Source organism: Sorex fumeus, unplaced genomic scaffold (assembly GCF_029834395.1).
Source record: "Sorex fumeus unplaced genomic scaffold, SorFum_2.1 ptg000073l, whole genome shotgun sequence".
Lineage (NCBI taxonomy): Eukaryota > Metazoa > Chordata > Mammalia > Eulipotyphla > Soricidae > Sorex > Sorex fumeus.
Genome location: NW_026606130.1, coordinates 14,267,661 through 14,556,018, shown reverse-complemented (window position 1 = coordinate 14,556,018; position 288,358 = coordinate 14,267,661). Strand labels below are relative to the sequence as shown.

Below are 288,358 nucleotides of genomic sequence, written 5' to 3'. Positions count from 1 at the left end.
CCTGAGTACCGCTGGAGCATCCTAAGCACCACAAAAATAATAAAAATAAATTAGTGATTAAAATGGTCTATATGACTAATCATCAGGGAAATGCAAATCAAAACAACAATGATTTATCTCCTCACACAAGAGAGACTGGCACTGATCAAAAAGAATAACAACACCAATGTTGGCTAGGATGTGGGGGGAAGGGATCTTTATTCACTGTTGGTGGGGCTGATCCCACCTATTTGGAAGTCAGTATTGTCATTACTGAAAAAACTAACAATTGAGGTTCCATAGTACCTAGCAACCCCACCCTTTGTTTGGATCCAAAAGCACATTGCAAAAAGGACATCTGCACTGCTTTGTGCATTGGTGTACTATTACAGTAGCCAAATCTGGAAACAATCCAAGTGTCCATGAAAAAGTGACTAGATGAAGAAACTGTGGTACATATACACAATGGAGTACATTACAGTAGTAAGAAAAGATAAACTCTTGAAATTTGCTGTTACATGAATGAATTGGAAAGTATCATGTTGAGTGAAAGTGGTCAAAAAGGAAAGGGACAGACAGAGAATGATCTCTCTCATATGTGGAATATAAACTTCTTAAGAGAAAAACAGTGTATAAAAGGCAATTGAAAAGAAGAGCAGAAGAACTTCACTAGGAAGTTTGGCAGTGGATTGGACCTGAGGGTAGTAAAAGGAACACTAGGACAACAATGTGAGCCCAAAGGGCCTATCTTATAGGCAAACTGAGGGATGAGAGGGAAACTATTGACATTAGTTGAGGGTAGTGGAAATTGGTTAAGGGATTTGTGTTGGAATACTTACTGTGTGCCTGAAACTTAGTAATGAATAACTTTGTAACTCTGTAGTTCACAGTGATTAAAATTTAAAAATACAGGGATCATACCAATAGTACAGAAGTTAGAGTGTTGGCCTTACATGTGGCCAATGCAGGTTCAATCTCCCACATCCCATATGGTCCCCCAAGTACTTCTGGAAGTAATTCCCGAGTATATATCAGTAAGTAATTCCTGAATACAGTAATTCCTGAGTACATATCAGGAAGTAAAGCCATGAATACAAATCCTGAGCATTATCTGGTGTGTTCCCCAAATGAAAATAAAATTAAGATAAAAATTACTAAAAAGCAGGAATTTCACTCCTTACAATATAACCCAGGGACCTCCAAACACAATGCAGGACATTTGCATTCCTGTGTTAATTGAAGCCTTGTTCACAGAAGTGAAAATCTGGAAACAATACAAGTGCACAAGTACATATAACTGGATAAATAAACCATGGCACATATACACAATAGAATATTACTCAGTCATAAGAAAAGATGAAATAATGTAATTTGCTGCTATGTGGATGGATCTGGACAGTATCATGCTGAGTGAATTTAGTCCCATGGAAATACAATGATACCAAATGATCTCTCTCATATATAGGATATAAAAACATAGTATGAATTAATAAATGCCCAAAGGCAATAGAAACAGAGAAAGTGAAAAACTGGTCTTCAGTAGGAAGCTTGCCACAGATATGGGAGCTAGGACATGGAAAAGGACACTATAACAATGGTGGAAGGAAATGGTTACTTGGGAGGAGAAGGTGTGAAAAGTAGTGAAATGAACTATATGAAATCCTATCAGTAGCAGTGCTATAAACCAAAAATTTATTTTCAAAATGTTTATTCTAAGCAAGCTGGTGAATGGGAATGAAATTGGAGACTTTGGATGAGGGACATAGACGCTGCTGAAGTGATTAGTGTTGTAATATATAACTGAAACCCAATCATCATTAATAGCTTTGTAATTAATGATAAATATATTATTGATTAAAATATAAAAGTGTCTGCATAGATAATACAAAGCCTTGTAGCTGACCTCAGTTCAATCCAAGAATTACATATTTCTCTCCTCCAGTGTATGGCCAGGAGTGATCTCTGAACACAAAGCCAGGAATAAGGAATAAGCACTGTTTTCTCTCACCAAATTCTCAAAAAATATTTATAAGAAGCAAACAGAAAATAAACAAATAGAATCTCATCGCTACATAATAGGAGGGATCAGAATACATGAGAAGTAAAAAAACATAGATAAGGATAAAAAGTTCACAGAGGGCCATAAACTCTATTAGAAGTTGCAAATAAATTCATTTGTTTCAATAATTTTATGAAACATCATAAACCTGATCTTTGCAATCAAAAATACAGGATCCAAATGGATCATGAAACAAATACACCTTCCTGCTACTTGCAGGAGTCACACCTGAGCTTTTGTGATAAACACAGGCTAAGGGCTGGAGCGATAGCACAGTGGGTAGGGCGTTCGCCTTACAAGCGGCCAAGATGGCCAACCCGAGTTCGATTCCTCTGCCCCTCTCGGAGAGCCCAGCAAGCTACCGAGAGTATTCGATATGCCAGACACAGTAACAACAAAGTCTCCAATGGAGACGTTACTGGGCCCGCTCAAGCAAATCGACGATCAACGGGAGGGCCTTTACCTTTTACCTTTAAGAGTAGAAGGCTGAAAAATAATTATACAGGAAAATAATGGTTTAAAATAGCCTTTATTTTATGAGACAAAATAGATCTCTCATTAAAAGAAAGGTGCAAGGAGTTAGGCAAAAACATTATGTGTATTAGATAAATAAACCAGAAAAGACATTTACTTCTGTAAATGTACCAAATGAAGGAAGTGAAATGTATAAAGGAACTATTACTAGGTCTGAATAAAGTAATCAACAGCACAACAGTATAAGAATAAGAGAAATAATACAATAGTAGGAAACTTTAACACTTCACTCTGACCAGTAGATCAATAAACCAGATCAAAGTGCAATGCAATAAGGGAATAATATACTCAGATGTTTTTGAAGGATTGAGTTTAATGGATATTTACAGGACTCTCCATTACCAAAATATACAATGCACTTCATTTTGTAACACCATAGCAATTTTCCATAGTAATCCACAACTTATGTCAGAGTAATTATGAATTAAGCCATAAATATTTAAATAACATCAAATAACTTCTTAGAGAAGTATACACTTCTTGTCTAAGTCCAAAAAACAAAAGGAACTGTTACTTCAGTAGTGCTACAATTTGACTGTACTGTACTGAAAAGCAATGTATGCTCCTCACAAAATAGAAAATCATAGGGCAATCAACCAGCAATTAGCTGGGTTCAAAAGTTGGATATTGTCTAGTAAATGAATAGATTCATCTGTTAGTACTACTGCCATCCTTGGATGATTGTTTATAGATCTTAATCAGTGTCTTCTTCAGAAACAAATATAGGCATAACGTTGGAAGTGTATGGTTAGGCTTCTCTAAAATAATGAAACCGTACATGGAACATTCTCCAAGATAGACCACATGCTGAGCCACAAAACATGCCTCCATAAAATTAAAAAGATAGAGATTGTATCAACAATCTTCTCAGAACATAATGCGCTGAAATTAGAAGTAAATCACAAAAACAGAAAACTAAATCAAACACCTGGAAATTAAACAGCGTGCTATTGAACAATGAGTGGCTTAGAAAGGAAATCAAAGAGGAAATCAAAAGATTCCTAGAAACGAATGAAAATGAAGACACGAGTTACCAAAACTTACGGGATACAGCAAAAGCTGTCTTAAGAGGAAAGTTTATAGCTGTACAAGCATTCCTCAGGAAGGAGGAGCGAGCCCACATAAATAAACTAACCTCACAGTTTAAGAGCTTGGAGAAGGAACGATAAAAGGTGCACAACCCGAACAGGAGGAAGGAAATAATAAAACTCAGAGTAGAGATTAACGAGATGGAAACCCAAAAAACAATCCGAAAGATCAATGAAACGAAGAGCTGGTTCTTCGAGAAAATTAACAAGATCGATAAGCCTCTAGCAAAACTCACAAAGAAAGGGAGAGAGAAAATCTTAATAAACCGAATCAGAAATGAAAAAGGGGTCATTACAATAGAAACTACAGAAATTCAAAGGATCCTCAGGGAGTACTTTGAGAAGCTTTATGCCACAGAACATCAAAACCTCGAGGAAATGGATAAATTCCTAGACTCCTACACACTCCCAAGGCTGAACCAAGAAGACCTGGAATACCTGAACAGACCTATCACCACCAAGGAAATTGAAATGGTAATAAAAGGTCTCCCCAAGCACAAAAGTCCAGGCCCGGACGAATTCACTAGTGAATTCTTCCAAATCTTTAAAGAGGACTTACTCCCAATACTCTTTAAGCTTTTCCATGGAATTGAAATATCAAAAACATTTCCAAACAGTTTCTACGAAGCAAATATTCCCCTTATACCAAAAGCAGACAGAGATACCACAAAGAAAGAGAAATACAAGCCGATATCCCTGATGAACACAGTTGCAAAGATCCTCAACAAACTACTAACAAATAGAATCCAACTACTCATCAAAAAGATCATACACCATGACCAAGTAGGATTCATCCCAGGGATGCAAGGATGGTTTAACGTTCGGAAATCAATCAACATAATCCATCATATCATCAAAAGAAAAGATAAAAAGCATATGATCATATAAATAGATGTAGAGAACGCATTTGACAAGATCCAGCACCCCTTTATGATGAAAACCCAAATGGGTATAGAGGGGACTTTCCTCAATAAAGTTAAAGCCATCTACCACAAGCTTACAGCAAGCATCATCCTCAATTGGGAAAAACTGAGAGCCTTACCTCTAAGATCAGGGACGAGACAAGGATGCCCATTCTCTCCACTGCTGTTCAATATAGTACTGGAAGTACTTGCAATAGCGATTAGGCAAGAAAAAGACATTTAAGGGCATTCAGGTAGGAAAGGAAGAAATCGAGCTCTCACTATTCGCAGATGATATGATTCTATACTTAGAGAACCCAATAACATCCACCAAAAAACTCTTAGAAACAATAGATTGTATAGTAAAGTTGCAGGCTATAAAATCAATACCCAAAAGTCCATGGCTTTCCTATAGCAAACAGTCAGAGAGAAGAAAGCTACATAAAAAAAATGATCCCGTTCACAATTGTTCCCCAGAAAATCAAGTACCTAGGAATCAGCTTAAGTAAGGAAGTAAAGGACCTGTACAAAGAAAACTACAAAATGCTACTTCAGGAAATAAAAGAGGATATGAGGAAATGGAAAGATATCCCCTGCTCATGGGTCGGGAGACTTAACATTGTCAAAATGGCAATACTACCGAAACATTGTATAAATTCAATGCAATCCCTATAAGGATACTCATGGCATTCTTCAAAGAAATGGAGCAAACACTCCTGAAATTTATATAGAACAATAAGCCCCCACGAATAGCTAAAGCAATTCTTGGGAAAAAGAAAATGGGAGGAATCAGCCTCCCTAACAACAAACTCTACTACAAAGCAGTAATAATTAAAACAGCAGGGTACTGGAACAAAGGCAGGATTGCAGACCAATGGAACAGGGTTGAATACACTGACATCTGCCCTCAATCATATGGTCATATAATCTTTGATAAAGGTGCAAGAAATGTGAAGTGGAGTAAGGAAAGCCTTTTTAACAAATTGTCCTGGCATCACTGGATGGCTAAATGCAAAATATGGGCTCAGAACTCTGTTTAACACCATGTACAAAAGTAAGATCAAAATGGATTAAAGACCTCAATATCAGACCAGAAACCATAAGGCACATTGAAGACAAAGTTGGCAAAACCCTCCATGACATTGAGGCTAATGTTATTTTCAAAGATGCCACGCCACTGTCCGAGCAAGTGAAAACAGAGATAGATAAATGGGATTATCTTAAACTAAGAAGCTTCTGCACCTCCAAAGAAACAGTGACCAAAATACAAAGACAGTCTACAGAATGGGAAAGGAGATTCGCCAAATACACATCTGACAAGGGGTTTATATCAAGGATATACAAAGTACTGGTTGAACTCCACAAGAAGAAAACATCCAACCCCATCAAAAATGAGGCAATGAAATGAACAGAAACTGTCTCAAAGAAGAAATCCGAATGGCAAAAAAGCACATGAGAAAATGCTCTACATCATTAATCATCAGGGAGATGCAGATCAAAACCACAATGAGATACCATCTCACACCCCAGAGACTGGTCCACATTCAAAAGCACAAAAGCAACTGATGCTGGCGTGAATATGGGGAGAAAGGGACACTCCTTCACTGTTGGTGGAAATGCCGACTGGTTCAGCCCTTTTGGAAAACAGTATGGACGATTCTCAGAAAATTAGAAATTGATCTCCCATTTGACTGAGCAATACCACTCCTGGTAATATATCCCAGAGAGGCAGAAACGTATAGTCGAAGTGACATCTGCACTTGTTTGTTCATTGCAGCACTCTTTACAGTAGCCAGAAACTGGAAGAAACCTGAGTGCCCAAGAACAGATGACTGGTTAAAGAAACTTTGGTACATCTACACAATGGAGTACTATGTAGCTCTTAGAAAAGATGAAGTCATGTAATTTACATACAAGTGGTACAATATGGAAAGTATCATGCTAAGCGAAATGAGTCAGAAAGAGTGGGATAAACATAGAAAGATTGCATTCATCTGGGGGATATAAAGTAACAAAATATGAGATTAATATCCAAGAATAGCTGAGAGCAACACCAGGAAGATTACTCCATTGCTTAGAGGCCAGCCAGGCATTCTAGGGGAAAGGGCAGTTCAGATAGATAAGGGAGCATCAAATAAAGGGTGTTTGGAGGATCCTCCCAGGAGGGGAGATGCATGTTGAAAGAAGACTATGAACTGAACATTTTTGCCACTCAATACCTCTTTTTCAGACCACAACACCCAAAAGGAGAGAGAGAGAAAAAATGGGAATGCCCTGCCACAGAGGCAGGGTGGGATGGGGGGGATGAGGGGAGAGGCATATTATCCATGGTGGTGGAAAATGGGCACTGGTGGAGGGATGGGTATTTGATCATTGTATAACCGAAACCCAAGCACAAAATTTGTAAGTCTACAGCTGTACCTCATGGTGTTTCACTAATAAAAAAAGAAAGAAATTGATCAATAAAAAAGAAATTAAGTTTTAAAAATATTACTAAAAGAATTAGGTCACATATAAAATGGGCAAATTCCCAGAAATAAACTACTAAAGATTACTAAAGAAAAAATAAAATATGTAAATAGAGCTATGAATGTGAAGATAATAGTAATCAATAATAATAAAAATGATAATAATGACAATAATAACAACAAACACAATAAATAAAATCTGTCCATGGATAGAAAATCGAGATGCAGATGGCTTCTTGGTAAAATTTTATTAACATTTCAACAAGTTTTTCAAAAATTCTTCCAAAATAATAGAAGAACAGCAACAACTTTACAACTCATTTCATTATGCCTATATTTCCTAACAAAGACATAAAAAATAAAGCTACATACAAATATTTTATGAATATAGAAAACAAAAATAATCACAGGAAAACAAATCTTCGGGTCAATTTCTTTTATGAACCAGAAAAATATCCATAATACAAGTCTGTGGAGCCAAGAATGATGGAAAGGGGAATAATGGAAAGGGGTACGTTGTGAATTGCAGTTCGTGTAAATACACCAAAACAAAATTACTAGTGTTCCCAGAAAATAAATGCATGGAAATAAGCAGAAAAATGCTCTGAAAGAGTTTTTGCATGAAGAGCAGTGAATATAGTAAGCAACAACACTGCAAGCTTGGATAATTGCCTCAGTGAATAGACAGAAAAATACTGGTGCAATTTCACACATATCCGTTTGAATTCGCACCCTTATAATGTGTGGGAAGGAAGCAGGTCAATGGCCAGGATTTCAGTAGACCAAACAAGGGGGACATGTTTGTGTGACCACGGCAGGAAAGAGACACACCAGCACTCCAGGCTGAAGTGATGGGCAAAAAGGCACAGATAGCACCAAGCAGAAACAAAGACAGCACCTCTAGCTCCAAATCCTATCTCACAACAAGCATCTACCTAATTCCAGAATGAATTGATTTAAGAATAAAGACATGAGAACTACCAAAGCTTCAGAGATAGGGTTAGGCACTGGGAACTGAAAAGACAGGGATCTATTGCTGATTTATACCACAAAATCTGCATAACACTTATATGAAACAAATATATATATTTATATTTATCGGCTCCAGATGAACATAAATCTTAAATTGTTTCTGAGATCTGCAAGAAAGAAGACCCTCATTTCTGTAAGAAATACACATTAAATGCAATGCAAAAGCAGAGGACCCCACCAGAGTTAAAGGAATTGAGTATAGTAAAAAGATAAACCACCAACAAAGAAAGAATGAGACAGTTTGAAAAACTGCAGTCAAAATTTAATGTAGAACTTGACAACTGAGCTAAAAAATCATTTGAAAATATCAGCAGGAAAAAGAAGCTGAGAAAGAATGCCTGTTGTATAAAATTCCAGAAACCAAAAATAAAGAACAGTTGAAATAATGAATGTGAAAAGGTGAAGAACATGGCAAAGAATTGTGGAATAATCTAGAAAAGAATGATATCCAAAATATGGGAGTTTCCAAGGAATATGGAAAGAATGAAACAAGTATTGGTCAAAAAAACCAAAAGAACTTCCCCAATATGAGGATTGAATCATATGACCCGGTCTTGGAAGTTCAATAGCTTCCAAATAAAATAGACTCAAATAGAAAAGCTCCAAGACAAATGGTAATTGAAATGTCAAAAGCCAATGATAAAGGTAGAATACCAAGAGTAGCAAAACCAAAGAAATGACTAACATAAATAAACCCACATAAAATTCACAGAAGATGTATCAAATGATTCTCTGTAGGCCACAGAATGATTGTATATAGAAAGCAAGTTGAAATAAATTCCAAAAACTTAAGATAAAACAACAAAATGAAAGTTATAAGGGGTAGAGGTGGACATTAATGAATAATCAAGAAATTAATACATTGAGAAGACTATATACTCATAAAATGAATGAATCAATTGTAGGACAATAAAAATTTATCACCAAATGTTAATATATCTGGTGAAGCGTATAGATAACAGCACAATAGTAGTATGAGATTTTAGCGCTCACGGGACAGGATGGATTAAATAGACAAAAGAACTTGTGTGAAAACTTAAGTCATAAAGATAGAAATAGCCCTGATAGGACTGCTAGAGCTCCCCACCCCACCCAAAAATTGGGGTTCACATTCTTCTCCAATATACATTGAACATTTTCTAAGATGAGTCCTATGCTGGAACCCAAAACAGGTCTCCATAATATTAAGAGGACAGAAATTATTATAATAACAGGAGTGTTACAACATGGTACCTTGAAAGTAAATTAATAACAAAGAGAAAACTAGGTAAATCTCAAATACAAGTAATCTAACAACTTACGAATGAACAGTGTTAAAGAGGAAATCAGAGAATAAATAACTTTTTTTGGAAACAAATGAAAGTGAAGACACTGGTTACAAAAATTATAGGATATAGAAAAAGTTGTTCATAGCAACGTAAGTGTTCACAGAAAAACAAGAAAAGGATCAAATAAATAAACTAATTATGCATTTTAAGGTACTATAGAAAGGTTAACAAGGTGAATAAAAAGTAAGCAGAAATAGTTAAATAGTAATTATGAGAGGAGAAATAAATTAAATAGATACAAAAATACAAAAGCTAAATGAATCCAAAACGTTTTTTTGAAAAAATAAGCAAGATCAACAAATATGTGGGCAGTCTCAAAAAATTATGATAAATTAAAATGATAATTTTAAAGATAGTATTTGCAACATATACCCCCAAATTCAAACTATTAAATGTAATCATTCAAATGTTATAATTTTGGAAAGTCCTAATTGGAAAATTGGAAGTCCTAGAAAATATGGGTAAATGTTTGGAATCCGATAACCTCACACAACATAGTAACAAGAAAACATAATACCTGAATATATCAATTACTTACATGGAAATTGAAATATGAATCAAAAGTTTCCTAAAAACAAAAACTCAGACTCAGATGAGTTTACTTGAAAGTTCTTACAAACGTTTTTTTTTTTTTAAATCTACTTCCTATCTTCATTATTCCAGCAAGTCCTTACAGAAAGTATACAGGAAGTCCTGACAATTACTATAAGGTAAATACTACCCTGACACAAAAAGCAAAGAAACCACAAAAACATAAAATTAAAGGCAAATTTCCTAAATTAAAATAAAAATTAAAAACTTTAAATTTTTGGGGCTGGAGCAATAGCGCAGCAGGTAGAGCGTTTGCCTTGCACACGGCGGACCCGGGTTCAATTCCTAGCATCACGCATGGCTCCCCAGCACCGCAAGGAGTGATTCCTGAGTGCAAAGGCAGGAGTAACCCCTGAGCATTGCCGGGTGTGAACCAAAATGCAAAAAAAAAAAAACCCTTTAAATTTCTTCATTTAAATTAAGTGGTTTATGAGCATAATATGAGGCCCCCATAGCCATGCCACTGATCTCCGCACCAGGCTGTTTCACTTGGGGTGCCCCAGAAGGGGGCAGGTAAGAGCCCTCAAGCGCCAAGGGACCCAGTCAAAAACCTCCACTACCCAATCGCCACCATGCTCTAAGTCACTCCCTACATGCTCAGGCCTAGAGTCACACATGACTCACGGAACCCAGGTAATGTGGAATTTTGTGACCTTGGACTTTGGGCTCGACAGAATCCATGAGTGGAGATCCTCTGCCCATTTACCCCCGTGTCCGGCGACCCAGGGGTCACACCCATAGGCTACCTCCTGCCGGTGCTAGATAATCTCATCAACCACCATCCAGATCACACAGCTACTTCTCTCAGGTAAAGGTAAAAGGTAAAGGCCCTCCCGTTGATCGTCGATTTGCTCAAGCGGGCCCAGTAACGTCTCCATTGGAGACTTTGTTGTTACTGTGTCTGGCATATCGAATACTCTCGGTAGCTTGCCGGGCTCTCTGAGAGGGGCGGAGGAATCGAACTCGAGTCAGCCATGTTGGCCGCGTGTAAGGCGAACGCCCTACCCGCTGTGCTATCGCTCCAGCCCTTCTCTCAGAAGGGAGAATAACATGAGGCCCCCATAGTCATGCCACCGAACTCTGCGCCAGACTGTTTCACTAGGGGTGCACCAGAGGGGGAAGGGTGAGAGCTGTCCCTGCCCCAAGGGACCAATCCCCAGCAGCCAAAAACCTCCACAACACAACCACCACGCTCCAGGCCACTCCTCACTTACTTGGGCCGAACCTCACATATGATTGAACATATTCCTGGACCACGAGGCTGCAAAAGCGGCCACGCAACACATCATAGTACACTCCCTACCCATTCTCCATAATTACCACACAAAATTTGATGGGGTTCAAATAGTAGGCAACAAATCATAGAAGGAAATATATATATTTGTATATGTATGTATACATATTTTCAGATATATATACTGATGCTCACATCACCCAAATTTTAACAACATGTTAGTTATATTCTATAGAATGTCTTCATTGTTTCTGCAAAAATAGAATAATCTTCAAACTGTTTCCTATATGAGTATATTTTTTGTAAGCATGTCAGCAGTTCTTCATAATAGAAAATACAAAATATATTATCTCAGTTGTGTTTTTGGACAGGGCTTGGGGCTTGGGATGGAAATATCCTGAATTTGGTGGTGGGAAGGTTTAATGGTGGTGGCATTGGTGTTTGAATATTAAATGTTATCAAATGTTGTGAACTAATTTATAAAATGAAAAAATAAAAAAGATTCAGTGTTTTACAATTCTATTAATAATGGTTTCTCATGCACATTATTCCAAGACTTTACCTGTCAACAATATACGACCACTTTTTCCCCAAGGACCTCATGGCACCTCTCTTCCAAGCCTACCAATTCAATTATACAGATCAGTTCTCCCATTTCTTTTTCCCAAGAATTGCTTTAGCTATTCGTTGGGGCTTATTGTTTCATATGAATTTCAGTTGTGTTTGCTCCATTTATTTGAAGAATTTCATGGGTATCCTTATAGGGATTGCAATTAATTTGTACAATGCTTTGGTAAGTATTGCTATTTTGACAATGTTAATTCTACCGACCCATGAGCAGGGGATATCTTTCCATTTTCTCATGTCCTCTTTTATTTCCTGAAGTAGCGTTTTGTAGGTTTTTTTTTATACGGGACCTTTACATCCTTAGTTAAACTGATTCCTAGGTACTTGATTTTCTGGGGCACAATTGTGAACGGGGTTGTTTTTTTCATGTCGCTTTCTTCTCTCTCACTGTTTGTGTATAGGAAAGCCATGGACTTCTGGGTATTGATTTTATAGCCTGCAACTTTACTATACAAGGCTATTGTTTTTGGAGTTTCCTCATAGAGGTTATAGGACTCTCTTAGTATAGTATCATATCATCTGCGAATAGTGAGAGCTTGTTTAATTCGTTTCCTACCAAAATGCCCTTGATATCTTTTTCTTGCCTAATCGCTATTGAAAGTACTTCCAGTACTATATTGAACAGCAGTGGAGAGAGTGGGCACGCTTGTCTCATCCCTGATCTTAGAGAGAAGGCTCTCAGTTTTTCCCAATTGAGGATGATGCTTGCTGTAGGCTTGTGGTAGATGGCTTTAACTTTATTGAGGAAAGTCCCCTCTATACCCATTTTGGCTAGGGTTTTCATCATAAAGGGGTGCTGGATCTTTTGAAATGCTTTCTCTGCATCTACTAATATGATCATATGGTTTTTATCTTTTCTTTTGTTGATATGATGGATTATGTTGATTGATTTCAGAACGTTAAACCATCCTTGCATCCCTGGGATGAATCCTACTTGGTCATGGTGTATGATCTTTTTGATGAGTCGTTGAATTCTATTTGCTAGTAGTTTGCTGAGGATCTTTGCATCTGTGTTCATAAGGGATATCAGCCTGAAATTCTCTTTCTTTATGGTACCTCTGTCTGCTTTTGGTATCAGGGGGATATTTGCTTCATATAAACTGTTCAGAAATGTTTTTGATCTTTCAATTTCGTGGAAAAGCTTAGAGAGGATTGGAAGTAAGTCCTGTTTAAAGATTTGGAAGAATTCACTAGTGAATTCGTCCGGGCCTGGACTTTTGTGCTTGGGGAGACCTTTTATTACCATTTCAATTTCCTTGGTGGTGATAGGTCTGTTCAGGTATTCCAGGTCTTCTTGGTTCAGCCTTGGGAGTCTGTAGGAGTCTAGGAATTTATTCATTTCCTCGAGGTTTTCATGTTCCATGGCATAAAACTTCTCAAAGTACTCCCTGAGGATCCTTTGAATTTCTGTAGCTTCTGTTGTTATGACCCCCTTTTCATTTCTGATTTGGTTTATTAGGGTTTTCTCTCTCCCTTTCTTTGTGAGTTTTGCTAGAGGCTTATCGATCTTGTTAATTTTTTCGAAGAACCAGCTCTTGGTTTCATTGATCTTTCGGATTGTTTTTTGGGTTTCCATCCCGTTAATCTCTGCTCTGAGTCTTATTATTTCCTTCCTTCTGTTTGGGTTGTGCTGTTTTTATTGGTCCTTCTCCAAGCTCTTAAGCCGTGAGGTTAGGTTATTTATGTGGGCTTTCTCCTCCTTCCTGAGGAATGCTTGTAGAGCTGTAAACTTTCCTCTTAACACAGCTTTTGCTTTTGCTGTGTCCCATAAGTTTTGGTAACTCGTGTCCTCATTTTCATTCATTTCAAGGAATCTTTTGATTTCCACTCTAAGCCCCTCATTGGTCTATAGCGCACTGTTTAATTTCCAGGTGTTTGATTTAGTTTTCTATTTTTGTGTGTGATTTACTTCTAATTTCAGCGCATTATGTTCTGAGAAGTTTGTTGATACAATCTCTGTCTTCTTAATTTTATTGAGAATGTTCCATGTACACTTGAGAAGAATGTGTATTCAGCTTTTTGAGATTGAAGTGTCCTGTATATATTTACTAAGTCCCTTTTTTCCATTGTTTCCCTCAGATGAAGTATATCCTTGCTAAGCTTGAGTCTGGTTGATTTATCAAGAGGTGATAAAGTGGTGTTGAAATCTCTCACTAGTATTGTGTTACTATTGATGTCTTTCTCCAAGTCTGTGAGAAGTTGTTTTAAGTAATTTGCTCGCCTCTCAGAGGTGCATATACATTTAGTATTTTAAGATCTTCCTGTTGTACAGATCCTTTGATCAATAAGAAATGGCCTTCACTGTCTCTTGTGACATTCTTCACTCTGAAATCGATGTGGTATGATATTAGGATGGTTACCCCAGCTTTTTTATGGGACCTGTTTGCCTGTAGGATTGTTTTCCAGCCTTTAACTCTGAGCCTGCGTTTTCTTTAACTATTGAGATGTGTTTCTTGCAGGCAGGAGAATGTTGGTTTCAATTTTCTAATTCATCCTGCCACTCTGTGTATTTTAATTGGTGTGTTTAGCCCATTGACGTTGAGAGAGATTATTGTTATGGGATTTTGTCCCATTTTTCTGTTGAAATTTGGTGTATTTGAGGGGCCTGTCTTGTCTTAATGTAGCCCATTTAGTTGTTCTTGTAACCATGGTTTTGAGTCTATGAAGTTCCTGAACTTTTGTTTGTCTGTGAAACTGTGTGTTGTTCCTTCTGCTATGAATGAGAGTCTCGCTGGGTAAAGTAATTTTGGTGAGGCATTTATTTCATTGAGTTTTTTCACTATATTCCACCACTGTTTTTGGGCCATGAGGGTTTCATCAGACAAATCAGCTGTGAATTTTAAGGATGCTCCTTTGTAGGAAATTTCTTTCTTTGATCTTGCTGCTTTCAGAATTTTTTCTCTATCTAAAGTTTTGGTCATTTTTATCAGGATATGTCTTGGAGTATTTTTATTCGTATTTCTTCTAGCTGGTACCCTTTGTGCTTCCTGAATGTGTTCACAAGTTTTCTTCAGCTCTGGAAATATTGTATTGATGATGTATTTGACAGCTTGTTCTTCATCAGGATTTTCTTCCTGTCCCTATTGGACTCCAATAATTCTTATGTTACCCCTCTTGGCTTCATCGTGATCTTCTCTTGCCATCTGTTCCCGAATTGCGAGACTCTTTCCCATTTTCTGCTCTTTTCTGGAGAGTCTCTGAACTTCATCTTCGAGCTCACTGATTCTGTTCTTAGCAGCTGTTACTTTGCTGCTGAAACCTTCCACTGAGTTTTTCAATTGGCCTACCAGGTTTTTCAGGTCTGACATTTCCGTTTGAATTTTCCTGATTTCTGCCTTCAAATCCTCTTGTCTTTTATTGGCATTGATTTCCATTCTTTCTTTTAGCTCCCTAAGCATCCTCAATAGCTCCCTTCTGAATTCCTTGTCAGAGAGGTTGTCTAACACTACAGTACCGTTGGTGTCTTCTGCGCTAGCCTCTTCAATAAGAAAGTGTGGTGGGCTTTTGCGTTGCTTTACCATTGTGACCAGTGTGGTTTAGACCTTAAGGTTCACTGTTACTATTCTGCTTGATATGAAGAATGAATTGAGATAGGCTTAATGAATTATTGGCTATTGTGTTTCTAGTGTTTGAGCTAACCTAGAGAAGGTTTCATCTAAGAGTGTAAATTATGGTTCATATGGGATATGTAGTGGGAGAATAATTTTCGGCTGCATTAGTGGCTGTGGCTCCAGAAAGGGTCCCTGGCGCTGGGGGCCGGGCTGTACCTGCTTGAATGAGGAGAGAATGCTTAGAGGCGTTCAGCTTTGTTTCCGCACGATATGCCTCAGTTCCCATCTCGCGCAGATCCCAATTTATTGTTTTTATAATACAAAAATACAATCTAAGAGAAAGAATTCTTTAAATGGAATAAATATCTCCATTAGCAGTAAACTCAGCACAATAGCAATGTCCTTATATTACAAAATTCTCCCCAATGCATTTGGAAACATTTCTTTTCGAATTTAAAGGAATGTTTCCTTATGAAGTTTTTTGCCAAATATGCAAATAGAAGACTATTTATTTTTACCCCAATTATTTTTATTAGTGAAACATCATGAGGTTCAGTTGTAGACTTACAAATTTTTGTGCTTGGGTCTCAGTTATACAATGATCAAGTACCCATCCCTTCACCAGTGCCCATTTTCCACAACCACAGGCCAAAGAATCCCTCCACCCTCCCCCCCATTCCAACCCTGCCTCTGTGGCAGGATATTCCCTTTGTTCTCTCTCTCCTTTTGGATGTTCTGGTTTGAATAAGAGGCATTGAGTGGAAATCATGTTTGGTCTATAGTCTGCTTTCAGCATGCTTCTCCCATCCTGGGAGTATCCTCCCAACACCCTTTATTTGGTGCTCCCTTCTCTATCTGAGCTCCCTTTTCCCCTAGCATGTGTGGCTGGCCTCCATGCCATGGACCAAACTTCCTGGCACTAATCTCGGCCACTCTTGGGTGCTAATCTCCTATTTTGCTACTTTATGTTCCCCAGATGAATGCAATCTTTCTATGTCTATCCCTCGTTTTCTGAGTTATTTCGCTTAACATGATACTTTCCATATAGTACCACTTGTATGTAAATTTCATGACTTTATCTTTTCTAACAGGTAGACAGTACTCCATTGTGTAAATGTACCAAAGTTTCTTTAACCAGTCATCTGTTCTCGGGCACTCAGTTTTTTTTCCAGTTTCTCGCTATTATAAAGAATGCTGCAATGAACAAACAAGTGCAGATGTCACTTCAACTATACTTTTTTTGCCTCTCTGGGATATATTCCCAGGAGTGGTATTGCTGGGTCAAATGGTAGCTCGATTTTCTAACTTCTTGAGAGTCGCCCATACTGTTTTCCACAAGGGCTGAACCAGTCGGCATTCCCAGCAGCAGTGCAGGAGGGTACTTTTATCACCACATCTGCGCCAGCACCAGTTAATTTTGTTCTTGTGGATGTGGGCCAGTCTCTGTAGTGTGAAATGATATGTTATTGTTGTTTTGATCTGCATCTCCCTGATGATTAATGATTTAGAGCATTTTTTCGTGTGCCTTTTTGCCATAATAGAAAACTTTTTAAAATCACATTTTAGAATGATTTTTAAAATGATTTTTCCGGCCGCCGGTCTTCTCAACAGGTCTGTGCGCCCCTCACTCTGTGCGCCCACTCCCCAACCAGCCCCTCAACATCAGCCTCTAGGGACCGTTGCCTTGTGACACCTGCCCAGACTTCCGCAAACAGTGCCTGCCCAAATAGCTTCCACTATTCTCGACAGGTCTGTGGAACCCGGGACAAGTATCTGGACCGGCTGGGGGTGTGGCCTCCACTCTATTGGGCGTGGCATCCTCAGATGTGGCCATTGCCTTCTGTGTGGCGGCTGTTATATTCCCCACTCCTAGCATTCTCGACTCACATCCCAATCTTTATCACCTAACTCTGTGGAAAACATCCTGGCCGCCTCACACGCAATACAACACTAATCCACCAACTTACTCCAATTTCAAGAAAAGACCAGTGTATGCAAGAAGCTGTACAAGCCCAATATAAAAGAGCACCACCTCCATTGCTTCACTAGATTCCTATCATAAGTCACATAATAAAGTCTGACAGGAAGGCCATATTCTGGAAGGGGACACGTGTTATCACCAGCGATCAATATTTTTCAGAATTCTTTCACACAATAAGATAGAACAGTGCTAGTGAACTTGAAGGTTCTACCTCTATACAACCACAAAATAATTGGGAAACAGTGGAAATCTGCACTAAGAGAAGTTGAAAAAAACAGTCCCAAATCATCAACAGGGGTTACCCACAAATATGATCTCTCTAATAAAGAATTCCGAGATAAAATGCTGAGGATGTTCAAGAAACTTAAAGAATCAATGGAGTAGACATCCATAAAATTAAAAAAAGAAAAGAACAGTGGAACGGATAACAGAGAAAATACAGAAGAAATGATACCAGAAATAAGAAAGCTACAAAAAGAAGTGTTGCAGGGATTGATATCAAGGATATATAAAGTACTGGTTGAACTCCACAAGAAGAAAACATCCAACCCCATCAAAAAATGGGGAGAAGAAATGAACAGAAACTTTCTCAAAGAAGATCTGAATGGCAAAAAGGCAAATGATAAAATTCTCTACATCATTAATCATCAAGGAGATGCAGATCAAAACAACAATGAGATATTATCTCACACCACAGAGACTGGCCCACATCCAAAAGAACAAAATCAACCAGTGCTGGCTCGGATGTGGCGAGAAAGGGACACCCCTTCACTGTTGGTGGGAATGCCGACTGGTTCAGCCCTTGTGGAAAACAGTATGGACAATTCTCAAAAAATTAGAAATTGAGCTCCCATTTGACCCAGCAATACCACTCCTGGGAATATATCCCAGAGAGGCAAAAAAGTATAGTTGAAGTGACATCTGCACTTGTTTGTTCATTGCAGCACTCTTTACAGTAGCCAGAATCTGGATAAAACCTGAGTGCCCAAGAAAAGACGACTGGTTAAGGAAACTTTGGTATATCTACATAATGGGGTAGTATGTAGCTAATAGAAAAGATAAAGTCATGAAATTTACATACAAGTGGCACTACATGGAAAGTATCATGCTAAGCGAAATGAGTCAGAAAGAGAGGTACATACATAGGAAGATTGCATTCATCTGGGGAACATAAAGTAATAAAATAGGAGACTAACACCCAAAAGTGGCCGAGATTAGTACCAGGAGGTTTGCTTCATGGCGTGGAGGCCAGCCACCAATGCTAGGGGGAAAGGCAGCTCAGATAGAGAAGGGAGCAGCAAATAAAGAGTGTTGGTAGGATCCTCCCAGGATGGGAGAAGCATGCTTAAAATAGTATATAGACTGAATTTAATTGCCACTCAATGCCTTTTTTGTAAACCACAGCACAAAAAAGAAGAGAGAGAACAAAAGGGAATGCCCTGCCACAGAAGCAGGTGGTGGGGGATGGGGGGTGGGAGGGATACTGGGATGTGTGGTGGTGAAAAATGGGCACTGGTGGAAGAATGGGTACTTGATCATTGTATAATTGAAATCCAAGCAAAAATTGTAAGTCTGTAACTTCATGGTGTTTCACTAATAAAAATTAAAAAAAGAAGAAGTGTCGCCAAAAACAAGGATTTGGTAGATGAAATTAAAACCTCAATGGGTGCTCTCCAAAAGAGAATGACTACAGCTGAAGACAGAATTAATGCACTTGAATATGAGCAGCAGATATCATACAGGCAAAAACAAACAATGGGAAATGACCTCAAAATAGCTCTAAGGAGAATCATAGACCTAGGGGATGACACCAAGACGAATAACATTAGAATCATCAGAATATCAGAAGGACAAAGAGGCAATTCCAATGAAAAAGCCACCGTTAAAGAAATCATTGCTGAAAAGTTCCCATAGGTGGACAATGCAGCCATCCAGATCCAAGGAGCCAGAAGGGTACCAGCTAAAAGAGACCCTAATAAAAACACTTCAAGGCATATCATAGTCAGAAGGATGGATGCTGTGGATAGATAAACAATACTGCAAGCAGCAAGGTCAAAGAAGGAAATCACAAAAAAAGGAGTAGCACTTAGATTTACAGCAGACCTATCAGAGGAAACCCTCCAAGCCCAAAGACAATGGTGGAATATAGTGAAAAAAACTCAATGAAATGAACGCCTCATCAAGAATAATTTATCCTGCTAAACTCTCACTCAAACTCGATGGAACAATAAACCATTTAATAGATAAACAACAGCTCAGGAACTTCATAAACACAAAAAATAAGCTAAAATAAGATTAAATGGGCTTGTGTAATTCAAGAAATAAAACACCCATAAGCACAACAAACCTTACAAAAAGATGGCACAAAACTCCATGAAAATAATATCTCTCAATGCCAATGGTCTAAATGCTTTAATAAAGATCGATCCAGACATGAAACCAACATTCTTCTGCCTACAAGAAACTCATCTGAACAGTCAGAGCAAACTCAGACTCAAAGTTAAAGGATGGAAAACAATCCTGCAAGGAAACAGCTCCCTCAAAAAAGATGGGGTGGCCATACTAATATCGGACAAATAAATTCAAGATTTAAAAATATTAGAAGGGACAGCTAAGGCCATTTTCTATTCCTCAAGGGATATGTACAACAGGAAGAAATCACACTCTTAAATGTATATACACCTAATGAGGGACCAACTAAATACTTTAAACAACTGCTAACAGACTTTTAGGAGGACATTGCTGAGGATACAATACTAGTTGGAGATTTCAACATCGACTTATAATCTCTGGATAGATCAACAAGAACAAAACTCAGCAAGAAAACAATGCCTTTGAAGGAAGAAGTTGAAGAGAGAGGGCTAACATACCTATGTAGGAATTTACAACCCCCAAATAAAGAATACACATTCTTTTCCAGTGCCCACGGAATATTGTCTAAAAGAGAACACGTGCTGAGTCACAAAACATACCTGAATAGAATCAGGAAGATAGAAACTGCATCAACTATCTTTTCAGATCACAATGTGCTGAAGATAGAAGCAAATCACGCACAGGCACGGAGAACCAAATAAAACACCTGGAAATTAAACAACTCAATGCTGAACAATGAGTGGGTCAGGAAGGAAGTCAAGGAAGAAATCAAAAGTGACCTGGAAACAAATGAGAATGGAGACATGAACTACCAGAACCCATGGGACTCAGCTAAAGCCGTGTTAAAAGGAAAATTTATAGCTTTGTAATCATTCCTCACGAAGGAAGAAAGGGCCTACATAGATAACCTGACTTCACAGCTCAAGATCTTAGAAAAAGACCAACAAAAGGAACCCAAACTCAGCAAAGGAAAGAAATAATAAAACTTAGAGCAGAAATTAATGATATGGAAACCCAAAAAACAATCTTTGAAACCAAGAGCTGGTTCTTTGAGAAAATAAACAAGATTGATAAACCACTAGCAAGACTCACAAAGAAAGAGAGAGAACCCAAATAAAACGAATCAGAAATGAAAAAGGGGACATCACAACAGAAAGCAATGAAATTCAAAAGATCATCAAAGACTACTTTGAGAGTCTGTATTCCATGAAACAAGAGAACCCAGAAGAAATAGATAAATTACTGGAATCCTATAATCTTCCAAGTCTGAACCACAATACTTGGAATACCTGAATAGACCTATTCACATCAAGGAAATATAAACTGTAATAAAAATTCTTCCCAAAAACAAAAGCCCAGGTCCAAATGGATTCACTAGTGAATTCTTCCAAACATTTGAAGAAGACCTGTTGCCAGTTATCCTCATGCTTCTCCAGGAAATTGAAAAAACAGGAACTATACAACACAGTTTCTATGAGGCACATAATTCCATAATACCAAAAGCAAACAAAGACACCACTAACAAAAAATTACAGACCTATATCTCTGATAAACACGGATACCAAGATACTCAACAAAGCATCAGCAAATAGAATCCAACAACTCATCAAATAGATCATACACACGACCAAGTGGGATTCATCCTGGGGATGCAAGAATGGTTTGACAGTCGGAAATCAATCAACATAATTAATCATATCAAGAGAAGTAAAGATAGAAACCATATGATCTATCAATAGATGCAGAGAAAGCATTTGATAAGATCCAACACGTTTATGATGAAAACTCTCACCAAAATGGACTTAGAAGTAATTTTCCTCCAGATAGTAAAAGCCATCTACAACAAATCTATTGCAAGAATTATTCTCAATGGGGAAAATCTAAGGGCCTTCCCTCTAAGATCAGGGACCAGACAAGGATGAGCACTCTCACCACTTCTGTTCAATATAGTACTGGAAGTACTTGCAGTAGCAGTTAGACAAGAAAAAGATACCAAGGACATCCAGATAGGAAAGCTCTCACTATTCGCAGATGATATGATACTATATCTAGAGAATCCTAAAATCTCTACCAGGAAACTTCTAGAAACAAAAGACTTTTACAGTATAGTCGCAGGCTATAAAATCAATACCCAAAAGTCCTTGGCCTTCCTATACACAAATAATCAGACAGAGGAAAGAGATATGAAAGAAGAAATCCCATTCATCTTCGTGTCCCAGAAACTCAAGTACCTCGGAATCAACCTAACTAAGAATATAAAGGACCTCTACAAAGAAAACTACATAACGCTACTCCATAAAATAAAAGATGACACGAGGAAATGGAAACACATCCCCTGCTCATGGATAGGAAGAATTAACGTTGTCAAAATGGCAATACTCCCTAAAGCTTATACATATTCAATGAGATCCCTATAACGATACACGTGAAATTCTCCAAAGAAATGAATCAAGCACTCCTGAAATTAATATGGAACAAAAAATGCCCACGAATAGATAAAACAATTCTTGGGAAAAAGACGATGGGAGGCATCAAACTCCCCAAACTCATACTCTACTACAAATCGGTAACAATAAAAACAGCATGGTACTGGAACAAAGGCAGAGCCGCAGACCAATAGAACAGGGTGTAATATCCCTACACACAACCCCAAATGTATGAACATCTAATTTTTTATAATGTACCAAGAAATGTGAAGTGGAGCAAGGAAAGCCCCTTTAACAAGTGGTACTGGCATAACTGAGCAATCACATGAAAACAATGGGCTTAGACCTTGACTTAACACAATGCACAGAAGTCAGATCAAAATGTATTAAAGACCTCGACATCAGAGTAAAATCTATAAGATACATTGAAGACAAGATTGTCAAAATCCTCCATGATATTGAGGCTAACGGTATCTTCAAAGATGACATGGGACTGACCAACCAAATGAAAATAGAGATAAACTAATGGAACTATATTAAACAAAGAAGCTTTCACTCTGCAAAAGATAGAGACCAAAATAAAATTACACAGCATGGGAAAAAATATTCACCCAATACCCATCAGAAAAGTGGTTGATATCAAGGATATATAAGGCACTGGTGGAACTCTGCAAGAAGAAAACATCCAACCCCTTCAGAATATGGGGTGATGTGATGAACAGAAACATTCTCAAGAAAGAAATACGAATGACAAAAATGCAGATGAAAAAAATGCTCTTCATCACTAATCATCAGGGTGATGCATATCAAAAAAACTTTGGGATACTACCGCACAGCAGAGAGACTGGCACACATCCAAAAGAACAAAAGCACCCAGTTCTGGCGTGGATGTGGGGAGAAAGGGACCCTCCTCTACTGCAGTTGGTAATGCTGAGTGGTTCAGCCGTGTTGGAAAACAGCATGGACGCTTCTCAAACAATTAGAAATTGAGCTCCTATTTGACCTAGCAATGCCACTCCCTGGAGTATATCCCGGAGAGACAAAAAAGTATAGTAGAAATGACAACTGCACTCGTATGTTCATTTCAGCACTATTTACAATAGCCAGAATCTGGAAAAAACCTGAGTGCCCAAGAACAGATGACTGGTTAAAGAAGCTTTGGTACATCTACACAGTAGAATATTACGCAGCTGTTAGTAAAGATGAAGTCAAGAAATTTGCATATAAGTGGATCAACATGGAAAGTATCATGCTAAGAGAAATGAGTCAAAATAGAAAGATAGACATTGAAAGATTACACTCATTTGTGGAATATAAAATAACATAATGGGAGACTAGCACCCAAGAATAACAGAGAAAAGTACCAGGAGGTCTCATCCATGGCTTGGAAGCTGGTTTTAGATGCTGATGGAAAAGGCATCTCAGATAGAGAAGAGAACACAAAAGTAAAATGCAGTTGGAGTACCCACTTGCGACGGGAGATGTGCACTGAAAGTAGACTATAGATCAAACACGGTGGCCACTAAATACATCTATTGCAAACCACAATACCCCAAAGAAGAGAAAGAACAAAAGGGAATGCTCTGCCACAGAGGTGGGGAGGCGGGGGGGATGTGGTGGGGGTTGGAGGGATAGTGGGATGCTCTGTGGTTGAGAATGGGCACTGGTGGATGGATAGGTATCTGAGCATTGTATGATGGAAACAGAAGCACGAAAGTTTGTAAATCTATTACTGTACCTCAAGGTGATTCACTAATAAAAAAAAATTAAGTAAAAAGATTTTTCCTGGGGCTGAGCAACAGTACAGCAGGTAGGATATTTGCCTTGCATGCGACTGACCCACGTTGGATTGTGAGCATCCCATATGTTCCCCTGAGCACTTCCAGGAGTAATTCCAGAGTGCAGAGCCAGGAGTAACCCCTGTGCATTGACGGGTGTACCCAAAAGGCCAAAAAAAAGATTTTTCCTAATGTCATTTAATTGATTTTAATATTGGACTTTTAACTTTGTGTGCTTAGATGCCTTAGATCAATTAACATTATATTTACTAGGTCAAAAACACTTGACTTGATCACTTGATCACTTGACTTCCCGTTAATCATCGATTTGCTCGAGAGGGCACCAGTAACGTCTCCATTTGTCCCTGTCGCGTGCTACTGTAGCCGAATGGTGTCTGTTCGCTCTAGGAACATGAAGAGCCTCAAACCGATCATTCATGATCTTGATGAAGAAGTCTGACCATCTGGTAGGTGGGTGGCCACGCGGTCTTTTGACATCCCATGGAATCCAGTCGGTAACAGCTCTAGTCCAGCAGTCGTCTCTAAATCTCATTACGTGACAAGCGCATCTGATTTTTGACACCTTGGCAAACAAGACAGCGTCCCTAATTCTTGATCATCGATGGAGGTCGGAACTCCGAGTTCTTTCTCTCATTTGAGTGAAACATGATATTCCAAGCATAGCTCTTTCAATTCCTCTTTGGGAGACCCAAATAGCATTCTCATCCTGCTTTCGTAGGGCCCAGGTCTCTGAGGCATATGTTAATGCAGGAAAAACAGTGGAATCAAAGAGATGTTTCTGGAGCCGGAGGTTTTTCGTCCTCTTAGCTGTTTCTTCGACGCTCTTGAAGGCGTTCCAAGCTGCTCTCTTCCTCCTGCGCAGTTCAGGTGCCAGGTCATTTGTCATGTTGACTTCTCGACCTAGGTACACATAGCTGTTGCATTCGCAGATGGTCGTTCCGTTGAGAGCAAATGGGGGATAAGGAACGAGACTGTTTCTCATAAACATTGTCTTGGTAAGATTCAGCTGTAGTTCGACCTTTCCACACTCATGGTCGAGGTCGGCCAGCATTTGTGCCGCATGGCTAATGTTTGGTGTTATTAAAACAATGTCATCAGCAAAGCGGAGGTGGTGTAGTTGCCAACCATCTATCTTCACTCCCATTCCTTCCCATTCCAGTCGTCGCATGATGTTCTCGAGGGTGGCACTGAAGAGTTTCAGTGAAATGGTATCACCCTGCCAAACCCCTCTCTTGACATCAATGATTACTTATTTGTAGAATGGTGAGATCCTGGTAGTGAATCCATAATACAGCTCACGGAGGATCTTGATGTATTGAGTTTGAATGCCCTGATTGGCTAGGGCATCAATGACCGCTTCCATCTCAACAGAATCAAAGGCCTTCTTTAAATCAATGAATATTAGACAAAGCGGCATCTTAAACTACCGAGAAACATAAATGAGTTTGGTTATCGTGTGGATATGGTTGATGGTGCTGAATCCTTTGCGGAACCTGGCTTGATCGCATGGTTGTCCTTCATCTGGTGTTCTGCCAATCCTATTCAGGATGACTTGAGTGAACAACTTGTAAGATGACAGACAATAGGCAGATCGGGCGATAGTTGCCAATGTCATGGATGTCTCCCTTCTTGTACAGTAGTACAGTCCTGCTGGTTTTCCATTGGGACGGAATCTTGCATTCAGACATGTAGCGTATGAAGAGCTGAGACAGCGTATTGATGAGTACTGACGGCAAGTTCTTCAGGTGTTCAGGTCTGACCTTGTCTGGGCTGGGTGCTGTTCGTTTCTTTACTGACGAAATGGCGTGCCTACTTCACAGAGAGGGGACAAAGAGCTACAAAGTTTAAAAAGAGAACTCCAAGAGTGACCAACAACTGGGAGCTGTTTGGCACTTTTGCAGCAACATGGGAAGATGCCATTGTTGACAACATTGACGAGGAATAAGATTGACTGGTTCAGCACCTCCATGATTGTGCGAGGAACGCCAAGAGAGAGATAGCCACAAAAAAAAACGCCTATCTTTGAAAACTCTTGAGCTTGTTCACCAAGGTGTTTTGGCGCATGCCTCAGGCAACCGCACATGAACATCCAAGCTTGCAAAGTAGTGCAGAGATGCAATCAAAGAAGACCTCAAAGAGAGAAGAGCAGAAGTGCTGGTTGATGCGGCAGAAGCTGGGAAAAGTATTCATAACACCCACCTGTCCTTCGCCAACTACAAGACAAAGTTGACTGCCCTCTGATATCCTGATGCATCTATCACATCTTCCAGAATGGCAATGGAGAAGATTATCCATGACTTCTACTCAAATCTCTTCAATAGCCATGTCCACCTGCCGACACACCAAATTCCACAGGATGGATATGTCGTTCCCAATGTTCTCCCTTCCAACAAGTCAAAAACACTAAATTTATGATATTTAAATTTATAAAACTTGATATTAAAACTATAGGTTGATTTTCTCCAGGTCAATTAGCCTTCATATAGTAGTTTCTTTAAGGAACAAAAATATCCTTACTTCCAAATAGAAAGCAAATTAATGCAGTGTAATTGTGGTATTATAGTTATAATTATATTGGAAAGCTAATAGTGGTTAAATGTATTTTTTTGAGCTGGTAACTTACCTGCTTGGAAATATGAATGATCACTTATATACTCCTTCTACTCCTTCTATTTTCACACCCACTCCATAAGTCTTTTGTTGACCTTTCTAACCAATTTATCAGGTAGGGCCATGAAAATCAAGGAATTTATTTTGCCTAATGAACTAAAATTGAAATTGTTTGTTGCTTAACATTGAAATTTTCCTAAAGGCAAATCATTTTTTAAAAACAATGTAAAAATCTGTGTATACTTAGAATTCTAACTGGTTTTCATTTTGAAAACTATGAAACAAGACCTCCTTTAAGGTGTTAAAAACAAAATCAATACTGCAGTGGATTTGTGAGAATGAAATTTTCTCTAATTGTTCGAGAACTAAGTACATAGTTACCATGCGTTTAGTGTGCCAATATGAATTGTATTTAGCAAAGATGAATATGTCTTTGCTTCATTTTGCCAAAGGCAGGTGGTGTGTGTGACGGGTTGGTGGGGGGAGGACAGGAGGGACACTGGACATTGGTGTTGGGAAATGTATATTTGTGAAGGCACGGGTTTTGGAAAATTACATGTCTGAAACCCAATCATGCACAATTTTGTAACAGTGAAATATAAAAATAAGGTTAATTGGACATCACTTTTATCACTTGTATCACTTGTCATCCGGTTGCTCATCGATTTACTCGAGTGGATGCCAGTAACGTCTCCACTCGTCCCTGTGGCATGCTAGTGTAGCCCAATGGCATCTGCTCGCTCCAGAAACACGAAGAGCCTCAAATAATTTGTTCAGGATCTTGATGAAGAAGTCTGACCATCTCGTAGTTGGGCGGCCAGGTGTTCTTTTGACGTCCTGTAGAATCCAGTCTGTAACAGTTCTAGTCCAGTGGTTGTCTCCAAATTGCATTACGTGTCTGGCCCATCCGATTTTCAATGCCTTGGCAAATGAGACAGCATCCCTGATTCTTGATCGTCAATGGAGGTCAGAACTCCAGATTCTTTCTCTCACTTGAGTGAAAAATAATACTGCAATCATAGCTCTTTAGATTCCTACTTGGGAGACCCGAATATCATTCTTATTCTGTTTTTATGGGGTGGAGGTCTCTGAGGCATATGTTAATGCAGGTAAAATGGTGGAGTCAAAAGGGTTGCCTGGAGCTGGAGGTTCTTCATCCTCTTAACTACTTCTTCTACACTCTAGAAAGCATTCCACACTCTCTCTTCCTCCTGCACAGCTCAGGTGCCAGGTCATTCGTCATGTTGAATTCTCGACCTAGGTACACATAACTGCTGCATTCGGAGATGTTTGTTCCATTGATAGCAAATGGAATATCAGAAATGAGTCTGTTTCTCATGAATATTGTCTTGGTGAGATTTAGCTGCAGTCTGACTTTTCCACACTCACAGTTGGCCAATATTCATGCCACTTGGCTAATATTTGGTGTTATTAGAACAATGTCATCAGCAAAGTGGAGGTGGTGTAGTTGCCGACTGTCTATCTTCACTCCCATTACTTCCCATTCCAGTTGTCACATCACATTCTCGAGGGTGGCACTGAAGAGTTAAGGTGAAATGGTATTGCCCTGCTGAATCCCTCTCTTTACGTCACTGATCACTTCCTTGTAGAATGTGAAATCCTTGTGGTGAATCCGTAAATACAGCTCACAGAGGATCCTGATGTACTGAGTTTGAATGCAGTGTTTGGCTAGGATTTTTATGATTACTTCAGTCTCAACAGAATCAAAGGCCTTCCTTAAATCAATGAACATTAGACAGAGCGGCATCTTGAACTCTTGTGAAACTTCAATGAGCTTGGTCACAGTGCGGATATGGTCGATCATGCTGAATCCTTTTCAGAACCTGGATTGCTCGCATGGTTGTCTTTCGTACAGTGTTCTGCCAATCTATTCAGGATAACTTGGGTGAATAACTTGTAAGTGATGGACCAGATCGGGTGATAGTTGCCAATGTCATGGATGTCTCCCTTCTTGTACAACAGAATGGTCCTGCTGGTTTTCCATTGGGATGGAACCTTGCATTCGGACAGGTAGCATGTGAAGGGCTGAGCCAGTGTATTAACGAGTACTGGAGGCAGATTCTTCAGGTGTTCATGTCTGACCTTGTCTGGACCTGGTGCTGTATGCTTCTTTACGGATGAAAAGGAGTGTCTGATTTCAGAAGGCAGAACCCTGGGAATGACATATTCATCCTGTGAAATTTGGTACATCGGCAGATGGATTTGGCTATCAAAGAGATCTGAGTAGAAGTCGTGGATAACCTTTTACATTGTCCTTCTAGATAATGTGATAGATCATCAGGACATCGGAGGGCAGTCATCTTGGTCCTATAGTTGGCAAATGACAGGCGGGTGTTGCGAATACTTTTCCTGGCTTCTGATGCATCTGCCAACACTGCTGCTCTTCTCTCTTTGAGGTCTTCCTTTGTCGCTTATCCTCACAGCTTTGCGAGCTTGGACGTTAGCTTATGATTGTGTGAGGCTCACGCCAAACCACATTGCGTTCTTCACACAATCATGGAGGTGCTGAACCAGTCAATCATATTCCTCATCAATGTTGTCAATGACGGCATCTTCCCATCTTGCCGCAATAATGCCAAAGAGCTCCCAGTTGGTGTTCATTCTGGGAGTTCGGGAGTTCTCTTCTTAAACTTTGCAGCCCTTTTTCTGCTCTGTCAAGTAAAATTTCACATAAAGGAGATGGTGATCTGATCCCGTTTGGAATTTTGGGACAACAGAGACACTTGTCAGGTAAAACCATCAGTTGAATATGATGTGGTCAGTTTTGTTGTGGAACTGTCTACTGGGGGGCTTCCACGTCCAGTGTTTAGATTCGGTCTTCTGGAATTGCAAGTTACCATGGATGGTCTTGGTCGACATGATGAAAACTCAGACAGTCTCTCACCCTTTTTGTTCCATTGTAGGCTGTGGGTCCCAATGCGGAGTTCTTCAGGAGACATTCTTGGTCCTATCTTGGAGTTAAAATCTCTAATAATTACCTTGTAGAAGGCATGCTCTTCTTTATAAAACTTCTCAGTTTCTTCTTTGTTGTAGTTAGATGTTGGTGCATAAACAATGAAGATAGAAACTGCTGGCAATGAGCCACATCTATTCAAACATAAGTGTACGATCCGGGTTGTTAGGCATTAGAACGAAATAATGCATGGCCAAGTTTGTGTTGACAAGGACTCCAACACCACTGACACCTCTACTGTCGCATATTCCAAGGAACAGTTCTTCTCCAGTATCAAAAATGGCGTGATGTGATTGTTTCTTTCTTGTCTCGGTCAATCCAATGATGTCGTACTTGATTTTCTGCGCTTGCACCATCAGGTCCTCGATGAATGCTTCCGATGCCAGTGTACATGCATTAAAAGTGCAGACAGTAATTTTAGTCCTTCGTTTTGGCAGCCTAGTTTGGCCCTGAGATTTTATCAGCCTCTCTTTGCTCATCCTTTTCAATGCTGCATACTGGGGACTCTTCCAGGATCAGGGTAATGAGGCCCATTCTTATAAATGTTATTGGAATATCGAATACGACCGGGCAGCTTGACAGGCTCTGCTGTGCGGGTGGCATGTTATTTAGGGTTCTGAATTACTCACAGTGCTTAATATTCCTCATTTGGGGCTCTTGATTTCTTAGTTTAATCTGTTTTTGTCCAATGATGATGATGGAATATTTAATGACATTGATGTATTTCCTCAAGTATATTAGTAGTTGCTTTATAAACTTTGCTGCCACTTCATTTGGCACACATATGTTAATGAGAATTAAGTCTTCATGATGTATTGATCCTTTATCAATATGAAATGCCCTTCCATATCTTATATTATCTTCTTTAGTTTGAATGATATTTGATCTTATACCAAATTGTCCCTGCTTTTTTTCTGTCTGCCATTAGCCTCTATAATTAATTTACAACCATTAACTCTGAGGCTGTGTTTATCACTGGAATTCAGCTGAACCTCCTGAAGGGAACAAAAGTTTGCATTTTGTTTCCTGATCCATCCTCATAATCTGTATCTTCTTATTGGGGAGATCAGTCGATTGATATTTAGGGACAAGATCCCTATGAAAGAATGAAAAGATTATAAAAAAAGTCTCAGTGAACCAAATTAGACACTGCATTTTTTTGGATTTTTTGGATAGCATCTGGCTGTGCTCAGGTCTTAGTCAGACCTTGCTTACTGAGGCTATGCACTCAGGGGTCACCGGGATCACCGCTAAAAAATATGGGACCATACAGACTTCAACACCTGGGTTGTTAATGTGCAAGACAAATGCCCTACCTGCTGTACTGTCTCTCTGGTCCCATCTAGTACTACATTTAAAATATAAAAAAAATGATCAAGATGGATTAACTCCAGGAATATAAGAATTATTTATTATTAAACAGGAACCAATTATTATCATATACCACATTAACACAAGAAAACAATGATTATATTATGATATCAATATATGAAGTAAAATTTTCATTAAAGTTAATAACCAAGCTCATTGAGGTTTCTCGGGAGTTCAAGATGCCGCTCTGCTTAACGTTCAGTGATTAAAGAAGGCCTTTGATTCTGTTGACATGGAAGCGGTCATTGAAGCCTTAGCCAATCAGGGCATTCAAGCCCAATACATCAAGATCCTCCATGAGCTGTATTATGGATTCACTACCAGGATCTCACCATTCTACAAAGAAGTGATCGTTGATGTCAAGAGAGGGGTTCGGCAGGGTGATACCATTTCACTGAAACTCTTCAGTGCCACCCTCGAGAACATCATGCGAAGACTGAAATGGGAAGGAATGGGAGTGAAGATAGATGGTCGGCAACTACACCACCTCCGCTTTGCTGATGACGTCGTTTTAATAACACCAAACATCAGTCAAGCGGCACAAATGCTGGCCGACTTCGACCATGAGTGTGGAAAGGTCAGACTACAGCTGAATCTTACGAAGACAATGTTTATGAGAAACAGCCTCGTTTCTGATGCCCCATTCGCTCTCAATGGAACGACCATCTGCGAATGCAACAGCTATACGTACCTAGGTCCAGAATTCAACATGACAAATGACCTGGCACCCGAGCTGCGCAGGAGGAAGAGAGCGGCTTGGAACCCCTTCAAGGACGTCTAAGAAATAGCTAAGAGGACGAAGAACCTCCGGCTCCGGGCACATCTCTTTGATTCCACTGTTCTTCCTGCATTAACATATGCCTCAGAGACCTGGGCCCTACGTAAACAGGATGAGAATGCTATTCGGGTCTCCCAAAGAATAATTGAAAGAGCTATGCTTGGAATATCACGTTTCACTCAAATGAGAGAAAGAATCCGGAGTTCCGACCTCCATCGATGATCAAGAATCAGGGACGCTGTCTCGTTTGCCAAGGTGTCAAAAATCAGATGGGCTGGTCACGTAAAGTAAAAGTAAAGTAAAGTAAAGGCCCTCCCATTGATCATCGATTTGCTCGAGCGGGCCCAGTAACGTCTCCATTGGAGACTTTGTTGTTACTGTGTCTGGCATATCGAATACTCTCGGTAGCTTGCCGGGCTATTTAAAGACGACCGCTGGACTAGAGCTGTTACCGACTGGATCCCACGGGATGTCAAAAGACCGTGTGGCCACCCACCTACCAGATGGTCAGAATTCTTCATCAAGATCATGAACGATCGGTTTGAGGCTCTTCATGTTCCCAGAGCGAACAGATGCCATTAGGCTACACTAGCACGCGACAGGGACAAATGGAATTGTTACCGGCGCCCGCTCGAGCAAATCGACGACTAACAGGAAGTTAAGTGATTAAGTGATATGAAGTGAAAGAATTTAATTAAATTCAATACCATATTATCATAAAAAATCCTTAATAAAACAGTGATAGGGAACTTTTCTCAACATTGTAAAGGCAGGCTGCAGTGATAGTACAGCAAGTAGGGTATTTGACTTGCATGTGGCCTACCCAAGTTTGATCCTCAGCATCCCATATGGTCCCCTGACCACTGCCAATCATAATTCCTGAGTGAAGATCTAGGAGTAACCCCTGGACATCACTGGCTGTACCCTCCCCCCAAAAAAACTGCTGGTGGGAATGCTGACTGGTTCAGCCCTTTTGGAAAGCAGTATGGATTCTCAAGAAATTAGATATTGAGCTCTCATTTGACCCAGAAATACCTCTTCTGGGAATATATCCCAGAGAGGCAAAAAAGTACAGTCGAAATGACATCTGCACTTCTATGTTCATTGCTGCACTGTTCACAATAGCCAAAATCTGGAAAAAACCCAAGTGCCCGAAAACAAACGACTGGTTAAAGAAACTTTGGTACACCTTCACAATAGAGTACTATGCAGCTGTTAGAAAAGATGAAATCATGAAATTTACATACAAGTGGTACTACATGGAAAGTATCATGCTAAAGCAAAATGAGTCAGAAAGAGAGTGACAGACATAGAAAGATTGCATTCATCTGGGGAATATAAAGTAACAAATTGGGAGACTAATACCCAAGAATAGCCTAGATAAGTACCAGGAGTTTCACTCCATGGCTTGGAGGTCAGCCGCACATGCTGAGGGAGAAGGCAACTCAGACAGAGAGGGGAGCACCAAGTAAAGGGTGATGTGAGGATCCTTCTAGGATGAGAGATGCATGCTGAAAATAGAATATAGACCAAACATGATTACCAGTCAATTCCTCTTTTGCAAACCACAGCACCCAAAAGGAGAGAGAGAACAAAAGGGAATGCCCTGCCATAGGGGTGGGGTGGGATGGGGGTTTGGGGGGGTGGGAGGGATGCTGGAATAATTGGTGGTGGGGATTGGGCACTGGTGGAGGGATGGGTGCTCAATCATTGTATATCTGAAACCCAAGCACAAAAATTTGTAAGTCTACAACTGTACCTCATGGTTTTTCACTAATAAAAATTAAAATATATATATATATATATTGTGAGTACCATTTACTAAAAATCTAGAGCTAACATCATGCACAATGGTGAAAAACTGTAAAAGCCATTCTCTAAAATCAAGCATGGTACAATGACGTCCACTCTCACTACTGTTATTAAACATAGTATTGGATGTCCCTGTCATAGCAATTAGAGAAGAAGGTAAATGAATTCCAATGAAAAAGGAAGTCGATCTATAACTTCATAGATGCTATATTTCTCTTAGAACACATCTAAAAGCAATAATCCTACAGAATATGTGACAAACTATAAAATCAACATGAAGAAGTCTGTTTCATTTCTATTTGTAAACAAATAATCACCGTTCAAAATTGTCCCTGAAATTTAAATATGAGGGAATCGTCTATAAAAGGACGTAAGGAGGGCTGGAGTGATATCCCAGTGGGGAGGGTGCTTGGCTTTCAAGTGGCTATCCCCAGTTCGATCCCCAGCATCCCATATGGTCCCTCAAGCACCGCCAGGAGTAATTCTTGAGTGCAGAGCCAGGACTACTGAGCATCGTAAGGTGTGACCATAAAGGTCAAATAAATAAACAATTTTTTTAAAAAAAGGGAGAGATGAAAAAAATTAAAGAAAACTGTAAACAACTTTTAAGAGAAACAGGTAAAGAAAAAATGTGGGCATTGGAAAGATTAACATTGTTAAAATGGCCATCCACCCCAAAGTACGAAACAGATTTAATACAGTCCTCATATAAATTATTCTGGAATTTTTATATTTCATAAATAAACTGCTTACAAATGTTATATGGAGCAATACAATCCCCCCCCCCCAAATCTGTAGCAATCCTTTGAAACAAGATGGCTTTTTTTCTTACTGAAAAAAATTTTGTGGTATTAGAATAAATACAGAGTCTGAGACCAGTTGAATAGAATTGATAGCCAAGTATCAATCAAAGGTACTTCAGCATATAGACAGCTACTTTTTGACAAAGGCATTAGGTGTGTGAAGTGTAACAAGGAAAGCCTCTTCAACAAATGGCGGTGGGAAAACTTTTTAGCTGCATGCAAAATAGTAAAACTTTCTCCATGTACATAAGAGTTAATTCAAAATGTATTTAAGACTTTGGTTTTAGACCCACATCCTGAAAACAAATTGAGAAAAAGTAGAAAGCCTATCCATGATTTTGTCTCTAGAGGCAATATTAATGATAGAATGGTAGTAGCCAAACAAACAAATGCAAACGAATATAAGTGAAACTGCATCAAATTTAGAAGCTTATGTAGTGTGAATGAAATGTTAACTAAAATAAAAAGAAAAACTAAGGAGTGGGTAAATATTTCCTTGCAACACATCTGATATAATCTTGGCTATAATCCAAGATTTTTAAAAAGTGCATAAACTTAACAGAAAAATGAATCCCAACAAAATGGAGAGATGAGATGAATAGACTTTTTTTAGAAGACATACCTATGATATGTGTATACTTATAGGTATATCACATACCCATAGGTATATGAAGAAGTGCTCTTTATCGCTTATCAACAGGTAAATGCAAAACAAAGCAATAACCTTAGAGCAATGCATTGCCATGCATAAAAAGTAGTATAAGCAATCAGTACAGGAAGAGATGTGGGGTAGAAGGTATATTCATTCAGTGTTCTAAAGAATGACATCTTGTCTAATTTCTATGGAAAAAATGTAAAGAAATGTCAAAAATATTAAGACTTGAGCTTACATATGAATCAGTGATTTTACTTTTTTCATCTACCTCAGAAGTAACGTTCATTTTAAAAATATTTTCACTCCTATATTCACTGCAACTCCATTCACAATAGCCAGAATCTAGAAACACTCCAGTTACCAAGAACATATGACTAAACTGTGGTATATAAAAACAATTGAATTCTATTCAAGAAGAACTTACTCTTAATCCTGTTCAAGCTTCTCCAGGAAATTGAATCAAAAACACTTACAGACAGTTTCTATGGGGCAATATCACCCTGATACAAAGGCAGACAAAGACCAAACCAATAAAAGAATTACAGGCCGATATCCTAATGAACACGGACAAAAGGATCCTCAACAAAACACTAGTAAATATAACACAAAGACTCATAAATAAAAGATCATACAACACGACCAAATATAATTCATCCTGGGGATGCAAGAATGGTTCAATCCTCGCAAGTCAATAAACATAATACACCATATCAATAAAAGAAAAGATTTACAAAATGACTCTACTAATAGATGCAGAGAAAGCATTTAACAAGATCCAACACGAGTGTATGATAAAAAAAAATCAAGAAAATGGAAGCTGAAGGAACTTTAAAGTATAGTCAAAGTCATGTACCACAACCCACAGCAAATATTTTTTTCCAATGGGAAAAAATAGAAACCTTCCCTCCAAGATTGAGAACAAAACAAGGTTGCCCACTCTCACCACTTCTATTCTATATAGTACTGAAAGTACTTATAATAGCGTTTAGGCAAGGAAAATATATAAAGGACATCCAGATAGGAAAGGAAAAAGTCAAGATATCACTATTTGCAGATGACCTTATACTATACTTAGAAAATCCTCAGGACTCTACAAAAAAGCTCCAAAAATAAGTTTGTATAGTAAAGTTGCAGGTTACAAAATCAATACCCAAAACTCCATGGCTTTCCTATATACAAATAATTAAAGAGAAGAAAGAGATATTTTCAGATCAATCCCATTCACAATAGTGCATCAGAAAATCAAGTACCTCAGAACTAGCTTAAAGAGGTAAATAACCTATACAAAGAAAACTACAAAACACTACTTCAAGAAATAAAAGAGGACAGAAGGAAATGGAGACACATCCTCTGCTCATAGATCAGAAGGATTAATATTGCCAAAATAGCAATACTGCCCAAAGTACTGTACAGATTCAATGCGGTCCCTATCAGGATACCCATGACATTTTTTTAAAGAAACAAACAAAACACCCCTGAAATTCATATAGAACGATAAACTCCCACGAATAGCCAAAGCAATCCTTGAGAAAAGTAGATGGGAAGCATCAACTTCCCCAACTTTAAACTGTATTACAAAGACATAGTAATTAATACAGCATGATAATGGAATAGAGGCAGAGCCTCCGATCAATGGAATGGAGTTGAATATCTGACAGACATTCAGATATATGATCACTTAATCTTATGACCTAACGCCAGCAAAAAAGTCATATTAAAATGGGTTAAAGACCTCAGTATCAGACTTAAAGAACATGGAGGAATAGGCAGAACCCTTCATGACATTGAAGCTAAAGAAATCTATGAGATTAAACACCACTACCAAACAATTGGAAACAAAGATAAATAACTAAGACTACTTTAAACTAAGAAGCTTCTGCATCTAAAAAGAAACAGTGACCAAGATACAGAGATAGCCCAATCAATAGAAAAATTATTTACCTAATACCCATCAGTTAGAGGGTTAATATCCAAGATATATGACACTTATAAAGTTATAAGAAAACTTATAAAGTTTTCTTATAACTTTATAAGTAAAGAGTCCTCCAACCCGTTTAAAAAAATGGGGAGAGAAATTGAACAAAGACGTCTTCAAAGAAGAAATATAAATGACCCTACATCACATGATAAAATGCTCTACAGAGCTAACCATCAGGAGTTGAAAATCAAAGTAACAATGATATATCGCCTTACACCACAGAGACTGGCACACATTAAAAAGAATAAGAATAACCAGCGCTGGCACAGATGCAGAGATAAAGGAACTCATTCATTTTTGGTGGGAATGCCAACTGGTCCAGCCTTCTTTGAAAACAACATGGACATCCCTCAAAAAAATAGAAATTGAGCTTCCATATGAACCAGAAATACCACTTCTGGGAATATACTCCTGGGGTGTAAAACACATAACAAAAATGACATCTGCACCTGTATGTTCATTGTAGCACTGTTAACAATAGCCAAAATCTAGAAACAACATGAGTATCCGAGAACAGACGACTGGTTAAAGAAACTGTAGTACATCTACACAATGGAATACTGTACAGTTGTTAGGAAAAAAAGTGAAGTCATGAAATTCACTTATAAATATATTGACATGGAGAGTATCATGTTGAGTGAAATAAGTCAGAAGGAGAACATAGAATGACTGCACTCATTTGTTGGGTATAAAAATAAACATGGAATGAGACCTTGGGTGTTATACCCAAAGACAGTAGAAACCAGGGCCAGTACTAATGATCCACAGTTAGAAGTCTTCCTCAAATGCTGGAGGAAGGGTAGTTTGGATGAAGGGACCATTGTGACAATGATAGTTCTCAGGGATCACTCTGGATGGGAGTTGTCTGCTGAAAGTGGTAAAGGAACAAACATGGTTGCCTCCTTGTATCTGTAAAGGTAAAGGTAAGGGAAAGGCCCTCCCGTTGATCGTCAATTTGCTCGAGCGGGCCCAGTAACGTCTCCATTGGAGACTTTGTTGTTACTGTGTTTGGCATGTCGAATACTCTCGGTAGCTTGCCGGGCTCTCCGAGAGGGGCGGAGGAATCGAACTCGGGTTGGCCATGTTGGCCGCTTGTAAGGCGAACCCCCTACCGCTGTGCTATCGCTCCTTGTATCTGTATTGCAATCATAATGCCCAAAAGGAGAAAGAAAGAGAGAGAGAAAGAAAGGAAGAAACAAAGAGAAAGAGAAAAAAGGAAGGAAGGAAGGAAGGAAGGAAGGAAGAGAAAGAAAGAAAGAAAAAAAGAAAGAAAGAAAGAAAGAAAGAAAGAAAGAAAGAATAGTGCCTACCTTAGAGGGAGGTGGGCGGGGAGGTGGCAGGAGGGATATGGGGGATATTGGTGATGAGAAATGAATGTACATTGCTGGAGGGATGGGTGTGGGAATATTGTACGACCGAAACCCAATCATGAAAAATTTGTAATTGTGTCTCATGGTGATTCAACAAGTACATAAAATAAATAAATATTTAAAAAAGAATGCTATTCAGTGTCTTGCAGTTTGCTTTTATGTTGATGGACTTGGAGGACAGCGTGTCAAGTGAAGTGATTCAGGAGTGGGAAACATTCAGAATGATCTCTCTCATGTATGAAGTATAAAGAAATATAGTAAGGGACTAAAATAAGTAAATGATATAAAATTCTCAAACTTGGCCTTACAGACTTAGTTTGCTAGGGAAAAGATGGGCATGATGCAGTTTCAAGAGTAGTAGAGAGACACTGATGTTCTTTTTGGTAGTCAATGTGGTGTATATCTAAATTGCATATCTAAAACTTTACCATTAATTACATTACATTACATTGCATATCTAAAACTTTACTCTCAATAGCATTATAAATAATTGTTCCTAAATTTTAAAAATATAACAAAAGGTAGCAGGTATATCTATAAACATTCAAAATAACTATGTAATTTTAAAAATGAGATTTATCCTTGAGATTCAAGGTTTATTTATATCCAAACTTAATTAAAGCTATTGATTATCATTAACTTTTAATGAAATTTCAAGTGTCCTGGAAGGAAGACCTTTGTCTTTCAGAGAGCCCAGTAAGTGACATTTGGGCATTATGCAAAGCTGGAATTCAGGAGTTTTTGTTTTGTTTTGAGTCCACCCAGCAGTGCACAAGGCTTTCTCCTGGCTCCATACTCAGTGATGACTCCAAGAGCAGGTGGGAGAGCATTTGGGGTGCCTGATATCAAATATGAGTCAGCCGCATGATAAGTAAGTACCCTACATGCTTTACTATTACTCTGGTTCCAAGAATTCAGGATTTTGCCAAAATATTTCTGTGATGGTGCAGGAATGGAAACAGAGTGGAACTCTACTCAAAGTTACTGTTTCCACCCAACCCCAACAGCACACTTTTGTAATAGTGGTTTTCTGCCTCTGGATTGCTTTATCCCTACTCACATGGTCATTTAACCAGAGAATCCCAACACCAAAGCCACAAGGAAATCTTCAAGAAAACAAAAGAAAGTAACCCAGATACTTAACAGAAAAAATATATATAAGCTATTGTTGTAATTCCTTAAAGAGAATATGATCCCAGGTACAATAAAGAATTTAGAGGAAGAAAAAAAGAATTGAGAATAGCTATTATAATATAACAAAAAAATCAGAGTATCTAAATTACAAAAAGTTGACTCAAGATATTTTTATAAATTTGCAACAGCAGATTTGCACTAAGGAGATAAAATATGTTAAAATTCCAGAAATTACAGCAAATCATGTAAAATGTGAACAAACTTGGAAAATATAACATAGTCTCAATCCTGAAGAATAAAGTGCATCATAATTTTAAGATAAATGTAACAATAATGATTCAAATAAAAAAGATATAGAAGATTACTTTAAGAAATGAAGAAATGGCCCCCTGCACGCCAGTGTGCGATGTACTGCAGCACAGTGACTTTGCTTCCTGGGGCAGGTTGGTGAAGGACCCCAGATGGCTCCCTCAGTGCCGGCACTCTTGAGCCAGAACCCTCCCCATCCCTGTTTCCCGGGCCGCCTCCCTGAGCGCAGGTGTTTGTGAAGAACTCCACCTCCAGCCACAAATACATAGCTCTTGGAGATGTGGCCCCTGTATCAGGGGGCGTGGCTTCTAAGGACTTGGGTGTGGCCTCTTTTGGTGGCAGCTGCAGTTATTTTTCCCTTCTCCAGCAAATCGGAGTCACATATCAGTCTTGACCACCCAGTTGTGTAAGGAGCATCCTAGCCACCTTAAACACAGCAGACAAATAGTCCATTAGCCTACTCCAATTTCACCAAAATACTGGTGATCACAAGAACTTATAAAGGCCCAATATAAAAGATCACATCGTCTGAAAACCTCACTAGAGACCTCAGATAATTTTAGTTGAACACCTGAGAGGAAAGACATACTCTAGAAAGGAAGCAAAGATGAGCACCAAAGACCGAACTCATCCAGAATCCTTCCTCAAAACAAGAGAGAATAGTGATAGGGAACACTTTCATACAACAATAACATAAAGAAACAACACAAATCCCCACCACAAGAAGAGGATGATGAAAAAATTCCAGAAACTTCTATAGATGTTACCCACAAATATGAGCTCTCGGATAAAGAATTTAGAGATGAAATGCTGAAGATGGTCAATGAACTCAAAGAAATGATGAAACAGTTATCCAGTAAATTAAAGGAGGATATGAAATAAACAGTGGAACAGACAGTAGAAAAATACAGGAAGAAATGAGAGAAGAAATTAAAAAGCTACAAAAAGAAGTGTCATGAATAAAGGATTTGGTAGATGAAATAAAAAAAACTCAGTGGGTGCCCTCAACAGTAGAATGGCAACAGCTGAAGGCAGAATTGGTGAGCTTAAAGAGCTGCAGGGAGCCTACAGGAAACAACAAACAATGGGAAGAGATCTCAAAATAGCTCTAGAGCAAATCAGAGTCCTAGGGAATGATTTCAAGAAGAATATCAGAATCATTAGAGTACCAGAAGGACAGCGAAGCAAACCCAATGTAAAAGCCACAGTTAAAGAAATCACTGCTGAAAAATTCCCAGAACTGGAAAATGCAGTCATCCAGATTCAAGGAACCCAAAGGGTGCAAGCAAAAAGGGACCCTAACAAAAAACTCCAAGACATATCAAAGTTACAATGATGGATTTCAAAGATAGAGATACAATACTGCAGCAGCAAGGTCAAAGAAGGAAATGAAATCAAAGAAGAATCCCTTAGATTTACAGCAGACCAATCACATGAAAACCTCTAATCCCGAAGGCAATGGGGGGAGATAGAGAAAAAACTCAATGAAGTGAACACTTCACCAAGAATACTTTACCCAGCCAAATTCTCACTCAAACTCGAAGGAATGATACACTACTTTGAAATGGACAAACAACTCAGGAACTTCATAAACTTAAAACCAAACCTAAATGAAGAACTAAAGATGCTACTGTGAGATAAGAAGAACCCCTGCAAGAACAGCAAACCCTTACAGAAAGATGGCACAAACCCCCATAACAATAATATCTCTCAATATCAATGGTCTAAATTCACCAATCAAGAGATACAGAGTCGCAAAATGGATTCAGAGACTGAACATGACGCTCTGCTTCCTACAAGAAACACAACTGAACAGTCAGAACAAACACAGACTCAAAGTCAAATGATGGAAAACAATCCTGCAAGCAAAGAACCCCCTAAAAAAGCTGGGGTTGCCTTACTAGTATCTGACAAGAAAGAATTCAGGTTGCAAAAGATTAGAAGGGACAGTGAAGGCCATTTTATTAATAAAGGGATATGTACAGCAGGGAGAAACCACACTGATAAACGTATACGCACCCAATGAGGAACCAGATGAATACCTACAACAACTGCCAGCAGACCTTTAAAAGGACACAGCAAGCAACACAATAGTAGTTGGAGATTTCAACACCACCTTATCACCTCTGGATAGATCAAGAAGATTAAAACTCAGCAAAGAAGTACTGGCTTTGAAGGAAGAAATAGAGGAGAGAATGCTAACAGATCTATACAGGATTTTACAAACCCCCCCCCCCCAAGAATACATGTTCTTTTCCATTGCACACAGAACATTTTCCAGAATAGACCATGTGCCGGGCCACAAAACATAGCTCAACAGATTTAGGAAGATAGAAATTGTATCAACTATCTTTTCAGACCATTATGCACTGAAGATAGAAGTTAACCTGTACAGTCACAGAAACCCAAACCAAACACCTAGAAATTAAGCAACTCAATGTTGAACAACGAGTGGGTCAGGAAGGAAATCAAGGAAGAAATCAAAAGATACCTGGAAACTAATGAGAATGAAGACACGAGCTACCAGACCTATGGGACACAGCTAAAGATGTGTTAAGGAAAAAATTTATAGCTCTGCAAGCATTTCTTAGGAAGAAAGAAAGGGCCTACATAGATAACTTGACCTCACAGGTAAAGACCCTAGAAAAGGAACAACAAAAGTACCCCAAAACAGTCAGAAGGAAATAAATAATAAAACTTAGAGCAGAAATCAATGAATGGAAACCCAAAAAACAACCCGAAAGATCAATGAAAAAAAAGAGCTGGTTCTTCAAGAAAACAAACAAGATAGGTAAACCACTAGCAAGACGCACAGAGAGAGAGAGAGAGAGAGAGAGAGATCCCCAATAAAAGGAATCAGAAATGAGAAGGGGGATATCACAACAGAAACAAAAGAAATTCAAAAGATCATCAGAGAGTACCTTGAAAGTCTGTATGCCACAAAAGAAGAGAACCTAGAAGAAATGGAAATATTCCTGGATTCCTATAATCTCCCAAAGTTGAACCAAGAAGATCTGGAATACCTGAATATAACTATTAATATCAAAGAAATTGAAACTCTAATAAAAAGTTTTCCCAAAAACAAAAGCCCAAGCCCAGATGGATTTGCTAGTGAATTTTTCCAAACATTTAAAGAGGACCTATTGCCAGTTCTTCTCAAACTTTTCCAGGAAATTGAAGAAACAGTAACTCTCCCAAACAGTTTCTATGAGGCTGCCAGTTCTTCTCAAGCTTTTCCAGGAATTTGAAGAAACAGTAACTCTCCCAAACAGTTTCTATGAGACTCATATCTCCCTAATACCAAAAATAAACAAATACACCACAAAAAGGAAAACTGCAGGCAGATATCCCTCATGAACACTAATGCAAAGATACTAAAAATATATTAGCCAATAGAATCCAACAACTCATCGAAAGATCATACAGCACGACCAAGTGGGATTCATCCTGGGGATGCAAGGATGGTTTAACATTCAGAAATCAATCAACATAATTCATCAAATCAACAAAATAAAAGAGAAAATATGATCATATCAATAGATTCAGAGAAAGCATTTGACAAGATCCAGCACCCATATAAGATGAAAACTCTGGCCAAAATGGGCATAGAAGAGACTTTCCTCAATATAGTCAAAGGCAACTACCACAAGTCTATGTCAAACAGCATCCTCAATGGGGAAAAAGTAGGAGCCTTCCTTCTAAGTTAAGGGACGAGACAAGGATGTCCACTCTCTCCACTCCTGTTCAATATAGTACTGGAAGTACTTGCAAGATCAGTTAGGCAAGAAAAAGATATTAAGGGCGTTCAGGTAGGAAGGGAAGAAATCAAGCTCTTCCTATTTGCAGATGATATGATACTATACATAGAGAACCCTAAAACCTTTACCAAGAAACTCTTAGAAACAATAGACTTGTATAGTAAAGTTGCACACTATAAAATCAATACCCGGAAGTCCATGGCTTTCCTTTACACAAATAATGAGAAAGAAGGGAAAGTGACATGAAAAAAGCAAACACATTGAGAACGTGTTTCAGAAAATCAAGTACCTCGGAATCAGCTTAAGTAAGGAGGTAAAGGACTTGTACAAAGAAAACTACAAAACACTACTTCATGAAATAAAATAGGACACAAGGAAATGGAAAGACGTCCCTTGCTCATTGATCGAGAGGATCAACATTGTCAAAATGGCAATACTCCCCAAAGCATTGTATAAATTCAATGTGATCCCTATAAAGATAACCATGACATTCTTCAAAGAAATGGAGTAAACATTCCTGAAAGTCATATCGAATAATAAGCCCCCACGAATAGCTAAAGCAATTTTTCTTAAAAAGAAAATGGGAGGAATAACCCTCCCCAATCTCAAAATCTAAAACAAAGTGGTAATAATTCAAACAACATGGTACTGGAACAAAGGCAGAACCACAGGCCAATGGAACAGTGTTGATTATCTTGACACACACCCCCAAATATATAAACATCTAATCTTTGATAAGGGAGCAAGAAATGTTCAATGGAGCAAGGAAAACCTCTTTAACAAATGGTGCTGGCAAAAATGGAAAGCTCCTTGCAAAAAAAATGGGATCAGAACTCTACCTAATACCATGTATAAAAATCAGATCAAAATGGATTAAAGACCTAAACATCAGACCATAATCCATAAGGTAAATTGAATACAAGATTGGCAAAACCCTCCATGACATTGAAGTTAACAGTATCTTCAAAGATGACATGAAACTAGCCAAGCAAGTGAAAACAGATAAACATATGGGACTAAGAAACTTCTGCATCTCAAAAGATACAGTGACCAAAATAAAAAGACAATCTACAGAATGGAAAAGGATATTCACCCAATACCCTTCCGATAAGGGGTTGATATCAAGAATATACAAGGCACTGGTCGAACTCCACAAGAGAAAAACATCTACCCGCATAAAAAAATGGGTTGATCTTTCTATGTCTGTCCCTCTCTTTCTGATTCATTTCGCTTAGCATGATACTTTCCATGTAGTATCACTTATATGTAAATTTCATGACTTCATCTTTTCTAACAGCTACATAGTACTTCATTGTGCAGATGTACCAAAGTTTCTTTAACCAGTTATCTTTCTCGGGCATGCAGGATTTTTCCAATTCTGGCTATTGTAAACAGTGCTGAAATGAACGTAAAGTAATAAAATAGGAGACTAACACCCAAGAATAGCCGAGATAGGTACCAGGAGGTTCACTCCATGGTTGGAAGCCAGCCGCACATGCTAGGAGAAAAGGTAGTTCAGATAGAGAATGGAGTACCTAATAAATGGTGTTGGGAGGATCCTCCCAGGATGAAAGATGCATGCTGAAAGTAGGCTATAGACCGAACATGATTGCCACTCAATGCCTCTTTTGCAAACCACATCACCCAAAAGGAGAGAGTGTACAAAAGGGAATGCCCTGCCAAAGAGGTAGAGTGGGATGGGGAGTGAGGGGTGGGAACGATACTGGGATCAGTGGTGATGGAAAATGGGCACTGGTGGAGGGATGGGTACTCGGTCATTGTATAATTGAAACCCAAGCACAAAAATTTGTAAATCTACAACTGTACCTCGTGGTGTTTCACTAAAAACTTCAGAAAAAATGGGGTGATGAAATGTACAGAAACTGTCTCAAGGAAGAAATCCGAATGGCTAAAAGGTACATGAGAAAATGCTCTACATCACTAATCATCAGGGAGATGCAGATCAAAATATAAAGGAGATATCATCTCACTCCACAGAGAGTGGCTAACATTCAAAAGAACAAAAGCAACCGGTGTTGGCATGGATGTAGGGGAAAAGGGACTCTCCTTCACTGCTGGTGGGAATGATGACTGGTTCAGCCTTTTTGGAAAACAGTATGGAAGATCCTCAAAAAATATTGGAAATTGTACTCCCATTTGACTCAGCAATACCATTCCTGGGAACATATCCCGGAGCAGCAAAAAAAGTACAGTCAAAATAACGTCTGCACTTGTATGTTCATTGCTGCACTGTTTACAATAGCCAAAATCTTGAAAAAACCCCGAGTGCCCTAGAACAGATGTCTGGTTAAAGAAACTTCGATACATCAATACAATTGAGTACTATGCACCTGTTAGAAAAGATGAAGTCATGAAATTTGCATACAAGTGGTTCTACATGGAAAATATCTTGCTAGGTGAAATGAGTCAGAAAGAGAGGGACAGACCTATAAAGATTGCACTCATCTGTGGAATATAAAGTAACAGGATGGGAGACTAACACCCAAGAATAGTTGAGATAAGTACCAGGAAGTTTACTTCATGGCTTGCAAGCCGGCAGAGCGCATGCCGGGGAAGAAGGCAGCTTAGATAAAAAAGGAAACACCAAGTAAAGGAAACAGCATGCTCGGAATGCGAGTTGTGTGCTGAAAGTAGATTATAGACCAAACACGATGCCCACTCTATACTTCTGCTGCAAACCACAACACTCTAAAGGAAAGAGAGAGCAAAAGGGAATGCCTTGCCACAGAGCAGGGGTTGGGGGGATGGCGTGGGGATGGGTGGGAGGGTTACTGGGATCATTGATGGTGGAGAATGAGCACTGGTGGAGTGATGGGTACTCTATCATTGTATAACTGAAACCCAAGCATGAAAGTTTGTGAGTCTACAACTGTACCCCATGGTGTTTCACTAATAAAAATTAAATTTAAAAAAAAGAAAGTAAACAGTTTGGAAAATAAAAATAACAGAAATGAAGAAATGTTCAAAGGGATCAAATACCACTATATAAGTAAATACAAAATAAATAAAAATAAATTGAAAATATTAAAATAAGATTCCAAGAAAACCTGTTAAATGAGGTACAGCTCACAACTTCCTAAACCTAGGGAAAGTACTAATAATATATGTTCAAAAGCAGAAGGAATATTCAGAGCCTTGATTACCGTGCATGAGGTAGGCACAGATTGAATTCTCTGCATGATATACAGTTCCCTAACTCTGCCAAGAGTGATTACTTAGCAGGCAATTTGTGACCAAAAACACATTGTATAATTGAAATCCAAGCACAAAAATTTGTAAGTCTAAAACTGTACCTCATGGTGTTTCACTAATAAAAATTTTTAAAAAACAAGATTTTTAAATTGATAAATTTTGGAAAAAGAGAAATAAAAAGATTCCCAACACTAAAAAAATGTAGAAGAACATTAAACTTCTCTAAGGTAAAACAGTTGATACTTTATTCTTAAAATAATAAAAGATACGCTAGCACGCAACCGGGATGAATGGAGACGTTACTGGCACCTGCTCGAGTAAATCAATGAATAACGGGGATTAAGTGATTAAGTGATTTTAAGTGATTAATGAAAAAGAAAAAATATTGGATACTGTTACTGGGCCCGCTCAAGCAAATCGATGAACAACGGGAGGACTGGACCGGTTGGGGGAAAGGTACAATACAAATGTATCTCTCTCTGATTTTTATCATAATGTTCAGCTGAATTGCTACAGACTTAGAGTACAATGACTATTCAAATTACAAAAATATAAATCTTCCTACAAAGAATATATTACCTTACAAAATTATCACTCCGTTATGTTGGTGTATTTTTAAACAATAGTTAAAACTTTGCCACCATAATAAGTGTGTTCTATAATAATTGTTGACAGAAGTTCTTAAACGTGAAAATAATATGCGAACACTGCAAAACATAAACAAGGTAAAAATAAGTTTTCCTAGCTATTGTTATAAAGGCTGCAGTGAATATAAGTGTACATAAAGTTCTTACTATGTTCTTAGATATCTAATCAAGAACTGGGATTGCTGTGTCATATGGAACTTTTATTCTAACTTTTTAAAATTTTATAAAATTATTAAAACTATAGTTTATTTTTATGGAATGCTGAAGAAAACTTGGAATAACCTTCAAAATCCTAAAAACTACTAGTGAATTGGTAAAAGTATCTGCAAACATATATGCTAAACCGACAAGTTAATTGTTTTTTTGTTTTTTGTTTTTTGTGCAACGACCAGTGGTGCTCAGGGTTTATTCCTAGCTTTGTGCTCAGGGATCAGGGGAGGGTATGGGGGGGGGATAGGGATGCCATGGATTAAACCCAGGTTGACCAAGTGCAAGGCAGGTGTCCTGTCCATGTACTATCTCTAAGGCCCTTAGTTTTCTTTTTTAAAAATTTTTATTAGTGAAACACCATGAGGTACAGTTGTAGACTTACAAATTTTTGTGCTTGAGTTTCAGTTATACAATGATCAAGTACCCATCCCTCCACCAGTGCCCATTCTCCACCACCAATAATCCCAGTATCCCTCCTACCCCCCATCCCCCCATCCCATCTCGCCTCTCTGGCAGGGCATTCCCTTTTATTCTCTCTCTCCTTTTGTGTGCTGTGGTTTGCAAAAGAGGCAGTGAGTGGCAATCATGTCCGGTCTATAGCTTACTTTCAGCATGTGTCTCCCATCCTGGGATAATTCTCCCAACACCCTTTACTTGGTGCTCCCTTCTCTATCTGAGCTGCCTTTTCCCCTAGCATGTGTGGCTGGCCTCCAAGCCATGGAGCAAACCTCGTGGTACTAATCTCACCCACTCCTGGGTGTTAGTCTCCCATTTTGTTGCTTTATGTTCCCCAGATGAATGCAATCTTTCTATCTCTGTCCCTCTCTTTCTGATCATTTCACTTAGCATGACACTTTCCATGTAGTACAACGTGTATGTAAATTTTCTGACAGCTGCATAGTACTCCATTTTGTAGATGTACCAACATTTCTTTAACCAGTCATCTGTTCTCGGGCACTCAGGTTTTTTTCCAGATTTTGGCTATTGTGAACAGTGCAGCAATCAACATAGAAGTGCATATGTCATTTCGACTATACTTTTTTGCCTTTCTGGGATACATTCCCAGGAGTGGTATTTCTGGGTCAAATGGGAGCTCAGTTTCTAATTTTTTGATAATCGTCCATACTGTTTTCCAAAATTGCTGAACCAGTCGGTATTCCCACCAGCAGTGAAGAACAGTCTCTTTCTCACCACATCCGCGCCAGAACCTGTTGCTTTTGTTCTTTTGGATGTGGGCCTGTCTTGTGGCATGAGATGATATCTCCTTTATGTTTTCATCTGCATCTCCCTGATGATTAGTGATGTTGAGCATTTTCTCATGTGCCTTTTAGCCATTCGTATTTCTTCTTTGAGAAATTTTCTGTTCATTTCATCACCCCATTTGCTTGATGGGATTGGATGTTTTCTTCTTGTAGAGTTCAACCAGTATTTTGTATATCCTTGATATCAACCCGTTTTCGGATGGGTTTTGGGTGAGTATCCTTTCCCATTCTATCCTAACTTTTAAAAGAAGCCTTCAAACTGTTTTCCATAGAGCCTGAACCAGATGGCAGCCCGACCAATAGTGAATGAGGGTTCCTTTTTTACTACATCACCATCAAGTCTGACTATTTCCAGTATTGTTATCATATTCTTTAATATATTCCATTGTTAATATACTCCACTTTCATAATCTGAGATATTACTTCGTTGTGGTTTTCGTTTTTTATTTTATGATTTTCATTTTAATTTTCCTTTTTTATTTAATTGAATCACTGTAAATTACAAAGTTAGAAAGTTATTCAAGGTTGAGTCTCGGGCATACCATGTTCTAACACCAGTTCTTTTACATATGTTCCCAGTTTCCCATTATGCCCCTTAGGCTACCTCTATGGAATGTACATTTTTATTTTCTTCACTTTACACTGTGTGGTTTACAATACTATTGCTGATAGGATATTGTGCATATTACTTTATCCCCTTATACTCCTTAATGGTGACCACTTGCCAGAGAAATTTTATTTCTCTGTTCCCCGACCCTTTCACCCAGTGTGAAGCTTATTACTGAACAACAGCTTTCATGCTATACAAATGTTTTACATATCCCTGATAATTGATGATAAACACTTTCATATGCCTACTGGCAACTAAATGTCCTCTTCAGGAAATTGTCAGTTCATCTCTTCTCTTTGGTGGTGTTATTGATATTTGTATTCTTGAGATTTGTGAGCAATTTATGTATCTTGAATATCTGAAGTATGGTGTACAAATTATTCTCCCATTCTTTAGGGTGTCTTTAAATTTTAGCCCATTTCTTTTGCAACGTGAGCTTTCTAAAATTTTATTTAGTAGTACAATTTTTATGTTGTGGTTGTGTTTCCCAGTAGAATCAAATCATTTAGGACCTGTATGTGGTTCATTTCATGGATAGTTTTGATAAACTTTATCTCAATGTATTTTATGAAATTTTCTTATAATCTTGGGGTCTTTGATTCACATTGAATTAATATTTGTGGATGATTTGACATATGGATCCAGTTTCATTTTGGCATGTGATTAGTTTTTTCATCATATCTTGTTGACTTGGTTTTACTTTTCCCAGGTCATGCACCCAGACACTTTAAAATAGATTACCACCCATAATTCTGAGATTTTGTCTCTAGGATCTTAACCCTATTACACTTGCTGGAGAGAGCTTTATTACAGTACCACACCATTTTAATTATGATAGCTTTATAGTATAATTTAAAGTTAGGACATGCAATACCTCCATTTTTTTATATTTAGAGTATCTTTTGCTGTTATGTGTTGTTTATGTCCCCATACAAATTTATCAGTGCTTGTTCTAAGTTCTTAAAAAATGTCATTGAAATTTTGATGGGGATTGCATTGAATCTGTATAATGATCTGATAGTCATCTGTGGTATGTTCATTCTTCTAATTCATGAATGTGAAATACTTTCTCATTTCCAGTGACCTTTTCTGTTTATTTTAATAGTAGCTTAGGGTTTTCAATATAAAACTTTTATATCCTTGGTAGAGTAATATAAATATATATTCAAAGCACAGCCTCAACGATATTGAAAACACGATATTTAATTTGTAACCAATGAACTTTGTAATGTGCCTAGCAAGACTTGGGGGTGAGACAGAGGGCAGGGACCTAAGGGGCATGGAGACACTGGTGGTAGGAAGTTGACAAAGTATTGGAATATTTTATGCCTAGCACTCAAAATTGTAAATCACAGTTCTTTAAACATCTATCTATCTTTCTGTGTGTACTTAAAAGGAAAGACTTTTACATCCTTTGTAAAGTTGGATTCCAGGTATTTTTGTTAGGACCTGTATGTGGTTCATGGCATGGATAGTTTTGATAAACTTTATCTCAGTATATTTTATGAAATTTTCTTATAACCTTGGGGTCTTGTTTTGGGTCCAAATCTGGCGATGGTCAGAGGTTACCTCTGGCTCTGAACTCAGGAAACTCTCCTGGAGTGTTTGGAGGACTGTCGGAAAACTTATTTTCCCCAGTGTGCCCAGACAACTTTCACACTGGGTCGGGGAAGACGCAGGGTAAAGGATGATGTTTGCACGGAGAAACCACTCCGGGAGACAGCTGATGGCTGATCACTTTATTGCAAACTGTACACATATTTTATAAAGGGTCTTGTCTTTAAAAGGATGGTTCAGTCACATATAGTTTAGCATAACTGACCTATCACATTTCCAACTCTGCTTTGCCCTGGTCCAATCCCAGATAAGGCTGGATACTGCAGTTAGGAATGCAATTAGGTGATAATTCTTGGGGGATGGGACTCAACACCAGATGCCTGATACTTGTAAAATGCGCCCAGACACTCCCTACTGGGTCACTATGCAGGGACAGGTCTTATCTGTTCTAGTGCCTGTTGCCATGCTCCACAGGGGACCATATGGGATGCCATAGATAAAACTTAGGTTAGAAAACTTGTGACCACATTCAGGAGGCCCGGAGGGTACCGGCTAGAAGAAATCCAAATAAAAATACCCCAAGACACATTCTGATCAAAATGACCAAAACCTTAGACAGAGACAAAATTCTGAAAGCAGCAAGATCAAAGAAAGAAATCTCTTACAAAGGAGCATCCTTAAAATTGACAGCTGATTTTTCTGATGAAACCCCTCATGGCCCGCAAACAGTGGTGGGACATAGTGAAAAAACTCAGTGAAATAAATGCCTCTCCAAAAATACTTTACCCAGCGAGACTCTCATTCATAATAGAAGGAACAACACACAGTTTCACAGACAAACAACAGCTCAGGAACTTCATAGTCTCAAAACCATGGTTACAAGAACAACTAAATGGGCTACTTAAAGGCAAGAAAGGCCCCTCAAATACACCAAATTTCAACAGAACAATGGGGCAAAATCCCATAATAATAATCTCTCTCAATGTCAATGGGCTAAACGCACCAATTAAAAGACATAGAGTGGCAGGATGGACTAGAAAATTGAACCCAACATTCGGCTGCCTGCAAGAAACACATCTCAATAGTCAAAGCAAACACAGACTCAGAGTCAAAGGCTGGAAAACAATCCTACAGGCAAACAGGTCCCATAAAAAAGCTGGGGTAGCCATCCTAATATCTGACCACATCGATTTCAGAGTGAATAATGTCATAAGAGACAGTGAAGGCCATTTCTTTTTGATCAAAGGATCTGTACAACAGGAAGAACTTACAATAATAAATGTATATGCACCTAATGAGAGACCAGCAAAGAACTTAAAACAACTACTCATAGATTTGGAAAAAGACATCAATAGCAACACAATAGTAATGGGAGACTTCAACACCGCTTTGTCACCTCTTGATAGATCAACCAGACTCAAGCTTAGCAAGGACATACTTCATCTGAGGGAAACAATGGAAGAAAGGGACTTAGTAGATATATACAGGACACTTCATCCTCAAAAAGCTGAATACACATTCTTCTCAAGCGTACATGGAACATTCTCCAAGATAGACCACATACTGAGCCACAAAACATGCCTCGATAAAATTAAGAAGATAGAGATTGTATCAACAAACTTTTCAGACCATAATGCGCTGAAGTTAGAAGTAAATCACACACAAAAATAGAAAACTAAATCAAACACCTGAAAATTAAACAGTGCTATATTGAACAACAAAAGGCTTAGAAAGGAAATCAAAGAGGAAATCAAAAGATTCCTAGAAACGAATGAAAATGAGAACACAAGTTACCAAAACTTATGGGACACAGTAAAAGCTGTGTTAAGAGGAAAGTTTATAGCTCTACAAACATTCCTCAGGAAGGAGGAGCGAGCACACATAAGTAACCTAACCTCACAGCTTAGGAGCTTGGAGAAGGACCAAAAAAAGGAGCACAACCCGAACAGGAGAAAGGAAATAATAAAACTCAGAGCAGAGATTAACGAGATGGAAACCCAAAAAACAATCTGAAAGATCAATGAAACCAAGAGCTGGTTCTTCGAGAAAATTAACAAGATTGATAAACCTTTAGCAAAACTCACAAAGAAAGGGAGAGAGAAAACCCTAGTAAACCGAATCAGAAATGAAAAAGGGGTCATTACAACAGAAACTACAGAAATTCAAAGGATCCTCAGGGAATACTTTGAGAAGCTTTATGCCACAGAACATCAAAACCTCGAGGAAATGGATGAATTCCTAGACTCCTACAGACTCCCAAGGCTGAACCAAGAAGACCTGGAATACCTGAACAGACCTATCACCATCAAGGAAATGGAAATGGTAATAAAAAGTCTCCACAAGCACAAAAGTCCTGGCCCAGATGGATTCACTAGTGAATTCTTCCAAATCTTTAAAGAGGACTTACTCCCAATCCTTTTTAAACTTTTCCACGAAATTTAAATATCAAAAACACTTCCGAACAGTTTCTACGAAGCAAATATCACACTGATACCAAAGGCAGACAAAGATACCACAAAGAAAGAGAATTACAGGCCAATATCCCTGATGAACACAGATGCAAAGATCCTCAACAAACTACTAGCAAATAGAATCCGACTACTCATCAAAAAAATCATACACCATGACCAAGTAGGATTCATCCCAGGGATGCAAGGATGGTTTAACATCCGGAAATCAATCAACATGATCCATCATATCAACAAAAGAAAAGATAAAAAGCATATGATCATATCAATAGATGCAGAGAAAGCATTTGACAGGATCCAGCACCCCTTTATGATGAAAACCCTAGCCAAAGTGGGTATAGAGAGGACTTTCCTCAATAAAGTTAAAGCCATCTGCCACAAGCCTACAGCAAGCATCATCCTCAATGGGGAAAAACTGAGAGCCTTCCCTCTAAGATCAGGAACGAGACAAGGATGCCCACTATCTCCACTGCTGTTAAATATGGTGCTGGATGTACTTGCAATAGCAATTAGGCAAGAAAAAGATATTAAGGGCATTCAGGTAGGAAAGGAAGAAATCAAGCTCTCACTATTCGCAGATGATATGATACTCTACTTAGAGAACCCAATAACCTCCACCAAAAAACTCCTAGAAACAATAGACTTGTATAGTAAAGTTGCAGGCTATAAAATCAATACCCAAAAGTCCATGGCTTTCCTATAACAAACAGTGAGAGAGAAGAAAACTACATGAAAAAAATGATCCCGTTCACAATTGTTCCCCAGAAAATCAAGTACCTAGGAATCAGCTTAAGTAAGGAAGTAAAGGACCTGTACAAAGAAAACTACAAAACGCTACTTCAGGAAATAAAAGAGGATATGAGGAAATGGAAAGATATCCCCTGAACATGGGTCGGGAGGCTTAACATTGTCAAAATGGCAACACTACCGAGAGCATTGTATAAATTCAGTGCAATCCCTATAAGGATACCCATGACATTCTTCAAAGAAATGGAGCAAACACTCCTGAAATTTATATGGAACAATAAGCCCCCACGAATAGCTAATGCAATTCCTGGGAAAAAGAAAATGGGAGGAATCAACCTCCCTAACTTCATACTGTACTACAAAGCAGTAATAATTAATACAGCATGGTACTGGAACAAAGGCAGAACTGCAGACCAATGGAACAGGGTTGAATACACTGACATCTCCCCTCAATCATATGATCATCTAATCTTTGATAAAGGTGCAAGTAATGTGAAGTGAAGTAAGGAAAGTCTCTTTAACAAATTGTGCTGGTATCACTGGACAGGTACATGCAAAAAAGTGGGCTCAGAACTCTGCCTAACACCATGTACAAAAGTAAGATCAAAATGGATTAAAGACCTCAACATCAGATCAGAAACCATAAGGTACATTGAAGACAAAGTTGGCAAAACCCTCCATGACATTGAAGCTAATGGTATCTTCAAAGATGCCACGCCACTTCCTCATGATATATGATCTTATTGATGAGTTGTTGAATTCTATTTGCTAGTATTTTGTTGAGAATCTTCACATCCGTGTTCATCAGGGATACAGGCCTGTAGTTTTCTTTTCTTGTGGTGTCTTTGTTTCCTTTTGGTATTAGAGAGATATGGGCTTCATAGAAATTGTTTGGGACAGTTTCTGTTTTTTCAATTTCCTGGAAAAGCTTGAGAAGAACTGGGAATACGTCCTTTTTAAATTTTTGGAAAAATTCGCTAGTGAATCCATCTGGACCTGGGCTTTTGTTTTTGGAAGACTATTGATTACAGTTTCGATTTCCTTGATGTGAATAGGTCTATTCAGTTACTCTATATCTTCTTGATTCAGCTTTGGGAGATGATAGGAATCCAGGACTTTATCAATTTCTTCTAGGTTCTCTTGTCTCATGGCATACAGACTTTCAAAGTTGTCTCTGATGATCTTTTGAATTTCCTTGGTTTCTGTTGTGACCCCCCCATTCTTATTTTGATTTAATTTGTCAGGGTTCTCTCTCTCTGTTTTTTGTGAGTGTTGCTAGGGGTTTATTTATCTTATTTAATTTCTTGAAGAACAAGGTCTTGGTGTCATTTATCTTTTTGATTGTTTCTTTGGTTTCCATGTCTTTGATTTCTGCTCTAAGTTTTATGATCTCTTTCCTTCTGCCCAATTTGTGCTCTTTTTCTTGATCCTTTTCTAAGATCTTGAGCTGTGAAGGCAAGTTCTTTATATGCATCCTTTCTTCTGTCCTGAGATATGCTTGCAGAGCTATAAATTTTCCCCTTAAAACGGCTTTCGCTGCATCCCATAAGTTCTGGTAGCTCGTGTCTTCATTCTCATTTGTTTCCAAGTATCTTTTGATTTCGTCCTTGACTTCCTTTCTGATCCACTCATTGTTAAAAGTTGAGTTGTTTAATTTCCAGGTGTTTGATTTGATTCTCCATGTCTGTGTGTGATTCACTTCTATTCTCAGTAAATCATGGTCTGAAAAGATTGTTGATACTATTTCTATCTTCCTGATTCTATTTAGGTATGTTTTGTGGCCTAGTAATGGTCTATTTTGGAAAATGTTCCGTAAGCACTGGAGAAGAATATGTATTCTTTCTTTTGGGGGGTGTAAAGCCCTGTATAGGTCTATAAGCCTTTTCTCTTCTATTTTTCTTTCAAAGTCAATGTTTCCTTGCTGATTTTTGTTCTTGTTGATCTATCCAGAGGTGATAAGGCAATGTTGAAATATTCAGCTACTATTGTGTTGCTAGCAATATCCTCCTTAAAAATCTATTAGCAGTTGTTTTAAATATTTAGCTGTTCCCTCATTAGGCGCATATACATCTAAGAGTGTGATTTCTTCCTGTTGTCCATATCCCTTGATGAAGAGAAAATAGCCCTCGCTGTCCCTTTTAATCTTTTTCAATGCGAAATTAATTTTTCGGATACTAGTATGGCCACCCTAGTTTTTTTGAGGGAGCTGTTTGCTTGCAGGTTTTTTTCCATTCTTTGACTTTGAGTCTGTGTTTGCTCTGACTGTTGAGATGAGTTTCTTGTAGGCAGCAGAATGTTGGGTTCTGTCTCTGTATCCATTTTGCCACCCTGTGTCTCTTAAATGGTGAATTTAGACCGTTGACATTGAGAGAGATTATTGTTATGGGGTTTTGTGTCATCTTTCTGTAAGGGTGTGTTGTGCTTGTAGGGTTTGTCTTCTCTTGTAGTAGCCCCTTTAGCCCTTCTTTTAGGTTTGGTTTTGAGTCTATGAAGTTCCTGAGCTGCTGTTTATCTAGAAAATAGTGTACCATTTCTTCGATTTTGAGTGAGAGTTTAGCCGGATAGAGTATTCTTGGTGAAGCATTCATTTCCGTGAATTTTTTCACTATATCTCGCCACTGCCTTCAGGCTTGGTTAGTTTCCTCTGATAGGTCTGCTGTGAATCGAATGGGTGCTCCTTTGTATCTTATTTCCTTCTTTGCCCTTGCTGCTTGAAACATTGTATCTCTACCGGCAGCATCGATCATTCTAACTATGATATGTCTTGGAGTGTTTTTGTTAGGGTCTATTTTAGCTGGCACCCTTTGGGCTCCTTGAACCTGAATGGCTGCATTGTGGAGCTCTGAAAATTTTTCAGCAATGATTTGTTTCACAGTGTTTTTTTTTTCGTTGGAATTGTTTCCCTGAGCTTCTGGTAGTCCAATGTTTCTAATGCTGTTCCTCTTGGAATCATCTCCTAGGACTCTGATTCTCTGTAGAGCTATTTTGAGGTCCCTTGACACTGTTTGTTGTTGCCTGTTGGCTTGGTGCAGCTGATCTTCCAGCTCACTGATTCTCTCTTCAGCTGTGGTCATTCTATTATTGAGAGAAGCGACTAAGTTTTTCATTTCATCTACAGAGTCTTTTAATCGTGACATTTCTGCTCTCATTTCTTCGCGTGATTTGTCGATTTTTTCTGTTATGTTGCTGAATGTTTGTCTGACTGTTTCATTGAGTTGATTGAACATCTTCATGACTTTGTATCTGAATTCTATGTCAGAGAGGTCCCTTAGATGAGCAGTATCGACAGATTCTTCTGGATTGTTTTAGATGTCCTCCCCTTGTGGTGGGGATTTGCGTTGTTTCTTCAAATTGCTGTGTAGGTTGGGAACTAGGTTCCTTGGGTACTAGGTTCCTTAGTATGGCTAAACTACCTGCGGCTGAAAATTTGGTCACGCCCACTTCAACAAAGGCCACACCCACTTGTGAAGAGGCCATGCACCTACGGAAACCTGAGTTTGAGAGTGTATCAGCGCAGGGTGAAGAGTGAAGAGGGGAGGGCAGATGCTCAGAACTGCTTTTCTCCAGGCGTCTGGGAGGATGCTTGGGTTCTTGCAGAGAGAGATCCAAGTCCTGGTTTCAAGACCGGTGGATGACCTGACCTGGGTTTGGGACGAGATCAACGCAGTATGAGGAGTGAAGAGGGGAGGTCAGACGCTCAGAACTGCTTTTCTCCAGGTGTCTGGGAAGATGTCTGAGTTCTTGCAGAGAGAGATCCAAGTCCCGGGTTCAAGAACAAGCGGATGAACTGACCTGAGTTTGGGACAAGATCAGCGCAGCATGAGGAGTCTCTTTTTTTATTTTTATTAGTGAAACACCATGAGGTACAGTTGTAGACTTACAAATTTTTGTACTTGGGTTTCAGTTATACAATAATTGAGTACCCATCACTCCACCAGTGCCCATTCCCCACCTCCAAATCTCCCAGCATCCCTTCAACCCTTCCACTCCCCATACTACCCCACCCCTGTGCCAGGCATTCCTTTTGATTCTCCCTCTCCTTTTGGGTGCTGTGGTTTGCAAAAGAGGCACTGAATGACAATCATGTTCGGTCTACATTCTACTCTTGGAACGCATCTCCCATCCCGGGAGGATCCTTCCAACACCCTTTACTTGGTGCATTCCTCTCTATCTGAGCTGCCTTTCCCCTAGCATGTGTGGCTGTCCTCCAAGCCATGGAGTGAACCACCTGTACTTTTCTCAGCTATTCTTGCGTGTTAGTCTCCCATTTTGTTACTTTATATTCCCTGGATGAATGCAATCTTTCTATGTCTATCCCTCTCTTTCTGGCTCATTTCACTTAGCATGATACTTACAATGCAGTATCACTTGTATGTAAATTTCATTATTTCATCTTTTCTAACAGCTGCATAGTACTCCATTGTGTAGATGTACCAAGGTTTCTTTAACCAGTCATCTGTTCTCGGGCACTTGGATTTTTTCCCAGATTTTGGCTATTGTTTATAGTGCAGCAACAAACATAGAAGTGCATATGTCATTTCGATTGTACTTTTTTGCCTTGGGATATATTCCCAGGAATGGTATTGCTTGGTCAAATGGGAGATCAATTTCTAATTTTTTGAGAATCGTCCATACGGTTTTCCAAAAGGGCTGAACCAGTCGGCATTCCCATCAGCAGTGAAGGAGAGTCCCTTTCTCTCAACTTCATGCCAACACCAGTTGCTTTTGTTATTTTGGATGTGGGCAGTCTGTGTGGTGTGAAATGATATCTAATTGTTGTTTTAATCTGCATCTCCCTGATGATTAGTGATGTAGAGTACTTTCTCAGGTGCCTGTTATCCATTAGGATTTCTTCTTTGGGAAAGTATTTGTTCATTTCATCACTCCATTTTTGATGGGGTTAGATGTTTTCTTCTTGTAGAGTTCAACCAGTGCTTTGTATACCCTTGATATCAACCCTTTATCAGATGGATATTTGGTAAATATCCTTTCCCATTCTGTAGATTTTCTTTGTATTCGACTTACTGTCTCTTTCGAGGTGCAGAAGCTTCTGAATTTAAGATAGTCACATTTGTTTATCTCTGTTTCCACTTGGTTGGTCAGTGGTGTGCCGTCTTTGAAGATATCATGTGCTTCCATATCAGGAAGGGTTTTGCCGACCTTGTCTTCAATGTATCTTATGTATTTTGGCCTGATTTTGATAGCGTCATTCCATTTTGATATGACTTTTTTCATCGTGTTAGGTGGAGGTCTAAGCCCATTTTTTTTGCATTGGTTGTTCAGTTATGCCAGCACCATTTGTTAAAGAGGCTTTCATTGTTCCTCTTCACATTTCTTGCTCCCTTGTGAAAGATTAGATATTTATACATTTGGAGTTTTGTGTTCATATATTCCATCCTGTTCCATTGATCTGCGGCCCTGACTTTGTTCCAGTATCATGCTGTTTTAATTATCACCACTCTGTAGTAGAGTTTGACATTGGGGAAGGTAATGCCTCCCCACGTCTTTTTCCCAAGAATTACTTTAGCTATTGATGGGCGTTTTTTGTTCCATATGAATTTCAGGAGTGCTTGATCTATTTATTTGAAGAATTTCATGGGTATCCTTATAGGGATCACGTTGAATCTGTATAATGCTTTTGGGAGTGTTGCCATTTTGACGATGTTGATTCTTCCTATCCATGAGCAGGGGATATGTTTCCATTTCCTCATGTCCTCTTTTATTTCATGGAGTAGCGTTTTGTAGTTTTCATTGTAGAGGTCCTTTACCTCTTTAGTTAGGCAGATTCCGTGGTATTTGATTTTCTGGGGCACAATTGTGAACGGGATTATTTTTTTCATGTCACTTATTTGCGTATAGGAAGGCCATAGATTTTTGGGCATTGATTTTAGAGCCCGCGACTTTACTGTACAAAACTATTGTTTCTAGGAGTTTCTTGGTAGAGTCTTTAGAATTCTCGCGATATAGTATCATATCATCTGCGAATAGTTAGAACTTGATTTCTTCCTTTCCATCTAGATGCCTTTAATGTCTTTTTCTTGCCTAATTGGTTTTGCAAGTACTTCCAGTACTATATTAAATAGAAGTGGTGATAGTGGGCATACTTGTCTTTTCCCTGATCTTAGAGAAAAGGCCCTTATTTTTTCCCCACTGAGGATAATGCTTCTGATGGGTTTGTTGTAGATGTCTTTGACTATCTTGAGGAAAGTTCCTTCAAAATCCATTTTGGTGAGAGTTTTCATCATAAACGGGTGCTGGATCTTGTCAAAAGATCCTTTTCTAGGGGGTCATTACAACAGAAACCACAGAAATTCAGAGGATCCTCAGGGAGTACTTTGAGAAGCTTTATGCCACGGAACATCAAAACCTCGAGGAAATGGATAAATTCCTAGACTCCTACAGACTCCCAAGGCTGAACCAAGAAGACCTGGAATACCTGAACAGACCTATCACCATCAAGGAAATTGAAATGGTAATAAAAAGTCTCCCCAAGCACAAAAGCCCTGGACCGGATGGATTCACTAGTGAATTCTTCCAAATCTTTAAAGAGGACTTACTCCCAATCCTCTTTAAGCTTTTCCACGAAATTGAAATATCAAAAACACTTCCAAACAGTTTCTACGAAGCAAATATCACACTGATACCAAAAGCAGACAGAGATACCACAAAGAAAGAGAATTACAGGCCGATATCCCTGATGAACACAGATGCAAAGATCCTCAACAAACTACTAGCAAATAGAATCCAACTACTCATCAAAAAGATCATACACCATGAACAAGTAGGATTCATCCCAGGGATGCAAGGATGGTTCAACATTCAGAAATCAATCAACATAATCCACCATATCAACAAAAGAAAAGATAAAAAGCATATGATCATATCAATAGATGCAGAGAAAGCATTTGATAAGATCCAGCACCCCTTTATGATGAAAACCCTAGCCAAAATGGGTATAGAGGGGACCTTTCTCAACATAATTAAAGCCATCTACCACAAGCCTACAGCAAGCATCATCCTCAATGGGGAAAAACTGAGAGCCTTCCCTCTAAGATCAGGGACGAGACAGGGATGCCCACTCTCTCCACTGCTGTTCAATATAGTACTGGAAGTACTTGCAATAGCGATTAGGCAGGAAAAAGATATTAAGGGCATTCAGGTAGGAAAGGAAGAAATCAAGCTCTCACTATTCGCAGATGATATGATACTCTACTTAGAGAACCCAATAACTTCCACCAAAAAACTCTTAGAAACAATAGACTCGTATAGTAAAGTTGCAGGTTATAAAATCAATACCCAAAAGTCCATGGCTTTCCTATACGCAAACAGTGAGAGAGAAGAAAGCAACATGAAAAAAACAATCCCATTCACAATTGTGCCCCAGAAAATCAAGTACCTAGGAATCAGCTTAACTAAGGAAGTAAAGGACCTGTACAAAGAAAACTACAAAACGCTACTTCAGGAAATAAAAGAGGACATGAGGAAATGGAAAGATATCCCCTGCTCATGGGTCGGGAGACTTAACATTGTCAAAATGGCAATACTACCGAAAGCATTGTATAAATTCAATGCAATCCCTATAAGGATACCCATGACATTCTTCAAAGAAATGGAGCAAACACTCTTGAAATTTATATGGAACAATAAGCCCCCACGAATAGCTAAAGCAATTCTTGGGAAAAAGAAAATGGGAGGAATCAACCTCCCGAACTTCAAACTGTACTACAAAGCAGTAATAATTAAAACAGCATGGTACTGGAACAAAGGCAGAACTGCAGACCAATGGAACAGGGTTGAATACACTGACATCTCTCCTCAATCATATGCTCATCTAATCTTTGATAAAGGTGCAAGTAATGTGAAGTGGAGTAAGGAAAGCCTCTTTAATAAATTGTGTTGGCATCACTGGACGGCTACATGCAAAAAAATAGGCTCAGAACTCTGCCTAACACCATGTACAAAAGTAAGATCAAAATGGATTAAAGACCTCAACATCAGACCAGAAACCATAAGGTACATTGAAGATAAAGTTGGCAAAACCCTCCATGACATTGAAGCTAATGGTATCTTCAAAGATGCCACGCCACTGGCCGAGCAAGTGAAAACAGAGATAGATAAATGGGACTATCTTAAACTAAGAAGCTTCTGCACCTCCAAAGAAACAGTGACCAAAATACAAAGACAGTCTACAGAATGGGAAAGGATATTCACCGAATACACATCTGACAAGGGGTTGATATCCAGGATATACAAAATACTGGTTAAACTCCACAAGAAGAAAACATCCAACCCCATCCAAAAATGGGGCAATGAAATGAACAGAAACTTTCTCAAAGAAGAAATCCGAATGGCAAAAAAGCACATGAGAAAATGCTCTACATCATTAATCATCAGGGAGATGCAGATCAAAACCACAATGAGATACCATCTCACACCTCAGAGACTGGCCCAAATTCAAAAGAACAAAAGCAACCGATGCTGGCGTGGATGTGGCGAGAAAGGGACACTCCTTCACTGTTGGTGGGAATGTCCACTGGTTCAGCCCTTCTGGAAAACAGTATGGACGATTCTCAAAAAATTAGAAATTGAGCTCCCATTTGACCCAGCAATACCACTCCTGGGAATATATCCCAGAGAGGCAAAAATGTATAGTCGAAGTGACATCTGCACTTGTTTGTTCATTGCAGCCCTCTTTACAATAGCCAGAAACTGGAAGAAACCTGAATGCCCAAGAACAGATGACTGGTTAAAGAAACTTTGGTACATCTACACAATGGAGTACTATGTAGCTCTTAGAAAAGATGAAGTCATGAAATTTACATACAAGTGGTACAATATGGAAAGTATCATGCTAAGCGAAATGAGTCAGAAAGAGAGGGATAGACATAGAAAGATTGCATTCATCTGGGGGATATAAAGTAACAAAGTATGAGATTAATACCCAAGAATAGCTGAGATCAGCACCAGGAGGATTACCCCATAACTTAGAGGCCAGCCGGGTATCCTAGAGGAAAGGGCTATTCAGATAGAGAAGGGAGCACCAAATAAAGGATGTTTGGAGGATCCTCCCAGGAGGGGAGATGCATGTCGAAAGTAGACTATGGACTGAACATGTTTGCCACTCAATGCCTCTTTTGCAGACCACAACACCCAAAAGGAGAGAGAGAACACAGGGGATTGCCCTGCCACAGAGACGGGGGGATGGGGGGATGGGGGTGGGAGGGATATTATCCATGGTGGTGGAAAATGGGCACTGGTGGAGGGATGGGTATCTGATCATTGTATAATTGAAACCAAAGCACAAAAAATTGTAAATCTACAACTTTAAAAAAAATAAAATAAAATAAAGGGGGAAAAAAAAAAAAAAAAAAAAAAGATCCTTTTCTCTGCGTCTATTGATATGATTATGTGGTTTTTATCTTTTCTTTTGTTCATATGGTGGATTATATTGATTGTCTTCCGAATGTTAAACCATCCTTGCATCTCCGGGATGAATCCCAGTTGGTTGTGGTGTATGATCTTTTTGATGAGTTGTTGGATTCTATTTGCTAATATTTTGTTGAGGATCTTCACATCCGTGTTCATCAGGGATATTGGCCTATAGTTTTCTTTGCTGTTGGTGTCTTTGTTTGCTTTAGGTATTAGGGAGATATGAAGGCATTTAAAACTTTATGATGAATTTGTAATTAAAAATTACTTATGTTCTAACTCATTGTTTTCATATGTAAGCAAAACACATTGCTGTGCGTGGATAATTTTTTCTGTCAATTTCTTATGCTAGTCTTATTTTAGTTTGTCACTTTCTTATGCTTGTCTACTGCTTCTGGAAGTTTTTTTGTTCTGGATTTTGAGTTACATTTAGCAGTGCTCAAACTTTATTCTTTGCTCTGTGCTCATCAATCACTCCTGGTTGTGCCCAAGGGAATAAATGTTGTTCTAGGGACCAATCCTGAGTCAGCCACATGAAAGACAAGTGCCGCCTTACCCACTGTTCTATATATACAGCCCTGATTCTAGAAGTTGTTAATGGAGTGTTTAGGTTTTCCTAAGTATGATATCATGACACTTCTAGAGATAGCTTTACTTTTTTGCCAATTTGAATTTGTTTATGCTTGGCTCTCATTAGGAACTCCAATTTTTTATCAAATAACAGTGCTTATAGGTGTCATATATTTTTGCTCTTTAGTTCTTTAATAAATGTTGTTTCAAAAGTGCAATTTTTCTTTAGTTTTTATTTAAGAACTGTGATTCAGAAAGTTGTTGGTAGTTGAGTTCAGGCATATAACATTTCAACATCAATACCACCAACAGTGTAAAATTCCTTCTACCAGTATTCCCATATTCCCTGCCCAAAACAGAACTCAGCCTACGCCTTCCTGTAAACTTAACACACACATTTTAAAGTTTATAAAAATCAGCACATTATAAAGTTGTGGCTTAGTTCTTATGTTTTCCGTTTTGTTGTGTATATGTTTTGAAAATACTGGAGCGATAGCACAGCGGGTAGGGCGTTCGCCTTACAAGCGGCCAACATGGCCGACCCGAGTTCGATTCCTCCGCCCCTCTCGGAGAGCCCGGCAAGCTACCGAGAGTATTCGATATGCCAGACACAGTAACAACAAAGTCTCCAATGGAGACGTTACTGGGCCCGCTCGAGCAAATCGACGATCAACGGGAGGGCCTTTACCTTACCTTTACCTTACTCATCCATATCACCAATATAACTAACCCTCTGATGCCTGTTCTAACACTAGTTCCCTTCACTTGACCCTTTCTTGGTTTCTTTCCATCTCTGCATTTCTTTAAACGCTGGAATAAAGAGTGAACTAGTCATTTCTCTTTTACTACAATATATTTCCTCATCCAGTAGTCTATGTACCACACATAAGTGAGATAATACTATGTCTGTCTTTCTCCTTCTGACTTACTTCACAAACCAAAGTATCTTTCAGTTCCAACAATGTTCCAGGATATTTCATGATTCCATACTTTCTTGCAGCTGTATAATTTTCCAATATATATATATATATATATATATATATATATATATATCAGCTTCATGATCCATGCATCTGTAACTGGGCTGATTCCATATCTTAGATATTCTTCTGAGTGCAGCAATGATTAACGATATGCATGTATCCTTTTGACAGAGAGTTTTATACCCCAAAAGTAGAATTGCTGAGACATATGAAAGTTCAAATATAATTTTACAGAGAACTTTCAATAGTATTTTCCACCAGGGTTCTTCAAGAAGCAGTCCAAGCAACAGTAGATGAGACTTCCTTTCTCACCACATCCCGGCCAACACAGGTAGTTCCTACTATTTTTGATATGTGCCATTCTCACTTCTGTGAGATTGTATCTCATTATCATCTTTTATTTTTTTAATTTTATTAGTGAAACACCTTCAGGTACAGTTGTAGACTTACAAATTTTTGTGCTTGGATTTCAGTTATACAATGATCGAATACCCATCCCTCCACCAGTGCCCATTCTCCACCACCAATAATCCCAGTATTCCTCTCACCCCGCCCCCCGCCTCTGTTGCAGGGAATTCCCTTTTGTTCTCTCTCTCCTTTTGGGTGCTGTAGTTTTCAAAAGAGGCATTGAGTGGCAATCATGCTTGGTTTATAGTCAACTTTCCGCATGCATCTTCCATACTGGGTGGATCCTCCCAACGCCCTTTACTTGGTGCTCCCTTCTCTATCTGAGCTTCCTTTTCCCCTAGCATGTGAGGCTGTCCTCCAAGCCATGGAGTGAACTTCCTGGTACTTATTTCGGCTATTCTTGGGTGTTAGTCTCCTATTTTGTAACTTTATATTCCCCAGATGAATGCAGTAGTGAAATTTACATACAAGTGGTACTACATGGGAAGTATCTTTCTAAGTGAAATGAGTCAGAAAGAGAGGGACAGACATAGAATGATTGCACTCATTATCAACTTGATTTGAATTTCTCTGATAATAAGTTTTGCTGAGCATTTTTTTCATGTGCCTAGTGGATATTTATCTGTTTTCCTCTGAGAATTGTATAAACATTTCCACTCCCCATGTTTAAATAGCGTTTGCAATTTTTTGTTGATCTTTGTGAGTACTTTACACATTCTGTATATCAATACTTTATCAGATGTGTAGAATAAAAATATCCCTCCCATTTAGTTTAACTGTGTTACAGATTTAGCCTGTGTTTCTTTTTTACATACAGAAGCTCTTTAACTTTATCTACTCACATTTGTTTATTTTTATAGTGTTGCCTTTGCCAGAGGCATGAGGTCATTAAGGACAATTTTGTGGTCCAAATCTTGACGTGATCCGCCTATATTTTCCTCAATGGATTTTGTAGTTTCTGTCAAATATTGTCTTTCATCTGCTTTTAATTGATATTTATGCTAAGTATAACAAATGGATCCAGTTTTAATTTCTTACAGTTATTCATTTTTTCTAGCAACATATGTTGAGGAAGCTATCTTTACTTCACTTCATGTTCTCAACTACTTTCTTAAAAATTAACAGTCCATATGTATGGGATTTTGTCATAGAGTATTATATTCTGACAATTAATCTATATTCCAGTACCATGCAGTTTTTATCGCCATAGATTCATAATATAGTTCCAAATTAGGTAAAGAAATATCTTCCAAATTCTTATTTTACAGTATAGTTTTGACTATTCATTGTCTTTTCTGATTTCATAGAAATACTATCACTTACAATTTTAGTTCCTGAAAGAATATCATTTGAACTTGGATGAGGATTACATTGAATCTATATACTAACTTATGTAGAATTTTTGCAGTTCATGAACATGGAATATTTTTCCATTACTTGAGATCTTCTTTCTCTACATCTTAATAACATAAATTTATCTCCCATGTCTTGTGTTAAGCTTATTCTTAGACACCTTAGATACTTGACTCTTTTGGATACAATTTTATTTAATTTTTCAATGAATAACCATGAGATACAGTTACAAAGCTTTCATGATTGAGTTTCAGTCATAAAACGATTGAACACCCATCCCTCCACCAGTGTACATTTTTAACCAACAATGTCCCCAGTATCCCTCCGCCAACCTCACCCCACCCCACCCTTGCCTCTATGGAAGATAATTCTCTTCATACTTTCTCTCTACTTTTGGGCATTATGGTTTGCAAAACGAGAGGTCATCATGTTTGATCCTTTATCTATGTACAGTACACATCTTGAGCGATGCCTCCAACCATCATTGACTTAGTGATCCCTTCTCTATACCAGGTGCCTTCTCCTCAAGTGCATGAAGCAGGCTTCAACAATGTAAAAATCTTTCTGGCCCTTATCTCTACTGTCTTTGAGTGCTAATCTCATATTATGTTATTTTATATTCCACTACCTCCACTACCCAGCCGCCACCACACTCCAGGACGCTTTCCGGACACTCCAGACGAGACTCATGCAGGACTGAAGCCCCACAGAACAAGATAAGTGGAACTCTGAGACCTTGGACTCCAGGCTTAATGGACCCAGGGACAGAGATTCTCTGCTTGCTCCCACCAACCACAGGTGAAAAAGGGATTAAAATCAGGAGCCCCACCCTACCCTGCCCTGTCTGCTTCCACCAAACTCCAGAGACCCAGGAATTGGATTGCGCACAGAAGACCCACCCTACCCCTACCAGTACCAGATAAATACCTCACCGGCAGACCTCCACTACCTCCACTACCCAGCCGCCGCCACGGTCCAGGACGCTTTCTGGACCACACGGCCGCAAAGCAGCAGCACAATACATTATAAGATACTTAATATCCATCTTCCAGAATTGTCGTACCTTATTTGATAGGGCTCAAATATGGTTCGAACCATGGGAACACCTACATGGGCGATTAGAGGCCGCCCCAAAAGCCTCTATCCCTCTCGGAGACCCTGGAAAGCTACTGAGAGTATTCCGCCTGCATGGCAGAGCCTTGCAAGCTATCCGTTGTGTATTCAATATGCCAAAACCAGTAATTACGATGTGTCTCATTCCACTGAGCCTGAAGGCGTCATCAATATGACAGCGTTGAGAAGGATGAGAATGGAGAAGCTGATAAAATCTCAAGGCCAAACTAGGCTGCCAAAACAAAGGAAGACAAAAATGATCGTCTGTCCTTTCAATGCATGTACGCTAGCATCAGATGCATACATCAATGACCTGATGGTACAAGCGCGAAATATCAAGTACGACATCATTGGTCTGACCTAGACAAGAAGGCACCAAGTTCATCAAGCAGCTTTCAATACTGGAGAAGAATTGTTCCTCGGAACATGCGATAAAAGAGGTGACAGAAGCATCGGTGTCCTTGTCAATACAAACTTGGCCATGAGCATTGATTCATTCGAATGCCTAACAACCCGAGTCGGACGTTTAAACTTAAATAGATGTGGCTCACTGCTGGCAGTTTCTATCTTCGTTGTCTACGCAACAACATCCAATTATGGGCCCAGTAACGTCTCCATTGGAGACTTTGTTGTTACTGTGTTTGGCATATCGAATACTCTCAGTAGCTTGCCGGGCTCTCTGAGAGGGGCGGAGGAATCGAACTCGGGTCGGTCATATTGGCCGCTTGTAAGGCAAACGCCCTACCCGCTGTGCTATCGCTCCAGCCAATTATGATGAAGGAGAAATTGAGAAATCCTATATGGAGCTGGAGAAGGTCTATAAAGAAGACCACACCTTCTACAAGATCATTGTGGGTGATTTTAATGCCAAGATAGGACCGAGAAGATCAGCCAAAGAACTCCACATCGGGAACCATGGCCTAGAATGGAACGAACAGGGTGAAAGACTGTGTGAGTTCATCATGTCGACCAAGACCATCCATGGTAACTCACAGTTCCAAAAGGCCAAATCTAAACGTTGGACATGGGAGTCTCCTGGTGGATGGTTCCACAACGAAGTAGACCACATCATATTCAATCGATAGTTTTGCATGATCGATGTCACTGTTGTCCCAAAATTCCAAACGGCATCAGACCACCATCTCCTTTGTGCAAAATTCTACGTCACAGAGCAGGGAGAAAGGGCTGCAAAGTTTAAGAAATGTATTCCCAGAACGACCACCAACTGGAAGCTCTTTGGCACTATTGCTGCAACATAGAAAAATGCCACTGTTGACAACATTGAGGAGGAATACGATTGACTGGTTCAGCACCTCCATGATTGTGCGAGGATACGCCAAGAGAGAGATAGCAAAAAAAAAAAAACCGCCTGTCTTCGAAAATTCTTGAGCTTATTTGCCAACGTGGTTTGGCACATACCTCAGGCAACCGCAAGTGAATGTCCGAGCTCGCAAAGCAGTGCAGAGATGCTATCAAAGAAGACCTCAAAGAGAGAAGAGCAGAAGTGTGGGTAGATGTGGCAGAAGCCGGGAAAAGTATTCGTAATGCCCGCCTGTCCTTTGCCAACTACAAAACCAAGATGACTGCCCGCCGACGTCCTGATGGATCTATCAAATCTTCCAGAAGGGCAATGGAGAAGATTATCCATGACTTCTACTCAGATCTCTTCGATAGCCATGTCCACCTGCCCACATACCAAATTCCACAGGATGGATATGTCATTCCCAATGTTCTCCTTCCAAAATCCAACCCGCCATTTCTTTGGTAAAGAAATGAACAGCACCCGGCCCAGACAAGGTTAGACCTGAACACCTGAAGAACCTGCCGTCGATACTCCTCAATATGCTGGCTCGGCTCTTCACATGATACCTGTCTGAATGCAAGGTTCCGTCCCAATTGAAAACCAGCAGGACTGTACTACTGTACAAGAAGGGAGACATCCACGACATTGGCAACTATTGCCCAATCTGCCTTTTTTCTGTCATCTACAAGCTGTTCACTCGAGTCATCCTGAATCAGATTGGCAGAACACTAGATGAAGGACAATCATGCAAGCAAGCCTGGTTCCGCAAAGGATTCAGCACCACCGACCATATCCACATGATAATCAAGCTCATTGAGATTTCTCGGGAGTTCAAGATGCCACTCAGTCTAACGTTCATTGATTTAAAGAAGGCCTTTGATTCTGAGACAGGAGCAGTCATTGAAACCCTAGCCAATCAGGGCATTCAAACTCAATACATCCGGATCCTCCGTGAGCTGTATTACGGATTCACTACCAGGATCTCACCATACTACAAAAAAGTAATCATTGATGTCAAGAGAGGGGTTCCGCAGGATGATAGCATTTCACCAAAACTCTTCAGTGCCGCCCTCGAGAACATCATGCGACAATTGGAATGGGAAGAAATGGGAGTGAAGATAGATGGTAGGCAACTACACCACCTCCGCTTTGCTGAGGACATTGTTCTAATAACACCAAACATTAGCCAAGCGGCACAAATGCTGGCCAACTACGACCGTGAGTGTGGAAATGTCGGACTATAGCTGAATCTTACGAAGACAATGTTAATGATAAACAGCCTTGTTCCTGACGTTCCATTTGCTCTCAATGGAACGACCATCTCCAAATGCAACAGTTATGTGTACCTAGGTAGAGAAGACAACATGACGAATGAACTGGCGCCTGAGTTGTGCAGGAGGAAGAGAGCAGCTTAGAACGCCTTCAAGAGCATCAAAGTAATAGCTAAGAGGATGAAGAACCTCCGACTCTGGGCACATCTCTTTGATTCCACTGTTCTTCCTGAATTAACATATGCCTCAGAGACATGGGCCCTAAGCAAACAGGATGAGAACACTATTCGTATCTCCCAAAGGGGAATTGAAAGAGCTATGCTTGGAGTATCACGTTTCACTCAAATGAGAGAAAGAATCTGGAGTTCCAACCTCCGTGGATGGTCAGGATTCAGGGACGCTGTTTCGTTTGTCAAGGCATCGAAAGTCAGATGGGCTGGTCATGTAATGAAATTTGGAGATGACCGCTGGACTAGAGCCGTTACCTACTGGATTCCACATGATGTCAAAAGACCACGTGGCCACCCACCTACCAGATGGTCAGACTTCTTCATCAAGATCATGAATGATCAGTTTGAGGTTCTTCGTGTTCCTAGAACAAACAGTCGTCATTGGGCTACATTAGCACGCGATAGGGACAAATGGAGACCTTACTGGCACCCGCTCAAGGGAATCGACGATTAATGGGAAGTCAAGTGATCAGGTGATATTCCACATATGAGTGCAGTCATACTATGTCTGTCCCTCACTTTCTGATTGATTTCACTTAGCGTGATACTCTCCATGTTCATCCATTTATAAGGAAATTTCATGACTTCATCTAATGACTGCATAGTATTCCCTTGTGTAGATGTACCATACTTTCTTTGATGAATCATCTATTCTCAGGTGCATGGGCTGTTTCCAGATTCTGAATCTAGAGAACAGTGCTGAGTATAGATGTCATTATGACCGTGCTTCATATACCCCCAGGAAATATTCCCAGAAAAAGATTTGCTGGGTCATATGGAAGGTCAAATTCTAGTTTTTGAAGGAATGCCCACATTATATTCCAAAAAGGCTTGACCAGTCAGAGTATCAAGCAATAATGAATGAGAGTCCCTTTCGCCCCACATCCGCACCATCACTGGTTGTTCTTGTTTATTTTTATGTGTCAGTCTCTGTGGTGTAAGATGATATCTCATTATTGTTGTGGCACTCCCTTATGATTAAAGATGTAGACCATTTTTCATATGGCTTTTTGCTATTTGTATTTCTTTTTTAAAAATTTTTATTAGTGAAACACCAGTTGTAGATTTACAGATTTTTGTGCTTGGGTTTCGATTATAAAATGATCAAATACCCATTCCTGCATCAGTGCCCATTTTCCACCACCATGGATCCCAGTATCCCTCCCACACCCATCCCCCTAATACCACCCTGCCTCTAAGGCAGTGCATTCACTTTTGTTCTCTCTCTCCTTTTGGGTGTTGTGGTCTGCAAAAGAGGTATTGAGTGGCAATCATGTTCAGTCCAGAGTCTACTTTCAACATGCATCTCCCCTCCTGGGAGCATCCTCCAAACACCCTTTATTTGGTGCTCCCTTCTCTATCTGAGCTGCCCTTTCCCCTTGAATGCCCGGCTGGCCTCTAAGCTATGGAGTAATCCTCCTGATATTGATCTTGGCTATTCTTGGGTATTAATCCCCTATTTTGTTACTTATATCCCCCAGATGAATGCAATCTTTCTATGTCTATCTCTCTTTCTGAAAAATTTTGCTTAGCATGATACATTCCATGTAGTACCCCTTGTATGTAAATTTCACCTTATCTAACAGCTTGATAGTACTCCATTGTGTAGATGTACTGAAGTTACTTTATCCAGTCATCTATTCTTGGTCACTTAGGTTTTTTTTTCCAATTCTGGCTATTGTAAAGAGTGCTTCAGTGAACAAACAAGTTCAGATGTCACTTCGACTATACATTTTTGCCTCTCTGGTATATATTCCCAGCAGTGGTATTGCTGGGTCAAATGGGAGCTCAATTTCTAATTTTTTTGAGGATCGTCCTTACTGTTTTCCAAAAGGGCTGAACCAGTCAGCATTCACACCAACAGTGAAGAAGTGTCCCTTTCTCGCCACATCCGCACCAGCATTGGTTGCTTTTGTTCTTTTGGATGTGGGCCAGTCCCTGAGGTGTGAGATGGTATCTCATTATGGTTTTGATCTTCATCTTCCTGATGATTAATGATGTAGAACATTTTCCATGTGCTTTTTTGCCATTCGGATTTCTTCTTTGAGAAAGTTTCTATTCATTTCATTTCATTTCATTCATTTCTATTCATTCATTTTTGATGGGGTTGGATGTTTTCTTCTTGTGGAGTTCAACCAGTACTTTGTATATCTTTGATGTCAACCCCTTGTCAGATGTGTATTCTGCGAATATCCTTTCCAATACTGTCATTGTTTCTTTTGAGGTGAAGATTCTTCTTAGTTTAAGATAGTCCCATTTATCTATCTCTGTTTTCACTTGCTCGGCCAGTGGTGTGACATCTTTGAAGATACCATTAGTTTCGATGTCATGAAGGGTGTTGCCAACTTTGTCTTCAATGTACCTTATGGTTTCTGGTCTGATGTTGAGGTCTTTAATCCATTTTGATCTTACTTTTGTACATGGTGTTAGGCAGAGTTCTGAGCCCATTTTTTTAATGTAGCCGTCCAGTTTTGCCAGCACAATTTGCTAAAGAGGCTTTCCTTACTCCACTTCACATTTCTTGCACCTTTATCAAAGATTAAATGATCAGAAGATTGAGGTGAGATGTCAGTGTATTCAACATTGTTCCATAGGTCTGCAGCTCTGCCTTTGTTTCAGTACCATGATGTTTTAATTATTAGTGCTTTGTAGCAGAGCTTGAAGTTAGGGAGGTTGATTCGTACCATTTTCTTTTTCCAAGAATTATTTTAGCTATTCGTGGGGGCTTATTGTTCCATATAAATTTCAGGAGTGTTTGCTCCATTTCTTTGAAGAATGTCATGGGTATCCTTATAGGGATTGCATTGAATTTGTACAATGCTTTGGGAAGTATTGCCATTTTGACAATGTTAAGTCTCTCGAACCCATGAGCAGGGGATATCTTTCCATTTCCTCATGTCCTCTTTTATTTCCTGAAATAGAATTTTGTAGTTTTCTTTGTACAGGTCATTTACTTCCTTAGTTAAGCTGATTCCCAGGTACTTGATTTTCTGGGGCCCAATTGTGAACGGGATTGATTTATTCATGTTGCTTTCTTCTCTCTCACAGTTTGCGTATAGGAAAGCCATGGACTTTTGAGTATTGGTTTTATAGCCTGCCACTTTACTATACAAGACTATTGTTTCTAGAAGTTTCGTGTTGGAGGTTATAGGGTTCTATAAGTATAGTATCATATCATCTCCAAATAGTGAGAGCTTGATTTCTTCCTTTCCTATCTTAATGCCCTTAATATTTTTTTCTTGCCTAATCACTATTGCAAGTACTTCCAGTACTATATTGAACAGCAGTGGAGAAAATGGGCTTCCCTGTCTTGTCCCTGGTCTTAGAAGGAAGGCTCTCAGTTGTTCCCTATTGAAAATAATGCTTGCTGTATGCTTGTGTAGATAGCTTTAACTATGTTGAGGAAATTCCCCTCTATACCCAGTTTGGCAAGGGTTTTCATCATAAACGGGTGCTGGATCTTGTCAAATACTTTCTCTGCATCTATTGCTATGATCGCTTTTTATCTTTTCTTTTGTTGATATGATGGATCATGTTGATTGATTTCCGGATGTTAAGCCATCCTTGCATCCCTGGGATGAATCCTACTTGGTCATGGTGTATGATCTTTTTGATGATTAATTGGATTCTATTTGCTAATAGTTTGTTGAGGATCTTTGCATCTGTTTTCATCAGGGATATCGGCCTTTAATTCTCTTTCTTTTTGGTATCTCTGTCTGCTTTTGGTATCAGGGTAATATTTGCTTCGTAGAAACTGTTAGGAAGTGTTTTTGATCTTTCAATTTCCTGGAAAAGCTTAGAGAAGGTTGGGAGTAAGTCCTCTTTAAAAATTTGGAGGAATTCACTAGTGAAACCATCTGGGTTTAGACTTTTTTTCTTGGGGATACTTTTTATTACCATTTCAATTTCCTTGATGGTGATAGGTCTGTTCAGGTATTCCAGGTCTTCTTGGTTCAGCCTTGGGAGTCTGTAGGAGTCTAGGAATTTATCCATTTCCTCGAGGTTTTCATGTTCCGTGGCATAAAGCTTCTCAAAGTACTCCCTGAGGATCCTTTGATTTCTGTAGCTTCTGTTGTAATGACCCCCTTTTCATTTCTGATTCGGTTTACTAGGGTTTTCTCTCTCCCTTTCTTTGTGAGTTTTGCTAGAGGCATATCAATCTTGTTAATTTTCTCGAAGAACCTCCTCTTAGTTTCATTGATCTTTTGGATTCTTTTTTGGTTTTCCATCTCGTTAATCTCTACTCTGAGTTTTATTATTTCCTTCCTCCTGTTTGTGTTGTGCATCTTTTGTTGGTGCTGCTCCAAGCTCTTAAGCTCTGAGGTTAGGTGATTTATGTGGGCTCGCTCCTCCTTCCTGAGGAATGCTTGTACAGCTATAAACTTTCCTCTTAACACAGCTTTTGCTGTGTCCCATAAGTTTTGGTACCTTGTGTCCTCATTTTCATTTGTTTCAAGGAATCTTTTGATTTCCTCTTTGATTTCCTTTCTAAGCCACTCTATGTACAGTAGCGCACTGCTTAATTTCCAGGTGTTTGATTTAGCTTTCTGTTTTTGTGTGTGATTTACTTCTCATTTCAGTGCATTATATTTTGAGAAGACAGTTGATACAATCTTTATCTTCTTAATTTTATGGAGGTATGTTTTGTGGCTCAGCATGTGGTCTATCTTGGAGAATGTTCCATGTACTCTTGAGAAGAATGTGTATTCAGCTCTTTGAGGATGAAGTGTCCTGTATATATCTACTAAGTCCCTTTCTTCCATTGTTTCCCTCAGATAAAGTATGTCCTTGCTAAGCTTGAGTCTGTTGATCTGTCAAGAGGCCATAAAGCGGTGTTGAAGTCTTGCATTAGTAAAAGGTAAAGGTAAAGGCCCTCCCGTTGATCGTCGATTTGCTCGAGCGGGCCCAGTAACGTCTCCATTGGAGACTTTGTTGTTACTGTGTTTGGCATATCGAATACTCTCGTTAGCTTGCCGGGCTCTCCGAGAGGGGCGGAGGAGTCGAACCGGGCGGCCATGTTGGCCGCTTGTAAGGCGAACGCCCTACCCGCTGTGCTATCGCTCCAGCCCCAATTAGTATTGCGTTGCTATTGATGTCTTTCTCCAAATCTATGAGTACTTGTTTTAAGTACTTTGCTGGTCCCTCATTAGGTGCATATACATTTAGTTTGTAAGTTCTTCCTGTTTTACAGATCCTTTGATCAATAAGAAATGGTCTTCGGTGTCTCTTGTGACCTTCTTCACTCTGAAATTGATGTGGTCTGATATTAGGATGGCTACCCCAGCTTTTGTATGGGTGCTGTTTGCTTATATAATTGCTTTCCAGCCTTTGATTCTGAGCCTGTGTTTGCTTTGACTATTGAGTTGTGTTTCTAACAGGCAGCAGTATGTTGGGTTCAATTTTCTAATCCATCATGCCACTCTGTGTCTTTTAGTTGATGTGTTTAGCCCACTGATGTTGAGAGAGATTATTCTTATGGGGTTTTGTCCCATTCTTCTGTTGAAATTTGGTGTATTTGAGGCACCTGTCTTGCCTTAAAGTAGACCATTTAGTTGTTCTTGTAACCATGGTTTTGAGTCTATGAAGTTCCTGAGCTGCTGTTTGTCTTTGATACTGTGTGTTGTTCCTTCTGTTATGAATGACAGTCTCGCTGGGTAAAGTATTTTTGGTGAGGCATTTATTTCATTGAGTTTTTTTCACTATATCCCACCACTGTTTTCGGGCCATGAGGGTTTCATCAGATAAATCTGCTGTGAATTTTAAAGGTGCTCCTTTGTAGAAGATTTCTTTCTTCAATCTTGCTGTTTTCAGAATTTTGTCTCTATCTAAGGTTTTGGTCATTTTGATCAGGATGTGTCTTGGTGTATTTTTATTCGTATTTCTTCTAGCTGGTACCCTTCGGGCCTCCTGAATGTGGGTACAGCTCTGGAAACGTTGTAGCAATCATGTCTTTGACAGTTTCTTCTTCATCAAGGTTTTCTTCTTGTCCCTCTGGGACTCCAATAATTCTTATGTTACCCCTCTTGGCTTCATCACGATCTTCTCTTGCCATCTGTTCCTGAATTGTGAGTCTCTTTTCCATTTTCTCCTCTTTTCTGGAGAGTCTCTGTACTTCATCTTTGAGCTCACTGATTCTGTTCTCAGCAGCTGTTACTCTGCTGCTGAGGCCTTCCACTGAGTTTTTCAATTTGCCTACCAGGTTTTTCAGGACTGACATTTCTGTTTGCATTTTCCTCATTTCTGACTTCAGATCTTCTTGTCTTTCATTGGTATTGCTTTCCATTGTTTCTTTTAGTTCCCTAAGTATCCTAAGTAGCTCCCTTCTCAATTCTTGTCAGAGAGCTTGTCTAACACTACAGTAACTGTTGGTGTCTTCTGGGCTAGCCTCTTCAATAAGAAACTTTTGTGGGCTATTGCGTTGCTTTACCATTGTGACCAATGTGGTTTAGACCATCACGTTCACTGTTATTATTCTGCTTGATATGCAGAATGAATTGAGATAGGTTTAACGATTTATTGTCTAATGTGTTTTAGTGGTTGAGCTAACCTAGAGAAAGTTTCATCTAAGAGGGTTCCTATGGGATATGTAGTGGGAGAATACTAACACGGGCACGTCTCCGGAAAGGGTCGCTGGTGCTGGGTGCTGGGTGGTACCTGTTTGAATGAGGAGAGAGTGCCCGGAGCCATTCAGCTTTGTTTCTGCAAGATGTGCCTCAGTTCCCGTCCCACGCAAATGAAGGGGGAAAACCAGCTGTTCTAGGGGATCAAGCTAGCTGTGCATGCCCAGAGAGGGTCCCAAGCCCTGGGCACCGGTTTGTACCTGTTTGAATGAGGAGAGAGATTTCCCGGAGCCGTTCAGCTTTGTTTCCACGAGATGTGCCTCAGTTCTCATCCCGCACAGATCAAAGGGGGAAACTGGCTGTTCTAGGGGATCAAACTAGCTGCGCATGCCCAGAGAGAGTCCCAAGCTCTGGATGCCGGGCTGTACCTGTTTGAATGAGGAGAGAGTGCCCGGAGCCGTTCAGCTTTGTTTCCATGAGATGTGCCTCAGTTCCCGTACCACTTGTATTTCTTTTTGAAGGAATTTTCTGTTTATTTTTCTCCCCATTTTGATGGGGTTATCGGTTTTTTCTTGGACAGCTCTACTAATGTCTTGTATATTCTGGATATTAACTGTTTATCTGATGGGTATTGCGTAAATAATTTTTCCCATCCCATGGGCTCTCTCTGCAATTTGGTCACTGTTTCTTTTGAGTTGCAGAAGTTTATTAGTTTAACATAGTCTCATTTATTTATCTTTATTTCCACTTTTTTGGTCAGTGGTGTTTCATCCTTAAAGATGTTTTTAGCTTCAACGTCATGGAGCGTTCTGCCTACATTTTCCTCCATGTATCTTTTGGATTCATGTCTAATATTGAGGTCTTTAGTCCACTTTGTTTTTTTAATAATGTGGGAGTACTGCTATTTGTTCAGTCATTGATTAAGCTGATTGAATTGGGCATGAACTCCACATTACTTTTTTTTATTGTATCACCGTAGAAAGATTTACAAGGCTTTCATGTTTGAGATTCAGTCATACAATGTTGGAACTCCCATCCCTCCACCAGTGCACACTTTCCACCATCCACATCCTTGTCCTCACCCTGTTTGTATGGCAGACAATTTCCACAATACTCTCTCTAATTTTGAGCATTATGTTTTGCATGAAATTTCCCACCACCCTTCAAGCCTACCTGCCAGGGGCAGATGCTAGATAATTTATTTTCCATTGCTCATTTTGAATATCATGAGAGCTTGCACGGCCACAATTGTAAATATAAATTACTAGTGTGTAACTGTTTGGGTTCCAGAGACATCTCTGTATGTCATTAATCCATGTTGGGATTCAATTGGGAGTCTCTGGGCCGGGGCTGTTGGTGCACTAAGATGGCGCCCTCAGGCAAATTTTGGGGGTCACAGCCAGTCTTCCAGGTTGGCCAAGACCCGGGGAAGGACAGCCCGGGTCCTTTTCCACCATGGGGCCTCAAGATTCAGTCCTGGAACCCTCATATTTGGGCCTTGCTTGTTGAAGCTCTTGGTCACTGGGATTCCATCTTTAGTAGGCAAGGAGACTGCACCTGCTTCATGTGGGGTGCGCAAGTGAAATTGTCCTGGGATGGGGTCCAGAGAGTTCTTCGGCACTGGGGTGTCTTCTGGGACTTGCTGCTGTGTCTCTGGATCAGGGATCTTGGTGTGCTAACATCCACAGATTATATCTTGGTGAGGTCTATTCTGAGATGGTGGAGTCAGGCTGGGGATATGGTGACAATTTTGATTTTGGATTGTTGGAAGCAAGTGGCTTCCAATGACTCTGCTTGAGCGGGCACAGGTCAACCTGCCCCCTCCAATTTACCCCGGTCTGTTCAGCCATGCATGGATCCAAGCTTTTGTGTGGCTTTTGATCTCTTTCGAGGTTTATTTAGGGGTCTCTGAAGGAAGGCCGGCAGTAGAGCTTACAGGGTGGAGCTGGAGTTGGTTCGTGGAGGTAACTGCCAGTGTCTCCATGTGTATTGGAAAATGGGGGGAGGTATCTAACCCCAGCTCCATGAAAGCCTGGAGATTTCAGTCACAAAACCATGTGAATTTTCAACAGATTATATCTTGGTGAGGTACCTACTGAGACGGTGATGTCTGGCTGAGGATATGGTGGCGATTTTGGATTATGGAAGCAAGTGGCTGCTGGGGGTTCTGCTTGGGTGGGCTACCAGGCCAACCCGCCCCCTCCAATTTACCCCAGTCTATTCTGTCATGTGTGGGTCCGAGATTCACTGTGGCTTTTGATATCTTTCAAGATTTATATATATGGGTCTCTGAAATAAGGCCAACCAAAGAGCTTATATAGCTGAGCCAGTGGTGGTTTGTGGGTGTGGCTCCCACATATCTAACTTATGGCCATTTAATTTCTTGCTAAATGTGGTCCCAAGTTGTTGGGGTCTGGCTATAGGCAAAGCGGCACTCACCCCGCAGGTACAAGTTGACCTGCTGGTGGCACCATACCCCTTTTCAAATACCTTGATCTAACTTTTGTGCCTGGTGTTAGAAAGAGGTCAGTGTTCATTTTCTGGCAATTAGCTGTCCATTTTTCCCAGCACCACTAGTTGAAGAGCAGTTTCTTGCTCCACTTCACATTTCTTGTTCGTTTATCAAAGATCATATATTTGAGAGTCTGTGACAGAATATTCAACTCTGTTCTATTATCTGAGGGTCTGTGCCTATTCCAGTACCATGCTGTTTTAATTACTACTGATTTTTAGTATAGTTTGAAATTGGGGAATTTAATGGCATCCATCTTCTTTTTCCCAAGGATTGCTTTAGCTATCCGTGGGAATTTGTTGTTCCATATAAATTTCAGGAGTATTTTGTTTATTTCTCTGAAGATTGTCATGTCAATGTTATAGGGCCAACATGGAATCTTTATAATGCTTTGGAGAGTATTTCCATTTTGACAATGTTAATCCTCCAGATACATATTAATCCTCCATTTCCTAGTTTCCTCTTTTGTTTCTTGAAATCGTGATTTGTAATTTTTTGTATAGATCTTTCACCTCTTTAGTTAAGATAATTCCAAGATGCTTGATTTTCTGAGGCCCCATTGTGAACAGTATTGCTTTTTAATTTCTTTTTTTTCTCCTTCATTATTTTGTATATAGGAAAGCCATTGGGTTTTCAATGTTGATTTTCTAGCCTGCCACTTTACTAGACAAACTTATTGTTTGTAGGAGATTTTTGTTATTTTTTTAGGATTTCCTAAGTATAGTATCATGTCATCTGCAAATAGTGATAGCTTGAACTGTTCCTTTCCTATCTGGATTCCCTAAATATATTTTCCTTGCTTAACTGCTATGGAAAGAACTTCTAGTACTATATTTGGGTTTGGAATAAAAGTAGAGCAGGTATGGCGTTTGTCTTGCACATGGCCGACCCGGGTTTGATTTCCAGCTTCCTATATGGTCTCCTGAGCACCATCACCAGAAGTAGTTCCTAAGTGCAGAGCCAGGAGTAACCCCTGTCCATCACCGGGTGTGACCCAAAAGGCAAAAAAAAAAGAAAAAAAGAACTTCCAGTATTATGTTTAATAGAAGTGGCAAGAGTGGGCAATCTTGTCTTGTCCCCGATCTCAGAGGGAAGACTTTTAGTTTCACTGGATATTATTTTAAATGGAATAGACTCCTTGATTTTTTATCTCCTCTGATTCACCCTTAGTATGTGGCAATTTTTGAATACTGACTTCATAGTCAGCCGAGTTGCTGTATTGGTTTATTGTCACTGAGGGTCCAAACCTAACTGTCCAATAGCCTCTAGAAGATGGCATCCACTGAGCCACCTAGGGTGAGCAGGCGGAGGGACAACATCCTTTCACCACTGGGGTGGCCCAGCAACAGTAACCTACTGCGCGGTCCACACGCATTTCTGCCAAATGCCACTGGGTTTTGAGTTTTGTTTCTCAGTCTCTGGGATCATGGCAATTAAGCAGCTTGATCAGGAGCCAGAGAGGCCATTTGTAGGTGGCAACTCAGGGTCTCATTGGGACGGGGAGGAAAGGGCAGGCTCCACCTCTATCCCATGCGTCCCCACGTGTCTCGTCACTGAGGGCCCAAACCTGACTATCCAATGGCTTCTGGAAGATGGCAGCCACCAGGCCGCCAAGGGGGAACAGGCGGAGGGACAGTACCCTTTATCCTCTGGGGTGGCTCAGCGACAGTAACATACTGAGGGGTCCAGATGCATTTCTGCCAAAAGCTGCTGGGTTTTGAGATTTGTTTCTCAGTCTCTGGGATCATGACCATTAAGCAGATTGCTCAGGAGCCAGAGAGGCTATTCATGGGCGTTGACTTGGGGTCTTGTTGGGATGGGGAGGAAAGGGCCTGCTCCACCACCATCCTGTGAGGCCCCATGTGTCTTGCCACTGAGGGCCTAAACCTGACTGTACAGTGGCCTCTGGAGGATGGCTGCCACTGGACCGCCAGAGGGAACAGGCCAAGGCACGAAACCAATACCCACCTGGGGTGGCCCAGCACTGGTAACCTACTGCAGGGACCGAATACATTTCTTCCAAAAGCCGTTAGGTTTTGAGATTTGTTTCTGAGTCTCTGAGATCATGGCCTTTATGTAGCTTGATCAGGAGTCAGAGAGGCTGTTCGTGGGTGGCGACTTGGGGTCTCCTTGGGACAGGGAGGAAAGGACCGGCTCCACTCTCATCCAGTGAGGCTCCACGTGTCTTGTCACTTTGGGCCCAAACCTAACTGTCCAATGGCCTCTGGAAGATGGCAGCCACCGAGCTGCCTAGGGGAATGAGGCAGAGGGACAACACCCTTTCCCCCCTGGGGTGGCCCGGCAACAGTAACCTACTTCGCGGTCCACACACATTTCTGACAAAAGCCACTGGGTTTCAAGATTTGTTTCTGAGTCTCAGGGATCATGACCGTTAAGCAGTTGAATCAGTAACCAGAGAGGCTTGCCTCCAATTATATAGCTGAGCTGGAGGTGGTTTGTGGGTGTGTCCCCGACATACCAAATTTTGGCCATTTACTTTCTTGGTAAAGTTTGCCCCAAGTTTTGGGGGTCTTGCCAAAGGCACAGCAATTTTGGGATATCTGGAAGTCTGAAGGCGCCATCAGGCTGCTGATGCACTGACCTCACAGATACAGATTGACCTGCTGGTGGCACCATACCCCCTTTTAATTTTTCTTAATGTAATCTTGCATTGCTATGAATTTCACTCTTGGTAAAGCCTTCTCTGTATCCAGGAGATTCTGGTAGCTTGTATCTTCATTAAGAAGACTTGTGTCTTCATTCTTAATATATTTTTTGCTTTTTTGACACCCGGCGATGCACAGGGGTTACTCCTAGCTCTACATTCAGATGCTGGGAATCGAACCCAGGGCAACCAAGTGCCAGGCAAACACCTTACCCGCTGTGCTATTGCTCCAGCCGCCATTCTATTATTTTCAAAAAATCTTTTTGAGGATAGTCCATACTGTTTTCCAAAAGGGCTGAACCAGTCGGCAAACCACAACACTCAAAAGGAGAGAGATAACAAAGGGAATGCCCTGCCACAGAGGTGGGGTGGGATGGGGGGATGGGGGGTGGGAGGGATACTGGCACTGGTGTTGGTGGAGAAAGGGCGCTGGTGGAGGGATGTGTATTCAATCACTGTATAACAGAAACCCAAGCACAAATATTTGTAAGTCTACAACTGTACTTCATGGTGTTTCACCAATAAAAATAAAAAAGAAATAAAAAGATATTAATTCCAAAAAAATCTTTTTATTTCCCTTTTATTTCCTCTTTGAAAAAATTATTATTTTGCATTATTTTTCAGTTCCAATTGCTGGAAGTTCCCCCTCCCTCCGTTTTTTTTTCGGTGATTAATTTCTATGCTCATGGTTCCTTTACCTGATAATTTATTTTGCATAATTGGAATATTGCGTATAAATGTATATATTTATTTGAGTTGTGCTTTAATATGTGATCTAAACTTGCACATTAGAGAAGAATGTGTATTCTTGCTTATGGAAATGTAGAGCCCTGTATATGTCCAACAACCCCAGTTCTTTTAGCTTCTCATTTCAGACTCTTGTCTTTTATTTTTTATTGCCTTTGAAAATAGTTTTTATTTTATTTTATTATAATTTTTTAATTTTTATTACTGAAACACCATGAGTGGTAGACTTACAAGTTTTTGTGCTTGGGTTTCAGTTATACAATTATCGAGTACCCAGCCCTCAACCATTCCCCATTCTCTACCACCAATGATCCTTGAATCCCTCCAAATCCCCATTCCCCCATCCCACACCTCCTTTGTGGCAGGGCATTCCCTTTTGTTCTTTCTCTCCTTTTGGGTACTGTGGTTTGCAAAAGAGGCTTTGAGTAGCAATCATGTTCGGTCTAAAGCCTACTTTCAGCATGCATCTCCCATCCTGGGAGGACCCTCCGAACACCGTTTATTTGGTACTCCCTTCTCTATCTGAGCTGCCATTTCCCCTAGCATCTGCGGCTGGCCTCCAAGCCATGGAGTTAACCTCCTAGTAATTATCTCGGCAATTTTTGGGTGTTAGTCTCCTATTTTGTTACTTTATGTTCCCCAGATGAATGCAATCTTTCTATGTCTGTCCCTCTCTTTCCTACTCATTTCAATTAGCATGATACTTTCCATGTAGTACCAGTTGTATGCAAATTTAATGACTTCATCTTTTCTAACAGCTACATAGTACTCCATTGTGTAGATGTAACGAAGTTTCTTTAACAAGTCATCTGTTCTTGGCCACTTAGGTTTTTTCCAGATTCTGGCTATTGTAAAGAGTGCTGCAATGAACAAACAAGTGCAGATGTCACTTCGAATATAATTTTTTGCCTCGATCAGATATATGCCGAGGAGTGCTGTTGCTGGATCAAAAGGAAGCTCAATTTATAATTTTTGAGAATTATCCATACGGTTTTCCAAAAGGGTTGAACCAGTCGGCATTCCCACCAGCGGTGAAGCAGGTGAAGCCACATCCACAAGAGCGCCGGTTGCTTTTTTCTTTTGGAAGTGTGCCAGTCTCTGTGGTGTGAGATGATATCTCATTGCTGTTTTGATCTGCATCTCCATGATGATTAAAGATGTAGAGCATTTTTTCATGTGTCTTTTTGACATTTGGATTTCTTTTTGAATAAGTTTCTGTCCATTTAATTGCCCCATTTTAATGGGGTTGGATGGTTCCTTCTTGTGGAGTTCAACCAGTACTTTGTATATGCTTGATATCAACCCTTTGTTGGATGGGTATTGGACGAGTATCCTTTCCCATTCTGTAGACTGTCTTTGTATTTTGGTCACTGATTCTTTTGAGGTCCAGAAGCTTTTTAGTTTAATAGAGTCCCATTTGTGTATCTCTGTTTTCACTTGCTTGGCCAGTGGCATGAAGTCTTTGAAGATACCATTCGCTTCAATGTCATGGAGGGTTTGACCAAACCTTTCTTCCATGTACCTTATGGATTCTGGTATGATGTTTAAGTCTTTAATCCATTGTGATCTTACTTTTGTGCATGATGTTAGGCAGAGACTGAGCCCTCTTTATTGCATGTTTCTGTCCAGTTTTGCGAGCACAATTTGCTAAAGAGGGTTTCCTTGCTCCACTTCATGTTTCTTGCTCCCTTATCAAAGATTTGATGATCATATGTTTCCAACGACTGGAATGGGAAGGAATGGGAGTGAAGATAGACGGTCAGCAACTACACCACCTCCGCTTCACTGATGACATCGTTTTAATAACACCAAACATCAGCCAAGATGCACAAATGCTGGCCGACTTCAACCGTGATTGTGGAAAGGTCAGATTACAACTGAATATCACGAAGACAATGTTTATGAGAAACAGTCTAGTCCCTGAAGTTCCATTCGCTTTCAATAGGGCGAACATCTATGAATGCAACAGTTATGTTTACCTAGGTAGAGAAATCAACATGACAAATGACCTAGCACGTGAGTTGAGCAGGAGGAAGAGAGCGGCTTGGAACGCCTTCATGAGCTTTGAAGAAATAACTAAGAGGACGAAGAACCTCCGACTCTGGGCACAACTCTTGGTTTCCACTGTTCTTCCTGCATGAACATATGCCTCAGAGACCTGGACCCTTTGAAAACAGAATGATAACGCTATTCGGGTCTCCCAAGGAGGAATCAAAAGAGCTATACTTGGAGTATCATGCTTAACTAAAATGAGAGAAAGATTCCGGAGTTCCGACTTCCATTGACGATCAAGAATCAGGGATGCTGTCTCATTTGCCAAGGCCTCGAAAATCAGATGGGATGGACACGTAATGAGATTTGGAGACATCGCTGGACTAGAGCCATTACCAACTGGATTCCACGGAATGTCAAAAGATTGCATGGGCGCCCACCTATGAGATGGTCAGACTACTTCGTCAAGACCCTGAACTATCATTTTGAGGCTGTTCATCTACCTTGCACAAGTAGATGCGTTTGGGCTACACTGGCTCGTGACAAAGGCGAGTGGAGACATTCCTGGTGCCCGCTCAAGCAAATCGATGATTAAAGGGATGTCAAGTGATCAAGTGATGTTTGGGGGGAGATGTCAGTATATTCAGCCCTGTTCCATTGATCTGCAGCTCTGCCTTTGTTCCAGTTCCATTACCATGCTGTTTTAATTATTATTGCTTTGTAGTAGGGTTTGAAGTTAGGGAGGTTGATTCCTCCCATTTCTTTATTCCAAGAATTGCCTTAGCTCTTCGTGGGGGCTTATTGTTCCATATGAATTTCAGGAGTGTTTGCTACAGTTCTTTGAAGAATGTCATGGGTATCTGTATAGACATTGCATTGAATTTTTACAATGCTTTGGGAAGTATTGCCATTTTTACAGTGTTAATTCTCCCATTCCATGAGCAGGGGATATCTTTCCATTTCCTCATGTTCTATTTTATTTCCTGAAGTAGCGTTTTGTAGTTTTCTTTGTACAGGTCTTTTACTTCCTTAGGTAAGCTGATTCCTAGGTACTTGATTTTCTGGGGTACAATATTTCGGGACTGTTTTTTTCCATGTATCTTTCTTCCTTGCACAAGTAGATGCGTTTGGGCTACACTGGCTCGTGACAAAGGCGAGTGGAGACATTCCTGGTGCCCGCTCAAGCAAATCGATGATTAAAGGGATGTCAAGTGATCAAGTGATGTTTGGGGGGAGATGTCAGTATATTCAGCCCTGTTCCATTGATCTATTTGATTTATGATTATATTGATCTATTTTATTTATGATTATATGATTTTTATCTTTTCTTTTGTTGATAAGATCAACTGTGTTGATTGATTTCCGAATGTTAAACCATCCTTGCATCCCCGGGATGAATCCCGATTGGTCATGGTGTATGAACTTTTAGAGGAGTTGTTGAATTCTATCTGCTAATTTTTTGTTGAGAATCTTTGCATCTGTGTTCATCAGGGATATCTGCCCGTAGTTTTCTTTTCTTGTGGTGTCTTTGTTTCCTTTTGGTATTAGAGATAGTTAGATAGAACAATAGTTCGGGACTGTTTTTTTTCCATGTATCTTTCTTCTCTCTCACTATTTGCGTATAGGAAATCCATGGACATTGGTTATTGATTTTATAGCCTGAAACTTTACTATACAAGTCTATTGTTTCTAGGAGTTTCTTGGTAGAGGTTTTAGGGTTCTCTAAATATAGCATCATATCATCTGCGTTTTGCTTGCCTAACCACTATTGCAAATACTTCCAGTACTACATTGAATAGTAGTGGAGAGAGTGGGCGACCTTTTCTCATCCCTGGTCTTAGAGGGAAGGCTCTCAGATTTTCCCCATTGAGGATGATCCTTGCTGTAGGATTTTGGTAGATGGCTTTAAGTACATTGAGGAGGGCCCTCTCTATACCCATTTTGGCGAGGGTTTTCATCATAAACGGGTGCTGGATCTTGTCAAATGCTTTTTCTGCATCTATTGATATGATTATATGATTTTATCTTTTCTTTTGTTGATAAGATCAACTGTGTTGATTGATTTCCGAATGTTAAACCATCCTTGCATCCCCGGGATGAATCCCGATTGGTCATGGTGTATGAACTTTTAGAGGAGTTGTTGAATTCTATCTGCTAATGTTTTGTTGAGAATCTTTGCATCTGTGTTCATCAGGGATATCTGCCTGTAGTTTTCTTTTCTTGTGGTGTCTTTGTTTCCTTTTGGTATTAGAGATATATGGGCTTCATAGAAACTGTTTGGGAGATTTTCTGTTTCCTCAATTTTCTGGAAAAGCTTGAGAAGAACTGGGAATAGGTTCTCTTTAAATGTTTGGAAAAATTCGCTAGTAAAAACATCTGGATCTGGGCTTTTGTTTTTGGGAAGACTTTTTATTAGAGTTTCAATTTCCTGGATGTTAATAGGTCTATTCAGGTACTCTAGATCTTCATGATTCAGTCTTGGTAGATTATAGGAATCCAGGAATTTATCCATTTCTTCTAGGTTCTCTTGTTTCATGGCATACAGATTCTCAAAGTAGTCTCCGATAGTCTTTTGAATTTCTTTCGTTTCTGTTGTGATATCCCTCTTCTCATTTCTGATTCAGTTTATTAGGGTTCTCTCTCTCTCTTTTTTAGTGAGTGTTGCTAGTGGTTTAATCTATGTTATCTATTTTCTCGAAGAACCAGCTCTTGGTTTCATTGATCTTTCGGATTGTTTTTTGGGATTCCATGTTGTTGATTTCTGCTCTAAGTTTTATAATCTTTTTCCTTCTGCCTGGTTTCGGCTCCTTTTGTTGATCCTTTTCTAAGATATTGAGCTGTGAGGTCAAGTTGTTTATGTGGGCCCATTCTTCCTTCTGAGAAATACTTGCCGAGCTATAAATGTTCCTCTTAACACGGCTTTAGCATCATCCCATATGTTCTGGTAGCTCATGTGTTCATTCTCATTTGTTTCCACGTATCTTTTCTTTCATCCTTGACTTCCTTCCTGGTCCACTTGTTGTTCAACATTGAGTTATTTAATTTCCAGGTGCTTTTCATTTGGTTCTCTGTGTCTGTGTGTGATTCACTTATATTCTCAGTGTATCGTGGTCTGAAAAGATTGTTGATACTATTTCTATCTTCCTGATTCTATTGAGGTATGTTTTGTGTCCTAGTACATGGTCTATTTTGGAAAATGTTCGGTGTGCACTGGAAAAGAATGTGTATTCTTTCTTTTTGGAGTGTAAAGCCCTGTATAGATCTATAAGCCCTTTCTCTTCTATTTCTTCTTTCAAAGCCAATGTTTCCTTGCTGTTTTTTGTTCTTTTTGATCCATCCAGAGATGATAAGGCAATGTTGAAGTCTCTGGCTACTATTGTGTTGCTAGCAATGTCCTCCTTAAGATCTGTTAGCAGTTGTTTTAAGTATTTTGCTCTTCTCTCATTAGGTGTGTATACATTTAAGAGTGTGATTTCTTCCTGTTGTACGTATCCCTTGATGAATCGAAAATAGCCTTTGCTGCCCCTTCTAATTATTTTTCAACCCGAAATTGATGTTTTCGGATACTAGTATGGCCACCCCAGCTTTTTTGAGAGAGCTGTTTGTTTTCAGGATTGCTTTCCATCCTTTAACTTGAGTCTTTGATTGTTCTGACTGTTGAGATGAGTTTATTTTAGGCAGCACAATTTTTGGTTCTGTCTCTGAATCCATTTTGCCACTTTGTGTCTCTTCATGGGTGAATTTAGACCATTGACCTTGAGAGATTATTGTTATGGGGTTTTGTGTCATCTTTCTGTAAGGGTGTGTTGTGGTTGTAGTGTTTGTCTTGTCTTATAGTAGTCCCTTTAGCCCTTCTTTTAGGTTTGGTTTTGAGTCTATGAAGTTACTGAGCTGCTGTTTATATAAAAAATAGTGTACAGTTCTTTCGAGTTTGAGTGAGAGTTTAACCAGATAGAGTATTCTTGTTGAAGCATTCATTTCAGTGAGTTTTTTTTTAACTGTATACCACCATTGCCTTCGGGCTTGGAGGGTTTTCTCAGATAGTTCTGCTGTGAATCTAAGGGGTGCTCCTTTGTATGTGATTTCCTTCTTTGACCTTGCTGCTTGCATTATTATGTCTCTATCAGTGGCATCAATAATTCTAACTATGATATATCTTGGAGTGTTTTGTTACGGTCTCTTTTACCTGGCACCCTTCATTCTCCTTGAATCTGAATGGCTGCATTGTTGAGCTCTGGGAATTTTTCAGCAATGATTTGTTGACCATTGCTTTTTCTTTGGGATTATTTCCCTGACCTTCTGCATACTCCAATGATTCTAATGTTATTCCTCTTTGAATCATCTCCTACGACTCTGATTCTCTCTAGTTCCATTTGAGGTCCCTTGCCATTGTTTCTTGTTGCCTATTGGCTTGGTGCAGCTGATCTTCCAGGTCACTGATTCTGTCTTCAGCTGTGGCCATTCTACTGTTTAGGGCACAGACTGATTTTTTATTTCATCTAGCGAATTTTTCATTCGTGACATTTTTGTGCGTTGCTTTCCAATTTCTGCTCTCATTTCTTCCCGGATTTTCTCGATTGTCCTATCCCATTGGTTCTCTTATTTCCTCCTTCAATTTAGTGGATATCTGTCTCACTTTTTTTTACTTTATTGAACATCTTCATTACTTCATATCTGAATTTTTCTCAGAGAGGTCTCTTAGATGAGTAGCATCTAGTGAGGCTTCTGGACTCTTCCTCGTCCTCCCCTCGCGGTGGGATTTTGCGTTGTTTCTTTATGTTTGTGTGGAGGTATGGAGACGGAGATGTTACAAGAGATTGCTAGGTATGGGTAAACTACCTGTGGCTGGCCCAAAATTAGGCCACGCCCACTTTTACAGACGCCATGCCCACTTCTGAAGAGGCCAGGCCTCCTAAGTGTACCTGGTGTGTGGGGGGAGGGGTATGAATGGTGACCACCAAGGGTCCTAGATGACATCTGGGGTGCATACACAGAGAAAGCCAAGTCCCGAGTTTGAGAACAGATGGACTAACTGACCTGGGGTAGCAAGAAGAGCGGCACAGCATTGGAGGCGAACAGGATGAGGCTCAGGAATGGGGAACATCCCAGGATCCTAGAGGACGCTTCGACGAGTGTGCAGAGAAAGCCAAGTCCTTGGTTTGAGTACAGACAGGCTAACTGACCTGTTAAAGTGGGTGTGGCCTAATTTTGTGTCATAACTTTCAAGATCCTCCTTTTCATTACTTTTTTTAATTTTATGAAGTTTTTATGATTTATTATTCAGTATTCCAACAACAATCCCACCATCACTGCACCTTCCCATCAGAATTATTCTTATTTTTTCCAAATACCCTTCAAACATTCCCCTATAATGACTCTGAATAATTTATTTGATATTGCTTGTTCGCTAAAAATGTTCAAAAATATGTCCCTACCAGAAATTGTGTCAATATTGTTGTATCTCACCATGGAGTGATTAAGCCCTTGTAGAAGAAATTACTAAAACATTGTCACCAGTTAAGTCTTGTGTATTTCTATTTTATTGATTAATATCTGTTGTCTTCTACTTAACATCATATCCAATATGGTGTGCTACTCTTGAGTCAATAGTATTGTAGAGTTTGAGGTATCCAGGGATTCAAAATTTTTGAAGTTAAATATTCAACTGGGTGGTGACTTTGGATGTCCTGGTGACAGAACCTGACAGGGGATCCAGAAGCATCTCTGAAACGTGAGATTTATTTATGACTCTCTGGATCCTGCCCAGTTAATGTGCTTATTTGGCACCAAAGGAAGTTTATGGGCATGGCTGCCAGACTTCCAGAAGAACAGGGAGTTGGGGCAAGGAAGCCTATCATTGACTCTGTGAGGGTCTGGAGATTTCAATCACAAATATCGCATACCTGAGTTTTTCAACAGATCAGTTTCTAGATGAGTCTTGTCCCAAGCAGTGAGCATGACAGATATTGTGGGGTGCGGACTTCTTCGGCTGCTGGAGCTCCTTTGAGGTAGATGGTAGGCTCCCCTCCCCTACTCCTGGTTACCCCACATGACTCAGCCTGGTGCAGGATCCAGAAGCATCCCTCTCTTTTTTGTTGCTGAATCTATTTATTAGACTTTTCTTTTTTCATATTGAATCTCATTAATGGTTTGTTGATTTTTGATTATTTGTTTTCAGAACTTGTTTTTATTGACTTTTGCTGTCTTTTAAATTAAAATTCACAAACTATTATTTCTTCCTTCTATTTGTTTTTGGGTTTCTTTCCTCTTTTTCAAGTTCCGATAAGTGAATGGTGCATGACATTTTTCTGACAAGCCCACACAATATGCACTGAGTGGATTTGGACAGCCAATAAAGAAGCATACATTTCAGTTTCACCATTTATTCATCAGAATACATAACTTTATGGTCCAGTTGTTCCCTACATTCAGGCCAGTTGTTCACTACATTTTGGGTGTAAAATTAAGACTTATAGTCTTAAAATTGTATAATTGCATGTATTACTTCATTTTAATTTAATTTAAGAACTATGATATTGATAGTTTAATTATAATACTCTAGCACCAATCTCACTAAAAGTGTTGACGTCCCTTTATCAGTATTATCAAGTTCCCTCCACTACCAGTCTGTCACATTGACAGGCATATTTTAATTTTTGGTGGTTTTAGTTTTGATATCATGTCTTCAGTGTTGTTGAGTCAGTTATTTTTATGTATAGCTCTACCACTCTCCCATGTTACCCATATTCCTCAAACTCTTTGATGCTGCTCCCCAGTTACTTTCCTTTTGCTTCTCATATATCCCTCTTGATATATCTGTCCTTCTCACTATATTCTGGGACAATTAGCGATTAAGGCAATCCCTCTTTTATGCAATAGTATTTCTTGTAGAGTTATTCTATATATCTCATTGTCATGTTGATTAGGATTTCGCAAGTGTTGATGAGCATTTTTTCATGTACTTATTGGCTGCTTGACAGTCTTCTTCAGAGAGGCATTGTACATTTTTCTTCCCAATGTGTATGTTTTTTGAATTTTTTAATTTTGTTGTTGTTCACAATTGTGTTTTATATATCCTGCATATCAAAAGTTAATCTGATGGGTTGAATGCAAATATTTTACCCCATTGAGTTAGCTGTCCTTTAGTTTTTAATATGTGTTTGTTTTGACATGGAGAATTTATTTAATTCAATCTAGTTACATTTGTTCGTTTTTATTCTGTTGATTTTTCAAGTGGCATCATATCACTGAAGATGACCTCAAGATACAAATCTTGGAGCAATCAGCCTGTATTTTTTTCAGTGTGGTATACAGTTGTGAGTTTGATCACAAAATCTTTAATATACTTTGAACTGACTTTTGTGTAAGATTTAAGATCTGGATTCAGCTGTTTTTACTTTTGAGGCTTCTTTCCATCTTCTGCTATAGTCTGGAGGTTTTCTGCACTTCATCTTGGAGCTCACTGATTCATTCCTAAGCAACTATTAACCTCCTGAGGACTTTCAGTGAGTTTTTCATTTCATCTACCAAGTTTTTTATTTTGTCAGTTCTGTTTGTGGTTTTCTAATTTCTGTTTTCATATCCTCATGTGTTTTGTTGACTTTTCCATTATTTCTTTGAGCTTGTTAAACATGTAAACATTTTCCACTCTAAATTCCGTTTCAGAGAGATTATAAGGTAGATCTGACTGATTGAGTCCTCAGGATTACAGTCTTCACCTGCTTCATGTGGTGGGGTTCTGTGCTGCTTTACCAAAGTTCCTTCTTTAGTACGGGGGTACTTCTTTTCCACTTCACTTTCAGTATCCTCCCCACTGCCAGAGATATCTTTGGAGAAGTTATATTGGGTAAAAGAAGTTGTCTTGTGACCACATTAGCAGTCACTGCTTTGGGTTACCTCTATGCTGCCTTCTGATTTGGGCAGAGCCAGTCTTTGAAATAGTTGCTTAATGTTTGGTGGACCTCTCCTGGGGTGGTGCAGGAGAGTGTGGGATCAGGGTGTGTACACTTAGTAACCTGCTTCAGAGGCGATGACAAGAAGTCTTATTTTAAATATATTAAAATTGGATCTCAGAGGTTGTGTGAATTTTTTATATTTATGTTTCTTAAATATATTCAAGACTGTAGCTTTGTCCTAATTGTTCTACAGCTTTGCTCATAACTTAGCTCTTTTTGTTTTCATTTCCATATACATTTAAGGACCAGCTGGTTAGTTTCTGTAAAGAGGCTTTATGATAAGAATTTTGCAGAATCCATGTAATAATTGTTGTCATCTTAACATTACCAAGTTTTCCAAATAATGAACATGAAACTATCTTTCTTTAAAATGTTTCAATTTTTCTTACGAGATTTTGTAGTTTACAGTTTTCAAGCCGTTCATTTAATCATTAAATTTATTCTTAAGTTTTTCTGTTCCCCTTGGGAAACAAAACTTCATGCTTTTATGAAAGCAATTTTCAAAATTTTATTTAAAAAATTTAATATATAAAACTATGATAATTTTCATTCTGGATAAGAACTCTGGTGCTGACCAATGCTGGCGCGGATGTGGTGAGAAAGGAACACTCCTTCACTGTTGGTGGGAATGTCGACTGGTTCAGCCCTTCTGGAAAGCAGTATGGATGATTCTCAAAAAATTAGAAATTGAGCTCCCATTTGACCCAGCAATACCACTCCTGGGAATATATCCCAGAGAGGCAAAAATGTATAGTCGAAGTGACATCTGCACTTGTTTGTTCATTGCAGCACTCTTTACAATAGCCAGAAACTGGAAGAAACCTGAATGCCCAAGAACAGATGACTGGTTAAAGAAACTTTGGTACATCTACACAATGGAGTACTATGTAGCTCTTAGAAAAGATGAAGTCATGAAATTTACATACAAGTGGTACAACATGGAAAGTATCATGCTAAGCGAAATGAGTCAGAAAGAGAGGGATAGACATAGAAAGATTGCATTCATCTGGGGGATATAAAGTAACAAAATCACTTAAATCACTTAATCACTTAATCCCCGTTATTCATCGATTTATTCGAGCGGGTGCCAGTAACGTCTCCATTCATCCCGGTTGCGTGCTAGCGTAGCCCAATGGTATCTGTTCGTTTTAGGAACATGTAGAGCCTCAAACCGATCATTTAGGGTCTTGACGAAGAAGTCTGACCATCTTATAGGTGGGCGTCCACGTGATCTTTTGATGTCTCGTGGAATCCAATCAGTAATGGCTCTAGTCCAGCGGTTGTCTGTAAACCTCATTACATGTCCAGCCCATCTGATTTTTGATGTCTTGGCAAATGAGACAGCGTCCCTGATTCTTGAGCGTTGACGAAGATCAGAACTCCGGATTCTATCTCTCATTTGAGTGAATCGTGATATTCCAAGCATAGTTCTTTCGATTCCTCTTTGAGTAACAAAATATGAGATTAATACCCAAGAATAGCTGAGATCAGCACCAGGAGGATTACTCCATAGCTTAGTGGCCAGTCGGGCATTCTAGAGGAAAGGGCAGCTCAGACAGAGAAGGGAACACCAAATAAAGGGTGTTTGGAGGACCCTCCCAGGAGGGGAGATGCATGTCGAAAGTGGACTATGGACTGAACATGTTTGCCACTCAATGCCTCTTTTGCAGACCACAACACCCAAAAGGAGAGAGAGAACACAGGGAATTGCCCTGCCACAGAGGCGGGGGGGGGGGGGGATGAGGGGATGGGGGTGGGGGGGATATTATCCATGGTGGTGGAAAATGGGCACTGGTGGAGGGATGGGTATCTGATCATTGTATAATCAAACCCAAGCACAAAAAATTGTAAATCTACAACTGTACCTCATGGTGTTTCACTAATAAAAAAAAATTAAAAAAAAGAACTCTGTTGCTGAAAACAAGTAAAGGAACAAGCATAATAAACTCTCAGTACCTGCATTGAAAAAGGGAGAGAGGAGACAGAGAGAGAGAGACAGAGAGAAAGAAGGAAAATACCTGCTATAGAGACAGATGGGGGGGAGATTATTGGGGAGTGTAACTGGGGTCATTGGCTGTGTGAAATGTGTACTGGTGGAAGGATGAGTGTTGGAACACTGTATGACTGAAACCAGACCATGATCAGCTTTGTAACTCTATATCTCACCCTGGCTCAAAAAAATAAAGATTTAAATATATTTGATCATTTTACTACAACCCTATATTTTGCAATGATTATGTATAATTTCTTTAACTTATTTATTCATTTACTCATTGAGAAGTGTTTTGAGGCTTAGAGGTTATTTCTGAAAACACGGGATCTGGCAGTATCTGTCTGAAAGTTTGTACTAGATTCCAATGTGATGCTACTTGAACCCAGTATTACTTATTGTCACTATGTTCACGCCCACCAGTGTTCAAAAGGCCATGCTGTACCAGGTATCAAAGTCAGGGACTCACATGAAAAGTATGGCATTTTTATAGTATGGCCTCACTTTATTATGTTTATTATTTTTAATATGCCATTTTTATAATATTGCCCAGTTTATTTTGTTTTATATCTATTTATAATGCAAATGCAAAAATTCTCATAAAAGGCTCTCTTCCCTGAATTTTTTATTCACTATATCACTGTCATCCCGTTGTTTGTCAATTTACTTGAGTGGGTGCCAGTAATGTCTCTTCGTCCCAGCCCTGAGATTTTAGGAGCCTCTCCTTACTCATCTTTTCCAACGATTGGAGGCTCTTTCAAGGTCAGGAGAATGACACCTGTTATAGTTACTGGTTTTGGCATAACAAATACGCCACGGTGAGCTTGCCAGATTCTGCCTGTGTGGGCAGGATACTCTCCGTGACTGGCGGGCTCTCTGAGAGGCAAATTTTTATTAAGGCATCATAATAAAAATTTAAAATACTGTTTAAAATAATGTTAAAAATAGGGTCTTAGAAAAACAACAGTCCAGTTTTATTCTTACTATCAATGTGACAAAACATGTATTAAGCTCCCATACCCTTGTAAAGTCACTCTTATTAATTTAACGATCGGAGTTTCTAACAAATAACTACAGTAGTGTTAAATGTACTTTTTTTCTTTTGGCGGACACAACCGGCAGTGCTCAGGGCTTACTTGTCTACACTCAGAAATCACTCAATGTATTTCATGGCTTATAGTCTAATATTGAGGTTTTTAATCCACATTCAGTATTGCTTGCATATGGTAAGAGACATGAATCAAGCTTTTATTTTTTCATGAGGTAATAAAAGTGTAAGAATATATCCATTTCTTCCAGGTTCTCATATTTCGTGGCACAAAGATTTTCACTGTAATCCTTAATGATCATTTGATTTCAGTGATTTGTGATTTGTGCTGCTATACTCCCCCTTTCATTTCTGATTGGTTAATTAAACATTTTGGTAGTATTTTTTTCTATAGCCTTGAATATTTTCATAGCAAGTTTGATAGAGACTATAACTGAATCTGTACAGTGCTTTGGAAAGATTTATCTTATTAACAATGCTAACTCTTCCAAAACATAGCGTGGAGTAATTTCTATTTTCTTTTTATTGCATTTAATTTAATATCAACTGACATAAGGACTAGAGCAATAGTACAGCAGGTAGGGTGTTTTTCTGGCATGTGGATGACATGAGTTTGATATCCCGGAATTCCCAAACACTTCAAGGAGTCATTCCTGAGTGCAGAGCCAGGGATAACCCCTGATCATTGCCAAAAACGAAAAAAAAAAACATACTGACTGACGTACTTTGCTATGTGTTCGTATATTATATCCTTTGTAAGTTCATTCTTAGGGATTTTGTTTTTATTCCATTATAAATAGAACTTTTTCATTTCTTTATGTTCTAGTTCACTGTTTAAATATAGAAAAGTGAGTTTTCTAAAATTATTTTTAATTTTACTGCAGACATTATGGTTTACTGAACTATAGGGTTTTATGCATAAAACACTACAGTACCACACAGTGCAGCAGTGTCGACTTCAATCCATCACTGCCAGCATCCCCCCAAATCCACCATCCCTATTTTGAACTTACTTCTAAAGATCAGTTCTAAGTTTCTCTTGTCTTTGTGTATTTGAAACAATTTTTGAATATTAATTTTGTAGCCTGAAACTTTACTTAATTGCTTTGTTGTTTTTAATATTTTATTGGTTTTTATACATATTAAAAATAAAATATACTTCATTTGTTTATGTTTCCTAGTCCATAACTAGGGCTGGAGCGATAGCACAGTGTGTAGGGCATTTGCCTTGCACACGGCCGACCCAGGTTCTATTCCTCTGTCCCTCTTGGAGAGCCCGGGAAGCTACTGAGAGTATCCCTCCCATACAGCAGAGCCTGTCAAGCTCCCCGTGGCGTATTTTATATGCCAAAAACAGTAACAACAAGTCTCACAATAGAGACTTTACTGGTGTCCGCTCAAGCAAATCGATGAAAAAGGGACGACAGTGCTATACATATTATTATTATTATTATTATTATTATTACTATTATTATTATTGCTTTTTGGGTCACAACCCGACGGTGCTCTGGGGTTACTCCTAGCTCTACACTCAGGAATCACTCCTGGCGGTGCTCAGGGGACCATATGGGATGCTGGGAATCGAACCTGGGTTGGCCGCGTGCAAGGCAAACGCCCTAGCTGCTGTGCTATTGCTCCAGCCCCTACATATTATTATTTTATGTTTAAATATTTATTTACTATTCTTTCAATTATAGTGTCTTTAATTTCTTTTTTTGCCTAATTGCTGTGCCTAAGACTTCCAGTACAATGTTGAATGTGGTGGTGTCTAAGGCAGATTTGTCTGGTGCTGATCTTTTTTTTTTTAATTTTATCGATTCACCATGAGATATAGTTACAAGCTTTCATGTTTGAGTTATAATCACACAATTATCAAACACACACCCTCCACCAGTACACATTCCCCACCACCAATATCCCCAATTTATCCCCACCTTTCACGCCCTCCCACTGCCTCCATGGCAGACAATATTCTGCATACTCTCTCTCTACTTTTGGGCATTATGGTTTTCAATGCAGATACTGAGAGGTTATGTTTGGTCCTTTATCTACTTCCGGCACACCTCTCCCATCCCGACTGATTCCTCCAACCATAATTTTCTTAGTGATCCCTTCTCTATTCCAACTGTCCTCTCCCCGCCCGTACATGAGACAGTCTTCCAATTATAGAGCAATCTTCCAGACCCTTATATCTACTGTCCTTGAGTGTTGATCTCGTGTTATGTCATTTTGTACTCCACAAATGAGTTCAGTCCTTCCATATCTGTCCCTCTCTTTCAGACTCATTTAACATAACATGATACGTTTCATGCCTATCCGCTTATAAGCAAATTTTATGACTTCATCTCTCCTAACAGCTGTATAGTATTCCACTGTGTAGATTACCAAAGTTTCTTTAACCAGTCGTCTGTTCTCAGGGACTTGGGTTGTTACCAGATTTTGGCTATTGTGAATAGTGATGCAATTAACATAACGGTACAGATGTAATTTCTTTTTTTTTTCCCCCTTTATTTTATTTTGCTCGAGCGGGCCCAGTAACGTCTCCATTGGAGACTTTGTTGTTACTGTGTCTGGCATATCGAATACTCTCGGTAGCTTGCCGGGCTCTCCGAGAGGAGCGGAGGAATTGAACTCGGGTCGGCCATGTTGGCCACTTGTAAGGCGAACGCCCTACCCGCTGTGCTTGGAGCGATAGCACAGCGGGTAGGGCGTTCGCCTTACAAGCGGCCGACCCGAGTTCGATTCCTCCGCCCCTCTCGGAGAGCCCGGCAAGCTACCGAGAGTATTGGATATGCCAGACACAGTAACAACAAAGTCTCCAATGGAGACGTTACTGGGCCCGCTCGAGCAAATCGACGATCAACGGGAGGGCCTTTACCTTTACCTTTACCTTATTTTATTTTATTTTTTTAAAGTTGTAGATTTACAATTTTTTGTGCTTTGGTTTCAATTATACAATGATCAGATACCCATCCCTCCACCAGTGCCCATTTTCCACCACCATGGATAATATCCCTCCCACCCCCATCCCCCCACCCCCCCTGTCTCTGTGGCAGGGCAATCCCCTGTGTTCTCTCTCTCCTTTTGGGTGTTGTGGTCTGCAAAAGAGGCATTGAGTGGCAAACATGTTCAGTCCATAGTCTACTTTCGACATGCATCTCCCCTCCTGGGAGGATCCTCCAAACATACTTTATTTGGTGCTCCCTTCTCTATCTGAACTGCCCTTTCCTCTAGGATACCTGGCTGGCCTCTAAGTTATGGAGTAATCCTCCTGGTGCTGATCTCAGCTATTCTTGGGTATTAATCTCATACTTTGTTACTTTATATCCCCCAGATGAATGCAATCTTTCTATGTCTATCCCTCTCTTTCTGACTCATTTCGCTTAGCATGATACTTTCCATATTGTACCACTTGTATGTAAATTTCATGACTTCATCTTTTCTAACAGCTACATAGTACTCCATTGTGTAGATGTACCAAAGTTTCTTTAACCAGTCATCTGTTCTTGGGCATTCAGGTTTCTTCCAGTTTCTGGCTATTGTAAAGAGTGCTGCAATGAACAAACAAGTGCAGATGTCACTTCGACTATACATTTTTGCCTCTCTGGGATATATTCCCAGGAGTGGTATTGCTGGGTCAAATGGGAGCTCAATTTCTAATTTTTTGAGAATCGTCCATAATGTTTTCCATAAGGGCTGAACCAGTGGACATTCCCACCAACAGTGAAGGAGTGTCCCTTTCTCGCCACATCCACGCCAGCATCGGTTGCTTTTGTTCTTTTGGATGTGGGCCAGTCTCTGAGGTGTGAGATGGTATCTCATTGTGGTTTTGATCTGCATCTCCCTGATGATTAATGATGTAGAGCATTTTCTCATGTGCTTTTTTGCCATTCGGATTTCTTCTTTGAGAAAGTTTCTGTTCATTTCATTGCCCCATTTTTGGATGGGGTTGGATGTTTTCTTCTTGTGGAGTTTAACCAGTATTCTGTATATCCTGGATATCAACCCCTTGTCAGATGTGTATTCGGTGAATATCCTTTCCCATTCTGTAGACTGTCTTTGTATTTTGGTCACTGTTTCTTTGGAGGTGCAGAAGCTTCTTAGTTTAAGATAGTCCCATTTATCTATCTCTGTTTTCACTTGCTCGGCCAGTGGCGTGGCATCTTTGAAGATACCATTAGCTTCAATGTCATGGAGGGTTTTGCCAACTTTATTTTCAATGTACCTTATGGTTTCTGGTCTGATGTTGAGGTCTTTAATCCATTTTGATCTTACTTTTGTACATGGTGTTAGGCAGAGTTCTGAGCCTATTTTTTTGCATGTAGCCTCCAGGGATGCCAACACAATTTATTAAAGAGGCTTTCCTTACTCCACTTCACATTACTTGCACCTTTATCAAAGATTAGATGAGCATATGATTGAGGAGAGATGTCAGTGTATTCAACCCTGTTCCATTGGTCTGCAGTTCTGCCTTTGTTCCAGTACCATGCTGTTTTAATTATTACTGCTTTGTAGTACAGTATGAAGTTCGGGAGGTTGATTCCTCCCATTTTCTTTTTCCCAAGAACTGCTTTAGCTATTCGTGGGGGCTTATTGTTCCATATAAATTTCAAGAGTGTTTGCTCCATTTCTTTGAAGAATGTCATGGGTATCCTTATAGGAATTGCATTGAATTTATACAATGCTTTCGGTAGTATTGCCATTTTGACAATGTTAAGTCTCCCGACCCATGAGCAGGGGATATCTTTCCATTTCCTCATGTCCTCTTTTATTTCCTGAAGTAGCGTTTTGTAGTTTTCTTTGTACAGGTCCTTTACTTCCTTAGTTAAGCTGATTCCTAGGTACTTGATTTTCTGGGGCACAATTGTGAATGGGATTGTTTTTTTCATGTTGCTTTCTTCTCTCTCACTGTTTGCGTATAGGAAAGCCATGGACTTTTGGGTATTGATTTTATAACCTGCAACTTTACTATATGAGTCTATTGTTTCTAGGAGTTTTTTGGTGGAAGTTATTGGGTTCTCTAAGTAGAGTATCATATCATCTGCGAATAGTGAGAGCTTGATTTCTTCTTTTCCTACCTGAATGCCCTTAATATCTTTTTCCTGCCTAATCGCTATTGCAAGTACTTCCAGTACTATATTGAACAGCAGTGGAGAGAGTGGGCATCCCTGTCTCGTCCCTGATCTTAGAGGGAAGGCTCTCAGTTTTTCCCCATTGAGGATGATGCTTGCTGTAGGCTTGTGGTAGATGGCTTTAATTATGTTGAGGAAGGTCCCCTCTATACCCATTTTGGCTAGGGTTTTCATCATAAAGGGGTGCTGGATCTTATCAAATGCTTTCTCTGCATCTATTGATATGATCATATGCTTTTTATCTTTTCTTTTGTTGATATGGTGGATTATGTTGATTGATTTCCGAATGTTAAACCATCCTTGCATCTCTGGGATGAATCCTACTTGGTCATGGTGTATGATCTTTTTGATGAGTAGTTGGATTCTATTTGCTAGTAGTTTGTTGAGGATCTTTGCATCTGTGTTCATCAGGGATATCGGCCTGTAATTCTCTTTCTTTGTGGTATCTCTGTCTGCTTTTGGTATCAGTGTGATATTTGCTTCGTAGAAACTGTTTGGAAGTGTTTTTGATATTTCAATTTCGTGGAAGAGCTTAAAGAGCATCGGGAGTAAGTCCTCTTTAATGATTTGGAAGAATTCACTAGTGAATCCATCCGGGCCAGGACTTTTGTGCTTGGGGAGACTTTTTATTACCATTTCAATTTCCTTGATGGTGATAGGTCTGTTCAGGTATTCCAGGTCTTCTTGGTTCAGCCTTGGGAGTCTGTAGGAGTCTAGGAATTTATCCATTTCCTCGAGGTTTTGATGTTCCGTGGCATAAAGCTTCTCAAAGTACTCCCTGAGGATCCTCTGAATTTCTGTGGTTTCTGTTGTAATGACCCCCTTTTAATTTCTGATTCGGTTTATTAGGGTTTTCTCTCTCCCTTTCTTTGTGAGTTTTGCTAGAGGCTTATCGATCTTGTTAATTTTCTCGAAGAACCAGCTTTTGGTTTCATTGATCTTTCGGATTGTTTTTTGGGTTTCCATCTCATTAATCTCTGCTCTGAGTTTTATTATTTCCTTTCTCCTGTTCGGGTTGTGCTCCTTTTTTTGGTCCTTCTCTAAGCTCTTAAGCTGTGAGGTTAGGTTACTTATGTGTGCTCGCTCCTCCTTCCTGAGGAATGCTTGTAGAGCTATAAACTTTCCTCTTAACACAGCCTTTGCTGTGTCCCATAAGTTTTGGTAACTCGTGTTCTCATTTTCATTCGTTTCTAGGAATCTTTTGATTTCCTCTTTGATTTCCTGTCTAATCCACTCGTTGTTCAATAGTGCACTGTTTAATTTCCAGGTGTTTGATTTAGTTTTCTGTTTTTGTGTGTGATTTACTTCTAATTTCAGCGCATTATGGTCTGAGAAGATTGTTGATACAATCTCTACCTTCTTAATTTTATGGAGGCATGTTTTGTGGCTCAGCATGTGGTCTATCTTGGAGAATGTTCCATGTACGCTTGAGAAGAATGTGTATTCAGCTTTTTGTGGATGAAGTGTCCTGTATATATCTACTAAGTCCCTTTCTTCCATTGTTTCCCTCAAATGAAGTATGTCCTTGCTAAGCTTGAGTCTGGTTGATCTATCAAGAGGTGACAAAGCAGTGTTGAAGTCTCCCACTAGTATTGTGTTGCTATTGATGTCTTTTTCCAAATCTATGAGTAGTTGTTTTAAGTACTTTGCTGGTCTCTCATTAGGTGCATATACATTTATTATTGTAAGTTCTTCCTGTTGTACAGATCCTCTGATCAATAAGAAATGGCCTTCACTGTCTCTTATGACCTTCCTCACTCTGAAATCGATGTGGTCTGATATAAGGATGGCTACCCCAGCTTTTTTATGGGAGCTGTTTGCCTGTAGGATTGTTTTCCAGCCTTTGACTCTGAGTCTGTGTTTGCTTTGACTATTGAGATGCGTTTCTTGCAGGCAGCAGAATGTTGGGTTCAATTTTCTAATCCATCCTGCCACTCTATGTCTTTTAATTGGTGCGATTAGCCCATTGACATTGAGAGAGATTATTGTTATGGGATTTTGTCCCATTGTTCTGTTAAAGTTTGGTGTATTTGAGGGGCCTTTCTTGCCTTAAAGTAGCCCATTTAGTTGTTCTTGTAACCATGGTTTTGAGTCTATGAAGTTCCTGAGCTGTTGTTTGTCTGTGAAACTGTGTGTTGTTCCTTCTATTATGAATGAGAGTCTTGCTGGGAAAAGTATATTTGGGGAGGCATTTATTTCATTGAGTTTTTTTACTATGTCCCACCACTGTTTTCGGGCCATGAGGGTTTCATCAGAAAAATCAGCTGTGAATTTTAAGGATGCTCCTTTGTAAGAGATTTCTTTCTTCGATCTTGCTGCTTTCAGAATTTTGTCTCTGTCTAAGGTTTTGGTCATTTTGATCAGAATGTGTCTTGGGGTATTTTTATTCGGATTTCTTCTAGCTGGTACCCATCGGGCCTCCTGAATGTGGTCACAAGTTTTCTTCAGCTCTGGAAATGTTGTAACAATGATTTCTTTGACAGTTGCTTCTTCATCGAGGTTTTCTTCCTGTCCCTCTGGGACTCCAATAATTCTTATGTTACCCCTCTTGGCTTCATCACGATCTTCTCTTGCCATCTGTTCCCGAATTGTGAGTCTCTTTTCCATTTTCTGCTCTTTTCTGGAGAGTCTCTGAACTTCATCTTCGAGCTCACTGATTCTGTTCTCAGCCGCTCTTACTCTGCTGCTGAGGCCTTCCACTGAGCTTTTCAATTCGCCTACGAGATTTTTCAGGTCTGACATTTCTGATTGCATTTTCCTCATTTCTGCCTTCAGATCCTCTTGTCTTCTATTGGCATTGGTTTCCATTGTTTCTTTTAATTCCCTAAGCATCCTAAGTAGCTCCCTTCTGAATTCCTTGTCAGAGAGGTTGTCTAACACTACAGTACTGTTGGCGTCATCTGGGCTAGACTCTTCAATATGAAAGTTTGATGGGCTTTTGCGTTGCTTTACCATTGTTAGAGGTGTGGTTTAGTCCTTCACGTTCACTGTTACTATTCTGCTTGATATGCAGTGTGAGTTAAGATAGGCTTATGAGTTATTGGCTACTGTGTTTCTAGTGGCTGAGCTAAAATAGAGAAGTTTCCATCTAAGAAGTTAGCTTATGGTTCCTATGGCATATGTAGTGGGAAACAGTCCCTGGCACTGGGCGAGGAGTTGGGAAGGTCTCCTGTTTGGAATTGGAGCCGTTCAGCTTTGTTGCCCAGAGCTGGGCCTCTGTGCCCGTCCCACGCAGATCAGGGGTTGAAAACCGGCTGTCTAGGGGCTGTTTCTAGCTGCGCGTGCCCAGAAAGGAACGGAGGCCCTTGGGGGCGGGCTGTACCTGTTGGAATTGGAGCCGTTCAGCTTTGTTGCCCAGAGCTGGGCCTCTGTGCCCGTCCCACGCAGATCAGGGGTTGAAAACCGGCTGTCTAGGGGCTGTTTCTAGCTGCGCGTGCCCAGAAAGGAACGGAGGCCCTTGGGGGCGGGCTGTACCTGTTGGAATTGGAGCCGTTCAGCTTTGTTGCCCAGAGCTGGGCCTCTGTGCCCGTCCCACGCAGATCAGGGGTTGAAAACCGGCTGTCTAGGGGCTGTTTCTAGCTGCGCGTGCCCAGAAAGGAACGGAGGCCCTTGGGGGCAGGCTGTACCTGTTGGAATTGGAGCCGTTCAGCTTTGTTGCCCAGAGCTGGGCCTCTGTGCCCGTCCCACGCAGATCAGGGGTTGAAAACCGGCTGTCTAGGGGCTGTTTCTAGCTGCGCGTGCCCAGAAAGGAACCCAGGCCCTTGGGGGCGGGCTGTACCACAGATGTAATTTCTACTGTGCTTTTTTGAATCCTCGTATATATATATTCCCAGAAGGGGTCATATGGAAGCTCAATTTGTAGTTTTTTTAAGGATTGTCCATATTGTTTTCCAGAAAGGCTTGACCAGTCGGCATTCCCACCAACAGTGAAAGAGCGTCCTTTATCCCCACAGCACTGGTTGCTTTTGTTCTTTTGAATGTGTGCCAGTGTCTGTGGTGTGAGATGATATCTCACTGTTGTTTTGATTTGCATCTTCCTGTTGATTAGCAATGTGGAGTATTTTTTCATGTTCCTTTTGGCTATTTGTATTTCTTTTTTGAGGAATCTTCTGTTCATTTATTCTCCCCATTTTTGATGGGGTTGGAGGGTTTTTTCTCATATAATTCTACTAGTGTTTTGTATATCCTGGATATTAATCCCTTATCAGATGGGTATTGGGTAAATATTCTTTCGCATTCTGTGGGCTCTCTCTGTATTTCGGTCACTGTTTCTTTTGAAGTGTAGAAGCTTCTTAGTTTGATGTAATCCCATTTGTTTATGTTTGTTTCCACTTGCTTGGTCAGTGGTGTTCCATCCTTAAAGATGCGTTTAGCTTCAGTGCCATGGAGAGTTCTGCCTACATTTTCCTCTAAGTACTTTATGGATTCATGTCTGATTTCGCGGTCTTTAATCCACTTTTATCTGACTTTTGTGCCGGGTACTAGACAGAGGTCAGATTTTTTGAAGGTAGCTATCCAATTTCCCAGTGGTGCCTGATCTTAAAGGAAAAACTCGGTTTGGGTCCTTATATGTTAGTAGTCAATATTGGAGTGACTCCCAATATTTATATGTTGGATATATTGGAGTGAATTCCTTCTATCCTCACTTTTCTCAGACTTTTTAGCAGTACATGTTGAATTTTGTCAAAATCTTTTCTACACAAGTTCACATAGCCATGTAAATTATATTCTTGTGTTGATGTACAGTATTATATTATGTGATTTGCATATGTTGAACAATCATTGCATACATTAAATAAATTCTACATGTTACTGTTAATGTACTGTTGAATTTGTTTTAGTAACAATTTGTGAAGGGCTGAACCCTATAGAAGGTGGGGTTCTTGCCTGGTTTGCAGCAAACCCAAGTTCGATACCTGGTACTCTGAACCTACCGTAGTGATCTCTCAGTCTGCAGAGCCAGGAATAAACCCTGAGTACAGTTGGGGTGGCCCCAAAACAACAACAGAAAAGAATTTGTTGAAGATTTTTGCATCAGTGCTCATCAGGATATGCCTGGAATATTCTTTTCTTTTTGGTGTGTGTGTGTACTCTGTTATTTTTTGTCATGCATGTAATTTTGGCCTCACAAGAATCCTGAAATATTTCTGTTACTTCAATTTTTATGCAATAATTTTATGAGTTAGTAGAGTTGAAGGTATAGTACTGTGGGTAGGGTTTTTGCTATGTATGTGGTCAATCTAGGTTCAATCTCAAGCACAGCATATAGTCCCCAAAATACTACCAAGAGTAATTATTGAGCACAGAACCAGGAAAAGAACTTAAGCATTGCTGGGTGTGACACAAAAAGGGAGAAAAAAAATAATAGATCATAGACCATAGTTTAAATTTTGGTAGCACTGCACTGTAGCACTGTCTTCCCGTTGTTCATTGATTTGCTCGAGAGGGCACCAGTAACATCTCCATTTTGAGACTTGTTCTTACTGTTTTGGCATATTGAATAGGTCACAGCTTTCCAGGCTTTGCTGTGTGGGCGGATACTCTCGGTATCTTGCCCGGGCTCTCCGAGAGGGGCGGAGGAGTCTAACCTGGGTCATCTGTGTGCAAGGCAAACACCCTACCCACACTAATAAACCCACCTGACAATATTTTAATTTTGGAGGAGACTTGATTTATGTTTCAATTAGCCTTTTTTTCTAATAGGTCTACTCAGATTTCCTATTTACTCCTGATTTAAACTTGGGAGGCTATAAGAGTCTAATTTTTTTTACTTTTGTTCTAGTAGCTTCCTACGACTCTTTATATATTTGAGATTTCTCTTTGTAATGCCTATCCTTTTGATTTTCATTTTATTTATTAGGATTCTTTTCTTGGTGTGAATTTAGCTATTTTTTAATTTTTACTTTAGGCAGATGATTTACAACACTCTTAATGATATGGTTTCTTGCATACAACATTCTAACACTTCTCTCCCACATGAGAGTGTTCTCTTACCTCCACTATTGTCTCCGTGTTTCCCCATCATTCCATTCCCACCTATCAATCTTGTAGTTATAAGATCAGTTCTCTAGGACAGTTATCAAGTGTGGTGGGGATTTTTGCCAGGTAGAAATTTTCCAAAATAAGGAGGAAAAAGTTTAGCAGCTTGGGGTCTGCTTTACTCAGGATCACCATTTTGCTACCAGGTCAGGAACACCTCCCATCTGAGAAGCAAATAAGGAAGGGGAAGAAAGCTTGACCTCCAGGGACTGGCTTTGCCTGGCCCAGGTCCCGGAAAACTAAAGAGGTTCAGCGGTTTTTTTTTAATAATGTAGGAGTACTGCTATTTGTTCAGCCATTGATTAAGCTAAATGAATTGGGCATGAACTCCACAGTTACAAAGGTTTCATGCTTGAGATTCAGTCATACAATGATGAAACACCCATCCCTTCACCAGTGCACATTTTCCACCACCATTGTCCCAAGTATCACCCCCCCACACACATACATACATACACATTGCAGTCCTCACCCTGCCTCTATGGAAGACAATTTTCCCAAAAATCTCTCTCTAATTCGGGGCATTAATTTGCTTGAATTTTCCACCACCATTTAGGCCTACCTACCAGGGGCAGACACTATGTAATATATTTTCCACAGCTCATTTCAAATATCATGAGAGCTCACGCGGGAATGATTATAAATGAAAATTTCTAGATTGTAAAATGGTTGGGTTCCGGAGACATATCTGTATGGCACTAATCCACTTTGGGATTCAATTGGGAGCCTCTGGGCCAGGGCTGTTGATGCACTAGGATAGCATCCGGAGGCAAATTGTGGGTGTGACAGCCAATCTTCTGGGCAGGTGACAGCCCAGGTCCTCTGCCATCATGTGGCCTGGAGATTTAGTCCTGAACCCGAATACCTAGGCCTTGCTTTGAAAGTTCTTGACCCCCGGGATTCCATCTGGAGTAGGTGGGGAGACTGCACCTGCTCCATCTGGGGTGTCCCAGTGATATTGGCTCGGTATGGGGTCCAGAGAGATCTCTGGTGCTGTGGTATTTTCTAGAACTTGCTGCTGTGTCTCTGGGCCCAGACTGTTGGTGTGCTAAGATGGTGCCTGGAGGCTAATTGTGGGCATAACAGCCAGTCTTCTGGGTAGGTGGGTACCTGGGGAGGGACAGCCCAGGTCCTCTGCCACCATGTGGCCTAGAGATTTATTCCTGAACCCGCATACCTGTTCATTGCTTGTGAAAGCTCTTGGTCACTGGGATTCCATGTGGAGTATGTGGGGAGACTAAACCTGCTCCATCTGGGGCGCCCCAGTGATATTGCCATGTTGTAGGGCCCAGAGAGATCTCCGGCACTGTGGTATCTTCTGGGACTTGTTTCTGTGACTCTGGGCCAGGGCTGTTGATGTGATAAGATCCACATTACAAAATTTTCAACAGGTTACATCTTGGTGGGGCTGGAGTGATAGCACAGAGAGTAGGGCATTTGCCTTGCAAGCAGCCGACCTGAGTCCAATTCCTCCGCCCCTCTCAGAGAGTCTGGCAAACTACCGAGAGTATTCTGCCCGCAAGGCAAAGCCTGACAAGCTACCTGTGGTGTAGTCAATATGCCAAAAACAGTAACAAGACGTCTCACAATGGAGACGTTACTGGTGCCCGCTCAAGAAAATCGATGAACAACAGGAGGACAGTGCTACAGTGCTACATCTTGGTGAGGTCCATCGTTAGAAAGTGGAGTCAGGCTTGGGGTATGGCGTTAATTTTAGATTGTGGAAGCAAGTGACTGTCGGGGACTCTGCTTGGGCAGACATAGGCCAACCTGCCCCCTCCAATTTACTCCAGTATGTTCAGCCATGTATGGGTCTGAGCTTAACTGTGGTTTTTGATCTCTTTTGAGATTTATTTAAGAGTCTCTGAGGCAAAACCAATAGTAGTGCTTACAGAGTGGCTCTGGAGTTGTTTCATGGGGGTGACTCCTAGTGCTTCCATGTGTATTGGGAAGTGGGGGAGGTAGTCCATCCCAACTCTTAGTGAGCTTGTATAGCTGAGTCAGAGGTGGTTTGTGAGTGTGACTCCCACATCCCTAACTTTTGGCCATTTAATTTCTTAGTAAACTTGTCCCCAGTTGTTGTGGTCTGACCAAAAGCACAGCAGCAATTTTGGGGTATCAGGAAGCCTGAAGACAACATTAGGCAGCTGATGCACTCGCCCCGCAGGTACAAGTTGACCTGTTGGCGGCACCATACCCCCAGTTCAGTGGTGTTGAGTCTGCTTTACTCAGGTTTGCCACTTTTCGCCCTGGGTCAGGATTCCATTTTGTTTCACAGCTGCACATTTCTTAATCTGTCCATAATTTCCCATACAAATGTAGGCAACTAACCGCACAAAAACACACAAGAAACAATTCCAGACTGCAAAGGTCACAATGGTAAAGCATCTCAGAAACTCGACAAACTTAATAAGTGAAGATACTAGTCAGGAAGTCTCAACAAGTGAGGTAAATAACCCCTCTGATGAGGATTTAAAGAGGAATTGTTGAGGATGTATAACAGACTCAATGAATAAATAAAACACAAGCATAAGTGAGGAAACTATAAACAGAAATGAAATATCAGGGAAACTTGGTAGGTGAAATGGAAAATAACTGGAAGACCTCAACAACAGAATAATGGCTCCTGAGGACGGAATCAGTGAGATCCAAAATGAGGTGCAGAAAACCTCTGAACAGTAACATAAGATGGTAAAATGAGTCAAAATAAACCAACAGACAACAAGAGAACTTTGGGTTGAATTCAATAGAAACAATGTAAGAATCACTGAGGTTCAGAAGGGCAGCAGAAAGACAATCCTGAGGAATCAATGGTCAAAGACCATTGCTGAGAAATTCCCAGAGTTGAAGAGTCCATCACCCACATATAAAAAGTTAATAAGGTACCAGCTAAAGGAAATCCAAATAAAAATACTCCAAGATACATCTTAATCAAAAGATGAAAACAGTATATAGAGAAAGAATAGTAAAAACGGCAAGGTCAATTAAGGAAATTATACAGAAAGGAGCATTCTTAAGATTTACAGCAGACTTATCAGGCAAAATTCTACTGGCCTGAAGATCTTGTGGGATATAATGAAAAAACACAATAAAATGAATGCCTCACTGAGAATACTTTACTCAGTATAACAATCATTCAGATTTAAAGAAACAATGCACTATTTAAAAAAAACTCCAGAAATTCATAGACTCAAAACCATCATTACAAAAACTAAACAGGCTAATTTAAGATAAGGCAAGCCCTACAAAAATGCCAAACTCCTGTAGAAAGATGACACAAAACTCTATAACAATAATCTCTCAATGTCGCTGAGTTAAATGCACTAATAAAAGAGACACGGACTGATACAATGGATTAGAAAATTAAATCCAAGATTCTGTTACCTGCAAGAAACACATTTCAATGGTCAGAGCAAACATGGAGCCAAATATTTTTCTTAATCATTCATTATTTAAGACTTCAAATCTTGTTTTCACCATGTTTCTACTTGATTTCTGTTTCATTTCCTCTGTTTTATTATTCATTATTATTCAGTGTTTCACCATGAATTCAGAGGTTAAATGCTGAAGATGTTCAATGAACTCAAACAAATGGTGAAACAGTGAATAATAATATGAATAATGTTTATTATTATACAATGTAGCGGGGGGTGTGACTTCCGTAACAGAGGCGTGGCATCCATAGTAGTGAGTGTGGCCTCGGCTGAGGGCAGCTGCAGTTATTTTCCCCATTCCCAGCAATATGAAATCACATCTCAAACTTCATCACCTAATTCTGTGAGTAATATCCTAGCTATCTCACCTACAATAGGCCAATAGTCCACTAATCTATTCCAATTTCACAAAAATACTAGCGAACACAAGAAGCTGTACAAGCCCAATATAAAGATCACATCCTCCAAAAGCTTCACTAGAGGCCTCACATAATACAAAGAGAAATACCTGAGAGGAAGGAGGTATTCTAGAAGGGGGAAAAAGGTGACCACCATCGACAGAGCTCATCCAGATTCTTTCTCGCAACAGAGAGAGTAGTGACAGTGAACTGGAAGATGACAACTCCATGCAACCACAACATGAAGAAGAAAGAGCGCAAATCCCCAACACGAGGAGAGGATGATGAAAAGAGTTCAGAAGCCTCAATAGGCATTAATCACAAATATGAACTCTCCGACAAAGAATTCAGAGGTGAAACGCTGAAGATGTTTAATGAACTCAAAGAAACGGTGAAACAGGCATCCAGTAAATTAAAGGAGGACATGAAAGAAACAGTGGGACGAACAGGAAACAAAATAGTGGAAGAAATGAGAGCAGAAATTGGAAAGGTAGGCACAGAAGCTTCTGCACCTCAAAAGAAACAGGAACTAAAATACAAAGACAGAGCTCCCATTTGACCCAGCAATTCCACTCCTGGGAATATACCCCAGAGAGGCAAAAAAGTATAGTCGAAGCAACATCTGCAGTTGTCTGTTCATTGCAGCACTCTTTACAATAGCTAGAATCTGGAAAAAACCTGAGTGTCCAAGAACAGATGACTGGTTAAAAAAGCTTTGGTACATCTACAGAATGGAATACTATGTAGCTGTCAGAAAGGATGAAGTAATGAAATTTACGTACAAGTGGTACTACATGGAAAGTATCATGCTAAGTGAAATGAGTCAGAAAGAGAGGGATAGAAATAGAAAGATTGCATTCATCTGGGGAACATAAAGTAACAAAATAGGAGAATAACACCCAAGAATAGCTGAGATAAGTACCAGGAGGATTACTCCATGGCTTTGAGGACAGCTGCACATGCTAGGGGAAAAGGCAGCTCAGATAGAGAAGGGAGCTCCAAATAAAGGGGGTTGGGAGGTTCCTCTCAGGATGGGAAATGCGTGATGAGAGTAGACTATAGTCCTAAAAAGATTGCCACTCAATGTCTCTTTTGCAAACCACAGCACTCAAAAGGAGAGAGATTAGAAAAGGGAATGCCCTGCCACAGTGGTAGGGTGGGATGGGGGGAAGGGGGGGTAGGAGGGATACTGGGACTGGTGGTGGTGGAGAATGGGCACTGGTGGAGGGATGGGTATTCGATCATTTTATAACTGAAACCCAATCAGAAAAATTTGTAAGTCTACAAATGTACCTCATGGTGTTTCACTAATAAAAATTTAAGGAAAAAAATTAAAAAAATACAAAGACAGTCTACAGATGGGAAAAGATATTCACCCAAAACCCATCTCATAAAGGGCTGATATCAAGGATATACAAGGCACTGGTTGAACTCTACAAAAAGAAAACATCCAACCCCATCGGAAAATGGGGCAATGAAATGAACAGAAACTTTCTCAAAGAAGATATCCAAATGGCCGAAAGACATATGAAAAAATGCTCTCCACTAATTATCAGACAGATGCAGATCAAAACAACAGTGAGATATCATCTTTCACCACAGAGACTGGCCCGCATTCAAAAGAACAAAAGCAACCTGTGTTGGCGCAGATGTAGGGAGAATGGAAATCTCCATCACTGCTGGTGGGAATACTGACCGGTTCAGCCCTTTTGGAAAACAGTATGGACGATTCTCAAAAAATTAGAAATTGAGCTCCCACTTGACCCAGCAGTACCATTCCTGGGAATATATCCCAGAAAGGCAAAAAAGTGTAGTCAACATGACATTTGCACTTCTTTGTTCATTGCTGCACTGTTCACAATAGCCAAAATCTGGGAAAAACACGAGTTCAAGAGTAGATGACTGGTTAAAGAAACCCTGGTACATCTACAAAATGAAATATTATGCAGCAGTTAGAAAAGATGAAGTCATGAAATTTGCATACAAGTGGATCAACGTGGAAAGTATTGTGTTAAGTAAAATGAGTCAGAAAGAGAGGGATAGACATAGAAAGATAACACTTATTTGTAGAATATAAAGTAGCAGAATAGGTGACTAACATCCAAAATTAGGATGGTAAAGTGAAAGACTCTCAATCAAGGGACACATGGACACATGGGTGGAGGGTGTGCTGTCAAAAAAGTTCATGTATTAGATCCTATAAATAAAGGTTTTCACAAGGGCCTGGAGGATTTGTCCATGGTTGGAAACTTACCACAGTTGTGTGTGTGTCTGTGTAAGGAGTGAGCCGGAGGATAGTTAAGATAGAGAAGGGACCATTATGACAATCATAATTGGAAATGAATCTCTGGACAACAACTGAGAGCTGAAAGTAGGTCAAGGGATATACTTGATAACATTTCAGTACCTGTATTGCAATCCATAATGCCCAAAAGTACAGAGAGAAAGAGAATGTGTATTCAGCTTTTTGAGGATGAAGTGTCCTGTATATATCTACTAAGTCCCTTTCTTCCATTTCTTCCCTCAGATGAAGTATGCCCTTGCTAAGCTTGAGTCTGGTTGTTCTATCAAGTGGTGATAAAGCGGTGTTGAAGTCTCCCACTAGTATTGTGTTGCTATCAATGTCTTTCTTTGCATCTAAGAGTAGTTGTTTTAAGTACTTTGCTGGTCCCTCATTAGATGCATATACATTTAGTATTGTAAGTTCTTCCTGTTGTACAGATCCCTTCATCAATAATAAATGACCTTCACTGTCTCTTTGACCTTCTTCACTCTGAAATAAATGTGGTCTGATACTAGAATTGCTACTCCAGCTTTTTTATGGGAGTTGTTTGCCTGTAGGATTGTTTTCTAGCCTTTGACTTTGAGCCTGTGTTTGCTCTGACTGTTGAGATGTGTTTCTTGGAGGCAGCAGAATGTTGCGTTCAATTTTTTAAACCATTCTGCCACTCTGTGTCTTTTAATTGTTGCATTTCGCCCATTGATGTTGAGAGAGATTATTGCTATGGGGTTTTGTCCCATTTTTATCCTGAAATTTGGTGTATTTGTGTGGTCTGTATTGTCTTAAAGTAGCCCATTTAGTTGTTCTTGTAACCATGGTCTTGAGTCTATGAAGATCCTGAGCTCTTGATTTTCTGTAAAACTGTGCGTTGTTACTTCTGTTATGAATAAGAGTCTCGCTGGGTAAAGTATTTTTGGTGATGCATTTATTTCATTGAGTTTTTTCACTATATCCATCACTCTTTTCAGGTCATGAGGGTTTCATGAGACAACTTGACTGTGAATCTTAAGGATGCTCCTTTATCGGCAATTTCTTTCTTTAATCTTGTTGCTTTTAGAATTTTCTCTCTATATGAGATTTTGGTCATTTTGATCAGGATGTGTCTTGGGGTATTTTTATTTGGGTTTCTTCTAGCTGGTACCCTTCGAGCCTCCTGAATGTGGTCGCATGTTTTATTCAGCTCTGAGAACGTCGTAGCAATGATGTCTTTGACAGTTTCTTCTTCATTAGTGTTTCCTTCCTGTTCCTCTGGAACACCAGTGATTTTTATGTCATTCCTCTTAGCTTCATCCCTATTTTCTCTTGACATATTTTGGTTCGTTGTGTGTCTCTTTTCCATTTACTGCTGTTGTCTGGAGAGTCTCTGCACTTCACCTTGGAGCTCACTTATTGTCTCCTCAGCAGCTTTTACTCTGCTGGTGAGGCCTTCCACTGAGGTTTTAAATTCGCCTACCAGGTTTTTCAGGTCTGACATTTCCGTTTGTAATATTTTTTTGCATTTTCAGCATTTCTACTTTCAAGGAAATCAAAGAGATGAGTTACCAAAGCTTATGGGACATGGCAAAAGCTGCGTTAGGAGTAAAGTTTACAGCTCTACAAGCATTCCTCATGAAGGAGGAGCGAGCCCATATAAGTAACCTAACTTCACACCTTAAGAGCTTGGAGAAGGACCAACAAAAGGAGCCCAATCCAATCAGGATTTTCTTTGAGAAAATAAACAAGATTGATAAGCTCCTAACAAGACTCACAAAGAAAGGGAGAGAGAAAGCCCTAATAAAACGAATCAGAAATGAAAAGGGGGACATCACAACAGAAACTGCAGAAATTCAAAGGATCCTCGGGGATTACTTTGAGAAACTTTATACCACAAAACAAGAAATCCTTGAGGAAATGGATAAATTCCTGGGTTCCTATAGACTCCCAAGACTGAACCCAAGAAGAACAGGAAGAACAGGAAGAACTCCCAAGACTGAACCAAGAAGATCTCAACAGACCTATCACCTTCAGGGAAATCTAAATGATAATAAAAAGTATCCCCAAGCACAAAAGTCCTTGCACAGATGTATTCTCTAGTGAATTCTACCAAATCTTTAAAGAAGACTTACTCCCAATCCTTTTTTACCATTTTCTGGAAATTGAAGTATCAGAAACTTCTGAGCAGTTTCTATAAAGCAAATATAACCTGATACCAAAAATAGACAGAGATACCACAAAAAAGAGGATTGCATAACGATATCCCTAATGAACACAGATGCAAAGATCCTCAACAAAATATTAACAAATAGAATCCAACGACTCATCAAAAAGATCATACACCATGACCAGGTAGGATTCACCCCAGGCATCCAAAGATGGTTTAACATTCGGATATCGATGAACATAATACATCATATTAACAAAAGAAAATATAAAAAATAAGATAATATCAATAGATGCAAGAGAAAGCATCTGATAAGATCCAGCACCCGTTTATGATGAAAAATCTCGTCAAAATGGGTATAGAGGGGCCTTTCCTCAATACGAGGAAAGCTCTCAGCAAAATGGGCATCGAGGAACTTTCCTCAATACAGTCAAAGACATCTACCACAAGCCCAAGGCAAGTATCATTCTCATTGGGGAAAAACTAAAATCCTTCCATCTAAGATCAGGCAACAGACAAGGTTGCTAACTTTCGCCACTACTATTGAATATAGTACTGGAAGTCCTGACCATTGCAGATAGGCAAGAATAAGGTATCAAGGGAATGCAGATAGGAAAGGAAGAGGTCAAGCTATCACTATTTACAAATGATCACTTGACCAATTGATCACTTGACTTCCCTTTAATTGTCGATTTGCTCAAGCGGGCACCAGTAACATCTCCATTTGTCCCTGTCGCGCGCTAGTGTAGCCCAATGGCGTCTGTTTATTCTAGGAACACGAAGAGCCTCAAACTGATCGTTCATGATCTTGATGAAGAAGTCTGACCATTTCGTAGGAGCGAGGCCACGTGGTCTTTTGACATCCCGTGGAATCCAGTCAGTAACGACTCTAGTCCAGCGGTCATTTCCAAATCGCATTATGTGATGACCAGCCTATCTGATTTTCAACGCCTTGGCAAATGAGACAGCATTCCTGATTCTTGACTGTCGATGGATCAGAACTCTGGATTCTTTCTCTCATTTGAGTGAAATGTGACACTCCAAGCATAACTCTTTTAATTCCTCTTTGGGAGACCCAAATAGCGTTCTCATCCTGTTTGCGTAGGGCCCAGGTCTCTGAGGCCTATGTTAATGCAGGAAGAACAGTGGAATCAAAGAGATGTGCCCAGAGTTGGAGGTCCTTTGTCCTCTTAGTTATTTCTTCGATGGTCTTGAAGGCGTTCCACGCTGCTCTCTTCCTCCTGCTCAACTCAGGTGCCAAGTCATTCATCAAGTTGATTTATCGACCTAGGTACACATAACTGTTGCATTTGGAGATGGTCATTCCGTTGAGAGTGAATGGAGCTTCAGGAATGAGGCTCTTTCTCATAAACATTATCTTCGTAAGATTCAGCTGTAGTCCGACCTTTCCACAATCACGGTCTGAGTTGATCAGCATTTGTGCTGCTTGGCTGATATTTGGTGTTTTTAGAACAATGTCATCAGCAAAGCGGGGGTGTTGTAGTTGCCGAAGATCTTTCTTCACTCTCATTTCTTCCCATTCCAGTCGTCGCATATTGTTCTCGAGTGTGGCACTGAAGAGTTTCGGTGAAATGGTATCATCCTGCGGAACCCCTCTCTTGACAATGATGATTACTTCTTTGTAGAATGGTGAGATCCTTGTAGTGAATCCGTAATACAGCTCACGGAGTATCCTGATGTATTGAGTCTGAATGCCCTGAGTGGCTAGGGCTTCAATGACTGCTCCTGTCTCAACAGAATCAAAGGCCTTCTTTAAATCAATGAACATTAGACAGAGCGGCATCTTGAACTCCCAAGAAACCTCAATGAGCTTGGTTATCGTGTGGATATGGTCGATGGTGTTGAATCCTTTGAGGAACCCGGCTTGCTTGCATGGTTGTCCTCCTTCATCTAGTGTTCTGCCAATCCTATTTAGGATGACTTGAGTGAACAACTTGTAGATGACAGACAAAATGCAGAATGGGCGATAGTTGCTAATGTCATGGATGTTTCCCTTGTACAGTAGTAGAGTCCTGCTGGTTTTCCATTGGGACGTGTGTAAACACACAAAATAGAAAGGCTGGAGGTCAGGCCATTTCCCCACTCCACGGAGGTCGATGGCGATGGCCAGGCCAAGGAAGGAAACGAGGGCCAGGCTGGTTGGTCTTAGCAGCAGTTTATTACATGGAAGAGATGTATGTCATGGAGGCCTCAGGAATCCTCAAGCGCATGCACCTTTCTTCTCTCAGCTTCTGTACTCAGCCCCATCTTCCCAGGTTCTCTGACGCATGTGTCCCCCCCAAGAGCCCTGAAATCTCCCTTATATAGATCATGGTACCTCTAAAGGGCGCAATATAGTGATGTCATCAAAAGGAGTTACAGAAAGAACATTGATGCAAAACATACATTGTTTCTTTACATCTGCAGGCCAGTAATCCTGGCCTCATCTTTTACAAGCTACAAGCACTTGGATTAGCACAACAAAGACCAGTCTGCTAGAGCTTGGAATCTACATCTCCAAGATTAGCCAGCCTGGAGATAGGTATCTACATCCCAAAGATCAGGCCTGGCTTAGCACCTGGGATCTGCATACCTAAGACCAGTTAGGTTCCTGTGAGATAAGGGAAACTGCCTCAATATACTGAAATCATTTACTGAAGGCAGTTTGAAGGGGAGAAAGTTCAGTTTCATCCAAGTTAGTCAGGACACAAAGGAAAACTGCTTCTAGGGCAGATTCTCATTTAGCAGATCAACTCACACTAGAACAGATTTCCCTGGATGTGTTTCTCCATTCCTTGTCCGACCAACATATAAGCATACATGATATAAATCATTTTGTATGGACACAGTAAGAAATACTTTGAGCATATAGAATTGCTCTCCTAGGGCCATCTCAATCTCAGACTGCAGTGCTCAGGCCAGATATCTTTCCTATTCCTAGCAGCAGGGTCCTAGTCTCCTTGTTACATTTGGATCATGACAGCATTTGCCTATGATCAAACTCTTAACCTATAGTTAAGGATCGTGGCACCTTGGCCTGGCCCATTGTGATGACAGAGTAGCACATAACTTACTGGCTTGCCCTGATTCCATCAAGTCCCACATCGGGACCCTGCCCTTGGGGTGCTAGGAAGTGAGGGCAACTGAGGCTTAAGCTGAGAAAGCAGATGCCCGGGAGTGAATAATATCCAAAGCCAATTAAATTCTAAGTTATAAAGCATAATATGAATTAATTGTCTTCCTGTATCTATACAAAAGGACATTGCATTAAGGCAAACTATTCCAAAGGTATAAGGAGAGGAGAAAAGCAATATTAACTTACAGTACAGCTTCAGTGTCTAAGAAGGATGAGACCTTTCAAACTGGTTGGAGAAAAGAGCACAAAGAAGTAGTTACAGGCAAACAAAGTAATGGGAGTGACTCGCAAGCACTGTGATGGGTGTGACCTGATAAACCTAAGCTCCTTGTACTCCAACAGGGACGGAACCTTGCATTCAGACAGGTAGTGTGTGAAGAGCTGAGCCAGCATATTGATGAGTATTGACGGCAGGTTCTTCAGGTGTTCAGGTCTAACCTTGTCTGGGCTGAGTGCTGTTCATTTCTTTACCAACGAAATGGCGGGTCGGATTTCGGAAGGGAGAACATTGGGAATGACATATCCATCCTGTGGAATTTGGTATGTGGGCAGGTGGACATGGCTATCAAAGAGATCTGAGTAAAAGTCATGGATAATCTTCTCCATTGCCCTTCTGAAAGATTTGATAGATCCATCAGGACGTCAGAGGGCAGTCATCTTGGTCTTGTAGTTGGCAAAGGACAGGCGGGCGTTATGAATGCTTTTCCCAGCTTCTGCCGCATCTACTAGCACTTCTGCTCTTCTCTCTTTGAGGTGTTCCTTGATCACACCTCAGTACTGCTTTGCAAGCTCGGACATTCACTTGCAGTTGTCTGAGGCATACGCCAAACCACCTTGGTGAATAAGCTGAAGAGTTTTTAAAGACAGGCATTTTCTGTGGCTATCTCTCTCTTGGCGTTCCTCGCACAATCATGGAGGTGCTGAACCAGTCGATCGTATTCTTCGTCAATGTTGTCAACAATGGTATCTTTCCATGTTGCAGCAATAGTGCCAAGAGCCTCCAGTTGGTGGTCGTTCTGGGAGTTCTCTTCTTAAACTTAGCAGCCCTTTCTCCCCGCTCTGTGAAGTATAATTTTGCACGAAGGACACAGTGGTCCGATCCTGTTTGGAATTTTGGGACAACAGCGACATCTGTCAGGCAAAACCGTCGATTGAATATGATGTGGTCTATTTCGTTGTGGAACCATCCACCGGGAGACTCCCATGTCCAACATTTAGATTCGGCCTTCTGGAATTGTGAGTTACCATGGATGGTCTTGGTGGACATGATGAACTGAGACAGTCTCTCACCTTGTTCGTTCCATTCTAGGCCATGGTTCCCGATGTGGAGTTCTTTGGCTGATCTTCTCGGTCCTATCTTGGCATTAACATCACCCACAATGATCTTGTAGAAGGTGAGGTCTTCTTTATAGAACTTCTCCAGCTCCATGTAGAACTACTTAATTTCTCCTTCATCATAATTGGATGTTGTTGCGTAGGCAACGAAGATAGAAACTGCTGGCAGTGAGCCACATCTATTCAAATGTAAACGAGACTCATGCATGACTGAAGCCCCACAGAACATGATAAGTGGAACTCTGAGACCTAGGATTCCAGGCTCAACGGACCTGGGGACAGAGATTCTCTGTTTGCTCACACCAACCACAGGTGAAGAAGGGATTAAAATCAGGAGCCCCACCTTACCCTGCTCTGTCTGCTTCCACCAACTGCCAGAGACCCAGGGATTGGATTGCGCACAGAAGACCCACCCTACCCCTACCAGTACCAGATAAATACCTCACCGGCAGACCTCCACTACCTCCACTACCTCCACTACCCAGCTGCTGCCATGCTCCAGGATGCTTTCTGGACCGCGCAGCCGCAAAGCGGCAGTGCAACACATTATAAGATACTTAATATCCATCTTCCAGAATTGCCGTACCTTATTTTATAGGGTTCAAATATGGTTTGAACCATGGGAACACCTACACGGGCGATTAGAGGCTGCCCCCAAAAAATCTATTCCTCTCGGAGAGCCTGGCAAGCTACGGAGAGTATTCTGCCCGCATGGCAGAGCCTCACAAGCTATCCGTTGTGTATTCGATATGCCATTTACTGACGATATGAAAATATACTTGTGCTGAAGCAATACCAAAATGGGTAGGGTGTTTGCATTGCACGCAGTCGATCTGATTTCAATTCCTCTACCCCTCTCGGAGAGCCTGGCAAGCTACCGAGAGTATCTAGCCTGAATGGCAAAGCCTGGCAAGGTACCCATGTTATATTCGATATGCCAAAAAAAACAGAGTAAAAACAAGTCTCACAATTTGTTGTGAGACATTGCATGTGCCCACTTGAGGAAATCGATGAACAACGGGAGTACAGAAATCTGTAAAGACTCTACAGAATAGCGCCTAGAAATGTTTGGTTTAGTAAAGTGGCAGGCTACAAAATCAAAACCCAAAAGTCCATGGCTTTTTTATATACGTATAACGAAAGAGAAGAAAGAGACATTAAAAAAATCCAATTCACAATAGTACCTCAGAAAATCAATTACCTCACAATCAGCATAACCAAAGCAGTGAAGGACCTATAGAAGGAAAATTACAAAACACTACTCCAAGAGATAAAAGAGGACACTAGAAAATGGAGACATATCCCCTGCTCATGAATAGGGAGTATTAACATTACCAAAATGGCAATACTGCCCAAAGTACTATACAAATTTAATGCGGTCCCTATCAGGATACCCATGACATTTTTCAAAGAAATAGACAAAGCACTCTCGAAATTCATATGGAACAATAAACCCCACGAATAGCTAAAGCAAACTTTGGGGAAAAGAAAATGGGTGGCATCACCTTCCCCAACTGCAAAGTGTATTACAAAGCAATTGTAATCAAAACAGCACGGTACTGGGCTAGAAACAGACCTGCAGACCAATGGAGCAGAGTTAAATATTCTGCCACACACCCCCAAATATATGATCACTGAATCTTTGACAAAGTAGCAAGAAATGTGAAGTGGAACAAGGAAAGCCTCTTCAACAATTGGCGCTGGGAAAACTGAATAGCTACCTGCAAGAAAATGAACTCTGACCTATGTCTAATGCCAGACAAAAGTGTCATATCACAGTGGATTAAATATCAGACATATCGGACTTGAAGCAGACATCAATATCAACCATGAATTCATAAGGTACATAAAGGAAAATGTAGGCAGAACTCTCCACGACATTGAATCTAAAAGCATCTCTAAGGATGCAACTGCCCTGATCATGAAAGTGGAAAAAAACATAAACAAATGGGACTACATCAAACTAAGAAGCTTCTACACCTCAAAAGAAACAGTGACCAAAATACAGAAAGAGCCCACAGAATGGGAAAGAATATTTACCCAATACCCATCTGATAAGGGATTAATATCCAGGATACACAAGACACTAGTAGAATGGCACAAGAAAAAAAACCTTCAACCCCATCAAAAAATGGGAAGAAGAAATGAACAGAAGTTTCCTCAAAAAAGAAATACAAATGGCCATAAAGCACATGAAAAAATGCTCCACATCTCTAGCCATCAGGGAGATACAAATTAGAACAACAATGAGATATAATCTCATGCCACAGAGACTGGCACACATTCAAAAGAACAAAAGCAACCAGTGCTGGCATGAATTTGGGGGGAAAGGGATACTCTTTCACTGTTGGTGGGATTGTCCACTAGTCCAGTCTTTTTGGAAAACAATATGGATAGTCCTTCAAAAACTAGAAATTGAGCTTGCGTATGACCCTGCAATAGCAATTCTGGGAATGTATCCCAAGAATGCAAAAAAGCACAGTAGAAATGATATCTGTACCTATATGTTCATTGCAGCACTATTATTCACAATAGCCAAAATCTAGAAACAACCTAAGTGCCCTAGAACAGATGACTGGTTAAAGAAACTTTGTTACAACTTCACAATGGAATACTATGCAGCTGTTAGGAGAGATGACGTATTGAATATTGCTTTTAAATGGATAGAAATGGAGAGTATCAGGCTAAGTGAAATGAGTCAGAAAGAAAGGGACAGATATAGAAGGAATTCATTCATTTGTGGAGTATAACACAACACATGAGTCTGACACCTAAGGATAGAAGATACACTGGAGAGGAAGATTGCTCCATAGCTGTAAGTCTGCCTCATGAGAAAAGGGAGAAGGCAGCTGGAATAGAGAAGGGATCACTAAGAAAATGATGGCTTGAGGAATGGTTCGGGATGGGAGATGTCTGCTTAAAGGAAATAATGGACCAAATATGGTAATCTCTCAGTATCTGTATTGCAAACCATAATGCACAAAAGTAGAGAGAGAGTATGGGGAATATTTTATGTCATGGAGGCACCGGGAGGGTTGGAAAAGGGGGGGGCATACCGGAGATATTGGTGGTGGGGGAATGTGCACTGGTAAAGGGATGTGTGTATGATCATTGTGTGATTGTAATGCAAACATTGAAGCTTGTAGCTATCTCACGGTGTTTCAATAAAATTAAAAAAAAGGAAAAAAGAGTGGGATTTGGGGGATGGGGGGTGGGAGGGATACTGGGATCCGTGGTGGTGGGAAATGGGCACTGGTGGAGGGATGGGTATTTGATCATTGTATAACTGAAGCCCAAGCACGAAATTTGTAAGTCTGTAACTGTACCGCATCGTGTCTCACTAATAAAAATTTAAAGAAAGAAAGAAAGAAAGAAAGAAAGAAAGAAAGAAAGAAAGAAAGAAAGAAAGAAAGAAAAAGAGATCCAAACTACAACAAAAACACTTATAAATATGCCTGTATAGGAGTCAAACTGGGGTTGAAAGGAACTCTGGAGACACTGTAGATGTAGTTTGACAGTGGTGTTGGGATTGATGCTGGAACATTGTATGCCTGAAATTAAACATTAAATAACTTTTTAAATCATGGCGCTGTAATTTAAAAAAATCTTTTAAAACTTAAGGTCAATATGGTTGTACTTATATCAGGAAACATACACTACAAGTTTTAAATAGCAATTAGAGACATGGGTGGTCTTTTTATAATTATCAAAGAATCAAGAATTCATATTCCTGAACTAATATGCTCCCAATGATGGTTTATCAGAGTATTAAAACCAACTCCTTAACAGGCATTAAGAAAGACATTGACAGTAGCACAATATTAATGAGAGATTTTAACAACTTTTCACTGCTGGACAGATGAACAAGTAAACCTAGTCTTTGAAAAAAAAATAAAAACAAAGGCCTAGTGGACATATCTAGTGCCCTTTACTCTAAAAGAGTTGAGTATATATTCTTCTTCAGTGCTCATGGAACAAACTTTGAGATGGGGTACCCATTGTGTCACAACACATGACTGTAAAATAGTAAATAGTAAAGGCCCTCCCCTTGATCATCGATTTGCTCGAGCGGGCCCAGTAACGTCTCCATTGGAGACTTTGTTGTTACTATGTCTGACTGTAAAATCAAGAATATAGCAATCATATTAACCATTCTTTCAGATAACTATGATTTAAAATGAAAATTAATCATAAACAAATTTGTGGGACAATTCAAACACTTGGAAATTAATCAACTGTAAAAGGAGAAATCAGAGTAAATCAAAAGTTTCCTTGAAACAAATGACAATGATGATACAAACTACCAGAACAATATTGGACACAGTAAAAGCAGACTTAAGAGGAAATTTTGTAGTAATATTAGTGCTCATTAGGAAGAAAATACCACAGTAATAACATATATTGTACAGTTTAATCATCTAGTAAAATACCAACAAAAGGAACCTAGAGCCAGCAAAAAGAAGTGAATAATAAAAATTTAGAGAAAAAATAATGAAATAGGAACTAAATAATTTCAAAAGATCAGCAAAACCAAAATATGCTTTTTAAATAATAAAATTGACAAACCATTATTATCAATACTCACAAAAAAGTAAGAAAAAAAGAAGGAAAGAAAGAGAGAGAGAAAGACAGAAAGAAAGAAAGAAAGAAAGAAAGAAAGAAAGAAAGAAAGAAAGAAAGAAAATTCTAGTAACAAGAATCAGAGACTAAAAGGGAGACACCCAAAGAAATACCACAGAAATTCAATGGATCATAAGGAACTACTTTAAAACTTTTGATACCTTTTCACTAGAGACTCTAGAACTGATAAATTTTTGTCCTGGTCTGTGCTTCTCCTGCCTGTGGTATGTAGCTCTAGCAGAAAATTGCACTAGGCTGGACAAACAACAATATCTGCAATTAGGGGCTGCATTATGAAAGAACAATTTACAGAAAAAATGATAGATAAATTTGGGGACTCCTATAACTTCCTGAAATTTAATAAAGAGGAAACATAGCACCTGAATGGTTCAACTACTACCAAGGAGACTGAAACATTAACCAAAAGTTTAAAAGTCCAAGCACAGACGGGTTGACTAGTGAATTATTTCAAACCAATATTCGTATTTTTCTATTTTATTTTTAATTTTTAGGTACCATGGTTTACAGTACTATTTATAATGGTTCTCATGCTCATATTTCACCATTATCCCTTGCACCATTATATTGATTTTCTCCTCTGAGGACCCCAACATCTTTCCCTTTTATTCCCCCAAACTCAATCATGTGGATCAGATCTCCATTGTGTTGCCTTGAGACAGTTTTTTTTAAATACCTTGCTGTGCAACTATAGACCTATATAACCTGTTGAATATAGATTTAAATATCCTTAACAAAATATTAACAAGTTGAATCCAACAAAATATCAAAAATCATACACCACATAATAGAATTCATCATGGGAATGCAACAATGGTTAAATGTAAGTTAGTCAATCAACATAATACACCACGCAAATGCAAATTATATGTTTATATCAATAAACAGAGAGAAAATATTTGATAATTCCAACACCCACTTGTGATTTAAAAAAATGACACTCAATAAAATGATACTTGAAGAAATGTTCTTCAACATAGTTAAACCCATTTACTTCAAGCACCCAACAAACATAATACTCAATGGTGAAAAGCTGAAATCTGTCCCTTTAAATGAGGCGCAACTTGAGGTCGCCCACTCATACCACTGCTATTCTATATAATATTGGAAGTACTTGCCATTGCAATTAGGTGAGAAAGAGACAATAAGGAATACAGATTTAGGAAATAAGTCAAACAATCCCTTTTTGCAGATTATTCTGTATTTAATAGAACCCTTAGGAATCTACATGAATGTTCCTAGAAAAAGTATACTTGTATAGTAAAATGGCATGCTGTAAAATCAATATGGAAATAATCATGGCATTTTTACTTGCAAAAATTAATTAAAAGAGATACTTTTAAAATATTTTTGTTAGTGAAACACCATGAGGTACAATTGTAGACTTACAAGTTTTTGTGCTTGGATTTCAGTTATACAGTGATCGAGAACCCATCCCTCCACCAGTGCCCATTCTCCACCACCAATGATTCCAGTATCCCTCCCACCTTCACCTTCCCCCCCATCCCATCCCGTCTCTGTGACAGGGCATTCCCTTTTGTTCTCTCTCTCCTTTTGGGTGCTGAGGTTTGCAATAGAAGCATTGAGTGGCAATCATGTTTGGTCTACTTTCAGCATGCATTTCCCATTCTGGGAGGATTCTCCCAACACCCTTTACTTGGTGTTCCCTTGTCTATCTGAGCTGCCAAAAAAAAGAGAGAGAGACATTTACAAAAACAGTCCAATTCACAATTTTGCCTCAGAAAATTAAATATCTGAAAATCAGCTTAGCAAATAAAGGTGAAAGAAATACACAAAGAAAGTTACAAATCAATTCTAAAAGAAATACAAAAGAGAAAAAGAAATAGGAAAGGACAAGAAAAATGGAAACATATTCCCCATTCATGGGGGTTGCAGGGTTATTGGTATGGTCAAATAACAATTACACATATTCAAATCAGTCCTTATATAAATACCCGTGATAGTTTTAAAGATATTAAATGCTGATGAAATTTATATTAAATAACAAGCCCTGATTTTAGAACATTGCATGCCAAAAACTCAATCACAAATCTTTGTATTTTTATAATTCAATAAAAACAATAATAAAACCGCCTGCTAAACAATCCTAGGGAAAAGATTAGATAATTTCCTTCTCCATTTATAAATTATAATACAAAGTAGTAATCAAAGCAGTGTGGAATTGGATAAGGATAAACTCTCATACCAGTGGAAAAATTGAGAGTACAGATACTGATATTCAGGCATATGGATAATTAATCTTTGACAAAGGACAAAAAGTGTGAAGTGGTATAAAGAAAGTGATTTCAACAAATTGTGCTGGTAAAACTGGTCAGTCACATGCAAAAAGTAAAAAGTAAATCAAATCTCCTTCAAACATGATGGCAAAGATTAAATCAAAATGTATTGAAGACTGTTACCAATCTGACCTCTGCTAAAGTCCACAGCACAGTTCCTGAAGTATTTAACTACATATTGATCCATGAAACAGATCAACTAAGGAAATATGATTCTCATTTAGTTAAGATTTTCTGTCATTTGGTGAATATGAACATAGAAGGAAGAGAGAAACTCCCACCCTAACTACTCAGAGGCTTCCAGGGTGTCTAACTACAAAGACTAACTCTAAGTGCAGAAGAAACAATAAAAAACAAAGGGGCTGTTATGTAGAAGACCACCAAGCTAAACAAGCAAAAACAGTAATACTGAAGTCACAGCCAAAACCAACCAGATCAGTAATTCCCCAAAGATTTTAGTGGTACGATTATGAGGATACTTAATGAACTCAAAGAATCAAGTACAGGTAGTCAGCAAAGCCAGAAAAGCACAAAAATATGAGCACTGAAATGAAAAGATTGAAAAATTACTATCAGAAATGTAAAGTATGGTAGGTGATAGAAAGAAGGTCTAAACAAATTAACAGCAACTGGAAAAAAAGATCTAAGAGCACCAATGAGATGGTGCAGACTGCTAAAAAACAACAAAAGTTGGAAAATAGTCTTAAAACGAATGAACAACATACCAGAGAAATATGGAATAAGATCAAGAGGAATTATCAGATTCCCGAAGAACAGGAAGGCAAATTTGACAAAGAAACATTAGTTAAAGAAATCATCAATAAAATTCTGCACAGTTGGGGAATATAAGCATTGGAATACAAGAGGCCTGACGAGTCCCAGAAAAAATAGTTTAAACTAGGAAAACTCCAAGTCACATTGTACTCAAAGTGACAACATCCAAATAAATAAATATTATATTTAAAACATAAAGATACAAAAGAGAAACAAACATAAAACAAAGATTCACAGCAGATTTATCAAAAGATACTCTATTGTTGGGGAACAGTTTTCCCCAACGTGCCCAGACATATTGTGCACTGGGTCCGGGAAGATGTGGGGCAAAGGATGACGGACTCACGGAGAAACCATTCTGGGAGACAACTGATGATGGCCATTAACTTTATTGCCAAGTACACACATATTTTATAGAGGGTCTCAGCTTAAAAGGGTGGTCCAATCACATAAAGTTTAGCAATACTGATCTACCACTTTTCCAACTCTGCTTTGGCCCAGCCCAATCTTAATTAAGTCTAGGTGCTGAAGTTAGTAAAGGCCCTTGATGAGGAGATGAGACTCAAGGCCAAATGTCTAGTGCTTATAAAATGCCCAGACACTCCCTGCTGGTGCTATGCAGGGACAGTTCTTATCTGCTATGCAGGGACAGATCTTAAACTCCACACTGTATGAGTCAGAAGAGAATAGAAGGATAAAGAACAAAAACTCAACAAAATGAACTCCTCATCATGAAAATTATATACAGATATCACTTATATGTGGTATATTGCTTTTCTATATGCAAATAATGAGAGTGAAATAATGAAAGTGATATATATTTATTTTTAGATTTTTTTTATTAGTGATGCATCATGAGGTACAGTTGTAGAATTACTAACTTTCATGCTTGGGTTTCAGTTACACAATGATGGAGTACCCACCCCTCCACCAGTGCCCATTCTCCAACACCAATGCCCTCCAACCACTCTACCCCATCCCCCCAACCAATGACTTTGTGTCAGGGCATTCCATTTTGCTCTCTGTTTCCTTTAGGGTGTTGAGGTTTGCAATAGAGCTATTGAGTGGCCATCATGTTCCATCTAGAGTCTACTTTCAACATGAATCCTGAATCCCAAGCAAGTCTTGCAAACATAATTTACTTGGTGTTCCCTTCTCTATCTGAGTTTTTTCCCTCAGTATGTGCTGCTGACTTCCAAGCCGTGGATCAGACCTCCTGGTACTTATCTCAACTATTCTTGGGTGTTCTTCTCCCATTCTGTTACCTTATATTGCCGAGATGAGTGCAGTCTTTCTATGTCTATCCCTCTCTTTCTGGCTCATTTCATTTAGCATGATACTTTCCAAGTAGAACCACTTGTATGTAAATTTCACGACTTCATCTTTTGTAACAGCTTCATAGTATTCCATTGTGTAGATGTACCATAGTTTCTTTAACCAGTCATCTGTTCTCGGGCACTCGGGGTTTTTTTCCAAATTTTGGCAATTGTGAACAGTGCAGCAATGAACATACAAGTGCAGATATTATTTCAACTGTACTTTTTTTCCTTCCGGGATATATTTACTGCTGATGGGAATGCCAACTGGTTCAGCCCTTTTGGAAACAGTATGAAACGATTCTCAAAAAAATTAGAAATTGAGCTCCCACTTGACCCAGAAGGTGATATTTTTAAAAAAGAATCCTGTTCAAAATTGTGCCTCATAAAATCAAGTAAATTTGAATCAGTTTATCTAAGGAGGTAAGTACATGTATAAAGAAAACTATGTACCTTGGGGTGGGGAGGGTCTCACTGGGTACCCCAGTGAAACAGCATGTTGCTAGGTCCAATGGCATGGTTATGGTGTGTGTTGTGTTAAACTCTCTTCTGAGGAGAAGAACTTGCAACAATGGATTGCAGCCAGATCGAGTTTATCGGGTGCCAGCAAGAGGTGGCTTATGGACATGATGGTTCAGTTGCTGGAAGCAGGGAAATACGGGGGAAGGGTCTACATTTTCAGTTCTATTGAACCCAGATTTGTCAGTCACAAAGTCCCGCCCGAAGAGAACCAGCTCCAGCAACCTGAAACCTTTGCCTTGCACACAGCCGACACGGGTTCGATCCCTCCACCCCTCTCAGAGAGCCCGGCAACCTACTGAGAGTATCTCACCTGCACGGCAAAGCCTAACAAGATACTCGTATTTGATATGTCAAAAACAGTAACAAGAAGTCTCACAATTTGTTGTGGGACGTTACTGGTGCCTGCTCGAGCAAATCGATGAACAATGGGAGGACAGTGCTACAGTAGCACAGAATAGTTTTATTTGTGGCAGGAAAGACATGATGATTACCACAATAAGATAAGAGTGCAAAAGAAAACATATATATTAGGTGCTAGATTTCATACTTATTTATATAAATGAGAATATACCTTTTATTATATTTTATTCAATTACATTAATGAAGGGCTGGAGAGATAGCACAGCAGGTAGGGCGTTCGCCTTACACGTGGCCAACATGGCCGACCCGAGTTCGATTCCTCCGCCCCTCTTGGAGAGCCCAGCAAGCTACCGAGAGTATTCGATATGCCAGACACAGTAACAGTAACAACAAAGTCTCCAATGGAGCAAATCGACGATCAACGGGTGGGCCTTTACTTTACTTTACTTTTATATTAATGAAAATAGGTTAAATCATGCAGCAATTAATCATGAAAAATTGACTTTTGTTGATTTATTTTTTGGTAATTTCAATTTACATTCCTTTAAATTTTGTTGGAGCAAATAACATGAAATAATGCTTGTCAAGAGAACAGTGCAGGATGGGAGATGGCAGGAAATCTGGGAATACTGGGAGAGGAAATGTCACACTGGTAAAAAGATTGACATTGGAACATTGTATACCTGAAACAACTCTATTATGACCAATTTTTTAAGTCACAGTCTCTTAATTTAAATAAATAAATAAATAAATAACAAAAAATATAGTAATCCATCACTTATTAATCTTTCAAAGACACCATGAATCTGATTGTGATTCCAACAAACTTCGTTGTATAATCTTTGTGTGTAGTAGACTATGCAATCTATATTGTATGCTAAATCATCAAGATTTGTTTAAACATATTTTCAAAACAACTTAATCACTGAAAGAACATTTATTATAGCATATCTCCCTTTCTAAGCTATGCATGCTTATATTTTATTAACAAAACTGTCCCTCAGTTATAAAGGAAAATCAAGATTTTCCAGATGGAAAAAAAGTTGAAGAATTTCACCACCGTTATACCTCCCTTGAAAAAATGTTTCAATTACATTTTACATAGAAAGGAATAACATAAAAATTTGAACAAGGTGAAAATATTGTAACAAGTTGTAACAATATATTAGAATAGAGTATCAAACATTAAAGCTTAAAAGTTATTGGGATATAATTATACAAGTATTTATAAATACCTCAAATAATTCAATGATCACAATTGATAAAGGGAATTTATGAGAATAAAAATAAAAGAAGTGGGGTATGGTGCCACCAGCAGGTCAATCTGTACCTGTGAGGTGAGTGCATCAGCAGCCTGATGGCAACGTCAGACTTACAGATACCCCAAAATTGCTGCTGTGTCTTTGGCCAGACCCGAAAAACTTGGACCAAAGGAAAGTAAACGACCAAAAGTTAGGTATGTGGGAGACACACACACAAACCACCTCCGGCTCAGCTATATAATTGGAGGCATGGTTCCTGATCGAACTGCTTAATGGCCATGATCCCAGAGTCTCAGAAACGAATCTCAGAACCCAAAGGCTTTTGGCATAAATGTGTCCTGTTCCTGCAGTAGGTTACTGGAGCTAGGCAACTCCAGGTGGGAATAGGTTTCATCCCTTGACCTGTTCCCCCTGGCGGCCTGGTGACCACCATTCTCCAGAGGCCACTGGACAGTCAGGTTTGGGCCTGCAGTGACGAGACACATGGGGCCTCACCACATGAGGGAGGAGCCGACTCTTTCTCCCCATCCCAACAAGACCCCGAGTCGCCACCTACAAACGGCTTCTCTGGCTCCTGATCAAGCTGATTAATAGCCATGATACTGGAGACTCATAAACAAATCTTGAAACCCAGCGGCTTTTTGCAGAAATGCATCTGGACTGAATACAATGTGTCCTCCGGCTCAAAGCTTATTGGAAAGCCAGGTATGAGCCGTGGATGACGGGGCAACTGCAGTCTCATGGGAAAGGGGGTGATACCGGCTCGTCCTTCACTCCCTACCAAGGTCACGAGTTCCCTCTCACAAGCAGCTCTCTGGCATGGCCATGGCTCCAGAGGCAAAAGGACTTAATCCAGAACCTGGCGCTTGCAGAAGAAAAGTGAATGGACCATGTGTTAAACTACGGCGCCATGCCTCCCCAGGCATTGCTCCCTTATGCCTTTTCCTCCCTTGGAAGCAAGGTGGCGGCCACCTCGGAGCTTATAGGAAAGCCAGGTATGAGCTGGCTGTGACAGGGCAATTGCAGTCTCATGGGAAGGGGGGCGGTACTGGCACGTCCTTCAAGCCCTACACAGGACACGAGTTAACCCCCACAAGCGGCTCTCCGGCATGGCCATAACACCAGACACACAGAAAACAATCTCATAATTATCTGGCTCTTTGCACAAATCCAAAATCGTGGCTGCATGACATTATATGATTCTCATAACCAGCTATAGTAAACAAAATATTTCACAATGCTTTTTCAGCAATTCTGATTGTTTGGGGGGAAATTCTAAATAATAATGATGCATCTTTTGTCAAAATAATGAAAGTAATCAATGTAGAGAAGAGTTAAGTAGAAATCATCTGCCTCACAGGAATTTGGAGGGGTGGGAGGGGGTTATACTGGGGTTCTTGGTGGTGAAAAATGAGTACTGGTGAAGGGAAAGGTGTTTGATCATTGTATGAACAATACTTACACCTGAAAGCTTAGTAACTTTTATCACAATGATTCAATAAATAAATATAAAAGGAAAATTTTTTAAAATTAAGGTGGAGTTCATGCCCAATTCAATCAGCTAATCAGTGGCTGAATAAATAGCAGTATTCCTTAAAAAATAAAAAAATAAAACGAGAGAACAGAGAAGTTGAAATGAACATTAAGAGAGCATGTTAGAAAGACTGAAATAGGAGACATTCTGTCCAAACCTCATGTTAACCATAATTTAAGACACAAATAATATAATTGAAGAGTAAAGTGAGATACGCACGCAAAGGTATCACCTAAAATACAGTAGATAGAAACACAAGGAAAAAGATAAAAATGAGATATAAAATAACCACAAGGAAAATTTAAAAGACCCTTTTATCAGTAATCACCCTAAATATAAATGGAGTGCACTCACTAGTAAATCATCTTTTCCAACGTCAGTTATACGAAAACAGAAATCAACCCAAAGAAAAAAGATGGAAAAAATTCCAGGATTAGGAGGTCAAACTACATGCTATTGAACCAATTGGGTAAATGCAGAAATTTAAAAAAAAGAACGTTTTAAAAAGCTGGAGACAAGAGGTCAGGAAAATGTCTCAATGCCTTAATATCCTGATTGCAATTTGTGTTTTTCATGATCTAGTATGCTTATTTAGCATTCTATACTCACACATTCTGGTGTGTTCCAGAATGGGAAGGTGACAATTAAAGTCACTGTAACTGTCCTCCTTTGTTCATCGATTTGCTAGAGCAGGCACCAGTAACGTCTCCAAAGTGGGACTTGTTACTGTTTTTGGTATATCAAATATGCCACGGGGAACTTTCAGGCTCTGCTGTGCGGGCAGGATACTCTCGATAGCTTGCCGGCCTCTCCAAGAGGGATGGAGGAATCAAACCCGGGTGGACGGTGTGCACGGCAAATGCCCTACCTGCCGTGCTATTGCTCCAGCCTGGCAACTAAACTATAATGTGAAATTTAGGCAACAATAACCATTTTTTCCAAATGTGATGGCAGTTATTAACTATTGATTATTAGTAGTATATTAATATTTTATCGTTTTATATTAAAATTAATTTTATTTTAATACTTTACATGATATATTATAAACTATGTAACAGCATTAATATATTGAGTTGTAAGTGTATAGATAATAACTATTAGCTTTTTAAAACATTCCTATTAAAATATACAAAGCATTTAATATTAGGATATTGATGATTAACCTGATAAACCTATAATTACAAGCTCAAAATACTAAGACAAATAATACTCATTTTCTTCAGGGTAGAATTTTGTTAATGCATCTCATTGAAGGAAGGTGAACTGTTAGAAAATGAACCCTACTGATATACATGGTGAAGAATGTATCTAATCTGATTTAATAAATGAACATGATAAAGAATGGCAGCAAATAGGACCAAAAATAGAAAGAGAATGGCAGCAAATAAGAGGAAGAGGTACAGTGGTATACGACTATTCATAAAAATAAATATTTTTACGTGAAAATATGGGCTGGAGCGATAGCACAGCGGTAGGGTGTTTGCCTTGTGCGCAGCCAGCCTAGCCAAGCTGTGTTTGATTCCTCCGCCACTCTCGGAGAGCCCGGCAAGCTACCAAGAGTATCTCGCCCGCACGGCAGAGCCTGGCAAGCTACCCGTGATGTATTCGATATGCCACACACAGTAACAACAAAGTCTCCAATGGAGACATTACTAGGCCCGCTCAAGCAAATGGATGAACAACGGGAGGACAGTGACAGTGACAGTGACTTGAAAATATTGACCAAAAATAATTGTTTTTCTTATAAAAGTATTCTTGACAAAATATATACTACAAATGATCATGGAAGAAACAAATATCTGTACCACGTAAAACTAATTTGCATCTAATATCGTAAGACACTAACTGTTCTGGAAGCTTGATACAAAATGCTTATTGATTATAGGTAAAATGCAAATGCCATAAATATAAGGTTATAATGGCCCCCAAAATGAATGACTATAAATCTATTCATAAAAATAATATGAAATGTGATTGTAATTTATCTATTAATTATTCATTCATATTTTCCCAACACACGCATCCCCCCCGCCGGCACCCGCCCCGAAGGGAGGCTGACCGGGTTGGTTTTGATCTGATAAATGCAGGACAATTCAGGTCTCCCAAAGAAGAATAGAAAGAGCTATGCTTGGAATATCACGTTTCACTCAAATGAGAGAACGAATCCGGAGTTCTGACATCCGTCGACGATCAAGGATCAGGGACGCTGTCTCATTTGCCAAGGTGTCGAAAATCAGATGGGCTGGTCACGTAATGAGATTTAAAGACGACCGTTGGACTAGAGCTGTTACTGATTGGATTCCACGGGATGTCAAAAGACCGCGTGGCCGCCCACCTACCAGATGGTCAGACTTCTTCGTCAAGATCATGAACGATCGGTTTGAGGCCCTTCATGTTCCCGGAGCGAACAGATGCCATTGGGCTACACTAGCACGCGACAGGGACAAATGGAGACGTTACTGGCGCCCGCTCGAGCAAATCGACTACTAACGGGAAGTTAAGTGATTAAGTGATTTTCCCAACAATATTGCAGCTGGAATGGAGGATAAGTTAAATAAAATTTTAGGAATAATAGAGAAACTGTCGATAAATTTCAAAATGCTGTTGAACCTAGCAAAAATGTTGGAATAGATGAAAGTATGGGTACATGTAGACGGTGTCTTGGTTTTTGCCAATATATTCAAGGAAAGAGAAATGAATTGGAAATAAAATGATAAACTGCCTGGAAGTTACACCCTACAATATTGATATTTATGCCAGAAATAATGAAATACTGTGAATACAAAAGTGCTCTCAATATCATGAGGAAATTTCTGGGTGGCTTCTTATTTGAGCAACACAAAGTATTTTACAGACAGCTATTATGAGGGTCCCTTTGGCTAAAGAGTTTTTGAATGAAGAAGGAGAAAAGCACATATTTGTTGTAAATTAATATTTTTACTACAAGGAGTAAAATAAAATCAAAATATGGTAACATTAAGAATTAAGAAAATTGTTAGAGGGTTATATTTTTAATTGAGTTATGAGAAAGACCAGTTAGTAGATTGCTTTAAAAAGTTATATGTGCAACATTATTGAAGGAAGAATGGGAAAATCTGGGACCTTTTTGGAACCACAAGTGGAACCCTGAGTCCTGACATTCTTCACCCTTAATCTCTGCTCTCTATAAAGGCACTTGTCAGAACTCAGAACATATTCTTCTCTACCTACCCATACACCTGAACACCTGTTGTAAATCCAAGGGGTCACACTGTGCATACAGACTACACCAACAAAACCACCAGTAGATTTCGCAAACTAATCCTACTTCTTTGGCCAAAATTTCATCACAATGCAGCTTAGTGGCTAAAAATTAATAGCGATATAAATAGGAGTAGAATTTAGTGACTGATACACAGGAAACTGCTCACATTATCTGTAATTTAAAGTTTAGCACTAAAGAAACCACAAGGCATTAGAAATGGGAGAAAACAAACTAATTCAGCACTTTTAACCCATGAGCACAGAAACACAGCTACATCCTCAAATTAATCAGAATTCTTAAAATTGTCTGAAGATGAGCTCCGAACAATAGTCTCCTCCATGGTAACTGAAATGACAAAATTATTATATAATATATACACTCACCTCAAAGGAAAACAAAACACTAAAGAATTGACTTAAAATGGAAGGAGCTAAGGACTGAAGCAGTGAATCATAGTAGCAGAACTGAGCAAGCTGACAATCATATCAAATGTGCATGGAAACAATAATAGAACATCAACAAAAAAGTAGAGACAATGGCAAGTAGAATGTTAAAATGCAGGAAAATACAAGATACTTAGAATATAGCAAGAGGAATAATCTCAGAATTACAGGGATAGCTTAAAGAGAAGATAGATAGGGGAAGAACTGCTGATAGAAAAGATAAAAGATATGAACTTCTGCACTCACTGGAGAGAGGCAAGTGCTCAAAACCAAGAAATTCCAAGAGTACATATACACAATGACTACACAGTCACAAAGAAAAAATGGAGTCATGAAATTTGCTTATAAATAGATAGAGCATCATACTGAGTCAGAGGGAGCGTGGCAGACATAGAATTATTACACACGTTTGTGGGATATAGTATGAGACTGATATCCAAGGACAGAAGAAACAGGGGCCTGATGCACTGGTCCACAGTTGGAAGCTGACCACAAGTGGGTGTTAAGATAGAGAAGTGACCTAATAATGACAATGACATTATAGAGAAGTGACCTAACAAGAGTGACCTAATGACAATAATAGTAGGAAATGATCACTCTGCACAAGAACTGAGTGCTGAAGTTAAGTAAAGGAATATACATCATAAAGTTTTTTATAGAAGATGAGTTTATTTAACGTTATAATAACCGTATCGTAAACCATGATGCAGGGAAGGAAAGTGAAGGAAAGAGAAGAGAAGTGAAAGGGAAGGGGAAGGGGAAAGGGAAGGGGAAGGGGAAGGCTAAAACGGGGAAGGGGAAGGGGAAGGGGTAGGGGTAGGGGAAGGGGAAGGGGAAGGGAAGGGAAGGGAAGGGAAGGGAAGGGAAGGGAAGGGAAGGGAAGGGAAGGGAAGGGAAGGGAAGGGAAGGGAAGGGAAGGGAAGGGAAGGGAAGGGAAGGGAAAGGAAATTTCCTGCCAAAGAGGCAGGAGGCGAGGGGCGGGGACGGAAGAGAATCTTGTCCATTGTTGAAGGAAAATGTACACTGGTGAAGAGATGGGTTTTGGAACATTGTATGACTGAAACCAAACAAAGAACAACTTAGTAACTGCGTATCTAACAGTGATTCTATAAATACAATATTTTTTGAAAAATTTAAACATTACATATTTGTATTTGCCAAGAAAATAAACATATACATTTTGTTTTATATATATTTATTTCTAAATGACTTGGGAGTTTTGGATAAATGTGGCAGGGGTATCTCAAAAATGTTTTGGAGGCAAGAAAATGTAATCAATGGGGCAGGGGAATCCTAATGTGCTCGCAATCGAAGTTATTTTGAAGAGAATAAAATATAAGTTAGATAGTCTGGAACGTATATGAGAAACAGGCTTAGAAATGCAAGTAAAACATTAATAAAGAACTGAATGTAAAATGGGTATTTCTCTGTTGGCTAGTACATTAAGAGAAAATTTTAAAGTTTCAAGCATATTATGATTAGAGAAGTCATTGCATATGCATCAATTAAAAGATGCTGCTTCTGTATGTATGTGATGTTTATAAATATTCAAATATTGCACTCTCAAAGTATTAAATAGAGCTATTTATTGTTTTGTTATTTGTGTTAATCGTTAAATTGTAACTGGAAATTTGTAGTCCATTTGCTACATAGGTAGGTTAGCTTTTTTTATTTTGGGGCGGGGCGAGACACACCTGGCAATGCACAGGGGTCACTCCTAGCAGTCCACTCAGGAATTACTCCTGGCGGTGCTCAGGAGACCATATGGGATGCTTGGAATCGAACTCCGGTCGGCTGCGTGCAAGGCAAACGCCCTACCCGCTATGCTATCACTCCAGCCCCAGTAGGTTAGTTTTAGATTAGAGGCTGGCTGAAGAATTTGTCAGTGCTCACATGGCTGTAGTCTTGCCTGACTGTTAGTAGTCTTTCTCAAACTAAAGGTTTCATGCTATAAATATATTGAAAACCTCTGTTCATTTTTCTAAGCTACTTCTTTCTCATGGTATGAATACTTGCCATGAGAGTTATCAATAACTCACATTTACATATGACCGTATCAAGGCTAAAATTGAAAATGAGTGTTTGGGGAAGGTTAGAACTCAAACTTGTGGAAACAAATGAGGTAGGTGAGAGGAAGAGTTAGCAAATACAACTGCCTGTGATTAGTGCTTTATATTTAATTTTCTAGGGTTCTCTCTAGCAGTTCTTGGAAGCTCACTGTCACTGCTTTGACTGGTGATAAGGTGCTGCTTAGACCCAATAGTGCTAGTAGTGTTTGGCAGGGGTCATGTGATGTCAGGGATCGAACTCAAAGCCTCTCATATGCAAAGCATGATCTCTACACCCTTGAGAAGTGATTCCAATACCCTGCATTAATATGCTTTCTCAAATGTCCTTGCACCTTATGCAAGTTGAGTTTTTTTTGCTTTTATTCAGCAATTATAATAAAGATTGGGCTACACTAGCATGCGACAGGGTCAAATGGAGACGTTACTGGCACCCACTTGAGCAAATCTGCGATTAACGGGAAGTCAAGTGATCAAGTGATCAAGTATAATAAAGAAGCTGTCAATATGATTCATGTCACACATTATAACACACCCTCCATCTGAACATCTACTTCTCCCCACCGTTATCATATTCACCCCTCACAAATACACCTCCTGCCTTTGCTAAGCTCAGTACTGTAGACCGGTTTGGAGGTTCTGTTGCATCTGGCTGTTTGTTATTCCCTTACTAATTTCCATTATATACCACATTTGAGAGGATCATTCTGGGTCCTGAGCAACAGTACAGTGGGTAGGACGTCTGCTATACTATTTAATCTCCAGCATCCCAGATGGTCCCCCAAGCCCCAATGGGTATGGCTCAAAGGACAAAAGTGAGAGATAGAGAGAGGGAGAGCGAGAGAGGGAGATCATATCTATCCCTCTCATTGAGATATTTTATTCAACATGGTATCCTTCAGTTCCATCCAAAAAAAACTTCAAAATTCCATATTTTCTTACCACTGCATAGTGTTGTATTGTGTGTATATGTGTGTGTGTAGATGGATAGATAGATAGATAGATAGATAGATAGATAGATAGATAGATAGATAGATAATTTATCCATTTATCTGTTGTTGAACATTTGGGTTGCTTCTTATTATGATCATTTTAATAATATTTCTTCCAGTATATCTTCCCATTTCTTTGTGCCTTCTATTTCTTTTAACAATATTTTAATTTTAACTATTCTCCCATTTTTTATGATTTTGAGGTCAGGGGCTACACCAAGAGTTGCCCAGAGCTGTATTCTGGTTCTGTGCTCAGGAATCAGTCCTGGCAGGGCTTGGGGGAACCATTTATATGTGGTGTTGGGTTTCAAACCCAAGTCTGTGGCATGCAAGACATGTATTTTCTCTCTGTCTCCCCCATTTTATACTTTTGATGATATTATAAATACGATTATTTAATTGATGTCCTTTCCTTCCAACTCATTGTGTTGTTAAAATGCAATATATTTAGATGTATTGAGTTTTAATTCTTCCACTTTACTGGGGTCATTATTTCTAGTAGTTTTTTTTATAGTTTTAGAGGGAGGACTTTTTAATTTTTTCTCTTTTTTTTCGTTTGTAGGGACTCTTGCCATTAACCACACCCAGCAGTGTTCAGGGCCTACTCCTAGATCTGTGCTCAGGGATTACTCTGGTGATGCTCAGAGGACCATAAGCAGAAACTTAAACCCTCTATCATGTCCTGGGCCCCAAGGAGAGACTTCAAATTTAAGCTTAGATCACTATGAGCTGAAAAATAAAATGTCAGCCAAGCTTTAGTTTCTTAGGAAGAAAAGTCTGTATTCCAAATGATTTTCTAGAATTTTTCTAAACATGATTGTGGTGCATATGTTTATTTGTAGGAACTGGAAACACCTGGACATGCCAAATCATACCATCTCTTTCACCATTATCACCACTGCATTGTGACACAGAGGGATGCTGCTATACGAAGATTCCAAGCGGGCTAAAGAGAAAAAAAGCTGATTATACCTGAGACTTCCCTCTGAACGGGATGACGGCCACAGCTGCAGTGGAGACACCAAAAATGGAGAAGAGTGCCTATAAGGAAGAGAAGTGTCAGGCTAAGCAGAAGAACACAAAGCAGGACAATGCTGAGCTTGAAGAATGGATTAGCTCTGAAAGTGATCCTGAACAGACAAGCCTCAAGAGCAGCAAAAACAATGACTGCAGTTTCCAACCTGAAGATTTTCAGCTGAAGAAAAAGGCGATTCCCTCCAAACCACACCGCCAACTTTGTAGATCACCTTGTCTAGATCGTCCAAGCTTCTCCCAGAGCAGCATTCTACAGGGTGGGAAACTTGACTTGGAAAAGGAATACCAAGCTAAGATGGATTTTGCTCTAAAGTTGGGCTATGCAGAGGAGCAAATTCAATTAGTGCTCAACAAGCTGGGTCCAGAATCCCTTATTAATGATGTTTTGGCAGAGCTTGTAAGGCTGGGGAACAAAGGTGATTCAGAAATGCAGGTCAACTTGAGTCTGTTAGTACCTCGGGGGCCCGGTTCAAGAGAAATTTCAAGCCCTGAACTGTCTCTTGAAGATGGAATGGGAAACACTGACAATTTGAGGCCAATTGTCATTGATGGAAGTAATGTGGCAATGAGGTAAGATTAGTAATATTTCTCTTTCTTTAAAATAATTGCTCTAAGTTCATAGAAATCATTATCCTTTTCAAATCTCTGAGAGGCCCCTGGTTTTTGTCTATGTCTCATTCTCCTCCATTTGAACAGAGGCTAAAATTTTCTTATTCTGGAATTTTCTTTTCCCTTCAAACCGTTGCCAATTTGTTTTCAGGTGTTCTGAAATAAATTTAGATACAAATGATTGTTGACATAAAATGCTGCTCTCACAATGTCACCTGGGGACTAAATTGGAATCTAGAGTCATTCTTGTCAATCTACCAAACTTGTATCTTACTGCTCGTCTTTGTGATCTTGCTGCCCTTCTATTTGATCACATATCTCATACTTAGCGCATTTAGATTTCATGCAAATTATGCTTATATTGGGGGTACACTAGTTGGGGTACAAACTTCATGACATTTCCCAGTCTATAAGTGATCTCTTCCTGATCATCCTACCCTTCAAAATGTACAAATCCCACAGTACCACCTGATTTTGCTAATCCCAATAATATTTCAGAGTACCTTTCATAGGCTTAAAAACAGTCCTCTAACTATGGACATATTCTAATTCCTGAAACCTGTGGCTATGTTCTGACAACGTAAATGGGACTTTGGGGATGTGATTAAGTTAAGAATTAAGAGATTAAAATAGGAAAGATCATTCTGTACTATCAAGATGGGTTCAATGTACATAAAACAAGGACTTTTTTTAAATAGAAAACAAGGATTTTTATAAGGGAGGAGGCTGCAGGATTAAAAAGAATAGTAGGAGTTATGACCACAGAATAAAATGTTTGTGGCAATATACGAAAGGGGCCATGAGCCAATGGATCATGTGACCCTTATAAGTTGAATAAGACAAGGGAACGAAGCTTTTCTGGAGCATGTAGGAAGAAGACAGCATTGTCCAGACCTTTATTTTAGACTTCTAACTTTAGGAAAATTGATTGGCTTAAGATACAATATATGTGGTGATTTTCTACAATATCAATAAGTATACAGAATCAAACATTGCTTCATACAGTATCAGATATAGAGACAGAGATATAATCATATCATAGAGCCTTAGAAATGTTTTCTCTTGTCTCCAAAGAAGTTGTCACCCAGCTTTGATTAAAAAATCCCGGCTATTGTAAATTAAGGAGCCTAAAATATTTTTTTAAATTATCAGTGATCAGGAGCCCGTTTTTCCTATTCAGTTAATCATTTATTAATGAACCTGATAGTATTCTTAGAACTTATATAATCAGAGCAAAGTAAAAAGCCTTAGACTGATAGGTTTCTCTAATTTAACTATCCAACTGTCTTAGATAAGACAGACCCCCTCCCTTGTTTCATCAATAGCACATGCCACAGAATCAGATGCTCCCCAGGGATACAAAAGGATTGAGGGTGGGACATTGCTCATGAAATATACCATTGTATGCAGGAGTTGATTAACATGCTATATAGAAATACACTTGAACATTAACTATAATTTTAACAGATGGGAGAACTAGAGCTCAGCAAGTTTGATTGACTTCCTAAGAGTGTTTGTTATAGCTCCTAGGTAGCAAATTGAAGACATGCATTTAAAACCCGTGACTTCAAATGGATGACATAAAACTAACATTTCTCAATACCTATGCTATTCTATACACATATATAATTTAATAATCACTTTTATATATGCAAACTAGAATGAATTTGGTTCAGATTTAGTTTCTTCTATTTTTTATTAAGATAATATTGTTTACAACTGCATTGATGTTTATGTTTTGATGTACAATGTTACTGTATCACAACAATCAACCAAAACCCCACAAATGTCAGAGTCACAGGGCTTTGATTTTATCAGACACTGGATGTTTCCTTGCTTTGCTTCTTTGCATACCATAAATGAGGAACTCAACTCACATTTTCCAATACCCTCTATCACTTGCTCTACTTAGTGTAACACCCCCTGGTTTCATCCAAGTTGGAATAGTATATCATATTTTGTGTGTGTGCATGTATGTATATATATGTATATATGAATATATATCATATACGTGTGTATATATTATATTTGTGTATATGTATGTATATATATCATTATCCAATCATCTCTTTGCGGGTATTTGTATTGTTTCCACATCTTGGCTACTACAAATATCACTGAAATTAAAATAGGTATGTATATATTTCAAATTAATATGTATTTTTTCATTCTTGAGATAGATGCCAAAGTGTGGAATCACTGGTTTATATTTTAATTCCAGTTTTTTAAATATTTTTTCTGTTTTAAATAGAAGCCGAGCCAGTTAACTATCCCACTATTAATGAGAATTCTTTTATGCTGCATTCCCAAAGCACTTTTTCTCAGTGGCATAAAGAAGTAATATCTCATTGCCCTTTTGATGTACAATTTTCCAATATTCAGAGATGGTAAACATACCTTCTCTTCTTTGAGGAAACTTCAAAAGTCTGAACAACACTTCCCTGCATTTTTATGGTGTTACTTGTGTTGACTTTGTATTTTTTTTTCGGGCATTGGCCCTTGTCAATTGTGTGCTTATTAATATGTTCTCTCATTCAATAGGGCATCTATTTTAATCACAATTTCTCTTTGTTTTTTATTTGGGGCCACAATTGGTGGTACTCAGGGCTTACCCTGGGTTCTGCATTCCTAAACCAGTACTAGCAGTGCTCAGGGGGCTGTAGGGATAAAGCCTCGGTTGGACTCACACCAGGCAGAGCCTTGTCCACTGGACTATCTCAATGGCCCCTGTCATTTATGTTTTATTAAAGGAACTTGCTTCAAAAGTCATTCAAACTTCAGTTTCAGGCATACAATGTTCCACTACCATTGTTAAACATCCCGCCACCAATAAACCCAGGTTTCTCCCACACATCCACAGCCTGTCTTCTTGAGAGGCACATTTAAGATTGGCTGGCTCATGTTTTCACTGTTGAATCTGTGGTTTAGATATATAATTCCTTTCCACAACTACCCAAGGACCTTGATCTCTACCCCTTGTTACTTCTCTTCGACTTCTTGCTACCATCTCCGTTCCGTTACTTAACGGACTTTCTTCTTCCTATATCCTGGGGTGAAGAGTGAAGAAGTTATCCATTCTTTGATATCTTGCATTCCCTTGTCCAGCACTACAGATAAATGAGGTCATCCTGTGTTTGTCCTTCTTCTGGCTTACTTCATTTAACATGATATCCTCCAATTCCGTCCAAGTCGCCGCCAATTGCATGGTGTTGTCATTATTTTCAGATGCACAGTATTCCATGTGACATATCTTTGTGTTTCACTTCTGTCTTTCTTCTGGACACCTAAATTTATTCCACCTCTTAATTATTGTACTAAGTGCTGAAATTACTAATTGTTTCCATTGTGAATGAATTTCTATTTTTGCTTTTGTGTTTTACTACCCAGAAATAGCACTACTGTGTCGTGTGACAGCTCAATTCTTACTTTAGAGGGATTTCGAAGTGATTTTCCATAAAGGTTAACCAGACAACGTTTTCATCATCAGTGGATCACTGTTTCTTTTTCTCCACGTTCCCACCAACACAGAATGTTCTCAATATTTCTGATAATGTGCCATTTTCACTAGTGTGAGATAGTCAACCTGGTCTTGATTTTTAATTCCCTAATAATAAGTGATGTTGAGGCTGGAGCGATAGCACAGCCGTAGGGCATTTGCCTTACAAGTGGCCAACATGGCCGACCCGAGTTTGATTCCTCTGCCCCTCTCAGAGAGCCCGGCAAGCTAAAACAAAGCCTATCTTTATTATTCCAGTATAAGGCTGATATAATTACTGTGGCTTTAGACTATAGTTTCAAATTAGGAGGTAACGAAATACCTCCAAGGTCCTTATTTTCCAGTGTCCACTCAGCATTTTTTCTTTATTTTTTTTATCTTTTTGGGTCACACCCAGCGTTGCACAGGCGTTACTCCTGGCTCATGCACTCAGGAATTACTCCTGGCAGTGCTCGGGGGACCATATGGGATGCTGGGAATCAAACCCCAGTCAGCTGCGTGCAAGGGAAATGCCCTACCCGCTGTGCTATCGCTCCAGCCAGTATTCAACGTTTCTTTTGATTCCATACAAATTTTATTCATGACTGTTGTAATTCTTTAAAATTTTCATTTGAATTTGAAGGGGAATCATGTTGAATCTCGATTTGCTCGAGCGGGCCCAGTAACGTCTCCATTGGAGACTTTGTTGTTACTGTGTCTGGCATCTCGAATACTCTCAGTAGCTTGCTGGGCTCTCCGAGAGGGGCGGAGTAATCGAACTCGGGTCGGCCATGTTGGTCGCTTGTAAGGTGAACGCCCTACCCGCTGTGCTATCGCTCCAGCCACTATTCAACATTTCTTTTGATTCCATACAAACTTTATTCATGACTGTTGTAATTCTTTAAAATTTTCATTTGAATTTGAAGGGAAATCATGTTGAATCTATATAACAAAATTTAGGTACAATGCTCATTTGGACAATATTGATTCCTCCCCTACGTGAACATGGAATATTTTTATCATTTATTAGGTCTTCTATCAATTTCTTAGGTGATTTAATGTTTTCGTGATGCAGATGCCCACCTCTATTGTTGATTCCTAGAAACTGATGGGTTAGGAAACTATGTTGAATTGAACAGATTGTTTAACTGCATTTCCCTCTGATCTATTATTTGCATATAAGAATGCAACTAATTTGATTGGTTGTTCATTGTTTCTAGGACCTTTTAGGAGGGGGTTGTTTAAGTGCCTTCTCTGCATAATATCATGTAATCTGCAGATAGTGATAATTTGGCTTTTTCTTTTCCCAACTTGTGTCCCTTTGATTTCTTTTTCTCGACTGATTGCAATAGCAAGCGCTTCAATATTGTTTTTTATAAAGTGGACATGTTTTGGGTGAATGTGATATCACAGGCAATACTTTCAGCTTTTCACCATTTACCATGATACTAGGTATGGGGTCATTATAAATTGTCATAACACTCAGTTTGGGGTGGGGTTTTTTTGGCTCCATTTTAATTTAATGTTTTTAATAGGGCTGGAGCGATAGCACAGTGGGTAGGGCGTTCGCCTTACAAGCGGCCAACATGGCCAACCCGAGTTCGATTCCTCCGCCCCTCTCGGAGAGCCCGGCAAGCTACCGAGAGTATTCGAGATGCCAGATACAGTAACAACAAAGTCTCCAATGGAAACGTTACTGGGCCCGCTCGAGCAAATCGACGATCAACGGGAGGGCCTTTACCTTACCTTTACCTTTAATTTAATGAGAGACCAGTTACAGTTCATGATTGAGTTTCAGTCACACAGTATTCCAAAACCCATTCCTTCACCAGTGCACATTTCCCACCACCAATGTCCCCAGTTTTCCTCCCACCCATTGGCCCCACCCTCTTACACCCACAACCTGCCTCTATGTCAGACACTTTTCTTCTCTTTCTTATTTATCTTTTAGGAACTCTGGTTTCCAATACTGTTACTAAAAGGGTATCATGCATAATACTTTACCTCTTTTCAACATTCAGTTTGGGCCAAAAGCAATCATTTCTAACTATCATTATCACAGCGGTCCCTTCTCTGTCTTAACTACAGTCCCCTCCCACTTTGCAGCAAGCTTCCTATGATGGCCCAGTTTTTACTGACTCTAGTTTCTACTGTTCTATTATTCACATAATATTTTTAATGTCCCGCAAATGAGTGAAATCATTCTATGTTTTCCCACTATCTCTAACTGATTTCACTCAGCGTGATATTCTGCATGTCCTTACATGCATAATAAGCAAACTTCATGACTTCATTTTCCCTAACAGTTGTGCAATTTTCCATTATCTAGTTGTAACATATATTCTTTATCCACTCATCTGTTCTCGGGTACTTCAACTGTTTGCAAGTTATGGATATTGTGAGTAGTGTTGAAATGAAATGAGCAGTTCAGATAACTTTTATCTGTGTTTGTGGTCCCGTGGGCTATATTTTCAGAGGAGTTATCGCTGGGTCATATGGAAACCTAATTTCAAGTTTTGTAAGGAATATCTATATGTTTTCCAGAAAGACTGTACCAACTAGCATTCCCATCAGCAGTGAGTTAGAGTCCCTTTTTCTCCACATCCACATTAGCATTTCTTGTGCTTTTTAATATTTGGCATTCTCTGTGTCATGAGGTGATGATAAGTCATTGTTGTTTTTGTTTACCTCTCCTCGATAATTAATCACTTATTCATATGCCTGTGGATACTTATATTTCTTTGTGAAGAAGTTTCTGTTCATTCAGATTTCCCAAAATATTTCCAGACTTTGGCTATTGTGAATAGTGCTTCAATAAACATAGTACTGTACAGGGCATTTTTGCTATGAGGTTTTGGGCTCTCAGAAGTGGTATTGCTGGATCAAATGGGAGCTCAATATTTAGTGGTTTTGAACAATGGCCAAATTGTTTTCCAAAAGGCTGGACCACCTGGCATTCCCACCGAAACTGAATGATTTTCCCTTTCTACCCACATCTGCAGCAACACTGATTGTTATTGTACTTTTAGATGTGGACCAGTTTCTGTGTTCTGAGATGACACATCCTTGTTTGGAGTTGAATCTACCTAATAATTAGTGATGTTGAGCATATTTATGTGCTTTGAAAAAGAGGCATTGAGTGGTTATCATGTTCAGTCTATAGTCTATTTTCAGCAGATATGTCTCATCCTGGGAGGATCCTCCCAACACCCTTCACTTTGTGCTCCCCTCTCTATCTGAACTGCCTTCTCCCTCAGCATGTGCGGCTGGCCTCCAAAGCCATGCAGCGAACCTCCTGGTACTTATCTCGGCTATTCTTGGTTGTTAGTCTCCCAATTTATTACTTTATATTCCCCAGATAAATCAATCTTTCTATGTCTGTCCCTCTCTTTCTGATTCATTTTGATTAGCAGGATACTTTCCATGTAGTACCACTTGTATGTAAATTTCATGACTTCATCTTTTCTAACAGCTGCATACTACTCCATTGTGTAGTTGAAGAAACCAAAGTTTCTTCAACTAGTCATCTGTTCTCGGGCAATCAGGGTTTTTTTTTCCAGATTTTGGCCATTGTGAATAGTGTGGCAATGAAGATAGAAGTGCAGATGTCATTTCGACTGTAATTTTTTGCCTCTTTGGGATATATTCCCAGGAGTGGTATTGCTGGTTCAAATGGGAGCTCAATTTATAATTTTTTGAGAATCATCCATACTATTTTCCACAAGGGCTGAACCAGTCGGCATTTCCACCAGAAGTGGAGGAGAGTCCCTTTCTCACCACATCGGCGTCAACACTGGTAGCTTTTGTTCTTTTGGATGTGGGCCAGACTCTGTGGTTTGAGATGATATCTCATTGTTGTTTTGATCTGAAACTCCCTTTTGATTAGTGATGTAGACCATTTTCTCATGTGCCTTTTATCTATTCGGATTTCTTCTTTGGAAAAGTTTCTGTTCATTTCATCACCCCATTTTTTGATGAGGTTAGGTGTTTTCTTCTTGTACAGTTCAACCAGTGCTTTGTATGTCCTTCATATCAACCCTTTATCAGATGGGTATTGGGTAAATATCATTTCCTCTTCTGTATATTGTCTTTGTATTCTGGTTATTGTATCTTTTGAGGTGCAGAACCTTCTTAGTTTAAGATAGTCCCATTTGTTTATCTCTGTTTCCACTAGGTTGGTCAGTGGAGTGTCGTCTTTGAAGATACCATTAGCCTCAATATCCTGGAGGGTTTTATCGACCTTGTCTTCAATGTATCTTATGGATTTTGGCCTGATGTTGAGATCTTTAATCCATTTTGATCTGACTTTTGTGCATGGTGTTAGGTCGAAGTCTAAGCCAATTTTTTGCATGTGGTTGTCCAGTTATGCCAGCATCATTTGTTGAAGAGGCTTTCCTTGTTCCACTTCACAATTTCTTGCTCCCTTATCAAAGATTAGATGTTCATGCACTTGGGGTTGTGTGTACGAATATTCCAACCTGTTAGATTGGTCTGTGGCCCTGGCTTTGTTCCAGTCCCATGCTGTTTAATCATTACCGCTTTGTAGTAGAGTTTGAGGTTGGGGAGGGTAAAGCTTCCCCATGTCTTTTTCCCAAGGATTGCTTTAGCTATTTGTGGGCGTTTGTTGTTTCATATGCATTTCAGGAGTGCTTGATCTATTTCTTTGAAGAATTTCATGTGTATCATTATAGGGATCATGTTGAATCTGTTTAATGCTTTTGGGAGGATTGCCATTTTGACGATGTTGATTCTTCCTATCCATGAACAGGGGTGTGTTTCCATTTCCTCCTGTCCTCTTTTATTTCATGGAGTAGCGTTTTGTAGTTGACATTTTAGAGATCCTTTACCTCTTTAGTTAGGCTGATCCCGAGGTATTTGATATTCTGGGGCACAAATGTGAATGGGATTATCTTTTTCATGTCACTTTCCCTCTCTCATTATTTGCATATAGGAAGGCCATGGATTTTTGTGCGTTTATTTTATAGCCTGCGACTTTACTGGCTATTGGGTATTGTTATATGGCTTATATGGCTATTGTTTCTAGGAGTTTCTTGGTAGAGGATTTAGGATTCTCGAGATATAGTATCATATCATCTGTGAATAGTGAGAGCTTTATTTCTTCCTTTCCTGTCTGGATACTTTTAATGTCTTTTTCTTGCCTAATCGCAATTTCAAGTATTTCCAGTAATATGTTAAACAGAAGTGGTGATAGTGGGCATCCTTGTCTTGTCCCTGATCTTAGAGGGAAGGCCCTTAACTTTTCCGCATTGAGGATAATGCTTGCCATGGGTCTGTCATAGATGGCTTTGACTATCTTGAGGAAAGTTCCTTCAAAACGCATTCTGGTGAGAGTTTTCATCATAAACGGGTGCGGGATCTTGTCAAAAGCTTCCTCTGTGTCTTTTGATATGATCATATGTTTTTTATCTTTACTTTTGTTGATATGATGGATAATGTTGATTGATTTCCGAATGTTATATCATCCTTGCATCACCGGGATGAATCCCAGTTGGTTGTGGTGTATGATCTTTTTGATGAGTTGTTGGATTCTTTTTGCTAATGTTTTGTTGAGGATCTTCGCCTCTGTGTTCATCAGGGATATTGGCCTATAATTTTCTTTGTTGGTGGTGTCTTTGTTTGCTTTTAGGTATTAGGGAGATATGTGCCTCATAGAAGCTGTTTGCGAGGGTTCCAGTTTTTTTTCAATTTCCTGGAAAAGCTTGAGGAGGACTGGCAAAAGGTCTTCTTTGAATGTTTGGAAGAATTCACTAGTGGACCCATCTGGGCCTGGGCTTTTGTTTTTGGGAAGACTTTTGATTACAGCTTCAATTTCCTTGATATGAATGGGTCTATTCAGGTATCCCAAGTCTCGCTGGTTCAGTCCTGGGAGATTATAGGACTCCAGGAATTTATCCATTTCTTCTAGGTTCTCTTGTTTCGTGGCCTACAGACTCTCAACGTAGTCTCTGATGATCTTTTGGATTTCATTGGTTTCAGTTGTAGTGTCCCCTTTTTCATTTCCTATTCGGTTTATTAGGGTTCTCTCTCTTTCTTTCTTTGTGAGTCTTGCCAGTAGTTTATCAATCTTATTTATTTTCTTAAAGAACCAGCTCTTGGTTTCATTGACCTTTCGGATTGTTTCTTTGGTTTCCATGTCGTTAATTTCTACTCTAAGTTTTATTATTTCTTTCCTTAGGCCAATTTTGGGTTCCTGTTGTTGGTCTTTTTCTAAAATCTTGAGCTGTTTGGTTAAGTTATCTATGTAGGCCCTTCCTTCTTTCCTTAGGAATGCTTGCAACACTATAAATTTTCCTCTTAGCGTGGCTTTAGCTGCGTCCCATAGGTTCTGGTAGCTCGTGTCTTCATTCTCGTTTGTTTTCCAGGTATCTTTTGATTTTGTCTTTGACTTCCTTCCTGAGCCACTCGTTGATTAACATTGAGCTGTTTAATTTCCAGGTGTTTGATTTGTTTTTTCAATGTCTTTGTGTGATTCACTTCTATCTTGAGCTCATCGTGGTCTGAAAAGATTGTTGATACTACTTCTATCTTCCTGATTCTATTGAGGTATGGTTTTTGGCCTAGCACGTGGTCTAATTTGGAGAATGTTCCGTGTGCACTGGAGAAGAATGTGTATTCTTTATTTCTTGGGTGTAAATCCCTGTATAGGTCTATTAGGCCTCTCTCTTCTAGTTCTTCCTTCAAAGCCAATGTTTCCTTGTTGGGTTTTGTTCGTGTTGATCTATCCAGAAGTGATAAGGCGATGTTGAAGTCTCCAACTACTAATGTGTTGCTAGCAAAGTCCTCCTTAAAATCTGTTAGCAGTTGTTTTAAGTACTTAGCTGGTCCCTCATTGGGTGCCTATACATTTAAGAGTGTGATTTCTTCCTGTCGTACGTATCCCTTGATAAATAGAAAATGGCCTTTGCTGTCCCTTCTAATATTTTTCAACCTGAAGTTTATGTTGTCGGATACTAGTATGGCCACCCCAGCTTTTTTGACGGAGCTGTTTGCTTGCAGGATTCTTTTCCATCCTTTAACTTTGAGTCTGTGTTTTCTCTGATTGTTCAGATGAGTTTATTGTAGACAGCAAAATGTTGGTTTCAGTTTCTGGATCCATTTTGCCACTCCGTGTCTCTTGATTGGTGCATTTAGACCATTGACATTGAGAGAGATTATTGTTATGGGGTTTTGTGCCATCTTTCTGTAGGGGTTGGTTGTGCTTATAAGTGTTTTCCTTCTTATCTTACAGGAGCCCCTTTAATTCTTCTTTTAGATTTGGTTTTGAGTCTATGAAGTTCCTGAGCTGTTGTTTATCTACAAAATGGTGTATCGTTCCATCAAGTTTGAGTGAGAGTTTAGCTGGATAATGTATTCTTGGTGAGGCGTTCATTTCATTGAGTTTTTTTTCACTATATCTCACCATTGCCTTCCGGCTTAGAGGGTTTCCTCTGATAGGTCTGCTGTGAATCTAAGGGGTGCTCTTTTGTATGTGATTTCCTTCTTTGACTTTGCTGCTTGTAGTATTGTGTCTCTGTCCACAGCATCCATCGTTCTGACTATGATATGCCTTGGAGTGTGTGTATGTGTGTGTGTGTGTGTGTGTGTGTGTGTGTGTGTGTTTAGGGTCTCTTTTAGCTAGCACCCTTCTGGCTCCATGGACCTGGATGTCTGCATTCTTTTTTTTTTTTTTTTTTTTTTAATTTATTTATTGAATCACTGTGGGAAAGGTTACAAAGCTTTCAGGTTTATGTCTCAGTCATGCAAATATCAAACACATTTCCCTTTACCAATACTTATTTTTTACCATGAAGAACCCCAATAAAACCCCACCCCCCACCCCTCCCCGTCCCTGTGAAGCAGATGAATTCTAGTTAACACTCTATCTGCTTTGATTAGATTCATTGTTTCAATAAAAGATTCACCACTATTATTTAGAGTTTACGCCCCCCCCCCAATCAGACATGCTGAAAAAGCATTGTGAAGTGATTTGCTTTCTACGGCTGGGTTCAAGAATTAAATGTTGGTTTTGGATTTCTGCTCTTTTACCTATTGACCCTGGAAGTATTTCTACTGAAAGTCAGATAGTTAAGAAATTGGTTTCTGTGTTCTGGAGTCCTGGCCGTGCTGGAGAGCCGCTCGCGGGGGGCAACCGGTGGCCTCGGTAGGGCGTGAAGGGCGGACCGAAACGCCCCCCTTCCCATGAGGTTTTAGTCGCCCCCACACTCCCGGCTCATACCTGCTGTCCACAAGGCTCCCATGTGGCCGCCATCTTTCTTTCCAAAGAGGAGAGGGCGAATGGGGCAACACCCTTTCCCCTCCGGCAGACTTGATGGCCTGGATCAATGCAGAGTCCGTTCACTTTTCTGCTCCAAGCTGCTGGGTTCTGCATTAAGTCCTTGTGCTTCTGGGGCCGTGGCCGTGCTGGAGAGCCGCTCGCGGGGGGCAACTGGTGACCTCGGTAGGGCGTGAAGGACGGACCAGAACGCCCCCCTTCCCATGAGGTTTTAGTCGCCCCCACAGCCCCGGCTCATACCTGCTGTCCACAAGGCTCCCATGTGGCCGCCATCTTTCTTTCCAGAGGGAGGAGGGCGGAAGGGAGCAACACCCTTTCCCCTCTGGGCAGAAATGATTGCCTGGATCAACGCATAGTCCTTTCACTTTTGTGCTCCAAGCTGCTGGGTTCTGCATTAGGTCATTGTGCTTCTGGGGCTGTGGCCGTGCTGGAGAGCCGCTCGTGGGGGCAACTGGTGCCCTCGGTAGGGCGAGAAGGGCGGACCGAAACGCCCCCCTTCCCATGAGGTTTTAGTCGCCCCCACACTCCCGGCTCATACCTGCTGTCCACAAGGCTCCCATGTGGCCGCCATCTTTCTTTCCAGAGAGGAGAGGGCGAATGGGGCAACACCCTTTCCCCTCCGGCAGACTTGATGGCCTGGATCAATGCAGAGTCCGTTCACTTTTCTGCTCCAAGCTGCTGGGTTCTGCATTAAGTCCTTGTGCTTCTGGGGCCGTGGCTGTGCTGGAGAGCCGCTCGTGGGGGGCAACTGGTGACCTCGGTAGGGCGTGAAGGACGAACCAGAACGCCCCCCTTCCCATGAGGTTTTAGTCGCCCCCACACCCCCGGCTCATATCTGCTGTCCACAAGGCCCCCATGTGGCCGCCATCTTTCTTTCCAGAGGGAGGAGGGCGGAAGGGAGCAACACCCTTTCCCCTCTGGGCAGAAATGATTGCCTGGATTAACGCATAGTCCTTTCACTTTTCTGCTCCAAGCTGCTGGGTTCTGCATTAAGCCCTTGTGCTTCTGGGGCTGTGGCCGTGCTGGAGAGCCGTTCGTGGGGGGCAACTGGTGACCTCGGTAGGGCGTGAAGGACGGACCGGAACGCCCCCCTTCCCATGAGGTTTTAGTCGCCCCCACACTCCCAGCTCATACCTGCTGTCCACAAGGCACCCATGTGGCCGCCATCTTTCTTTCCAGAGAGGAGAGGGCGAATGGGGCAACACCCTTTCCCCTCCAGCAGACTTGATGGGCTGGATCAACGCATAGTCCGTTCACTTTTCTGCTCCAAGCTGCTGGGTTCTGCATTAAGTCCTTGTGCTTCTGGGGCCGTGGCCGTGCTGGAGAGCCGCTCGTGAGGGGTGACTGGTGACCTCGGTAGGGCGTGAAGGACGGACTGGAACGCCCCCCTTCCCATGAGGTTTTAGTCGCCCCCACACCCCCGGCTCATACCTGCTGTCCACAAGGCTCCCATGCGGCCGCCATCCTTCTTTCCAGAGAAGAGAGGGCGAATGGGGCAACACCCTTTCCCCTCCGGCAGACTTGATGGCCTGGATTAACGCATAGTCCTTTCACTTTTCTGCTCCAAGCTGCTGGGTTCTGCATTAAGTCCTTGTGCTTCTGGGACTGTGGCCGTGCTGGGGAGCCGCTCGTGGGGGGCAACTGGTGACCTCGGTAGGGCGTGAAGGACGGACCAGAACGCCCCTCTTCCCATGAGGTTTTAGTCGCCCCCACACCCCCGGCTCATACCTGCTGTCCACAAGGTTCCCAAGTGGCCGCCATCTTTCTTTCCAGAGGGAGGAGGGCGGAAGGGAGCAACACCCTTTCCCCTCTGGGCAGAAATGATTGCCTGTATTAACGCATAGTCCTTTCACTTTTCTGCTCCAAGCTGCTGGGTTCTGCATTAAGCCCTTGTGCTTCTGGGGCTGTGGCCGTGCTGGAGAGCCGCTCGTGGGGGGCAACTGGTGACCTCGGTAGGGCGTGAAGGACGGACCGGAACGCCCCCCTTCCCATGAGGTTTTATTCGCCCCCACACCCCCGGCTCATACCTGCTGTCCACAAGGCTCCCATGCGGCTGCCATCCTTCTTTCCAGAGAAGAGAGGGCGGTCTGCATTCTTTAACTCTGGGAACTTTTCAGCAATGATTTCTTTGACTACGGCTCTTTCTTTGGGGTTGCCTCCCTGTCCTTCTGGTACTCTAATGATTCTAATGTTGTTCCTCTTGGCGTCATCCCGTACGTCTCTGATTCTACTTAGAGCCATTTTGAGGTCTTTTCCCATTGCTTGTTGTTCCCTATGTGATTTCTGTTGCTCATCTTCAAGCTCACTGTTCCTGTCTTCAGCATTGTTCATCTTACTACTAAGGGCACTTACTGAGTTCTTAATTTTGTCTACCGAATCCTTTATTTGTGACACTTCTTTTTGTAGCTTTTTTTATTTCTTCTCTCATTTCTTCCTGTATTTTCTCGAGTCTCTGTTCTATTGTTTCTTTCATTTCTTCCTTTAGTGTTCTGGATGTCTCCTCCATTGATTCTTTGAGTAGATCCTTGAACATCCTCTGCATTTCGTCTCGGAATTCTTTATCGGAGAGAGCAAATTTGTGGATAACCCTGGTTGAGGATTCGGGACTCTTTTCTTCGTCCTCTCCTTGTAGTGGAGATTTGTTTTTTCATGTTGTTTTGGTTGTCTAGTGGTCAAACCCTGAAATTCACTAGTACTGTTCCCTCTTATCATGGGGAAGGATTCTGGATAAGGTCGGTCGATGGTGATCACTCTTCTCCCCTTGTAGAGTCTGACCATCCTCTCAGGCATTTTTCTTTGGCTTATGACGGGCATCTAGTGAAGCTTTGGAGGAGGTGCTCTTTTAATATTGGGCTTGTACAGCTTCTTTGCGTACTGGCCTTTTGTTAGAATTGGAGTAGGCCAGTGGATTATTGTTGTATTGTAGTTGAGGTGGCCAGAATTTTTTCCACAGATGTAGGTGATAAAGGCTGGGATGAAAGTCCAGAGTGCTGGGAGTGGGAAATATAACTGGCCGCGTGAGCGCCCGCACACCCTGGAGAAGGCCACGCCCACTATCGAGGAGGCCACGCCCACTTCCGAGGAGGCTGTGCCCCTACAGTGGTGGCAATGCCCCCAGCCAGTACAGATGCTTGTTGGGGAGGTGCCGCGACTAGTTGTGCTGGTGCTCGCTGCGGAAGTGGAGGCAGATGCCCCAGTCCGTGGTCCCGGCTGCCTGCAGCAGCTGGTTTTCGGGGTTTCGAGTTGGGGTGGGGAGTGGGCGCCCTGTGGGTTCCTGTTTGGGAGGGGTGGCCGTTGTTTCATCCTTGAAAATGTCTTTAACTTTGTTTTTTTATTTGCTTTTGGTGGTAACCCCCAGCGGTGCTCAGGTATTACTCTTGGCTCTTCACTCAGGATTCACTCCTGGCGGTGCTTGTAGAACCATATGGGGTGCTGGGGATTGAACTTGCATCGGCTGTGTGCAAGACAATTGCCCTACCCACTGTACTATCACTCTGTCTGCTGTCTTTAACATTATTTTTATTTTTATTTATTGAATCTTCGTGAGATAGATTTACAAACATTCATGAATAAGTTTCAGTCATACAACGATTGAGCATCCATCCCTCCGCCAGTATGTATTTTCCATCACCAATGTTCCCAGAATACCTCCTACCACACCCACCCCATCACACCCCCTGCCTCGGCAGCAGGCACCTTCCTTCTTACTATCTCTCTACTTTTGGACATTATGATTTGCAATACAGATACAAAGCGGCCATGATATTTGGTCCTTAGTCTACCTTCAGAACGCGTTTCCCATCCTGAGCAATCCTCCAACTATCATTTACTTATTGTTCCCATCTCCATCCCAGCTGCCTTTTACCCCAGCATGGGAAGCTGTTTACCAAACCGTGGAGCTGTCCTCCTAGCCATTATCTCTACTGTCCTTAGGGGTGAGTTTCATATTATGTTACTTTATATTCCACAAAGGAGTGCAGTCATTCGATGTCTGTGCCTCTCTTTCTTACTCATTTTACTTAGTATAATACTGTCCGTGTCCATCCACTTACATAAAAATTTCATGACTTCATCTTTCCTAACAGCTACATAGTATCCCATTGTTGTAGATGTATCAAAGTTTCTTTAACCAGTCATCGGTTCTTGCGCACTAGGGTTTTATTTTTTCCCCAGCTTCTGGCTATTGTGAACAGTGCTGCAATAAATATGCAATTGCAGATGTCATTTACACTTTTTTTTATTTTGGTGGGGGGGGGGACGGTCTCCGAGATATATTCCCAGAGTGGTATTTCAGGGTAATATGGTAGCTCAATTGCTACTTTTTGAAGATTGTCCATATTTTCCAAAAAGGCTGGATCAGTCGACATTCCCACCAACAATGAATGATAGTCACTTTCTCCCCACATCTGCGCCAGCACTGGTTGTTCTTATTCTTTGTGATGTTTTCAGTTTCTGTGGTTTAAGATGATATCTCATTGTTGTTTTAATTTACATCTCCCGCATGATTGCATGATTAGCAATGCAGATCATTTTTTCGTGTGCCTTTTGGCCATTTGAATTCCTGTTTTGAGGAAGTGTCTGTTAATTTCTTCTTCCCATTTTTATGGGGTTGGAGTGTCCCCCCCCCCCTTTTAAAGTTCTACCAGTGTCAGTGTCTTGTATATTCTGGATATCAAGCCCCTATCTGATGGATATTCGGTAACTAATTTTTCCCATTCCGTGGGCTCTCTTTGTATTTTGGTCACTGTTTATTTTGAGGTGGAGAAACTTCTTAGTTTAATGTAGTCCCATTTGTTTATATTTGTTTCTACTTGCTTGGGCAGTGTTATTTCATCTTCGAAGATGCTTTTAGCTTCAATAATATGGAAGGTTCTGCCTACATTTTCCTACATGTACCTTATAGACTCGGGTCTGATATTGAAGTTTTTAATCCACTCTGATAAGACTTTTGTGACTGGCGTTAGACAGAGGTTTGAGTTCATTTTTTTGCATGGAGCTGTCCAGTTTTCCCAGCACCACTTGTTGAAGAGGCTTTCATTGACCCATTCTACATTCTTAATTCTTCATCAAAGATTAAATGATCAGAACATGATTGTCACCCATTGCCTCTTTTGCAAACCACAACACCCAATAAAAGAGAGAGAACAAAAGGGAATGCCCTGCCACAGAGGCAGGGTGGGAAGGGGGGGGATGTGGTGGATGGGAGGGATACTGGGATCCGTGGTGGTGGGAAATGGGTGCTGGTGGAGGGATGGGTATTTGATCATTGTATAATTGAAACCCAAGCACAAAAATGTGTAAGTCTGTAACTGTACCTCATGATGTCTCACTATTAAAATTAAAAAAGAAAAAACAGTAAAAAAAAGATTAAATGATCATATACTTGAGAGTCTGTGTCAGAATACTCAACTCTATTCCTTTAGTCTGCAGGTCCGTTTCTGTTTCAATACTATGCTGTTTTAATTACTACTGCTTTGTAGTTCGTAGATGGGGAAGGTGATACCACCCATCTTCTTTTTCCCAAGGATTGCTTTGTCTATTCGTGTGGGTTTATTGTTCCACGTGAATTTCAGGAATGTTTTGTCTATTTCTATGGAAGTGTCATGGGCATACTGATAGGGACTGCATTGAATCTGTATAATGCTTTGGGGAGAATTGCCATTTTGACAATGTTAATTGTCCCAATTCGTGAGCAGGGAATGTGTCTCTATTTCCTAGTGTCTTCTTTTACTTCTTGAAGTAGTGAGTGCTTTGTAGTTTTCTTTGTATAGGTCCTTCACCCATTTAGTTAAGCTGAATTCTAGGTACTTGATTTTCTGAGGCATTATTATGAACGGTATTGTTTTTTTAAATACCTTTCTTCTCTTTCATTATTTGTACATAGGCGGGCTAGAGCGATAGCACAGCGGTAGGGCGTTTGCCTTGCACGCAGCCAACATGGCTGACCCGAGTTTGATTCCTCCGCCCCTCTCGGAGAGCCCGGCAAGCTACCAAGAGTATCTCGCCGGCACGGCAGAGCCTGGCAAGTTACCCTTGATGTATTCGATATGCCAAACACAGTAACAACAAAGTCTCCAATGGAGACGTTACTGGGCCCACTCGAGCGAATCGATCAACAACGGGAAGACAGTGATGGTGACGGTGTACGTAGGAAAGACATGAACTTTTGGGTATTGATTTTCTAACCTGCCATTCTCTGGACCTCATCTTGGAGATCACTGGTTCTGTCCTCAGCAGCCTTTGCTCTGCTGCTGAGGCTTTCCACTGAGTTTTTCATTTCATCTACCTAGTATTTTAGGTCTGTCATTTGTGCTTGTATTTTCATTTGCGTTTTCCTCACTTCTGCTCTCATAGCCTTTTGTGTTTTAATAGCAATTCCTTCCATTGCTCCTTTGAGCTCCTTACACATCCTTACAAGCTCCATTTTAAATTCATTATCTGAGAGTTTATATAGTTCATTATTACTGTTTGATTCATCTGGGCTAGAAAATTTAATCATTAAGCCTGGTGAGTTTCGGTATTGTTTTACCATTGTAACCTCTGTGCTTTCTAATCTTTCTTGGGTGTTCTTGTGTGTTTTGCCCCCTGCAGTTGGGCTATCTTTGTGTGTCAGCATGACTTATTGATAGATAAAGAAACGTGAGCCATGGGTTAACTAATACCTCAAATGTGGAGTGCAGACAAAATAACATTGCGTCAGCACGGTTTTACTTTTAGAGATTTTAAGGGTATGCGTAAAAGGTAGATCCAGCAGGCGACGCTGGGGAGAAATTAGTTCAGCACTCAGGGGGCAACGGCTGGCAGGGGAGGGCGGTTCTCAGGGGAGATGCTGGGAGGAGGACCTTCCCATCTGGTGTAGGGCCCGGGATCAGGTGGGGCAGGGTGGAGGGGTAAAAGGGATGGGCGGCTCAGGTCATTGGGGTTCACACACCTGGTTAGGGAAGTTAATTCAGCGCTCTAGGGGTAGCTGCTGGCAAGTTAAGGCTGCCTTTAACATAAATGTGTTGGATATTTATGTCTCTGCCTACGTTTTCCTCTATATACCTGAATGTATTCAAGTCCGGTATAAAGGTATTTAATCCATCTTGATTTGATTTTTGTGTAAGGTGTTAGAAAGAGTTCTGAGTTTATCTTTTGCATGTAGGCGACAAGTTTTCCCATCACCATTAATTTCCTTTCTTCATCTCATAGTTTTTCTTTGTTATCAAAGATTAACTGATGAGATACCTTGGGGGTCTTTCTAGGATATCCGGCTCTATTCTATTGCTCTGAGGTGCTGTCTTTATTCCAATGCCATGCTGTTTTAAATCCTACAACTTTGTAATATAGTTTGATATTGTGGAAAGTGATGCTTCCTAGTCCTTTTTCCCAAGGACTGCCTTAGCTATTCAGAGGTGGGGATGTAGTGTTCCATATGATATTCAGGAATGTTGGATCTATTTTTAATTAACGACATAAGTATCCTTATAATGACTGCATCGATATGCACAGTGATTTGGTATTAGTGACATTTTGATGATATTAATACTCCCAATTCTTGAACAGAACTTCTGTTTCCATTTCCACTTGTGCTCATATTTCTTGAAGTAGTGTGTAGTAATTTTCATTTATTTGGTGTCCATAATTCTCTCTTGGGTCTAGAGCGATAGCACAGAGGTAAGGCGTTTGCCTTGCACGCAGCCAACATGGCCGACCCGAGTTCGATTCCTCCGCCCCTCTTGGAGAGCCCGGCTAGCTACCGAGAGTATCTCGCCCGCACGGCAGAGCCTGGCAAGCTACCCGTGATGTATTCGATATGCCAAACACAGTAACAACAAGTCTCAAAATGGAGACGTTACTGGGCCCGCTCGAGCAAATCGATGAACAATGGGAGGTCCGTGACCGGACCGTGACCATAACTCTCTTGAGAAGGTTTTTTACACCCCTATTCTGTTATGAGCTTTGTAAATTATTATAAATTAATATTATAGGTTGTCAAAAGCTTCCTCTGCATCAATTTATATACTAATACATTTTTTTATCTTTTTCTTTTACTGATGTGATGTATTAAGATTAATGATTTGTATGTATTACACCATGCTTGCATCCCTGGCATGAATACCACTTGATTGTGCTGGGAGATTTTTATTATGCTGTTGGATATTTTCCTAAGACTTTATTGAGCAGTCATCAGAAAATTGGTTTGTAGACCCGCACCCCTGAACTGCCACCCGCCTGGAACATGGCCTGGGGCACCTGCCTCCACTTCCGGAGCGAGCGTCAGCCCAACTAGTCGCTGCCACCCCCAACATGTCTATACCTGCTTCAGCACCCCCTCCCCACTCAGAGCAGGCCCCAGTAACGTCTCTTTCATCCTTGCCCTGAGATTATATTCAAGGCTATTTAGGAGAATGAGACCCATCATTGTTACTGGTATTTGGCATATTTGGTACGCCACGGGGAGTTTGCCAGACTCTGCCCTGTGGGCAGGCTACATTCAATAGCCTGCAAGTTTGTCTAAAGTAGGAATAAGACAATAAGATGTCATAAAAAAAAAAGTTCTGTTAAGATGTCGCGCGGCCGCGAATGCGGCCGCGCGGTTCCGGGTTCTGGATTTTAAAGTCTCTGAGTCTTGGCCGCTGATGGGATTACACAAGACACTGACACTGGTAGAACTTTAAAAGGGGGGGGGGGACACTCCAACCCCATAAAAATGGGAAGAAGAAATTAACAGACACTTCCTCAAAACAGGAATTCAAATGGCCAAAAGGCACACGAAAAAATGATCTGCATTGCTAATCATGCAATCATGCGGGAGATGTAAATTAAAACAACAATGAGATATCATCTTAAACCACAGAAACTGAAAACATCACAAAGAATAAGAACAACCAGTGCTGGCGCAGATGTGGGGAGAAAGTGACTATCATTCATTGTTGGTGGGAATGTCGACTGATCCAGCCTTTTTGGAAAATATGGACAATCTTCAAAAAGTAGCAATTGAGCTACCATATTACCCTGAAATACCACTCTGGGAATATATCTCGGAGACCGTCCCCCCCCCCACCAAAATAAAAAAAAGTGTAAATGACATCTGCAATTGCATATTTATTGCAGCACTGTTCACAATAGCCAGAAGCTGGGGAAAAAATAAAACCCTAGTGCGCAAGAACCGATGACTGGTTAAAGAAACTTTGATACATCTACAACAATGGGATACTATGTAGCTGTTAGGAAAGATGAAGTCATGAAATTTTTATGTAAGTGGATGGACACGGACAGTATTATACTAAGTAAAATGAGTAAGAAAGAGAGGCACAGACATCGAATGACTGCACTCCTTTGTGGAATATAAAGTAACATAATATGAAACTCACCCCTAAGGACAGTAGAGATAATGGCTAGGAGGACAGCTCCACGGTTTGGTAAACAGCTTCCCATGCTGGGGTAAAAGGCAGCTGGGATGGAGATGGGAACAATAAGTAAATGATAGTTGGAGGATTGCTCAGGATGGGAAACGCGTTCTGAAGGTAGACTAAGGACCAAATATCATGGCCGCTTTGTATCTGTATTGCAAATCATAATGTCCAAAAGTAGAGAGATAGTAAGAAGGAAGGTGCCTGCTGCCGAGGCAGGGGGTGTGATGGGGTGGGTGTGGTAGGAGGTATTCTGGGAACATTGGTGATGGAAAATACATACTGGCGGAGGGATGGATGCTCAATCGTTGTATGACTGAAACTTATTCATGAATGTTTGTAAATCTATCTCACGAAGATTCAATAAATAAAAATAAAAATAATGTTAAAGACAGCAGACAGAGTGATAGTACAGTGGGTAGGGCAATTGTCTTGCACACAGCCGATGCAAGTTCAATCCCCAGCACCCCATATGGTTCTACAAGCACCGCCAGGAGTGAATCCTGAGTGAAGAGCCAAGAGTAATACCTGAGCACCGCTGGGGGTTACCACCAAAAGCAAATAAAAAAACAAAGTTAAAGACATTTTCAAGGATGAAACAACGGCCACCCCTCCCAAACAGGAACCCACAGGGCGCCCACTCCCCACCCCAACTCGAAACCCCGAAAACCAGCTGCTGCAGGCAGCCGGGACCACGGACTGGGGCATCTGCCTCCACTTCCGCAGCGAGCACCAGCACAACTAGTCGCGGCACCTCCCCAACAAGCATCTGTACTGGCTGGGGGCATTGCCACCACTGTAGGGGCACAGCCTCCTCGGAAGTGGGCGTGGCCTCCTCGATAGTGGGCGTGGCCTTCTCCAGGGTGTGCGGGCGCTCACGCGGCCAGTTATATTTCCCACTCCCAGCACTCTGGACTTTCATCCCAGCCTTTATCACCTACATCTGTGGAAAAAATTCTGGCCACCTCAACTACAATACAACAATAATCCACTGGCCTACTCCAATTCTAACAAAAGGCCAGTACGCAAAGAAGCTGTACAAGCCCAATATTAAAAGAGCACCTCCTCCAAAGCTTCACTAGATGCCCGTCATAAGCCAAAGAAAAATGCCTGAGAGGATGGTCAGACTCTACAAGGGGAGAAGAGTGATCACCATCGACCGACCTTATCCAGAATCCTTCCCCATGATAAGAGGGAACAGTACTAGTGAATTTCAGGGTTTGACCACTAGACAACCAAAACAACATGAAAAAACAAATCTCCACTACAAGGAGAGGACGAAGAAAAGAGTCCCGAATCCTCAACCAGGGTTATCCACAAATTTGCTCTCTCCGATAAAGAATTCCGAGACGAAATGCAGAGGATGTTCAAGGATCTACTCAAAGAATCAATGGAGGAGACATCCAGAACACTAAAGGAAGAAATGAAAGAAACAATAGAACAGAGACTCGAGAAAATACAGGAAGAAATGAGAGAAGAAATAAAAAAAGCTACAAAAAGAAGTGTCACAAATAAAGGATTCGGTAGACAAAATTAAGAACTCAGTAAGTGCCCTTAGTAGTAAGATGAACAATGCTGAAGACAGGAACAGTGAGCTTGAAGATGAGCAACAGAAATCACATAGGGAACAACAAGCAATGGGAAAAGACCTCAAAATGGCTCTAAGTAGAATCAGAGACGTACGGGATGACGCCAAGAGGAACAACATTAGAATCATTAGAGTACCAGAAGGACAGGGAGGCAACCCCAAAGAAAGAGCCGTAGTCAAAGAAATCATTGCTGAAAAGTTCCCAGAGTTAAAGAATGCAGACCGCCCTCTCTTCTCTGGAAAGAAGGATGGCAGCCGCATGGGAGCCTTGTGGACAGCAGGTATGAGCCGGGGGTGTGGGGGCGAATAAAACCTCATGGGAAGGGGGGCGTTCCGGTCCGTCCTTCACGCCCTACCGAGGTCACCAGTTGCCCCCCACGAGCGGCTCTCCAGCACGGCCACAGCCCCAGAAGCACAAGGGCTTAATGCAGAACCCAGCAGCTTGGAGCAGAAAAGTGAAAGGACTATGCGTTAATACAGGCAATCATTTCTGCCCAGAGGGGAAAGGGTGTTGCTCCCTTCCGCCCTCCTCCCTCTGGAAAGAAAGATGGCGGCCACTTGGGAACCTTGTGGACAGCAGGTATGAGCCGGGGGTGTGGGGGCGACTAAAACCTCATGGGAAGAGGGGCGTTCTGGTCCGTCCTTCACGCCCTACCGAGGTCACCAGTTGCCCCCCACGAGCGGCTCCCCAGCACGGCCACAGTCCCAGAAGCACAAGGACTTAATGCAGAACCCAGCAGCTTGGAGCAGAAAAGTGAAAGGACTATGCGTTAATCCAGGCCATCAAGTCTGCCGGAGGGGAAAGGGTGTTGCCCCATTCGCCCTCTCTTCTCTGGAAAGAAGGATGGCGGCCGCATGGGAGCCTTGTGGACAGCAGGTATGAGCCGGGGGTGTGGGGGCGACTAAAACCTCATGGGAAGGGGGGCGTTCCAGTCCGTCCTTCACGCCCTACCGAGGTCACCAGTCACCCCTCACGAGCGGCTCTCCAGCACGGCCACGGCCCCAGAAGCACAAGGACTTAATGCAGAACCCAGCAGCTTGGAGCAGAAAAGTGAACGGACTATGCGTTGATCCAGCCCATCAAGTCTGCTGGAGGGGAAAGGGTGTTGCCCCATTCGCCCTCTCCTCTCTGGAAAGAAAGATGGCGGCCACATGGGTGCCTTGTGGACAGCAGGTATGAGCTGGGAGTGTGGGGGCGACTAAAACCTCATGGGAAGGGGGGCGTTCCGGTCCGTCCTTCACGCCCTACCGAGGTCACCAGTTGCCCCCCACGAACGGCTCTCCAGCACGGCCACAGCCCCAGAAGCACAAGGGCTTAATGCAGAACCCAGCAGCTTGGAGCAGAAAAGTGAAAGGACTATGCGTTAATCCAGGCAATCATTTCTGCCCAGAGGGGAAAGGGTGTTGCTCCCTTCCGCCCTCCTCCCTCTGGAAAGAAAGATGGCGGCCACATGGGGGCCTTGTGGACAGCAGATATGAGCCGGGGGTGTGGGGGCGACTAAAACCTCATGGGAAGGGGGGCGTTCTGGTTCGTCCTTCACGCCCTACCGAGGTCACCAGTTGCCCCCCACGAGCGGCTCTCCAGCACAGCCACGGCCCCAGAAGCACAAGGACTTAATGCAGAACCCAGCAGCTTGGAGCAGAAAAGTGAACGGACTCTGCATTGATCCAGGCCATCAAGTCTGCCGGAGGGGAAAGGGTGTTGCCCCATTCGCCCTCTCCTCTCTGGAAAGAAAGATGGCGGCCACATGGGAGCCTTGTGGACAGCAGGTATGAGCCGGGAGTGTGGGGGCGACTAAAACCTCATGGGAAGGGGGGCGTTTCGGTCCGCCCTTCTCGCCCTACCGAGGGCACCAGTTGCCCCCACGAGCGGCTCTCCAGCACGGCCACAGCCCCAGAAGCACAATGACCTAATGCAGAACCCAGCAGCTTGGAGCACAAAAGTGAAAGGACTATGCGTTGATCCAGGCAATCATTTCTGCCCAGAGGGGAAAGGGTGTTGCTCCCTTCCGCCCTCCTCCCTCTGGAAAGAAAGATGGCGGCCACATGGGAGCCTTGTGGACAGCAGGTATGAGCCGGGGCTGTGGGGGCGACTAAAACCTCATGGGAAGGGGGGCGTTCTGGTCCGTCCTTCACGCCCTACCGAGGTCACCAGTTGCCCCCCGCGAGCGGCTCTCCAGCACGGCCACGGCCCCAGAAGCACAAGGACTTAATGCAGAACCCAGCAGCTTGGAGCAGAAAAGTGAACGGACTCTGCATTGATCCAGGCCATCAAGTCTGCCGGAGGGGAAAGGGTGTTGCCCCATTCGCCCTCTCCTCTTTGGAAAGAAAGATGGCGGCCACATGGGAGCCTTGTGGACAGCAGGTATGAGCCGGGAGTGTGGGGGCGACTAAAACCTCATGGGAAGGGGGGCGTTTCGGTCCGCCCTTCACGCCCTACCGAGGCCACCGGTTGCCCCCCGCGAGCGGCTCTCCAGCACGGCCAGGACTCCAGAACACAGAAACCAATTTCTTAACTATCTGACTTTCAGTAGAAATACTTCCAGGGTCAATAGGTAAAAGAGCAGAAATCCAAAACCAACATTTAATTCTTGAACCCAGCCGTAGAAAGCAAATCACTTCACAATGCTTTTTCAGCATGTCTGATTGGGGGGGGGGCGTAAACTCTAAATAATAGTGGTGAATCTTTTATTGAAACAATGAATCTAATCAAAGCAGATAGAGTGTTAACTAGAATTCATCTGCTTCACAGGGACGGGGAGGGGTGGGGGGTGGGGTTTTATTGGGGTTCTTCATGGTAAAAAATAAGTATTGGTAAAGGGAAATGTGTTTGATATTTGCATGACTGAGACATAAACCTGAAAGCTTTGTAACCTTTCCCACAGTGATTCAATAAATAAATTAAAAAAAAAAAAAAAAAAAAAAAAGAATGCAGACATCCAGGTCCATGGAGCCAGAAGGGTGCTAGCTAAAAGAGACCCTAAACACACACACACACACACACACACACACACACACACACACATACACACACTCCAAGGCATATCATAGTCAGAACGATGGATGCTGTGGACAGAGACACAATACTACAAGCAGCAAAGTCAAAGAAGGAAATCACATACAAAAGAGCACCCCTTAGATTCACAGCAGACCTATCAGAGGAAACCCTCTAAGCCGGAAGGCAATGGTGAGATATAGTGAAAAAAAACTCAATGAAATGAACGCCTCACCAAGAATACATTATCCAGCTAAACTCTCACTCAAACTTGATGGAACGATACACCATTTTGTAGATAAACAACAGCTCAGGAACTTCATAGACTCAAAACCAAATCTAAAAGAAGAATTAAAGGGGCTCCTGTAAGATAAGAAGGAAAACACTTATAAGCACAACCAACCCCTACAGAAAGATGGCACAAAACCCCATAACAATAATCTCTCTCAATGTCAATGGTCTAAATGCACCAATCAAGAGACACGGAGTGGCAAAATGGATCCAGAAACTGAAACCAACATTTTGCTGTCTACAATAAACTCATCTGAACAATCAGAGAAAACACAGACTCAAAGTTAAAGGATGGAAAAGAATCCTGCAAGCAAACAGCTCCGTCAAAAAAGCTGGGGTGGCCATACTAGTATCCGACAACATAAACTTCAGGTTGAAAAATATTAGAAGGGACAGCAAAGGCCATTTTCTATTTATCAAGGGATACGTACGACAGGAAGAAATCACACTCTTAAATGTATAGGCACCCAATGAGGGACCAGCTAAGTACTTAAAACAACTGCTAACAGATTTTAAGGAGGACTTTGCTAGCAACACATTAGTAGTTGGAGACTTCAACATCGCCTTATCACTTCTGGATAGATCAACACGAACAAAACCCAACAAGGAAACATTGGCTTTGAAGGAAGAACTAGAAGAGAGAGGCCTAATAGACCTATACAGGGATTTACACCCAAGAAATAAAGAATACACATTCTTCTCCAGTGCACACGGAACATTCTCCAAATTAGACCACGTGCTAGGCCAAAAACCATACCTCAATAGAATCAGGAAGATAGAAGTAGTATCAACAATCTTTTCAGACCACGATGAGCTCAAGATAGAAGTGAATCACACAAAGACATTGAAAAAACAAATCAAACACCTGGAAATTAAACAGCTCAATGTTAATCAACGAGTGGCTCAGGAAGGAAGTCAAAGACAAAATCAAAAGATACCTGGAAAACAAACGAGAATGAAGACACGAGCTACCAGAACCTATGGGACGCAGCTAAAGCCACGCTAAGAGGAAAATTTATAGTGTTGCAAGCATTCCTAAGGAAAGAAGGAAGGGCCTACATAGATAACTTAACCAAACAGCTCAAGATTTTAGAAAAAGACCAACAACAGGAACCCAAAATTGGCCTAAGGAAAGAAATAATAAAACTTAGAGTAGAAATTAACGACATGGAAACCAAAGAAACAATCCGAAAGGTCAATGAAACCAAGAGCTGGTTCTTTAAGAAAATAAATAAGATTGATAAACTACTGGCAAGACTCACAAAGAAAGAAAGAGAGAGAACCCTAATAAACCGAATAGGAAATGAAAAAGGGGACACTACAACTGAAACCAATGAAATCCAAAAGATCATCAGAGACTACGTTGAGAGTCTGTAGGCCACGAAACAAGAGAACCTAGAAGAAATGGATAAATTCCTGGAGTCCTATAATCTCCCAGGACTGAACCAGCGAGACTTGGGATACCTGAATAGACCCATTCATATCAAGGAAATTGAAGCTGTAATCAAAAGTCTTCCCAAAAACAAAAGCCCAGGCCCAGATGGGTCCACTAGTGAATTCTTCCAAACATTCAAAGAAGACCTTTTGCCAGTCCTCCTCAAGCTTTTCCAGGAAATTGAAAAAAAACTGGAACCCTCGCAAACAGCTTCTATGAGGCACATATCTCCCTAATACCTAAAAGCAAACAAAGACACCACCAACAAAGAAAATTATAGGCCAATATCCCTGATGAACACAGAGGCGAAGATCCTCAACAAAACATTAGCAAAAAGAATCCAACAACTCATCAAAAAGATCATACACCACAACCAACTGGGATTCATCCCGGTGATGCAAGGATGATATAACATTCGGAAATCAATCAACATTATCCATCATATCAACAAAAGTAAAGATAAAAAACATATGATCATATCAAAAGACACAGAGGAAGCTTTTGACAAGATCCCGCACCCGTTTATGATGAAAACTCTCACCAGAATGCGTTTTGAAGGAACTTTCCTCAAGATAGTCAAAGCCATCTATGACAGACCCATGGCAAGCATTATCCTCAATGCGGAAAAGTTAAGGGCCTTCCCTCTAAGATCAGGGACAAGACAAGGATGCCCACTATCACCACTTCTGTTTAACATATTACTGGAAATACTTGAAATTGCGATTAGGCAAGAAAAAGACATTAAAAGTATCCAGACAGGAAAGGAAGAAATAAAGCTCTCACTATTCACAGATGATATGATACTATATCTCGAGAATCCTAAATCCTCTACCAAGAAACTCCTAGAAACAATAGCCATATAAGCCATATAACAATACCCAATAGCCAGTAAAGTCGCAGGCTATAAAATAAACGCACAAAAATCCATGGCCTTCCTATATGCAAATAATGAGAGAGGGAAAGTGACATGAAAAAGATAATCCCATTCACATTTGTGCCCCAGAATATCAAATACCTCGGGATCAGCCTAACTAAAGAGGTAAAGGATCTCTAAAATGTCAACTACAAAACGCTACTCCATGAAATAAAAGAGGACAGGAGGAAATGGAAACACACCCCTGTTCATGGATAGGAAGAATCAACATCGTCAAAATGGCAATCCTCCCAAAAGCATTAAACAGATTCAACATGATCCCTATAATGATACACATGAAATTCTTCAAAGAAATAGATCAAGCACTCCTGAAATGCATATGAAACAACAAACGCCCACAAATAGCTAAAGCAATCCTTGGGAAAAAGACATGGGGAAGCTTTACCCTCCCCAACCTCAAACTCTACTACAAAGCGGTAATGATTAAACAGCATGGGACTGGAACAAAGCCAGGGCCACAGACCAATCTAACAGGTTGGAATATTCGTACACACAACCCCAAGTGCATGAACATCTAATCTTTGATAAGGGAGCAAGAAATTGTGAAGTGGAACAAGGAAAGCCTCTTCAACAAATGATGCTGGCATAACTGGACAACCACATGCAAAAAATTGGCTTAGACTTCGACCTAACACCATGCACAAAAGTCAGATCAAAATGGATTAAAGATCTCAACATCAGGCCAAAATCCATAAGATACATTGAAGACAAGGTCGATAAAACCCTCCAGGATATTGAGGCTAATGGTATCTTCAAAGACGACACTCCACTGACCAACCTAGTGGAAACAGAGATAAACAAATGGGACTATCTTAAACTAAGAAGGTTCTGCACCTCAAAAGATACAATAACCAGAATACAAAGACAATATACAGAAGAGGAAATGATATTTACCCAATACCCATCTGATAAAGGGTTGATATGAAGGACATACAAAGCACTGGTTGAACTGTACAAGAAGAAAACACCTAACCTCATCAAAAAATGGGGTGATGAAATGAACAGAAACTTTTCCAAAGAAGAAATCCGAATAGATAAAAGGCACATGAGAAAATGGTCTACATCACTAATCAAAAGGGAGTTTCAGATCAAAACAACAATGAGATATCATCTCAAACCACAGAGTCTGGCCCACATCCAAAAGAACAAAAGCTACCAGTGTTGACGCCGATGTGGTGAGAAAGGGACTCTCCTCCACTTCTGGTGGAAATGCCGACTGGTTCAGCCCTTGTGGAAAATAGTATGGATGATTCTCAAAAAATTATAAATTGAGCTCCCATTTGAACCAGCAATACCACTCCTGGGAATATATCCCAAAGAGGCAAAAAATTACAGTCGAAATGACATCTGCACTTCTATCTTCATTGCCACACTATTCACAATGGCCAAAATCTGGAAAAAAAAACCCTGATTGCCCGAGAACAGATGACTAGTTGAAGAAACTTTGGTTTCTTCAACTACACAATGGAGTAGTATGCAGCTGTTAGAAAAGATGAAGTCATGAAATTTACATACAAGTGGTACTACATGGAAAGTATCCTGCTAATCAAAATGAATCAGAAAGAGAGGGACAGACATAGAAAGATTGATTTATCTGGGGAATATAAAGTAATAAATTGGGAGACTAACAACCAAGAATAGCCGAGATAAGTACCAGGAGGTTCGCTGCATGGCTTTGGAGGCCAGTCGCAAATGTTGAGGGAGAAGGCAGCTCAGATAGAGAGGGGTCCAAGTAAAGGGTGCTGGGAGAACTAAGTAAAGGGTGCTGGGAGGACCCTCCCAGGATGAGGGATGCAAGTGGCTTATCTGATATACTATCATTCTGGCCCCAAATATATTCCTTTAAATTAACGTTCTAATATTTATAATAAATGCTTATATGTTTTAAGAAAATTGGAAGCCAATAAAGAAAATATTTATATTGATTTTACACAGAATATTCATTTTTAAAATTTATTGCTGAGGGGTTGGAATAAAATTACATCAGGCAAAGCTCTTTCCTTATATGCAGCCACCAGGGTTTGATCCACATATGGTCCCCTGAACCCCACCAGGAGTATTTCTGAGAACAGAACCAAGAGAAATCCCTGAGAACTACTGGGCGTGTCCCAAACCAAAACTTTTGATGCAACTATCCTCTAGGGATTTTTCTGTGTATTTAGAGGGACTTTAATCTTTAAAAAAAAATAGGGACTTTTTAAAGATCTTAGCATTTTCCACATCATAGTGTTATCAAGACTGATTTTGGTTGATACTTAATGTGATAACCATTCTCAGTCATTATTTATGTTATGGGTCTTTTTTTATGTCATTTTTTTTTATTTGGGACCATATCCATGGTGTTCAAGGATTACTCCTGACTTTGTGCTCAAAGGGCATTCTTGTTAGTGCTAACATATGCAGTGCCAGAATGGAAACAGAGTTGGCCACATGCAAGGAAGCACCTTAATCCTTGTATTTCTTCAGCCCATTTATTTTATTAGTAGTGATATATGTGTGTAAGACTAATTGATGGTTAGAGAGACAGAACAGCGGGTAAACCAACACAGCTTCAATCATTGACACCATATAAAGTCCCCAGAGTGATCGCTGAGCTCTGCAGCGTATGTTGTAAAAAGAACAATATAATAAAAATATTTTGGTTTTTTTCTTTCAAAAAGATTTTGACATAATAACGAAATAAAACGCTTGGTCTAAGAAAATAAGGGATTTTTTTGTGTTTGAGTGTTTTTGTTTGTTTTTTATTTTGCTCTGGAAACCATACGGGATACCAGAGATGAGACCTGGGTTGGCCTTAAGCAAAGAAAGCACCCTACCCACTCTATTATCTCTACTGCCCTCATTTTATGATTTCCTTTTCCCCCTTCTTTTTATTGAATCACTGTAATATACACAGTCACAAAGTTGTTCCTGATTTGGTTTCAGTCATACAATGATCCAAAACCTTTCCTTTCACCAGTGCTTATTTCCCACCACCAATGTCCTCTTGTTTCCCATCCACCAACCCCCATCTCTCCCATCTGCCTCTGTGGCAGAAACTCTTCCCTCCCTCCCTCCCTCTTTCTCTCTCTCTTTCCCTTATGCAATATTTGAAATACAGGCACTGAAAGGTTACCATGCCTATCACTGAGAGGGGGTATCCTTTAGGCATTCAGTTGTTGTCCACGGTAATAATTTCTAACAATCACTGTCATGGTGGGCTCTTCTGTCTCTCCTAACTTTCATCACTCCATTCCACCCTTTACCCATCCACTTGTGACAAACTTTCCACCATCGGCCAGTCCTACTGGCACTTGTTTCTACTGTCTTTGGGCATTAGTCTTATACTATTTTTATATCCCTCACTTGAATGCAATCATTCTGTATGTCCCTCTCCCTCTGACCCTCAACATGATATTCTCCATGGCCATTCTTGTATAATCAAATTTTACGTCTGCATTTTAATGGTGGCTGAATAGTGTTCCATTATGTGATGTACCATAGTTTCTTTATTCAATCATTTGTTCTCACGCACTCGGATTTTCTTCCAGATTCTGACTCTTGTGAACAGTCCTGCAATGAACATAGAAGTACAAGCGGCTTTTCTGCATTGCTTTTTGGGCCCCCGGGGTATATTCACAAGAAACGTATTTCTAGGTCAGATGGAAGCTCAATTTCCAGTTTTTTGAAGACTGTCCATATTATTTTACAGCAAGGCTGGACCAGTCGGCATTTACATCAGCAGTGCCTTTCTCTCCACATCCATGCTAGCGTAGTTCTTGTTTATTATGACATTTTCCAGTCACTTGGCATGAGACCATATCTCATTGTTGCTGTGATTTTCATTTCCCTGATGACTAGTGAAGTAGAGAATTTTTTCATATGCCTTTTTGCCATTTGTATTTCTTCCTTGATGTTTGTTATTTTGCTGTTATCACCTTCCCTCTTCTCATTCTCTATCTTCCTAAAGCCATGGGAATAAGGAAGAATTCTCCTGCAGAGGAATACAACTTGCTGTTGATTGGTTTCTAGATAAAGGCCATAAAGATATTACAGTATTTGTGCCTGCATGGAGAAAGGAGCAATCCCGCCCTGATGCACTAATTACAGGTAATATTATCTTTTGTGGGCAAAGCTAGCATGATAGTTTTATGCGAGGTTGATGATATCAATTCAGATAATTATTTTAATAAATTTACTAAGTATTCATGGATATATTTATCTATATTAATTATACACTTCAAAGTCTAGATAAAACTATCGTGTTATGTCATACAGTAGTTAAATACAGGCAACTGAAATTCAGTAAAATTAAAATAAGGGACACAATCACAGAGTGCTTTTTTCTATTTGGTCATCGAATTGAAATGAAGGAGAAGATAATCTGGTTATGAATGTAATCAAGTTTTCCAGAAGACTGAAGAAACCTGTGTAGACAATGAATCTAATTCTTATTCTGTATTATAGAATTAACTTAATGATCTAGAAATTTGGTGCAGAGAGGAAAGTCTTATGGCAGCCAAAACCAACTTATCTATTAGTCAGAGAAGGCCCATTGTTTGGAGTTAACAGTATTTTTATAGTTTTCTGAGAACATTTTATTTATTAAACATGGAGAAAAATGAATACAATAACAATTAAATGCCTTAAAAATGAACTAACCAGGGATATAGCTCAAAGTACACATTAGGTACTGTGAGCATTACTGGGAGTGACCCCTGTGCACAATGATGGGTTTCCCTTAGAAACTCTGAGTGTGAACCAAAAGCAAAACTATAACTACTAAGAATGTAATGTGTATCATATTTATACCAATTAAGTTTTAAAATGTTAGTGGAAATAATTTTTACAGAAGAAGAGGCCAAGCAGTGGCTACGCTCCACAAAAGTAATGATGTTCTTTAATGGTAACAGGATATTTAATGGTAACAGGATACATTAATTTACACCAATATATGAAACTAGCTCTTTGCAGTGTTTGAGAGCATGCAGACCCCATTAGTCTAAGCATCAGTTGTTACCTGATGCACCTAAAGAGAATGCACAAATGAATGCCTATTGGAGCTTTCTGCCTGCTGCTGAATGAATTCTGCTCTACCCCAGCTTTCTTTAGAACTCTAGCACTGTCTTCCAGTTGTTCATCGATTTGCTCAAGCAGGCACCAGCAACCTCTCACAACAAATTGTGAGACTTGTTGTTACTGTTTTTGGCATATCAAATACGTCACGGGTAGCTTGCCAGGCTTTGCCGTGTGGGCGAAGTACTCTTGGTAGCTTGCCGGGATCTCCAAGAGGGGCGGAGGAATCGAGCCCGGGTCGACTGCGTACAAGGCAAATGCTCAACCCGCTATGCTATCGCTCCAGCCCAGCTTTCTTTAAGAGGTCAAAATGAAAGGGAAATCTATACTTACAAGCTACAGCTTGAAGTTTTCCCTTAGCTGTGCCTTTCCTTTATGCAAAGACAAAACATAAGCTTCTAAAAGAAAAGTCTACTCTCTCTGACACACTGCCCTGTTTAAGTTAGCAGCCAAATGTTAGTGTTTCAAACAAAAAAAAAACAAAACAAACATCAAGAATAATGGTATGAGTAGACTGTAGACCTAACAAGATGGCCACTCAATACCTCTATTGCAAACCACAACACCCGAAAGGATAGAGAGAGTAAGGGGGAATGCCCTGCCACAGAGGTGGGTCAGAGTGGGGGTGGATGGTGTGGGGGTAGGTGGGAGGGTTACTTGGATCATTGGTGGTTGAGAGTTGGCATTGGTGGAGGGTTGGGTACTAGATCATTGTATAACTGAAACCCAAGCATGAAAGTTTGTAAGTCTACAAATGTACCTCATGGTGTTTCACTAATAAAATAGTTAACAAAAAAGAATAATAGTAAGACATTGCAATTTATCACTTTTTGGTACATTTTAAACAGAGATTCAATGACTCTCGTCCTTTATTGTGTTATGGAGAAAGCTGAAGTCCAAAGGAAATGGTGATTTGCCCAAAGTCAAACTCAGTGTCATTGCCATAACCAGGAATAAAGGATATTTTCTCTCTTCATAAGAGCAAGTAATAATTGGCCTAGTATTTCCTTCTGTGTTTGCAATGTAGGAATAGTTTCTGGTTACTGGCATGTAATCTGTATTTCAACAGATCAAGACATCCTACGTAAATTGGAGAAGGAAAAGATTCTTGTCTTTACCCCATCCCGAAGGGTGCAGGGCAGAAGAGTTGTCTGCTACGATGACCGGTTCATAGTCAAACTGGCTTTTGATTCTGATGGCATCATTGTGTCCAATGATAACTACAGAGATCTTCAAGTTGAAAAACCAGAATGGAAGAAGTTTATAGAGGAGCGATTGCTGATGTATTCTTTTGTAAACGACAAGTATGTTTTTGTTCCAGTAGATTGTGAATAGCCTCTTCAATATAGTCTAAATTCAAGTTTGAAGATTATATTTCATTTCAATAAACATTTAATGAATATTTTGAATTATTCTGGTTGTCATGAAGATAAAAGGCTTAATAAGAAATGATTTGCCCTTAAAAGGTTCCCTGTATTGTGAAGAAGAGAAAGGTATGAAAAGTGTTAAATGCTAGGTTAGAATTTGTTTAATTGATATTACTATGTAAAATGATAGGAAAAAGACTTCACTTTAAATGAAGTTTACAGACAGGAAAAAGTAACCTTCTGTTCATCACAAAGAAACTAGTAAAGTTATGAAAGTGTGTATCTTTACAGGTTTGGAAAGTCAACTGACACTCAAGTACTGTCTAATTTATAGTCCATGAAGGAATGCTACATGGAAAGAAATAATTCCTATTTTTGATTGAGAACAAGGGGAAAATTCAGTTTTAACAAAAGATGAGCTTTAGGGAAGATAGTCAGAAGAACGAGACAAATGTATTGAACAGATAATGAAGGTATCAACTCATAATAAGTGGTAGTGGAGACAGAAAGAAAGAAATTCACTTCTTTGTTGTTAGGTTTTTGGTTGGTTTGTTTTGTTTTTGTGGGGAAGGTCATACCCAAAGGTATCTATGAATTACTCTTGGCTCTGAGCTCAAGTATCACTCCTGGTGGGCTCCAAAGATCTCATGGGTTGATGGGATTCAAAGTCAGGTGAACTTCTTTATTATAAGCTTCTTTATAAGCTGCTTTATAAGCTCCAGATATTCACTTCTTGCTTGCTCACTTTCAGATTTATGCCTCCCGATGATCCTTTGGGACGCCATGGCCCAAGCCTTGAAAATTTCTTAAGAAAGAGACCCGTTGTTCCAGAGCACAAGAAACAACCATGCCCTTATGGTGAGTATTTAAATGAAGAACTAAGTCCTGTGGTAAGGGTGGTATAAGAACTCTTAATACTTTTCAGAATATATCTCTGATTCAGTTGATAAATAGTGGCTCATCTGCTTTCTGTCAGTCTGTGTCTTCATGTTTTCTCAAATAGGCACCTAAAGGAATATTTTAGAAAATATTATGAGCTCTTAAAACAGCTAATAACAAGAGATAACTGAGAATCTGCCTACAGAAATTAGCTTACTAACTGAGGTGGGAGCGTGGTGGTAGAGAACCTTGAGATAGTGGTGAAGGGATACCGACACTCTTGTTGCAGGTGTGGTGTTGAAACACTGAATGCCTAAAAAATAAATTCTAATAATATTTTATGTCATGAAATTTAATATAAATTGAATGCAGTAAAGTCTGAAATCAGGAAAAACATAAACCTTAGAAAATGCTTTTTATGATTGGGAGTCAGAGATAGCTCAGTAAAAAAGAAGTATCTGCCTTACTGGAAAGGAGGATGGAAACTGGGGACCTTGGTGGAGGGAAGGTCACGGTGGTGGTGGGATTGCTGCTGGAAAATTGTATGCCAGAAACAACTGTATCAAATATAACTGTAAGTCACGAAGTTTTAAATAAATAGAAAAAATATCTTTATTGCAAGCTTGAGAGCAATGAGGTCACAAGTTCAATCATCAGCACCATCACACATACCCAGCTGCTCTAAGTATCTCTAGTAAGAATCCCTAGTTTCACAACAAAAAGTGAGATCTTTAGTGCACCACAATCAAAGGTTTGCAAGCAAGTACCACACTAAAGGGAGCTATTCCAACAAGTGCTGAATAAAAAACACAAACAAGAATCATATCTGAGGAGAGAACTACTTGAAAGTAAATGTGCAAGCACAGCAAAAAAAGAGTCTGCAGCCTCTGGATATTGTAGCAAAAGTATCTTCATTCATCTGTATTGAAATTTTTGGTTATTTCCATATCCTTGCTAATGTACTTATTACTTCAATTGAAATAAGGGTGCATTAATGTTTTTCTGTTCTTGTGACAGATGTCAACAAGTGGAATGTCTCTACAAACTGTATTCATAATGTTTTTTGAAAAATATTCAGACTCTCAAACAAAGAATATTCCCACCAACAGTAAAACAAGAGGTTTCTTTTTCAACCTATTACTACAAACACTCATCATTTCTAGTATTTTTTGAAATATATCATTCTTCTTGCAGTGAAAAGATATCTTATTGTTTGCAGTTCTATTTGTATTTCATTGAAAAATGGTGATTATGATCACTTCTTTATCTGTTGTCTTTAGGGAAGTGTCTATTCATCTCTTCTTCCTGTGTTTTGATAGGACTGTTTTTGTTGAACTTCCTAGTGTTTTGTCTTGTTTATGCAAATTTTACCTGATGACAGGCTAGGGGATGGGGGATAACCTGAGCATAGTCATGGAGGGATAGGTTTTGGAACGTGATATGCTTGAAGCAATTCAATTTTTATTTAAAAATAAAAGAACAGTTTGTTTTATTATTCTATTTTATCAATGAGAAATACAGTTTTATTTTTTATTTGGAAATAACGGTATTCCTAAATGTTTCTGGGGAAAAAGTGAAAAAACTTACCTGATGGATGATATAAAATATCTTCTTCCATTCAGTGGGTTTTATTTTAACCTCAATTTCTTTAACCATGTAAATATGTTTAGTTTGATGTAGTCCTATTTGCTTTTTCTTTATGTTTCTTTATCAATGAATTCAAACCATTGAAGATCGCAGTGGGGTCTAAATCCTGGTGAGTTCCAGGAGTGCTTCCTAAGTGCAAAGCAAGGAGTAAGCCCTGGGCACAGCTGGGTGAGGCCTCAAATAGGAAAAAAATAAATTAATAAAAACTTTTGTATAGTTTTAATAACAATGAGATAAAATGCACATTTGATACATTTCACTTTCTTTTAAAAGTAAGCATCATTTGTTAAAACATAAAACTTAAAATATTCCATCTCAGTCCAAATACAAGTGAATTCTTTCTTACAAAGCAGTTAAGATGGTTTTTACAAATAAAATGGTTCTGTAGAGGAAAGTGGACACTGGTGGAGGGTGTGTAGTGGGTATGTGTCATGCATGAAATCCTGTAATTAACAGTATAAGCCACAGTGCCTAAAATATTTTTTAAAAAGCAAATAAAATGGGGCTTGGAAAAAAATCCTGCTGAATTCTAGGTTGTCCTCAGTTATTAGATTATGATCTAATTAATTGAATTAGCTTTTGTGGGCTATATGACATAAGAATCCTGTTTTTTAATGTTTGTCTCAGCAATGTTTATTGAGACGCCAATTTACAAAGTTGTTCATAATAGAGTTGTTTCAGGCATACAACATTCCAACAACAAAGCTACCACCAGTGTCTTTACGGTTCCTCCCACCTCCGGGCCTACCATCTTGTTAGGAAAATAAAATTTATTTCATGTTATTTGGTCCAAAAATATTAAGGAATGGAAAATAAAATTATAAGAAAATAAATCAATAAAAGTCAGTCTGTGGTGATGAATTGTAATATATATTTTAACCTTTCTTAATGCAACAGAGAACAACCATATGCACTATGAGTGAGTGCCACAGTCAATACCACATCATGGGTAGTTTCTCTTCTCCCTTAAAGGAGCTCTTTAAAGACTTCATGAAAAACTGGTTTAAAGACTATGTATAGTTCCTTCAAAACTGAATGATAATATAGCTGAAAAAGAATATTCTTGGTGAGGTGTCCATTTCATTGAATTTTTATGCATATACTTCTGTATTCTTCTGGCTCATATAATCCCATTTTATAGCTCTGATGTACATCTAATGGGCTTTCCTTTGTCTATAACCTTTTCTTTATCTTGATACATTCCTTTTTTGATTTTGATGCATTCAACATTCTGTCTATCTTTGGACTTTGTCTTGTTGAGCAAAATATGTCTTAGAGTTTTCCCAATGGGTCTATTTTCACTGGGACATTTTGAGGCTTTTGGCTCATACTGCCTGTAATCCTCAATTCTGGGAAGTTCTTAAAAATTATTTAACTATTGTTTCTCCATCGTCTTTGATTTCCTGTTCTTCAGGGACCCCAATGATTCTTATATTGTTCCTCTTAAACTCATCCCATAATTCTCCAGTGTACTGGAGAATTCATTTCTTTTCAGGCTATTTTCCAACTTTTGTTTTATAGTGGTTTCTTCCTTTGCAAGTTGGAACTCCTTGACCCTTTGCTCTGCTTCTGTTATTCTACTGCTCAAAGTGTTCATTGACTTTTTTTATATAATCTACTCTGTTATTCATTTTTGTCATTTCCGAATGTACTATTTTTTATTTAAACTAATGCTTTCTTGTGTTTTGCTAATTACTTGTGCTATTATATTTTTTAACTCATTGAACATCTTCATCATAGTATCACTAAAGACACTGTCACACTGTCTAAGACTTTACTGGTATTGTTTATGTCTTTGGTGATATTGTTTTGCTCAGTGATTTTGGTGGGCTTCTATATGTTTTTCCACTAGTTTTCTAGTTTTCTTTGTAATTTAATCCCTGGTAGTTACTGACAGAGTAAGCTGGAGATTTCTCTCTTTATTCTCTTCCCATCCTCACAGAATGACAAGAAGAATAACTGTGAATAGCTTTAATTTGTTGAGTAGATATGCAGTGTGGCCACATAGTGGCCATATACTTCCGAAGCTCTCATCTGCCCCTTACATAGTGCAAATCACGAATGGAGGTTCCTGGAGCCCACACAATAGGAGAGAACTCTATATCCTGTAGTAGAATAGGACAACTGATAACAGTTACAGGGAAGCAACATCTGGAATGGTGGAGCAGCAGAGAGAAGGTCAGGTAGGAGATGTGATGTGGGACAGATTCCTGTATTATTATTTTTTTATTTTTTTTTAAAGTTTTATTAGTGAAACACAATGAGGTATAGTTGTAGACTTACAAATTTTGTGCTTGGGTTCCAGTTATACAATGATCGAGTACCCATCTGTCCACCAGTTCCCATTCTCCACCACCAATTATCCCAGTAACCATCCCACCACACCCACACCCCCATCACACCTCCCTTCTGTGGCAGGGCATTCCCTTCAGTACACTCTGTCCTGTTGGGTGCTGTGGTTTGCAATAGAGGTATAGAGTGGCAATCATGTTCAGTCTATAGTCTATTTTCAGCATGCATCTCCCATCTGGGCATATCCTCCCAACACCCATAACTTGATGTTCCCTTCTCTATCTGAACTTCCTGCATCTTAGCACACCCCAGCATGTGCGGCTGGTCTCCAAGCCATGGAGAAAACCTCCTAGTACTTATCTCAAATATTATTGGGTGTTAGTCTCCTATTCTGTTAATTTATATTCCACAGATGAATGCAATATTTCTATGTCTGTCCCTCTCTTTCATATTCATTTTAATTAGCATGATACTTCCATGTTTGCAAATTTCATGACTTCATTCTTTCTAACTGCTGCATAGTATTCAATTGTGTAGATGTATCAAAGTTTCTTTAACCAGTCATCTGTTCTCGGGCACTCAGGTTTTTTCCAGATTCTAGCTATTGTAAACAGTGCTAAAATGAACAAAAAAGTAAAGATGTCAGCTCGACTATACTTTTTTACATCTCTGGCATATATTCCCAGGAGTGGTATTGCTGGGTCAAATGGGAGCTCAATATCTAAACTTTTTTTGCTTTTTGGTTCACACCCGGTGATGCACGGGGGTATTCCTGGCTATTCACTCAGGAATTACTCCTGGCAGTGCTCAGGGGACCAAATGGGACGCTGGGAATCGGACCTGGATTGGCCACGTGCAAGGAAAACGCCCTACCCACTGTGCTATCACTCCAGCCCCTCAATATCTAATTTTTTGAGGAGCGTTCATACTGTTTTCCAGAAGGGTTGAACCAGTCTGCATTCCCACCAGCAGTGTAGAATGGTCCCTATCTCTCCACATCCACTCCAACACCAGTTGCTTTTTTCTTTAGGATGTGTGCCAGTCTCTGTGGTGTGAGGTGGTATCTCATTGTTGTTTTGATCTGCATCTCCCTGATGATTAGTGATGTAGAGCATTTTCTCATGTGCATTTTTGCCATTAATATTTCTTCCTTGAGAAACTTTCTGTTCATTACATCACCCCATTTTCTGATGGGGTTGGATGGTTTCTTCTTGCAGAGTTCAACCAGTGACTTATAAATCCTTGATATCAACCTATTGTTGGATGGGTATTGGGGGAATATCCTTTCCCATTCTGTCGAGTGTCTTTGTATTTTGGGCAATGTACATTTTGCGCTGCACAAGCTTCTTAGTTTAATATAGTCCCATTTGTATAGTCCCATGTGTTTCCACTTTGGTGGTCAATGGCTTGTCACCCTTGAAGATATCATTACCCTCAATATCGTGGAGGGTTTTGCCGACCTAGTTTTCAATGTAACTTATGAATACTGGCCTGATTTTGAGATATTTAATCCATTTTGATCTACCTTTTGTTCATGGTGTTAAGTCGCGGTCTAAGCCCATTTTTTAATGTGGTTGTCCAGTTATGCCAGCACCATTTGTTAAAGAGGCTTTCCTTGCTCCACTTCACATTTCTTGCTCCCTTATTACATATTAGATGTTCAAACATTTGGGATTTTGTGTAAGGATATTCCACCCTGTTCCATTGGTCTGGGGCTCTGCCCTTGTTCCAGTATCATGCTGTTTTAATTATTACGGCTTTATAGTAGAGTTTGAGGTTGGGGAGGGTAATGCATCTGAGTGTCTTTTTCCCAAGAATTGCTTTAGCTATTCAGGAGCATTTCTTGTTACGTATGAATTTCAGGAGGGCTTGATCCATTTCTTTGAAGAATTTCATGGGTATCTTATAGAAATTGCATTAAATCTGTATAATGCTTTGGGGAATGTTGCCATTTTGACAATGTTAATTCTTCCTATCGATGAGCAGGAGATATGTTTCCGTTTCTCGTGTCCTCTTTTATTTCATGGAGTAGCATTTTGTAGTTGTCATTGTAAAGGTCCATTACCTCTGTAGTTAGGCTGATTCAGAGGTACTTGATTTTCTGGGGCACAATTGTTAACGGGATTGTTTTTTTTATGTCACTTTCCTCTGTCCCATAATTTGCGTAGAGGAAGGCCATGGAGTTTTAGGTGTTAATTTTATGGCCTGTGACTTTACTGTACAAGTATATTGTTTGTAGGAGTTTATTGGGAGAGGATTTAGGAATCTCGAGATATAGTACCATATCATCTGCGAATAGTGAGAGCTTGATTTTTTCCTTTCCTATCTGGATGCCTTTAATATCTTTTTCTTGCCTAACTCCTATTGCAAGTTCTTCTAGTACTATATTGAACAGAAGTGGTGGTAGTGGGCATCCTTGTCTTGTCCCTGATCTTAGAGGAAGGCCCTTAGTTTTCCCCATTGAGTATAATGCTTGCTGTAGGTTTTTTATAAATCGCTTTGAATATCTTGAGGAAGGTTCCTTCTAAACCCATTTTGGTGAGAGTTTTCATCATAAACAGGTGTTGGATCTTGTCAAATTATTTTTCTTTCTTTTCTTTTGTTGATATGAAGGATTATATTGATTGATTTCCGAATGTTAAAACATCCTTGCATCCTCTGGATGAATCCCATTTGGTGGTGGTGTATGATCTTTTTGATGAGTTGTTGGAGTCTGTTTGTTAATATTTTGTTGAGATTCTTCGCATCCTTGTTTATCAGAGATATTGGCCTATAATTTTCTTTGTTGGTGGTGTCTTTGTTTGCTTTTGGTATTAGGAAGATATATGCCTCATAGAAACTGGGAGAGTTCCTGTTTCTTCAATTTCCTGAAATAGCTTGAGGAGAACTAGCAACATGTCCTCTTTAAATGTTTGGAAGAATTTGCTAGTGAATCCATCTGGGCTGAGCTTTAGTTTTTGGGAAGACTTTTGATTACAGTTTCAATTTCCTTGATATAAATGGGTATATTCAAGTATTCCAAGTGTTCTTGGTTCAATCTTGGGAAATTATAGGAGAACAGGAATCTATCCTTTTTTTCTAGGTTCTCTTTTTTCGTGGCTACAGACTCTCAACGTAGTCTCTGATGATCTTTTGAATTTCATTGGGTTTTGTTGTGATGTCCCCTTTTTCATTTCTGATTCAGTTTATTAGTGTTCTCTCTCTCTTTCTTTGTGAGTATTAATAGTGGTTTATCAACCTTGTTTATTTTTTCGAAGAACCAGCTCTTTGTTTTATTGACCTTTCGAATTGTCTTTTGGGCTTCCATATCTTTAATTTCTGCTCTAAGTTTTATTATTTCTTTCTTTCGGCCGACTTGGGTTTCTTTTGTGGTCTTTTACTATGATCTTGAGCTGTGAGGTCAGATTATCTATGTACGCCCTTTCTTCCTTCCTTAGGAATGCTTGCAAAGCTATAAATTTTCCTCTTAACACGGCTTTTTTCCAGGTATGTTTTGATTTCATCCTTAATTTCCTTCCTGACCCACTTGTTGTTGAACATTGAGTTAATTTCCAGGTGTTTGATTTGGTTCTCCGTGCCTGTGTGTGATTAACTTCTATCTTAAGCCCATAGTGATCTGAAAAGACCGTTGATACTATTTCTACCTTCCTGTTTCTATTGAGGTATGTTTTGTGACCTAGTGGCTTATTTTGGAAAATGTTTCGTGGGCACTGGAAAAGAATGTGTATTCTTTCCTTTGGGGGTTTAAAGCCTTGTTTAGATCTGTTAGCCCTCTCTCTTCTATTTCTTCATCAAAGCCAATGTTTGCTTGCTGAGTTTTGTTCTTGTTGATCTCTCCAGAGGTGATAAGGTAGTGTTGAAGTCTCTGACTACTATTGTATTGCTAGTAATATACTCCTTAAAATCTGTTAACAGTTGTTTTACGTATTTATCTTGTCCTTCATTAGGTGTGCATACATTTAAGAGTGTGATTTCTTTCTGGTTTACATATCCCTTGATAAATAGGAAATGGCCTTTGCTGTCCCTTCTAATATTTTTCAATAAAATCTATGTTGTAGGATACTAATATGGCCATCCCACCTTTTTTAGGGAGTTGTTTTCTTACAGGATTTTTTCCATCCTTTAACATTGAGTTTGTTTTTGCTCTGACTGTTCAGGTGTGTTTCTTGTAGGCAGCAGAATGTTGGTTTCTGTTTCTTGATTGATTTTGCCACTCTGTGTCTCATGATTGGTGCATTTAGACCATAGACATTGAGAGAGATTATTGTCATGGGGTTTTGTGCCATTTTTCCGTAAGTGTTGGTTGTTCTTATAGGTGTTTTCCTTCTTTTCTTACAGGAGCTCCTTCAGTCCTTCTTTTAGGTTTGGGTTTGAATCTATGAAGTTCCTGAACTGTTTTTCATCTATAAAAGTGTATACTGTTCCATCGAATTTGAGTGAGAGTTTAGGTGGATAATGTACTCTTGGTAAGGTGTTGATTTCATTGAGTTTTTTCACTATATCCCAACATTGTCTTCAGGCTTGGAGGGTTTCCTCTGATAGGTCTGCTGTAAATCTAAGGCATGCTCCTTTGTATGTGATTTCCTTCTTTGACCTTGCTGTTTGCATTATTGTGTTTCTATCCACGGCATCCATAATTTTGACTATGATATGCCTTGCAGTGTTTTTATTAAGGTCCTTTTAGCTGACACCCTTCAGGCTCCTTGGATACGGATATCTGCATTCTTTAACTCTGGGAACTTTTCAGCAATGATTTCTTTCACTGTGACTTTTTCATTGGGGTTGCCTCCCTGTCCTTCTGGTACTCTGATGATTCTAATGTTGTTCCTCTTGGCGTCATCCCCTAGGTCTCTGATTTACCTTAGAGATTTTGTGAGGCCTTTACCCATTGTTTGTTGTGGCCTGTACAATTTCAGCTGCTCATCTACAAGCTCACTGATCCTGTCTTCGGCTGTAATCATTCGACTGTTTAGGGCACCACTGAGTTTTTAAGTTCATCTACCAAATCCTTTATTTGTGACATTTCTTTTTGTAGCTTTTTTATTTCTGCTCTCATTTCTTTCTGTATTTTCTCAACTATCCAATCCATCTTTTCTTTCATTTCTTCCTTTAATTTTCTGGAAGTCTGCTCCTTTGATTCCTTGAGTTCTTGAACTTCCTCAGTATTTCATCTTGGAATTCTTTATCAGAGAGATCATATTAGTGGGTAACCCCTGCTGAGGATTCGTAACTCTTTTCTTCATCCTCTCCTCGTAGATTTGTGCTGCTTCTTCATGTTGTTGTGGTTGTATAGATTTACAACCTTCAATTTTCACTAGCACTGTTCCCTCTTATTGTGGAAAAGATTTCTTAATGGGCTAGGTTGATGGTTATCACCCTTCTCCCATTCTAGGATACGTTCTTCCTCTCAAACATTATTCTGTGACTTTTGATAGGCATCAAATGAAGCATTGGAGGATGTGCTCTTTTATGTAGGGCTTGTACAGCTTTTTATGTACACTGGTCTTTTAATGGAGTAGGTGTAGGCCAGTGGATTGTTGTTGTATTGTGTTTGGTGCAGCCTGGACATTTTGCACAGAATAAGGTGATATCGGTTGGGATATGAATTGAGAGTTCTGGGAATGGCGACAATAACTGAGGCCACACAGAAGGCCAAGCCCACTTTTGAGGACACCACGCCCCTACAGTGGAGGCCACACCCCTAGCTGTTATGTATGCTGGTACCTGGGCCCAAGTCGTTGTGCAGAAAAAAGACAGTGGCTAGGTGGGTGGGCGCATGCAGCAGAATTCTGGCCGGTGCCCTCAGGGATCTGTCCAGGTGGCAGGACATGGAGGCTGCCGGGTGGGGAAGGATGGAGGGCACACAGAAGTTCCCACCTGTGCAGAAGAAAAGCGGGTGCTAGGTGGGCGGGCGCATGTGGAGGAACTCCTATGGGTGCCCTCAGGGATCTGGATCCTGTATTTTTAAAAGATGTGTCTATCCAGTTTTTTAAACACTTGTTGAAGAGGATTTCTCTGTCCTATGCCCTGGTTCTTTTGTAATAATATCACTATTTTATGCCTGAAATATTTTTTCTGGACAATAAATTCTATTTAATTGCTCTGAGATTATCCATTATAGTTCAGCATTACACAGATTTGATTTAAATCTCAATAGATTACTTAAAACAAAAGAACAGCATACCTTCCTTCTATGTTTTCATAAATATTATAGCTACTCAGGGATTTTTATGATTTCATACAAATTTTAGCAGGAATTTTTTAAGTTTCCAGAAGAATATAACTGGCATTTTTACAAGCATTATAAATCTGCAAAATACTTTGAATTGGATGGTCATTAAAAGAATATTAATTATTCAGGGGGAGTAGTATGTGTTGATATTTGTATATACTGAACATCCCTTCACTCCCTGGAATAAATTGCACTTCAGGCTTTTTTCTCAGAATCATCATTTTCACCAGTTGTCAAAATTCTACCCCACCCATTAAATGGGTCAGGAGAGGAAGGGCTGCTTAACCACCCTAGCTTAATTCCACCAAAACACCAGTGAACAAAAGAAGCTGTACAAGCCCAATATAAAAGAACACATCCTCTGAATCTTCACTAGAGTCCTCACAAAAGTCAAAAAGGAACACCTAAGAGGAAGTTGTTATTCAAAAAGGGGAAAAAGGGGACCACCATCGACTGAGCACATCCAGAGTCCTTTCTAGCAGCAAGATGGAAATACTGATAGTGAACTAGAAGGTCCCACCTCCATACTACGACGACAACATGAAGAAAGAGCAAAAATTTGCACCATGAGGAAAGGATGAAGAAAATACTCCAGAAGCCTCAAAAGGGGTGACCCACAAGTACGATCTCTTTGATAAAGAATTCAGAGATGAAATGTTGAAGATGTTCAATGAGCTAAAAGAAAAGGTGGAACAGTCATCCAGTAAATTAAAGGAAGACATGAAAGAGACAGTAAAACAGACAGCCACAAAAGTACAAAAAGAAATGAGAGTAGAAATAAGAAAACTACAAACAGAAGTATCACTAATAAAGGATTCAGTCGATGAAATAAGAAACTCAGTGTGTGCCCTCAACAGTAGAATGGCTATAGCATAATAAAGAATCAGTGACCTTGAAGATGAGCTGTAGAAAGATTATGGGCAACAACAAACAATGGGGAAAGATCTCATAAAACTCTAGGGAGTATCAGAGACCTAGGCGATGAATCCAAGAGGAAAATAAGAATCATCGGAGTAGCAGAATGACAGGAGGCAACCCCAGTGGAAAAGCCAAAGTTAAAGGTATCATTGTTGAAAAGTTCCCAGATCTGGAGAATGCAGGCATTCAAATCCAAAGAGCTCAAAAGGTGCCAATTAAAATAGACCCTACTAAAAAGAATCCAAGACATATTATAATCAGAATGATGGATGTCACCGATAGAGACACAATACTGCAAGCAGCAAGGTCAAAGAAGGATATCATATACAAAGGAGCACCCCTTAGATTTACAGTAGGCAGAACAGAGGAAACCCTCCAAGCCAGAAGATAATGTTGGGATATACTGAAAAAATTCAATGAAATGAACGCCTCACCAAGAATACTTTATCCAGCTAAACTCTCACTCAAACTGCAAGGAACGATGCACTATTTCATGGATAAACAACAGCTCTGGAGCTTCATAGACTCAAAACCAAACTTTAAAAAAAGGACTAAAGGGGCTACTGTAAAAAAGAAAAAACCCTACAAGCACAACAAACATCTAGAGAAAAATGTCACAACCCAGTGACAATAATCTCTCAATGACAATATTGGTGTCTAAATGCACCAACTAAGAGACACCGAGTGGTAAAATGATACAAAATCTGAACCCAACATCCTGCTGCCTACAATAAACATACCCGAATAGTCAGAGCAAACACAGACTCAAAGTTAAAGGATTGAAAACAATACTGCAAGCAAACAGCACCCTCTAAAAAGCGGGGGTGGCCATACTAGTATCCGACAACATAGATTTCAGGTTGAAAAAGATTAGAAGGGAAAGCGAAGGCCATTTTATATTTATCAAGGGATATGTACAACAGGAAGAAATCACACTCTTAAATGTATACACACCTAATGAAGAACCAGATAAATACGTAAAACAACAGCTAACAGATTTTAAGAAGGACATTGCTAGCAACACAAAAGTATTTGAAGCTTCAATGCCACCTTATCACCTCTGGATAGACCAAGAAGAATAAAACTCAACTCTTCCTCTTCGTCCCCAATGCTGGCTAGTCTTCTTCCCCTCTCAGGTCAGTTAACCCTCCAGTATTTGAACCAGGGCTTGACTTTCTCCATGCAAGTGCCCCAGGCGTCCTCTAGGACCCTGGGACAAAAGCAGACCTGAGCCTCTTCTTCTTCATCCCTAACACTGTGCCGGTCTTCTTCCCCTTCCAGCTAGTACCCCCCCACCAGTTCCGGTGGGGGCGTGGCTTCTTGCAGAAGTGGGCGTGGTCTGATTCCGGGTAGTTTAATCATACCAAGAAATCTTGTGTGACATCTCAGTTCCCATACCTACACACCAACATGAAGAAACAATGCAATTCCCCACCACGTGGGGATGAAGAAGAAAAGAATCTAGAAGACTCACTAGGTGCTACTCACCTAAAGGAACTCTCTGAGAAATAATTCAGACATGAAGACACGAATATGTTCAATGAACTCAATGAAACAGTCAGACAGATATCCAATAACGTGACAGAAACAATCAAGAAATTACGGGAAGAAATGAGAGCAGAAATGTCACGGATAAAAGATTCTGTAGATGAAATGAAAAACTCAGTCTGTGCCATCAATAGTAGAATGACCACAGCTGAGGACAGAATCAGTGAGCTGGAAGATCAGCTGCATCAAGCCAACAGACAACAACAAACAATGGCAAGAGACCTCAAAATAGCTCTACAGCGAATCAGAGTCCTAGGAGATTATTCTAAGAGGAACAACATTAGAATCACTGGATTACCTGAAGGTCAGGGAAACAATCCCAATGAAAAATCCACGGTTAAACAAATCATTTCTGAAAAATTCCCAGAGCTCAACAATGCAGACATTCAGATTCAAGAAGCCTGAAGGGTACCAGCTAAAAGAGACCCTAACAAAAACACTACAAGACATATCATAGTTAGAATGATCGATGTCGTGTATAGAGACACAATACTGCAAGCAGCAAGGTCAAAGAAAGAAATCACACAAAAAGGAGCAGCCCTTAGATTCACAGCAGACCTATCAGAGGAAGTCCTCCAAGCCCAAAGGCAATGGTGTGATATAGGGAAAAAACTCATTGAAATGAATGCTTCACCAAGAATATTCTATTTGGCTAAACTCTCACTCAAATTCGAAGGAACAGTACACTATTTTCTAAATAAACAGAATCTCAGAAACTTCATAGACTCAAAACCAAACCTAAGGTGCAAAGCCCCAGGCATCCTCTAGGACCCTGGGATAAAACCAGACCTGAGCCTCTTGCTCTTCATCCCCAAGGCTGTGCCGGTCTTCTTCCCCACCCAGGTCAGTCTGCCCGCCAGTATTCGAACCAGGGGCTCGGCTTTCGCCATGCAAAGTCCCAGGCATCCTCTAGGACCCTGGGACAAAAGCAGACCTGAGCCTCTTCCTCTTCATCCCCAAAGCTATGCTGGTCTTTTTCCCCACCCAGGTAAGTCTGCCTGCCAGTATTCAAACCTGGGACTTGGCTTTTGCTGTGCAAAGCCCCAGGCGTCCTCTAGGACCCTGGTACAAAAGCAGAACTGAGCCTCTTCCTCTTCATCCTCAACGCTGTGCTGGTCTTCTTCCCAACCCAGCCTTTACCCCCCCCCCCCCCGCACACACATTAGGTTCCCATGGGGGCATGACCATTTCAGAAATGGGCATGGTCTCGGTAGAAGTGGGCATGCACTAATTTTAGGTGGGCCAACACTCACACAACAACACAGATCCCCACCAGATGGGGAGGATGATGAAAAGAGTCCAGAAGCCTCAGTAGGTGAGTAGGGACCACTCAGCTAAGGGACCTCTCTGAGAAAGAATTCAGATATGAAGTCGTGAAGATGTTCAATGAACTCAATGAAACAGGCAGACAGATATCCAGTAAATTGAAGGAGGAATTGAAAGAAACAATGGATCGGACAATCAAGAAAATCCAGGAAGAAATGAGAGCAGAAATTGGAAAGCTATGCACAGAAATGCCACGAATGAAAGATTGAGTAGATGAAATAAAAAAAAAAAAACCTCAGTCTGTGCCCTCAACAGTAGAATGGTCACAACTGAAGAAAGAATCAGTGAGCTGGAAGATCAACTGTGCCAAGCTAATAGGCAACAATAAACAATGGCAAGGGACCTCAAATAGAACTAAAGTGAATCAGAGTCCTAGGAAGTGATTCCAAGAGGAACAACATTAGAATCATTGGACTACCAGAAACTCAGGGAAACAATCCCAATGAAAAAGCCATGGTTAAACAAATCATTACTGAAAAATTCCCAGAGCTCGACAATGCAGCCATTCATATTCAAGGAACCCGAGTGGTGCCACTTAAAGAGACCCTAACAAAATTGAAGGAACGGGACAAAAGCAGAAGGAACTCAAAATTGAAGGAACAGGACACTATTTTCTAGATAAACAGTAGCTCAAGAACTTCATGGACTCAAAACCAAAACTAAAAGAAGGGCTAAAGGGGCTATTATAAAATAAGACAAACCCTACAAGCACAACAGACCCTTACCGAAAGATGACACAAAACCGCATAACAATAATCACTCTCAATGTCAACGGTCTAAATGTACCAATCAAGAGACACAGAGTGGCAAAATGGATTCTGCGACAGAATCCAACATTCTGCTGCCTACAAGAAACTCACCTCAACAGTCAGAACAAACACAGACTCAAAGTTCAAGGATGGAAAACAATCCTGCAAGCAAACAACTCCCTCAAAAAAGCTAGGGCGGCCATACTAGTATACGACAACATCAATTGCAGGTTGAAAAAGATAATAAGGGACAGCGAAGGCTATTCTCTATTTGTCAAGGGATACATGCAACAGGAAGAAATCACACTCTTCAATCTATATGTACCTAATGAGGGAACAGCTAAATATTTAAAACAACTATCAATGGATTTTAAGGAGGACATTGCTAGCAACACAATAGTAACCGGAGACTTCAACATTGCCTTACCACCTCTGGATGGATCAACAAGAACAAAACTCAGCAAGGAAACATTGGCTTGGAAAGAAGAAATATAAGATAGAGGGCTTATAGACCTATACATGGCTTTACACCCCAAAAAGAAAGAGTAAACATTCTTCTCCAGTGTACATAGAACATTTACCAAAATAGACTATGTGCTAGGACACAAAACATAGCTCAACAGAATCAGGAAGATAGAAATAGAATCAACAATTTTTTCAGACCACGATGCACTGAGAATAGAAGTGAATCACACACAGACACGGAGAACCAAATCAAACACCTGGAAATTAAACAACTCAATGTTGAACAACGAGTGGCTCAGGAAGGAAGTCAAGGACGAAATCAAAAGATACCAGGAAAGAATAAGAATGAAGACACGTGCTACCAGAACCTATGGTATGCAGTAAAAGCCATGTGAAGGGAGAAAATTATAGCCCTGCTAGTATTTCTCAAGAAGTAAAAGGGCCCACAATAAAATCTTGACTTCACAGCTCAAGATCTTAGAAAAAGAATCAACAAAAGGAGCCCAAATAAGGCAGAAAAAAAGAGATCATAAAACTAAGAGCAGAAATCAAAGACATGTAAACCCAAAAAAACAATCTGAAAGATCAAGAACTGGTTCTTTGAGAAAATAAATACAATAGATAAACCACAAGCACCACTCACCAAGAAAGAGAGACAGAAATATAATAAACGGAATCAGAAATTAAAAAGTGGTCATCACAACAGAAAGCAAAGAAAATCAAAAGATTATCAGAGACTACTTTGAGAGTGTGTACGCCATGAAACAAGAGAACCTAGAGGAATTGGAAAATTCCTGGATACCTATAACCTTCCAAGGCTGAATCAAGAAGATATAGAGTACCTGAGTACACCTATTAACATCCAGGAAATTGAAACTGTAATCAAAAGTCTTCCCCAAAACGAAGGCCCAGGTCCAGATGGATTCACTAGCGAATTTTTACAAACATTTAAAGAAGACCTATTGCCAGTTCTCTGATTTTCCAGCAAATTGAAGAAATAGAAACTATCCCAAACAGTTTCTATGCAGTCTCTCTAATCGCCTCCCCCCCCAAAAAAAAACAAAGACACCACAAGAAAAAAATCACAGGCTGATATCCCTGATGAACAAGGAAGCGAAGATTCTCAACAAAATACTAGCAAAGAATTCAAAAACTCATCTAAAACATCATTCTCCATGACCAAGTGGGATTCATCCCGGGGATGCAAGCATGGTTTAACATTCAGAAATCAATCAACGTGATCCATCATATTAACAAAAAAAGATAAAAACCATATGATCATATCAATACATGCAGAAAAAGCATTTGAAATGATCACCCAGCACCCGTTTATGATGAAAACCTTTGCCAAAATGGGTATAGAGGGGACTTTCCTCAATATAGTTAAAGCCATCTACCACAAGCCTACAGCATGCATCATCCTTAAGGAGGAAAAAGTTAGAGCCTTCCACCTTCTCGTCCTTCCATCAGGGACGATACATGATGCCCACTCTCTCCAATGCTGTTCATTATAGTAGTGGAAGTAATTGCAATAGCGATTAGGCAATAAAAAGATATTAAGAACATCCAGGAAAGATAGGAAGAAATCAAGTTCTCCCTATTCGTAGATGATAAGATATTATACATAGAGAACCCTGAAACCTCTACAAAGAAACTCATAGAAACAATAGACTTGTATAGTAAACTTACAGTCTATAAAATCAATGCACAAAAGTCCATGGCTTTCCTATACGTAAATAGTGAGAGAGTAGAAAGTGACATGGAAAAAACAATCCTGTTCACAATAGTATCCCTGAAAATCAACTACCTAAGAATTAGCTTAACTAAGGGAGTAAAGGACCTGTACAAAGAAAACTACAAAACGCTACTTCAGGAACTAAAAGAGGACATGAGAAAATGGAAAGATATCCCCTGCTCATGGATCGGGAGAATTAAAATTGTCAAAATGGCAATACTTCCAAAAGCATTGTACAAATTCAATGTGATCCCTATAACGATACCCATGAAATTCTTCAAAGAAATGGAGCAAACACTCCTGAAATTTATATGGAACAATAAGCCCCCACGAATAGCTAAAGCAATTCTTGGGAAAAAGAAAATGGGAGGAATCAACCTCCCTAACTTCAAACTCTAAATACAAGGCAGTAATAAATAAAACAGCATGGCACTGGAAAAAATGAAGAGCTGCAGAAATGGAACAGGGTTGAATATACTGACATCCCCCCCCCCAAACATATGATCATCTAATCTTTGATAAGGGGGCAGGAAAAGTGAAGCAGAGCAAGGAAAGCCTCTTTAACAAAATGTGCTGGCAAAACTGGATGGCTACATGCAAAAAATGGACTCAGATTTCTGCCTAACACCTCATACAAAAGTAAGATCAAAATATATTATAGACCTCAATATCAGACCAGAATCCCTAAGGTACATTGAAGACAATGTTGGAAAAACCTTCCATGACGTTGAAGCTAATGGTATCTTCAAACATGTCACGCCACTGGCCAAGAAGGTGAAAAAAAGAGATAGACAAATGGGACTATCTTAAACTAAGAAGCTTCTGCACCTCAAAAGACACAGTGAACAAAATACAAAGACAGTCTACAGAATGGGAAAAGATATTCACCCAATACCCATCTGACAAGGGGTTGATATCAGGGACATACAAAGTACAGGTTGAACTCCACAAGAAGAAAATATCCAACCCCATCAAAAAATGGTTCAACGAAATGAACAGAAACTTTCTCAAAGAAGAAATCGAAATGGCTAAAAGGCACATGAGAAAATGCTCGACGTCATTAATCATCAGGGAGTTGCAGATCTAAACAACAATGATATATTATTTCACACCACAGAGTCTGGTCCAAAACCAAAAGAACCAATGCAACCGGTTTGGCACAGATGTGGTGAGAAAGGGAGACTTCTTTGCTAGTGGGAATGCAGATTGGTTCAGCCCTTTTGGAAAACAGTATGGATAATTTTCTAAAATTTAGAAATTGAGCTCCCATTAGACCCAGCAGTATCACTCCTGGAAATATATCCCAGAGAGGCAAAAAAGTATAGTCTAAGTGTCATCTGCACTTGTTTGTCAATTGCAGCACTGTTTACAATAGCCAGAATCTGGAAAAAACCTGAGTGCACGAGAACAGATGACTGGTTAAAGAAACTTTGGTAAGTCTACACAATGGCATATTATGTAGCTGTTAGAAAAGTCATGTAATTTATATATAAGTGGTACTACATGGAAAGTGTCATGCTAAGCGAAATGAGTCAGAAAGAAATGGACAGACATAGAAAAATTGCATTCATCTGGGGAACATAAAATAACAAAATAGGAGACTAACCCCCAAGAATAGCCGAGATAAGTACCAGGAGATTTACTCCATGGCTTGGAGGCTAGCCACACATGCTAGGGGGAAAGGCAGCTAAGATAGAGAAGGAAACACAAAATAAAGTGTGTTGGGATGATCTCCCAGGATGGGAGATGCATGCTGAATGTAGTAGCCTATAGACCTAACATTATTGCCACTCAATGCCTCTTTTGCAGACCTCAGCACCCAAAAGGAGAGAGAGAACAATAGGGAATGCCCTGCCACAGAGGCAGCATGGGATGGGGGAGATTGGGGTGGGAGGGATACTAGGATCAGTGGTGGATAATGAGAACTGGTAGAGGGATAGTTGCTCGATTATTTTATAACTGAAACCCACGCACAAAAATATGTAAGTCTACACCTGTACCTCATGGTATTTCACTTTTGCAAACCACAGCATCCAAAAAGAGAGAGAGAACAAAAGGGAATGCCCTGCCACAGAGGCAGGTTGCAGCCGGGGGGGGGGGGGGGGGGCGGGGGGGGAGGGTCAGTTAAAGGGCCAGCTTCCCACAATTGTTGGTGGAAAATGGGCACTGGTTGGTGGATGGATACTCGATTATTGTATAACTGAAACCCAAGCACAAAAATTTGTAAGTCTACAATTGGACCTCATGGTCTTTAACTAATAAAAATTTTTTAAAAAGAAGAATAAAACTCACCAAGAAAACACTGGCTTTGAAGGAAGAAATAGAAGACAGAGGGTTAATACAGGGCTTGCATCCTCCAAGGAAAAAAATACACATTTTTTTCTAGTGCACACAGAACGTTTTCCAATATAGACCATGTGCTGGGTCACAAAACTTACCTCAATAAAATCAGGAAGATGGAAATTGTGGCAACTATCTTTTCAGACCAAGTTGTACAGAAAGTGGAAATTAATCACATAGAGAAGTGGAGAACCAAATCAAAAACCAGGAAATTAAACAACTCAATGTTTAATAACGAGTGGGTCAGGAAGGAAATCAAAGAAGGAATCAAAAGATATCTGGAAACAAATAAGAATGAAGACACGAGCTCTCAGAACCTATGGGATTCAGCTAAAGCTGTGTTACGGGGAAAATTTATAGCGCTGCAAGCATTTCTCAGGAAGGAAGAGAGGGCTCGCATAAATAACCTGACTTCCGAGCTCAATATCTTATAAAAAGATCAACAAAAAGAGTCCAACCAGGCCTAATGAGGGAAATAATAAAACTTAGAGCAGGAATTAACGGCATGGAACCACCCCCCCCCCCCGCAAAATTCGAAAGACCAATGAAACCAAGAGCTGGTTCTTTGAGAAAATAAACAAGATTGATAAACCACTACCAAAACTCACAAAAAAAGAGAGTACGCTAATAAAGCGAATCAAAACTGAAAAGGCAGATATCACAACAGAAACCAAAGAAATTCAAAATATCATCAGAGACAACTTTAAGAGTCTGTATTCCACAAAATAAGAGAACCTAGAAGGAATGTATAAATTCCTGGATTCCTATAATATCCCATGGCTGAACCAAGAAATTTGAAATACCTGAATAGATCCATAATATCAAGGAAATTGAAACTAATCAAAAGTCTTCCCAAAAACAAAAGCCTAGGTCCAGATGGAATCACTAAGAATTCTTCCAAACATTTAAGAGGACTTATTGACAGTTCTCAAACTTTTCCAGAATTTTGAAGAAACAGAAACTCTCCCAAACAGATTCTTTGAGGAATGTATATCCGTAATAGCAAAGGCAAACAAAGATACCATATAAAAAGAACATTACTGGCCCATGTCCCTGATGAAATGGATGCGAAGGTTCTCAACCAAATACTAGCTAATAGAATCCAACAATTCATCAAAAAGATCATACACCACGACCAAGTGGGACTCATTCCGGGAATGTAATGGTGATTTTACATTCGGTAATCAATCAACCTAATCCATCAAATCAACAAAAGAAAAGATGAAAAGCATTTTTTTTTCATTTCATTTCATCATCCTGTTAATCGTCGATTGCCTCGAGCAGGCCCCAGTAACGTCTCTTTCATCCTAGCCCTGAGATTATATTCAGGGCTCTTTAGGAGAATGAGACCCATCATTGTTACTGGTATTTGGCATATATGGTAGGCCACGGGGAGTTTGCCAGACTCTGCCCTGTGGGCAGGCTACATTCGACAGCCTGCAAGTTTGTCCAAAGTAGGAATGAGATAATAAGATGTCGCGCGGCCGCACGGTTCCGGGATCTGGATTTTATAGTCTCTGAGTCTTGGCCGCTGATGGGATTACACGGCGCCAGGGGGCCAGGTGGTGGGTGTGACCCCCGCCTACTGGAATTTGGAGGATCTGGGTGGAAGATGCTCGACTCCAATTCGAGTAGGCTTGGAGGTCTCGGCCCCGGAACCCGCGTGGCTTTGTCCCTCTGCCAGTACCTTCAGGTGTGCGGAGAGTGGTCTCAGCATGGTGGTGGCTGGTCCTGGAGGTCTCCGGCTGCCGTAGCCCTGGCCGGGGCGGGGAGGAAAGCTCAACCCGCTCCCCTCCAAGGGACTCCGGGAAGGAACACCGAGGCGCGGGGGCAGAGACTGCACTGCTCTCGTCCGGGATCTGGATTTTATAGTCTCTGAGTCTTGGCCGCTGATGGGATTACACGGCGCCAGGGGGCCAGGTGGTGGGTGTGACCCCCGCCTACTGGAATTTGGAGGATCTGGGTGGAAGATGCTCGACTCCAATTCGAGTAGGCTTGGAGGTCTCGGCCCCGGAACCCGCGTGGCTTTGTCCCTCTGCCAGTACCTTCAGGTGTGCGGAGAGTGGTCTCAGCATGGTGGTGGCTGGTCCTGGAGGTCTCCGGCTGCCGTAGCCCTGGCCGGGGCGGGGAGGAAAGCTCAACCCGCTCCCCTCCAAGGGACTCCGGGAAGGAACACCGAAGCGCGGGGGCAGAGACTGCACTGCTCTCGTCCGGGATCTGGATTTTATAGTCTCTGAGTCTTGGCCGCTGATGGGATTACACGGCGCCAGGGGGCCAGGTGGTGGGTGTGACCCCCGCCTACTGGAATTTGGAGGATCTGGGTGGAAGATGGTCACCCACCACCTGGCCCCCTGGCGCCGTGTAATCCCATCAGCGGCCAAGACTCAGAGACTATAAAATCCAGATCCCGGACGAGAGCAGTGCAGTCTCTGCCCCCGCGCTTCGGTGTTCCTTCCCGGAGTCCCTTGGAGGGGAGCGGGTTGAGCTTTCCTCCCCGCCACGGCCAGGGCTACGGCAGCCGGAGACCTCCAGGACCAGCCACCACCATGCTGAGACCACTCTCCGCACACCTGAAGGTACTGGCAGAGGGACAAAGCCACGCGGGTTCCGGGGCCGAGACCTCCAAGCCTACTCGAAAAGCATATGATCATATCAATATATGTAGAGAAAGCATTTGACAAGATGCAACTCCTGTTTATGATGAAAACTCTCACCAAAATGGATATTGAAGGAATTTTCCTCAATATAGTAAAATCCATCTACCACAAGTTTATGGCAAGCATTATTCTCTATGTGAAAAAATTAAAAGCCTTCCCTCTAAGATCAGGGACAAGACATGGATGCCAGTCTCACCACTTCTCTTCAATATAGTCCTGTAATTACTTGCAATAGCAGTTAGGCAAGAAAAATATATTAAGGGCTTCCAGATAGGAAAGGAAGAAATAAAGCTCTCACTATTTGCAGATGATATGATACTATATTTATAGAACCCTAAAGCCTCTACTAAGAAGCTCCTAGAGACAATGACTTGTATGGTAAATTCACAGGCTATAAATATGAATACCCCAAAGCCCATGACTTTCCTATACAAAATAATGAGAGAGAAGAAAGTGATGTGAAAAAAAGCAATCCCATTCACACTCATGCCTCAGAAAATCAAGTACCTCAGAATCAGCTTAACTAAGGAGGTAAAGGATACGTACAAACAAAACTACAAAACGCTGATTCATGAAATAAAAAAGGACATGAGGAAGTGAAAATATATCCCCTGCTCATGTATTGGGATAATTAAGATTGTCAAAAGGACAATACTCCCCAAAGCATTATACAGGTTCTATGTGATACCTATAAGGATACCCATGAAATTCTTGAACGAAATGGATCGAACTTTCCTGAAATTCATATGGAACAACTAGAGCTAAAGCAATTCTTGGGAAAAAGAAGATGGGAGGCATTACCTTCCTCAACCTCAAACTCTACTAAGAAGCAGTAATAATTAAAAAAGCATGGCACTGGAAAAAAGGCAGATAGGCAAATCAATGGAACAGGGTGGAATAATCTTACACACTCTCAAATATATTATCTCCTAATCTTTGTTAAGGGAGCAAGAAATGGGCAAGGAAAGCCTCTTTATCAAATGGTACTGGAAAAATTGGAAAGTTATATGCCAAAAATTGGGCTCAGAACTCTACTTAACACCATGCACAAAAGTCAGAACAATATGGATTTAATATCTTAACATCAGACCAGAATCCGTCAGGTACATTGAAGAAGAAGTCAGCAAAACCCTCCATGACATTGAAGCTAAAGTTATCTTTAAAGATGACATGCCACTGATCGAGCAAGTGTAAACAGAGATAAACAAATGGAACAATCTTAAAATAATAATCTTCTGTACCTCAAAAGAAACAGTGACCAGAATAAAAAGACAATCTACAGAATGTAAAAGGATATTCACCCAATGCCCATATAATAAGGGATTGATATTTAGGATATACATGGCACTGGTTGAACTCTACAATAAGAAAACATCAAATCCCATCAGAAAATGGGGCAATGAAATGAACAGAAACTTTCTCAAAGAAAAAATCCAAATGGCCAAAAGGCATATGAAAAAGTGTTCTTCATCACTAATCATTGGGAATATGCAGATCAAAACAACGAGATACCACCTCACACCACAGAACCTGTATACATCCAAAAGAACAAAAGCAACCAGTGTTGGTGTTGGTGTGGAAAGAAAAGGATTCTCCTTCACTGTTGGCGTGAATGCCGACTGGTTCAGTCCTTTTGGAAAACAGTATGGATGTTTCTCAAAAGATTAGAAATTGAGCTCCCATTTGACCCAGCTATACCACTTCTGGGAATATATCTCAGAGAAAAAAAAGTATAGTCAAATTGACCCCTCTACTTCTATGTTCATTACTGCACTGTTCACATTAGGCAAAATCTTGAAAAGACCCAAGTGCCTAAGAAAAGATGACTGGTTAAAGAAACTTTGGTATATCTGCACAATGGAATATTATGCAGCAGATAGAAAATATGAAGTCTTTAAATTTACATGAGAGTGATTCTACATGGAAAGTATCATGCTAAGTGAAATGAGCCACAAAGAGAGGGATAGACATAGAAATACTGCACTCATCTGGAGAATATAAAGTAACAGAATGGGTGTCGAACACCCAGGATTAGTTGGTATAAGTACAAGATCTGCTCCAAGGCTTGGAAGCCTGCCTCACATGCTGGGGGAAAAGGCAGCTCAGATAGAGAAGGGACACCAAGTAAAGTGTGTTTGGAGGACTCGCTCAGGATGCAAGCTGCGTGCTGAAAGTAGACCATAGATAGAACATGATGGACACTTAATACCTGAATTGCAAAACAAAACACTCAAAAGAAGAGAGAGAGCACAAGGGAATGCGCATGCCACAGAGGCTAGGGTTTGGGTGGGGTGGGAGTGGTGGGAGGGATACTGGGAACATTGGATGTAGAAAATTGGCATTGGTGGAGGGATGAGTACTTGATCATTGTATGACTGAAACGTAAGCACGAAAGTTTCTAAGTCTGTAACTGTACCTCATGGTGATACATTAAAAAAATCACAACCAGTGGTGATATGGATGCAGAGAAAAAAAGACCTCTTATTCACTGCTGGTGAAAATGACCATTTGATCCAGACTTTCTGGAAAACAATATGGACATTTCTCACAAAAGTAGAAATTGAACTTCCATACTACTCGCATGCCACTCCAAAGAATATACTATAGTGGCTCCAAAACACAACGCAGAGAAACCATGTTTATTGCAGCACTATTCACCATAGCCAGAACCTGGAAAGTTCCCTATGCACGCCTATATTCATTGAAGCAGTATTCATAATAACCAAAATCTGCCAAGTGCTCGAGAAGAAAGAAAGAAAATATGATACATCTACACAATGGAACATTCTGCAGCTATTAGGAAAAATGAAGTCATGAAATTTGCTTATACATGAATGTATGTGTAGAGTATTATGCTGAATGATCCGAGTCAAAGGGAAAGGGACAAACAGAACAATCACAAACTTGCAGAACATAAAAATATTGTGTTAACAATATGAGAGTACAGTAGAAACAAATGCCAGTAGGACTGGTCCATGGTAGGAAGTTTGCCACGAAGGTGGAGGGCAGTTCAATTAGGACAGAGAAGGGACGACCATGACAATAATAGTGGAAAATGATCACTCTGGACAAGAAGTGAGCTGCAGAAGGTAAACGCATGATACCCTAAAACCTTGATATCAGATCTGAATCCACAAGGTGCATAGAGGGAAAACATAGGGAAATGCAGTCAGAACGCGCCATTGAAACTAGAGGAGTTTTCAAGGATAAAACACCACTGACTAAGCAATTGGAAGTACATTTCAGTTACAGCATTGCAAATTGCGTGCCTAAAAATAAAATGTAGAATGAGAGATAGAGAAAGGGAGAGAGAGTGAGAGAGAGAAGTGTCTGCCATAGATGCAGACTGGGGGTATGGTGGTAAACTTGGGGACATTGGTGGCAGGAAATGGGCACACAGGTGAAGCGATGGATATGTATGACTGAAACTCAGTCATGAATAACTTTGTAACTATGTATCTCACAGTGATTCGATTAACAATTTAAAAAACTCATTTCATTTGATCATAGTGTATTATGTTTTTATATATTGTTCGTTGCAGCTCACTAAGATTTGGTTGAGGATCTTTGCATATACATTAGGACTGTCAAACAGGAATTCTCTTTTGTAGCAAAAATCTTTGTTTTCGTTATAAGGTCAATGTTATCAGGGCTTCAAGAAACCTGTTAAGAGGAATTTCTATTTCTCTGATATTTTGGGAAAAGTTGAAGTATATAGGTAGTAAGTCTTTTTTGAAGTTTAGTGAGTTCACTAGTGAACTGTCTGGACTTAAGATTCTGTTTTTGGTAATATTTTAAATTATTTTTCACATATTCTGTTGGATATTACTTTTATTTTTAATTTTTATTTAAAAAACCATGATTTACAATGTTACTGATAGTTGAGTTGTAGACATGATATTTCAACACAAATCTCTCCATTAGTGTCAACTTCCTATACTCCATACACACCCCACTTCCAACCCTCCTGCCTCCTTGACAGGCATATTATAAATCTCAGTGGTTGCAACTTAGATCTCATGTTTTCAGTGTTGCTGAAATTTTGCTTTGGATATATAGCTATATCTCTTCTGTTATTTATAATTGTAGTTTCTTCTCTCATATGCTTAGTTTTTTAATTTTCCATAATTTCTTTTAGTTCATTTGTATCCTTAACATTAGCACTGTAACACTGTCCTCCCATTGTTCGTCGATTTGCTTGAGTGGACACCAGTAACATCTCCATGGTGAGACTTGTTGCTACTGTTTTTGGCATATTGGATATGCCACGGATAGCTTGCCAGGCTCTGCCTTGAGGGCGGGATACTCTCAGTAGCTTGCCGGGCTCTCCTAGAGGGACAGAGTAATTGAACCCGGGCCAGCCATGTGCAAGACAAACGCCCTACCCGCTGTGCTATCACTCCAGTTCAAATCTAAATTACCAGAGTAAAATAAGTATCCGAAAGAATACAGCTTAAGATTTAGATTTTGGAAATCAGTGGATAGAGCAAAATTTGGGTGGATTTTTATTTTAGGTACCTGCAGAGAGGTAGGGTGTTTGCCTTGCATGCGGACAACCCAGCTGAGCCGGGTTCAATTCCTCTGCCCTTTTCAGAGAGCCCGACAAGCTACTGAAAGTATCTCCGCCCGCACAGCAAAGCCTGGCAAGCTACCCGTGACATATTCGATATGCCAAACACAGTAACAAGAAGTCTCACGATTACTGGGCCCATTACTGGACCCGCTCAAGCAAATCGATGATCAAGGGGAGGACAGTGCTAAATCTACTTATGCTAATAAGTCAGTAATGAAAAATATCCTAATGGTCATAGGAACTTTAATCCTCAGACACCTCAGAAAAGTGTATGTGAGGTGAAATAGGACTAGAATAAACCACAGTTTGAATCGGAGGGAGAAGCTGCAATCAACCTTGCTAATCATGAGAGCCACTGAAAATATTCATAGTCCAACAACAGCAAACAAGCCTTTAGATTACTGTAAGGGTACACTATTCTCCGTTGGGAATGTCAGCAAAAAATTCTACCTCAATTCTACTAGGAATGACTATAACAAAAACACTACAAAAGAGTGATTCCTGGACACATGTACTATCTCTCATCCCATAATGCAAGAGATAGTAATTTTATTTATTTAACTTGGTTTTGTTTGGCTTTTGGATTTGAGCCACACCCAGTAGTACTCAGAGCTTACTTCCAGCACTATAATCCGGGATCAAACCTGGTGGGCTCAAGGAACCTTGTATGGTCCTGGGAATAGAACCTGGAGCAGCCACATGAAAGGTAAGTGTCTACTCACTGTAATATTTCCACAGCCCCTTAAATGCACACTTTTGAAATCAGAATTTCAATTAAAACTGTTATGAGGCCAGAGATAGAGTATAGAGCTTGCAGCTTGCCTTTTATGTGGCCAATCCTGGTTCAATCCCTAACACCACACATGATTCCCTGAATATCACCAGGAGTGACTTGTGAGCACAGAGTCAAGAGAAAGCCCTAAGCACCATCAGGTGTGGCCCAAAAACAAAAACAAAGGGCTGGAGCAATAGCACAGTGTGTAGGGCATTTGCCCTGCATGAGGCCTACCCGATCCTTAACATTATGCCACTAAAATCATCCTCTGACATTTATAGAGATGGTTGACACTGGTATAGTCTTCTGTGTTATTATTTTCACTCACTATGCTTGTCAAAAGCTTTTATAAGGCTCTCCCATTGTGGTTTCTCTTCCCCTGCTGTGTTAAAGGTGAATCTTTGTATTTAACTTCCCTGCAAATCTTTGATGTATTAGGCTGGGCATTGTTCTTTTCTTTTCCTGCTATTCTTCACCTAGTGACAGGAGTTATTGTGATTACAACAGAATAAGAAGTTCGGTGATCAAACAACCACTTGAAGAAGAAATTAGAGGTGTTCAGTTACGGAGGTGTGCTTACTGAGATGACCAAGGTAGGGTGTGGAGGCTCTCAGGACCCAAGTAAGAGAAAAGATTCCAGAGCCTGCTTTCTATTGTGGTTCCAAAGAGGCCCTGGGGTATGTCAATCAGTTGATCATTCTCACCAGGAAGATTGGATGAGCAGAGGATCTGAAATGTCAATAATATCTATTTAATCTGATTTTGTTTCCTTATCTATTCAGCCATGTTTGGTCCTTTCTATGATAGTAAGTCCATTGGCATTTAGAAAAATTATTGATATGAGAATTTTCTTGCTGTATATAAGAATTTTTGTTATTTTTGCCATTCACCATGAGATACATAGTTAAAAAGCTATAAAGTATAAATTTTGGGTTTTGGTCATACAATTCCCAACAACCATCCCTTCGCCAGTGTACATTTTTCACCACCAATGTTCCAAGTTTCCCTGACACCTCTTACCACCAGAAACCTGCCTCTATTGAAGGCACTTTTCTTCTTCGTCTTTTTTTTGTATGTAGGAGTACTGCTATTTATTCAGCCACTGATTGAATTTTGCATGAACTCCACCTTACTTTTTTTTCCATTTTGTATAATTTTATTTATTGAATCACCGTGAGAGCAGTTACAAAGCTTTCGGGTTTAAGTCTGGGTCATACAATGAAACACCTGTACCTTCACCAGTGCCCATTCTCCACCACCAAAAACCCCAGTATACCCTCATTCCACACCCTCCCCCTACCTGTGGGGCAAATGATTTCCAAATCACTCTCTCTATACTTTGATCACATTCAACATTTCGACACCACACCAACCATTATTATTTGGGAAGTTATCCCAACACTCAGATCTGCCGAAAAGGCAACAGTAGACAATTTGTTTTCTATTGCTGGTCATGAATAATATATGATGCCTCGCGGTTGCAGTAGTGACTGCGCAATTTTGAAATTTCGAAATGTTAACAATCAAATCTGGAGAGATTTCCTGCCCAAACCTGCTAGGTTGCAAGATCTGTTCCTGAGTCTCTAGGATCATGGCCATTAAGCACTTTGATCAGGAGCCAGAGAGGCCATTTTTGGGCGGCCACTCGCGGTTTCATTGGGGTGGGGAGGAAAGGGCCAGCTCCACACCCATCCCATAAGACCCCTCGTGTCTCATCACTGTGGACCCAAACCTCACTGTCCAATGGTCTCTGGCAGATGGCGGCCACCAAGCCGCCAAGGGGGAGCAGGCTAAGGGACAAAACCTATACCCACCTGGGGTGGCTCAGAGCCAGTAACCTACTGCATGGCCCACATGCACTTCTGCCAAAAGCCGTTGGGTTTCAAGATTTGTTTCTGAGACTCTGGGATCATGTCTGTTAAGTAGCTTGATCAGGAGCCAGAGAGGCTGTTCGTGGGCAGCGACTCAGGGTCTCGTTGTGAGGAAAGAGCCGGCTCCACCCCCATCCCATGAGACCCTGCGTGTCTCGTCACTGCGGGCCCAAACCTCACTGTTCAATGGCCTCTGGAAGATGGCGACCACCAGGCCGCCAAGGGGGAGCAGATGGAGGGACAGTACCCTTTCTCCCCTGGGGTGGCCCAGCGACAGTAACCTACTGCGTGGCTCACGTGCATTTCTGCCAAAAGCCGTGGGGGTTCGAGATTTGTTTCTGAGACTCTGGGATCATGTCTGTTAAGTAGCTTGATCAGGAGCCAGAGAGACCGTTTGTGGGTGGCGATTCAGAGTCTCATTGGGACAGGGAGGAAAGGGCCGGCTCCACCCCCATCCCATGAGGCCCCACGTGTTTCATCACTGCAGGCCAAAACCTCACTGTCCAATGGCCTCTGGAAGATGGCGGCCACCGAGCCACCAAGGGGGAGCAGGCAGAGAGACAACACCCTTTCCCCCCTGGGGTGGCCTGGCAACAGTAACCTACTGCGTGGCCCACACACATTTCTGCTAAAAGCCATTGGGTTTCTAGATTTGTTTCTCAGTCTCTGGGATCATGGTCATTTAGCAGCTTGATCAGGAGCCAGAAAGGCTGTTCGTGGACAGCGACTCAGGGTCTCGTTGTGACAGGGAGGAAAGAGCCGGCTCCACCCCCATCCCATGAGACCCTGCGTGTCTCGTCACTGCGGGCCCAAACCTCACTGTTCAATGGCCTCTGGAAGATGGCGACCACCAGGCCGCCAAGGGGGAGCAGGTGGAGGGACAGCACCCTTTCTCCCCTGGGGTGGCCCAGCGACAGTAACCTACTGCGTGGCCCACGTGCATTTCTGCCAAAAGCCGTTGGGGTTCGAGATTTGTTTCTGAGACTCTGGGATCATGACCGATAAGCAGTTCAATCAGGAACCAGAGAAGCCATGCCTCCAATTATATAGGTGATCCAGAGGTGATTTGAGGGTGTGTCTCCCACATACCTAACTTTTGGCCATTTACTTTCTTGGTAAACTTGGTCCCAAGGTTTTGGGGTCTGGCCAAAGGCACAGCAGCAATTTTGGGGTATCTAGAAGTCTGAAGGCGCCATGAGGCTGCTGATGCACTCGCCTCACATGTACAGATTGGCTTGCTGGAGGCACCATACCCCCCAATTTTCTTCTTTCTATATCTCTCCTTTGGGGAATTATGGTTTGCAATACAGGTACTGCAAAGATTATCTTGTTTGTTCCTTTACCTATTTTCAGCCTGAAGTTCTTATCTAAAGTGATCATTTCAAATATTATTGTCATAACGGATACTTTTCTATCCAACTGCCTTTTTCCCCAGCACTTGAAGCAGGCTTCTAACCATGGACGAAACCTCCTGGGCCTTACTTCTACTGTATTTGGGTATTAATCTAATACCATAATTTTTGTAGCAGGCAGGGTGCTCTTTATTGGATACTCAATTCAGTACTTAGAATATATCATTCGATTTTCTACTTGCTTATAATGCCCTTTCTTTCTTTTCTTTAGTTTTGCTACTTTAATGAGTCTATTTTCTTGGGCCATTTTAATTTTTTTTTAATTTTTATTAGTGAAACACCATGAGGTACAGTTGTAGACTTACAAATTTTTGTGCTTGGCTTTCAATTATACAATGATCAAGTACCCATGCCTCCACCAATGCCCATTTTCCACCACCACGGATCCCAGTATTCCTCCCACCCCCTATCTCGCCATCCCACCCTACCTCTGTGGCAGGGCATTCCCTTTTGTTCTCTCTCTCCTTTTGGTGCTGTGGTTTGCAAAAGAAGCATTGAGTGGCAATAATGTTCGGTCTATAGTTTACTTTCAGCGTGCTTCTCCAATCTTGGGTGGATCCTCCTAACACCCTTTATTTGGTGCTCCCTTCTCTATATGAGCTGCCATTTCCCCTAGCATGTGTGGCTGGGCCATTTTTATTTTAATGTGACTTGGTGGTGTTCTATTTGAATTTATTTTGATAGACACTCTTTGGGCTTCCCAAATAACTGTACCAGTCTGACTCCAGACTGGGAAACACAAAAGCTTTTCTTTTTTTTATTATTATTATTATTAGTGAAACACCATGAGGTACTGTTGTAGATTGACAAATTTTTGTGCTTGGATTTCGGTCATACCATGATCAAATACCCATCCCTCCACCAGTGCCCATTTTCCACCACCAGGATAATATCCCTCCCCCCCATCCCCCCACCCCCCCAACCCCCCCTGCCACTGTGGCAGGGCATTCCCTTTTGTTCTCTCTCTCCTTTTGGGTGTTGTGATCAGCAAAAGAGGCATTGAGTGGCAAACATTTTCAGTCCAGTCTACTTTCAATCTGCATCTCCCCTCCTGGGAGGATCCTCCAAACACCCTCCATTTGGTGTTCCCTACAAAAGCTTTTCTTTCTTCCTCCACATATTCTCTTTTTCCCTTTCCTTTTTTTTCATTATTTAGAATTTCTGTGATTATGAGATTTTCCTTTCGGATAGTCAACTATATCTCTTAAATTATCTTTATTTCTCATTCTTTTTTTCTAATACATCTTAATTTTTGGTGCTATGTACCTTATCTTTTAGGTCATTGATTTATTTTTCATTTATTTCATTCTGCTACTAAGACTTGAAACTGTATCTTGAACCCATTTATTTGTTTGAATAAATTCTATCATCTTCTCCATCAGTTCTACTTCAAGCTTGTTGATATTTTGATAAAATTATGTATTTAGATCATTGTATAATAAAAGTCCTCTTTGGGCAGTTTATTAAGGCCTGATGTAGTACAAGAGGTTCCACAACTTTTTAATGAATGAATTAATTAATTTTATTAGTGAGACACCATGAGGTACAGTTGTTTTGTGCTTGAGTTTCAATTAGACAATGATCAAATACCCATCCCTCCACCAGTGCCCATTTCCCACGACCACGGATCCCGGTATCCCTCCCACCTCCCATCCCCCTCATCCTACCCTGCCTCTGTGGCAGGGCATTCCCTTTTGTTCTCTCTCTAGTCTTGGATGTTGTGGTTTGCAAAAGCGGCAATGGGTGACAATCATGTTTGATCTATAGTCTACTTTCAGCATGCTTCTCCCATCCTGGGAGGATCCTCCCAACACCTTTATTTGGAGTTCCCTTCTCTATCTGAGCTCCCTTTTCCCTTGGCATGTGTGGTTGGCCTCCAAACCATTGAGTAAAATTCCTGGTACTAATCTCGGCCATTCTTGGGTGGTAGTCTCCTATTTTGTTACTCTATGTTCCCTAGATGAATGCAGTCTTTCTATGTCTGTCCCTTTCTTTCTGAGTCATTTCGCTTAACATGATACTTTCCATGTAGTACTACTTGTATGTAAACTTCATGACTTCGTCTTTTCTAACAGGTACATAGTATTCCATTGCGTAGATGTACCAAAGTTTCTTCAACCAGTCATCTCTTCTCGGGCACTCAGGTTTTTTTCAGATTCTGGCTATTGTAGAGAGTGCTGCAATGAACAAACAACTGCAGATGTCAATTCGACTATACTTTTTTGCCTTTCTGGGATAAATTCCCAGGAGTGGTATTGTTGGGCCAAGTGGGAGCTCAATTTCTAATTTTTTGAGAATCGTCCATACTGTTCTCCAAAAGGGCTGAACCAGTCAGCATTCCCATCAACAGTGAAGGAGGGTCCCTTTATCTTCACATCTGCGCCAGCACCAGTTATGTTGTTCTTGTGGATATGGGCCAGTCTCTGTGGTGTGAAATGATATCTCATTGTGGTTTTGATCTGCATCTCCCTGATGATTAATGATGTGGAGCATTTTCTCATGTGCCTTTTAGTCATTAGGATTTCTTCCTTGTGAAAATTTCTATTCATATCATCTCCCCACTTTTTATGGAGTTGGATGTTTTCTTTTTGTGGAGTTCAACCAGTACTTTATATATCCTTGATATCAACCCTTTGTCGGATGTGTATTTGGCGAATATCCTTTCCCATTCTGTAGATTGTCTTTGTGTTTTGGTCACTGTTTCTTTTGAAGTGCAGAAGCTTCTTAGTTTAAGATAGTCCCCTTTGTCTATCTCTGTTTTCACTTGCTTGGCCACCGGCGTGACATCTTTGACATTAGCTTCTATGTCATGGAGGGTTTTGCCAACTTCTTCCTCAGAAGACCCAGAAGGCAGAATCTAAACGTTGGACATAGGAGTCTCCCAGTGGACGATTCCACAACGAAATAGACCACACCATATTCAATCGACGGTTTTGCCTAACCGATGTCGCTGTTGTCCCAAAATTCCGAAAGGGATCGGACCACCATCTCCTTCGTGCAAAATTCTACTTCACAGAGTGGGGAGAAAGGGCTGCAAAGTTCAAAAAGAGAACTCCCAGAATGACCACCAACTGGGAACTCTTTGGTACTATTGCGGCAACATGGGAAGATGCCATTGTTGACAACATTGACGAGGAATACGATCGACTGGTTCAGCACCTCCATGAATGTGCGAGGAACGCCAAGAGAGAGATAGCCACAAAAAATCGCCTATCTTCGAAAACTCTTGAGCTAATTCACCAGCGTGGTTTGGCGCATGCCTCAGGCAACCACAAGCTAACGTCCGAGCTCGCAAAGCAGTGCAGAGATGCGATCAAGGAAGACCTCAAAGAGAGAAGAGCAGAAGTGCTGGTAGATACGGCAGAAGCCAGGAAGAGTATTTGTAACACCCGCCTGTCCTTCGCCAACTACAAGACCAAAATAACTGCCCTCCGATGTCCTGATGGATCCATCACATCCTTCAGAACGGCAATGGAGAAGATTATCCATGACTTCTACTCAAATCTCTTCGATAGCCATGTCCACTTGCTGACATACCAAATTCCACAGGATGGATATGTCGTTCCCAACGTTCTCCCTTCCGAAATCCAACAGGCCATTTCATCAGTAAAGAAGCAAACAGCACCCAGCCCAGACAAGGTCAGACCTGAACACCTGAAGAACCTGCCGTCAGTACTCATCAATATACTGGCTCGGCTCTTCACACGCTACCTGTCTGAATGCAAGGTTCCATAGCAATGGAAAACCAGCCCGACAGTACTACTGTTCAAGAAGGGAGACATCCATGACATTGGCAACTATCACCCCATCTGCCTATTGTCTGTCATCTACAGGTTGTTCACTCAAGTCATCCTAAATAGGATTGGCAGAACACTAGATGAAGGACAACCATGCGAGCAAGCAGGGTTCCGCAAAGGATTCAGCACCATCGACCATATCCACACGATAACCAAGCTCATTGATGTTTCTCGGGAGTTCAAGATGCCGCTCTGTTTAACGTTAATTGATTTAAAGAAGCCCTTTGATTCTGTTGAGATGGAAGCGGTCATTGAAACCCTAGCCAATCAGGGCATTCAAGCCCAATACATCAAGATCCTCCGTGAGGGGTATTGCGGATTCACTACCAGGATCTTACCATTCTACAAAGAAGTAATCATTGATGTCAAGAGAGGAGTTCAGCAGGGTGATACTATTTCACCGAAACTCTTCAGTGCCACCCTCGAGAACATCATGCGATGGCTGGAATGGGAAGGAATGGGAGTGAAGATAGATGGTCGGCAACTACACCACCTCCGCTTTGCTGATGACATTGTTTTAATAACACCAAACATCAGCCAAGCGGCACAAATGCTGGCCTACTTTGACCGTGAGTGTGGAAAGTTAGGAATACAGCTGAATCTTATGAAGACAATGTTTATGAGAAACAGCCTCATTCCTGATGCCCCATTCGCTCTCAACGGAACGACCATCTCCGAATGCAACAGTTATGTGTACCTAGGTCGAGAAGTCAACATGACAAATGACCTGGCACCCGAGCTGCGCAGGAGGAAGAGAGTGGCTTGGAACGCCTTCAAGAACGTCGAAGAAATAGCGAAGAGGACGAAGAACCTCCGGCTCTGGGCACATCTCTTTGATTCCACTGTTCTTCCTGCATTAACGTATGCCTCAGAGACCTGGGCCCTACATAACCAGGATGAGAACGCTATTCAGGTCTTCCAAAGAAGAATTGAAAGAGCTATGCTTGGAATATCATGTTTCACTCAAATGAGAGAAAGAATCCGGAGTTCCGACATCCGTCAACAATCAAGAATCAGGGACGCTGTCTCATTTGCCAAGGTGTCAAAAATCAGATGGGCTGGTCACATAATGAGATTTAAAGATGACCGCTGGACTAGAGCTGTTACCGACTGCATTCCACGAGATGTCAAAAGACCGCATGGCCACCCACCTACCAGATGGTCAGTCTTCTTTATCAAGATCATGAACGATCGGTTTGAGGCTCTTCATGATCCCAGAGCGAACAGATGCCATTGGGCTACACTAGCACGCGACAGGGACAAATGGAGACGTTACTGACGCCCGCTCAAGCAAATCGATGACTAACGGGAAGTTAAGTGATTTAAGTGATTCCTCATTTTACCTTATGGATTCTGGTCTTATGTTGAGGTCTTTAATCCACTTTTTTCTTACTTTTGTACATGGAGATAGGCAGAGATCTGAGCCCACTTTTTTGCATGTCGCCATCAAGTTTTACAACCACAATTTGTTAAAGAGGCTTTCCCTGCTCCACTTCACTTTTCTTGCCCCCTTATCGAAGATTAGATGCTCATATGCTTGGGAGGAGATGTCAGTATATTCAACCCTGTTCCATTGGTCTACAGCTCTGCCTTTGTTCCAGTACCGTGCTGTTTTAATTATTATTGCTTTGTAGTAGAGTTTGAAATTAGGGAGGTTGATTCCTCCCATTTTCTTTTTCCCAAGAATTGCTTTAGCTATTCGTGGGGGCTTATTGTTCCATATAAATTACAAGAGTGTTTGCTCCATTTCTTTGAAGAATGTCATGGGTATCCTAATAGGGATCACTTTGAATTTATACAGTGCTTTGGGAAGCACTATTGCCCTTTTGACAATTTAATTCTCCCGGTCCATGAACAGGGATATTTTTCCATTCCCTCGTATCCTCTTTTATTTCCTGAAGTAGCATTTTGTAGTTTTCTTTGTACAAGCCCTTTACTTCCTTATTTAAGCTGATTCCTAGGTACTTGATTTTCTGGGGTACAATTGTAAACAGGAATGTTTTCTTCATGTCACTTTCTTCTCTTTCACTATTTGCTTATAGGAAAGCCACAGACTTTTGGGTATTGATTTTATACCCTGAAAGTTTACTATACAAGCCTCTTGTTTCCAGGAGTTTCTTGGTAGAGGTTTTAGGGTTCTCTAAGTATAGTATCATATCATCTCCGAATAGTGAGTACTTGATTTCTTCTTTTCCTACCTGGATGACCTTAATACCTTTTTCTTGCCTAATCGATATTGCAAGTACTTCCAGTACTATATTGAACAGCACTGGAGAGAGTGGACATCCTTGTCTCGTCTCTGATCTTAGAGGGAAGGCTCTCAGTTTTTCCCCATTGAGGATGATGCTTGCTCTAGACTTGTGGATGATGGCTTTAACTATATTGAGGAAAATCCCCTCTATACCCATTTTTGCTAGGGTTTTCATCATGAACGGGTGCTGGATCTTGTCAAATGCTTTCTCTGCATCTATTGATATGATCATATGCTTTTTATCTTTTCTTTTGTTGATATGATGGATTATGCTGATTGATTTCCGAGTGTTAAACCATCCTTGCATCCCCGGGATGAATCCTACTTTGTCATGCTGTATGATCTTTTTGATGAGTGATTGAATTCTTTTTGCTAGTATTTTGTTCAGAATCTTCGCATCCGTGTTCATCAGGGATATCGGCCTGTAGTTTTCTTTTCTCGTGTTGTCTTTGTTTCCTTTTGGTATTAGAGAGCTATAGGCTTCATAGAAACTGTTTGGGAGAGTTTCTGTTTTTTCAATTTCCTGGAAAAGCTTGAGAAGGACTGGCAGTAGGTCCTCTTTTAATGTTTGGAAAAATTCGCTGGTGAATCCATCTGGACCTGGGCTTTTGTTTTTGGGAAGAATTTTGATTATAGTTTCAATTTCGTTGATGTTAATAGGTCTACTCAGATACTCTAGATCTTCTTGATTAAGCTTTGGGAGATTATAGGAGTCCAGGAATTTATCAATTTCTTCTAGTTTCTCTTGTTTTGTGGCATGCAGACGTTCAAAGATTTTTCTGGTGATCTTTTGGATTTCTTTGTTTTCTGTTGTGATTTCCCACTTCTAATTTCTGATTTGGTTTATTAGGCTTCTCTCTCTCTCTGTTTCTTTGTGAGTGTTGCTAGTATTTTATCTCCTTTGTTTATTTTCTCAAAGAACCAGCTCTTGTTTTCATTGATCTTTCGGATTGTTTCTTTGGTTTCCATGTCATTGATTTCTGCTCTAATTTTTATGATCTCTTTCCTTCTGCCTGATTTAGGCTCTTTCTGTTGATCCTTTTCTAAGGTCTTGAGCTGTGAGGTCAAGTTGTTTATGTGCATCCTTTCTACAGACCTAAGATATGCTTGCAGAGCTATAAATTTTCCCCTTAATATGGCTTTCGCTGTGTCCCATAGGTTCGGGTAGCTTGTGTCTTCATTCCCATTTGTTTCCAGGTATCTTTTGATTTTGTCCTTGACTTTGCTCCTGACCCACTCGTTGTTCAGCATTGAGTTGTTTAATTTCCAGGTGTTTGATTTGGTTCTCCGTGTCTGTGTGTGATTCACTTCTATCCTCAGTGCATCATGATCTGAAAAGATGGTTGATACTATTTCTATCTTCCTGATTCTGTTGAGATATGTTTTGTGGCCTAGCACATGGTCTATTTTGGAAAATGTTCCATGTGCACTGGAGAAGAATATGTGTTCTTTCTTTTGGGGGTGTAAGTCCCTGTATAGGTCTATAAGACCTTTCTCTTCTATTTCATCTTTCAAAGTCAATGATTCCTTGCTGGGTTTTGTTCTTGTTGATGTATCCAGAGGTGATAAAGTGATGTTAAAGTCTCCAAGTACTATTGTGTTGCTAGCAATGTCCTCCTTAAAATCTGTTAGCAGTTGTTTTAAATATTTAGCTGTTCCCTCATTAGATGCGTATACATTTAAGAGTGTGATTTCTTCCTGTTGTATGTACCCCTTGATGAAGAGGAAATAGCCTTCGCTGTCCCTTTTAATCTTTATCAAGGTGAAATTAATGTTGTTGGATACTAGTATGGCCACCCCAGCTTTTTTGAAGGAGCTGTTTGCTTGCAGGATTGTTTTCTATCCTTTGACTTTGAGTCTGTGTTTGCTCTGACTGTTGAGATGAGTTTCTTGTTGGAAGCAGAATGTTGGCTTCTGTCTCTATCCATTTTGCCACTCTGTGTCTCTTAAATGGTGAATTTAGACTTTGACATTGAGAGGTTATTGTTATGGGGTTTTGTGTCATCTTTCTGTAAGGGTGTGTTGTGGTTGTAGGGTTTGTCTTGTCTTATAGTAGCCCCTTTAGCTCTTGTTTTATGTTTTGTTTTGAGTCTATGAAGTTCCTGAGCTGCTGTTTATCTAGAAAATAGTGTACTGTTCCTTCGATTTTGAGTGAGAGTTTAGCCAGATAGAGTATTCTTGGTGAAACATTCATTTCAGTGAGTTTTTCTCACTATATCTCTCCACTGCCTTCGGTCTTGGAGGGTCTCCTCTGATAGGTCTGCTGTGAATCTAAGTGGTGCTCCTTTGTATGTGATTTCCTTCTTTGCCCTTGCTGCTTGCAGTATTGTGTCTCTATCAGCAGCATCAATCATTCTAACTATAATATGTCTTGGAGTGTTTTTGTTAGGGTCTCTTTTAGCTGGCATTCTTCGGGCTTCTTGAATCTGAATGGCTGCATTGTAGAGCTCTGGGAATTTTTAGGCGATGATTTGTTTAACCATGGTTTTTTCATTGGGATTTTTTCTCTGAGCTTCTGGTAGTCCAATGATTCTAATGTTCTTTCTTTTGGAATCGTCTCTTAGGACTCTGATTCTCTGTCGAGCTATTTTGAGGTCCTTTGCCACTGTTTGTTGTTGCCTGTTGGGTTGGTGCAGCTGATCTTTCAGCTCACGGATTCTTTCCTCAACTGTGGTCATTCTGTTTTTGGGGGCACAGACTGAGTTTTTGATTTCATGTATGGAATCTCTGATCCGTGCCTTTTCTGTGCGAAGCTTTCCAATTTCCGCTCTCATTTCTTCCTGTATTTTGCCAATTGTGCGATCCATTGTTTCTTTCATGTCCTCTTTCAATTTACTGGATATCTGTCTGACTGTTTCATTGTGTTGATTGAACATCTTGATGACTTCATATCTGAATTCTTTGTCAGAGAGATCCTTTAGGTGGCTAGCACTTACTGAGTCTTCTGAGCTCGTTTCATCGTCCTCTCCCTGCAGCTGGGATTTGTGTTATTTGTTCAGGTTGGTGTGTAGGTGTAGGGAGTAGATGTCCTGGTCCGAGTAAACTACTTGCGGCTGCATAAGCGGCCGGCTGCTGAAAATCAGGCCACGCCCACTTCTTAAAGCCATGCCCACTTCTAAAGTGGCCACACCCCCACGGGTACCTGCTGTGTGTCTGGGGTGTAAAGACTGGGTGGGGAGAAGAGACCAGCTCAGCTTGGGCGACGCAAAGGAAGAGGCAGAGAGGCTCAGAGCTGCTTTATCTCCCAGCGTCTGGAGGACGCCTGCGGGGCTTGCTGGGTGAAATCCAAGTCCCGGGTTCGAGAAGCGGTGGATAAACTGACCTGGGTGGGAAGGAGACAGGCGGAGCAGCATTGGGGAGGGGCGGGCAGGAAGGGGCTCAGGTCTGCTTTTGTTCCAGGGTCCGAGAGGACGCCTGCTCCACAACTTTTGTATCCATCTGTTGATGCAATTTAACTCATTAATTTTTTATATTGCAATGTGCTGTGCCAGAGCTAAAAATGAAGGTTCAGTCTTCCTGAAAATATCTAGAGTTCTATTCACAACGATAAGAGTGGTGCTTGTGAATATCTGGTTTCTTGCGGCCAGATGTTCTTTGAGGATCTGGTGATCACAGTCAGTGAAAGCTCGCCTTTATGTGACAATGGGTAGCTGTGCATATATTGTTCAACAAGGGGCTGGGGCCTAGGCCTTAGATCATAATTACTTCCCAAGTTACTGATTTGTTCTTTATCATAAGTGTATAGGATATCTTGTAGGAGAGATGGTATGTCCTAAAAAAATAATTTTTCCTATAAGAATCCAGCCCCCATCCCATGCCATAGTTCCTATGCCATTTGTGACCTTTGCCTGGATCTTCCAGAGCAAGGAATTCCCTTCCAAATTCCTCTCTTACCCCAAACCAAGTGTATGCATTAGCAATCCTGCAAGAATTACTAAAAGGCCTTTAATTTAAAAAAAGAATGGACTCTTTAAAAACATCTGGATCTCTCTCACACACACAAATGGCAACAATCCATTTATGTCAAAAAATCTCTTGAATATAAATGGAAAGAATTCCTCTATAAAAAGACAGAGTAGCTGGATGGATCAGGAAAGGAAAATCATCGATTTTCTGCTTCCTGCAAGAAACACACATAAACTCACAGGATAAATGCAGATAAAATGTCAAATAACAGAAAACAATCATATAAGCCAAGAGAACCAAGATAAGGCACAAAAGGTGGGATAACCATAATTATATCAGACCAAAATCCATTCAATATAAATAAAGTAATTAGAGACAATAATGGACACTAGTTATTGGCCAAGGGGACAACAAGAAATACTGTCATCAAATAGCAAGATAAACTGTCATCAAAATTTATGCACCAAATGAAGGTTTATAAATCTTCTGCTCACAAACCTAAAAAAACACACTGATGGAAACACAATAGTAGTGGGAGAATTCAACACACCACTTTCCCCACTCGACAGACCAACTACGTAAACAGAACATGACCATCTGAAAATACTGGGATTGTTATAAATATGCGGAACTCTCTGACTCCTCAAAACAACAGTACCATTCTTCTCTTATTCACACAGAACAATCTCCAGGACAGATCACATATTAAGGCAAACTCAAATATACATAAATTTACAAATATAAAAATTGTAAAAACTACTTTCTCAGACTACAATGCCATGAAAGTAGAAATTAACCACAGAAGAAGAATGGAAAAACTTCTAACACTTGGAAGCTAAATGAAACACTCCTAAACAGTAATTTCATCAAAGAGGAAATCAAGAACAAAAAATATTTCTTGACACTAATGAAAATGGAAACACAAACTACAATAACTTATGGTATACAGCAAAAGGTGTATTAAGGGGAAATTCTTAGCAATGTAGGGCTATATTAAAAGAGAAAAAAAGCCTAAATCAACGACCTAACACACATCTCAAAAATCTGGAAAAGGAAAAACAAAAAATACAAAATGTAGAAGGATGGAAATAATAAAAAAATTAGAGCAAAATTCAATACAAGGGAAAAAAAGCAATTCGTAGAATCAATAACAAGGAGCTTATTATTCCAAAAAAAGACAAGATAAAACTTTAGTTAGACTAGTGAGGAAAAAAGAGAAAATTTTCAAATTAATCAGTTCAGGGATTAAAGGGAAAATATGTCAAAAATTCAAAATATAATGAGAGGTTGCATATCCCTTAGAAATTCAAAATGTAATGAGAAGTTACTATGAACAACCTTATGCTCTTAAGTTGGAGAATTAGATCCTTATAGTCATGTATGCTCCCACAGTTGTAGAAAGAGGAAGCAGAAACCCTAAATGGGCCAATCACAAGTAAGGAAGTTGAAACAATAATTAAGAATTTCCTTAAGAACAAAATCTCGATCCAGATGGATTCACTGGTGAGTTCTATCAAACCTTAAAAAAGATTCATTCCCCTTAAATTCTTTTTTTAAATTTATTTATTGAATCACCGTGAGAATATGAGTAGACCTACAGAAGTATAAAAGTGTATTTTGCCCTAAGAAGGGAATATTGGCTTTGTGTTAAAATATTATATTACAGATATTTTTTAGTGTCTGCATTAGTAAGGAAGGGATTATAATACAAATATCTATAGATAAGTATAAACCCTGATCAATGTAAATGTTAATTTGTAAAAAAAGCAAAAAAAAGATATACTGCCTATACTCTTAAGCTATTCCAAAATATGGAAGACACAGAAATCCTTCCTGACATCATCTGTGAAGCTAACATTACACTAATACCCAAAGCAGACAAAGACACTTGCAGAAATGAAAACTTCAGACCAATATCCCTGATGAATATCAATGCAAAAATGCTTAAGAAAATTTTATATAAACAAATCCAATAACATATTATAAAACTCATAAACCCTGATCAAGTGGGATTCATCACAGGGAGGCAAGGATGATTCATTGCATGCAAATAATTACCGCAATAGGTCACATTAATAAAAGTGAAGGTAAAATCATATGATTGTATGATATGATATCTAAAGAGAGCTTCTGACAATATCTAACATTCATCATTATTAAAAAATACCCCTCAGATAAATAGGAGTGAAATGAACCTTCCTCAAGAAAATGGCCATCTATAACAAGTCTACATCCAGTAACATCCTTAATGGTGAAAAACTGAAAGAATTTCCTCTGAGATTATGTACAGGACAAGGATCTCTACTCACTCCACTTGTATTCAACAGTTTCACAAGTTCTGGCTACAGCAATGAGGCTATAAAAACAAATCAAAAGGATTCAAATTGGAAACGTACTTAAACTACTTGCAGATAGCATGATTATGATAATATCATAGAAGACCCTAAAGAAGCCAAACAAAAAACCTCCTAGAAACAACAAACCATGACAGATAAGTGACCAGCTACAAAGTCAATACATAAAATCAGTCACATCCCTTTATTTTTTTTATTTTTATTTTTTTTTGGTTTTAGCTCACACCCAGCAGTGATTACGGGTTACTCCTGCTTCTGCATTCGGGAATCATTCTTGGCGGTGCTAGGGGAAACATGGAATGCTGGGGATGAATCAGGGTTATCCATGTGCAAGGCAAAAGCCCTACCCACTGTACTATTGCTCTGGCCCATCAGTTTCGTTCTTATATACAAAGAATGAATCAGAGGAGAAAGTAATCAAGGAATTGAACCCATTTCAAATAGCATCCAAACACATCAAGTATTTAAGAATAAAGTAGAAAGAATCTTAACAAAATACATGGGAGATCTATGCCATAAAAATTTTTAAATCAATTAAGAAATATAGAAAACTTAGCCAAAGGAAAATATCCTATGTCCATGGATTGAAATAAAATATTGGAAGAAAATTAATATTATCAAAGTAACTATCCTATATAAGCTATTATACAGATTCAATTAAAATTCAGATAACATTTTTCCAGGATCTAGAAAAGTCAATAATAAACTTTCTATGAAATCAGAGTAAAACATGAGTAGACAAAGCCATACTGAAAAATAAGAAATTGGGAAGGATTTCATTACCTAATCTGGAACTATTGATCAAAATTGCATGGTACTTGAATAAAGACAGACCCTTTGATCAGTGGGTCTAAAAATTAATACTCTATGACAAAATTTCATATGTATAGGCAGTTAATTTTTGATAAGGCAGCAGAGACTACAAAAACGAGTAAAGACAGCCTTTTCAACACATGGTTCTGGGAAAACTGGATAACTACATGTAAGAAATTAAAGCGGAATCCATATCTTATACCTCACACAAAAGTCCATTCAAAGTGGACCAAAGACCTTGATATCTGACCAGAAACTATGATATAGACTGGATCCTTCAAGATTTGGACATCATGGTTATCTTCAATGACCTTAAACCACTAGCAAAGGCAATACCATAAAAAATATAAATGGAACTACATAACCTTTTTGCTTCTACATGACAAAAAAACAGACTAACACTAAAATACAACTAATTAAGTTGGGGAATTATTTGTTTTCAACACATCAGATAAATGTTTCATATCCAGTCTTTCAATTAGCAATAGCACAGCGGGTAGGGCGTTTGCCTTGCATGTAGCCAACTGGGGTTCGATTCCTCTGCCACTCTCAGAAATCCGGCAAGCTACCCGCTAACATGGCAGAGCCTGACAGGTTACCTATGGTGTATTCGATATGCCAAAAACAGTAACAAGTCTCACAATGGAGACATTACTGGTGCCCGCTTGAGCAAATTGATGAACAACGGGAGGACAGTGCTACAGTGCTATCCAGTCTTTGAGTACTTTATAAAGTACTCAAAATAATCAATAAAAAATCAAAAACCCTCTCAAAATATGTGGAGATGGTTTGAATTGACATGTTTCAGAGGAAGATGGGGTCACACCTAGTAGGCACACGAAAAACTGCTCAGCATCAATTATCATCAGACAAATCCCAATCAAGACGACAATAAGATACTATCTCACAAAAGTGGCGATGATGCATATCACAAAACTGTAGAAACAATCTATGTTGGTGTGTATGTGGTGAAAAGGGAACTCTCATCCAATGCTGGTGGGAATGTCTGGTGAAACCCTTGTGGAAAACAGTATAAAGAGTTCTCAGTAAACTTAGAATTGAACTGCCACATGAACCAGCAATTCCACTTTTGTTCCTCTAACCCAAGATATATATATATAAATATATATATATATTTATATATATATATAAATATATATATATATATAAATCACTCTCTCAAAAGAACCCTTGTGCACCATTAATTATTGGTGTACTCAGTACAATGAAAGATATGAAATCTTCCTAGGTGTCCAATGACAGATAAATGGGTTATGAAGTTGTGATATATAAACACAATGGAATATGATGCAGCTGCAAGAAACAATGAAATCATTTGATTTGCTGAAACATGGTTGGAACTGGAAGGTACCATGTTGAGTGAAGTAAGCCAGAAGAAGAATGACAGAGAGAGGATGATCTCACTTACCTGTGTTATATAGGATCCTGGATGAGGAAAAGTAGTATAGTAAAGGGGAGAATGCCTCATTCACCCTTGACCCCAGTACTTAAAGAGGATAAAGAAGGAAAAAAATCAGGGGGAGAAGAGAATGGTAAGTAATGATTGAACAGTATCACAGATTTAGTTAGTTATACTGTTGATATGGGTGAGTGGTATAGCCGTATATCTGAAATACAGACTCAACAACACTGAAACATGAAATTTAAGCTGCAACCACTGTAACTTTATAATATGCCTTTGTGTAATGTGTAATGAGGCTCAATTTCCCATCAGTCCACTTGATTGATGGGAAATAGGGCGAGGGGATGTGGAGACTTGTGATTGGAAGGGAGTATGGGAAAAATGGTGAAGGAAAATTGACCCTGATAGTGATCACTGTATCACTGTCATCCCACCAGTAACTTCTCCATTCATCCTAGCCCTGAGATTTTAGCAAGTGCCACATTGGAGGCTCTTTCAGGGTCAGGGGAATGAGACCTATCATTGTTACTGGGTTTTGGCATATTGAATACACCACTGGAAGCTTGCCAAACTCTGCCATGTGGGCAGGATACAGTTGGTAACCTGCCGGGTTATCTGAGAGCGAGGACTAGACAATAAGAGGTTGTACGGCCACATGTTTCCAGGAACTTGGTTTTATAGTCTCTGGATCTTGGCCATTGTTGGGATTACACGACGCCAGAGGCAGTTGGTGGGTGTAACTGTCTAGCTACTGGAAGATGGGGGATCTGCATGGAGGAGACCCAGTCCCGATCCGAGCAAGCTTGGAGATCTCAGACGCGGGTTATGCACACCTAAGTTTCTCTGCTGGTTCCTTCATGCATGAGGCTCCGGAACTCAGTCATAGCCATGCTGGTAGTGATATTGCTGTTGAAATATTACATACCTAAAACTCAACAGTCAATAACTTTGAAAATCAGTTATTTAAATAAAAATAATTTTTAATAAATAGCACTGTAGCACTATGGTCCTGTTGTTCATTGATTTGTTTGAGCGGGCACCAGTAACGTCTCCATTGTGAGACTTATTGTTACTGTTTTTGGCATATCAAATATGCTACAGGGAGCTTGCCAGATTTTGTTGTGCAGGTGGGATACTCTCATAGACAATGTTTATGAGAAACAGTATCGTTCCTGAAGTTCCATTCGCTCTCAATGGAACAACCATTTCCGAATGCAACAGTTATGTGTACCTAGGTCGAGAAGTCAACATGACAAATGACCTGGCACCTGAGTTGCGCAGGAGGAAGAGAGCGGCTTGGAACGCCTTCAAGAGCATTGAAGAAATAGCTAAGAGGAGGAAGAACCTCCAGCTCTGGGCACATCTCTTCAATTCCACTGTTATTCCTGCATTAACATACGCCTCAGAGACCTGGGCCCTATGAAAACAGGATGAGAACGCTATTCATGTCTCCCAAAGAGAAATCGAAAGAGCTATGCTTGGCGTATCACGTTTCACTCAGATGAGAGAAAGAATCCAGAGTTCCAACCTCCGTCAACTGTCAAGAATCAGGGATGCTGTCTCGTTTGCCAAGGCGTCGAAAATCAGATGGGCTGGACACGTAATGAGATTTGGAGACTACCGCTGGACTAGAGCCGTTACCAACTGGATTCCATGGGATGTCAAAAGACCATGTTGACTGCCCACCTACAAGATGGTCAGACTTCTACGTCAAGACCCTGAACGATCAGTTTGAGGCTCTTCATGTTCCTAGAACAAACAGACGCCACTGGGCTACATTAACACGCAACAGGGACAAATGGAGACGTTACTGGTGCCCGCTTGAGCAAATTGATGAGTAACGGGAAGTCAAGTGATCAAGTTTTGTTCTTTGAGTATGTACTTGGGAGTGATAATCATGACTTATATGGCAGTTATATTCTTAATTTTTCAGAAATCTCCACACTGTTATTCATATAGGCTGAACCAATGTAAATTTCCAACAAAACTGTACAAAGATTCCTTTATCTCCATATATTCAACAGAATTTTTTTGTTTCTGACCTTTCTAATATAGGATATTTTCACAGATATGAATTGGTATCTTACTATTTTTCTGAATTCTACTACTTTAATAAGTGGTGATCATCATTTTTACACAGGCCTGTTGGATACATATGTGTATGGTTCTTCTCCCCACTTTTGTGGGGCTATTTTATTGTTGAGTTTTATGAGTTTTTATGCACATCTTGGACACTATTCCTTAATCAGGTTTGTTAGTACTTTCTCCAATTCAATAGAACTTATTTTTGTTTTAACATTTCCTGTTTAGGTGTGAAAGCTTTTCAGTTAGATGCGATCACACTTATTTTTATTTTTGTCTCCTTTGCCATTTAAATTGAATCTCTGAATATATCATAGAAGTCAATATAGTGGAGTGTTATGTCCACATGTGCTTTAATAGATTTTTTTAAAAGAAGTTATTTTGGATGACCGTGATACACTATTACAAACTTGCATGATTATGTTTCAGTCAATGCTCAAGCACCTATCCCTCCACCAGTGCACAATTTCCACCACCATAGTTCCCAGTGTTCCATCTGCCAACCCCGCCCCACTCCCTGCCTCTGTGGCAAGTATGATCCTTCTTACTCTCTCTCTAATTTTGGACATTATGATTTATAATACAGATACTAAGAGGTCATCATGTTTGGTCCTTAGTCTACTTTCAGCTCACATCTCCCATGCTAGGCGATCATTCCAATCATAATTTACTTAGTGATTCCTTATCTGGCCCAACTGCCTTTTCCCCCCAGCACGTGAGGATGGCTTCCAAACCATGGCATGATCCCCCTAACCCTTATCTCTACTGTCCTTAGATGTTAGTCTCATATTATGCTACTTTATAGTCCACAAATTAGTGCAGTCATTCTATGTCTGTTCCTCTCTTCCTGACTAATTTCACTTAGCATGATACTCTCTATGTCCATCCACTTAAATGCCAATTTTACAATCTAATCTCTTCTAACAGCTGCATAGTATTCCGTTTTGTAGATGTACCAAAGTTTCTTTAACCAGTCATCTGTTCTCGGACACTCGGGTTTCTTTTTTCCCAGATTCTGGCTATTGTAAAACGTGCTCCAATAGATGTCATTTCTACTGCATTTTTAAAAATCTCTGTGATATATTCCTAGGAATGGTATTGCTGGGTCATACTGAAGCTCAATTTCTAGTTTTTGGAGGAATGTCCATATTGTTTTCCAAAAAGGCTGGACTAGTCAGCATTCCCACTAACAATGAATGAGAGTCCCTTTCTTTCAGCATCCACGGCAACACTGGTTGTTCTTGTTTGTATTGATGTGTGCCAGTCTCTGTGGTGTAAGTTGATACCTCATTGTTGTTTTGATTTGCGTCTCCCTGATGATAGTGATGTAGAGCATTTTTTATGTGCCTTTTGGTCATTTGAATTTCATTTTTGTGGAAGTTTCTGTTCATTTCTTTTCCCCATTTTTTGATGGGGTCAGAGGTTTTTTCTTGTAAAGTTCTACCAATGTCTTGTATATCCTGGATACTAGGCCCCTATCTGATGGGTATAGGGTAAATATTTTTTCGCATTCCGTGTGCTCATTCTTTAATTTATTCAGTGTTTCTTTTGAAGTGCAGAAGCTTCTTAGTTTAATTATTATCTTTGTTTATATTTGCTTCCCCTTGTTCGGTCAGTGGTGCTTCTTCCTTAAAGATGTCTTTAGCTTCAATATCATGGGGGAGTTCTGCCTACATTTTCCTACATGTACCTTATGAATTCAGGTCTGTTATATAGGTCTTTGACCCATTTTTATCTAATTTTTGTATTTGCCGCTAGACAGAGGTTTGAGTTCATTCTTTTGCATGTAGCTGTCCAGTACTCCCAGAATCACTTGTTGAAGATGCTTTCCTTGTTCCACTTCACATTTCTTGCTCCTTTATCAAAGATCAAGTGATCGTATACTTGAGAGGCTGTGTCAGAATATTCAACTCTGTTCCATTGATCAGCGGTTATTTTTCTGTTTCAATAGCATGCTGTTTTAATTACTACCACTTTGTAGTACAGTTAGATATTGGGGAAGGTGATGCTACTCATCTTTGTTTTCCCAAGGATTGTTTTGGCTATCCGGGAGGGGGGGGGTTATTGCTACATATAAATTTCAGGAGTGTTTTCTCTATTTCTTTGAAAAATGTCATGGGTATACTTATAGGGACTGTATTGAATTTCAATAATACTTTGGGGACTATTACCATTTCGACTATGTTAATCCTCCCAATCCATGAGGAGGGGATGTGTCTCCATTTTTTAGTGTCCTCTTTTATTTCCTGGAGTAGTGTTTTGTAGTTTTCTTTGTATAGGTCCTTCACCTCTTTAGTTAAGCTGATTCCAAGGTACTTAATTTTCTGAGGCACTATTGTGAACGGGATTGTTTTTTTAACATCTTTCTTCTTTTTTCATTATTTATGTATAAGAAGGCCATGGACTTTTGCGGGGGGGGGGGGGCACAAAACCACTCTTCAGCCCGCGGAGGTGGCCCTAGGATCCGTAGGTGCAAGGAGGGACCAACCAAATGAACACAAGACACAAGAGACAGAATGCAGTTCAGAAACAGAGAGAAAAAGGGACAGATTTTATTGGGGGCAATCAGGGTATATATCCATTAGTGAGGCAGCTACACAAAAGGTCGTGCCCATATATGGTTAGGAAGGTTTGTTTTCACATATCATGCATAAAGTTTATGCGTATCTTGTACCAGACACGAGGTAGTTACACAAAGGGCCATGCCCATATGATTTATAAAATTTATATGCATCACGTAGCAGACACGAGATAGTTACTTCTTGTTATTACTGACAACCATGACAGATGTTCTCTCAGGATAACCATACATCAAGATAACCATACATAGCACTGGCTTTGCCTGTTGCGGGGTCACGTAGGTCAAGACGACCATACATAGCACAGGCTGTGCCTGCTGCGGGGTCGTAGGTCAAGATGATCATACATAGCACAGGCACTTAGGCCCTTGGTCATTTAAAGGGCCAGCTTCCCACAGACTTTTGGATATTTATTATATACTATATATTGATTATATTACAAATATTATAACCTGACACTCTACTATACAAACATTATATCTAGGAGCTTTCTTGTAGAGCATTTAGAGTTCCATAAATATAGTATCATGTCATTTGTGAATAGTAACAGTTGGACTTCTTCCTTTTCTCTCTGGATGCCTTTGATATCTTTTTCTTGCCTAAGTGCTATGGAAAGTACTTCCAGTACCATATTGCATAGAAATGGTGAGAGTGGTCAAGCTTGTCTTAGAGGAAGACTCTCAGCTTTCCCCCATTGAGAATAATGCTTGCTGTGGGCTTGTGGTAGATGGCTTTGACTATATTGTGGAAAGTTCCTTTGACTCCCATATTACTGAGAGTTTTATCATAAATAAAATGGATCTTTTGGATCTAAATGGATCTTTTCAAATGCCTTCTCTGTATCTATTGATATGTTCATACAGTTTTTATCTTTCTTTTTATTGATATGGAGTATTATGTTTATTAATTGGCAAATGTTAAACTATCCTTGCATAACTGAGATGAATCCTACTTGGACATGGTGTATGATCTTTTGATGAGTCGTTGGATTAAATTTGCTAGTATTTTATTGAGGACGTTTGCATCTGTATTCATCAGGGATATTGGTCTGTAGTTCTCTTTTTTTGTGGTGTCTCTGTTTGCTTTTGGTAGGAGGGTGGTGTTTTCCTCAGAGAAAATGGAATTGTTTCTGTTTTTTCAATTTTTGGAAAATCTTGAACAGGATTTGGAGTAGGTTCTCTTTGAATGTTTGGAATAATTAACTAGCGAATCCATCTGGGCCAGGGTTTTTGTTTTCGGAAGAATTTTGATTACTATTTCGATTGCCTTGATAGTGATAAAGTTTGTTCAGGTATTCCAAGTCTTCTTGGGTCAGCTTTGGGAGATTATAGGAGTCCAGGAATTTATTCATGTCTTTGAGATTGTTTAATTTCCCAGCATAAAGCTTTCCAAAGTAATCTCTGACTATACTTTGAATTTCTGTGGTTTCTGTTGTGATGTCTCCATTTTCATTTCTGATTCTGTTTATTAGGGTCTCTTTCTCATTCTTTGTCAATCTTACTAGTGGTTTATGTTTCTTGTTTATTTTCTCAAAGAATCAGCTCTTGGTTTCACTGATATTTCAGATTGTTTTTTAGGTATCCATGTGATTAATTTCTGCTCTAAGTTTTATTATTTCTTTCCTCATGTCCGGTTTGGGTTCTTTTATTGGTTATTCTCCAAGATAGAAGCTGTGAGATTAAATTATTTATGTGGGTTCGATCTTCCTTCATGAGGAATGCTTGTAGAGCTATGAAATTTCATCTTAACACTGCTTTTGCTGTGTCACATAAATATTTGTAACTCGTGTCTTTATTCTCATTCGTTTCCAAGAATTCTTTTCTTTCCTCTTTGATTTCCTTTCTAAGACTCATTTTTCAGCAGTGAGATGTTTAATTTCCAGGTATTTGTTTTGAATTTCTATTTCTGAGTGTGACTTACTTCGAAAATAATCATGGTCTGAAAAAATCGTTGATGCAATTTCTGTTCTCTTAATTTTATGGTGGTATGTTTTGTGGCCCAGCATGTGGTCTATCTTGGAGAATATACCATGTGCACTTGAGAAGAATGTGCATTCAGGTTTTTTGGATCAAATGTTCTATATATATCTACTAGACTCCTGTCTTCCACTTCTTTCTTCAGATAAAGTATATTCTTGCTGAGCTTGAGTCTTGTTGATCTATTGAGAGGTGATAAAGTGGTGTTGAAATCTCTAACTATTATTGTGTTGCTGTCAATGTCTTTCTTTAAGTCTATGAGGAGTCATTTTAAGTATTTTGCTGCTTCCTCATTAATTGCATATACATTTAGGAGATCAAGTTCTTCCTAGTGTACAGATCCTTTGATCATTAAGAAATGAACTTCACTATCTCTTTTAAACTTCTTCAGTCTGAAGTCTATGTGATCTGTTATTAGTATGGCCTCTCCTGCTTTTCTGAGGGAGCTCTTTTCTTGGAGCATTTTTTCCATAATTTCACTTTCAATCTGGTTTTGCTCTACCTGTTCAGACGTGTTCCTTGCAGGCAACCGAATGTTGGGTTTGGTTTTCGGATCCATCCTGCCACTCTGTGTCTTTTAATTGGTGCATTTAGCCCATCATCATTGAGAGAAATTTTTGTTATGGGGTTTTGTCCAATCTTTCTGCCAAAGTTTGCTGTATTGGGGGGGGTCCTTGTCTTGTCTTAAAATAGCCCATTTAGTTGTGCTTTTATCCATGGATTTGAGTCTGTGAAGTTCCTGAGTTGTGTTTTGTCTGTGAAGCTGTGAGTAGTTCTTTCCAATATGAATGAGAGTCTAGTGGGTAAAGTATTCCAGGTGAAGCATTTATTCCAATGAGTTTGTTTACTATATCCCACCACTTTTTTCGGGCCCTTAGGGTTTCATGGGATAGGTCTGGTGAGAATCTTAAGGATGTTCCTTTCTAAGGAATTTCTTTGATCTTGCTGTTTTCCGAATTTTGTCTCTGTCTATGGTTTTCATCATTCTGATCAGGATGTGTCTTGGAGTATTTTTATTTGAATTCCTTTTAGCTGGACCCTTCTGGCCTCCTGGATCTGATCACAAGTGGTCTTCAGCTCTGGAAATGTCTTAGCAATGACGACTTTGACAGTTTCTTCTTCGTTTACGTTTTCATTCTGTGTGTCTGGGACTCCAGTGTATCTTATATTATTCCTCTTGGCTTCATCCCAGTTTTCTCTTGACATCTGTTGGTTTATTTTGAGGCTCTTTTCCATTTTCTACTGTTGTCTGGAGAGTCTTTACCTCAACTTATCTGCACCTCATCTTGGAGCTCACTGATTCTACCCTCAGCAGTTGTGACCCTGTTGCTGAGGCCTTCCACTAAAGTTTTTCATTTCACCAACCAAGGTTTTTAGGTCTGTCATTTCTGCTAGTGTTTTTGTTTGTGTTTTCCTCACTTCTGCTTTCAGACAATCTTTTATTTTATAAGCAGTGTGTTCCATTGCTTCTTTGAATTCCTTATACATTCTTAAAAGTTCTATTTTAAATTCCTTATCTGAAAGGTTATAGAGCTCATTCTCACCGATTCATCTGGGCTAAAATTTCAATCATTAGGCTTGGTGAGTTTCTGCGTTGTTTTACCATAGTGACCATTGTGTTTTGGAGTTTTTTTCTTCTGTTTTTGTATGTTATGGCCCCTGCAATAAGGCTATCTATATGCATTGCCATAGCTTATTGATAGTTATGTGTGAGACCTGAGATAAATAGTACCTCAAATGTGTGGTGCAGAGAAAATAAGTTCTTGTGCTTTTGTGGTTTGGGGTTTAGAAATTGTTCTGGATGAGTAGTTGGTGGAGTGGTAGGGGGGTCCACACGGGATTCTGGGAGGAGTTGGAGCACATGTATGGGCAATCGGTCACCGACCAGGGCAGTCCACACACCTGATGAAGGAAGTTGGCACCACGCTGGAGGGGTGGTGTATGGAGAGGTGTTTTTTGTAGATTTTTTGATATTTGGATTTAATATTAAATCCTTTGGGCTGGAGTGATAGCACAGTGGTAGGGCGTTTGCCTTGTACGCAGCCAACATGGCTGACCCGAGTTTGATTCCTCCACCCCTCTCAGAGAGCCCGGCAAGCTACCGAGAGTATCTCGCCCGCACGGCAAAGCCTGGCAAGCTACCTTTGACATATTTGACATGCTAAACACAGTAACAACAATTCTCAAGATGGAGATGTTACTGGGCCCGCTTGAGCAAGTCGATGAATAACAGGAGGACCATGAACCGTGAACATTCAATGCTTTAATTCACTTCATATTAACGTTTTTGCATAGTGCAAGATGGAGATCTAATTTTCTCTTTTGCATGTACTCTAGTTTCCCCACCACTTTTTATTTAAAAAATTCTTTGTCCATGTTTAGCTCTTGTCTCCTTTGTTATAAATTAATTTTCTATGTAAGAATTTAATTCTGGGCTCTCTATTCATTTTCATTGACATTTATATCTATCTTGCCTCCAGTAACATACTTTTAAATTACTACAGTTTTGTAGAATAAGGTTTAAAGGAATGAGGTAAGGGCTCTCATTTTACTTTTGTCTCAGAATAGGTTTGTATATTAATAATATTTGTGCTTCATTTGACTTTCAGTGACATTTTCTCTTTCATTGAAGAGTATCACTTGGATTTTGACAGGAATGATGTTGAATCATATTACGGTTTGAGTAGGATGGCCATATTAACAGTGTTTACTTTTATATTCAATAGGTCTGAAATACGGTATCAGTGTACATGTATTTCAGCTTCTTTTAAAAATATTATTAATTCACACATACTCAACTCATTCTGATGAAAATGTAAGTGGTATTATTTTCTTGCTTCTATCTCTTCTAGTTTGTTATTTGTATATGGAAACCCAACAGATATTTATATATTGATTTTGTGACTTGTCAAGTTAATGATTTTTGCTAGCAATTTTTAGTGAAGTCTTTAAGATGTTCTAGGTATATCATATATGACACTGGAAAATAGCGATAATTTCACTTTATCTTTTCCAATCTGAGTAAGTTTAATTTTCCTTTCTTGTCTATTTGCTCTGAGAAGGACTTCCAATATTAAATTGAATAGTATTGATAAGAGAGGACATCTTTTTTGTGTGTCTGATCTCAGAGGAAAGCTTTCGGTTCTTTTGGTTAACTCTCGAGTATGATGTTAATTGTGGGTCTGCCCAAACATGATTGCCACTCAATGCTTCTTTTGCAAACCACAGCACCCAAAAGGAAAGAGAGAACAAAAGGGAATGCCCTGCCACAGAGGCAGGGTGGGATGGGGGAATGGGGGTGGGAGTGATACTGGGATCCGTGGTGGTGGAAAATGGGCACTGGTGGAGGGATGGGTACTTAATCATTGTATAGTTGAAACCCAAGCACAAAAATTTGTAAGTCTACAACCGTACCTCTTGGTTTGTCACTAATAAAAATTTAAAAAAACAACACCTGTGGGTTTGCTTTTCTACACTTACCTTTTCTACATTGAGGAATATTTCTTCTATTCCTATTTTACTGATTTTTAAATCATAAATGGGTATTGAATCTTGTAAAAAAAATTTTCTATATACGATCGTGTTATTTTATCATTTTGTTAATGCATTGTCTCACATTGTGTACCTTAACATTTATTTAAATCAGAGAGGTGCAAAACCAGGAGTAACTCCTGGGCATCGCCAGGAGTAGCCCCCAAATCAAAACAAAATCAGAGTATCCCAACTCTATGATTAAAATAAGTAAGTCACACAAATCAACGTGTGTTAACTTTATTTCATCTTCACAATGATCATAGAATATAGACGTGGTTATAACCCAAGATTTAAAACATGTAATATGGCTCAGGAAGTAAAACAACTTAAAAAGACCGTATAGCTAATAAGTAACATAACAGAAATTGAAACTCAAATCTAAATCGTCTAGAATCTTATACTCGCAGCATGGTACAGTGATGCCATATGACTCCTCTATACTTTAGCAACTTTGTGAGTTGCGATCCATTATTGTGTTGTGAGACTAAATATGGGGAACTTGAAGACAATGTCAACAGCAAAATATATCTTTTTGTATTTTTAGTGAATCGCCATGAGATACAGTTACAGACTTACAAACTTTTGTGATTATGTTTCAGTCATACAATGATCCAGTACCCATTCCCTTCACCAGTGACCATTCTCCACCACCAATGTTCCCAGTATACCTCCCACCTCCCTCACCCCATTACCCCACCCCCCGCCTCTGTGATAGGCACATTCCCTTTTACTCTCTCTCCTTTTGAGTGTTATGGTTTGCAATACAGGTTGTAAGTGGCCATCATGTTTGGTCTATAATCTAATTTCAGCACACATCTCCCATCCCGAGTGAGCCATCCAAGCATCATTTACGTAGAGGCCCCTTCTCTATCCCAGCTGCCTCTTCCCCCACATGTGAGTCTGGCTTCCAAGCCATGGAGCATCCTCCTGGCCCTTATCTCTATTATCCTTGGGTGTTAGTTCTCCCATTCTGCTACCTTATATTCCACAAATGAGTGGAGTCATTCTGTTTGTCCCTCTCTCTCTCTGACTCATTTCACTTAGCGTGAGTAAAGATTTCTGACTGCAAAATCAACCATGTAATTAATCCAAGGTGTTTCCAAAGCGCTCTTCCATATTCCATAATCCATTCATATCCATGGATGAAAAGGGGTCAGCTACTACTGAGGTTAAAAAAGTTTAACCTCTGTTGTTCTACATCTACTTTCTGCAGGAGGTTATACCTATGAAAAGTTGTAAATTTCAGGAAAATGAACGTTGTTCAACTTCTCAGCTTTTAGTGTTGATACTGCAGTTTTCTCTTCAGCTTTCTACTTGCTCCTTATGTGATGCCTCCTTGGTGTTGTCTGTCTTTCATTTTTATAGACAATTAATTTTCTGCGTTAAACCTAAACAGTAAAACACGAATGACCAAATTGTTAACGTAGCTTCGTGTCTGACTCCAAACCATTATTTTTCAGGCAAAAAATGCACCTATGGCCACAAGTGCAAATACTACCATCCAGAGAGGGCTAACCAACCTCAGCGTTCGGTTGCTGATGAGCTCCGCATCAGTGCCAAATTATCCACAGTGAAGACCGTGAGTGAAGGCATGCTGGCCAAGTATTGCACAGGGATGTATAGTGCCAAAGGAGAAATAACCTCAGAAGTCAAATGTGTTGCCTCCAAACACCAATCAGATCCCAGTATTTGGTCTGTGCCTGTGGAGCCTAAGGAATGGCTTTCTTCTGCCCATAAACCTGAGACCAGTTCTGTCCCCTCACTTGTGACTGCCCTAAGTGTCCCCACAATATTACCCAAAAAAAACCATGCAGTGGGTGCACTTAATACACGTTCGGCCAGTAGTCCAGTACCAGGATCTTCTCACTTTTCCCACCAAAAGGCCTCTTTGGAACACATGGATAGCATGCAGTATCCCCCCATTCTGGTTACTAATAGCCATGGGACCTCTATTAGTTATGCTGAGCAGTATTCAAAGTTTGATTCCTTAGGGGATCAAGGCTATTATTCAGTGTTAGATGACTTCTCCAAACTGAATACCAACAGCATGCATAATAGAGAGCATTACATAGATGAAACAGACCGAGCGATATATTCCCGAAATTCTAACATCTGTCCTGATAGTCGTATTAGTCATCCCAGGAATGACAACTTTTCCTCTTACAACAATCTGTACTTGGCTGTTTCTGATATCCATCGTGAAGGCAATATAAAACTGCATCGCTCAGCATCTCAAAATCATCTTCAGCCTTTTACACATGGTTTCCAAGAAGCCTTAACGCGAGTGCAGAGCTATTGCCCAGAAGATTCAAAACAAGCACCCCAGAATCAGTCAGTTTCCCACTTAGTTTTGCATTCCCAGCAGTCAGCAACTGGAACATGCTCCAGATATCCTGAAGACTACCCCATACCTCCCAATATCAATCCTGACGTGACTTTCCAGCCAGGACGTGCCCTGGTGATGACTAGGGTGGACAGTATTTCTGACTCACGCCTCTATGAGAGCAACCCTATTAGGCAAAGACGACATCCTCTATGCAGAGAACAGCATGCCAGCTGGGACCCGCTGCCCTTTGCAACTGACTCCTACGGCCGCCACTCCTATCCTTTAAGTAACAGCCTCATGCAACCATGCTATGAGCCATTCATGGTAAGGAGTGTTCCTGAGAAGATGGAGCAGCTCTGGAGGAATTCTTGGGTTGGAACATGCAATGATTCCAGGGAACATATGATTCCTGAGCATCAGTATCAGACCTATAAGAACCTCTGCAATATTTTCCCCTCAAACATTGTTCGTGCAGTGATGGAGAAGAATCCCCACACAGCTGATGCCCAGCAACTGGCAGCCTTGATTGTTTCTAAGCTTAGGTCTGCACGCTGACATGACTACAGGACTTCTTTATACAAATATGAACATTAATACCAATAATGTGCTAATATTATGATAATCGTAACTAATCATTTGTTGTTGCACTATGTTTATGGCACTGAAATGTATATTAACCCTATGGGGTCAGTCCATTATTGTCTTTATTCTAGGTAAAAAAAAAATAAAGCTCAGTGAGGTTAAATGACTTGCCAAAATCACACTGCTAGAAAATGCCAAAGTTAGAACTCACAACCAAGTTTCCAGACTCTGATTCCATTTTGGAATTCAGCATGCAGGTGATGGAGAATGAAACCCAGGAAGAGAGGCTTAAATGAAAGAAATCCCAAGAGCTTCCATTAGCAGTGTTTTCTTGGTCACATTCTATATTACAAAATATACATGATACACCTAATTTAGAATCAAAGTATCAGGATCAGATAGGCTGAATTAATATTTTCATATTTTAATAATAATATTTAAAACATTGTTGCATGGATATATGACCATTAAATATTATATTAGCTACATTATAGAGTCACATCAAGGCTTCTAGTACTGTATTTCAAACCCATTGTTAGCAAATAGCATGTGATTATGTATGTTGAGATGTACATATAGTTCAAAATAATCATTTAAATAATTATAGTAAGAATATAGAATCTGCACAGTCCATGGTCCACAGTTACATAGATCACAAATCTGACATTATTTTATGTCACATTTATAGTTTGAGCTACTTTTGAAAGTGAAATTATATGCTACTGCTATAACACTGCTTTCTTAGATTTCAGAAAAATCCAGCTCTATTTCCTTTGTAATTTTTACTTATGCATACATTGATATTTCTTAATTTTTAAGTCCCTTGTTTTCAGAAAATAATGGGTCAAATGGCAGCTTTCTTCAGCAGATGGATAATCTCAAGTCTCAAGAATAGTATGTGTTTACTACACAAGTGCAACATTGTTTCCTCAAAATCAAGGATTTTTAAAACCAGTTTTATGCTTGTAAGACTTTACTTTTTTCCAAAAGAATTAAATTCACATGTTACTAAATGAACACAGAAACTGCTCTCATATAGGGACTAATGGATGTTCTTTGGACTTCTATACAGTATTCTACACCACCGGATGGAATGTAATGGAAGTCAGCGAACAGTTACATAATTCATTTTTTCCCTTCTATACACCCTTTGTGCATTAAGGTCAAAAATTGGTGAAGTGGAATTTCTTTAAGAAACAAAACCAGGGACTTTTCTTGGTAGAAAAAAATGAACTTTCATAAAGAGATGCCACATTTTTGTTAATAGCTGCCCTTTTAAATCTATATAAATCTAAGGCTGAACTTACCCTCACATAATTTTTTCAGAATGTTGGGATAAGCAGCACTATATGTGTGTCATTTGTTTCTTGCTCAGGTAGGAAACTTTATAACTAAATACCTCCACAAAGTGGTATTTCATTTTGTTTTTGTTGTGCTTTAAGGCTATTCTTAAACAGATTCCCTTTTTGAATCCAGTTCACTATTTTGGGAGGCTGGAACTTGCTAATTTTTATGGTTGTTTTTACATGAAAGTTGAGAAGGTCTAATTTTGACCTTTTGTTACTTCATAAGAAGGTATGATACTGCCTATACATGTTTCTTAATGTGAAACGCTGAATGTGAGGCTGTAGTCAGGGTTGTTTCTGGCAGTTAGATAATGGCTTGCATAGCTTGCTTTCTAAGACTATAATATAATATACTGACATTTGCCCATGAAGTGCTTGCTACTTCACATAAAGTCCTCTTTGTAATTTCAACACCTTTAACTTCTAGAATCATCCCATATTTAACTTCTGTTTTGTTTTTGTTTTAGCTTTTTTCGTCACACCCAGCAATGCACAGGAGTTACTCCTGGCTCTGCACTCAGGAATTAGTCCTGGCGGTGCTCAGGGGATCATATGGGATGCTGGGAATTAAACCCGTGTCGGCCACATGCAAAGCAAACACCCTACCCATTGTGCTATTGCTCCAGACCCCCATATTTAACTTTTATGAAGCTCATCTTCCTACCAAAATCAATGGTATCACAATATCCAGACAATAACGCAAGAAAGCACACGACTACTCTTGGGAGCTGACATCCTCATTGTGAATGTATTAGAAGATATTTTACTCAAAATACTGTCAAATATTCACAACACAGAAAATACTTAAGGGAACTTGTATATATTATTTTCTAATAGCAAGTAACACTCATAAAATGTGTATGAAAAAAAGCAGCTAGGAGCAATGCCATAGAAAACCAGAAATGACCTTTTGTTGATACAAATTGTATCTTTTATCCCGATTGTTTAGAAACAATATACAAAACTACTCTGAAACTAAGTTTGATTCTCACTTTTCACCATGTTTGTGGCACTGCGTGTCACAGTGAAGTAACCAAGGATTGGTGAGGCAACTTTGATTTTCAAAGGGCATTATTAGTTCGTAGAAAAAGAATTTTTCAAGTCTTCATTATCACGATGTGGACAGGTATTTTGTGTACAGAATTCAGTGTTATATTGCATATCTAGAGCCTATTAAATTTATTGTGCCCTTGCAATATTTATTGTGCATAAAGTGTTCTTAGTGAATTATCTTTAGATGATTAAAGAAGATTATAAACAGAGTTGCACAATTATAAATGCATGGATTCATTTACTTCTTTGCTGTTAGAAGGGAAACATTTTTTTACGTTGATGTTTGCACACTTGTTGATTTTTTTCATTTGTCTGCCACTATAAAACAGAAAATACAAAAGAGCACTGCCTATCCCCATAGTAAAATCATGATTCCTTTCTGGGTCTGTGTGTTCTCAACTTAGTTATTTTATGTTGGTTTTGGAGCCATCGCTAGTGGTGCTCATGGCTTACGCCTGGTTCTGCGCTCAGGGATCACTCCTGGCGTGGTTCAAGGGATTATATGTACTACAGGTATTGATTGAAGACTCGCCAGTTGTGTGCAAGGAAAAGTTCTACATGCTGGTACTCTTGACCCAGGACAAATTAAGTACACTACAGGGGCTTACTGTGGTTTTCAAAAAAACAGTATTTTATAGAGGTGGTTTGTAATTTTAATTATTTCACTGATTTTCTGAATTCAGAGCAATTCTCTGTCTGTTCATGTCCTAGATATAATAAATTTTGGTTTTTAAAATTTTTACTATTTTATTTTCATTTCTCCATGAATAAGTGCACTTCATAGTGACATGGCAGATTCAGATTCCCTTTTCCATACATATTCTCTCCTACTAGTTTCAATAACACTTATAAAACCTATCTTTTCCCGTTTTCGATATTATCTTTATAGTTATTCAAATATTGATATCCTTTAACTTTAGCAGTGGGTTTTCCTCTAACATACAGGAGTTCATTTTGAGAAGTACTCAACTACCATTTTTATCTATGCTGTTTAAGTGGGGAATTTTGTACAAACACCCACCTTGGAGGTTAAATTTTCAATATATTTTATTTTACTAAGTCTGAACTTGCACGTGGAAAGGTATGTAAATCTGTCCATAGAGCTCTGCTCACCTCCCCAACCCTTCTCTGCCTTTCCCTACTTTGTCTATGCTCAAGTCTGACACTAAAAAGTAGACTTAAACAGAAATGGCACTCCATTTGGTTTTACCAGAAATCATCCCAGTATATTTCTAGAACCTTGTCTAGAAAGGTTGATGCTTTTGAAAACTCATCAAAATCTGTCACATTGTAACCAACTCTATACATTGACAGATTGACTATTTTTAATCCTGGTTTGTATATCATTGACCATAGTAGTTTGGTTTATTCATTTGTGGGATTTTAAAAAATGTTTAATGCTTGTAAACTTTTATAAATTCTATTTGGGTTTTTTGTTTGACCCAAACATAATGTAAGTCTCATTGAAAAAATACACTAAACAGAGATGAGTGAAAATATTTCCTGTGCCCTATTTGCCCTGTAGTGATGCATGTACAACACTCTGCAATGTTTATCTTAGCATGAATGCGCTATGAATATTTCATAATGTTTTGATTTGTTATATATTTGCTGTAATTGTGATGAAAATGTTGTATCACTGACAAAAACAAACCATAACCATACTTATTGACTGCATAAAATCTTTGCTTACTAACTACTTATGGTTCTGTTTCTTTAAGAACAGAGTGGCCAGACAGATAGTACTGCAGGTAAGGTGCTCGACTTGCATAAGTCCTACCTGGATTAGACCCCAGCATCACATATGTTCATCTAAGAACTTCCAGGAGTGATCCCTAGATACAGAGCCAGGAGTATGCCTTGATGGGTATGGCACAGATGGATGTGGTCCAAGACTAGAACAACAAAAAAAGAACATCAACAACAAACACCATAGCATACCTCTATATGCACACTTTGGTTTACACCTAAAATGTGTTTTTCTACCCTTGGGACTTGGATGGTAAAATAAACTATCAACTTCAAAAATGAGTTCTTACAGTAAGCAAGTTGGTCTATAATTTTTCTATACTTAAGTCATAATGCTTGCCAACTGATGGCTCCTACAGTGCTAGGCTGGGCCACTCCTTCACTAGTGGGTCAGATCTAGGTGGAGAACTCAGGGCCCAGACTTACTTCTACAAATCATCTACAGTCTCTTCCCAGAGTAGACTCAGGACAACAATGCCTTAAGTTTATCCTTAATTGTAAGCAGAAAATCAACAAATATGATCACATGTCTTTCTAACTTACCTCTTTGGCATCAGGACATGCCACTTCTTTCATATAACCCATGTTAAATTATCGTACCAGTATCCTAACTTGCCATATTTTTGTATTCCCTCCCTTCAAGTACTTGGAGACTCACTGCTAAATGTCATCTCCTCTAAAGTATTCCCCAACTCATTTTCCAGACACAGTACCTTCCCTTAGAGGCCCTGAAAAAAATCTCAAGCAATCTTAGTACTTGTACTGTTTATTACAAGTTGACACATTATGTTGACACATAAACTTCTTCACAAACAAGAATTTCCCTGGGACTAGAAAATCATTTTTATCAGTCATGAATTGTCTCCCAAGAGAAGTGGTGACATTTAGCTGAAATATTAATATGGTCATTAGCGTGCTTGCTTTGCATGAAATCAACTGACCTGAATTAGGTCCACGACACCCAAAATGTTTCCCCAAGCCTGGCCAGGAGTAATCCCTGAATATAAGGCCTAAGAGGGTGTTGTTGATCACTGGGTTGGTCTAAAAAAGAAAAAAAAAATGTGAAAGTGACATTCATTTACTTCTGGTAAATTATATAATCACTGCCCTTTAAAAAAAATTTATTAGTGAAACACCATGAGGTACAGTTGTAGACTTAAAATTTTTGTGCTTGGGTTTCAATTATACAATGATCAAATACCTATCCCTCCACCAGTGCCCATTTTCTACCACCACTGATCCCAGTATCCCTTCCAGCCCCCATCCCCCCACCCCACCCTGCCTTTCTGGCAGGACATTCCCTTTTGTTCTCTCTCTCTCCTTTTAGGTGTTGTGGTTTGCAAAAGAGGCATTGAATGGAAATCATGTTTGGTCTATAGTCTACTTTCAGCATGCTTCTCCCATCCTGGAAGGATCCTCCCAACAACCTTTATTTGGTGCTCCCTTCTCTATCTGAGCTGCCTTTTCCCCTAGCAGATGTGGCTGGCCTCCAAGCCATGGAGTAAACCTCCTGGTACTAATCTCAGCTATTCTTGGGTGGTAGTCTCCTATTTTGTTACTTTATGTTCCCCAGATGAATGCAATCTTTCCATGTCTATTCCTCTCTTTCTGACTCATTTCGCTTAGCATGATACTTTCCATGTAGTACCGCTTGTATATAAATTTCATGACTTCATTTTTTCTAACAGCTACATAGTACTCCATTGTGTAGATGTACCAAAGTTTCTTTAACCAGTCATCTGTATTCATTACAGCACTGTTTACACTGCCCTTATTCTTGACCACCACTTATGCATCCCTGATAATTTCATGCAGTTAAGTGGCCTTTTTCAGGGGATGGTGGGTTTTGTGCCACACCAAGCCATTCTCAGAGATTAATTTTAGCTGTTCTCTCAGGGATCACTCCTGGTAGGCTTATAGGTGCCAGAGATTGAACCCAGGTCAGCAAATACAAGGGGAGTACCCTGGCTTTGTCTAATTGTTGATATATAGATAGAAGGAAAAGAATGGTGGGATGCATTTGCTTCATGGTCAGTCTGTGTTCTCTTCCACCGCACCATACCAAGAAACTCAACTTAAGATTTTGAATAGCAAGAGTGCTCCAGCAAACAATTACGGTGTCATTTGCTTGTAACTTTTATCCATGTGCCAGTACATCACTAACTTTAGTTATCAAAATCATCTGATGAGTTTGTTAAACAATATTGTTTCCCACCTGCAAGCTTTCTGATTCAGGTCAAGAGTGAGGTTCAATAATTTGCACATCTCTTAAGTATCAAAGCGATACTCTTTTTGTGGGAAATGTAGATGTATACCTGGATGATATACATCTGTTTCTTGGCAAGTTCCTCTGGAGTGTTTTCTTAGTTAACATTCTCCAACTAAAACAAAAGTGGGGGGGTAGATAATGGGTTCCTGCAGTCCCTGTCTCTGAAAACTTGCCTTTTGGAAAAATCTGAAGTATTCCTGGCAGCGGTGAACTTTCTCTTAATTCCTCAGCTGCGGATTCATTCACCCACTTCATGGCTCCTTGTCCTGAGAAATTACAACTTCTCACTTGTTTTGCTTTAAAAATAAAATCACATGTTTCAGTCATTGAACTCAATGTAATCTTTAATTGAAGTTAAAGGGGGAAAGTGCTTAGTTAAAAATGCAGTTTGGGGCGACTGGACCTGCAGCCATGCATGGGCTTGAGCGGAATCCAAGGATAGAACTGTGTAGACCAGAAGGCCCAATGCTGTAGAGAGCCCCCATTCATGCTCAAGCTGCAAGGACATAAGACTTCCAATTACAGGTCAGAGGCCCAGTGGGAATGCCTTCCAGACATACAGCCACTAATGCAGCTACGAGCAAATCTCCCTCTCCATATCCCATAAGAAGCACATTATCCTATATGGAAATTCCGTTAGGGCAGCTTGACCACCCTAATCACATCAGGCTAATAATTCATTAGAATCTACATCAAAAAACATTACACAAAAAGCACAAAAGTAACGGTGAGTGCAAAAAATCCAAACTGCACAGGTCATAATGGTAAAGCATCGCAGAAATGCACCATGCATAGTGAGTGAATAAGCAAACCAACCCAGATTACCCAACCAGTAATAATGAGCTATATAACTTCTCTGACAAGGAATTTATAATAGCGCCATTAAGGATGCAATTAGGAGCTAAAGGAAACAATGGAATGCACCACCATTAAAATACAAGATGACATTTGAGCAGAAATGAGGAAAATTCAAAAAAATACATTACAAACAGTAATGGCAGATCTAAAAAACCCGGTAGGTGAAAGGAAAAACTAACTGGAAGACCTCAGGAACAGAGTAATAGCTGCTGAGGACAGAATCAGTGAGCCCCAAGATGAGGTCCAGAGAATCTCCAGACAACAGCAGAAGATAGAAAAGACCCTCAAATTAAATCAATGGATCTCAAGAGAACAGTTTTATATATCCAAGAAGAATTATAAGAATTACAAGAATTATAAGAACATAAGAATCATTAAGTACAAGTGGGACAGGAAGAAAACCCGGATGAAGAAGCAACTGTCAAAACTATCATTGCTGAAAAGTTCCCAGAACTGAAGGGAGCATGCACCCATATCCAGGAGGACTAAAGTGTATCAGTTAAAAGAAATTCAAATATAAATACTTCAAGACACATTCTAGTCAGTATGACAAAAAACGTAGATAGAAATATAATACTGGGAGTTGCATGACTGGCCGGGCTCGGGCAGAGCCGGTTTTTAAGCCCATATCTGCAGGGGATGGGAACCCAAATGGATCACGCCAATAGCAGCCAACTTACAGGAAGCTGCCTATTCTCCACCTATCCAGGTAGAGGCCCGGTGTAGGTGCTGGACAGAACTGGCCACGAGATATTTTACCCCCTCTATATCCCATAAGAACTATAAATTATCCTGTTATGTGGAACTTTCACTAGGGAAGCTTGCTCACAAGAAACACATTAGGCCAATAAGTAGTTAGCCCCACCTAAATTAATATTACACCAAAAACACAACAATAACAGTGAGCATGAAAGTCTAAACCACACAAATCATGATGATAACGCAATGCCAAACACCACTGGGCTTAGTGAAGAAACTAGCCTAGAAGAATCAAGCAGTAAAGAAGCATTAGACAACCTCTCTGACAAGGAATTTAGAAGGGAACTACTGAAGAAGTATATGGAGCTAAAAGAAATGATAAAAAGCACCGCCAATAAAACACAAGAGTATTTGACAGAAGAAATGTGGAATATGCAAACAAAATTGAAAATGAAAATGCCAGATCTGAAAAATCTGGTAGGTGAATTGAAAAACTCAGTGGAAGGTTTCAGCAGCAGAGTAAAAGCTGCTGAGTATAGAATCAGTGAGCTCCAAGGTGAAGGGCAAAGACTCTCCAGACAACAGCAGAAAATGAAAAAGAGATTCACAATGAACCAACATATGTCAAGAGAAAATCGGGATGAAGCCAAGAGGAATGACATAAAAGTCATTGGTGTCCCAGAAAGACAAGAAAAAAAAACACTGATGAAGAAGAAACTGTGAAAGACATCACTGCTAAGACGTTCCCAGAGCTTAAGAGCACATGCAACCAGATTCAGGAGGCTCAAAGGGTAACAGCTAGAAGAAATTTAAATAAAAATACCCCAAGACACATCCTTATCAAAATGACAAAAAACCTTAGACAGAGAAAAAATTCTGAAAGATTTTTTCTTTCAGATCAAGAAGCAAGATCAAAGAAATAAATTGCCAATAAAAGTGCATCTGTAAGATTGACATACAACTTGTCTGATGAAACCCTCAGGGCCCGAAGACAGTGGTGGGATATAGTGAAAAAACTCAATGAATTAAGTTCCTCACCAAAATACTTTACCCAGCTAGACTTTCATTCATAGCAGAAAGAATAACACACAGTTTCACATACAAACAACAACTCAGGAACTTCATAAACTCAAAACCATGGTTTCAAGTACAACTAAACAGCCTACTTTAAGACAAGACAAGCCCTTCAAATCCACCAAACTACAGCAGAAACATGGGACAAAACCCCATAACAATAATCTCTCTCAAGGTCAATGGGTTAAACTCACCAATTAAAAGGCACAGAGTGGCAGGATGGATCAGAAAATTGAACCAATCATTCTGGTACCTGCAAGAAACACATCTGAACAGTCAGAGCAAACACAGCTTCAAAGTCAAAGGCTGAAAAGCAATTCTACGGGCAAACAACTTCCTTAAAATAGTTGGGGTGGCCATTCTCGTATCAGACCACATTGATTTCAGTCTGAAGAAGGTCATAAGGAGAGTGAAGGTCATTTCTTATTGATCAAGGGATCCATCTATACATTAGGAAGAGCTCACGCTCCTAAATGTATACGCACCTAAAGAAGGACCAGCAAAGAAGTTAAAACAGCTACCCATAGACTTGAAAAAGACATCGATAGCAAGACAATAGTAGTGGGAGATTTCAACACCACTTTATGAATTCTTGATAGATCAACCAAACTCAGCCTGGCAAGGAAATACTTTATCTGAGGGAAGAAAATGAAGAAATAAACTTAGTAGATATATACAGGACACTTAATCCCCAAAAAGTTTAATACACATTCTTCTCAAGTGTGTATGGGACATTTTCCAAGAGAGACCACATGCTGAGTCACAAAACATACCTCCATAAAATTAAGAAGATAGAGAGAGATCGTATCACCGATCTTCTCAAACCATGATGATGTGAAAATAGAAGTGAATCACACACATAAACAGAAAATCAAATCAAACACTTGGAAATTAAACAGCTCAGTAATAAACAAGGAGTGGCTTAGAAAATAAGTCAAAGAAGAAATAAAAATGTTCCTGGAAATGATTGTAAATGAGAACACGAGTTACCAGAACTTATGGGACATGGCAAAAGCTGTGTTAAGAGGAAAGTTTATAGCTTTATAAGCATTCCTCAAGAAGGAGAGGCGAGCCCACATACGTAACCTAACCTCATACCTTAACAGCTTGGAGAATGACCAACAAAACAAGTACAACCCAGGCAGGACGAAGGAAATAATAAAAGTTAGAGCAGAAACTAATGAGATGGAAACCCCCCAAAACGCTCAGTGAAACGAAGAACTGGTTCTTTGAGAAAATGAACAAGATCGACAAACCTCTAGCAAGATTCACAAAGAAAGGTAGAGAGAAAACCATCATAAACAGTATCAGAAACGAAAATGTGACACCACAACAGAAGCTACAGAAATTCAAAGGATAGTCAGAGATTACTTTGAGAAGTTTTATGCCACAATACAAGAAAGCCTCGAGGAAATAGATAAATTCCTGGATTCCTATAGCCTCCCAAGGTTGAACCAACAAGACGCGGAAAATCTGAACAGAATTATCACCATAAATAAAATTGAAATGGTAATAAAAAAGAATCCCCAAACACAGAAATACTGGCCCAGATGGATTCACCAGTGAATCCTTCCAAATCTTTAAAGAGGATCTTTAAGCTTTTCAAGGAAATTGAAGAATCAGAAACAATTCCAAACAGTTTTTATGAAGCAAATATCACTCTGATATCAAAAGCAGAGATACCACAAAGAAAGAGAATTACAGGCTGATATCCCTGATAAACATGGACGCAAAGATCCTCAACAAATTCCTAGCAAACGGAATCCAACGACTCATCAAAAAGATCATACACCATGAACAAGTAGGATTCATCCCGGGCATGCAAGAATGGTTTAACATTCGCAAGTCAATCAACATACTCCACCATATCAATAAAAGAAAAGCTAAAAGCCAGATGATCATATCAAGAAATGCAGAGAAAGCATTTCACAAATCCAGCACCAATTTATGATGAAAACTCTCAGTAAAATGGTTATCGAAGGAACTTTCCTTAATATAGTCAAAGCCATCTACCACAAGCCCACGGCAAGCATGATCCTCAATGGGGAGAAGCTAAAAGTTCTTAGATCGTGCACAAGACAATGTTGCTCACTCTTGCCACTACTATTCAGTAGAGTACTGGAAGCACTTGCCATAGCAGTTAGGCAAGAAAAATATATCAAGGGCACTCAGGGAGGAAAGGAAGAGGTCAAGCTATCACTATTTGCTGATGGCATCATTCAACACTTAGAAAATTTGAAAGACTCTACGAAGAAACAATAGGTTTGTTTAGTAAAGTGGCAGATTACAAAATCAGCACTCAAAAAGCTATGGCTTTCCTGTATACAAATAATGAAAAAAGAAAGAGATAAAAAAGCACTCCTATTCACAATAGAGCCTCAGAAAACCAAGTGCATTGGAATCAGCTTAACTAAAGAGGTGAAGGAACTATACAAAGAAAACTACAAAACACTACTTCAAGAAATAAAAGAGAACACAACGAAATGGAGACATATTCCTTACTCATGGATTGGGAGGATTAACATTTTCAAAATAACAATATTCCCCAAAACATTACACAAATTGAATGTGGTCCTTATAAGGATATTTGACATTTTTCAAAGGAATAAACAATCCTGAGATTCATATAAAAATAAATCGCCATGAATAGCTAAAGTAATCCTTGATTTAAAAAAAGATGCGTGGTATCAACCTCCCTAAACTTCAAACTATACTACAAAGCAGCAGTAATTAAAACAACATAATATTTGAATAGAAAGAGACCTGCAGACCAATGGAATAGAGTTGAATATCCTGACACAAACCCTCAAATATATGATAACTTAATCTTTCATTTTAAAAAAAGCAAGAAATGTGAAGTGGGGCAAGGAAAACCTCTTAGAAAAGTGGTACTGAAAAAACTGAAATGCTACATGCAAAAAAATATTACAGACCCCTCTCTAATGCCAGTTATAATAGTCAGATCCAAAAGAATTAAAGACCTCAATATCAGACATGTATTCATAAGACACATGGAGGAAAATGTACCCTGAAGCTACCATGACACTGAAGCTATAGGCATCTCTAAGGGTTAAACACTAAGTCAACAAACAACAGCAAATGGAACTACCTTAAACTAAGACGCTTCTGCTCCTCAAAAGAAACGGTGACCAAAATACAGAGACAGTATGCGAAAAATTACCCAATACCCATCAGATAAGGGGTTAATATCCAGGACATATAAGGCACTAGTAGAAATTTACAAGAAAAAACCTCCAACCCCATCAAAAAACAGTAAGAGGAAATGAACAGAAACTTCCATAAAAAAGAAATACAAATGGCTAATAGGCACATGAAAAATGTTCTATATTGCTAATCATCAGAGATATGCAAATCAAAACAACAATGAGTTATTATCTTACACCACACATCAAAAACAACAATAACAACCAGTGCTGGTGCGGATGCAGGGAGAGACTCTCATTCATTGTTGGTGGAAATGCCAAGTGCTCCAGCCGTTTTGAAAAACAATATGCGTATTCCTCAAAAAACTAGAAATTGAGCTTCCATATGACCCAGCAATACCACTTCTGGGAGTATATCCCAGGGGTGCAAAACAAAAATCAGTGGAACCGACATCTGGACTTGTATGTTCATATAAAATAATGTATGAGACTGACACCCAAGAACAGTAGAGATAAGGGACAGGGGGATTGATCCACGGTTTCACATTGATTTCAAAGGAAGTTTCAATGTCATCATCTCAAAGATAGTTGCCTGTTTTAATAAATGGTCCACTTATCAAGTGCTTGGGGAGAAGATAGTTGGAATAAAGAAGGAATCACTACGTCAATAATGGTTGGCAGTATTGCTCGGGATGAGAGATGTGCGATGAAAGTAGACAACAGACCAAACATGATCACCTCTCAGTATCTATATCACAAACCATAATGTCCCAAAATAGAGAGAGATAACAAGGAAAGTGCCTGCCATAGATGCAAAGGGTGGGGTGGAGTGGGAGTGGAGGGAGGGATACTAGGGACATAGGTGGTGCAAGTGATACACTGGTGGAGGGGTGGGTGTTCAATCATTGTATGAATGAAATTCAATCATGAAATTTTGTAACTGTATCTCAAGGTGATTGAGATACAGTTAAAAATTCAGTTTTCTCTGTGGTCAAGTTATAGCTGACATGCATCACTGTTACATGTGGTTATGAGAACTACACTTCTGGGGGAGAAATGGCTAGAAAACCAACACGGGGAATTGCAAGATCCCTCCCCCCTCTCGGCTAAGGTGCCCTCCTAGCACCCAGACCAGAGGGTATCCACAACAAGTTTTAGGACTGCAACATAAGTGGGACTTAAATTCTGCTCAGGCACCAACCCAGCCAACTTCCCTACAGGTACAGCAGCAGCTGTGTGCATGGCCTCGGGGCCTCCATTGTTTTTCCTTTTCCCAGCGCTTTGGACTCACATCTCAATCTCCATTACCTAATTCTGAGGAGAACAGTCTGGCTGTCACAAACACATTAGGTCAATAGTCCACTAGCCTATTCCAATCTCACCGAAATAAATGTGAACACATGAAATTGAACAAGCCTTATATAAAATAAATATCCTCTGAAGCTGCAATCGAGGACTTAAATAAATCACAGAGGAGCACCAAAGAGGACGTTAGTATTCTAGAAGGAGAAAAAAGTTGACTACCATCAACCGAGCTCATCAAGAATCATTTCTCACAGCGAGAAGGGGGCACTGATAGTTAATTGGAGGGTCCCAACTTCATATTACCACAGCAACATGAAGAAACAACACAAATCTCCATGAGGAGTGAATGAAGAAAAGAGTCCAGAAGCCTCAATAATAAAAGATTGAGAGATGAAATGTGAGGATGTTCAATGAAACCAAAGAAATAGTGGAATGCAGTAAAATAAAGAAGGACATGAAAGAAACAGTGGAACATACAGGCAATAAAATACAGGAAGAAATGAGTGCAGAAATAAGAAGGCTACAAACAGAAGTGTCACTAATAAAGAACTCAGTAGAAGAAATAAAAAGCTCATAGGGTGCCCTCAATATTAGAATGACTACAGTCAAGGACAGAATCAGTGAGCTTGAAGATGAGCATACAGGGAACAACTGCACTGTAGCACTGTCTTCCCATTGTTCATCGATTTGCTTGAGCGGGCCCAATAACATCTCCATTGTGAGACTTTGTTGTTACTGCCTTTGCCATATCGAATACGCCATGGGTAGCTTGCCAGGCTTTGCCGTGCGGGCAAGATACTCTCGGTAACTTGCCGGGCTCTCTGAGAGAGGCGAAGTAATTGAACGTGGCTCAGCTGGGCCAGCGGCGTGCAAGGCAAAAAAACACCTTACTGCTGTGCTATCACTCCAGCCCAAGTAAAAAAAAAAAAAGAAATATTTTTACAACAAACTAAAAAAAAAACTGATGACATAACCCAGAGTGAGTGAGCATATATATGAAGCAAATGAACTCAGTCATTATCGGTAAGAATGCAAAATGGTATAACCCCACTGAAAAATAATTTGATGGTTTCTCTCTTTTTTTTAAAATTAATGAATCACCGTGAGTTACAGTTACATACTTACAAACATTCGTGCTTGTGTTTCAGTCATACAATGGTCAAGTACCCACCCCTCCACCAGCGCCCATTTTCCACCACCAAAGATGCCAGTATCCTTCCCACCACCCCCACCTCTGTGGCAGGGTATTACCTTTTCTTCTCTCTTTCCTTTTGGGTGTTGTAGTTTGAAACAGAGCTATTGAGTGGCCCATTCTGTTCCATCTATAGTCTACATTTGGCACACATCTCCCAACCTGAGCGGGTCCTCCAAACACATCTTGGTGTTCCCTTGTCTATCTAAATTGCCTTTTTCTCCAGCATTTGAGGCCAGCTTCCAAGCCGTGGAGTAAACTATTCCTTATCGCTACTATTTTTGGGTGTTAGTTTCCCATTCTGTTACTTTATATTCCACAGATGAGTGCAATCTTTCTATGTCTGTCCCTCTCTTTCTGACTCAATGGTTTCTTATAAGGTAAATATATACATATACTGCATCTAGTCAGTAGTAAGCCCTGAGCACTGCCTGGTGTGGCCCCCAAACAAATAAAAAGTCACGTATTTACTATATTACCTCATTATTTGAGATGTCTTTAACAAAGGGAACAACACACAATGGAAAAACACCTCAAAATAGTTCTAGGGTGAATCAGAGACCTAGGGGATGAACTCAAGAACATAAGATGAACATAAGAATCATCAGAGTACCAGAAGGACAGGGAGGTAACCCCAATGAGGTAGCAACAGTTAAAGATATCATTGATGAGAAGTTCCCAGAGCTGGAGAATGCAGGCATCCAGATCCAAGAAGCCTGAACGGTACCAGTTAAAAGAGACCCTAATAAAAAGACTCCAAGACATTATAATCAGAATGACAAATACCACAGATAGAAACACAATACTGCAATCATCAAGGTCAAAGAAGCAAATCACATACAAAGAAATACCCCTTAGATTTACAGCAGACACAGACGGCTTGGAAACTATACAAGGCCAAATGCAATAGTGGGACATAGTGAAAAAAAACTCAATGAAAGGAACACCTGACCAAGAATAGTTTATCCAGCTAAACAGTCACACAAACTTGAAGAAATGACACACAATTTCATGCATAAACATCAGTTCAGGAACTTTATAAACTCATAACCAACCTTAAAAGAAGGACTAAAGGGGCTACTGTAAGACATGACAAACTCCTACAAACACAACAATCCTCTACGGAAAGATGGCACAACACCCCATGACAACAGTCTCTCTCAATGACAATGGTCAAAATACACCAATTAAGAGACACAGAGTAGAAAAATAAATTAAATACTGAATACACAATTCTGCTGCCTACACGAAGCACATCTGAACAGTCAGAACAAACACAGACTCAAAATTAAAGAATGGAAAACAATCCCTCAAGCAAACAACTCCCTCAAAAAGGCCAGAGTGGCTGAAAAAGTGACAGAAGGGGATTAGAAGGGACAGCGAAGGGGATTTTTAAATAATCAAAGAATATATATATATATATATATATATATATATATCATGGGTTTGGGGGTCAGAGTGATAGTAGCACTGTAGCACTGTCTTCCCGTAGTTCATTGATTTGCTCGAGCAGGCACCAGTAACGTCTCCGTTGTGAGACTTGTTGTTACTGTTTTTGGCATGTCGACTAGTCATGGGTAGCTTGCCAGACTTTGCCCTGCGGGCATGATATCTTGGTAGCTTGCCAGGCTCTCCAAGAGGGGCAGATGAATCAAACCCAGGTCTGCCCGGATTAGCTGTGTGCAAGGCAAATGCACTACCCACTGTGCTAGAGATATATATCATGAAGAACTCACACTCCTAAACATATAAGTACCCAATGAGTGACCAGCAAAATACTTGAAACAGCTGCTAATAGACTACAAGTAGGACATTAGTAGCCACACAGTGGTAGTTGGAGACTTCAACACCGCCTTATCACCTCTGTATATATCAACAAAATCAAAACTCATCAAGGAAGTACTGGCTTTGAAGGAAAAAAATGTAAGAAAGAGGGCTCATAAATGCATAAATGTATACTGGGTTTTCCGTCCCCCGAAAAACAAATACATATTCTTTTCCAGTGCACACCGAACGTTTTCCGAGAAATAAACCTCAATAGAATCAAGAAGATAGAAATCATGACAACTATCATTAAGACCACGAAGAACTGAAGATACACGTTAATTACACACAGAAGAGGAAAATCAAATCAAACACCTGGAAATTAAACAACTCAATGTTGAACAATGAGTGGGTCAGAGAGGAAATCAAGGAAGAAATCAAAAGATACCTAGAAATAAATGAGAATGAAGACGAGAGCTACCAGAACTTGTGGAACACAGCTAAAGTCATGTTAAGGGAAAAATTTATAGCTCTTCAAGAATTTCTCAGGAAGGAAGAAAGGGCCCACATAAATAACTTGACTTCTCAGCTCAAGATCTTAGAAAATAACCAACAAAAGCAGCCCAAACCTTGCAGGAGGAAAAAATAATAAAACTTGGAGCAGAAAAACCCAAAAAACAATCCAAATGATTGATGAAACCAAGAGCTGCTTCTCTGAGAAAATAAGCAAGATTGATAAGCCACTACCAAGACTCACAAAAAGAGAGAACCCTAGTAGACTGAATCAGAAATGAAATAGGGGACATCACAGTAGAAACCAAAGAAATTCAAAAGATCATCAGAGATCATTTTGAAAGTATGTATGCCACGAAAGAAGAGTACCTAGAAGAAAAGGATACTTTCCTGCATTCCTATAACCACCCAGGAAAATTTGGAATACCTGAATAGAACTATCAGTATCCGGGAAATTGAAACTAATCAAAAGTCTTCACAAACACAAAATACCAGATCCAGATGGATTCACTAGCGAATTCTTCCAAACATTTAGAGGACCAATTGCCACTTCTTTTCAAGCTTTTGCAGGAAATGGAAGAAACAAAGGTTTTAGTTATTCCCCATTGTGAATAACACTTGTTGTGGGCTTGTGGCATATCGTATATGGACTATATTGAGAAAAGTTACATCAACTCTCATTTTGTTGAGAGTTTTTATTTATAATGAAAGTTATGGGTGGCTTCTTATTTGAGCAGCAAATATTTACAGACAGCTATTATAAGTGCCCCTTTGGCTAAAGAATTTTTGAATGAAGAAGTGGAAAACATATATTTGTTATAAATTAATATTTTTACTACTAGTAGAATGAAAACAAAATATGGTAATGTTATGAATTTAGAAAATCATTAGAGGGTCATATTTTTAATTGACTGATGAGAAATTCCAACTATTATCCTAGGGTGGGAGGGATATTATCCATGGTGGTGGAAAATGGGCACTGGTGGAGGGATGGGTATTTGATCATTGTATAATAGAAACCCAAGCACAAAAATTGTAAATCTACAACTGTACCTCATGGTGTTTCACTAATAATAATAAACAAGTCACATGTGCAACATTGTTGAAGGAAAATGGGAAACTTTGGGGCTTTTTTGGAATCACAAATGTATCCCTCGGTCCTGAAATTCTTCATTCTTGACCTCTGCTCCCTATGAAAGAGCTTGTGAGACCTCAGAGCATGTTCTTCTTTACCAACCCATGCAGCTGAACATCTGTTGTAAATCCAAAGATTTACACTGTACACAAAGACTACACCAACAAAATCACAAGTATATTTTGCAAACTGCTCTTGCCTCCTTTGCCAAAAATTTATCACAATGCAGTATAGTGGCTAAAAATCCGTGAAGGTATACATAGGAGTCTAATTTAGTGACTAGTTAAAAGGACCCTGCTCAAACTATCTATAATTTGAAGTTCAGCACCAAAGAAACCACAAATCATTAGAAATGTAAGAAAACAAAAGAAATCAGTACTTTTAACCCATAAGGACAGAATCCCAGCTACATCCTCAGATTAATCAGAACTCTTAACACTTCCTGACCTCAGAAATTAAGCTCCTCCATGCTAACTGAAATGATAAAATTATTATATGGTTTGATATTCGGAAAGCAATCAACATAATCCATCATATCAACAAAAGAAAAGATAAAAACCATATGATCATATCAATAGATGTAGTGAAAGTACTTGACAAGATCCAGCAACTATTAATGATGAAAACTGTTGCCAAAATGGGGATAGAGGGGAATTTCCTCAATATAGTTAAAGCCATCTAGCACAAGCCTACAAAAAGCATCATCCTTGATGGGGAAAAACTGAGAGCATTCCTTCTAAGACCAGGGACGAGACAAGGGTGTCCACTCACTCCACTGCTGTTGAATATAGTACTGAAAGTACTTGCAATAGCAGCTAGGGAAGAAAAAAGATATTAAGGACTTTCAAAGGTAGGAAAGGAAGAAATCAAGCTCTCACTACTTGCAGAGGATATGATAAAATACTTATAGAACCCTAAAACCTCTACTAAGAAACTCCTAGAAACAGGAGGTTCTTAGTAGGAAACAGGAAAAATAGACTTGTATAGTAAAGTTGCTGGCTATAAAATCAATACCCAAAAGTCCATGGCTTTGCTATATGCAAATAGTGAGAGAGAAGAAAGTGACATAAAAAAAAAATCCCGTTCACAATTGTGCCCCAGAAAATCAAGTACCTAGGAATCAGCTTAACTAAGGAAGTAAAAGAATTACAAAGTGCTACTTGAAGAAATAAAAGAGGACATGAGAAAATGGAAAGATATCGCCTGCTCATGGATCAGGAGAATTAACATTGTCAATATAGCAATACTTCCCAAAGCATTGTACAAATTCAATGCAATCCCTATAACGATACCTGTGACATTCTTCAAAGAAAGGGACGAAACACTCTTAAATTCATATGGAACAATAAGCCCCCACGAATAGCTAAAGCAATACTTGGGAAAAAGAAAATGGGAGGAATCAACCTTCCTAACTTCAAACTCTACTACAAAGCAGTAATAATTAAAACAGCATGGTACTGGAACAAAGGCAGAGCTTCAGACCAATGGAACAGGGTTAAATATACTGACATCTCCCCCCAAATATATGATCATTTAATTATGACAAGGGAGCAAGGAATATGAAGTGGAGTAAGGAATGCCTCTTTAACAAATTTTGCTGGCAAAACTGAAGAGATACGTGCAAAAAAGTGGGCTCAGATCTGTCTAACACCATGTACAAAAGTAAGATCAAAATGGATTAAAGACCTCAACATCAGACCGGAATCCATAAGGTACATTGAAAACAAGGTTGTCAAAACCTTCCATGACATCTTCAAACTAACGGTATCTTCAAAGATGACACACTACTGGTCAAGCAAGTGAAAACAGAGATAGAAAAATGAGATTATCTTAAACTAAGAAGCTTCTGCACCGCAAAAGATACAGTGACCAAAATACAAGGAAAGTCTACAGAATGGGTAAGGATATTCACCCAATACCCATCCGACAAGGGGGGTTGATATCAATGATATACAAAGCACTGGTTGAACTCCACAAGAAGAAAACATCCAACCCCAAGAAAAATGGGGCAATTAAATGAACAGAAACTTTCTCAAAGAAGAAATCCGAATGGCAAAAAGGCACATGAGAAAATGCTTGACATCATTAATTATCAGGGAGATGCAGATCAAAACAACAATGAGATATCATCTCACACCACAGAGATTGGCCCACATCCAAAAGATCAAAAGCAACCCATGCTGGTGCGGATGTGGAGAGAAAGGGATACTCCTTCACTCTTGGTGGGAATGCCGACTGGTTCAGCCCTTTTGGAAAACAGTATGGACGATTCTCAAAAAACTAGAAATTGAGCTCCCATTTGACCCAGCAATACCACTCCTGGGAATATATCCCAGAGAGGCATAAAAGTATAGTCGAAGTGACATCTGCACTAGTTTGTTCATTGCAGTACTGTTTACAATAGGCAGAATCTGGAAAAAACCTGAGTGCCGAGAACAGATGACTGCTTAAAGAAACTTTGGTACATCTACACAATGGAGTACTATGTAGCTGTTAGAAAAGATGCAGTCATGAAATTTACATATACGTTTTACTACTTGGTAAGTATCATGATAAGTGAAAGGAGTCAGAAAGAGAGGGACAGACATAGAAAGATTGCATTCATTTGGGGAACATGAAGTAACAAAATAGGAGACTAGCACCCAAGAATAGCCAAGATAAGTACCAGAGGATTACTCCATGGCTTAGAGGCCAGTCACACATGCTAGGGAAAAGGCTGCTCAGATAGAGAAGGGAGCACCAAACAAAGGGTGTTGGGAGTATCCTTCCAGGATGGGAGATGCATGCTGAAAGTAGACTATAGACCGATAATGATTGCTACTCAATGCCTCTTTTGCAAACCACAGCACCCAAAAGGAGAGAGAGAACAAAAGGGAATGCTCTGCCAAAAATTTGGGGTGGGATGTGGAGATGGGGGGGACACTGGAATCATTGGTGGTGGAGAATGGGCACTGGTGGAAGGATGGGTACTCGATCATTGTATAACTGAAACCCAAGCACCAAAATTTGTAAGTCTACAACTGTATCTCATGGTGTTTCACTAATATAAATAAATAAATAAATAATAAAATGAAACGGAAGAAACTAAGGACTGAAACAGTGAATCACAGTCGCAGAACTGAACAAGCAGAAAATCCAATCAATGTGCATTGAGACAATATCAGAACATCAACAAAATTAGAGACAATGGTAAATACAATTTTAAAATGGATGAAAATACAAGATACTTAGACAACTTCAAGAGGAATACTCTCAAAACTACAGGGATAGCTAAAAGAGAGGATAAAGAGATAGGGCAAGAACTGCTGATAGAAAAGGTAAAAGGTATGAACTTATGCAGTCACTAGAGAGAGGCAAGTGCTCATATCCAAGAAATTCCATGAGTACTGAAGAAAATAAACCCGAACAGAACAACACAAAAACATACTATAATCAAAATGAGAAGAATCAACGAGAGACATATGATTTAAAGTGGCAAGAGAGAAGCAAGGCCTCAAATATAAGGACACAACAAAAAAATTATTACTGATGTCTACAGTCATAAAGGGAATATTTAAAGTTATGAATTATGAAACCCTTCCAACTAAATGTCTCTAACCTTTTAGGGTGTCATTCAAACTTGAGGGAAGGATGAAAACGTTCTCATACAAATAATAAATATATTTGAAGTATCAAAACTGAATAGTCTCGCCCCTGAGTGGGGCGGGTGAGCACAGCACCCACCCAAACAGAGCCCTGGCAGCCAAAATCCTCCAGAACTCAATCATTGCCGTGCTCACTGTTAATCTCTACATGCTTGGGACAAGACTGATGCATGAGAATGAATATGCTGAAAAACGCATGTATGTGGGATTTCTGGCTGAAATCTCCAGGATCTCATGGAGTCAGTAATGGGAGACCTCCTTCCATCTCCCTGTTCTTCCGGAAGCTTGGAAGCCATGCCCAAGAACTGCCTCTGGCACTGTATAAGCTCATTAATGGCCATGACCCATTGAATCACAAATAGATATTGGAAGAGAACCACAAGCTGCAGAGATGCCTACAGAACCCAAAGTAACCAAACAATTAAATTTTTAACTCCAGCTCTATCACTCTATTTAAAATTTTAGAATCCCTGAAGCATACAGCCACATATGTGGTAGTGCAATATCTCATTCTCTAAGTATCTGCACTAATATAGCAGGACTAGCACACCACATCTGATAGGGTATAATGTAGGAGGGAACCGATCTTAATAAAAAACAAATATTAGCACACACAACTCAACCTGTAACAACATGTTAGTAATCTCTTATACAAGATTTAAAGTCTCCAGGGTAAGATGTAAACATTTTAACACACTTTCCTCTAAGGAAATTTTTGGATCATTTTAAATGTATTACATATATATTAAGAAATAAAAAACAAATTATTTAGGATCTGCTTTTGGGGCAGGCTTTGGTGGTTGTGGGAAAATTTGAAATAATAGTGATAGGAAGTTGTAATGGTGTTGGTATCAGTGTTGGAATATTGAATGTAATAAATTGTGAACAACTTTAAAAAAATAAAAATTAATAAAAAGCCTGAATGACTTTTTCTAAAATGGTATCCTTCCAGACCTGAGATCAGATTTTAACCTCCTGCACTGAATGAGCCCCGAGGCATAATTGGGACAGATCTCAGAACACTATACCAGGAGTAGCCTCTATGCATCATCAGGAGAATTCCAAAATCAGAGAAATAATGCTATAATTCCAGGAGCTTGTGTTCTAGTGATGGCATCAGCTTCACTCCTTGTATTTTGATATTTGAGAAAACGTTTCCTCAAATAATGACTACCACGTGGTTGTCTGATGATGGAGACTGAATGTGAACACAAGCTATTTCACCAAAAGAATGATGTTGACACTCTGTGGTAAATAGTACTGTCTCCTGTGAGTCAAAAATTTATTCTGGGGGCTCCTGAATGACCATGATCCCAGAGGCACACAAACCAATCTTGGAACCCAATGGTTTTTTGCAGAAATGCGTCTGAACTGTGCATTAAGCTATGGGATGTGCCATCCCGGGTGGGAAAGGGTGTTGTGCTTTCTGCCTTTTTCTCCTGGCAGCACAATCGCCGCCATCTTTTAGAGCCTATTGGACAGCCAGGTATGAGCCAGCAGTGAAGAGACACGAGGAGCCTCAAGGGATGGGAGGTGAAACTGACCCTTTTCCCCCTACCCCAATGAGACCCTGAGTGGCCGCCAATGAATGGATCCTCCAGCTCTTGAATGGCCATGATCCCAGAGGCACACAAACCAATCTCGAACCCCAGTGGCTTTTGGCAGAAATAGCTCCAGACTTAATTATTAAAATATCAGAAATCCAAAGTCACCATATGCTCTTCATAATCAGTAATAGAAACCAAATTATCTAATGATGCTTTTTTGGCAGGAAAATTGTGGGAAATTTCCAAATAATGGTGGATATTTTGTCAAAATATTGAATGTAATCAAAGTAGAGAGAGAGTAAAATGGAAATCATCTGCCACACAGGCAGGGAGGAGGAGTAGGATGGGGGCGTATAGTGGGGTTTTGGGTGGTGGAAAATGTGTACTGGTGAAGGGATTGGTGTTTGATCATTGTATGACCGAGACTTAAACATGAAAGCTTTGTAACTGTTCTTATGATGATTCAATAAATAAATTTTAAAAGAATTATTTTGGAGCTGGAGAGATAATAAAGTGGGTAAAGTGCTAAATTTGCATGTGATTGACACATATCTAATCATCCCCAGCATCCCAGATAGTCCTCTGAGGATTGCCAGGGGTTATTCCTATGTGCAGAGCCAGGATTAACCCTTCAGCATTGACAGGTGTGACCAAATTATATATAAAATAAAAAGGAAAAAATGCTTTCAGTACTCATATGTCTAGCATAAGTGAAACTGTGACAGATGGGTGTATAAAGAAATGTATCCAAAATGTTAAATATTATGCTAGAATATATATATATATATATATATATATATATATATAACATTAATGGTGTTGGAGCGATAGCACAGCAGGTAGGGCATTTGTCTTGCATGCGGCCGACCCAGGTTCGATTTCCAGCATCCCTGAGCATCGCCAGGAGTAATTCCTGAGTGTATGAGCCAGGAGTAACCCCTGTGCATCGCCAGATGTGACGCAAAAAGCAAAAAAAAAAGCATGCATAAATTTTTAAATATTAGAATAATAAAAAGTCATTACTATGTGTTCCAAACATTGTTGACTCATTTATAGTACATTACTTATTAAAGTTGACAATTTTAATTCTAACTTCGTGCCCTTTTAATTTTTCTTAAATTATTACATTAAATGTTATCTTTATGATACTAAAAATGGTAGATCTCAGTGCTGTTTTTATTATAATGTTTGAAAAGAGGTAGTTGACATATCAGATCAAAAGCAATCATAACATAATTTCCTATACAAAACATTGTGTAACATACAAATGTTGTGGTACAGTTAGTATGCAGGACTTATATCATATACTCATGGCATATCAGATTATATGGGGGAGTGGTGTAAATATATTATGGGCTGGAGCGATAGCACAGCGGGTAGGGCGTTCGCCTTACACACGGCCAACATGGCCGACCCGAGTTCGATTCCTCCGCCCCTCTCGGAGAGCCCGGCAAGCTACCGAGTGTATTTGATATGCCAGACACAGTAACAACAAAGTCTCCAATGGAGACGTTACTGGGCCCGCTCGAGCAAATATATAATTATATATTTGCAAAAATACATATATTTATATGTATATCTGTAAAGCACAGACTAAACAACACTGAAAACATGAGGTCTAAACAACAAGCACTGAACATTGAAGTGTGCCTGGTAAAGTGGGAAGCTGATGAGCATGGGAACATTTGTGGAAGGAAGTTGACACTTGTGGTGGAATTGATGTTGGAATGCCAAAATTCATCTATCATTATCTTTGTAAATTATGTCTTTTTTATCAGATTTATATTTTTTAAGAAAAAAATTAAAAATAAATTTATGGTATACACCTCAAAGATAGGGCTATAGCACAGAGATAGGACAATAAGGCTGGAGATAGTACAGCGTTTAAGTGGCTTGTTGTGGCCAAGCCAGGTTTGATATCCAAAACACAATATAATACCCCAAGACAAACCTGAGTGCAGAATTAGGAATAATCCCTGAATACCTACAGTCCCCCAACCCCAACATAAAGGGTAATGGGTGGGGGTAACATTACAAACTGTAGGGCATTGGCTTTGTATTCCACAGGCCTGAATTCAACCCCATGAAACCTAGATTGTCCTCCAGCCCATCCAGGGGTGTTCCCTATGTGCAGATCCAAGAGTAATCCCTGAGCACCCTTGTGTGTTGCCCCAAATAAAATAAAAAGACAAAGTAATAAACAGATTAATATTTTAAAATGTAAAGAAGGAATTCTTTATCAACTCTTGATCAATGGAATTTTATTGAATGGCTACTAGAGAATGCCTTAAAAATCTTGCCATAAATCTTTGACAATATCACAAAACTATTTGGTGGATGTTATATATCTTCATGTGAAAGAAAACAAGGACTTTTTTTAAAAGAAATGAAATATCACCATTAAAAAGACTTTTTTTTTCATTCATTCATCATCCTGTTATTCATCGATTGCCTCGAGCAGGCCCCAGTAAGTAAAAAGACTTAAGGGGTAAAAAAGTTTGCAATATTTGAGAGAGCCAGTCAGACTGTCAATCTGTACCTGTGAGGCAAGTGCATCAGCAGCCTGATGGTGCCGTCAGAATTCTAGATATCCCAGAATTCTGCTGTGCTTTTGGCAGGACACCCAACAACTTGGGGCCAAGTTTACCAAGAAAATAAACAGCCAAAAATTAAGTATGTGGGAGACACACCCACAAACCACCTCCAGCTCAGCTATATAATTGAAGGCAAGACCTCTCTGGTTCCTGATCAAACTGCTTAATGGCCATGATCGCAGAAACTCAGAAATAAATCTCAAAACCCAGTGGCTTTAGGCAGAAATGTTTGTGGTCCCTGCAGTTGGTTACCGGCACCAGACCACCCCAGCGGGGAAAGGATCCTGTCCCTCCACCTGCTCCCTCTAGGCAGCTCAGTGACCACCATCCTCCAGAGGCCATTAGAAAGTCAGGTTTGGGCCCACAGTGACGAGACAAATGGGACCGCACAGGATGGTGGTGAAGGGAGCCCTTTCCTCCCCATCCCAAGGAGACCCTGAGTCTCTGCCCACGAACGGACTCTCTGGTTCCTGATCAAGCTGGCTTAATGGGCATGATCCAAGAGACTCAGAAACAAATCTCAGAATCCAGTGGCTTTTGGCAGAAATGTGTCCGGTCCCCACAGTAGGTTACCAGTGGCGGGCCACCCCAGGTGGGAATAGGTTTCGTGCTTTAGCCTGTTCCCCCTGGCAGCTCGTTAGCCATTGGAAGTCAGGTTTGGGCCCACAGTGACAAGACACACAGGGCCTCATGGGATGGGGGTGGATGTGACCCTTTCCTCCCCACCCCAACGAGACCCCAAGTCTCCGCCCACAAACAAGCCTCTCTGGCTCCTGATCAAACTGCTTAACAGTGGGTTTGGTATCAAAATATTGAATATGATCAAAGTAGAGAGAGAGTAAAGTGGAAGTCATCTGCCCCACATGTAGGGGGAGGGTGTGGGATGACGGGTATACTTGGGTTTTTCGTGGTGGAAAATGGGCACTAGTGAAGGGATGGGTGCTTCATCATTGTATGACTGAGACTTAAGCCCGAAAGCATTATAACTGCTCTCACACTGATTTAATAAATTTATAAAAAGGAAAAAAAAGTAAGGTGGAGTTCATGCCCAATTCAATCAGCCTAATCAATGGCTGAATATATAGCAATACTCCTACATTAAAATAAAAAAATTAAAAAAACAAATAATTATTACAAAGAAAAATTACCATTTAATAATAATATACATTCCTAATTATTTGATTAAAATTACATAAATCTTTTTTCAACAGATATATTTAATATTTGAAATTATTTAAATTTAAATTAATTTTAATTACATCACAGGTTATTTCTACTTACCAAACAATTTAAACAAATTATTTTTTTTTTTCCCCCTTTATTTTATTTTATTTTTTTTAAAGTTGTAGATTTACAATTTTTTGTGCTTTGGTTTCAATTATACAATGATCAGATACCCATCCCTCCACCAGTGCCCATTTTCCACCACCATGGATAATATCCCTCCCACCCCCATCCCCCCATCCCCCCGTCTCTGTGGCAGGGCACTCCCCTGTGTTCTCTCTCTCCTTTTGGGTGTTAAACAAATTATTGTATATATTTTGTGGTACAATTTGTTGATGTGATATCAAAATGTGTGCATGCAGTCTATGAGATTATCGAACTGCTAATCAACAGTGGTACATCCCAGTGTCAATATGTTAAGGCACTTCTGAGCCAATCTTCAGTTTATGAGTTCAAACCCCACTGGCATCTGTAAGCACTGAGGCAATCCTGACAATCTTGATCTTAGAGGAATTTCTAGTGAGAAAGATCCCAGAAAACTATAATAATAATAAGAAGAAGAATAAATTAAAACACCTAGACATAAATAAAAATGAAGACAAAACTTCCAGATTTATGGGAAGCAGTAAAAGAAGTATTAAAATGGAAGTTCATAACCAAATATATGTACCTCTGCGGCCAGAAAGATAGCACAGTGCTGGATTTCCCTCTGGAACTGCGTGGGATCCAACATTTAGAAAAATGTTGTCTAAAGTAGGAAATACCATCCCTGGGGAGGAAAGGATATTGGAATAATCCAAGTGGATATTGGAATAATCCGAGTAGGTATCAGGTGCAATTGGAGACACTTTCTATTGGATTGATTTTAAAATATATTAAAAAATCTAAAAAAACATAGATAGCCAAAGAGTCACTGAGTAATCTTCCTCTCTGAAAATTGGCTGGGAGGTCAAATAAATATGGGAACCTTAGGCCTAGAAGAAACGTATCTCAACATGGTAAAGGCTGTTAATAAATAACAAACGCACAGCTAACATCATGCTTAGCGGTAAAACTTAAAGACTTTTTTGTCTAATATTAAGTAAAAAGATAAAGATGGTCTCTCTCATCACTATTTAAAGTAATGGAAGTTCTAGTTAGAACAATTAGGCAAGAAAAAATTTACAGTTATTATAATAGGAAAGAATAAAATAAAAACATCACCATTTGAAAGTGACAAAATACAAACAAAATAAACTTAAAAAACGAAAAATTTTGTAAAAGATAATAATTACAGGAAAGTGAAATGCTTCAAAATCAATTATACAAAAATATGAGGGGTATGATGCTGCAAACAGGTCAACTTGTACCTCCGGGGCGAGTGTATCAGCAACCTGATGGCAACGTCAGGCTTCATGAAATCCCAAAATTACCGCTGTGCCTTTGGCCAGACCCCAACAACTTGGGAACAAGTTTACTAAGAAATTAAATGGCCAAAAGTTAGGTATGTGAGAGCCACACACACAAACCACCACCGGCTCAGGTATATAAGCTCATTTATTGGCCTTATCTTCAGAGACCCTAGATAAATCTCGAAAGAGACCAAAAGCCAGATTTAATCTTGGACCCACACATGGATGAATATACTGGGGTAAATTGGAGGGGGTAGGTTGGTCTGTGCCTGTCCAAGCAGAGCCCCGAGAAGTCTCTTGCTTCCACAATCCAAAATTGCTGCCATGACCCGGCCTGACTCCACCATCTCAGGACGGACCTTGCCAATATATAATCTGCTGAAAATTCAGATGAGGGTATGTGGATTTTGTGACTAAAATTTTCAGGCTTTCATGAAGATAAGGTGGATTAATTCTCCCCCACTTCCCAATACACATGAAAGCACTGGAAATCACCCCCACAAACCAACTCCTGCACCACCCTGTAAACTCTGTTACTGGCCTTGCCTCAGAGACCCATAAATAAATCTCAAAAGAGATCAAAAGCCAGAGTCACAGTAGCGAGTCTTGGAAGACTTCACAGAGCTAGATATCTCTCCAGGCCCCAGACCAAGCCAATTTCATGGGGACACCCCAGAAGGAGCAGGTGCAATTTCTCCACCTTCTCCAGATGGAATCCTGGCGACCAAGAGCTTTCACAGGCAAGGCTCAGGAATGCAGGTTCCAGGACCAAAACTCCATGCCACATGGTGACAGAGGTGCTGGGCATTCCCTCCCCGGCTCACCGCCTGCTTATCGGCCTGGCAGTCACACCCATAAAGTGCTTACTTGGTGCCACCTTAGCGCACCAACAGCCCTGATCCAGAGATGCCCAATTGAATCCCATAATGGATTAGTGCCCTATATAAATGTCTCTGGAACCCAACCATTTACAAAGTAGGGTTCCAGAGGTGTGCAGCTGTGGTACCCAAGATATTCAAAATGAGATTTTACAGCATTCAGCCAAAGAGAAGGACAACATGGAGGGCGAGACCCGCAGATCCCGAAGGAAAAAAAAAAAACAGGTTCCAAAAAGAGCCGAGATCATCGGGAAGCCCCAGATGGGGTAGGTTTCGCATCCCGCCTCCCCCAGATGGAACCCCGGTGACCAGAAGCCTCTACAACCACAGCTCGAGTATGCAGGAACTAGGACTTTTCCTCAAATCTCCCGGGACTACACCTCCCAGGTAACCTCTGATTCCGGAAGTCACACCCACAGCCCGCCCCCCAGCGCCATATTTACAGCATTCAGCCAAAGAGAAGGACAACACGGAGGGCGGGACCCGCAGATCCCGAAGGAAAAAAAAAAAAACAGGTTCCAAAAAGAGCCGAGATCATCGGGAAGCCCCAGATGGGGTAGGCTTTGCATCCCGCCTCCCCCAGATGGAACCCCGGTGACCAGAAGACTCTACAACCACAGTTCGAGTATGCAGGAACTAGGACATTTCCTCAAAACCGCGCGGCCGCGCTACATCTCTCTACATACAAAGTGATCCATATATACAAAGTAAACCACCCAACGTTTCTCTCTGAAAATCATAGTTAAGTTTGGAGCACGGCCACAGCCCCAGAAACACAAGGACTTAATGCATAACCCAGCGGCTTGGAGCAGAAAAGTGAATGGGCTATGTGTTAATCCAGGCCATCATGACTGTCCAGAGGGGAAAGGGTGTTGCCCCATTCGCCCTCTCCTCTCTGGAAAGAAAGATGGCGGCCACATGGGAGCCTTGTGGACAGCAGGCATGAGCCGGGGGAGTGGGGGCGACTAAAACCTCATGGGAAGGGGGCGTTCCGGCCCGTCCTTCACACCCTACCGAGGTCACCAGTTGCCCCCCACGAGTGGCTCTCCAGCACGGCCACAGCCCCAGAAGCACAAGGACTTAATGCAGAGCCCAGCAGCTTAGAGCAGAAAAGTGAAAGGACTATGCGTTAATCCAGGCCATCAAGTCTGCCAGAGGGGAAAGGGGGTTGCCCCATTCGCCCTCTCTTCTCTGGAAAGAAGGATGGCAGCCGCATGGGAGCCTTGTGGACAGCAGGTATGAACCGGGGGTGTGGGGGCGACTAAAACCTCATGGGAAGGGGGGCGTTCCGGTCCGTCCTTCACACCCTACCGAGGTCAACAGTTGCCCCCCTATGAGCGGCTCTCCAGCACGGCCACGGCCCCAGAAGCACAAGGACTTAATGCAGAACCCAGCAGCTTGGAGCAGAAAAGTGAATGGACTATGCGTTAATCCAGGCCATCATGGCTGCCCGGAGGGGAAAGGGTGTTGGTCCCTTCCACCCTCCTCCCTCTGGAAAGAAAGATGGCGGCCACATGGGAGCCTTGTGGACAGCAGGTATGAGCCGGGGCTGTGGGGGCAACTAAAACCTCATGGGAAGGGGGGCGTTCCGGTCCGTCCTTCACGCCCTACCGAGGTCACCAGTTGCCCCCCACGAGCGGTTCTCCAGCACGGCCACAGCCCCAGAAGCACAAGGACTTAATGCAGAACCCAGCAGCTTGGAGCAGAAAAGTGAACGGACTATGCGTTAATCCAGGCCATCAAGTCTGTCGGAGGGGAAAGGGTGTTGCCCCATTCGCCCTCTCTTCTCTGGAAAGAAAGATGGCGGCTGCATGGGAGCCTTGTGGACAGCAGGTATGAGCCGGGGGAGTGGGGGCGACTAAAACCTCATGGGAAGGGGGACGTTCCGGTCCGTCCTTCACGTCCTACTGAGGTCACCAGTTGCCCCCCGCGAGCGGCACTCCAGCACGGCCACGGCCCCAGAAACACAAGGACTTAATGCAGAACCCGACAGCTTGGAGCAGAAAAGTGAACGGACTATGCGTTGATCCAGGCCATCAGGTCTGTCCGGAGGGGAAAGGGTGTTACCCCAGTCGCCTTCTCCTCTCTGTAAAGAAAGATGGCTGCCGCATGGGAGCCTTGTGGACAGCAGGCATGAGCCGGGGGAGTGGGGGCGACTAAAACCTCATGGGAAGGGGGACGTTCCGGTCCGTCCTTCACGTCCTACTGAGGTCACCAGTTGCCCCCCGCGAGCGGCTCTCCAGCACGGCCACGGCCCCAGAAGCACAAGGACTTAATGCAGAACCCAGCAGCTTGGAGCAGAAAAGTGAATGGACTATGCGTTAATCCAGGCCATCATGGCTGCTCGGAGGGGAAAGGGTGTTGGTCCCTTCCACCCTCCTCCCTCTGGAAAGAAAGATGGCGGCCACATGGGAGCCTTGTGGACAGCAGGTATGAGCCGGGGCTGTGGGGGCAACTAAAACCTCATGGGAAGGGGGGCATTCCTGTCCGTCCTTCACGCCCTACCGAGGTCACCAGTTGCCCCCCACGAGCGGTTCTCCAGCACGGCCACAGCCCCAGAAGCACAAGGACTTAATGCAGAACCCGGCAGCTTGGAGCAGAAAAGTGAACGGACTATGCGTTAATCCAGGCCATCAAGTCTGTCGGAGGGGAAAGGGTGTTGCCCCGTTCGCCCTCTCTTCTCTGGAAAGAAAGATGGCGGCTGCATGGGAGCCTTGTGGACAGCAGGTATGAGCCGGGGGAGTGGGGGCGACTAAAACCTCATGGGAAGGGGGACGTTCCGGTCCGTCCTTCACGTCCTACTGAGGTCACCAGTTGCCCCCCGCGAGCGGCACTCCAGCACGGCCACGGCCCCAGAAACACAAGGACTTAATGCAGAACCCGACAGCTTGGAGCAGAAAAGTGAACGGACTATGCGTTGATCCAGGCCATCAGGTCTGTCCGGAGGGGAAAGGGTGTTGCCCCATTCTCCCTCTCCTCTCTGGAAAGAAAGATGGCGGCCACATGGGAGCCTTGTGGACAGCAGGCATGAGCCGGGGGAGTGGGGGCGACTAAAACCTCATGGGAAGGGGGACGTTCCGGTCCGTCCTTCACGTCCTACTGAGGTCACCAGTTGCCCCCCGCGAGCAGCTCCCCAGCATGGCCACAGCCCCATAAGCACAAGGACTTAATGCAGAACCCGGCAGCTTGGAGCAGAAAAGTGAACGGACTATGCATTGATCCAGGCCATCAGGTCTGTCCGGAGGGGAAAGGGTGTTGCCCCAGTCGCCTTCTCCTCTCTGTAAAGAAAGATGGCTGCCGCATGGGAGCCTTGTGGACAGCAGGCATGAGCCGGGGGAGTGGGGGCGACTAAAACCTCATGGGAAGGGGGACGTTCCGGTCCGTCCTTCACGTCCTACTGAGGTCACCAGTTGCCCCCCGCGAGCGGCTCTCCAGCACGGCCACGGCCCCAGAAGCACAAGGACTTAATGCAGAACCCGACAGCTTGGAGCAGAAAAGTGAACGGACTATGCGTTGATCCAGGCCATCAGGTCTGTCCGGAGGGGAAAGGGTGTTGCCCCAGTCGCCTTCTCCTCTCTGTAAAGAAAGATGGCTGCCGCATGGGAGCCTTGTGGACAGCAGGCATGAGCCGGGGGAGTGGGGGCGACTAAAACCTCATGGGAAGGGGGACGTTCCGGTCCGCCCTTCACGCCCTACCGAGGTCACCAATTGCCCCCCTATGAGCGGCTCTCCAGCACGGCCACAGCCCCAGAAGCACAAGGACTTAATGCAGAACCCAGCAGCTTGGAGCAGAAAAGTGAAAGGACTATGCGTTAATCCAGGCCATCATGTCTGCCCAGAGGGGAAAGGGTGTTGGTCCCTTCCGCCCTCCTCCCTCTGGAAAGAAAGATGGCGGCCACATGGGAGCCTTGTGGACAGCATGTATGAGCCGGGGATGTGGGGGCGACTAAAACCTCATGGGAAGGGGGGCGTTCCGGTCCGTCCTTCACGCCCTACCGAGGTCACCAGTTGCCCCCCACGAGCGGCTCTCCAGCACGGCCACGGCCCCAGAAGCACAAGGACTTAATGCAGAACCCGGCAGCTTGGAGCAGAAAAGTGAATGGACTATGCGTTAATCCAGTCCATCAGGTCTGTCCAGAGGGGAAAGGGTGTTGCCCCAGTCGCCTTCTCCTCTCTGTAAAGAAAGATGGCTGCCGCATGGGAGCCTTGTGGACAGCAGGTATGAGCCGGGGTAGTGGGGGCGACTAAAACCTTATGGGAAGGGGGGCGTTTCGGTCCGCCCTTCATGCCCTACCGAGGCCACCAGTTGCCCCCCACTAGCGGCTCTTCAGCATGGCCACGTCTCCAGTGCACAGAAACCAATTTCTTAACTATCTGACTTTCAGTAGAAATACTTCCAGGGTCAATAAGTAAAATAGCAGAAATCCAAAACCAACATTTAATTCTTGAACCCAGCTGTAGAAAGCAAATCACTTCACAATGCTTTTTCAGCATGTCTGATTTGGGGGGGGGGGTAAACTCTAAATAATAGTGGTGAATCTTTTATTGAAACAATGAATCTAATCAAAGCAGATAGAGTGTTAACTAGAATTCATCTGCCCCACAGGGACTGGGAGGGGTGTGGGTGGAGTTTTATTGGGGTTCTTCATGGTAAAAAATAAGTTTTGGTAAAGGGAAATGTGTTTGATATTTGGATGACTGAGACCTAAACCTGAAAGCTTTGTAACCTTTCCCATGGTGATTCAATAAAGAAATAAAAAAAAAAGATATTCAAAATGAGCAATGGACAATAAAGGATCTAGCATCTGCCCCTGGAAGGCAGGCTTGAATGGTGGTGGGAAAATTCGAGCAAAATACAATGCCCCAAAGTAGAGAGAGAGTATTGGGGAAATTGCCTGCCATGGAGGCAGGGTGAGGATTGGGATGGGGGTAATATTCTTGGCACATAGTGATAGAAAGTGTGCACAGGTGGAGAAATGGGTGTTCAATCATTGTACGACTGAATCTCAAATATAAAAGCTTTTAACTGTATCTCACGGTGGTTCAATTTAAAAAATGCAGAGTTCATGCCCAATTCAAACAGCTTAATCAATGGCTAAATAAATAGCAGTATACTCCTACATTGAAAAATACATTACATTTTTATGGGCTGGAGCGATAGCACAGCGGGTAGGGCATTTGCCTTGCATGCAGCCAACATGGCCGACTCAAGTTCTATTTCTCTGCCCCTCTCGGAGAGCCTGGCAAGCTACAGTGAGTATCTCGCCTGCGCAGCAAAGCCTGCCAAGCTACCCGTAATATATTCGATATGCCAAACACAGTAACAAAAAGTCTGACAATAGAGATGATACTGGGCCCGCTCGAGCAAATTGTTGAACAACGGGAGGACAGTAACACTGACAGTGACATTTTTATATTAAAGAGCGTACTAACAGAAAGGGAACTTAAAAACAATCCCACTTACAATAGTATCAAAAAGAAAAACATAACAGTAAATTTAAAATACGCAAAATACACAAAAATACTCAGAAGAAGCACCATATATACTCCTATGTTCATTGGAGCACTATTCACAATGCCCAGAATCTGGAAACAAGCTCAGAATCTGGAAGCAGATGGCTGTATAAAGAAACCATGGTACAACAAGTACATAGTTGTTAATAAAAATGAAATTATGAAATTTGACTATAAATAAATGAATATAGAGCGTATGATTTAAGTAAAATGAGTATGCAGGAGTGGGACAGATATAGAATGACTGAATTCATTTGTGGTATATTAAATAAGTAGTATGGGACTAATATCCAAGGTCAGGGAAAACAGGGACCAGGAGGACTAGTCAATGGTTAGAAGTTATCTTAGTGTGTGGGATGCGGTGGATACTTAAGATAGAAAAGGTTGTTTTTTTAAAATTCATGGACATTTTTTTTGAAATTTTTTGCTTTTTTTGATTTTGATTAGAGAAGCACCATGAGGTACAGTTGTAGACTTACAAACTGCCTCTGTAGAAGGGCATTTCCTTTTGTTTTCTCTCTCCTTTTGGGTGTTGTGGTCTGCAAAAGAGGCATTGAGTGGCAATCATATTCGGTACATAGTCTACTTTCAACATGCATCTCCCATCCTGGGAGGATCATCCCAAAACCCTTAATTTGGTGCTCCCTTCTTTATCTGAGCTGCCCTTTCCCCTAGAATGACCGACTGGCCTCTAAGCCATGGAAAATCCTCCTGGTACTGATCTCGGCTGTTCTTGGATATAAATCTCCTATTTTGTTACTTTATGTCCCCGAGATGAATGCAACCTTTCTATGTCTGTCCCTCTCTTTCTGACTCATTAAGCTTAGAATGATACTTTACATGTAGTAAAACATGTATGAAAATTTCATGATTGCATCTTTTCTAACAGCTCTATAGTACTCCATTGTGTAGATATACCAAAGTTTCTTTAAGCAGTCATCTGTTCTCGGCACTCAGGTTTTTTCCAGATTCTGCCTATTGCAAACAGTACTGCAATGAACAAACTAGTGCAGATGTCACTTCGACTATACTTTTATGCCTCTCTGGGATATATTCCCAGGAGTGGTATCGCTGGGTCAAATGGGAGCTCAATTTCTAGTTTTTCGAGAATCGTCCATACTGTTTTCCAAAAGGGCTGAACCAGTCGGCATTCCCACCAAGAGTGAGGAAGTATCCCTTTCTCTCCACATCCGCGCCAGCATGGGTTGCCTTTGATTTTTTGGGTGTGGGCCAATCTCTTAGGTGTGAGATGGTATCTCATTGTGGTTTTGATCTACATCTCCCTGATGATTAATGATGTAGAGCATTTTCTCATGTGCTTTATTGTCATTCGGAATTCTTCTTTGAGAAAGTTTCTGTTCATTTCATTGCCCCATTTTTTGATGGGGTTGGATGTTTTCTTCCTGTGGAGTTCAACCAGTACTTTATATATCCTTGTTATCAACCCCTTGTCAGATGGGTATTGGGCGAATATTCTTTCCCATTCTGTAGACTGTCTTTGTATTTTGGTCACTGTTTCTTTGGAGGTGCAGAAGCTTCTTAGTTTAAGATAATCCCATTTATCTATCTCTGTTTTCACTTGAACTGCCAGTGGTGTGACATCTTTGAAGATACCATTAGCTTCAATGTCATGGAGGGTTTTGCCAAATTTGTCTTCAATGTACCTTATGGATTCTGGTCTGATGTTGAGATCTTTAATCCATTTTTATCTTACTTTTGTACATGGTGTTAGGCAGAGTTCTGAGCCCAGGTTTTTACATGTAGCCATCCAGTTTTGCCAGCACAATTTGTTAAAGAGGCTTTCCTTACTCCACTTCACATTTCTTGCACCTTTATCAAAGATTAGATGATCATATGATTGAGGGGAGATGTAAATGTATTCAACCCTGTTCCATTGGTATGCAGCTCTGCCTTTTTTCCAGTACCATGCTAATTTAATTATTACTGCTTTGTAGTAGAATTTGAAGTTAGGGAGATTGATTCCTCCCATTTTCTTTTTCCTAGGAATTGCTTTAGCTATTCGTGTGAGCTTATTGTTCCATATGAATTTCAGGAGTGTTTGCTCCATTTCTTTGAAGAATTTCATGGGTATCGTTATAGGGATCACATTGGATTTTTAGAATGCTTTGGGAAGTATTGCCATTTTGAAAATATTAACTCTCCCGACCTATGATCAGAGGATATATTTCCATTTTCTCCTATTCTCTTTTATTTCCTGAAGTAGCGTTTTGTAGTTTTTTTGTACAGGTCCTTTACTTCCTGAGTTAAGCTGATTCCTAGGTACTTGATTTTCTGGGGCACAATTGTGAACGGGACTGTTTTTTTCATATCGCTTTCTTCTCTCTCACTGTTTGCGTATAGGAAAGCCATGGACAAATGGGTAGTTATTTTATAGCCTGCGACTTTACTATACAAGTCTATTGTTTTTAGGAGTTTCTTGATGGGGTTTCTAGGGTTCTTTAAGTATAGTATCATAGCATCTGCAAATAATGAGAGCTTGATTTCTTCCTTCCTACCTGAATGCCCTTAATATATTTTTCTTGTCTAATCGCTATTGCAAGTACTTCCAGTACATATTGAACAGCAGTGGAGAGAGTGGGCTTCCTTGTCTCATCCCTGATCTTAGAGGGAAGGCTCTCAGGTTTTCCCCATTGAGGATAATGCTTGATGTAAGCTTGTGGTATATGGCTTTAACTATGTTGAAGGAATTCCCCCTATACCCATTTTGGCTAGGGTTTTCATCATAAAGAAGTGCTGGATCTTGTCAAATGCTTTATCTGCATCCATTAATACGATAATATGGTTTTCATCTTTTCTTTTGTTGATATGATGGATTATGTTGATTGATTTCCGAATGGTAAACCATCCTTGCATCCCTGGGATGAATCCTGCTTGGTCAATGTGTATGATCTTTTTGATGAGCCGTTGGATTCTATTTGCTTGTAGTTTGTTGAGGATCTTTGTATCTGTGTTCATCAGGGATATCGGCCTGTAATTCTCTTTTTTGTGGTATCTCTGTCTGCTTTTGGTATCAGTGTGATATTTGCTTCGTAGAAACTGTTCCGAAGTGTTCTTTATATTTCAATTTCGTGGAAAAGCTTAAGAGTATTGGGAGTAAGTCCTCTTTAAAGATTTGGAAGAATTCACTAGTGAATCCATCCATGACGGGACGTTTGTGCTTGGGGAGACTTTTTATTACCATTTCAATTTCCTTGATGGTGATAGGTCTGTTCAGGTATTGCAGGGCTTCTTGGTTCACCCTCGGGAGTCTGTAGGAGTCTAGGAATTTATCCATTTCCTCGAGGTTTTCATGTTCCGTGGCATAAAGCTTCTAAAAGTATTCCCAGAGGATCCTTTGAATTTCTGTAGTTTCTGTTGTAATGACCACCTTTTCATTTCTGATTCGGTTTATTAGGGTTTTCTCTCTCCTTTTCTTTGTGAGTTTTGCAAGTCTTATCAATCTTGTTAATTTTCTCGAAGATCAGCTCTTGGTTTCATTGATCTTTCAGATTGTTTTATGGGTTTCCATCTCGTTAATCTTTGCTCTGAGTTTTATTATTTCCTTCCTCCTGTTCGGGTTGTGCTCCTTTTGTTGGTCCTTCTCAAAGCTCTTGAGCTGAGAGTTTAGGTTATTTATGTGGGCTCGCTCCTCCTTCCTGAGGAATGCTTGTAGAGCTATAAACTTTCCTCTTAACACAGCTTTTGCTGTGTCTTATAAGTTTTGGTAACTCGTGTCCTCATTTTCATTTGTTTCTAGAAATCTTTTGATTTCCTCTTTGATTTCCTTTCTAAGCCACTCGTTGTTCAATATCGCACTGTTTAATTTCCAGGTGTTTGACTTTTTTTTTGTTTTTGTGGGTGATTTACTTCTAATTTCAGCGCATTATGGTCTGAGAAGATTGTTGATACAATCTCTATCTTCTTAATTTTATGGAGGCATGTTTTGGGGCTCAGCATGTGGTCTATATTGGAGAATTTCCATGTACGCTTGAGAAGAATGTGCACTCAGTTTTTTGAGGATGAAGTGTCCTGTATATATCTACTAAGTCCCTTTCTTCCATTGTTTCCCTCAGGTGAAGTATGTCCTTGCTAAGTTTGAGTCTGGTTGATCTATCAAGAGGTGATAAAGCAGTGTTGAAGTCTCCCACTAGTATTGTGTTGCTATTGATGTCTTTATCCAAATCTATGAGTAGTTGTTTTAAGTACTTGCTGGTCCCTCATTAGGTGCATATACATTTAGTATTGTAAATTCTTCCTGTTGTACAGATCCTTTGATCAATAAGAAATGGCCTTCACTATCTGTTGTGACCTTCTTTACTCTGAAATCGATGTGGTCTCATATTAGGATGGCTACCCCAGCTTTTTATGGGAGCTGTTTGCCTATAGGAGTGTTTTCCAGCCTTTGACTCTTAGCCTGTGTTTGCTTTGACTATTTAGATGTGTTTCTTACAGGCAGCAGAATGTTGGGTTCAATTTTCTAATCCATCCTGCCACTCCGTGCTTTTAATTGGTGCGTTTAGCCCATTGACGTTGAGAGAGATTATTGTTATGGGGTTTTGTCCCATTTTTCTGTTGAAATTTGGTGTATTTTAGGGGCCTGTCTTGTCTTAAAGTAGCCCATTTAGTTGTTCTTGTAACCATGGTTTTGAGTCTATGAAGTTCATGAGCTTTTGTTTTTCTGTGAAACTGTGTGTTGTTCCTTTTGTTATGAATGAGAGTCTCGCTGGGTAAAGTATTTTTGGTGAGGCATTTATTTCATTGAGTTTTTTCACTAAATTCCACCACTGTTTTCAGGCCATGAGGGTTTCATCAGACAAATCAGCTGTGAATTTTAAGGATGATCCTTTCTGGAAATTTCTTTCTTTGATCTTGCTGCTTTCAGAAATTTATCTCTATCTAACGTTTTGGTCATTTTGATCAGGATGTGTCTTGGGGTATTTTTATTCGGATTTCTTCTAAGTGGTACCCTTCGGACCTCCTGAATGTGGTCACAAGTTTTCTTCAGCTCTGGAAACGTTGTAGCAATGATGTCTTTGACGGTTTCTTCTTCATCAAGGTTTTCTTCCTATCCCTCTGGGACTACAATAATTCTTATGTTACCCCTCTTGGCTTCATCACGATCTTCTCTTGCCATCTGTTCCCGAATTGTGAGTCTCTTTTCCATTTTCTGCTCTTTTCTGGAGAGTCTCTGAACTTCATCTTCAAGCTCACTGATTCTGTTCTTAGCAGCTGTTACTTTGCTGCTGAAACCTTCCACTGAGTTTTTCAATCGGCCTGCCAGGTTTTTCAGGCCTGAGATTTCCGTTTGCATTTTCCTCATTTCTGCCTTCGAATCCTCTTGTCTTCTATTGGCATTGCTTTCCATTGTTTCTTTTAGTTCCCTAAGCATCCTAAGTAGCTCCCTCCTGAATTCCTTGTCAGAGAGGTTGTCTAACACTGCAGTACTGTTGGTGCCATCTGGGCTACACTCATCAATATGAAAGTTTGGTGGGCTTTTGCGTTGCTTTACCATTGTGAAAACTGTGGTTTAGTCCTTAACATTCACTGTTACTATTCTGCTTGATATTCAGAATGAATTCATATAGGCTTAACGAGTTATTGGCTAATATGTTCCTAGTGGCTGAGCTAACCTAGAGGAGGTTCCATCAAAGAGGGTAAGTTATGGTTCCTATGGGATATGTAGTGGGATAATAATTCATGGCCGCAGATGTGGCCACGGCTCTGGAAAGGATCCCTGGCACTGGGCGCCGGGTGGTACCTGTTTGAAAGACGGGAGAATGTCCGGAGCAGTTTAGCTTTGTTTCTTCGAGATGTGCCTCAGTTCCCGTCTCGTGAAGATCAAAGGGGAAAACCGGCTGTTCTAGGGGATCAAGGTAGCTGTGCATGCACAGAAAGAGTGCCTGGCCCCGGACACAGGGCGATACCTGTTTGAATGAGGAGGGAATGCCCGGAGCCATTCAGCTTTGTTTTCGTGAGATGTGCCTCAGTTCCCATCCCACGCAGATAAAACAGGCTGTTCTAGGGGATCTAGCTAGCTGCACATGCCTAGAAAGAGTCCCTGGCCCTGGGCGCTGGGCGGTACCTGTTTGAATGAGGAAAATTTTTTGCTTTTTAAGTTCAAATTTTTACTTTTTAAATGAATACAAGCATTATATGCAATATTTCAAATATAAAAGCTATGTTTCCTTTTTTAGAATAAAATACTTTTTACTTTTATTGACTTATTTAGGGTTTCTTCTTTAAATTTTGTTTACTTTTACTAAATTTTATATTTGTAGGTTTTCCATAGTTCATGGGTTGGAGCGATAGCACAGTGTGTAGGGCATTTGCCTCGCACACAGCCGACTCAGGTTCAATCCCTCTGCCCCTCTCAGACAGCCCGGCAACCTACTGAGAGTATCTCACCCGCATGGCAAAGTCTGGCATGCTACTCGTGACATATTTGATATGACAAAAATAGTAACAAGAAGTCTCACAATTTGTTGTGGAACGTTACTGGTGCCCGCTTGAGCAAATCGATGAACAATGGGAGGACAGTGCTACAGTGCTACAGTAGCACAGAATAGTTTTATTTGTGGCAGGGAAGACATGATATTACCACAATAAGATATGAGTGCAAAATAAAATGTATATATTAGATGCTATATTTCATACTTATTTATATAAATGAGAATATACATTTTATTATATTTTATTCAATTATATTAATGAAAATAGGTTAAATCATGCAGCAATTAATCATCACAAATTGACTTTTGTTGATTTATTTTTTGGTTATTTCAATTTACATTCCTTTAAATTTTGTTGGAGCAAACAACATGAAATAATGCTTGTCAAGAGAACAGTACAGGATGGGAGGTGGCAGGAAATCTGGGAAAACTGGGAGAGGAAAGGTCACACTGGTACAGAGATTGATACTGGAACATTGTATACCTGAAACAACTCTACTATGAGCAATTTTGTAAGTCACTGTCTCTTAATTAAAATAAATAAATAACAAAAAGAATATAGTAATCCATCACTTATTAATCTTTCAAAGACACCATGAATATGATTGTGATTCCAACAAACTTCGTTGTATAATCTTTGTGTGTAGTAGACTATCAATCTATATAGTATGCTAAATCATCAAGATTTGTTTAAACATATTTTCAAAACAATTTAATCACTGAAAAAACATTTATTATAGCATATCTCCCTTTCTAAGCTATGCATGCTTATATTTTATTAACAAAACTGTCCCTCAGTTATAAAGGAAAATCAAGCTTTTCCAGATGAAAAAAATTTGAAGAATTTCACCACCATTATACCTCCCTTGAAAAAATGTTTCAATTACATTTTACATAGGAAGGAATAACATAAAAATTTAAACAAGGTGAAAATATTGTAACAAGTTGTAACAATATATTAGAATAGAGTATCAAACATTAAAGCTCAAAAGTTATTGGGATATAATTATACAAGTACTCATAAATACCTCAATTAATTCATTGATCACAAATGATAAAGAGAATTTATGGGAATAAAAATAAAATGAGAGAACAGAGAAGTTGAAATGAACATTAAGAGAGCATGTTAGAAAGACTGAAATAGGAGACATTCTGTCCAAACCTCATGTTAACCATAATTTTTTTCATTTTTTATATTTTTATTTATTGAATCACTGTGTGAGCAGTTACAAAGCTTTTGGGTCTAAGTCTCGGCCATACAATGAAAGACCCGTACCTTCACCAGTGCCCATTCTCCACCACCAAAAACTACAGTATACCCCTATCCCACACCCTCCCCTTACGTGTGGGGCAGATGATTTCCACATTACTCTCTCTCTACTTTAATCACATTCAATAGTTCATCACCAGACCCACCATTATTATTTGATATTTTACCCCAAGACTCAGATCTGCTGAAATGGCAACAGTAGACAATTTGTTTTCTTTTGCTGGTTTTGAATAACATATGATGTCGCGTGGCTGCAGTAGGGCCATGTGATTTTGAAATTCCGAAATTTTAACACTTCAATCTAGAGGGATTTCTGCCAAAAGCCACTGGGTTTCGAGATATGCTCCTGAGTCTCTGGGATCATGGCCGTTGAGCAGTTTGATCAGAAGCCAAAGAGGCTATTCGTGGGCGATGGCTTGGGGTCTCCTTGGGACGGGGAGACCAGGACTGGCTCCACTCCCATCCTGTGAGGCCCAACAAGTTTCGTCACTGCGGGCCCAGACCTGACTGTCCAATGGCCTCTGGAGGATGATGGACACTGAGCCTCCAAGGGGGAGCAGGCGGAGGGACAACACCCTTTCCCCTCTGGGGTGGCCCGGAGACAGTAGACTACTGTGGGGTCCAGACACATTTCTGCCAAAAGCCGCTGGGTTTTAAGATTTGTTTTTGAGTCTCTGGGATCATGGCCGTTAAGCAGCTTGATCAGAAGCCAGAGAGGCCATTCATGGGTGATGACTTGGGGTCTCGTTGGGGTGGGGAGGACAGGCCCGGCTCCACCCTCATCCCATGAGGTCCAATAAGTTTCGTCACTGCGGGCCCAAGCCTGACTGTCCAATGGCCTCTGGAGGTTGACGGCCACCGAGTCGCCAAGGGGGAGCAGGTGGAGTGACAACACCCTTTTCTCCCTGCGGTGGTCTGGAAACAGTAACGTAATGTGGGGTCCGGACGCATTTCTGCCAAAAACCACTGGGTTTCGAGATTTGTTTCTGAGTCTCTGGGATCATGGCCGTTAAGCAGCTTGATCAGATGCCAGAGAGGGCGTTCATGGGCGATGACTTGGGGTCTCATTGGGGTGGGGAGGACAGGCCCGGCTCCCCCCCATTCCATGATGACCTGCGTGTCTCGTCACTACAGGCCCAAACCTGCCTGTCTAGTGGCTTCTGAAGGATGGCGGCCACCGGGCCCCCTGGGGGAACAGGCCAAGGCAGGAAACCTATTCCAACCTGGGTTGGCCCAGCACCGGTAACCTACTGCAAGGACCAGACGCATGTTTTTTCTTTTTTTATTAGTGAAACACCATGAGGTACAGTTATAGGCTTACAAATTTTGTGCTTGGGTTTCAGTTATACAATGATCAAGTGCCCATCCCTCCACCAGTGCCTGTCATCCATCACCACGGGTCCCAGCATCCCCCCCACCCCCCATCCCCCCTGTCCCATCCTGCTTCTGTGGCAGGGTAGTCTCCCTTGTTCTCTCTCTCTTCTTTTGGGTACTGTGTTTTGCAAGAGAGGCTTTGAGTGGCAATCATGTTTGGTCTATAGACTACTTTTAGCATGCTTCTCCCACCCTGGGAGGGTCCTCACAACACCCTTCATTTGGTGCTCTCTTCTCTATCTGAGCTTCCTTTTCACCTAGAACGTGTGGCTGGCCTTCCATTCATGGAGCAAAATTCCTGATACTAATCTCAGCCATTCCGGGGTGTTAGTCTCCCTTTATGTTGCTATATGTTCCCCAGATGAATGCAATCTTTCTGTGTCTATCCCACTCTTTCTGACTCATTTCGCTTAACATGATACTTTCCATGTAGTACCACTTGTATGTAAATTTCATAACTTCATCTTTTCTAACAGCTACATAGTACTCCATTGTGTAAATGTACCAAAGTTTCTTTAACCAGTCATCTGCTCTTGGGCACTCAGGTTTTTTCCAGATTCTGGCTATTGTAAAGAGTGCTGCAATGAACAAACAATTGCAGATGTCACTTCGACTATACATTTTTGCCTCTCTGGGATATATTCCCAGGAGTGCTATAGCTGGGTCAAATGGCAGATCAAATTCTAATTTTTTGAGAGTCGTCCAAAAAATTGTTTTCCAAAAGGGTTGGACCAGCCGGCATTCCCACCAGCAGTGAAGGAGGGTCCCTTTCTCGCCACATCCGCGCCAGCATTGGTTGCTTTTGTTCTTGTGGATGTGGGCCAGTCTCTGTGGTGTGAAATGATATCTCATTGTGGTTTTGATCTGCATCTCTCTGATGATTAGTGATGTAGAGCATTTTCTCATGTGCCTTTTTGCCAGTCGAATTTCTTCTTTGCGAAAGTTTCTGTTCATTTCCTCACCCCATTTTTTGATGGGGTTGGGTGATTTCTTCTTGTGGAGTTTAACAAGTACCTTGTATATCCTTGATATAAACCCCTTGTCGGATGTGTATTTGGTGAATATCCTTTCCCATTCTGTAGGCTGTCTTTGTATTTTGGTCACTGTTTCTTTTGAGGTGCAGAAGCTTCTTAGTTTAAGATAGTCCCATTTGTCTATCTCTGTTTTCACTTGCTCGGCCAGTGGCGTGACATCTTTGAAGATAACATTAGCTTCAATATCATGGAGAGTTTTGCCGACTTTGTCTTCAATAAACATTATAGATTCCGGTCTGATGTTGAGGTCATAAATCCATTTCGATCTTACTTTTGTGCATGGTGTTAGGCAGAGATCTGAGCCCACTTTTTTGCATGTAGCCGTCCAGTTTTGCCAGCACAGTTTATTAAAGAGGCTTTCCCTGCTCCATTTCACTTTTCTTGCCCCCTTATCAAAGATTAGATGATTATTTGTTTAGGAGGAAATGTCAGTATATTCAACTCTGTTCCATTGGTCTGCAGCTCTGCTTTTGTTCCAGTACCCTGCTGTTTTAATTATTACTGCCTTGTAGTAGAGTTTGAAGTTAGGGAGGTTGATTCCTCCCATTTTCTTTTTCCCAAGAATTGCTTTAGCTATTCGTGGGGGCTTATTATTCCATATAAATTTCAGGAGTGTTTGCTCCATTTCTTTGAAGAATGTCATGGGTATCCTTATAGGGATTGCATTGAATTTGTACCGTGCTTTGGGAAGTATTGCCATTTTGATGATGTTGATTCTCCCCATCCATGAACAGGGGATATTTTTCCATTTCCTCGTGTCCTCTTTTATTTCCTGAAGTAGCGTTTTGTAGCTTTCTTTGTACAGGTCCTTTACTTCCTTAGTTAGGCTGATTCCTAGATACTTGATTTTCTGGGGCACAATTGTGAATGGGATTGTTTTCTTGATGTCACTTTCTTCTCTTTCACTATTTGCGTATAGGAATGCCATGGATTTTTGTGTATTGATTTTATAGCCTGCCACTTTACTATAAAAGCCTATTGTTTCTAGGAGTTTCTTGGTAGAGGTTTTAGGGTTCTCTAAGTATAGTATCATATCATCTGCGAAAAGTGAGAGCTTAATTTCTTCTTTCCCTATCTGGATGCCCTTAATATCTTTTTCTTGCCTAATCGCTATTGCAAGTACTTCCAGTACTATATTGTACAGTAGTGGAGAGAGTGGGCATCCTTGTCTCGTCCCTGACTTTAGGGGGAAGGGTCTCAGTTTTTCCCCATTGAGGATGATGTTTGCTGTACGTTTGTGGTAGATGGCTTTAACTATATTGAGGAAAGTCCCCTCAATCCCCATTTTGGCAAGGGTTTTCATCATGAATGGTTGCTGGATCTTGTTAAATGCTTTCTCTGCGTCTACTGATATGATCATATGATTTTTATCTTTTCTTTTGTTGATATGATGGATTATGTTGATTGATTTCCGAATGTTGAACCATCCTTGCATCCCTGGGATGAATCCCACTTGGTCATGATGTATGATCTTTTTGATGAGTTGTTGTATTCTATTGGCTAGTATTTTGTTGAGAATCTTAGCATCCGTGTTCATCAGGGATATTGGCCTGTAGTTTTCTTTTCTTGCAGTGTTTTGTTTCCTTTTGGTATTAGAGAGATATGGGCTTCATAGAAGCTGTTTGGGAGAGTTTCTGTTTTTTCAATTTCCTGGAAATGCTTGAAAAGAACTGGCAATAGGTCCTCTTTAAATGTTTGGAAAAATTCGCTAGTAAATCCGTCTGGGCCTGGGATTTTGTTTTTGGGAAGACTTTTGATTATAGTTTCAATTTCCTTTATTTGAATAGGTCTATTCAGGTACTCTATATCTTCTTTATTCAGCTTTGGGAGATGGTAGGAATCCAGGAATTTATCCATTTCTTCCAGGTTCTCGTGTTTCGTGGCATACAGACTTTCAAAGTAGTCTCTGATGATCTCTTGAATTTCTTTAGTTTCTGTTGTGATATCCCCATTCTTATTTCTGATTCGATTTATTAGGGTTCTCTCTCTCTGTTTCTTTGTGAGTGTTGCTAGTGGTTTATCTATCTTATTTATTTTCTCGAAGAACCAGCTCTTGGTTTCATTGATCTTTCGGATTGTTTCTTTGTTTTCCATGTCATTGATTTCTGCTCTAAGTTTTATGATCTCTTTCCTTCTGCCCGATTTAGGCTCTTTCTGTTGATCCTTTTCTAAGGTCTTGAGCTGTGAGGTCAAATTGTTTATGTGCATCGTTTCTATCGACTTAAGATATGCTTGCAGAGCTATAAATTTTCCCCTTAATACAGCTTTCGCTGCATCCCATAAGTTCTGGTAGTTTGTGTCTTCATTCTCATTTGTTTCCAGTTATCTTTTGATTTCATCCTTGACTTCATTCCTGACCCACTCGTTGTTCAGCATCGAGTTGTTTAATTTCCAGGTGTTTGATTTGGTTCTCCGTGTCTTTGTGTGATTCACTTCTATCCTCAGTGCATCATGGTCTGAAAAGATGGCTGATACTATTTCTATCTTCCTGATTCTGTTGTGGTCTGTTTTGTGTCCTAACACATGGCCTATTTTGGAAAATGTTCCGTGCGCACTGGAGAAGAATGTGTATTCTTTCTTTTTGGGGTGTAAAGCCCTATATAAGTCCATAAGCCCTTTCTCTTCTATTACTTCTTTCAAAGTCAATAATTCCTTGCTGGGTTTTGTTCTTGTTGATCTATCCAGAGGTGATAAGGTGATGTTGATGTATCCAAGTACTATTGTGTTGGTAGAGATGTCCTCCTTAAAATCTGTTAGCAGTTGTTTTAAATATTTAGCTGTTCCCTCATTAGGTGCGTATACATTTAAGAGTGTGATTTCTTTCCTGTTGTATGTATCCCTTGATGAAGAGAAAATAGCCTTCACTGTCCCTTCTAATCTTTTTCAAGGTGAAATTAATGTTGTCGGATACTAGTATGGCCATCCCAGCTTTTTTGAGGGAGTTGTGTGCTTGCAGGATTGTTTTCCATCCTTTGACTTTGAGTCTGTGTTTGCTCTGGCTGTTGAGATGAGTTTCTTGTAGGCAGCAGAATGTTGGGTTCTGTCTCTGTATCCATTTTGCCACTCTGTGTCTCTTAACTGGTGAATTTAGACCGTTGACATTGAGAGAGAGAATGGTTATGGGGTTTTGTGTCATCTTTCTGTGCGGGTGTGTTGTGGTTGTAGGGTTTGTCTTTTCTTACAGTAGCCCCTTTAGGCCTTGCTTTAGGTTTGGTTTTGAGTCTATGAAGTTCCTGAGCTGCTGTTTATCTAGAAAATAGTGTACCGTTCCTTCGATTTTGAGGGAGAGTTTAGCCGGATAGAGTATTCTTTGTGAAGCATTCATTTCAGTGAGTTTTTTTACTATATCTTGCCACTGCCTTCGGGCTTGTAGGGTTTCCTCTGATAGGTCTGCTGTGAATCTAAGGGATGCTCCTTTGTATGTGATTTCCTTCTTTGCTCTTGCTGCTTGCAGTATTGTGTCTCTATCGGCAGTATCGATCATTCTAACTATGATGTGTCTTGGAGTGTTTTTGTTGGGGTCTCTTTTAGCTGGCACCCTTCGGGCTCCTTGAACCTGAATGGCTGCATTGTGCAGCTCTGGGAAGTTTTCTGCAATGATTTGTTTGACGGTGTTTTTTTCATTGGGATTGTTTCCCTGAGCTTCAGGTGGTCCCATGATTCTAATATTGTTCCTCTTGGAATCATCTGCTAGGACTCTGATTCTCTGTAGAGCCATTTTGAGGTCCCTTGCCACTGTTTGTTGTTGCGTGTTGGCTTGTTGCAGCTGATCATCCAGCTCACTGATTTTCTCTTCAGCTCTGGTCATTCTATTTTTAAGAGAAGAGACTGAGTTTCTCATTCCGTCTATGGAATCTTTTAATCGTGACATTTCTGCTCTCATTTCTTCTTGTAATTTGTCGATTTTTTCTGTGGTGTTACTGGCTGTCTGTCTGACTGTTTCATTGGGTTGATTGAACGTCTTCATGACTTGGTTTCTGTATCCTATGTCAGAGAGGTCCCTTAGGTGAGCTGTATTGACGGAATGTTCTAGATTGTTTTCATTGTTCTCCCCTTGTGTTGGGGATTTTCTTTGTTTTTTCATATTGCTGAGTAGGTTGGGGACTAGATTCCTTGGGGACTAGGTTCCTTAATATGGGAAAACAACCTGTGGCCGCTGAGAAATAAACCACGCCCACTTTTGAGGCCACGCCCACTTTTGAGGAGACCATGCCTCTACGGAACCCTGGGTTTGGGATGAGATGGGCGCCGTGGTCAGGAGTGAAGAGGGCAGGGCAGACACTCAAAACTGCTTCTCTTCAGGCATCTCGGGAGACACCTGGGGTCCTGCAGGGAAAGATGGAGGTCCCAGGGTTGCGAGCCGGCAGCCGAGCTGACCTGGATTTAGGATGAGATGGGCGCCGTGGTCAGGAGTGAAGAGAGCAGGGCAGATGCTCAAAACTGCTTCTCTTCAGGCATCTCGGGAGACACCTGGGGTCCTGCAGGGAAAGATGGAGAAGGACCAGATGCATTTCTGCCAAAAGCCGCTGGGTTTCAAGATTTGTTTCTGAGTCTCTGGGATCATGGTCATTAATCAGTTCAATCAGAAACAAGAGAGGCCATGCCTCCAATTATATAGCTGAGCTGGAGGTGGTTTGTGGGTGTGTCTCCCACATACCTAACTTTTGGCCATTTACTTTCTTGGTAAACTTTGCCCCAAGTTTTTGGGGTCTGGCCAAAGGCACAGTAGGAATTTTGGCGTATCTGGAGGTCTGAAGGCGCCATCAGGCTGCTGATGCACTTGCCTCACAGGTAGAGACTGACTTGCTGGCGGCACCATACCCCCATGTTAACCATAATTTAAGACACAAATAATATAATTGAAGAGTAAAGTGAGATACGCACACAAAGGTATCACCTAAAATATAGCAGATAGAAACACAAGGAAAAAGATAGAAATGAGATATAAAATAACCACAAGGAAAATTTAAAGTACCCTTTTATCAGTAATCACCCTAAATATAAATGGAGTGCACTCACTTGTCAATCATCTTTTCCAACGTCAGTGACATGAAAACAGAAATCAACCCAAAGAAAAAAGATGGAAAAAAATCACAGGATTAGGAGGTCAAACTATATGCTATTGGAACAATTGGGTAAATGCAAAAATTAAAAAAAGTAACATTTTAAAAAGCTGGCGACAAGAGGTCAGGAAAATGTCTCAGTGCCTTAATATCCTGATTGCAATTTGTGTTTCTCATGATCTAGTATGCTTATTTAGCATACTATACTCACACACTCTGGTGTGTTCCAGAATGGGAAGGTGACAATTAAAGTCACTGTCACTGTCACTGTCCTCCTTTGTTCATTGATTTGCTAGAGCAGGCACCAGTAACATCTCCATTGTGGGACTTGTTAGTATTTTTGGTATATCAAATATGCCACGGGGAACTTTCCAGGCTCTGCTGTGTGGGCAGGATACTTTTGGTAGCTTGCCGGGCTCTCCAAGAGGAATGGAGGAATCAAACCCGGGTTGACTGTGTGCAAAGCAAACGCCCTACCTGCCGTGCTCCAGCCTGGCAACTAAACTATAATGTGAAATTTGGGCAACAATAACCATTTTTTTCCAAATGTGATGGCAGTTATTAACTATTAGTTATTAGTAGTATATTATTATTTTATCATTTTATATTAAAAATAATTTTATTTTAATACTTTACATGGTATATTATAAACTATGTAACAGCATTAATATATTGAGTTGTAAGTGTATAGCTAATAACTATTAGCTTTTTAAAAACATTCCTATTAAGATATACAAAGAGTTTAATATTAGGATATTGATGATTACCCTGACAAACCTATAATAACAAGCTCGAAAATACTAAGACAAATAATACTCATTTTCTTCAAGGTAGAATTTTGTTAATGCATGTCATTGAAGGAAGGTGAACTGTTAGAAAATGAACCCTATTGATATACATGGCGAAGAATGTATCTAATCTGATTTGAGAAATGAACACGATAAAGAATGGCAGCAAATAGGACCAAAAATAAAAAGAGAATGGTAGCAAATAAGAGGAAGAAGTACAGTGGTATACGATTATTCATACAAAGAAATATTTTTACTTGAAAATATTGACCAAAAATTGTTTTTCTTATAAAAGTATTCTGGACAAAATATATACTACAAATGATCATGGAAGAAACAAACAAATATGCTGTACCATGTAAAACTAATTTGCACCTAATATCATAAGACACTAACTGTTTTGGAAGCTTGATACAAAGTGCTTGCTTTTTTTTTTTGGTGAGACATCATGAGGTACAGTTGTAGACTTACAAATTTTTGTGCTTGGGTTTCAATTATACCCCTCCACCAGTGCCCATTTCCCACCACCACGGATCCCAGTATCCATCCCACCCCCACCCCCCCATTCCACCCTGCCTCTATGGCAGGGCATTCCCTTTTGTTCTCTCTCTCTTATTGGGTGTTGTGGTTTGCAAAATATGCAATGGGTGACAATCATGTTTGGTCTATAGTCTACATTCAGCATGCTTCTCCCATCCTGGGAGGATCCTCCCAACACCTTTATTTGGTGTTCCCTTCTCTATCCGAGCTCCCTTTTCCACTAGCATGTGTGGATGGCCTCTAAGCCATGGAGTAAAATTCCTGGTACTAATCTCGGCCATTCTTGGGTGTTAATCTCCTATTTTGTTACTTTATGTTCCCCAGTTGAATGCAATCCTTCTATGTCTGTCCCTTTCTTTCTGAGTCATTTCGCTTAACATGATACTTTCCATGTATTGCCACACAGTGCTTGCTTATTATAGGTAAAATGCAAATGCCATAAATATAAGGTTATATTGGCCCGCAAAATGAATGACTATAAATCTATTCATAAAAAATACTATGAAATGTGATTGTAATTTATCTATTAAGTATTCATTCATATTTTCCCAATAATATTGCAGCTAGAATAGAGGATAAGTTAAATAAAATTTTAAGAATAATAGAGAAACTGTTGATAAATTTCAAAATGCTGTTGAACCTAGCAAAAATGTTGGAATAGATGAGAATATGGTTACATGTAGCAGGTGTTTTGGTTTTTACCAACATATTCAAGGAAAGAGAAATAAATTGGAAATAAAATGATAAACTGCCTGGAAGTTACACCCTACAATATTGATATTCATGTCAGAAATAATGCAATACTGTGAATACAAAAATGTTCTCAATATCATGAGGAAATTTCTGGGTGGCTTCTTATTTGAGCAACACAAAGTATTTTACAGACAGCTATTATGAGGGTCCCTTTGGCTAAAGAGTTTTTGAATGAAGAAGGAGAAAAGCATACATTTGTTGTAAATTAATATTTTTACTACAAGGAGTAAAATGAAATCAAAATATGGTAACATTAAGAATTTAGAAAATTGTTAGAGGGTGATATTTTTAATTGAGTGATGAGAAAGACCAGTTAGTAGACTGCTTGAAAGAGTCATATGTGCAACATTATTGAAGGAAAAATGGGAAACGTTGGGACCTTTTTGGAACCACAAATGGAACTCTGAGTCCTTACATTCTTCACCATTAATCTCTGCTCTCTATAAAGGCACTTGTCAGAACTCAGAACATATTCTTCTCTACCTACCCATACACCTGAACACCTGTTATAAATCCAAGGGGGTCACACTGTGCATACCAACAAAACCACCAGTAGATTTTGCAAACTGCTCCTACCTCCTTTGCCAAAAATTCATCACAATGCAGTTTAGTGGCTAAAAATTAATAGAGATATAAATAGGAGTAGAATTTAGTGACTAATACACAGGAAACTGCTCACATTATCTGTAATTTGAAGCTTAGCACTAAAGAAACCACACGGCATTAGAAATGAAAGAAAACAACCTAATTCAGCCCTTTTAACCCATGAGCACAGAAACGCAGCTTCATCCTCAAATTAATCAGAATTCTCAAAACTGTCTGAAGATGAGCTCCGAACAATAGTCTCCTCCATGGCAACTGAAATGACAAAATTATTATGTAATATAAACACTCAACACAAAGGAAAACAAAACACTAAAAAATTGACTTAAAATGGAAGGAGCTAAGGA

General features: G+C 40.2%; 1 protein-coding gene across 1 annotated transcript; it reads left to right on the top strand.

Moving 5' to 3' along the window:
- The first annotated feature begins 140,617 nt into the window (after window positions 1-140,617).
- On the top strand, window positions 140,618-235,517 carry LOC130038140 (probable ribonuclease ZC3H12B). Its single transcript, XM_056130052.1, has 5 exons — window positions 140,618-141,315; window positions 173,710-173,849; window positions 175,885-176,119; window positions 176,934-177,040; window positions 233,777-235,517. Exons 1-5 carry the CDS (start codon window positions 140,705-140,707, stop codon window positions 235,195-235,197), a joined length of 2,514 nt encoding a protein of 837 aa, XP_055986027.1. The 5' UTR covers window positions 140,618-140,704; the 3' UTR covers window positions 235,198-235,517.
- Window positions 235,518-288,358: the final 52,841 nt, after the last annotated feature.

Coding starts and splice junctions, on each gene's coding strand:
- LOC130038140 (XM_056130052.1), top strand. CDS start 140,705: ATGACGGCCACAGCTGCAGTGGAGACACCAAAAATGGAGAAGAGTGCC. Junction 173,850..175,884: donor CCCTGATGCACTAATTACAG/GTAATATTATCT, acceptor GTATTTCAACAG/ATCAAGACATCCTACGTAAA. Junction 177,041..233,776: donor GAAACAACCATGCCCTTATG/GTGAGTATTTAA, acceptor ATTATTTTTCAG/GCAAAAAATGCACCTATGGC.